The 288358-nt window shown below is 40.3% G+C and overlaps 2 protein-coding genes, 1 long non-coding RNA gene and 1 pseudogene across 3 annotated transcripts; 2 read left to right on the forward strand and 2 right to left on the reverse strand.

The window, feature by feature from the left end:
• The first annotated feature begins 92780 nt into the window (after positions 1-92780).
• On the forward strand, positions 92781-125423 carry FAM98B (family with sequence similarity 98 member B). The gene is made up of 8 exons (XM_031002466.3): positions 92781-92906; positions 102766-102911; positions 104007-104141; positions 108946-109124; positions 112237-112317; positions 112921-113037; positions 120519-120686; positions 123462-125423. Exons 1-8 carry the CDS (start codon positions 92836-92838, stop codon positions 123861-123863), a joined length of 1299 nt encoding a protein of 432 aa, XP_030858326.2. The 5' UTR covers positions 92781-92835; the 3' UTR covers positions 123864-125423.
• LOC101132388 (carboxy-terminal domain RNA polymerase II polypeptide A small phosphatase 2-like) lies at positions 97456-98230 on the reverse strand (annotated as a pseudogene).
• Positions 125021-204210, reverse strand: RASGRP1 (RAS guanyl releasing protein 1). Its single transcript, XM_031002428.3, has 17 exons — positions 203990-204210; positions 199221-199405; positions 165509-165614; positions 158533-158595; positions 157516-157647; positions 155418-155571; positions 151996-152169; positions 150816-150932; positions 146949-147224; positions 145051-145131; positions 142497-142601; positions 141537-141646; positions 140369-140513; positions 139327-139363; positions 138023-138175; positions 133568-133953; positions 125021-129886 (listed from the first exon to the last, which is right to left on the reverse strand). Exons 1-17 carry the CDS (start codon positions 204022-204024, stop codon positions 129752-129754), a joined length of 2394 nt encoding a protein of 797 aa, XP_030858288.1. The 5' UTR covers positions 204025-204210; the 3' UTR covers positions 125021-129751.
• On the forward strand, positions 141640-144192 carry LOC129527083 (uncharacterized). The gene is made up of 2 exons (XR_008671982.2): positions 141640-142373; positions 142686-144192. It is a non-coding gene; the product is annotated as an uncharacterized lncRNA (long non-coding RNA).
• Positions 204211-288358: the final 84148 nt, after the last annotated feature.

The raw sequence follows: 288358 nt of genomic DNA on the forward strand, positions 1-288358 counted from the left end.
AACTCTATATCCAACTGCCTAAAATACATTTCTTGCAAGTACCTTAAATTCAATATGCCCAAAACTGACATATTTCCCCCATTCTTCAAACCTTTTTTCTCTCTGCCTTGAGGTGACACCACTGCCTATCCAGTGGGCTAAGCCAGAAACCAGGTCATTAGAGAGAAAAAAAAAAATATTTTTAGTAGAAGCAGAGTCTCGCTATGTTGCCCAAGCTGGTCTCAAACTCCTGAGCTCAAGTGATCCACCCGCCTCGGCCTCCCAAAGTGCTGGGATTACAGGCATGAGTCACTGCACCTGGCCTTCATCTTTATTTTCTCATTTCCCCTTACTTTTCACTATTGGTTCTCAATTTCCTACAGTTCTGTTTCTTAAGTATCCCTCAAGTCTGTCCATGTTCTTCTATCCCCACTGTAACTATCTTAGTAGAAGTCTTCTCACTATTGACATTAGAAGGTAGGCATTGAATGAATCACTTGGATGCCATTATTTTTAATAAGAGATAGTCTGTATTTTAAATGTGATTAAGAAGGTGAAAGTACTTCATAATGTAACTAAAAAGTGATCTTCAGATTGAGATATTCCCAGATCTAGACAAAATCTAAAAATGGTTTACAGTGGGATTGCAGAATCAGATGATGGTGACTTGAAAGAAAACCGCAGGACCTAGGACCAACTAGAAAATTAAGACTAAGTTGAACTATAGAGTACAAACTTATAGAAATTGTAAACTTTAAACTTCATTTTCACTTTTCCTCAAACCCATTATTTTTTCTAAGTAATTTTAAACATATTATCATATTTGTCGTTGTGGGTTTTTGTCTTAGAGCGTAGGTGAATGAAGAGTCCCTTACTGGAAACCATTGGAATCTTGTCGCTGGTAGCATTTTAAGTAAGTCAGTAGCTCTATAATCATGTGAGCCTGTATTCAAAAGATTTTCTTTGCCTTTTCCAACTCACTTTTTGCCAAAGCAAGATCAGAAATAGCCTACCTAGTGTAGATTTCTTTCATAGGAAAAAGAAATCTCCAGGTAAGCTTGACTACCTAAAGGATGTGGAGGAGGTATGGTTGTTTTTTTTTTTTTTCTTTTTGAGACGGAGTTTCGCTCTTGTTGCCCAGGCTGGAGTGCAGTGGCGCAATCTCGGCTCACCGCAATCTCCGCCTCCCGGGTTCAAGCGATTCTCCTGCCTCAGCCTCCCAAGTAGCTGGGATTACAGGTATGAGGCACCAAGCCCGGCTAATTTTTGTATTTTTAGGAGAGATGGGGTTTCTCCGTGTTGGTCAGGCTGGTCTCGATCTCCTGACCTCAGGTGCTCTGCCCGCCTCGGCCTCCCAAGGAGGTTTCATATACAGTAGTCAGGGAAGGCTATGCACATAAGTGGGGAAGGAACCACGCAGGTTAGAGAAAAATGAATGCAAAGGCTCTTAATAGAAGGGAACTTGGCTTCTTAATGAAGAGCAAGAAGCTAGTAGGGCTGGAAGGGCTGGGTGAGGCTGCTCTTGGATGGAGGTAAGACCACAAGTGCCAGATCTTCTGGGAATCTGGAAGTCGCGGTAAAGAGTTCAGCTTTTATTCTGAGAGTAATAGGAATCCACTGGAAGGTTTTCAACTGGGAAATTTTGCAATCTGTTATTTGGCCTTTCAAAAGGAAAGAAAGCCCAATACTGGTTTCAGATTTTTTTTTTTTTTTTTTTTTGAGACGAAGTCTCACTCTGTAGCCCAGGCTGGAGTGCAGTGGCATGATCTCGGCTCACTGCAAGCTCTGCCTCTTGGGTTCAAGTCATCCTCCTGCCTCAGCCTCCCGAGTAGCTGGGACTACAGGCACCCACCACCACGCCCGGCTAATTTTTTGTATTTTTAGTAGAGACGGGGTTTCACCGTGTTAGCCAGGATGGTCTCGATCTCCTGATCTTGTGATCCTCCCGCCTCGGCCTCCCAAAGTGCTGGGATTACAGGCTGGTTTCAGATCTTGTTGGGGTGGTATTGTATTACCTGAGGCTTTGTCCTAAGCATTCTGCTGAAATGCTCTCTACAGGGCCCCTGACTGCCTCCACATGTCTAAATGTGATGGATGTTTTTTAGACCTCACCTCACTGAGCAACTTTTGGCACATTCTTCCTTGATGCTACACTATTCTTGTTTCCTCAAATTTCACTTGTCACTTCTCTAAGCACTACAAGTTAGAATTCTTCAGGGTGCAGCAATAAACTCTCTCTAGCAATACTCCCTGCTTAGAGAGTTAAATGCCCTATTTCTGTTTGTGGTATCCACATTTAGATCTTCTACTTGACATACCTACTGGGGGTCTCACTGGCATTTCAGTTTTAATGAGGCCAAAACAGAACCCCTGATTTTCCCCTCCAAACCTGCTCCACCTCCAGGATGCCTTATTTTAAGAAATGATCATAATTCACCCAGTTGTTCAGAGAGTTCATCTTTTTGCTTCATGCTTTAAATACAGACCAACGAGAGATTCAACTTAAAAATAAATTTCAATCCTGAATAGTCCTCACCCTGGGCACCACTGCGATCTCAGTCCAAGGTTCAGTGATCTCTTTCCTATACTTCTATAACAGCTTTCCTACTTCTACTCGCTCACCTCAGGGTCTTTTATTTTTAGAAATATTCATTACTTTATGTTCACTGAATATTCATCTTTTCCATTATCATAGTTTTAGGATTAATTGTTATGTTTTTTCTTAATTTTAGGACAATTATTTTCCTTATTCTCCTCCTTTCCTTCCTACTTGATTTTGTGCACAAGTAATGAGGAAAGAGAATTTAACATTTATTGTATGCCTGTTAGGTACCAGACAATGTGTTGAACACAATCACATATATTACTTAATTACTCAATACTTTTGTAATGTAGGCATGATTACTTCCATTTCACACATGAAACAAGGCATATAAAAATTGAGAAACTTAGCTATGTTCTTAAGTGTGAGAGCTAAAATTCAAACCCTGGTCTATCTGCTTCCCATTCTTTCCTGGCTTCCATTCTACTCCTGTGGGGTTCATCTCCATTGTCCCCTTCTTAAATCCCTGGTCTGTCTGCTTTTATTTCTATTTATTGTTTTTGCTCAACCTGCATTGTCTCTTTTTTGCCTTCAAATTTCTGTCTTTGTATTTTCTCTTATTCTGCATTTTCTGGTATACTCACTGACCTATCTTACCCATAAATAACACTCAAGTATACTAAATTTTTGAAGGACTGACTGTGGGGTTAGTTTCATGACGCCCATCAATATCAAAGCCACTTAAAAATGTTAAGTCTATGCTTAGAAGTTTTTAGAAAGAAAATGACTAACTAGAAGGTCAGTGTGAGCCTCTGTAGCCTGTTTCTGCAATGCCTTATATTCTAACAAAGAGGCCTTTATTTGCTTCCTTGTAATGGGGCAGCATTAAGTCCATTGTGCTTAGCAAATGCTGGCACTTACCCATTACTCCCTGTAGTTTGATCGGCAGTTGATTAAAGTCATCTCCACTTCTGACGACATAGGTTTAACCTGTGTGTATCTTATTAGAAACTATTTACTCTTAAGTATTTAAAACCCATTATTTTCAATATGAATACTTTTCTTAGTCTTTTAATTTTCTCCACTTAATTTTTAGTAAAAGCAAACTTAATAATGCATGATGTTTTAACCAGGAATAAATTACTATCTATTTTATTTCTTTTCTTTTCTTTTTTTCTTTTTTCTTTTTTTTTTTTTTGAAATGGAATCTTGCTCTGTCGCCCAGGCTGGAGTGCAGTGGCGCGATCTCGGCTCATTGCAAGCTCCGCCTCCCGGGTTCACGCCATTCTCCTGCCTCAGCCTCCGGAGTAGCTGGGACTACAGGCCCCTGCCACCGCACCCGGCTAATCTTTTGTATTTTTAGTAGAGACGAGGTTTCACCGTGTTAGCCAGGATGGTCTCGATCTCCTGACTTCATGATCTGCCCGCCTCGGCCTCCCAAAGTGCTGGGATTACAGGCGTGAGCCATCGCGTCCAGCCCTATCTATTTTATTTCTATTTTTTCATTTAACTTTTAAGTTCAGGGGTACATGTGCAGGTTTGTTGTGTAGGTAAATTTGTGTCATGGGGTTTTGTTGTACAGATTATTTTGTCACCCAGGTGTTAAGCTTAGTATCCATTAATTATTTTTCCTGATTCTCTTTCTCCTCCCACCCTCCACACTCTGATACGCCCCAGTCTCTGTTGTTCACCTCTTCTTATCCCTGTGTTCTGATCATTTAGCTCCCACTTGTAAGTGAGACATGCAGCATTTGGTTTTCTGTTTCTGTGTTAGTTTGCTAAGGATAATGGCCTCCAGCTCCATTTATGTTCCTGCAAAGGAGGTGATCTCATTCTTTTTAATGGCTGTGTAGTATTCCATGGTGTATATGTACCACATTTCCTTGATCCAGTCTACCACTAGTGAGCATTTAGATTAATTCCATGTCTTTGCTGTTGTGAATAGTGCTGCAGTGTACATATGCATGCACCTGTCTTTATAATAGAACAATTTATATTCCTTTGGGTATATATCCAGTAACAAGATTGCCGGGTTGAACGGTATTTCTGTTTTTAGGTTTTTGAGGAATCACCGCACTGTTTTCCAAAATAGTTTAACTAATTTACATTCCCACTAACAGTATATGAGTATTCCTTTTTCTCTGCAACCTCACCAGCATCTGTTAGTTTTTGACTTTTTTAAGAATAACTATCCTGACTGATGTGAAATAGTATCTCGTTGTGGTTTTGATTTGCATTTCTCTAATGATAAGTGATGTAGAACTTTCTTCATATGCTTTTTGGCCGCATGTTTGTCTTCTTTTGAAAAATGTCTGTTCTCATCCTTTGCCCACTTTTAATCGAGTTGTTTTTTCTTGTAAATGTATTTAAGTTCTTTACAGATGCTGGAGATTAGACCTTTGTTAGACGCATAGTTTGCAAAATTTTCTCCCATTCTGTAAGCTATTTACTCTGTTGATAGTTTCTTTTGCTGTGCAGCTCTTTAGTTTAATTAGATCCCATTTGTCAATTTTTGCTTTTGTTGCAATTGCTTTTGGTGTCTTCATCATGAAATCCTTTGCCCAATGGACAAAGAATGGTATTGCCTAGGTTGTCTACTGTTTCTACGTCCAGCATGGTATTGCCTAGGCTGTCTTCCAAGGTTTTATAGTTTTGGGTTTTACATTGAAGTCTTTAATCCATCTTGAGTTAATTTTTGTGTATGGTGCAAAGAAGGGGTCCAGTTTCAATCTTCTGCATATGGTTAGCCAGTTATCTCAGCACCGTTTATTGAATAGAGAGTCCTTTCCCGTTGCTTGTTTTTGTCAGCTTTGTCGAAGATCAGATGGTCATAGGTGTGCAGCCTTATGTCTGGGCTGTCTATTCTGTTCCATTGGTCTATGTGTTTATTTTTTTACCAGTACCATGCTGTTTTGATTACTGAAGCCCTGTAGTATAAAGTCAGGTAGCATGTTATCTCCAGCTTTGTTCTTTTTCCTTGGCTATTTGAAATCATTATTTATTAACAGTAGTTTTATCTAATTTTCAAAGTTACCTTTGTCTCCCAAGAAGTTTTCTGATTTAGAAGATTATAAAAGAAAGTGGAATCAAGAACAAGAACTCTGGAAAAGTGATGTTCAAGGCATAAGACCCACCCTGGACCACTAAATTTCCTCCAGTAAGAAGCAGGCTGAGAAAGCTGTACACTCTCCAAAGGCCCAGTTCAGATAGTTACTGAGGGTAAGAAAAATGGAATAAGCTCCTGTAGTAGGCTGAATAATGGCCACTAAAGATAACAAGTCCTGATCTCTGGAACCGGTAAATGTTACCTTATATCAGAAAGTAGCTTTTGCAGGTGTGACCAAGGATCTTGAGTTGGAGAGATTGTCCTGGACGATTCAGGTGGACCCTAAATATAATAATTTCATATGTTCTTATAAGGAAGAGCAGACAAACCTTACAAGCATGAGGTGACACACACAAAAAGCAATGTAAAGACAGAACAGGGAGATTTGAAGATGCTGGCCTTGAAGACAAGGGTTGTAGTCACAAACTAAGGAATGCTGGCCGCCACCAGAATGTGGAAAAGGAAAGAACAGATTCTTCCCTACCTAGAGTTTCCAGAAGGAGCACAGCCTTGCTGATACCTTAATTTCAGCCCAAGGTATTCAAGTTTCAAACTTTAAACCTCTAGAAGTGTTGTAAGTTAAAATTTTGGTAATTTGTTCCAACAGCTCCAAAAAAACTAATACATCCCTCAGAAGCCAAAGCAGTGGGCCACAGCAATGGATAAAGGAGTTTTTCGGAGCAGAATTAGGGACTAATCAAGGATTCTTTCTCATTTTCAGGGTAAGAGACCTTCCTGTTGTCTCCTGAGTGGAATTTTAGAATTGCTATGGACGATTAATTGCTTTATGTCCACCATTCTGCCTTTTTTTGAATGAGAATTTTCTATTGCTGTTATCCTGTTCTTGATTTAGCAGTGCATATGGGATATGTTGGAGAAGTGGACCAGTAAGTTGACTCTTGGCTCATAAATCTATGGAGAAGAACCATGTCTCAAAGACGACAAATACACAGGTCCAGGCTGTTAAGCTGGCTGCAACAATAGGATGGTACTTTAGGTTGTCTCCCTTGGGAATCGATCAAATATGTTCTTTGTGTGGTGTTAAAGAAAATTTCAGATGCTTGTTAAAATGATAAAGCAGACTTCATTCAGAACTATTATGATAGAGGTAGGAACTATAGCAATGGGGATTTTGCAGTAGGGAAGAGAAATTGGACTCAATTCTGAATACATCCAGGACAAGTAGGGATTTATAGCCAAGGAGTAGCATGGGAGCCAGCGGACAGAAAATTTCTACAAAGAAACATCAGGGGTAAGGGAGATCGTGGCTAAACCCACTTGACAAGATCCTTGCTGAAGGCAGACCAGAGAGATAAGATATCAAGGGGGGTGGTATGAGAAAATTGATCGTGTATCAGAAGGGGGAATTTCATTAAACTGTTCCAGCAGGATTCTTGCCAAAACTGAACTAAGTTGGCTAAAGACAGAGCCCAAGGTTAGGGTCTAGTCCAAGGAGCCTGATTCAAGTCAAGAAGTCTTTGTTAGTAGATAGAAAGAATCAAATGAATAGTTGATGGCCTGATTAAGGCAAAGATTGCTAGTGCTTTTCTAGTATTCATATGCTTCTCTACCTCTCCAAGCTTCCCCTAGAATATGTTGAGGCTGCATGACTACTTCTAGCCAACATAATTTAAAGAGTTAGTTGTGAGGGGTCACATTTGAGGAAAGACAGTTAAGAACTAGTATGACTTTGTCTCTTTTGCCCTTCTGCAAAATCTTAGTGGTCATGAATAGCTGGTGCAGCTACAAGATAGAGGACAACCTGAATTTCATTGGACTTTTCCTGAATAAAAAATATACCCCTGTTATGTTAAGCTCATGGTACTTTGGAGTTTTGTTGTTTTTGTTTCAGCAACTCAATCTAGCCTTATCCAAATTTAAGTAATAAGCACTTAACAGAATTATTTTAGAACATTGATTTGGCTTTAGCCATGAAGGCAAATTAGAACGCGAATCTCTTTTTTTGTACATTTTGTATTAATCTGCCTCCATCCTCACTTAATAAATTCAAAAAGGATCTGTCTAAAGAAAATGGAATTTGTTGGCTCCCTTAGGTTGTTTATATGACTTTAACCCTGAGTACTGGGAAGAGAAGGATAGGATATGAAGCTGGAGATTCTACACTACTGTATCCCCAAGCACCAGCCCCTGGGGATGAAATGAAAGGTAACCAGTTGTTACAAATGTGAAGATTTGTTTTTCAAGTCAGAAAGTTTAAACTTTATCCTGAAGATTATAAAAATTCATTAAGGAGAGGGACAGAGAGAGACAGAGGGAGAGAGAGAGAGAGAGAGGGGTGGGGGGAGAGAGAGAAGATGATCATATTTGCATTTCTGAGTAATCGTTTTATTAAATTATTTAACAAACACTTATTGAGAGTCTGAGGACTTCAGAGTAAGCAAAGCAAATAAGTTATCTGCTTTCATGGGGCTTACATTCTAGATGAGGGAGAGGGTATTCAATAAACAAAAAAATAATAAAACCAAATCAGAATGTTGCAAGTTATATACAGAAAATTAATACTAATTTGAAACAAAGAACACCTGGGTGGCCAATGACGGCCTGAGAAGGTGACTTCTGAGATGAGACCTGCATGTCAATAGGGAGTCAGCCATGTGAAAATTAGAGGGAAGTTCATTCCAGGAACAGGAAACCGGTCTGTGGTAGAGACTTGTACTCATATTGGACTCGGCTCTCCTTCTTGGCATACAGGAGGATTATACTTTCCTACCTGTGGGGCTATAGGTAGTTACTTCTGGAAAATGGGTTCTGGAGAATAGGTTATGAGACAAAGTGATACAAAAATTTGCAGGCTGATGTAAGACCTGCTAGTACTTTCTTCTTCTACCACAACAATCACATACTGAGATGGTGAAATCACAAGGCTGAGGCAGCCTGAATTAGTGGGTCCCCTTATGGACAGCAGTTGAGCTGGAGAGCTGCCTGGTCCCACTGGATACTTTGTAGGATTTGAGGATTGTGTACTAAAGTAGCATAACATACCCTGTTTTGTCTAATGCAGGCCTCAGGTGGAAACAAGCTTTATGGGTTATAAGAAGAGATAGAAGACTAGGATAGGAGCAGAGTGAACACAGGAGAGATTGTCAGAAGCCAGATTATGTAGGCATCGTACACCAAGGTAAGGAGTTTTTATTTTATTCTAGGTACAAGAGGAAATAATTGAAGGGTTTTAGCTAGGGGATGGCATTTTATCATTTACACTTGTAAAAGATTAGTCTGGCAACTATACGGAGAATTGCTTGGGGAAGAGGGAGACAAAACAAAAAGCAGGAAGGCCAATGATAAGACTATTAAAGTAGTCTTAGGTTTTTTTGCTTTGGATCAGATGATGAAGAGAAAGGGACAGATTCTACGTATGTTTTGAAGGCCGCTTCAACAGGACTTCATAATGGAATAAACGGTGTGGGAGGTGGAAATCAGTGAAACAGTATAATCCTTGACCTGAAATCTGGAGAGATGTTGATGTAAGTGAGCCTGGGGAAGGACAAAGTCTTAGTGGGAATAGGAATGGTGAGGGCATAACACACCTGAGGGGACTACATTAGACACCCAAGTGGAGAAGCTGAATAGGAACTTCAATATGTAAACACAAAGTCTTGAGAAGGAATCAAGTTCAGAGATGTAAAATTAGTACATAAATGATTTTGCCTTCATCTTCAGTTTTCATTTTGTGGGTTCACAGGATTATTACTTTTTTAATTAATAAGCTTGATCTAATGACCACATATTATATCCCCAAATTGCAGAATATATTTTTAAACGCTCTTAGAAAATTTACAAAAATTAACTATATATTGGGACATAAAACAAATTTCAATAAATTTAAAAAAATTGATTAGAGACACATCTCTGATTTGAATGATATTAGGGAACAAAAAGGGAATTTGAAAAAATATATAAGGAACATTAGAAACACACTGCTAAATAATTTGTGGTTCACAGGTGAACTTATAATAAAAATTACAGATTATTTAGATGGGAACAATAATAAAAATCACAGATATAGAATATCAAAACATGTAAGAACAATCAAAACAGTACTTAGAGAAAAAATTGTAGCTTTAAATGTTAATATCAGAAAAGTATAATGTATTGAAATTGATGAGACTCATCATGAGAAGTTAGAAAAAGAATAACATAATAAAGTCAAAGAAAATAAAGGAAGGAAATAAGATTGGAATTTAATAAACTAGAAAATAAACATAGAATGTAGAAAACCAACAGAATCAAACAGTGGTTTTGAAAAGACGAGTTAAAGTGATAAACCTCTGGCAAGACTGATTAAATAAACAAGGAAAAAATAAACAAGATCAGTGTTCTGTATCCAGCCAAAATATATTTGGAAAGCAAAGAAGAAATAACAACTTGTTCAGTTATACAAAAACTGAAAGAGTCATTACCATCAGATCTTCACTGCAATAAATGTTAAAGAAAAAAAAAAAAAGAAGTCTTTTAGCCAGAATGAAATGACACCAGGTAGAAATCTGGATCTAAACAAAGGAATGAAGAGCTCTGGAGGTAGTAGCTATATGAGCAAATAAATACTTTACTCATATTTAATTCTTTTAAAAAGAATATTGACTGTTTAAAAATAAAAACAAAGTAGTATGTGCTTTATAACATATGTAGAAATAAAATTCATGACAATAGTAGCCCAAAGACTGGGAGGGGAGATAGGGAATTATAAAGTTCTTAGGCTATATGTGAAATGTTATAATAGCACTTGAAGATAGACTGATAAATATTCATACTACAAACTCTAAAGTAACTACTAAAATAGCAGAACAGAATTAAGCAAAGTTTTTTTCTGTCCATAAAAGAGATAGCCTCTTACATTAGACTGGAAAACCGTTCTCCTCACTTGACTTCAGGACCTGACTTTGCATAACAACAACAAAAAACCCATTAAGATGTTTTCTTAAACAAAGACGCCAACCTCTTGATCCTTGGCTATCATCACTACAAGCAAACCGGGTTTTGAAATGATGGCTTTCTTAGGCAGGGCTTCTATCCCAGCTAATCTCAGTAAAAAGAAAGAGGTCAACAGAAAATTTTGTATTCCCAATCCAGAGCAGCCTATTCATGTACATATTGAATCTTCCCTAAAAAGTATAATTTTCCTTTGGGCAGGGACAGAACGTTATTTAAATATTGTTTATCTTTCAGTCCCACAGAGTACTCCTCATTTTGATTTGTATCTCTGCTCGCTAAATATTTGCGGAATAAATGAATGATTTGGCTACATGTTATTTAAAGACATGTGGAAACAGTATAAATGAAACACAGAGATGGGAGGGGGCCCTATCCCTGCCACATTCCAAGGCAGTTAGACGTCCATCTTCTTAGAATGCCTCATGTGATTGGGCTGCTTTTGCCTTGCTTCTTTTGATCTATGTCATGACACTCTGCTACTTTCATTTTTTTTTTTTTGTCATTTTTATCCTGGGCTCAATGAACAAAATCATCTGTACTTCTAATTATCTTACTCATCAAATATTACTGCCTGTTCTGCACAGACCTATGTGTGAAGAGAACTATCGTTGCCTACCTTCAACACTGGATAAAAAGTACATTACTGAAATTATTTACCTAGTGTTAGGGTCCCTACTCTGAAGAAGTTCAGAACAGATTTTTAAGGGAATAAAGAAGTGGAGAAAATAGGCTAGGCGCAGTGGCTCACGCCTGTAATCCCAGCACTTTGGGAGGCCGAGGCGGGCGGATCACAAGGCCAGGAGATCGAGACCATCCCGGCTAACACGGTGAAACCCCGTCTCCACCAAAAATACAAAAAATTAGCCGGGCGTGGTGGTGGGCGCCTGTAGTCCCAGCTACTCGGGAGGCTGAGGGCAGGAGAATGGCGTGAACCCGGGAGGTGGAGATTGCAGTGAGCGGAGATCGCACCACTGCACTCCAGCCTGGGTGACAGAGCGATACTCTGTCTCAAAAAAAAAAAAGTAGAGAAAATACAGTTAAGCAACTTTTAGTCTCTTTCTGTCTCTTTCTGACGTTTATTTTCCTTCTCAGTAAGGTACAAATAATAATGTTTTCAAATGCTAACTTATATGGTTAAATTTGTTGTTCTTCTTTCCATTTGGTAAATAATTACGACTGACTTATAAATAAATATTATGTCAATACTCTAAGAAAATTTTTAACATGCAGTAATATCATTAAATCATATTTAAATAACATATGATTTTACAAATAAAGTTATTATGGTTTTTGCATGAATCAAAGGGACAGAAAGGAGTGTGAAGAATGTCTTCTCCACATTTCAAATGTGACATGCCTTGTTCTCTACCCATGACTTTGGATATAGTGTCTGAGGGTGGAAGGTTTGGGTTGGGGGACAGAGAAAGGAAGTAGGAATAAGAAGATGGAGATTATTATGGAAAAAGAAGGTGGAAGGGGCTGGGCTGTGGGCCTCCTCAGACCTTTCTTTATTGGCTCCTTATCTAGCTGCTCCTTGAATACTGGAGTCCTGAAGATTCTATCCCAGGATATCTCTGCTTTCTACTCAGTGCATGTGGAGAAATTTTCATTGGCTTTGGGGTCTTCAACCAGCACTGAAATGCGGTGACACCACCTCTATAATTCTGGCCCAGATATCTTTCATGAGCATAAAACCTATATTCCCAATTGCCAGTGGACATACCCGATCTGATTTCTCTCCAGCAGAGCAGGGGTTGGCAAACTACAGCTTATGGGCCAAATCTTGCCTGCCACCTGTTCTTATATAGCCTTCAAGCTAAGAATCATTTTTATATTTTTAGTTGTGAAAAAAAATCAAAGGAATATTTCATGACATGTGAAAATTATGTGAAATTCAAATTTCATTGTCCACAATTTGTTCATAGGGACTGGTGGCTGCTTTTGAGCTACAACAGCAGAGTTGAGTAGTTTCAAGTAGTTATAACAGTCCATATGGCTCACAAGGCCTAAAACGTTTACTGTCTGGGTCTCTATAGAAAAAGCCTGTCTATCCCTGCTCTAGAGTACAACTGAAGGGATGCCATGTAATTTACAAGCATAGATCTTAAAAAGTGGATGCAGCTTCTCCCCTGTTGAGTAGAATCTTCAGTGTTGAAGCCTTCAGCCACCATAGAAGCAGTCTGAATGCCTTGGACCACCATGTTGTAAGAATGCTCAAACTAGCTGACATAGAGAGTCCCTACAATGACCAGAAAGTGCTTCCCCATTCCCCTACCCCAGCCCCAGCACACCCACACTGCAAGTATGTTATAGACTCCTCAGCCAGAACTGCCCAGCTAAGCCCCTCCTGAATTCCAGACCCACAGAAACCATGGGCAACAATGAAATGAGTGTTGTTGCTTTAAGCTACTACATTTTAGGGTGATTTGTTATGCAGCAAGAGGTAAATAGAACACTGCCACTCTTTTCATCTAGGCTACTACAACACCCTCTTCCTTGCTCCCCCTTAGTTTATTTGTACATTGTATTGTCATTTCCAATCATCTTTTCCTTCCTGTGAAAGAATATTTTGCATCCCCATCCTTGCTATGCCTTCCTGTAGGTGAAGTAGACTTCCTTATCCTTTTGTTTGTCTTGGCCATGTAGCTTACTTGGGCCAATGGAAATGTGAGTGGATGTAAATTCTAAGCAGGTGCTTTTTAGAGACATAGAAAATTTCCCTCGTGCTCTCTGCCATGAGAATGATGCATCTCGAAGTGGGGGCTGCTCCTTCAGCCTGAGTCCAAGGATGAGGAGAAATGTCAGGCTGGTGCACAGTCTACCTGCAACCTAGAGCAGATCCTCAGCTGATCCATTGCTGACATGTAGCACCAATGAAAAATAAACTTTGTTGTTGCCAGTGAGAGATTTTTGAAGTTACTTATTCCTCAGCATGACTGTAGCAAAATGAACTTCTACTACATGCCAAGAGCCTGAGCTTATATAGAATACATTGCAGTGCATTGCTTCTGTTCTTTAGCATAGCTTAGGAGCCCTTTGTGATCTGGTCTCTCATCTCCTGCCATGACCTGACAGTCTCTTCCCAGCAGTTTCATGTTTATGTGTCCTTTGCACACACTATTTCTTCTGCCTGGAATCCTCTTGGTTGCCTATAAAATTATGTGTAATTCTTTAACACTTCCATGAAATACCATATCTTTGGTAAAGCCTCTCCCTAGACTGCCCCTCCACCGCCCCCTCCCCCACCCTCCGCCCACCTAATGGTCTCTCCTAGTATCTTCAGCACTTGCTCACATGCCAATGAGCACCTATCCTTATATGGTTATATTTGTTTACCCCTGTGACTCCCCTCCTAGATTATAATCCCCTTGAGGAAGAATGTCTTTTTTTATGTTTGTTTTACATCCCTAGACCCTAGCACAAAGCCTAACATTGATGAGTACTCAAAGAATGTTTGTTGAATGGGTGACCGAGGCAGAAGGAATCTTGAGGGTGAGGGATACGATTTAACTTTAGGGCAAATTCTGTTTAGGGTCGCTGTCACTTCTTACTTCCAGCATTTTTCTGTAGAACAAATCAGATTAAAATAAACATGAAAGGCAAACTCGAAGGATAAAGGAATCACAAAAATTCATTCTGAAGACTACTATGGCCTTAGGAGTTTTGAGGTTGATTTTATGTATATAAAGCTCAGTTGGTTGGCTGGTTGGTTGGTTGGCTGGTTGGCTGGTTGGCTGGTTGGCTGGTTGGCTGGTTGGTTGGCTGGTTGGCTGGTTGGCTGGTTGGCTGGTTGGCTGGTTGGCTGGCTGGTTGGCTGGTTGGCTGGCTGGTTGGCTGGTTGGCTGGTTGGCTGGTTGGTTGGTTGGCTGGTTGGTTGGTTGGTTGATTTATTTGGCCACCACCCATTATCTCTTCCTCTCCCTTTAGCAGTCTTCTTATTCTCAGATTTAATAACCATTAAATTCCACACAGTCACCCCATTTGCACACCTTGAAAGAACTGCCCTGGGTCCTTGCCAGGGTGGGCATTTCTGATTCACCTACTCATTTAAACCCTTTGGTTGTCTCTATCAGAGTTCTGGGTGCAACTTTCTGAGAGAAGGCAGTTCAGGGGAATGCCTAGTGAGGATCAGATCCCACCCAGGAGGAGCAGAGGTGAGGGGACTGAGCCTTTTCCATCTTTTAATGCCCACAGCTCATTGTGTTGAGCCATATGCCATGTGCTGATTGATGAGGACTGCTTTTTAGGAGAACTGGCTTATCATATTAGCACCATGGGGACATGCTGAGCAACCTTAGATGAGTCTTAAAATTTCCATTTATGTCTTTCAAAACTGTATATGAAAATAACATAGTAACCATCAGAGATTGTATTAATTGAATTCGTACTTGTTTTATTTGAGTCTAATCCTGGCTCTGCCTCTAGCTAGTTCTTTGGACTTCAGCAAAATAAGTGGTTTGGAAGAAAGTGAGAGCTAATGTTCCCTTAAACCTTTGAGAGTCTAAGAGTCATAATGAATTTAGCAGCTGCAGGATTTTGATGACGTGCCCAGAAATACACATCACAATTGGATCAAGACTGTGAATGCACTGATCTTTAAATAAGGATGGATGGGGGATCTGATGAAATTTTGGTGAGCATAAAATAAAATGCTGGATGTCAACAAGCTTTGAAAATGTTTATGCATTTTATGCAAAGTTCTGCTCATTATTGAAGAGTAAAACACCACATTCAGTAACTTCCTATCATCTTAAAAAAATTGATGATTATTTTGTACCCATCATAGCCAAAGGGAGAAATAGCTGAAAACAGGTTCTATTGAGAGATACTACAAAACTGTAATGTTCCTCACGTTATTCATAGTCCCCCACTCCTTCATTGCTCCATAAATCAGTGATTAACCTCACCCTCTGACCAGTCTACAAGCTGCAAACCCAGAGTCCTCCCGGACACACCCTCTCCTGCACTCCCATTCCTGGACCACTGCTCAGCACCTCCCCCTTAGTCCAAGCTGCTGTCAGCTCTTGCCTGGACTTCTGCTTAATGCCCCAGCCCACTTCCCTCAGTCCTTTCTCCATACTTCAAATCTATTTTGATCTCTTTCGAGGCTCTACATTGGCCTTAGGGCAAAAGCACAACCACTTAGCACTACTGGGTGGACTCCACAGTCTCATCGGCCTTCAGAGCTCTGGCCACGCTGGCCTTCTTTCAGTCTTTCCGTTCATGCTTTCTCCTGCTGCAGGGCCTTCCTTCATGCAATTTTCAAGCCTGACAGCTCCCTTAGCATCTCCCCTCCTAACCAAATCCTACTCATCTTTCAAGCAGTCCCAGCATCATTTCCTCAGGAAAGCTTTTTCCTGGACTTCCTGACAGGTTATGACCTCTCACAACTCTGTGTATGTACCAAACGTTTATTTGTGTGATAAATAAATTAAAAACTATAATTTTCATGAGACCAGGCACCATGTTTATTTTTGTTTATCATTTAAATCTCTGATACCTAACAGAGTAGGATATATATATATATACACACACACACACACACACACACACACACACATATATATATATACACATATATTTTTTAAAAGAATGAATACTGTTAAGCATTTCTCTAGTCCTCCCTTGATTCACAAGTGCCTTAGGACCAGAATACCCCAAGATCTCAGATCTATTTTCCTCAGTGGAAATAACCTACAGAGACAGTGAAATCATTTGATAGCTAGAATTATAGGAAAGTCAGAGTGCAGAGTGAATACTGAGAGGGAAAATGAGAAGTGTTGATGATTAGTGATACGCATCTGCTTCCCCAGTGCCTAGGACTGGTTCTGCATCTTGGTTTATCTGATTAGAAATCCTTCTTGGAAAAAGGGCATTCTCCCACTGGTCCCTAAGCTATAAGGGCCCTTCCAGTCCTGAAAACTGAAAGGAAGAAAATTCCCACAGCCATGGAATAATTAAAATAATTATCTGAGGGTGACCAGAAAAATCATGGGCCTCTCTAAATTTCACACATGTGAGTAAGGCAAAATTAGCCCACTAAAATTGCAAGACAGGGATTACAGCTGATTTTTGTTGTGCCCTTAAGTTCTGAATAAGTCCTGCATATTCAATGAAATTGTTACATTTGTGCATGGTATTTCTTATCCTTACATCTCTGCTCAAAAATACTCCTATTTAATCTCTTAGCTTCATTCAGGACCTGGACCAACCTTCTACCCTTTTTCTTTGAGCTCTAGGAATTCCACTTACTGGTTTTCCTTCAAACTCACCGGCTGTTTTCAGATCCCTTTACTACCTCCTCCTTCTCTACTAAACTGCTAAATTATGGCCCACGGCTCAGGTCGCGGCCCTTTTATCTTCTCAGGGTGATTTCATTTGGAAACATGGCTTTAATTATCGTTTATTAACTGAATAGCTTTCAAATTTATATGTCTAATTTTGACTTTCCCCTTGACTCCCGGACTTGCATAACCAAAAGAAAAAAAAAAAGCCTTCTTAACATCTCCCCTTGGGTGTGATGCTGGATATTTTCCATTTTCCCTTCCAGGTCCACTCTCCATCCATCTCTTCCCTGTTCTGTGCTTTGGGAGGCTGGCTCATATGGGCTGCATCACCAAGCTCTCTCGTCCTCTGGCTTCCCGTTGGGTTTGCCTCATGGGATACGTTAGCAATATATGGGAAGGCAGGGGACAGTGAGGTTGTGTATGCCTTCCCTTGTCTCCCTTCTTGCCTGCTCATCATGGGTTAGATGTTTCCCTCTATTGAGGTCAGCCCTCTCCAACAGCTATAGCTACTCTCTCTGGCTTCTGGTTAGCCCACCTTTTCCCCTATTGTCTCGAAAGCCTAGAGATGGTAACTGTTATGTGCTGTGGCCTGTCCCAGAGTACTTCACCACCCATGGTTGGGGTTTTGGGGGTTTTTGGTCCATGTTCTTATAATAGTCACTTCATTAAACTCCCTCCCATTATCTAGTGTACATCTGTTTCCTGCCTGATCCTGACTGATATGGACATCTACTAGACATCTCAAATTTAACATAGCCAAAGTAGGATTCATATTCTTCCTGAATCTCCTAGTTTTCCCCATGATAGGACATAGCATCAGCTTGTATAGCCCCCTGTTCACACCACAAACAGGCTCAAGTCTATTATATCAGCATTTGTCTTGGCCCTCAGTTTTTGTTTTTTTTTGCTTTGCTTTTTTTTGAGACAGGGTTGTCTCGCTCTGTCTCCCGGGATGGAGTGCAGTGGCACAAACACGATTCACTATAGCCTCGAACTCCTGGGCTCAAGCAATCCCCTCACTTTAGCCTCCCCAGTAGCATATGCCACCATGCCTAGCTAATTTTTATTTTTTTTTGTAGAGACAACATCTTGCTATGTTGCCCAGGCTGATCTTGAACTCCTAAGCCCAAGTGATCCACTTGCCTTGGCCTCCCAAAATGTTGGAATTATGGGCATAAGCTGCCACACCCAGCCACCCTCAGGGCTTTTATGCAGAGGTTGCTCACCTGCGACTCTCCATCTGTAACAATGAGAGTGTATAATTAGAAGACTGAGGCTTGTCTTGAATGCTGTTTGGCCCACCTGCAATGAGAATTTCCTAACGTTTCTTACTGCCTTCAATGGCATAACCTTATTCATCTTTGTATCATTATGTAGCTTAGTATTTGAAATATAATAGATATCCCCAAAAATGTATGTCATATTTATGAATTAAGGTTTGTTAGGTATTGATCTAGTTAATTGGGACTCTTTTTGTTCTTATGCATTTAAACTTTTAATAAAAGGCTACAACTTTTATCTGATAGTGCTGCACATTTAGTACAATCTTAACTTACCTAGAGGTAATTCTATCTCAGCCTTAGTATTCTACAGCTTTTAGTTTGGTTTCTTCTAAAATGCAAGGGATAAGAATTAAGTAGGAATGATTTTGGCTTTTGAGTTGTTTCTGAGTGGAATGAAGTTTACAAAACTACTGGGAGACTTCTACACGAACAGCTGTTATGTGACCCTGTAGAAGGAAATGTGCATTTTAAAAAAGGCAAAGTATAAACAATAAACATGCTGGGAGGTCAAACTGAGAAGAGGAAGAGGAAGGCTGGGAATAGGAGAACTGAGACCAGGGAATATTTCACACTAGATCTGAAGGAGCTAAGCATTTTTCCTGATGTCTTTAAAAGAAGTTTTAGCCATTTATGGAGAAAAGATGATTGTGGCTATTTATGAACATCATGTTGCTAGGTGACACCATGGGATGAGCACCATGCTAACCTATCACTCACTGATTTCCAGAACTAGCAATGAGGGGCTATATGGGGGTGGGGATGGAATTCAGAAAGGAACACAGTGGCATTGGGATGAGAAGTGCGAGGGTTGAATGAATCAGCTTTAGGAAAACCTTCATTTTTCTCTCTCCATTCTAGAAAAATGATCTGTTTAGAATCTTAGATCCAACCTTTCCCCTGCTCTCTCATTTGGGCCCCCTTGTTGCTAGCAGCCTTTTTTCTCTATTATGACATTTGGCCTCCTCTGGGAGAAAAGCAGATCTGCTTCCTGCAGAAGCCAAGACGGGAAGTCACCAGGGAGGAAGCCGAGAAGTCAGGCTCCCGATGCAGCAAGTCTGAGAACAGGCATTTTCTTCTAAGTCTTCCACACACAGCGTGGGAATGTGTGGGAGGCCGGGCGTCTGTGCTTGAGTGTAAGTCGGGGCATTGAGAGAATGACGCCGTGTGTGATAGGGCTGACTTCCAATCAGCTGGCCACCTGCCAGATGCCAGTTCTCTCAGCAGCTATTTAAATACATATTTAGCCATTCTGAAATAATAGTGAATTGAGGCAAAGTTAACCACTGTTTTGAAATGTATCTATTGAAAACTGGGCTAGTAATGTTCGTTTGACTAATAAGCATGGATTTAGCTTGGGAATACACAGGTTCACACAACTGGCTAGAATCAGTGAATGGCCACTTGTGGGATATTAACCAGCATCCTGCAGGTATCAACAACTTATGCATGCAGTAGGGCAGGATGGTGTGTGGGTATGTGTTATGTAGGCTATGTTTCCCCGAGGCTACTCCCACCTTAGGGACAAGAGCGTGAGTATAATTAAAAGGTAGATGTTTTTTGAGCCTTGTCTAAAGCTCTTACTGGAAGTGGGAATGCCTTTTCGCCCCACTATCACTGAGGCTGCAGTGAGTCTAACGCATCTCCTAGTGGCCATGACTTTGTGCCAACCAGGTCCCTTCCTCCTGTTGCTGCTACTCCTTAAAGAATGATGCTGGTCCTGGCTGGTCTTGAACTCGACCTCAAGTGATCTGCCTGCCTCAGCCTCCCAAAGAATAATGCTGGTCCTATTCTTTCTCTCCTGTCTTCACCTGACTTCTTCTTCTTCTTCTTCTTTTTTTTTTTTTGTTGTTGTTTATTATACTTTAAGTTCTAGGGCACATGTGCACAACGTGCAGGTTTGTTACATAGGTATACATGTGCCATGTTGGTTTGCTGCACCCATTAATTCATCATTTACATTAGGTATATCTCCTAATGCTATCCCTTCCCCAGCCCCGCAGCCCCCGATATGCCCCAGTGTGTGATGTTCCCCTTCCTGTGTCCAAGTGTTCTCATTGTTCAATTCCCACCTGTAAGTGAGAACATGTGGTGTTTGGTTTTCTGTCCTTGTGATAGTTTGCTGAGAATGATGGTTTCCGGCTTCATCCATGTTCCTGCAAAGGACACAAACTCATCCTTTTTGTGGCTGCATAGTATTCCATGGTGCATATGTGCCACAATTTCTTAATCCAGTCTATCATTAATGGACATTTGGGTTGGCCCCAAGTCTTTGCTATTGTGAATAGTGCCGCAATAAACATACGTGTTTTTACCTGACTTCTGCTGCTGGTGTCTCCTCTGCTCTGGTAGCTCCACTGAAATTCTCCAAATTAGAGAAGACATTGTCTTCAGGGATACTAGTTAAATACCACCCCTGTCTAGAGAACCCTCAATTTACCTTTATGTAAAACCCCAAAACAAAATGCTTCCCACCATAAAGAGCAAACAGATGGCCCTGCTGGCATGGACCACTGAGAAGAACATGTCCCTTCCTCCCACTGACATCACCACCCACTGAGGCAAATGGCTTGGCAGAGAAACCAGAGTTGGGGTTCTGACCATGCTCATCCCCTCAGCCTGACTGGTGCCCTGGACAAACCATATGCGATGGCCTTGTGTTTGTTTAACTGAGATTAGATGCTAGGTTTTTTTTTTAAGTTTTATTATGGAAAATGTCAAACCTATACAAAATAGATGGAATAAGAGGAATTAGATAAAACACTCAGTATACAAATCACTCACCGTCACCAATTTTCAGCTGATGGCTCATCTTACTTATATATACCTTAACTCCACTCCCCCAAATATTCTACAATTGCATTCAATCTGCATCATTTCTTCTGGAAATATTTCTGTATGTATCTGTAAAAGATCAGGACTTCTATAAAAATATAAATAATACCATTATCATACTCTAAGCAAACAGTAATTCCCTAATATTCACAAATATCCAGGTTGATGTTCATGTTTTCTTGTTTGTCTCATAGTTTTTTTTAATAGCTTGTTTGAGTCAAGATCTAAATAAGGTCCATACTTTGTGATTAGTTGACATGTCTCTTATATCTCTTTTAATTTATTTTATTTTTTCTGCCTTGCAAATTTTTGTTGAAGAAACAAACTTATTTGCTCTGTTGTTTTCCATAGTCTGGATTTTGCTGATTTCATTTATGTGATGATTTAACATATTCCTGTATGTAGTTTTCTAAATTGAAAATTGGGTATACAGTCTTGGTCAATGCAGGTTTGTGTTTTCTGGATAAGATGATATCATAGGTGGAGTGTGCCGCTATCAGGAGATGCATAATGTGTGGTTGTTTTTCTTTTTGTGATATTATCAGCCATGAATATTCACTGTCAGGTTCCATTAATTCATTAAAGGCTGCAAATCATGCTCTTCTAATTCCTTCATTGTTTATGAACTGGAATGCATCTGTAAAGGGAAAGTTCTCTCAGCAACCATTTGGTTACCCTGAGGTTTAGATCCTACAGAAAAGGCAGAATAAATGCTTGATTCTTTTCCTTCATTTACCAGTTTTCAAAATAGTGCGGTGGTTCCCTACAGTTCGTTAAAAGTAGCTAATGAGATTTGAGGTGTTTGTTTTTTTTTTTTTTTAAATAAACTCTTGGATGAAATGCTCATATTTGATGTGTTTCAATTCATTATAGACACTGTTTTTACTGATGTTCAAAGTGTCCTATTATTGGTATCACTGGTCAGTGGAAACTCACACAATGTGGCTTTTGCAATATTGCCTTTTTGTTTTTTTTTTGTTGTTATACTTTCATTTATTTATTCATTTATCAAAGTCATCAAACCTTCCCCTACTAGTTTTAATGTCCATTTCTACATTTATTATTTTCATTCTACAAGGTGAAGCTTTCCTTTTTCCACATTTGTTTGTTATTTCTTTTTCAAAAAACCTTCTTCACTTTGTGGGGTATTATTTATTTCATTATGTAAGTGTCATGGTTTTTGAGTTATGATACATTATTACTATTATTCATCTGCTGCTCTGTTGTCCCAGATGTGGCCAGTGTGAGCCCCTTCTAACTAATTTCTTCTGTGCCTTTTGACCTGTGCCCATCATGCTTTGAGTACTCCCTATCTTTCTGACACAACAGATATTTCAGGCTCATTTGAACGTTCCCTGTCCCAACCCTGAAACCAGCCATTTTTCCAGTTAGCTCTATACCTATTTGTGGAGAATGGTATTTAGACATTAAGATCTGAGTACTAGGTGCCTCGCTGTTATTGAGATATTGCTGCTCCCTGCCTTCTCAGTGGACAGATCCAGGAATATACATGCATACACATACACACATGTTCACACATTTGCATCTCTATTGATTTCTGTATCTCTCTCTATATATATATTTAGAAAACACAACTTTATTCTGATATCTCTGATTCTATTTCAACACAACAGGATTCATTCTAGCCTTCCTCCTTCCCATGTTTGTAAGTCCCTTCAACAATGAGAAAACTTAGATCCAATTATCATCAACATTTGTACTTAGTTGTTCAGTCTTCTTCCACCCAACTTACCACATATTCCTTGTCGGTCCCTTACCTGCCTCTGAGATGCCACTGCCCTCGTTGGCATAATTTTCTTGCACGGGTCCCTAGCAGCCCCAGGGATACCACCTACATTGTCTTCACCCAGTTCCCTGACCTTCAAACATCTTGGGATTAAACTAGGTAGGAAGAGAGGGAGGAAAGAGGTGGGAAGAAAAGAGGAAGAAAGAGAGGAAAGGAGATGGGAGGGAAGGAGGAAGACAGAGAGGGAGAGACAGGAAGTAAGTAAACGTTTCTGTTTTACAAAAAGGATTCCACAAAATTAAGCTCGTCAAAGAGTCCATGTCTTAAAAAGGCTAAGAGCTACTACTTATATAACTTGTAGGAGCATAGTTAAATGTTTTTGGAATTCTCAGATGAGAAAAGTATATTTTAATAGAGCAGGTACTATTGTTTCAGATGTTCTTTAATTTTTAGAGCCATGGTTACAGTAGGGGACTAACTATCCAGGTAATAACTAAAGATTCTCTGGAATATGGTAAGAAAATGAAAAAACTTCTATGTATGTTCATTTTTTTAATTAAAAAATTGGAGAGAAATTAAGCTTTATAAATGTTTGCTAAAACAGTGAGGTTTGTATGTTAGTCACATGACACAGATGTTAACCAAGATGACCTAAGACAAGACTGTTAATAGAAGCTCACCATTTCAGAGGCCTATCCTTTTGTTAACTAAGTGCTATTTAAAGGAACTAACAGGTAATATTAGTTTTTAGCAAATAAACTGTTATGACATGAACAAATGTCTTTAAAAGATTCCTGCACAGAAACTTAAGACTGAAGATAATACTATTTTCTTCAATATAATTAATGTAAGCACATGTTTATATTCAGGAAATGTTATGCCTGGCACTACTGTAGATAGTACAAGCTCCTTGACAGCCACATAAGATTCAAACAATGATGTCTTAAAGTCAACCCAAAGAGTTAGAGACTGTCAAAAAGACCATTTCAAGTATAAATTTCTATCCCCTGCCCTCAATAATTACCCTCTTCTTAAAATATTATTTAAGATATTAGCAAGTGAAAATGTGAAGCCATCGTGATTAGAAGATAAAAAACTGATTATCCACATGTGAAGACAAGCCTTGACCTTTTTTCCAGCAATGTTTAAATTTATGTAATACTCAATCCAGTACCAAATATAATTTCTCTAAACTCAATTGTAAATATTTAGGAGACTACTTTCTTAGCTGTTGTTAAGATATTTTTAAAAATTTTTGTTGGGAAACTCTTGGTATGTTGAAATGACTGATATGATGTATAGGAACTGATAGAGCAAAGACATAAATTGCATTTTGTTGTTAGGAGATACTGTTGGAAGGCATGGAAATCATTGCTGATATATGAAGATACAAATACGTGAAAAAATTATGTAGAGTGGGAAAGTTCCTAAGCAGATAGATCAGGAGTGGGCAAACTATGGCCTACTTATCAAATTGGCTCTTTGCTTATTTCTGTAAATAAGGTGTTATTGGAACACAGCCACACTCATATGTGATGTATTGTCTATAGCTACTTTCATGCTATTATGGCAGAGTTGAATGGTTATGACAGAGACTACAAGTGGCCTGTAAGGCCCCAAATATTTACTATCTGGCCCTTTACAAAAAAGTTTGCTGACTCCTGAATTAGAAGAAAGAAGTTGGTCCTAATATATCAAAGTATATATTGTATTTCCTAGAACATTTTAATAATGAAATACAGTTCACCCTTGAACAACATGGGTTTGAGCTGTATGAGTCCACTTATACAAAAAATGTTGTCAATAAATATATTGGAAAAATTTTTAGAGATTTGCAACAATTTGAAAAAACTCATAAACTGCGTAGCCTAGAAATATTGAAAGAAGGAAAAAGGTATGTCATGAATTCAAAAATATATGTAGCTACTAGGATATTTTATCATCACTATCATGAAATGTACATAAAATAAATGAAATTCATTATAAAAAGTTAAAATTTATCAAAACTCACACATTTATAAACTGTACATGGCACTAGTCTCAGTCTAGAGAAATATAAATAAAAGATACAGTATTAAAGATGCAGTATTAAATCATAGCTATATAAAATTAACTATAGTACATACTATACTGCTGTAATAATTTCATAGCTTCCTCCTGTTGCTATTGCGGGGAGCTCAAGTGTTGCAAGTATCCACTTAAAATGCCCTTTGATGCTAATCGGTTCATCTCTCCAGTAAATTGTGTATCTCAGTAAAAAACAATCTCTCACAGTTCTTGAATATGTATTATTGTGTTTAGTGCAATAGAGTAAACTTTGAATAACACCATGGGACCCATACAAAGCACCACTAATGATGCTGGAAGTGTTCCCAAGAAGCAGAGAAAAGTTATGACATTACAAGAAAAAATTGAATCACTTGATATGTGTCACAGATTGATGTCTATAGCTGCAGTTGCCCACCATTTTAAGATCAATGAATGCAGCAGAAGGACCATTGTCAAAAAAGAAAAGGAAATTTGTGACATCATCACTGCAGTCATGCCAGGAGGTTTGGAACTCTTGCACTTTTTACAAAATACCTTTCTATATCATACTGAAAATGCAGCTTTTATGTGGGTGCAGGGTTGCTGTAAGAAAGACACACCTATAGACTCATGCATGATTCAAGAAAAAGTGGTCATTATATGACAACTTAAAGTAAAAGGAAGGTGAAGGATCTAAAGCTGGAGAACTTAATGCCAACAAATGAAAGTTCGATAATTTTAGAAAGAAGTTTGACTTTCAAAAAGTCAGATAACAGGAGAAGCAGCTCCTGCCAACCAAGAGGCAGCAAGTGAGTTCCCGGATGCCATTAAGAAAAATCATTGGGAGGAAAGGATATCTGCCTGAACAAATTTTTAGTGCAGACAAAAGTGCCCTATTCTGGAAAATAATGCCACAAGGGCCATTGATTGGTAAGGAAGAGAAGCAAACACCAGGATTTAAGCCAGAAAGGGATAGGCTAACTCGACTGTTTTGTGCAAATGCAGTCATGTTTATGATCAGGACTGCCTTATTTATAAATTTGCTAACCCTCGAACCTTGAAGGAAAAAGATAAACACCAGCTGCCAGTCCTTTGGTTGTACAACAAGGATCCACGGACAGAAACCCCTTTCCTAGATTGGTTTCTTCAGTGCTTTGTCCCTGAAGTCAGGAAGTACTTTGCTACTAAGGGATTGCCTTTTAAAGTTCTTTGGATATTGGACAATGCCTCTGGCCACCCAGAACTCCCTGGGTTCAACAGTGAAGGCGTTGAGGTGGTCTACTTGCCCCTGAACACAATGTCTATAACTTAGCCTCTGGATCAGGGGGTCATAAGGACCCAAGGCTCATTACACATGGTTCATGGTACTCTGTGGATAGATTGTCAATGCCATGGAAGAGAACCCTGAGAGAGAGTGAGCATCTTGAAAGTTTGGAAGGATTATACCATTGAAGATGCCATCATTGTTACAGAAAAAGCTGTGAAAGTCATCAAGCTCAAAACAGTAAATTCTCACTAGAGAAAACTGTATCCGGATGTTGTGTGTAACTTCTCAGGATTTATGACAGAGCCAGTCAACGAAACCATGGAAGAGATTATGGGTGTGATGAAAAGGTTGGGGGTATAGGGTTTCAAGATACGGAACTAGGAGAAATTCAAGAGCTAATAGACAACATGCCAGAGGAATTAACAGAAGACTACTTGGTGGAGAAGAGTGCTTTCAGACAACTGCCAGATGATGAAGAAGAAGACGCAGAATAGGCAGTGCCAGAAAACAAATTGACATGAGAAAACCTGGCAGATGGGTTCCAGTTATTCAAGACTGCTTTTGACTTCCTTTATGACATCAACCCTTCTATGATAAGGGCATTGAAACTAAAGCAAATGAAAAGATTGGTACCATATAGAAACATGATTTAGAGAAATAAAAAACAGAAAAAGATACGAATTACTTCCAGTGTATTTTTGTAAAGTTATATCAGGGTGCCTGCCTTCCTCCCTCACCTTCCACCTCCTCTACTGACCAACCCCGCCTCATCTCCCCCTCCCCATCCTACCCAATGTGAAGATTATGAGGATGAAGACCTTTACAATGATCCACTCCCACTTAATGAATAGTAATTATTCATTAAGTTGCTTGTAATTTTCTTGATGTTTCCTTTTCTCTATCTTACTTATATAAATAAAAGATTCTGGAGTTACAAATATAGTACCATATGTGAAACTTATTCTCCACATGATTCATAGGCAAGCTATTAAAAAATGGGTGAAGCCTAAAATTTACAGAGGCCCACCAGATGCCATTAATAAGTTAATTTTATACAAACAAACTCTTTTAAAAACCACTGGTCCCTCACAGAAATTTGCTAGTTACCTGTGCCAAAGTACTAGAACCTGTAGCTTAATGCCTATCATCAATTTTGGAAAATTCTGTTACTATCTCTTCAAATGTTTCTTCTGCTTTCTTTCCTCTGGTCTCCTTCTGTGACTCTAATTATAGATCTTTTCCTTTTTTACCACACACTCAATGTCTCCTTTCTTTATTTTCTATATTTTTATCTCTTCATGCTTCAGTTTAAATATTTTCTTTTGACCTACTTCCAGCTTACAATTTTTTTAATGCTGTGTATGATTTTGTGTTAAATCCATCCATTCAAGTCTCAATTTCATTTGTTTTATCCACTTTAAAGTTTTTATTTGATTACTTACTATACTTCCCAATTTCCTGCCAACATTCCCAGATGTGTCTTTTAGTTATTTGAACATACTAATCATATATATTTTAAGTTTATATTTATTTAATAACCTTATGATCTGGATTACTTGTATATTTGTGTCTATTATGTGTTTTTTTTCTTGATTTTCCATTACATCTTGTCTGCTTATATGCCTAATTGCCTGACTGATTTTTTTTTTCTTTTTTGAGACAGGGTCTCACTCTGTTGCTCAGGCTGGAGTGCAGTGGCACCATCTCGGCTCACTGCAACCTGCATCTCTCAGGCTCGGGAGGTCCTCCCACTTCAGCCTGCTGAGTAGCTGGGACTGCAGTGGATGCCACCATGCCTAGCTAATTTTTGTATTTTTTGTAGAGATGGTGTTTCAGCATATTGCCCAGGCTTGTATTGAACTCCTGGGCTCAAGTGATCTGCCCGCCTCAGCCTCCCAAAGTGCTGGGATTACAGGCATGAGCCACTGTGTCTGATCTGCCTGATTATTTATTTATTTATTTATTTTTTTACTGAGATCTTGACATTGAAGAAATATTTTAAAGCTCTGGATTATATTATCTTCCTCCAAGAAGATTACTTTTGCTTAAGCAGGTATCTAGGCTAGGAGTGCTAGCAATTACAAATCATCTTAATTCAAACAAGAATTGAAATGATTTGATACTGAGCTTCAGTCTTTGAGAGGAATGATTTATTTCTAATTTGCTTTACTCTTAGGATTCATTTCCTGAAATATTTTCCAGGGCCCCTCCTCTGATGTTTCCCCGAGTCCTGTGAATCTGTTGAAAGCTTATTTAGCCTTTCAGCTATTACTTTTTAGACTGTCAATTACCTGCAAAGGAAAAGCAGCTCTAAGTGCTGTGCTCACCTCTCTGCACTTTCTTGCTCTCTTGGATCTTGGTCCACAATTTCTTGGCACCTTAGTAGCTCTCTAATACCTTCAAACAAATTTAAAATAAATTTTTTTTAATTTTTCTAATTGTTTTAAATGGGAAAATACTTCTGAGACAACCTAGTCTACCAAAGCTGGAAGCAAAATTTCATTGAAATGGAAAGATGAAACATGAGCTTTTGCTTTATGAAAGATCAAAGGGTACCAAATTTGCTGATGTTTTCTCTGATGCTATAGAGTTATTGATAGTATGCTTCCTTGCAGATTTCTTTGTAAATAATAAGCATCTTGATCTAGTCTTTTGAGGTAAATATAAAGTTTAACAGCGAGTAAGAAAGGGACTACTTTTCAAAAGAACTTTGTGCTATGGAGAGAGAATTTTGAAAGAAGCATTGGTAAAACATTTCCATCATTTTAAGATTTTGTTGTTGCACGTATCAGGTTAACACTTACAAAGTCTCATCTGCAAGACAGTTACAAATTAGGAATTACAGTTTTTTCAACCGTTTAAATCTTTCTAGCTGAAAAAATTTTATTGAGTCTGGAAGCCATTTGTTAAAAATAAAAAAAGCAACATCTTCTAATTGTTTGCCCAATAGTAGCAGAAATGAACATTAGCTAACTAAGTTTTCTCCTCCCTCCAAAAAACCCTTTGCATAATTGGTAGATGGGATTTTAAAAATAACAAGTGTAGTTTAATAAACAGAACCAACAATGAACTTCTTTAATTTAGATTTACATCTTTGTGAATTTTTTCTTTTCCTTTTTTTTTCTTTTTGAGACAGTCTCACTCTATCCCAGGCTGGAGTGCAGTGGCCTGATTGTAGCTCACTGCAGCCTCAAACTCCTGGGCTCAAGTGATCCTTCCATCTTGGGATCCTCCCTCCCAAGTAGCTGGGACCACAGGTGCATGCCACCACGCTTGGCTAATCTTTTTTTTTTTTTTTTTTTTGAGATGGAGTCTTGCTCTGTCACCCAAGCTGGAGTGCAATGGCGTGATCTCAGCTCACTGCAACTTCTGCATCCCAGGTTCAAGCAATTCTCCTGCCTCAGCCTCCCGAGTAGCTGGGATTACAGGCATGTGCCACCACACCCGGCTAATTTTTGTATTTTTAGTAGAGACAAGGTTTCACCACGTTGGCCAGGCTGGTCTTGAACTCCTGACCTCAAGTGATCCACTCGCCTTGGCTTCCCAAAGTGCTGAGATTACAGGCATGAGCCACTGTGGCTGGCCTAATCTTTTCTTTTTTGTAGAGATGAGGTCTCCCTATGTTATCCAAGCTGGTCTTGAACTCCTGGGCTCAGGCAATCCTCTTGCCTCAGCCTCCCAGTGTAAATTTTTTCTAATTACAGCAGCCATTCACATCAAGTATAAAAATAAGCTGAATGTAGGACGAGACATTTGAAGCATATTCAGTAACTTGCTCACATTAATAATTTGTTAATGACATAAAAAGTGATTTTGTGCCATTTTAATAAATGTATTTAAAAGTATTGTTACTTCATCATTTTTTCTTTTTTAGGTGTTAGAATTCCATGTATAAGTATTGTGGTGTATATATAAGTAAACTTATGTATATTAGAAGTAATACTAAAAATATTAGCTGGTGGGTATGTGATTAAAAAATTTTGGATGCTACTTCTCTAGAGAATATATCAGAGGCAGCATACACTAAAAAAAGCAAACAAACAACCAAAAAAACAACAGAGTTTATACTTCAAAGATAAAATATAGTCAAACTATTAAACAACAAACAAAACAAAACAAAACAAGACAGCTGAGTTAGCATTCCCTCAAATTGCAGAGCCAGGCAGAAGTTGGCATTTCTGCTTCCAATTACTTCTCTTCTCTGTTTTCAGACAGGCACCATGGTTTCCACAAAGCTCTCCTAAAGCCAGAGAAGTTTCCAACTGACCTGTAGTAATTAGGAGCGCAAGCCTTGAGTCCTGGTGAAGTTATGTGATCTCCGGGAAGTTATAGAAATCGTGCACACCTCAGTTGTCTCATCTGTAGGATGGACTAATAATAGTATTTTATTTATTTCTTTTTACCAACTGACATCTGAGCACCCTTCCCGTTTGTAGCTGTTGTCTCTCCATCTATTCTGGGACTCTCTGTGGAGCCAAAGGGTCCAGATATTCCCTACCCATGGCAGTTGGAACACAAGTGGCTGTGGTGGAACTGAAGGCCCAGTGTTGGCAAGGCCAGTGAGGGTTCTAGCCAGAGCAGTTTCGTAGTATCACCTTTCCGGTCCTAGTTCTTTTTCCTTCTTGTCAATTCTGTGAGCCAATCAATAGTCTTCAAATAAAACACCTTTCTGCCTACGTAAGCTGGAGTCACTTCTGATACTTGCATCCAAGGACTTTGAGAAGGGCACTATCTTACTCTGGTTTTGTTGTTGTTCATTCTGTTTTTAAAATTATGTACAAATGGTTCAAATACTTTTTTGGCATACAATGTTATGAATTTTAACATCTGTATGGATTAAAACACCACTGCAATCAGGATACAGAACAGTTCCATACCTGGCAAGCTCCTTTCTGCTACCTTTATGTGGTCATGCCTGCCCACTTACTCTCATGTGCACCACCCAGTGGTCAGTCTGGGTAGTGGTCTATCATGAGTTCAGTTCTCAAAGTCTTTTTGGTAGGCCAATTGCGATCAGATCCGTACATGTACAACTAAAGGGTAAGCCCAGTAGTTCACAAACAACTTTATGGGTCACTTTCCAGAGCTCATACCTCTCTGCAATTTTCCAGTAATTTCAGGTTCTCAAGCTCTCCTCTTTGGGCCTGTGGCCAGCATGCAGAGGCTTTACTTACCCTGCTCTGCCATCCATGGGACCAAGTGGTAGAAGGTTTGTGAGACAGAGAGAGAGAGAGAAAAGGCAACAGGGTTTGCTCCATCCTCTTGGGATCACAGCTTCATGGTTTGGGGAGGAAATCTCCCCTCTATCACAGTTTTGGCTCCTGTTGAACTGCAGCCTCTACCACTGTTGCCATGGGATTGTGGGGTGCAAGCAAATGGAGAGAATGAAAAAGAGTGAGGGGACTTATACATCATCTTGGAGTTTTAGGAGTTCCTTTTTTCTGCTCCTGAGCCAGATCTAGAGGCTTGCTCTTGGACCTCTAGAGGGAGATCATTCCAATGCCAGCTCCCCAGTTCAACAGTGCATTAAGTTTAGGCCATGGGATACCAGAAAGGAAAAAATGATAAGCTCCACCAGTTTGGTGAAACTTTGAATTCTGGTCTTCTTCCTCAATCAGTCTGCTACCATTTACATTTCAGAGTCCTCAAATAGGCTCATACACTCTGTCCAGAATTCAGAGTTGTGTTTACTAAGAGACATTTTTGTTTTTTGCAAGGATCCAAGGTGATATTGCATGTATTATAGGAGAATGCCTGATACAAATTGAAAGATCATTAAATATTAGATATTTTTAACTCATTTATTCTGCTTAAGCTATTAACCAAAATTAATTATTAACATCAAATTTATTTTAAACTATTTAAGACCAAGAGACTGACTTAAAAACAATTTAAACTAACTTTAATTTACATTTTAAACAATTTAAATGCCCAGGACCCAGTATGATATTATGTTCTTTTGAAAAGACTTTCTCTGAAACACTTTTTCTCCTCCCCTGCCCACATTTTAAACTTGATTTAGAGGTCAGGTTTATTTATAGTTGTGATGTGCTATGATATTTGTGTCACAGGACAAAACGATTTGAAGATGCCCCTATACCCCTATCATCTGTAGGTCAAAACTGAGAGGTGAGGAATAGATGGGGCAGGGAAGCTCTGGTTCAAGGATGGTGTTTTTCTCCCTTCTGAGTCATCACTTGTGACCACAAGTCCATTAGCGTGGAGATTTTCAGAGGTTTTTTTTGTTTGTTTGTTTGTAACTTAGGCCAGTGAAAAAAGAACAGGAATTAGAGTCTGAAGAATTCAGTTCATTTACACTAGGAGATGAACCAAACAAATCTGCCCACCCACAACCTGAAAATAAAATGTACACACATAAAGTAACAATGTAATACATAATGTAATTAGTAAATAAAGCTGTATTGGAACGGGGTCACACTCATTTCTTTACATATTGTCTATAGTTACTTTCCTGCTATAACAGCAGAGTTTAGTAGTTGGAACATAAACCATTTTGCAAAACCTAAAATATTTACTGTATGGCTTTTTTACAGAAAAAGTTTGTGTAGAAAATCCAAAAGAATTGACAAAAATACTCCTGGAACTAATAAGTTATTATAACAAGTTTGGAGGATACAAGGTTAATATACAAAAGACAATTGCTTTCCTATATACTAGCAATGAACAAATGGAATCTGAAATTTAAAACATAATGCCATTTACATTAACACTCAGCTATAAGTCTTAAAAATATGTACAAGATCTATATGGGTAAAACGACAAAACTCTGATGAAAGAAATCAAAGAAGATCTAAATAAATGGAGAGATAATTCATGCTTACGAATGGGAAGACTCCATATTATCAAGATGTCAGGTCTTCGTAATTTGATTTACAGATTCAGTGCAATCCCAATCAAAATTCCATCAAGTCATTTGTGGATACTGGCAAACTGATTCTAAAGTTTATATGGAGCAATGAGAGACCTAAAATAGCCAATACAATATTGAAGGAGAAGAACAGAGTTGGAGGAGTGACACTTGAGAACTTCAAGACTTCCTAGAAAGTTACAGTAATCAAGACTGTGTGGTATTAATGAAAGAGTAAACAAATTAATGGAACAGAATGGAGAGCCCAGAAATAGATTCATGTAAATAGAGTCGACTGATTTTGACAAAGGAGCAAAGGCAATAAAATGAAACAACGGACATCCATATGCAAACAAATGAATTTAGACTCAGACCCTTCATCAAAATTAACTAAAAATGGATCACAGACCTAAATGTAAAATGCTATATTATAAAACTCCTAGAAGGTAACATAGGAGAATCAAGATGACCTGGTTTGGTGATGACTTTTTTGATGCAATACCAAAGGCATGAACTATGAAAGGAAGAATTGATAAACTGGACTTTATTAAAAATTTTTAGAGAACAGCTCTGAAAAATATACTTCAAGAGAACGAAAAGACAAGCCACATACTGGGAGAAAATGTTTGCAAAAACATATCTGATAAAGGACTGTTGTCCAAAATTTAAAAAAACAAAAAACAAAACTCAACAATAAGAAAACAAACAACCCAATCAAAAAATGGGCCAGGCCAGGCACTGTGGCTCATGCCTGTAATCCCAGCACTTTGGGAGGCTGAGGTGGGCAGATCCCTTGAGTCCAGGAGTTCAGGGCCAGCCTGGGTGACATGGCGAAACCTCATCTCTACAAAAATTAGTCAGACGTGATGGCACATGCCTGTAGTCCCAACTACTCAGGAGACTGAAGTGGGAGGATCAGTTGAGTCCAAGAGGCAGAAGTTGCAGTGAGCTGAGATTGTGCCACTGCACTCAAGCCTGGGTGACAGAGTGGGACCCCATCTGAAAAAAAAGGGCCAAAGGTCTTAACAGATACCTCACCAAAGCAGATATACAGATGGCAAACAAGCATATGAAAAGATGCTCCACCTCATTTGTCATCAGGAAAATGCAAATTAAAATAACAATGAGATACCACTACATACATATTAGAATGGCCAAAATCCAGAGCACTGACAACAAGTGGTGGTGAGGTTGTGGAGCAATGGAACTCTCATTTATTGCTGATGGAATGCAAGACTGTACAGCCACTTTGGAAGACAGTTTGGTGGTTTCTTACAAAATTAAACATAAGCATACCCTTACCATATAATTCAGCAATCACACTCCTTGGTATTTACCTAAAGGAGGAGAAGACTTTTGTCCACACAAAAATCTGCACAAAGATGTTTATAGCAGATCCATTCATACTTGCCAGAAGTTGGAGGCAACCAAGATGCCCCTCAGTAGGTGAATAGATAAATTATGGTACATCTAGACAAGGGAATATTATTCAGAGCTAAAAAGAAGTGAATTATTAAGTCATAAAAAGACATGGAAGAAACTTAAATGCATATTACTAAGGGGAAGAAGCCAATCTGAAAAGGCTACATATTGTATGATTCCAACTATATGACATTCCACACCCACAGAATGTAAACACCAAGAATGAGCCCCAATGTACACTATGACCTTTGGATGATAATAATGTGTCAATGTAGGTTCATCAATAGTAACAGATGTACCACTCTGCTGCTGGATGTTGATATTAGGGGAGGCTATACATGTGTCGGGGAGGGGGATATATGACATAGCTCTGTGATTTCCTCTCTATTTTGCTGTGAACCTAAAACTGCTCTTAAAAAAACAAGTATTAAAAAAAGTTTGCCAACCCCTGTTTTGGAGCTAACTCTGATCATTTGGGCAAATAATTTTTTCTCTCTCTGGGTATGTCTGTTTCCACATTTGTATAAAAAGAAAGAGCTGAACTAGATAATCTGTAAGGCCCCATCTGTGCCTCACATGCTGTCTCTCTCTCTGCCACTATAGTTAAAGGACAACACACTATTGGTTGATTTTAAATGTTTACTTATGGAAAATTTCAAACCTATACAAATGTAGAGAGAATGGTATAACAAGCCCTCATGTACTCATCACCCAACTTCAACAAATACAAACTCATGGCCAATCTGGTTTCATTCATACCCTCCTAACTCCCAGGCACTACCACCTACTACCACCCCACTAAATTTTTTAAAAGCAAAACCTAGACATTATCATGTCATTCATAAATATAGTATACAGCTCTAAGAGATAAGGGTTCTTTTTTAAAACATATAAAACTATTTAAAACATTTTTTGCTGAGATAAAATTCACCATTTTATCCATTTTACAGTATATAATTAAATGGTTTTTAGTATATACACAGTGTTGTCCTTCACTAGTAAATCTGTCCTTCTCTATGGTGGGCATGGAAAATAGGAAATTCCCTTCCATCACCCCAAAAAGAAAACCCTTACACATTAGCAGCCACTTCCAAATCCTCACAACCCTTTAGACTACTTTCTGTCTCTATAGATTTGCCTATTTCGAACATTTTATATAAATGGAATCATACAATGTGTGGCTTTTTTGGTCTGGCTTCTTTCACTTAGGATAATGGTTTCAAGACTCATCAATATCATAGAGGTATCAGTACTTCATTCCTTCTTCTGGCTGAATAATATTCCACTGTATAGGTAAACCGCATTTTGTTTTTCCATTCATCAGTTGATCAACATTTGGATTATTTTCTCCACTTTTTGGCTATTATCATTAATGCTATTGTGAAAATTCACGTATCGCTTCTTGTGACAGCATATGTTTTCTTTTCTCTTGGGTATATACCTAGGAGTGGAATTACTGGATCATTGGTTATTCTCCATTTAACTTTTTGAGGAATTGCTAGACCGTTTTCCAAAGTGGCTGCACCATTTTTATCTTCCCACCAGCAATGTGTGTGGTCCTGATTTCTCCACATCCTTGGTAACATGTTATTTGTCTTTTTTATTATACCCATTCTAGTGGGTGTGAAGTATCCCTTTGTTGTTTTGATTTGCATTTCCCTAATGACTAATGATGTTGAACATCTTTTCATGTCCTACTGGTTATTAATATAGATATTTTTTGGAAAATGTCTACTCAAGTCCTTTTCCCATTTTTAAATTGGGCTGTCTCTTTATTGTTGCATCTATGAGTTTTTAAGATATATTTTGGATACTCAACCCTATCAGATATATGATTTGAAAATATTTTCCCCTGTTCTGTGGATTTTCTTTTTACTTTCATGATAGTGTCCTTTGATGCACAAAAGTTTTAAATGTTGATAAAGTCCAATTTGTATGTTTTCTTTGTTGCTGTGTTTTTTGGTGTCATATTTAAGAAACTGTTTGCCTAATCCAAGATCACAATATTATTATTGAAACTAAAGGAATGACAACAATTTCATATCTCATCAAATTTGTAGTCAATGTTCAGATTGTTTTTTGGTCTCATAAATGTCATTTTACAATTGGTTTTTGTTTGTTGGTTTCATTGATTAGGGAATTTAAACAAGGATCACAAGTTTCATCTGATAAGTCTCTTAAGCATTTTTTAAATTAAACACTCCTCTTCTTATTGTCTTTTTTCATTGTCATTCATTTGTCTGTACAGTTTCTCACACTCTGGATTTTGCTGATTGAATTTCCAAGATAGCATTTAGCATGTTTCTCTGTTTCTTGGAAAGCTTGATCAGATTCAGATTCCATATTTTGGCAAGATGATTCCATAGGTAGTGCCACATAATTCCTACTGCTTTCTATCAGGAGGCACACACTGTCTGATTATCTCTCATTTTGTGATGTTAAGATTGATTGGTGAGTTCAGATATTGTCAGCTTGACCTGCTCATTATACAGTCCCCCATCCTCTTTTATTTTACTTTATTTTTTTTAGAGATGTGGTCTTGCTGTTTTACCCAGGCTGGAATGCAATGGTGTGATCATAGCTCACTGCAGCCTCGAGCTCCTGAGCTCAAGCAGTCCTCCCACTTCAGCCTCTCAAGTAGCAAAGACTGTAGGTATATACCATCATGCTTGGCTAAATAAAAAACAGTTTTTTTTAAGAGATGGGATCTCACTATGTTTCCCAGGCTGGTCTCCAACTCCTGGCCTCAAGCTGCTTCTCCGGTTTCAGCCTCCAAACACCAGGATTACAGGCGTGAGCCACTGCACCTGACATCCCATCCTCTTTTAACTAATGGTTTTAGCAAGTCATTGATTATTATTGCCTGGATTTATTATTTTATTAGGGGTTGCAAAATGCAACTGATTAATTTGCCCAGTGGCTATTGCCTATCGAATATTGAAACTTCCAAATGTATTATTTGTTTTCAATAATGCCAGGCAAACTGCTGATACTTCTCTGTGTTCACCCTCCTCCGTATATTCTGATTTTTAAACTCTTTACATTTTTCGAGCTAGGTTGGTGGTAAGATCATGTTGTTCATATTCCAAGGAATTGTCTTGACATTTCTTTACATTATGGTTTCAATCACTCCACTGAGTAAAGGTTCTGGACATTGTTTACATTGACAGTCCTTGGCATAATCATAAAATATTTGAAGATGGTCTTTTAATTATCTTTTCTCTCCTTCTTTAGAATCCTCAATTTCTATACTTTCCCCATCTCTCCCCTCAATACACATATCTTTTATCTTTTAAAGACTTTTCTATAATCAGAATGAAACAGAAGAAGCTTTATACTAATGTGTAAGAGACTTGCTGTCTTGCCTCTCTATGACTTTGCATTTTAAAGGGCGAAAACATACATTTACTTAACCTAAAGAAATGAATCCTGAGTGATGGGATGCCAAGCTCCAGTGCTGGAGGCTTTTTTTTTAAGCCAGAGTTTTCCCTGAAAAAGATCACGAATGCCGTATCGTTTTTACCATGAAAACACAGAGTCTAGCCTGCATGTGTGTCACTCTTGGTTGGGAACCTCTACGCTCTCGGCTGTCCTTTCTCAAAAGCTTCTTGGTTTCTTCTGTGTCTCAAGAGCCAGTGTCAAATGGCTAAATGAGGAAAAAGATTGTTGATAGGACCATGGCATCTTAACATCCAGGTTTAGGTTATAGTTACTTGAGAATTTAGACTTTGCTCTCTCAATCAAACAACACTTTTAAAATAGCTTGTTGATTAGGATTAGCTTTGGCTGTAAGCAACAAAGAAACCTAAAATAACAATGGCTTAAGCAGGATGGATGTTTATTCCTCTCATGTTCCTGAGAAGTCGAGTTTGTCAGTCCAGGACAATATGGGCACTGCAGAGGGTCAGAGACCTAGGCTACTTCCATTGTGTGGCTTCACCATGCTGATTCCCTTCTCAAGGACCCCTTGGCCCAGACTGCTGGCTAGAACATCACTCATTGTATCTGAATTCCAACTAACAGAAAGGAAGAATGGAAAAACAAAGAGCATGCCTGTGCCTTTCAAGGAAACGCTCAAAAGTTGCACATGCCGCTTTCTCTCTGCATTAGCAGAATTAGCCATATGACCACACCTAGCTGCAAAGGTGATACGAAATATCTTTATTCTGAGCAGCCATAGGGTCCGTTAAAAATCATGCATTTTATTACCATGGAAAGAGAAAAAAGTGGATGTCAGTGGAAAACAATTAATATCAGCTGCAAATAGACATTATAATAGCAAACAAGAAGCAATGTGGTATTGAGTGTCCCTTCCCCAAATTAAAAACAGGGCACTCTTAGACAATTTACTCACTAACTGTAAACTGTTATTAATTATTTTTGGATGGGGCTGACCTTACTTCCTAACATGACATCAAACCCATGTTCTCTCCTCCTCCTACAAAAAAAAGTTTAATCCCTTCTGGTGCATTTTTTTGATGTAATTTGGAAGCCCACACTGAGTAAAAACCAAATTATTGTGGCCAGTTGTCTCTATTTCAGTGACTTCCCTTTTTAGGAGAAGAAAACTTCTAAAATAGTTTCATGTGTATTATATTTTTAAATTTGGAGTAAATGAGTGCTCACTGAATCCATTTAGTGCTTGGGTTTATCTGCTTGGGTTTTCGAATTGGTCATGTGGGAGAGGAATTCCTTGAAATCTTTTATTTATTTTGTACTTTATATAAAGCACACCATGTTCCCAGGCTCCAATGTTTTAAAAGAAATCCTCACTTCCAAAACAACATATTGTCCAAAGTGGTTGCCCTAGCTCACTCCTCTGGGTAATGGCGGCTGACTCATTGTGTGCTGGCCAGACTTAACCTTCCACAAACAGCTTGGATTCTGTAGACACTAGGATAAGCTTCCTGTTTGGTCAGGCAGTGGCTAAGAATCAAATGAAGGTTGTGGTTTATCTCTCTGGATATGGTATTCAAGATGGAACTCTGTGGGAGAGCTGAGGTGTTATCCTGGCTAGATGACAGAGAATGGCTCAGAGATCCTCTGATCAGTCATCCCTTGAACTTCTCCAATGGCAAAAATCCAAATTCTAATATTTTCACCAAAAACTTTCCCCTGATCAGCTGTCATGTCCCTTTGGTTTATACCTTGACTTTCCAAGCATGTAGTCAAAAGGTGAGAATAACGATTTACAGGCTTGGCCCCCCAGGATTTAATGCCATCAGAAACTTCCACATTTCCTCTGAGCTGCTCCTTTCCTCTTCAATAGTCTCTAGATCCCTTCGTATATTCTCACACATTTCCCCCCTAAATTCTCTCCACTTTTCACCTCTTTTTTGTTATCGTCGTTAAATTTGATTTTCCCCCACTTCTGATGCTATGAACAATGGCTCCTGTTCTGCCATTGTCCTAGAATAACCTAATGCACTACATCTACATAATATCTCTTCCTCATTCCTACAAGAACTGTCTAAATTCTCACCTCATTCAAAATGTAATAAATGAAGGTTCAAAAGTCGTTGTCAAAGGGAATCAAGGGATTGATGATCATTCTTTGCCATAAATCTAGAGTAAAATCATGTTTTAAAGGGTATACACATAAAATAGAAATATACCCCACCCTCAAATTCTTTCATTCAGGGAAGGTTTTCCTCTCCTTTTTCCTCTCCTACTGCTTTGGAGGATTGTGTTACAGAAGTAAGGTAGGAGTATCAAATCGGCTGCTGAATTTTTCTCCTTTTTTTGGCCACCACTTTTTAAAGATTATAGCATTAGTTTGTATCCCTATATTTCTTATTAAAGTTTACTTATTTTCAGATTATTTTTCTTAGGTTTTGAGGGATAAAATTTAGTATCTGGCTTCACTCTGCCACCCTATTCTGGAAGGCTTTTATTATTCCTCAGGTTTTTTAGAGGGGAGGAGATGAACTAGTTAACTGATTAATTCTAAAAGTCAGTTTCTCAAGAAGACCTTACCAGTTCTACACTAATATTAAGGCTAGGAAATAGTGATGATAACAATAATAATAAAGACATAATAAAAGACCATGAAACACATTATTAGTGTTCTTATACACTCAAAATATTTCCAGGGCTTAGGTCAAAACACGATTAAACATCCCAAGGCAGATACAGATAAATTGCAAAATAATAACCTCAAGTCTAGCACCTCTTCACCTACTTCGGCTCCGCCTATTCCTTTTCTTTTTAAAAAATTGTGATAAAACACACATAACATAAAATTCACCATCTTAGCCATTTTTAGGTGACAGTGTTCAGTGACATTGAGTACATTCATATAGTGCAACCGTAACTACCATTCATCTGTCCAGAACTAGTCTTTCTATCTTGCAAACTGAACCTAACCTCTGCACCCATTAAACAGTAACTCCCCATTTCCTGCCACCCCCACTCCGCCCCAGCAACCATCAGTCAGCTTTCTGTCTCTGTGAATTTGACAACTCTAAGTAATTCATATAAATGAAGTCATACAGTATTTGTCCTTTTGTGACTGGCTTATTTCACTTGGTATTATGCTTTCAAGGTTCATCCATGTTGCAGCATGTGTCAGAATTCCCTTCCTTTTAAGGTGAACAATATCCCATTATATGTATATACAGAGGTCTTCAAATAAAGCCAATTTGGTCAATGTCATTTTGTTATAACATTGATGAGGAAAAGAAATCAATTCCTGGCAGGAACCAATGTTTGCATATTCTCCTCATGTCTGCATGGGTTTCCTCCCATATCCCAAAGATGTGCCCCTTAGGTGAACTGGCATGTCTACGTGGTCCCAGTGTGAGTGTGAGTGCGTGCCTGACTGTGCCCTGTGATGGGATGGAGTTCTGTTCAAGGTGGGTTCCTGTGTTGCACCCTGAGTTGCTAAGATAGGTTCTGGCCACTTGTGACCATTAACTGGGATAATTGGGTAAATAATTATCTTATTTTTATTAATCTTTCTTAAATGTATCTATAGTTCACATTTATTTCAATGTTTAATATTAGAAGTGCTTTGGTTTCTATTTAGAAGTTTGGTGATGCCTTGGTAACCAGAGATATGTTGTAGGAACTTAACTCTTCTTTATTTCAATCAGTCTATGGTAAAATTAATTTTGTTATATGGCGTTTAGCTTAAAGACAGTTTCCAAGGACCTATTGACAATGTTGAGTGAGGACTTACTGTATCCTGAATGTTTGTTCATTCCTTCGTCAATGGACATCGGTTTGCATCCACCTTTTGGTTATTGTGAATATTGCTGTTATGAATATTTGGTATACAGATATCTCTTTGATATCCTGCTCTCAGTTCTTTTGGATATATATTCAGATGTGAAGTTGCTGAATCAAACGGCAATTCTATTTTTAATTTCTCGAGGAATCGTCGTACTGTTTTCTATCAACGTATTCCTTCTAACTTAAAATGTATCTCATGCAGGGAGAGATCTGCCCTGGATTTGGGTTTGCTTTTCAAATACTTGGAAACAGAGTCTAGTAATGCTAGTAATTTACTATAGCCTCAAGTTGGAAAAACTGTGTGGCAATTAAAGTCAACCTAATAAACCAAAGGGGAATACAGTATATGAAATAAATGATGAATAATGGATTTGGATAAGTACTGTTTCCCTACTTGGAAGTGTGTTATGGATAATGGCCACCACTCCCCTTTGATTTCAGGTGTCCCTGATAAGGCTCTGGGTGACTAGCCCTTGATAGAGTTTGGGGTGTTCTTCTCAGAGAAAACTTCCACAAAAGCGAGACAGAAACAGTTTGGAGTCTATTCATCATGGTTTCGTATCCTGTGAATTTCACTGGAATGAATCACTAAATTGAACTTCCAGAATGCTACCCTGAAAAAAGTGGGCAGAGCTCTCTTTGAACTAAAAAATAAAAAACAAAGGTCTGGAATACATCTTGTGTTCCCCTGCTCGGCGGAGGGCTGTGTGGAGAGGAGGCTGAATCTGCAGCACGGTGGGCTTTCTTCTCACAGCTTGCAGTAGACTTTTCTTGGAAATGACAGGACATATTTGTTCAGGCTTCAGACTTGTCACTTTTCATATGCTCATAGGTTAGGCCTGGGGTTGCCTGTTTTCAGGTTCTAGGCTTAGTTTTTATTGACAAAATATGACTTCCAGCTTCAGAAACTGGCTATGGGTGGGAGAGGATGTGCTTACAGAGGCTTGTGTTAAAAAACAAAAAAAGAAAGAAAGCACATCAGGCTTCTAGACATCAAATGGTTCTTTTAAAACTGCATATTGATGGGTTAAGTGTAAATGATCTCAAAACATGTGGATTAAATTTTCCAAGAAGCACACATGGATTTCAGAATCAGAAGAAAGGAGATCTTGGCAATGTTAGTTTTGGGATTTCCCAGACTCCAAATGCATTGCTGTTCTTGGTGCCTGATGCGTTTCCATAATCAGACTCGGGGTTTGTTTTATTCCTTTTTGTGTGTGTGTGTGTGTGTGATGGTGACTCAGAGGATGGTTGACTGAATAGTTGTTTTAGACATGAGGCTTTGTCAGTGGCCGAATTAAGCAACTGCGAATGAAACTCTACTTGGGCTCTAGTTATTCCATTTGTCTCTCCATATCACCAAATTTACCAATGACCCAGCCATTCTTATCCTCTTTATCTCTTGGCACAATGTGTAATGATCACCAACAATTCTGCCAACATAACCGCTTCACCAACACTCAAAGGGCAGTGCAGGTATGAAAGCACAACCACCCAAATCCTGCATCACTTGGGTGAAAGAAATGGTGAAAGAGGCATCGTGGAACGGAAAACAAGCATAGGCATTGGAGTCAAGCACGGGCCTAAATCTCAGTACCACCCCTTACTAGCATGTCTTCCTTATACTCTGCTACCTGGATATCATAGTGTTGTGAGAACAGCGATAGTAACCCATATGAAGTGCCTGAAGGAGTTCTGGGTACCTACCTAGGAGGTGCTAAATAAAAGGTAGTTGGCTAGGCCGGGCACGGTGGCTCACACCTGTAATCCCAGCACTTTGGGAAGCCAAGGCGGGTGGATCACGAGGTCAGGAGTTCGAGACCAGCCTGGCCAACATGGTGAAACCCTGTCTCTACTAAAAATTAAAAAATTAGCCAGTCCTGGTGGCGCATGCCTGTAATCTCAGCCACTCGGGAGGCTGAGGCAGAGAATTGCTTGAACCCAGGAGGCAGAGGTGGCAGTGAGCGGAGATCATGCCACTGCACTCCAGCCTGGGCATCACAGCGAGACTCCGTCACAAAAAAAAAAAAAAAAAAAAAAAAAAAAGCGTAGTTGGGCGGTGGTAGGCAGCTCCTTATTGCAGTTTCTTTTTTCCTTTTTGTATGCTACTCCCTGCTTCCAGAGGCTTTCTTTACAATCCACTGCCTTTTCCCTAGTGGTCCTCCCATCCTGCTCCATTCCCCAGGCCAGAGTTAGGAAGTGCAAGGATGCATAAAAATGATCTTGGATGCTTTTTAAGAATGCAAATCCCTGGGATCCATGTTCCGTAGCTCCAGATTCTTAGGATGGAGTGGGAATCTGTAGTACACATGAGTGTCTCCAGTGATGCTGATGTAGATCTGAGGCCTGAGCTTGGCAAACAGTTGTCCTCCAGACCTTCCTTTTTGCAGCCGTCGGAAACTATGTGTCCTGCGAACCATGCAAATGTGGTCACAGATAAGAGGCTTAAATTCATGTCCCTTCAGTATCATATTAGCACTTGATTATACAACAGGGTTGTATTATCGGAAAATAAATGAGGGATACTCCCTGCGTGGATGTCAATTTTGAAAATGGGGTCTGTGTAGAAAAGGGGATGGCTGGAAGTCACGGTAGAGGGAATTCCTGAGTGGGTCATACCACATCAATGACTGCTCTAATTCCGGGTTCTGCTCTTCTTTATTAAATACACTTGAATTGAAGGCCACTACTCTCTGGGATTTTGAAATAATCATTTAGAGCAGTGGTTCTCAAAGTATGGTCCCAGACCAACACAACACCAAGGAACTTGTTAAAAATGCAGATTCTCAGCTTCCTACCCAGACTTGCTGAACTAGAAACTCTGGTGGTGGGACCCAGCAGTCTGTATCTTAATAAACCTTAAGGTGAGTCAGATGCATATTAAAGTTTGAGAGTCACTAATTTTATTTTTTTCTTGTTGTTTGTTTTTGTTTTTAGTTTTTTATTTCCATAGGTTATTGGGGAACAGGTGGTGTTTAGTTACATGAGTAAGTTATTTAGTGGTGATTTGTGAGATTTTGGTGCACTCATTACCTGAGCAGCATACACTGCACCCAATTTGTAGTCTTTTATCCCTCACCCCCTTCCTACCCTTTCCACCTAAGTCCCCAAAGTCCATTGTGTCATTCTTATGCCTTTGAATCCTCATAGCTTAGCTCCCACTTACAAGTGAGAACATATGATGTTTGGTTTTCCATTCCTGAGTTACTTCACTTAGAATAATAGTCTCCAATTTCATCCAGGTTTCTTCATCCAGGTTGCTGTGAATGCCATTAATTCATTCCTCTTTCATGGCTGAGTAGTATTCCGTCGTATATCACACAACTGTGATATTATATATTATATTATGGCTGAGTAGTATTCCATCATATATATATATGATGGAATATATATATATACGTATATATATATGTATACATACATACATATATATATCTCTCACAGTTTCTTTATCCACTCGTTGATTGATGGGCATTTTGGTTGGTTCCACATTTTTGCAAGTGTGGATTGTGCTGTTATAAATATGCATGTGCAAGTATCTTTTTTGTATAGTGACTTCTTTTCCTTTGGGTAGATACCCAGTAGTGAGATTGCTGGATCAAATGGTAGTTCTACTTTTAGTTCTTTAAGGAAATTCCACGCTATTTTCCATAGTGGTTGTACTAGTTGACATTCCCACCAGCAGTGTAGAAGTGTTCCCTGTTCACTGCATCCACACCAGCATCTATTATTTTTTTGGAGAATCACTAATTTTGAAGAACAAAAGCATATTCTTGTAAGCAAATGTCTAATAACGTGAATACATGTATATGTTTAGTTCTGTGTCTGTCCCCAAATGTGTTAAAATAATATATATAACGTGTGTGTGTGTCTGTGTGTTTACACATGCACACACACACACGTTGGTCTGTGCATAAATGTATCCTGGATATAGACAGAGGAACTCATTCTAGAAATTTTGAGAAGTGAAACTGAGAGTTAGGGTAAATAGAGAGAATTTTACTTTTCACATTATACCTTTTGAACTGTTCGATATATTTTCTTTTCTTTCTTTTTTTTTTTTTTTTTTTTTTTTTTTATTGAGACAGAGTCTCGCTCTGTCGCCCAGGCTGGTGTGCAGTAGCGCCATCTCGGCTCACTGCAAGCTCCGCCTCCTGGGTTCACGCCATTCTCCTGCCTCAGCCTCCCGAGTAGCTGGGACTACAGGCGCCTGCCACCACGACCGGCTAATTTTTTGTATTTTTAGTAGAGACAGGGTTTCACCGTGTTAACCAGGATGGTCTTGATCTCCTGACCTCGAGATCTGCCCGCCTCAGCCTCCCAAAGTGCTGGGATTACAGGCTTGAGCAACCTCACCTGGCCGATATATTTTCTTTTAAATATGTGTATGTATTATTTTTATTTAAAAAATTTAATTTATTAACCATAAAAGAAATTTTAAAAACTTAAAGAAAATACAGATACAGATTTATCTGATTTTGAGAGGGTAAAACATGCAAAGAAAATAATCACAAAAAAAGGATAGATTCACATAGCAATATAAAACGTTTATGAATCAACACACCACCAATGCAAACAAGCACATGTAAAGAAAGTAACTAAAAAAATGGATAGTCCCCTGATGAGGCTAATCAAGGAAAAAAAAGAGGGATGTCACAAATGACTAACGAAGTAAAAAGAGGAACATCACTACATATCTTATAAATTAAAAAGACAAAAAGAGGATATTATACGTTTTTCTGGAAAATAATTTGAAATTTTAGATGAGATGCAAAAATTGCTTTAAAAAGTATAATTTACCCAAACTAATTTTAAAAAGTTAGAAAAATTGAAAAGTCCTGTGCTTACTGAGGAAATTGAATCCGTAATTTAAAAGGAAACTAAAGGCCAATGTACCTTCACTTGTGAATTATAGCAAACATTTAATAAATTAAAAATACCTCAATCTTACAAAAACTAAACAACAGCAACAATAAAGCCAAAAATCTTCCTAGGAAGAGAAGAAAAGAAAATACTTCCCAATTTGTTTTAGGAGGCCAGCATAATCTTGATATTAAAACCTGACAAAGATGTTACAAAAAAAAAATCATAGGCCAAATATCTCAAAAAAATGAGAAATCATAAATAAAATATTAGTTACACAAAGGCTAATACATCACTATAAAATTGGGTTTATTTCAGGCATGCAAAATCTGCAACATTAAAAAAATCAATAAATATAATTCACCACATTAACAGAATAAAGGAGAAAAATCATATGACTGTCTCCATAGACGCAGAAAAAGCATTGATAAAATTTAACACCCCTTCATGATAAACTTAGTAAACTCGTTGTAGAAGGGAACCTCCTCAGTCTGATCAATAGAGTCTACATTTTGAAAACTATCATCAAATATTAATTGACCACTAGACAACCCAATGCCAGAATCTGGATGAATTTTATCGTTATAAAACTCACGAAACTGATTTGGAAAACAATTCTTGTTCTATTGTGTGGTATGCCAGCTGGAACAAAGATGGGATGATCTACCTTTTCATCTGTCATTCAGAAATGGAAGATCTGTACCAAATGAAAAAATGGGCAGTCCTCCCTCTCCTGTGATGACATTTTCTCTTGAAGCAGCCAGTGTTGTTCCTGTCTCCCATCTGCACCTCTTTTTTCTGTATTCAGCAGAATAAAACGCTTTCAAGAAACAACTGGGCAGGAAGTAAGGGAGGACTGAATTTCATCCTGGGAGGTTTGATTCCCACAAGTAAAGTGCTGTGGTGGAAGCAGTCGGGAAGCACTGGCGGCTCATGGGGACTGTCGTGCATTATGAACTCCATCTGTTCCCAGCATCCTCGAGTCATGCAGTGGGGCAGGCGAGATTCTGTTTCATTCCAGCATATGCCTGTTAGATGAAATGCTGCTGGAAATGAAACCAGCTAAAAATTGTGTACACCAGCTCATCATACATAGACATCAGACATGGACCTGAGAAGGTGACTCAGTCTACTCAAATAGATCTGAAGTGACTCAAGCTACCCCACGTGAAGTGGGGCCAAAAAAGCACACATTCTATGTATGTATTACTAACATAAGATCTGGTCGGAGCTCACCTCATTCTAGGATGAGAAAACAGGGTTAAATGTTGAGTCTTACAGGGTTAAATATTGCTAAGTAAAAAGAAGAAAGCATTATTCTCAAGACTCAGAATAAGGACAGACCTCTAAAATATGGTTTACCATAAGATAAGGAGAAAGTTGGTTTGGTGTGCTCCTAGGATGCAGGAAGAAATGGCTCTATAAAATGGGTACATCTAATTTGCTCAAAATGATTTAAAGGAAAAAGAATGTGTACCAAAAATCAAAATGAGAGTGTAACTGAGATGAAACAGTGGCATCAAATGAAGAGGTACATGAGAGAAGAAAAGAGAACACACAAAAACTAAAAATCCCACAGTTTGTTCATTTATTATTTATTTGGGAAACATTTATTGAATAATATTATGTGCTAACCACGTAAGTAGAAGTGGTAAGCAACAGAGGTGAAAACTGAGACAAATGTGAAAGACAAATGAGAAGATTCTCAAAAATACAGGGAGAAAGACTGAGAGGTAGAAATGAGTGAAAATAGGATCAACATGGAGGACAGAAATTAGAGGGCTAACCCAGCAGTAATAAATGCTGTTAGAGAGTAAAAAACAAGGACAATTGCAATGCAAATCATGACCAAAGACAAAGAAATATGCCTAAGCTTAAAAAGTAAAAACAAATAAGTATGCTATCTGAGTGGAGCTAGTTTACTACATTCTAGGCAAAGTCAATGAAAAAAAGAACCACCTTTGGTGATAACCTGAAATTTTTTAAAAATTAGCAATGATTTTTCAAAATGGTTTTGAAAGCATTCAGGCAGGGGGAATAATTACCTACAAAGAAATAGCACCCAGGCTGGCCCCAAACCATTCGCATGTAAAACAAAATACCATATGAAAATGTAGCAAAACTGCTGAACTTTTGGGAGTTAATGGTTATAAATAAATGCATACACAGCACAACTTTGTATAAAATGCAAAGATAATTTAAAATATGAGAGTTTGGAAAACATCTTGAAATGCCATAATAAATATTTCCACTTACTGAGGGCTTGGGATATAGTCAGTAGCATCCATCATCTCTTCCCAAGTTCTGAACCAATTGAGAAATAGTCAGAATTGGGCAGATGGGCCCAAATCCTCCCTTTATAATCTGATAAAGCTCATATTGGAGAACGTGTCTTATATCTATGAAATATTGGATTTCCTAACTGAACCCTAGGACTAGAAACTATCTTCAGAAATGTCTCCCCTGTGTGAGTGCCTGTCCTGGTAAACATTCAGCATGCAGGGCCAAGAAGAACAATTGTTTCCTGAAGGCAGGCTTGGTTCAGAAACGATGGTGCAATTCCAAACCTGTGTAGTTTTTTTTTAGCCCAACTTGCATCTCTGTTCCACTCCCACTGCTACCCAGGGAAGAGTTGGCAAGGGTATGGAAGAGGGGCTGGGAGTGTTTCCCTGGTGCCATCAGGAAGAAGGAAGAAGCAGCCCCCTCCCCTGTGACATCCACATACATCTCCCCTCTCTGCCTCTCCCTCCTCCCTAGTCGACCTCCCCAACCCCATCCCCCATAATGGATCTGACTGAGAAGAGAAAATGGAAAACTGAAGGTTGGGAGCATTGTGATATAAAAGGTCTGGCATTTATGCTTTCCGTTAGAATTTGTACTAGGAAAAAACCTGAAATAAAGATAAAATTTACATTATTCATTATAGCATTATATATTATTTTAAAACAGCTATGTACTATTTATAATGGCAAAAATATTGAAAACGACTTAAATGATCATATTTAGGAAATGAAAAAATCATTCTGCTTTAATAGATGTTCTTAAAGGGATTCTAACAATGTGGGGAAATGCAGGAATTTTAATGATATATTGAAGTACAGAAATTGTAGATAGGTTTCTCTCACATGTCAGCTAGAATTGACTTGAGAGGGCTTCTTTTTTTCCCAGATGGATTTTCAGGCCACATCTGGGCCTGAAAGAATGGGACAGGAATGAATGGTACGGACAGAAGCTTATGTGGGCTGTGGTTGTTTGGAGTGAAATGGGGATCAGGATAGGGAATTCTGCGATATCTGCCAAATATTCGCCATTTACCTTGTGGTATAATTTTAACTGTGTAAGAAGAAGAATGCAAATTTTTAAAAGATGGGATAAGATATATCCAAATGTAAATAGGCGTGATCTCAGGGAGTCAGGAGCACGTATGTGTTTTCCTGCTTCATCCAAGTGTTGCTTTAAAAATCTAGAGCTGGGCTCCCGGAGACTGACCCTGCCACTTACTAGTACACGGTGCTCAACCGCTGTGTGCCTCAGTTTCCTATTCCCAAAAAAATGGTGACAATAATTGCACCTACCTGATAAGTCAGTACTCGGGCAGATGAATCAAAATTAAATATTTTAAATATTAAAATATATAATGTGCTTAGGACAGTGCCCAGAAAACTCCATTCAAGTTTCAGCCATTATTATTAGTAGTGGTAGTACAGTGAGCAAATACTATTTTAATAATGAGATAAAAGAAAACACAGGGACTACAATGCACACATGAACAAATGTGTGATAAAATGGTAAGTGACAAAAGCCTTAATATGTGATTTTATGTTTAATTTGAATGTAACTATTCAAAACTAGGTAGTTAAAACTATCTATGTGGAAGAATACTTGAATGCAATAGAAAAAAATGAAAGACTTGAGAGATGGAAATTACAGATTTTAAAACCTTTTTCTTTTGTTTTTATTATTTAAAAATATGCAGGAGATTTTAAAAAATCCTCCCCCCCCCCATAGCATTACAAACAAATATCTTCTTCTATAGTAGATATCTATAATTGTGTTTGCTCAGCATCTCTCTGCCCATGTTCTGGGAAGAACCACCTCCTTTATCTGGGCTTCATACTCCTTGTTAACCGTGGGGTTTGTACAAATGCTGTTATCGTCGATTGTCCCAAGGGTGGGTACTTGACACAAGTGGAGCCAATCTGAGCCTTTCCTTGGGGAATTTTGAAAGGATGGTGCAATTCCAAACCTGTCTGGTTTTTAGCCCAACTTGCTAGTCAGGTAAGAGAGAATATGATTCAGTATCTCTGGCTGGTGGTGGGAGCCATGGTTTGAGAACATTAGCAGCCATGTAGAGTGAGTCTTTTCTAGAGAAAGGGTGATGCTGCACACAGAGAGAAGAAAAGATGAGTGAGCGTTTTAATATATATGTATATACACATGTATGTGTATGTGTATTTATGTATGTTTGTGTATATATATCCCTCTGTGTGTGTGGATACATAGATAGATTGATAGATAGATAACATTTATATACTTGGTCTCAATTATTCGATCACTGCCTTTTGTGCAATTTCATTGTTTAACGCTTATTTCATTTATGGAGAAATCTCAATATCATTCCAATAAGTTTCCCTTTTTGCCTAAGGTAGTTTGCGTTGGTTGCAACCAAGAACCATAACTAATTTATAATTATACCTTCATTAATAACAGTAAAAAATAGGGAGCAATCCAAAATGTATAATATTAGGTAATGGCTAAATAAATTAAGGTAGATCATGATGGGAAACTATGCAGTCATTAAAATAATTCTTTCAAAGAGTATTTGAGAAATCATTCAGAATATTACTAAGTGAAAAAAAGAGACTACATGACACTGGCAGAGGGAGGGAAATTGGACAGTCCAGGAAGAAGGACTGTCCTCAGCATGTGCAGAGGTCTTGAGGTCAGATGAACATGGATTCTCAAGGTACTGACAGGAGGCCACTTTACTCAGAATGAAGAAAGCAAGAAGGAACATGGAACAAGGAGAAGACAGGAAGATAAGCACTGAGGGCCATTGCAAACGGTCAAAGTTCTATCTCAGAGGAACGAAAAGTCATGGAAGGGCTTTGAAGGAGAGGAGTAACATCAACAATTTACATTCTTAGCTTCTGTGAAGATACCATATTGGAGATGGGCAAAAGCAGAAGCAGGGGAAATGGTGAGGAGGCTACTGCTAGGGGAGCCATACAATTATACTCTAAACCTGGACAATTTTGAGAGTATAATGGGGACCTTTTATTATTACACCAGGACAACAGATTCAAACCAGGACTTCCCCAGGCAAACCAGGACAGATGGCCTTCCCAGCTATTATGGAAGTAGCCCAGGCAAGAAGCAATATAGACTTGAACTAGGGTGGGAGATTGGGAAGAATTCTAGCTATGGATGGTTTAAGGTTGAATCTCAGTCCTTGATTGGCTTCATTTGGCATTGTCTTCTTTCGATGTTCATTCTTGTGTTCACTATGTTTGATAGGTAGCTTTTTCTGGTGATTTTAATATTTTTGGATCAGCAATTCTTGAAATTTAACATCCATAAAAATAACCTGGCAGCCTTTTTAAAACAGATTCCTAGGCCTCACAACCTAGAGTTCATGATCCAGTAGGTCTGAAGCACAGCCTGGGAATGTGCATTTCCAGCAAGCTCCCAGGTGATGCTGGTGATGCTGGTTTGGGGACCACACTTTGAGAACCATTGCTTTAGATATATGCTGATTGTGACACCTATGCAGGTTCTCTCTGCACGGGCTTAAGTCCTGTTTCTAATGTGTATGCTTTTGTGCCTGTCTTGTGAATTCTTTGCTTTTGTTATTTACATCTGTAATGGATTTCTGTTTCATTAAATTCATGCATTCCAGAATTGCCTGATCCATTGAGTGGGGAACACTGCTCAGGGATCTAGCCACAAAAGCTATGCCCATTCTTTTTATCTATTGTGCTTTGTTTTTAAATTACACGTTTAAAACTAAATTACAATTAGGTTTTTTTTACTTCAGAGCATTGCACCTCTAAATCACCTCTAACCCCCAATGTCCAGTACTCATTTTTAATCAGTCTGCAGTTTTTCTGTGCCAGCCAGTTGCTGATTATGCTCACCTTTTGCTCTTTGTAGCAATTCCTCAAAGCTGCACTTTTTCTTCAGCCTCAATCCCTGAGGTCTTGGACCCTCTCGTATCTCAGGAACCTCAGGACCTGCAAGGCTGCAAACCTAGTGACCTCTTTGGTCCTATCTTCTTGCAGATCTCTGTGGGCCACTTAGCTACACTGTCCATTAGACACCACTGACTGCAGTAAATTGTCTGTTACATCTCTCCAGCCTGCTATCATTCTTCGCTTTGTCTCAAACTTCTTCTGGTCTCTGCTGACTTTGGGTCCCACAGAACCTCTGGATTCATCACTCATCAATCCCGCTAAGACCACGTAAGAAGGCATTACTTGTAAGAACAGTGTTGTCAGGGAGACTTTAGCCTAGAAATAGCAGCCACTTTTCTCAACAGTCTTTTCCTGTTCCTGCTTTCAAAAATCTTTCCCCTTTTTCACAGCTTCAGGGTAAGAGACAAAACAGCTGTGCTTTATGTTTGAAAACTGCAACGCACATTCAAAATTCTACAATCCCAGCAGAAAGCCTGTTTTCAGCACTTTTTTTGGAGAAGTAGGCAAAGCTTATTATTTTATTTTAATGTAACTTTGCGTGTGTTTTAATTACACAAGCAATACATTTTTATTGTTGAAAATATGAAAGATATAGAAAGCAAAAATAGAAAAATAAACCATGGATGATCCGAAAGATAAAAATCACCCAGAGATAACCTATTCGGCACTTTCAAATTCTCCTAATTTGTATTTTTTTTAGCAGAAAAAACTTTCCTTCAAATAAAATCACACTGAGAAGCCCAATACATAAACAGATAAACCTGACTTGGATTGGAGGTAAGGGAGTGAGGTCCAGCTGCTCAGCTTGACCCTCACCATTCATAGCAGACCCCAGCTGCTCAACTTGACCCTCACCATTCACCACAGACCCCTCTGCTGGATGTCACCCTTCCCCAGGGCTATGTGAAACTGCACCTCTAGGTCATTTCAGCGCGAGACTTAAATACTGCAGATATACTGCCAAAGGCATTTTAGGCTTGACACTCTGATTGCCCAGGGGTTGGAGCAGATGTTATTTTTGTATTGATGGTCCTTTCCACTTCCACATATTCCATCTTGTCTTAGAGTTCATGTTGCCTCCAGTCTAAAGCACAGGTGATTAACCTGGGACTTGAACACTCCCCCCAAAATATATATCTATAGCTTTAATTAGTGTAGGGTTTGTGTCAGTTTTTTTCTTGATAAATATTTTTGAAGATCTCAGCAATTTCTAGTTTAGCAATATAGTTGGAAACTTTGAATTTAAATAGTTAAATTGTTGAAAAATTAAATATTTAGAAACAAAAGCAAAAATAATTTGAGCAGATATTTTCCCCATTGCTTGTAAGCTTGACTTTGATGTGTCCATCATATTTTCCTTTATAATTGATTGGTATTTTGCTCCTACAACGCCCAACTTTAAATGGAAATGTCTTACATCTGATATTTTCACATGACTATTAGGAGAGAATCATATAACACATAAAGCTAACTTTAGAAAAAAATTAATGATAATGGTATTCATTTCTTAGAAATATACTTTTTACCTCTGTTTTTAGAATGTCATGAGGCCATAAACATATTAATGAAAAATTATGTTTTTAAAATTTTGGTAATTTCACCTATTTTAAATGCACTAGCAGGATTTCTTTCAAATGAAATCCTGTGATAAATTCATCCTTTAAAAAAGTGGTAGTGCCATTCACAATAGCAAAGCCATGGAACTAAGTGCCCATCAATGGTTGACCGGGTTAAAAAATGTGGTGTATATACACCATGGAATACTACATAGCCTTTAAAAAAGGATGAAATCATCTTCTTTGCAGAAACATGGATAGAGCTGGAGGCCATTATCCTAAGTGAACTAACTCAGAAACAGAAAATTAAATATCACATTGTTCTCATTTATAACAATGGACATAAGAAGGAAATAATAGACACTGGGGACTCCAAAAAGGGGAAAGGAAGGAGAGGGAGAGGGTTGAAAGATTACCTACTGGATATATTGGATAAAACGTTCAATAGTTGGGTGACAGGTATACCAGAAGCCCAATGCCCACCATTCCACAATATACCTATGTAGCAAATATTCACTTGTACCCCCTGAATCTAAATTAAAAAAAAAAAAGAATTATGAGAAAAAAAGGGAGAGCGCTTTTGTATTGTTAACACTTGTGTAATGTGAATAGAGCTCTGAATCTTGTTGTTTTATAGGTTCCCATCTCATATTTGGAATTTCCAGAAAGTTGGGCTCATTGTGTATTGACTGTTCTATTCTGAATGCTAGTTCTATACAGGTCTCCTTGGACTGAGAGACACACAACTAGCCTAAATTCCTCTCACTTCTGAAACATTCCCTACCCGAGTCCATAGCATACAGTTGGCTGTGTTGAAGCCTTTTAATGGTGGGGAAGCAGAGCTGGGCTGTGAATTCGCCTCGCGTTGCTGATCTCCTTTCCCTGCTAAGGCATGTTCACTTCCTAATGTTGTACAGAATAGTTTTCAGCCTCATTTATCCCTTATTTTGTGTCCATGATAAAATTTATAACAGAATTAAAAGGATAGATTGAGATATGTATGTGTAGATTTCCTAAATTTCCTGACTCTTCATGGGGACCTCAGTTAGTTTCATTTAATATCCTTTTGTTTCTAATGATTATTCTTAACGTACCATTGTAGCACTAGGTGCTCTCCTGTTAGTGGCTATTTGGGAGAAGAGGCAGAATTCCATGGTTAAGAGTTTTAAAGAACAAAATTAAAGCCACAGGAAGCATCCATGTGGCTTTCTCTAGTGTGTCCAAATCAGTTCTCTCTGCTCCCTGGAGCTGTGGTCCCCCCTAGTGGTTCCACAGTGATTTCTCCTCCTAGTGCCTTATTCAGTGGGGCTGCACTGCCTGCCAGCTGGTAGCTCCAGTTTGTCACAGCAAGTTCTGCATCTCTTTAAAATCAGTTGAATTCAGGGCTTTTTGTTCCATGTTGCTTGGCTTTAAATAAATTAAAAAAAAAAAGGTCCATGAAGCATGGAAACAGTAGGTAATTAAAATTTTTCGTTTTCCCTTGTTAGACGCCTGCTCTCTTCAGATGAATCCTTTCCATGTTTTGGCTGATAGAACACAAGTGAGGTCAAATGTAGAGAGGCATGAATGAGTGCTTGTTCAGGACACAGCACCTTCAATGGCTGACTCTCTGAGCAAACCTCTGTGTGTCTGCTCCAAAACTGTAATGCCAACAAGAGAACTAAGCAGTCCTTTTTTTTTTTTTTTTCACTTTAATTTCTGGAATACATGTGCAGAATGTGCAGGTTTTTTACATAGGTATACATGTGCCATGGTGGTTTGCTGCACCCATCAACCTGTCATCTAGCTTTTAAGCCCCGTGTGCATTAGGTATTTGTCCTAATGTTCTCCCTCCCCTAGCCCCCAACCACCTGACAGGCCCCAGTGTGTGATGTTCCCCTCCCTGTGTCCATGTGTTCTCATTGTTCAACTCCCACTTACAAGTGAGAACGTGTGGTGTTTGGTTTTCTGTTCCTGTGTTAGTTTTCTGAGAATGATGGTTTCCAGCTTCATCCATGTCCCTGAAAAGGACATGAACTCATTCTTTTTTTTATGGCTGCATAGTATTCCATGGTGTATGTGTGCCACATTTTCTTGATAGATGATAGATGGGCATTTGGGTTGGTTCCAAGTCTTTGCTATTGTGAACAGTGCTGCAGTAAAAATACATGTTCATGTGTCTTTATAGTGGAATGATTTATAATCCTTTGGGTATATACCCAGTAATGGGATTGCTGGGTCAAATGGTATCTCTGGTTTTATATCCTTGAGGAATCACTGCACTGTCTTCCACAATGGTTGAACTAATTTACTCTCCCACCAACAGCGTAAAGGTGTCCCTATTTCTCCACAACCTCACCAGCATCTGTTGTTTCCTGACTCTTTAGTGATCACCATTCTAACTGCATGAGATGGCGTCTCATTGTGATTTTGATTTGCATTTCTCTAATGACCAGTGATGATGAGCTTTTTTTTCATGTTTGTTGGCCACATAAATGTCTTCTTTTGAGAAGCGTCTGTTCCTATCCTTCGCCCACTTCTTGATGGGTTCGCTTTTTTCTTGTAAATTTAAGTTCCTTGTAGATTCTGGATATTAGCCCTTTGTCAGATGGATAGATTGCAAAATTTTTCTCCCATTCTGTAGGTTGCCTGTTCACTCCAGTGATAGTTTCTTTTGCTGTGCACAAGCTCTTCAGTTTAATTAGATCCCATTTGTTAATTTTGGCTTTTGTTGCCATTGTTTTTGGTGTTTTAATCATGAAGTCCTTGCCCATGGCTATGTGCTGAATGGTATTGCCTAGGTTTTCTTTTAGGATTTTTATGGTTTTGAGTTTTAAATTTAATCCATCTTGAGTTAATTTTTGTGTAAAGTGTAAGGAAGGGGTCCAGTTCCTTTTTTCTCTAAGCAGTTCTTTTAACCTCTTAACCTAATTTGGGTATATCCTTGTGATGCTAGGGCCCTAAAACTTTCTTCTATTAAATTGTAGACTAGCCTATTGAGTGCTAGACTCCTTTGTCTTTGTAACTTTTTGTTCTGAGCATAAAGTCTTGAATATAGTATGTACTTAATAACCACTGATTGAATAAATTAATACATAGGTACAGGTATGTATATATGCTACCCCATTTCAATTCTGGTTTCATAAGAGAAACGTATTATTTTCCCTGGACTACCCTTCTTCCAGAATCACTGAGTACTTGTGAATAGTCCTGAAAGAGGTAAACACTGTGTTTAATATCAAAGTATTCTTGACTGTTTTTCACCCCTTCTTGAGGGACAATCTGAACTTGTATGGATATAGACCATGTCTGCTCGAAGACCATAACATTGTTTTATTTTTTAAATCTAGGATGCAAATCTGTGAACAGTAATGATATGGGGACATTGAGCCCATTAACTTTGGGCTTTTAGGCTTTTATTGAGGGCCTAACAATCTGACCTGTATGCTGCAGGAATGTGGTGCCATTGAGGGGATGATGTCCAAGGAAAGGCTAGGAGAGCATCTGTCAAGGGTGGTATAAAGAAAATTCAGCATGGAGCGTTAACACAGAATAGTTAAATTCTAACGTCCCTGTCAGCTCTAAGGTTATAGAAGTCTATAATTCTTATTCTAAATTTTAAAGTATTCTGGTCCTATGAGAAATATGTCTTAGCTTTTGTTTTAAAAATAAGAAATTTAAATGGAGGGCTATAAAGTCAGTGCAACTGAACAGTAGCCTCTGTCTCAGTCTTCACCATGGAAATTGTTCTCTTCTTGGGCCAGATTGTCTTACACATACTCCTACCACTCTAGCATCTTCCTCCTATCCCCTTGATATCCTTTTCCTTTTCTCTTTTATCATTTGGATCTCAGATCATTGCCAGGCACTGCTTTTTCTGGACAAGATGTTTCACCGTGGGTTGGCATGACTCTTCCCCAAACCCCCCTTCTGTACCTCCATCTGTTGCCCTGACATTGTCTTGATCTACTCCATGGGGTAGCTCCCCTGCCAAAGTGGGACTGGAGCGGATGAGAATAGAAAACATACCCTCCACTATCAGTAAACTCTGTCACCAGGCTGTAACACAGTATACCCTGTGTCTTCTGACATAGTCTTTTATTTGGCTTGATATCTTGGTTTGTTGTTGCTGTTTGCAAACTAGGAAACCATCTGAACCAGAAAACAGTGGAAGGTAATGCCTTGTGTTCTCCTGAAAAGACCGAGAAAACTTTTGTGGGTTCTGACATTTTTCTTCTCAGAATGAGTTTCTTCCCCATGTTCTTGGAAGGATGGTTGACGGATGGCTGTTGTACCTTAACCACCCAGGGGTTTAAGTCCTGGGGGCCAAACATTAGTCCCAATAGAGCCAATTACTAAACCACTAGCCCTTTTCCTCAGTAAGACTCATTAGACCTGCAGTGTGTATAGAACTCCTTTTGGACAGGCTCAACAGCAAGAACAATGTGCCTATATTCTTGTGTGTGTGTGTGTGTATGTATGTGTATAGCTGCACTGAGATGTATATGTGTATAAGGTGAAGAAATTGTGAAAGTTACTTGGGGATATGGTTTGACTGTGTCTCCACCAAATCTCATCTTTAATTGTAGCTCCCACAATTCCCATGTGTTGTGGGAGAGACTTGGTGGGACTTAATTGAATCATAGGGGCAGAACTTTCCCATGTTCTTCTTCTTTTTTTTTTTTTTCCCCCGTGCTGTTCTTGTGATGGTGAATAAGTTGCATGAGATTTGATGGTTTTATAAAGGGGAATTTCCCTGCACAAGCTCTCTTCTCTTGTTTGCTGCCATGTGAGATGTGCCTTTCACCTTCCACCATGATCATGAGGCTTCCCCAGCCACGTGGAACTGAGTCTATTAAGCCTCTTTCTTTTGTAAGTTGCCCAGTCTCCAGTATGTCTTTATCAGCAGTGTGAAAACAGACTAATACACTTGCTAACTTTGTATAGTGTGTGTGTGGGTGGTGGGGTGTGTGTGTGTGTGTGCATGTGCATGTGTACCTGTTGTGGGGGACAGTGGGAAATAAGTTAGGAACCACTGAAGTTTTGCTTCTCATATTAAGTGCCAACATTGCATCTCTTATGTTGGAGAGGCAGGGCAGCGAGTCAAGGATGAAGCCAGACAAACCACCTCCTAGCTCTGCTGCTGATTAGCCTGTGAACTTACCCAGAATTACTTAACCTCCTTGAGCCTCACAGGGCTGTTAGAAGCATTAAATTTAAAGTGCTTAGTCTGGTGACTGGCCACTCAGTGAGTGCCCACAGTAATGGCTTGCCAAATGGAAGTGAATATTGGTTGTTGCAATAATTAACTATAGACCATGGAGATGCTATAAGCACTTTTCATTCACGTAGTTTAAAATGTGTGATGCCAACTGGAGAATAACATATTAATGTAGCAGTATGCCCTATCAAAAGTTTTACTTTTTTAAGGGAAAGACTGTTCCAGTTGCTACTCAGTATTAACAAGAAATCACTTTGAAATAAATTTTTCGGTTATTTGAATGGCCTTGATTTGTTATGAAAATCTAAAGCCAAAAGGTCCCAAGTATTGGGGAAAACCTGTGCCCTTTTTGAGTGGATTAGCAGAAGCTATGCCATGGCCTGAACATGCAGAACAAGCCCCTGGGGAGGAAGTGGGCATAAGGAAACCAAGGTGTCCTGGGATAGAAGGAAATGATATCCCAAGTCCTACACCCTGAAAGAGTCAGGGAGTCCTCTTGAGATGGGCCACTGAGATGGACCCTGGCTAAGGGTCTTTTGAAATAAAATTGCCCTAAAGCAACAGGGAGATGGGATTAGTGGACAAGTCTCACTCTGGCTTATGGATGAGGTGGTCAGGGTCTTTGAGATGGTCCCAGCCCTTTTGGGAGTGACCATGCTGTAATCTGAAAGCGCTGGTCTCTAATAGACCAGTGAGAATCTGAAGCTTTCTCTCTGGAAAACAATGTTGGGAGGGTTGTCCTCTTTCAAAGAGCTATTATAAAATAATCAGTACCATGGCATGTACCACTGAAACGTGAATCTTTTCAATAGGTGTTTCTATAACCTAGCACATCATAGAACTAGGAATTTTTTTTGAGGCAGAGTCTCACTCTGTCACCCAGGCTAGAGTGCAGTGGCATGAAGATAGGTCACTGCAGCCTTGTACTCCTGGGCTCAAGCAATCCTCCCACCTCAGTCTCCCAAGTAGTTGGGACTGCAGGCACACGCCACCACATCTGGCTAATTTTTGTATTTTCAATAGAGACAGACTTTTGCCATGTTTACCAGGCGTGATGTCTTGAACTCTCGGACTCAAGCAGTCCTCCCACCTTGACCTCCCAAAGCACTGGATTACAGGCCTGAGCCACTGTGCTCAGCCGATACTAGGATTAAAACAGATTTTTTCCACTATGCCAAGTTCCTAAACCAGCATGAATCCCAGAGCTGAATGGTGTTAGTATTCTCATAACTGACACAACGTCAAGTCAAAGAGCTGACACAGGATACCTGGTGGAGTTTCAGAAATCAGTAAGTGGTTGAGGATGATTTTGGGACTAGAATAATGGGGTCTTCCCCATGCTGCCAGATTTACATAGACAATCAGCAATTTAACATTCTCTGCTTATAAAAAATCGAGCTTGATACAATCTGTATACGACAAAACTGAGAAATTCCTCCAAAATTTTTCTATGATCCTATATTCAGGGTGTCTTTTCAATCCCTCTCCATTTTATTTCCAATTCCTGGTTTGCAGCAAATGCCACATTACCTCATTATTCTAATGATACCAATATCTATCTCAGCGCTTCAAGAAAACAGAATCACTGAAAATTATTACAACTTGTACAAAAAAGAGTAGACTAAGGAAACACCTACGATATATTTATGCTTTCACTCACTTCAGTTATAAAGATACTAATTCTGTTTTGAGAGCATACTTCATTTCCAGCAGTGCTAAATCTTATCTAATACCATACATTTTTCTTAGCATGTACTTTAGAATGACATGAAAATTACTTGGTCCTTAAAAAATAGCTTTAAATGATGATTTATTGGAGAAAGGAATAATTTGGTATTATGTATTTCTTTTGGGGAAGAAAAAAGTATATTTTAAAGATATCAGACTCCAGGTAAAATTAACCTACATTCAAAAATCATTATCATGCCCAATTCTAGCTTAATGATCATTAAATTTGTCTTGCAATCATTTCGAAATAAATCACGAAACAATAATGAATAGAATTGGCTGTAATTTAGGAAAAACCTGGCATGCCAAGTTAATAATAATAGGATTTATGAGAATGCCATAAAAAATGAGTTCTGCTGTCAACAGTTTATGATTTGGGCTCCAGGGTGTTTTGAAGTTCCAGGTTGCAGCTATAAAGAACTCTGGATACAAGCTTTCTTTTCATTTAAATACATCTAAGTGTTATCTTATAGCGTATAATCCAAAACTTGATATTGATTTTATTATAAATTTTGTTTTAGTTAAATATGTATTGAGTGATGTTTCCATTTGCTTCTGTTAGTTGCAAGCAACAGACACTAACTTAGGCTAAAAATTAATTATTGGAAAATTGGAGGCAGCTCATGGAATTGAAGAAAAAGCCAAAAGTGTCAGTACATAAACTCCCTTTCTTATTTCCAGAGTTTGGGAGCAGGTGATAGGTATACATAGGATTAATAAAAATAAAGATTTTTTAAAATTACCTTTATTGGCTGGACATGATGGCTCACACCTGTAATCCCAACATTTAGGAGGCCAAGGGAAGAGGATCACTTGAGCTCAGGAGTTTGAGACCTGCCTGCACAACATAGTAAGACCCTGTTTCTTTCTTCTTTTTTTTTTTAAATAAAAAAATCACCCTTATTACCTTTAAAGCTGATTGCATGGCACAGCCTTAAATCTGTAGCCAAATGGACTCACTACTACATCACCCATAAATTAAAGCTACACATGCAGACACCAGCATAGCTGGACAGCTGCAGGCCTCCCTCAGAAAGGGAGGCTCCTTACCACATGGAGTAGAGGAAACAGAATGCACTCTCCCGGTAGGCAGGCAAAGTTGAAAAGACAAAGGAGAGTGGCTGACTGGGGCATACCAGGCTGCTTCTACAATCTCATTGATCAAATAGCTCAGTCTGGCAGAGAAGTGAGTCATGAAGAGCCCAGAAACTAATGAAATTTCCTCCACATGGAAGCATGAGGCCAGGGAAGCACAGCACTGCCTATTGGATTGTGTGGTTTGTGCTGTGCACACCCTGAGCAGCTGTAAGGTGCAGTCCTGTAAGTAGGTTCCCCTAACAAATAGCCTAACATAAGATCCTCATCTGAAAGAGCCCTTCGTCACCTTTGCCTTTTCAAGAGGGTGCTGGCTGTGACTACTCAGTTCCTTCCACAACTCAGCCATGGGTTTATTCATCTATTTATTTTAAAATTGAATACAAATAATAATTGTATATATTTCTGGGGTACAATGTAATGCTTTAATATATGTATATGTTGTAGGAAGATTAAATAAAGCTAATTAACATAACCATTTCCTAAGCATTTAAAAATGCAGACTTTGGTGGAGGGAGGGAACAAAGTGGCAGAAAGCCGAAAGTATGAAGGGAAATTTCAGGGTAATTTGGGGAAAGTAGAGAGAAGCTGAGAGGCATGAGAGTCATGAAAGGAGCAGATGGAAGAAGAGTGGGGGATTTCTTTTTTCTTTTTTCCTTTTTTAAATTTTTTTAATTTTTTAAGACAATCTCACTCCATTACCCAGGCTGGAGTGCAGTGGCACCATCTCAGCTCACTGCAACCTCCACCCCCCGGGTTCAAGTGATTCTTGTGCCTCAGCCTCCCGAGTAGCTGGAATTACAGTCATGTGCCACCATACCTGGCTAATTTTTGTATTTTTAATAGAGATGGGGTTTCATCATGTTGGCCAGGCTAATCTTCAACTCCTGACCTCAGGTGATCCACTTGCCTTGGCATCCCAAAGTGCTGGGATTAGAGGCAAGAGCCACTGTGCCTGGTCAGTGGGGAATTTCTAAGAGAGTTACTGAGAATTGTGTATCCCCTCCACAGTGTTTGAGAAATCCAGTAAAAAACTTCAGTTACCTTCAAACTGTGTTTTGTTTGCTGCACTGTGTTTCTTAGCCTATGATATACCCAGAAACTGTGTTCCATTAGGTTGTATATGAAGGGTGAGCTAAGGCGAGGAACAAGGTTTACGACATGAGTTGCTGAATGAATTGTGGTATCTTTCATGATAATTTTAAAAATCAGGAGGAGTGTTTAGGGAATAGAGGGTGTTGATTATCTACTCTGTTTTTGCTTTGGGTGACGCAAATTCAACATGTCTTCTTATCTTGATGAAGGGGCAGTTGACAGTATTTTTGAGATCTATACCACAAGTATCATACAACTCACTCAAAGTGTCTCTAGTATCTTCACAGAGTTCTGCGAACATCACTACAACCAATTTTAGAAACTTTTTTTTAACCTCAAAAAGAAACCCTATATGTTTTTTGCTGCCATTACCCAATCCTCTCACATCCTCTAGTTTTAAGAAACTACTGATCTACTTTGTCTCTGTATAAATATACCCTTTTTGGACATTTCACATAAGTGGAATAATATATAGTATTTATGACTGACTTTTTTTACCTAGCATACTATTTTTGAGGTTTATCCATGTTATGGCATGTACTAGTACTTTGTTTCTCTTTATGGCCAAATAGTATTCCATTGTATGGATGTATCCCATCTTGCTAATTTGTAGTCAATGTCAGTTGATAGACATATGACTTGTTTCCACCTTTTGGCTATTATAAATAATGTTGCTCTGAACATTTATGTACGAGTTTTTGTATGGACATATGTTTTCATTTCTCTTAGGTGTATAAATAGAAATGAAATTGCTCGGTCTATGTTTATCTTTCTGAGGAACTGCTAGACTAGTTTCCCCAGTAGCTGTGCCATTTTACATTCCCACTAGCAAAGTGTGAGGGTGCCAATTTCTCCACATCCTTGCCAACACTTGTGATTATCTGATGTTTTGATTATAGCCATCCTAGTGGCTATGGTTCTGATTTACATTTCCCCGATGACTATGATGTCCAGTGTCTTTCCATGTGCTTATTGGCCATTTGTAAATTTTTTTTGGATACATGTCTATTCAGATTTTTTGCCCATTTTTAATTGGGTTGTCTTTTTATTGTTGAGTTTTAAAAGTTCTTTATGTATTCTAGATATAAGGCCCTGATCACATGTATGACTTACAAAGATTTTCTCCCATTATGTGGGCTGCCTTTTCACTTTGCTGGTAGTGTTCTTTGAAGCACAAACACTTCTAACTTTGATTAAGTCCAGTTTTTCTATTTTTTTCTTTTGTTAGCATGTCTATTTTTAAGGATTGATTACTTATGAACAAATTATCTTATTTTTCTTGTACCTTTTTTGACATCATTACTGAAATCTTACAATCTACATATACATCCTCCACCCCAATAAAACCTCCTATTAAATATATAGTGCATTTTCTAAGCAGTGTTATATTAAAATTAAGGAAATATAGTACTGTTAAATTTTTAAAAATAATTATGACATTATTGTGTTATGATTATTATACTTTAATAATAGTTATACTGTAATCTGACCCATGTTTTAGTTGTAGAATTTGATTAGAATGTATCTTTGTAACTTGTACTAAATTCTGTCAGACAATTCCCATTACTACCACAGGCTTAAAAGATTTTTTATCTAGCATGAAATAAAAAAAAAATGTCCGGCCAGGTTGGCTCGCACCTGTAATCCCAGCACTTTGGGAGGCCAAAGTGAGTGGGTCTCTTGAGCTCAGGAGTTCAAGAGCAGCGTGACCCACATAGTGAAATCCCATCTCTACCACAAATACAAAAATTAGCGGAGTGTGGTGATGCACACCTGCAGTCCCAGCTACTTGGAGGGCTTGAACGCAGGAGGTGGAGGCTGCAGTGAGCCGAGGTAGCACCACTGCACTCCAGCCTGGGTGACAAAGTGAGAGACTCTGTGTTTATATATATATAACCTTTTCTCCTCTTTCTGAATGTGAAGGCTATTTCAGTTGAGGGGATCAATTTGTATATTCGTTGCTAAAGTTTTCGTTTTCTTTTACATTCTAGAAACTGAAAGCAAAATGTTTGTTTGGACATTTTAAGCTTCCAAGAAAACAAAAATCTTGTTAATGTCTTTCCAACCACAAGTTTCACTTTGCTCTAAAAAGTGTAAAACATTTTTTTTCAATGGGTATTTTCAGAAGTTACCCCTGGCTGGGCAGAATTTATGTCAGCCCATGATGGTATTTGTTTGTTTTGTTTTGTTTTTAAGCAATACTTTGAACTCAGAAACTGCTACCTTTATTGAATTTCCAGTTACAAATCCAATCAGATTAGAACAACAGTGTCCAATCATTTTGCTTCCTTGGGCCTCACTGGAAAAGAAGAATTGTCTTGGGCCACACTGAGCTAAAAAAATAAACAGAAAAAAATCTCATTATGTTTTAAGAAAATTTATGAATTTGTGTTGGGCCGCATTCAAAGCAATCCTGGGTCGCATGTGGTCTTGGGGCCTTGGGTTGGACGAGCTTGGATTAGAACTATCCAATGAAATTTAAACAAAGTGCTTTCTATCAATTTGAATTAATTTTATTTTATTCCTAACTCAGTATAGGAAATCTCATAACTTAAATCCCTTACCCACCAAACCTTCTTATTCCTTCTTTTATGAATAGGGAAATAGGTTTTACTTGATGCACTTATTCGGGACTTTGATATTGGCAGAACTTTCTTGCTCTCTGTGTGAAAAAATGTGTTTCGGCTTGTGAACTCATTTTTTGTTTTGTTGATTAGTTTCAGAGTCTTCCAAAGGAATCAGGGGTTTATCTCCTTTAGAACACAGGCTGTACCATTCACCTGGAAGGGACTCAACACTCTCAGAAGAGCTGCAGTAAGCTATTGAAAATAGCTCTTATGGAGATCACACACAAACGTTAAGAACCTTGACATGCCGAGATTTTCCTGGGTTATTCAGGTGGGCCCAATGTAATCCCAAGAATGTAATCACAAGAGTTCTTATAAGAGGAAGACAAGGGAGTCAGAGTGAGAAAAGGTGAGGTAAGCAGAGCAGGGCAGGGAGAGGGAGAGAGAAAGAGGTAGAAGAAAGCGAGGGAAAAAGAGAGCGAGGGAGGGAGAGAGGAGAGAGAGGAGAAAGAGAAAGTGAAGATGCTACACTGCTGGCTCTGAAGATGTAAGAAGGGGCCATGAGCCAAGGAATGCAGGCAGCCTATAGAAGCTAAAAAGACAAGGAAATAGATTCTCCCCTCAAAGCCTCCAGAAGGAAGTAGCCCCAATAACCCCTTAACTTTAGCCTAGTGAGACTTATTTCAGACTTCTGACCTCCAGAACTGTAAAATAATAAATTTGAGGGTTTTTTAAAAATAGCATTTAGGCTGTAGTTCCCAAATCTGGCTGGTCATCAGAATCACCTGAGTAGATCTATCTTAAAGGCTATAAAAAAAAAATGAAGTCATGTTATTTGCAGCAACATGGATGGAACTGTAGGGAATAAGTCAGATACAGAAAGACAAATTTCATGTGTTCTCACTTATATGTGGGAGCTAAAGAAGTTGATCTCATGAAGGTAGAGAATAGAATGACTGATATCAGAGGCTAGGAAGGGTACATAAAGTGGGTTAGGGGAGATGAAGAGAGATTGGTCAATGGGCACAAAGATACAGTTAGATAGAAGATATATGTCCAGGTGCAGTGGCTCACGCCTGTAATCCCAGCACTTTGGGAGGCCCAGGTGGGTGGATCACGAGGTCAGGAGTTTGAGACCAGCCTGACCAATGTGGTAAAACCCCGTCTCTACTACAAATACAAAAATTAGCCGGGTGTGGTGGCACGCGCCTGTAATCCCAGCTACTCAGGAGGCCGAGGCAGGAGAATTGCTTGAATCGAGGAGGCGGAGGTTGCAGTGAGCCAGGATCAGGCCGCGGCACTCCAGCCTGGGAGACAGAGCAAGACTCTGTCTCAAAAAAAAAAAAAAAAAAAAGATATACATTCTAATGTTTGATAGCAAAGTAGGGTGACTATAGTTAGCAACAATGTATTGTATATTTCAAAATGGCTAGAAGAGAGGACTTGAAATGTTCCCAACACATAGAAATAATAAATACTCAAGGTGATGGACACCCCAGATACCCTGACTGGATCATTACACATTCTGTGCATATGAAAAAATATCACACATACTGCATAAATATGTGTAATATGTATCAATAAAAAAACCAGGCCTGGGCAGGTGAATCACTGGCATAGGTAATAAGGATGAGACCACCCAGTGAGTGGCCTGGCCGCTGGAATAGTTGTTTAGACTGGAAAATACCTAGGAGCCTAAATCTTAAAGTGCAGAGAGGATGACATGAAAGGCATAATGAAGATCTGCACTCTAAATGGTGGCTCAGTGGCACAGTGGGTGTTGGATGCCATAAAAGGTACTTGTGATGACTCATTGGTGAGAAAAATAGATACACAGTATATTTAGAGGAGAATTGGAAAGACTGGATTGAAATTCAAGGTCCCTCACTAAGTCTCCTTGTCCTTTCCCTCCCCCACACTTTTGGAACATGTTCTTAAAATTTATTATATTTTACTTTATTGACTGATTTATTTTTCAGAGACAAGTTTTTACTCTGTCACTCAGGCTGGAGTGCTTGGTGCAATCATGGCTTACTACAGCCTTGAACTCCTGGCCTCAAGAAATCCTCCCATCTCAGCCTCTCAAGTAGCTGAGATTATAGGCACACACCATCATGCCTTAAAATTATTATTTTAAATGTACAATTCAAAGGGGGAAGTTCTCAGATCTATGTGCTGTTGCTCAGACTGAAAATATATGCAAATATTTAGTACAAGAGTTTTTTCCAAACTTTACTCTTTATTTAGTCATCTAAAGAACTTTAAAATATACAGATTCCTAGACCCCATCCCCTCCACTGGATCAGAATCTGTGAGGATGGAGCCTGGAAGTGTCTGTCTAGAAAGCCCTCCAGGTGATTCTGACATCCCTACTTCTGGGCCAGCTGTGAGTGAAGTCAGTCAAACCCCTGTGTTTTTGCATTCTTAATTAAATAACATGGAAAAGCTAGGACCCAAAATACAACTGGAATGATTCCTTGCAGCAGCAGTTCTCAAAAAACTTGATTGTTGAATGAGAAATCTTTGCTCAAAGAAATGTTAGCCTGATCTGTAAACTGTGAGGCCAACAAGAGGATCAACTTGAATTACTCCAGCAGGTGGTGGTATGGGAAGTAGAGGTAGGGGTGAGGTTAGCTGCATCCTGCCTTTGGCTAAGAGGCTCACTCACACTTCTGTCACCTTTTGTGTAAAGAATAGCAGCAGGATCCAGCATTCTCCATTCTCTTCTCCAGTCAGAAACATTGAATTGCCAAATATATTTTCCTGAAAATCTCTCTCTCTCCTCTCTCTCTCTCTTCATCTCTTTTGAGACTGGCTCTAGCTATATAACCCAGGCTGGTCACAAACTTCTGGCCTCAAGCAATCCTCCCACCTCAGCCTCCTGAGTACCTGAGTAGCTGGAATTACAACCACAAACCACCATGCCTGACTAAAAACCTCTTTTTGTCTTGATATTCCTCTAATCAGAAATCTGCATTGGCACTTTAGTTCCTACCAAATAAAATAGAAATCTGGAGGTCTGGTGTTTCAAGACTGTTCTCAATCTACATTTCCAAACTTATATTCCATTCCTCTCCCTTTAGGAGGTCTTCTCCTGGCCCGAGCCGTCCTGGTTACTCTTTCCATAATTGTTTTCAACTTCCTCACCTTAACCCTTTTCTGGAATGTCTTCTTCCCACCCAGGTTGAAATTTTACTCTTCAGTCAAAGCCCCACTCCCTTCCTGTGCCTTGGTGGAAGAGTTTTCTCCACTGCTGCTGGTCTGTAATGGCCTCTCCTGCCTCTGAGGTGCTATTAAGACTGACTGCCTATGTCACTTTTGGCCTTGACTATAACTAGTAACTATAGCTTTGAAAACAGGATGATATTGGATTATTCTTTATTTTCTCCTCAGGGTATATAGTTCAGCACCTTGTACAAAATGTGCATTCAACAAACAGAAGTCAATTTATTGAATATTAGATGCTTATTTATTAGTTACTTAGAAATATAACCTCATATAAATGTCAAGAGTATGGGGGTTTGAATGGTAATTCTTCTACATCAAAGCATGGCATAATAGGTACTGTGAAATGCACCCTGCTCTCCCCCATTGAATATGTATGCACACACACACACACACATACAAACACACACACACACACACACACACACACACACACACACAAGCTTCTCTTTGGAGTTCAGGTGAGAGCATCTTGAAGAACCTCAGAAAACGTTATCAGGCTTGTATTAGTCAAGAGTAACTCCTAAAAGTAGCTTGAACAAAGTAGTTTTAAAAACAGGAGTGTATTAGCCTCTGTGATGGACAATTCAAGAGATGGATTTTTTAGGCAGAGCTAGATTGAGGGGTTCCAGTGTGCCCCAGCTCTGCTTTAATCCATGTTGATTTAATTCTCAGGCGATTTCTTTCCACGCGATGATAGAATAACTCCAAGTTCAAGTCCTTACAATGGGAGATCCCAGAGAACAGAGAGCATCTCTTTCCAATACCATAGAGACCTGCTCTATGAGTGACCACTGCTTTCTTATTGATGATGCCCCTGGAACTATTCTGCTACATCCATGTATTACAGGGGACACCGCATGGCAATCCTAATCCCTAGTTAATCCCCACTTTCCTAATCCTACTTCAGAAGCAGCCTCCAATCCAGAATCGATGTTCAGTTCCTGGATCCTGCTCAAAATCCTTCAGTGAAACACACACTGTACAGAAGATGTTTCCTGCTCCTTCTTGTTGAGTGGTCTGCCACAGTGTTTCTGCCATGTGCTCCCTCACTGAAAATCAATACATCTGATTTTGTCAGATTATACATTGTGCCCAGTGGTCTTTGGCTAATTAAGCTTTAACAGGGAAAGGGGAGAAATGAGCTGCTATATATTGCTTTTACCCTAAATTAGTCCTTAGAGGATGTTTTCTGATCATATTTTTTTTAATGTGTCCTTGACTTCCTTAAGCAGCGCCTGTTCATTTTCACTGGAAATGTTCCAAATGGATCAGAATAATTTTGACATTGTGTCACCAGGGACATCCTCCTTTTAATATCTAGCATCACACAAAAACAAAGATTGCATTAGTCCTGAAAGAGTTCTGACTCTACATAATTAATTTTCAACACAAAACTAATATAAATAGGAATGTGGAAAAAATAGGTATTAAAGTTAAAATGGAGGCTGGGCACAGTGGATCATGTCTGTAATCCCAACACTTTGGGAGGCTGAGGCAGGAAGATCACTCGGGCCCATGAGTTCAAGACCAGCCTGAGCAACATGGTGAGACCTCATTTCTACAAAAACATACAAAAATTAGCCAGATGTGGTGTGTGTGCCTGTACTCCCAACTAATCAGGAGGCTGAGGTGGGAGGATCACATGAGCCTGGGAGGTTGAGGCTGCAGTGAGCCATGATGTGGGTTTGAATGGTAATTCTTCTACATTAAAGCATGGCATGGTAGGTACTGTGAAATGCACCCTGCTCTCCGCCATTGAATATGTATGCACACATACACAGCCTGGGTGGTAGAGCAAGACCTTATCTCAAAAAAAATTTAAAGATAAGATGGAAATGGAAATATGACAGATCAAGATAGTGACTGCTGGTAGCCCAATGTAAACTTATCTGTTTGAATTTCTTCTCTTTAGAAGCTTATTTCTATACCATTAAGTTCATGTTATCTGTAATGCTTAACAAACCTATTTGCCAACTTCAAATAACTATTTCACCAACCTCGTGGATTCTTTGGGTCAAGAATTCAGAAAGGATACAGTGGGGATGGCTTATCTCCTCTTGGTATATGTGGGACCTCAGCTGACAATGACACAAACACTGGGAGTGATGATGGCTGGGAGCAAATGTCAGCTGGAGGTTTTGTCTTTCACATGTCTGGCAGTCGATGCTTGCTGTGTGCTGGGACATCAGTTGTAGCTGTAGGCCAGAACACCTACCTAGGACCCATTCAGGGGGATTGTACTTCCCCCTAGTATCATGGCCTCAGACTTTTCTTACATGGCAGATCAGAGCACCAAAGGCCAGTGTCTCAAAAGGACCACTTGGGAAGAGTGTTGCCTTTGATACTTAGCCTGCAGTACAGCATCACTTCCACTGTGCTCTAGTGGGCTACCAGTCACATGCCTTCCCACATTTGAGGGGAAGGTACATGGACCCTACCTGTCCATGGAGGAAGTGCCAAAGAATTTATGAACATGTTTTAAAACTGTCACAAATAATGATACCTCCCCCTGTCTCTTTCTCTCTTTCCTTTTCCCTTTCTCTCTCTCTGTCTTTATATGTATCCAGTGATATCTATCATGTATTTATGTAGTGGTATACATTCAGGGATTCTTTCTGGAACTCATTTCTTGCTCTCAAGACATACCATACGTATTTTCAGTAATTTTACATTTGGAGTAAACTCAATTCAACTTAATTGGATTCAACTAAAGCTGAAATTTACTGAGAAAAGTATTCTGTGAAAGGGTTGAGTTCAATCCATACTAACTTTAACTGGGGATTGAAAAATAGAAGTTTTGTCCTGTAGAGCAATCTGAGTACAGTCGTCCTTCGGTATGTGAGGAATTTGTTCTATGTCACCTACCTCACCCCACCTTGGATGCCAAATGCTTAAAATTATCTCTAGATTACTTATGATACCTAATACAATGTAAATGCTGTGTAAATAGTTGTTATACTGTATTTTTATTGTGATATTGTGAATTTTTTTTTCTAATGTGTTCAATCTGAGGTTGGTTGAATCCCCAGATGTGGAACCTGAGGATATGAGTGTAATGGTATGGCTTCCATTGTGAGCCACTGCAATGCGTTCTTGTTTGAGTTTTGGGGTGGAGGCTAGGGAAAAATACAATTGATCTTTGTTGTTAAAAAAGTACTGATTATACTGATTAAAAAGAAAAAGCCATCCCTCACCTGTTAGTGACTACCAATTTGACCTAATAGTCTCGGACAGTGAGAGTAGCTTATTCAAGGTTGGGACCAGTTAATGAGTGGTTTCAGGCTTAAATTACACAAAAAATAAAAGGAGAAAAAAAACTAGATTCTGGCACCGATAAATCAGATTAATTTATTCTGGTAGTCCAAGTGTATTTGAAATATCAATAAATGCAAAAAAGAAATAGTCAGATTCCAGGGGAGTGTTTTTCTGAAAGAACCCACTTTAGTGTCAAAATTTTACTGGTCTTCATCCAAAACATTTGAAAGCAGGGTGGGATTTTGAATCCTAAGCATAAGGATAAGCAGTTTGCTGGAGTGAAAAATGACAGATTCTTGTTTTTACAAAGATCACCAAATAATTTGCTTCTGGGAAAACAGAATTGATCAGATATATTTGTTTTGCTTGTTAATTATTTGTTAGTGTTGCTCACAAGATAGGCATCCCAATTCACCAAAGCCCCTAGTGGGATGGCTGTCATACAACAGTGTGTGTGAAGATCTTCTGTGTTTGAACCAATGCAGGAGAAAATATTATCCTCCATAAAAGGTAGCTTTGAGATTTTGAACCCAAACAGTTTACGTGCAGTAAGGTGTACAGTCTGCCACAAATACTTTATATTTGATCATCACTATCTTCTTTGTCATAAATGCTTGAAACTAATAAAATATGAAGTCAATGTTAATGAATTAGCATTTAGCATTTTATGGCTGTGGGTTACCATGCCTACCACTTAAAATAAGTCTGTGTTCCTAGCATTATATATGGATCAAGAAAAGGGAATGTTTGTGGTTTGAACTGGATAAAAATGAATGCAAAGTTGGTTAATGAGTTATTGCTTGTGAAATAAAACAGCAAAGACTACTTCTAACTATATGATAACTTTTTTGTAATGCCTTCAGAGAAACATCAGGTAATGCTATTAACAATTGCCTATTTAATGTTTACTCATATAAGGGCTGCCTTCATGTATAAATACATACATATATCCTATATTTGCACTCAAATTTAACATCAAAGAGTATGATACTGTTAAGGTGAACCTTTGCTGTTTGGGTTGCACAACATTTATTCCCCTTCCTGTCAGTAACAACAGTTCCCCTGTTGTTTGGGGATCCCTTTCTACCTCCGAGTACTCAGAGGATACTAATTCTACTGTCAGATTCAGGACTGGGTCTTGATAGGCTTCAGTCAACGAGCACAGCCTCTCCTTCTGGCCACAGTGTTAGTACAAGAATAAGCACAGATCTGATTTGGACCCAAGACAAGTAAGATGTGACTGAAGTCTCTTTCCAGACACTTTTCTTTTTCTGAGAGCATCATCATCAGAACTCCTTTGTGATATAAAGATGCATAAAACCAGGAAGTCTACATCGGGGCATTAGAGCTGAGAGGGTTTCAGAGAAATAGAGCCAAGGCCTTGTGAAGAGTCTCTGGATCAAACCATTCCTAAAACCAGAAATATTCTTCCACTATGAATTTACATGAGCCAACACATTCCTATTTTAGCTTCAGTCAATTCAGACTGGGGTTTCTGTTAGTTGTGGCACTAAGAGTCCTAAGTGTGACATAGACTAAAGTGTTCAGTAAAAGAAAGAGCAAAATATTTAGCTGAATTGATCACCTTATTTACATATAAATGTCCATAAGATAGAATTTGTAATATTTCAATATAATGTTACATAAGGTGGCTTTTCTTCCTCCCATCCCCCTGTCCTGGTTCCTGGTGAGAATGAAATAAGGAAATAAGGTATCGAGGGAATATTGGAACATTCTTATTTTACCTTTTGAGGAAGATTCTCGTGTTTTAAGTGATTCTAGCGAAATCAGAGGAAACTTTCTCCTTTTCAGGTTATCACCTCTGACAGTCTGACAGAGAAGGAGTCACATTAAGAAGAATAATGAGGTCCAGCCTAGGCTTAGCAGAATAGGTGAAGCTCTATTACTATAAAAATCTAAGGTGCACAAGGTAGAGAATGATGGCTGTCATGCTATGCCTGTGTTACATACATTATTTTTAAAAACAGCTTTTTGAAGTATAACTGACATATAATAAATGGCACTTATTAAAGTATGCGATATGATAAATTTTGGCATATTTATACACATGTGCATTCATCACTGCAATCAAGATAGTGAACATATCAATCACTTCCAAATGTTTCCTTCTGCTGCTCTGTAATCTTCCCTCTCACTTGACCTTGACAGCCTCTGCCCCCTACCTGTCTCCAGGCAACCACTGATTTGCTTTCTGTCACTGTAGGTTACCTTATTTTTCTATAATTTTTTAATCTAAAATTTTATTTTAGATTCAGGGGTATATGTGCTTGTTTGTTACATGAGTATAACTTGTACAATGGGTGGGGGATGGGCCTCTAGTGTACTCATCATGCAAATATTGGACATTGTACCCAGTAGGTAATTTTCATCCCTCATGCCCCTCCCTCCTCCCTCCTCCCTCCTTTAATAGTCCGAGTGTCTATTGTTCCCATCATTTTTTTCATTTCTTTTTTTTTCTTACCCCACCAGGAGTGAAAAAAATTACGTTTCTTTTTTTTGTCCCATCTTTATGTCCATGTGTACCATTTGTTTAGCTTCCACTTGTAAGTGAGAACATGTGATATTTGACTTTCTGCTTTTGTGTCAGTTCACTGATGATAATGGCCTCTGGCTCCATCAATGTTGCTGCAAAGGCATGACTTTATTCTTTGTTATGGCTACGTAGCATTCCATGGTATATATGTACCACATTTTCCTTATCGAGTCAACTGTTGGTGGACACTTAAGTTGGTTTCATGACTTTACGATTGTAAATAGTGCTGCTGTAAACATAGGTGTGCAGGTATCTTTTTTATATAATGATTTATTTTTTTTTTTGAGTAGATACCCAGTAGTGGGATTGCTGGATCAAATGGTGGTTCTGATTTTAGTTTTTTGAAATATCATCATACTGTTTTCCATAGAGGTTAAACTAATTTACATTCCTACCAACAATGTATGAGCATTCCCTTTTCTCTACATCCACACCTTCTCTTGTTTTTTCACTTTTTAAAAATAGCCATTCTGACTAGTGTAAGATGGTATCTCAGTGTGGGTTTAATTTGCATTTCTCTAATGATTAGTTGATGTTGAGCATTTTTTCATGTATTTCTTGGCCACTTCTATAACGTCTTTTGAGAAATGTCTGTTCATGTCCTTTGCTTAGTTTTTAATGGGGTTACTTGTTTTTTCCTTAGGGTTGTTTGAGTTCCTTATAGGTTCTGAATATTAATCCTTTGTCAAAGGCATAATTTGTAAATATTTTCTTCCATTCTTTAGATTTTTCTATTTAGCCATTGATTATTTGTTTTGTTCTGCAGAAACTTTTTAGTTTAATTAAATCTCATTTGTCTATTTTTGTTTTTGCTATATTTGCTTTTGGGCTCTTCATTATAAATTCTTTGCCTAAGCCAGTGTCTGGAAGGGTTTTTCCTAAGTTTTTGTCCAGAATTTTTATAGGTTCAGGTGTTACATTTAGGTCTTTAATCCATCTGGAGTTAATTTTTGTATATGGTGAAAGATAAAGGTCCAGTTTCATTCTTCTACTTATGGCTAGCCAATTTTCCTAGCATCATTTATTGAATATGGTGTCCTTTCCCCATTGTTTATTTTTGTCAGCTTTATTGAAGATCAGTTGATTGTAGATATGTGGCTTAATGTCTGGGTTCTCACTTCTCTTCTATTGATCTATGTGTCTGTTTTTGTACCAGTACCATTGCTATTTTAATTATGATAGTCTTGCTGTATAATTTGAAATCAGGCAATGTGATGCCGCTGGATTTGTTCTTTTTGCTTAAGAGTGCTTTGGCTATTTGGGCTTTGAAGGGTTCTGTATGAGCTTTAAAATTGTTTTTTCTAATTCCTTAAAAAAATAGTTTGGTAATTTCATAGGAATTCCATTGAATGTGTAGATTGCTTTTGGTAGTATAGTCATTTTAATGATATTGATTCTTCCAATCCATGAGTGTGGGTGTTATTTGTTTTTGTTTTTGTTTTTTTTTGAGCCAGGGTCTTGCTCTGTTGTCCAGGCTGGAGGACAGTGGCATGATCACATCTCACTGTAGCCTCTACCTCCCAGGCTCAGGGAATCCTCCCACCTTAGCCTCCTGAGTAGTTGGGACCACAGGTGCACACCACCATGCCTGGCTAATTTATTACTATTATTATTATTATTTGTAGAGAGGAGGCCTCACTATGTTGCCTAGGCTGGTCTCAAACTCCTGAGCTCAAGCAATCCTCCTACCTCAGCCTCTCAAAGTGCTGGGATCGCAGACATGAACCAAGGTGCCTGGACAAGTGTGGGATTTTAAAAAATTTATTTATGTCATCTACAATTTCTTTCATCCATGTTTTCTAGTTCTCCTTGTAGAGATCTTTCACCTCCTTAGTTAAATGTATTGCTAGGTATTTTATTTTTGTGTGTGGCTATTGTAAATAGGATTGAGTTCTTCATTTGATTCTCAGATTGAACATTATTTGTATATAGAAATGCTACTGATTTTTGTATGTTTATTTTGTATCCTGAGACTTCACCAAAGTTGCTCATCAAGACTAGGAATCTCTAGAGAAGTCTCTAGGGTTTTCTAGGTATATGATCATGTGATCAGTGTATAGAGATAATTTGACTTTCTCTTTTCCAATTTGGGTGTCTTTTATTTCTTTCCCTTGTCTGATAGCTCTGGCTAGGACTTCTTGTAAAATGTTGAGTAGGAGTGGTAAGAGTGGACACCCTTGTCTTGTTCCAGCTCTAAGAAGATATGCTTTAAATTTTTCCCCAATCAGTATGATATTGGCTGTGGGATTGTTGTAGACAGCTCTTATTATTTTGACGTATGTTCCACCTACACCCAGTTTGTTGAGGGTTTTTATCATAAATGAATGTTGGAGTTTATTGGATGCTTTTTCTTCATGTATTGAGATGATCATAATTTTTTTTTGTTCTTAGTTCTGTTTATGTGGTGGATCACATTTATTGATTTATCTATGTGTAACCATCCTTGCATTCCTGAAATAAAGCCCACTTGATCATGGTGAATCATCTTTTAATGTGCTGTTGGATTCAGTTTGCTAGTATTTTGTTGACAAGGATTTTTGCATCTATGTTCATCATGGATATTGACCTATAGTTTTCTTTTTTTGTTGTGTCCTTGCCTGATTTTGTTATCAGAATGATACTGGATTTGTAGAATGAGTTAGGAAGAGATCTTTCCTTCTCAATTTTTTGGAATAGTTTTAGTAAGAGTGGAACTGGCTCTTTGTACTTCCGGTAAAATTCAGCTATAAATCCATCTGGTCCCGGGCTTTTTTTTTTTTTTTTTTTTTTTTTTTGTGAGGGGAGATTTTTAACTACTGATTCCATTTCATTACTCGTTATTGGTATCGTTCAGGGTTTCTATTTCTTCCTGGTTCAATCTTAGGAGGTTGTATCTTTCCAGGAATTTATCAGTTTCCTCTAGGTTTTGTAGTTTATGTGCATAGATGTGTCCATAGTAGTACCGGATGATCTTTTGTATTTTCTGGTATCAGTTGTGATGTCACCCTTACCATTTCTGATTGTGCTTATTTGGATCTTCTCTCTTTTGCTTAGTCTAGCTAGCAGTCTGTCAATTCTGTTTTTCCTTTCAAAGAACCAATTTTTTCATTTTATTGATCCCTTGTATCTTTTTTTTGGTCCCAATCTCATTTAGTTTTGCTCCAATCTTTGTTATTTCTTTTCTTCTGCTAATTTTAGGTTTGATTTTTTCATGTTTTTCTATTAGGTTGCTAATTTGAGATTTTCCTCTCTTTTTGATGGAGGCATTTAATGTTATAAACTTTCCTCTTGACACTGCCTTTGCTATATTCCAGAGGTTTTGGTATGTTGTGTCTCTATTTTCATTCATTTTAAAGAATTTTTTTGTTCCTGCCTTGATTTCACTGTTTACCTAAAAGTCATTTAGGAGAAAGTTTTTTATTTTCCATATACTTGTGTAGTTTTGAGAGTTCCTCTTGGTTTTAATTTCTAATTTTATTTCTCTGTGGTCTGAGAAGATATTTGATATGATTTTGATTTTTTTTTTTTTTGAGACGGAGTCTCGAACTGTTGCTGGAGTGCAGTGGCATGATCTCGGCTCACTGCAACCTCTGCCTCCCAGGTTCAAGTGATTCTCCTGCCTCAGCCTCCTGATTAGCTGGGATAACAGGTGCCCACCACCACGCCTGGCTAATTTTTTGTATTTTTAGTAGAGACAGGTTTCACTATGTTGGCCAGGCTGGTCTCGAATGCCTAACCTTGTGATCCACCTGCCTCTGCCTCCCAAAGTGCTGGGATTACAGACGTGAGCCACTGCACCTGGCCATGATTTTGATTTTTTAAAATGTATTGAGATTTGCCTTATGGCCAAGCATATGGTCAGTTTTAGAGAATGTTCCATGCACAGGTAAAAAGAATGTGTTGCAGGACAATCAAAGACTGGAGAGACTGAAAAAAGTTCAGGAGAGTCTATTAAGGTGATCACCGGTCCAGCCAGACATATATCCAGAAAGCCTGAGCCCTGAACAAAGGGCTTTTCCTACTTTTAAACATCTTAAGGCAGGAACTATGTGAAGCTGGAAGTGAGTTACAGAAGCAAGAAACAAAGGCGGCGTTGCAACATTTCTTACATTTTGAGAAAGACATGATTTGCGACCTAAACTTATCAGTCTTGTGACCCTGCAGTCATGCAGGAACTCACTGGGCCTGTAATAAACTTTGAGGAATGTGGAGTTGGGGAGTATAGATAAGGTCCACTGTCCACAGAGAGAAGACAGGCTGTTAATATTCCCTTTTAACTTGAGTGTAAGGGGGGGGGGGGTCACACTTTGCAGCAACTTTAAGAGGACTTTAAAATTTCTATTACTACTACTATTAAGTTATAGTTGATTTCATTAATTCCTTCTTCAAATGTATATTGTGTAGTTTTGGGTAGACTGTTCTGCAGATGTCTCCTAGATCCAGTTGGTCTGTAGTCCAGTTTAAGTCCAGGGTTTCTTTGTTGACTTTCTGCCTTGATGATCTATCTAGTGATGTCAGTGAAAGTGTTGAAGTCCCTCATTAATATTGTATTGCTATCAATCTGTTTTTCACTGGTCTGGTAGTATTTATTTCATGAATCTGGGTGCTCCACTGTTGGGTGCATCCATATTTAGGATAGTAAATATTTCTTCTTTGTCTTTTTTACTGTTGTTGGTTTAAAGTCATTTTATCTGATATGAGAATGGCTATTCCTGCTTGCTTTTCTTTTCTATTTGCATGATGTATCTTTTTCCACCCTTTTACTTCTGAGTCTAAATGTGTCTTTAGTCAGTAGGTTGGTCTCTTGTAGGGAGCAGATGGCTGGGTCTTATTTTTTAATCAAAATTTGCCACTCTGTATCTTTTAAGTGGGAGCATTTAGGTCATTTGTATTTAAGGTTATTATTGATATGTGAGGTTTTGTTCCTGACATAGTGTTGTTAGCTGGTTGCTTTGGAGTTTCTATTGTGTAGTTGTTTTATAGGATCTTTGAGCTTTGCACTTATGTTTCCTTTTCTGATGGTGAGTATCATCCTTTCATTTCCATGTTGAGAACTTCTTTGAGCATTTCTTGTAGGGCCAGTCTAGTGGTGACAAATTCTCTTAGCAATTGCTTATCTGGAAAAGATTTTATTTCTTCTTCATTTATGAAGTTTAAGTTGTCAGGATATAAAATTCTTGGTTGGTATTTTTTTTTTCTTTAAGGAGGCTAAAAATAGGCCCCAGTTTTTTTCTGGCTTGCAGGGTTACTGCTGAGAAGTCTGTCTACTAGTCTATCTGTTAGTCTAATAGGTTTTCCTTTGCAGGTGATTTGACCTTTTTCTATAGCTGCCTTTACGATTCTTTTCTTTAGTGTTGACCTTGGATAGTCTGGTGACTGTATGCCTTGGTGATACTTGTTTTGCACAGTATCTTGCAGGTGTTTTCTGGATTTCTTGTGTCTGGATGTCTACCTCTCTAGCAAGATTAGGGAAATTTTCCTGAATTATTCCCTCAAATATGTTTTTTGAGTTGTTTACTTTTTCTCCTTCTCTCTCAGGAATAGGAATAATTCACAGGTTTGGTCACTTTACATAAACCCATATTTCCTAAGGCTTTTTTCATTTTTAAAAATCTTTTTTCTTTTCTTTTCTCTGTCTTTTTTGAAGCGAGGTCCTCCAGTGTCATCCAGGCTGTAGTGCAGTAGTCACTGCAGCCTCAACCTCCCAGGTTCAAGCAATCCTCCAACCTCAGCCCCCCAAGTAGCTGAGACCACAGGTGTGCACCACCATGCCTGGCTAATTTTTAATTTCTTTTTTCTTTACTTTTGTCTAACTAGGTTTGTTCAAAAGACTGGTCTCTGAGCTCTGAAATTGTTTTCTTTGCCTGGTCTAGTCTATTGATAAGGCTTTCAATTGTATTTTGAAATTCCTCAAGTGAATTTTTCAATTCCAGAAGTTTCTGATTGATTTTTTAAAGATGTTTTTTAAAATCTCTGCCTTCATTTCCTAGATTGCTTTTGTAGTTTCTTTGTGTTGATTTTCGACCTTGTCTTGGATCTTGTTGAGCTTCCTTGCAATTCATACTTTGAATTGAATTATAAAATATGAATTAATGCTTCCTTTGAATCCAGTCTTTATCTGTCATTTCTGAATTTCCATTTTGGTTAGGAGGCGTTGCTGGAGAGCTAGTGTGATCCTTTGATGCTGTTGCAACATTCAGATTTCTCATGGTGCCAGAATTTTTATGCTTGTTTTTTGTCATCTGAAGAGGCTGCCACTTCTAATTTTTGAAATCATTTTCATTCAGATAGAATGTTTTTCTTCCCTTTCTCCAGCCTCTCTAGGGAGTGTGACTGCAGAGTATGTTGGATAGGGTCTTTGGGCTTTGATTTCCATACCCCCTCTGCACTTCTGTTAGCAGGTTTTATATTGAGCTATGCAGTTCCATCTACAGGCCAGTAGATGGCGCTGATGGGTAAGAGTCAGCTGTGGCACGAGCAGATGGGTATGTAACTGATCTTTGTTTACTGTGAGGTGTTCTGTGTTGTTTCAGGTGATGTTTCAGGTGATGGTGATAGGCTGGACAGTGGAGTGCCAGATGTCCTGAACTTCCTGTTCTGCAATAGGGGTGGTGGGGGAAGGGGTGGAGACAGCTGGGCAGAGCCGGACCTCCTGGCTTGCCTACAAATTCTCCAGTGGCAAACACAGGGACCAGCCCTGATGAGAGCGGCTGGCAGGAGCTCCTGGTGAAATGTGCTGAGGTCTCTGCAGGTGGTGAGGGGGCTGCACCGGCTCCACATCCTAGAAGGACAGGAATATGATCTGTTTCCCTATCATAACCCCGTCTTTGGGCTCATGACTTCCTGTTTGTATGCACACTAAAGTCTATCTCTGGACCACAATGTGGTTGAGAGCCATGGGAAAACCCTTTCTGCATCTCTCCACGGGTGTGGCTTCAGGGCATTAACTTCTCACTCAGCCTGCCACAGATAGCTTTATGGCTCACCTGTTTTCCAGTGTGGTAATGTTGCTGCTTTGTGTAGAGGTAGGGGCTCCACCTTTGGGCCCGTGCAGGAGGGTGTTGGTTGTGGTGGTATTGGCTGATTGTGTCAAACCAATCTCATGCCCTGGTGAGCTGATCAGGTGCCCACTGTGTTGAAATGGGCTAGGTAGTTCCCCAGTTCCCAGACCCCTAGATGGCCCACTGGATAGTGTGTGTGAATGTATGAGTTCTGGTGGGGCTGGACAAGGGTTGGGTTAGCCCAGAGTTCAGGTGCTGGCTGTGATGGGGAGGGGTGAACTGGTCCCTGGGTCACTTGCAAAACTCTCACGTGAAGGCAGGCTCCCACCCAGGCAGTGGGAGCCCAAGGGAAGATCACAGGTCTCTGGGGATTGTGTTCTCAGGAGAGCTCTGGGCCGCAGCTGAAATGTTCAGGCGGAGACAGAGCAGCTGGGGAGGGCAGGACCCCTCAGCTGGAGCAATGGAGACTGGCAGCTGCGGGGTGTGTGACACACTCACACTTCCCTTCTATATAAGTAACACTGGAGTTCACTATTGGGGGCACACAAGGGTGCCAATATTTCTCTTGTGTTGACCTGGGAGTGGTAGTGGCAGAGGCTGTGGTAGTGGCAACTGCCAGAAGCTTGTGGCTGGCCTCAGAAAATTGGGCTTGCAGAGGAACTGAGCTACAGCCAGGTGTCCAGGCAGGGGCAAGAAGACTGCACTGGGGGCTGGAAGACAGTGAGCCTCATTTGATGGGGAGCAGCTGAGGTGGGGAGTCATGGGGAGTGCAGTCTACTTGCTTGTCATTTGTATCTCAGCTGTGGCACATGAAAGTGCCCTAGCTCCTCATTCCCTCTTAGCCTGGGGGCAGCAGGGGGGAAGGGAGTGGCAGCCATGACTGAAAACGGCCTGTCAGCTACCTCTGGGAGTTACGCACTCAGATGAGCACAGAGCTGCGACAGCTGAGTGAGTCCAGGGAGGGGCTGTGTGTGTGTACTGGGGGCTGGCAGGTAGCAAGCCCCGTTTGGCAGGGAGCAGCAGAGATGAAGAGTTGTGGGGTGTGCAGTGTGCCCACTGTTCCTCCATATCTCAGCTGTTATGTTCATGCTGGAGGCACACAGAAGTACCCAGACTCCTTGGCCTCTCTTTGCCTGGCGGTAGCAGGGGCAGAGGCAGCAACAATGGCCGTACAAAGGGCTTGGTAGCTATATCTGGGAGTTTTGCACCCAGAGGAATGCAGAGCTCTGACTGCAGTATTCCGGCAGGGGCAGGGTGGCTGTGCAGGTGGCCCAAGCCAGCAAGCCCCGACTGGCAGGGAGCAGTGGAGTTGAGGGTAATGTAATATGCAGTCTGGCCACTCCTCAGTTTTGCAGCTTTGGCATCTATCCCAGGGGTGTGCAAAAGAACCTTGTTTCCTTTATTAGTGGGGTAAGGGTAGCTGGCACTGGGCTGCCCAGGGATCAAATGCCTGTGAGGTTCCATGTGAGCTGGGGTAGTATCTCTGCACAGACTCCAGGAGGCTCTCTGTGTTGGTCTAGAGGCCTGGGGTAGTCAAGGAGAGTCTCTTGTGCCCAGGATTGTAAGGGCCCATGGCAGAAGTGTGGATCTCCTGGAGACCCTCACTCGCTTATCCTTTCCCCAGGCTAGGGAGCTTCCTCCAGGTTCCTGCCAGTCCTGGGTGGGCAGTTGCCTGGCTTCAGTCCTTTCTGCCCTCCATAGGTCTGGTCCCTTCCTTAGTGAATCCCAGAATGATTTCTTAGATGATGATGCATGATATAGTTGGGCCCTGTGTCCCCACCCAAATCTCATCTTGAATTGTAATTCCTACATGTTAAGGGAGGGACTTGGTGGGAGGTGACTGGAACATGGGGGCGGTTTCCCCCATGCTGTTCTCATGACAGTGAGAGTGTTCTCAGGAGATCTGATGGTTTAAAAGTGGTAGTTTCCCCTGCGCACTCTCTCCTGCCACTTTGTGAAAAAGTACTTGCTTCTCCTTCACCTTCCACCATAACTGTAAGTTTCCTGAGGCTTCTCCAGCCATGCAGAACTGTGAGTCAATTAAAACTCTTTCCTTTATAAATTACCCAGTCTCAGGTAGTATCCTTATAGCAGTGTGAGAATGGATTAATACAATGCAGTTGAAGAGTCAGTATTTATTTGCTACTTCGTTTCTTTCCTGTGAGACAGGCATGAACTAGCTGCTTCTAGTCAGACATCTTGAATCAGACCTCCAGAATTTTATATAAATAGAATTGTACATTCTGTGCACTTTTTTGACTTGCATTTTTCACTCATTACAATTATTTTGGGATTTAACCATATTGTTATGTATATCATTGATTTATTTCTTTTATTGCTGAGTAGTATTCTACTATATGGAAATACCAGAATACGTTTACTCATTTCATACACATGTTGATGGTCATTTGGTTTATTTATAGTTTGGGTAAACATAATGCTATAAACATTAACATACAAGTATTTTGTCTGGATGTATGCTTGACTTTCTCTTGGGTACATGGTATTGGAATGTAGAGTTATATAGTAGATATATGTTCAACATTTTAAGAAGCCATTATACTGTATTCCAAAGTATTGCATGATTTTACATTCCTACCAGTGGTATGTGAGAGTGTAGGTTGCTCCAGGTCTTCCTCACACTTGGTATGGTCAGATTTTAAAATTTCAGCCATTGACCAGGTGTGGTGGCTCACACCTGTAATCCCAAGCAATCTGGGAGGCCAAGGCAGGGAGATCACTTGAGGTTAGGAGTTCGAAACCAGCCTGGCCAACATGGTGAAACCCCGTCTCTACTAAAATTGCAAAAATTAGCTGGGCATGCTGGTGCGTGCCTGTAATCCCAGCTGCCTGGGAGGCTGGGGTGGGAGAATCGCTTGAACCTGGGAGGCAGACGTTGCAGTGAGCCAGATGGCGCCACTGCACTCCAGCCTGTACAACAGAGTGAGACCCTGTCTCAAAAAAATAACAAAAAACAAAACAAAACAAAACAAAAAATTCAGCCCCTATAAGTATATGGTGATATTTCATTGTGATTTAAGTTTGCATTTATGACAAATTGAACATAGTTGTATGTACTTATCTTTCATCCACATATCTTCTTTGGTGAGGTATCTGTTCAAATCTTTTGCTCATTTTTTAAAGTTGGGTTGTTTGTTTTCTTATTTTTGAGTTTTAGGATTTATTTATGGATTCTTGATACAAGTCTTTTATCAGATATGAGTTGCAAATATTTTCTCAGGCTTGTGGCTTGCTTTTCATTCACTTAATCGTGTCTTTTGGAGAGCAAAAGTTTTTAATTTTCATCAAGTGTAATTTATCAATTTTTTATCTTACAGATTTTGTATTTGGTATCCTGTTTCAGAAATCTTTGCCTAACCCAAGACTAACAGATTTTCTCCTATGTTTTCTTCTAGAAGTTTTCTTTTTGTTAACCATTATATTTAGTTTACTGACCCATTTTAAGTTAAATTTTGTATATGTCAAAGTTATGTATGGCTTCTTACTGGGGAGAAAAATCTTTTAAGGGGGTATTTTGGTAGAGAAAATGCAATGTCTTCATCAACCGTTTGTTTTTCCTTCTAGGCACACAGCCTAGACTATTTCCCAGCATCTCTGCAGTTAGGTTAGGGTAGTATGACTTAGTTTTAATTTGTGCAAGGTGGACAGAATTAATGTGCTTTCTTCTAGACCATACTGTACAACTCTTTGTATAATCCTCCACATTCTTCATATCCGTTTTCTATGCTAACTTTGGTTGCCATGTGTCCAAAGTAGCTGAGTCACAAAAAAGATGTTAGGTTCCTAAACTATCACATGAAGGGCCATTGTTCTGCTTATCTAATGCTGCACAATAAACCACACCAAAAGTTAGTGGCTCATACAACAGTCTTTTATTAGATCTTATGACTCTCTGAGTTGACTGGGCTCAGCTAGTGGCTCTTGCTTGAGATCTCTCTTGCAATTGAGGGCACTTGTTGGATAGTACAGATGGCTGCAGTCATCTGATGGCTCAACTGGGTGAGTGATCAAGAAGGTCCACTCACATGGATAGCAGATAATGCTGGCTATGTGCTGGAAACCCAACTGGGATGTCAACTGGAGGGCTTACACTTGGCTTCTCCATGTGGCATGAAATTCTCTTAGTCTGGTGGTTGGATTCCAAGAGGAAGAGCCCCATACATGTGCATTCCAAGAGTCAAGAACTGGAAGCAGTTAAGACTATGCCTGGAGTGGCATAACATCATTTCCTGCATATTTTATTGATCAAAGTAGTCACAGGCCCTTCCTTTATTCAATGGGAATATAAACTGTATATCTTGATGGGGGAGTAGTAAAGTCACACTGTAAAAGAACATAAGGTATTGATGGCATTGTCGTGATCATCTTTAAAAATACAATATGCCATACTCTCCCACCAAACACTTGACTGTACTATGGCATAGGTGAGGTAAAAACTTACATTATCCTAACCCCATGAGATTTGAAGGTTTGTTACAGCACTTGGTTTATCCTGACTACCATACATAATAGTGCATCCACTGAGAGAACCACCCTCTTGCCTCCTGGATTATCAGTAATGCCTCCTCTTGGCTTGGATAATGAAACAGTACTTTATTTTCACGATGAGGATACCAACATTTTAAGCAGAATACTTAGTCCTAGGTGTAATGAGGTACCTGCTATATTCACTCACAAGGACATTTGGTATACCAAGCTCCAGCTGCCAAGTTAAAGGTCTGGCTCAACTTCCACTGGGAAATAATCACCTTACAGGCAGTGTCATTTCACAAGCAGAACTTCCCACCTCCAGACATCTGGTTGGTTCAAGTGGGAGATCCACCTCAAATCCTGAGTTCTATTTTGCACATTTCAAAATCTTATTTCAAATTCCAAGGTTTTTTCCACATAGACTTAACTCTATTTCAAGGATCGCATATATTCAAATGAATTTTATATATTGCATTTTTATAAGCATCCCTCAAGAGTTTATTAGAATTCTTAATGGTAGCACAAGAAGTGCTATCTCTTTGTGTAGGGCCCACTTCAAATCATTTGCATAGTACCTACATATTGGTTAAGGGTTCAGTCTTGTACTTCTACCTTCCAAGAGTCTTGTTTCTGCTGTTTAGGGGCCCAAAGAACTGATATCAGGAAGAATGTATGGCCACAGATTGTTTTCTCCAGTTCGTATGATGTCTAGTAGGAACCCTCCTTGGACTTCCTACACATGTATGATAGTCTGGGAGAACCCATCCATTCTCAACAACTAGTAAGGTAGATGTAGATTCCTTGGTTAAGGAGATAAGTTTGAACACAGACAGACCATTTTTCTGCATTGAAATCACTGAGGCAGTTTCTTCAGGTTAATGCATAAGAGTATACTTTTTCCCTTAGAGCTTCCAGTCATTCTGTACTGGAATTCATAAACTCTTGGCCAGTCAGGTATGTTGGCTCACGCCTGTAATCTCAGCACTTTGGGAGGTGGAGGTGGGTGGATCACTTGTGGCCAGGAGTTCAAGACCAGCCTTGCTAACATAGCAAAACCTTGTCTCTACTAAATAAATGAATAAAAATTACAAAAAAATACATAAACTCCCTTGGCCTTTTTGTGGTATCTTAGTACATTTTGTGCTGCTATAACAGAATAGTTAAAACTGGATAATTTGTAGAGAACAGAAATTTATTTCTTATAGTTCTGGAGGCTGGGAAGTCCAAAATCAAGGTGCCAGTGGGTTTAGTGTCTGTTGAGGGCCCAAGCCTCTGCCTTGAGTGCTGCATCCTCCAGAGGGGAAAAACACTGCTCCTCATGTGGCAGAAGAGTGGAAGAGCAAAGAAAGACAGAGCTCACTTTTCAAAGCCCACTTTTAAAGGTATTAAGCCCACCCATGAGGGCAAAGCCCTCACAGCCTAATCAACTCTCAAAGGGCCATCCTCTTAATACTATTACAATGGCAATTAAATTTCAACATGAGCTTTGGAGAGGACAAACGTTCAAACCATAGCAGGTGGATACAAGAAGAGCCAACTTCAAAGACATGCAACCTATGCAGTTGCGCAGAACCCTGCTCTTAGCATAACTCCATGCTTGGTTTAATACTGTGCTGTTGCTGTCTTGAAATTCTTAATATTTTTTCATTTTGCAGTGGGTCCCATACATTATGCAGTTGGTACTGGGTACAAGGACGATTATTCCTCTAATCAAACAACTCAGTGTCTTCCTAATGATGCTCTGCACTATTACTAATGTCTTGAGGGTAAAATTCCTCCGAATGAAATCTGGGAATTGCCGTAGGTGACACTAAACAGGTGACACTAAAGGCCAGAAGTTTTAGAATATTCACAGAATTCATAACTAAGACCCCAAAAGCAAATGCAACATAAATAAATAAATAGTACCTAATTAAACTAAAAAGCTTCTGCCCAGCAAAAAAAAAAATCAGCAGAGTAAACAGACAACCCACAGAGTAGGAGAAAATATTTGCAAACTATACATCTGACAAAGGACTAGTATCCAGAATCTACAAAGAACTCAAACAAGAAAAAAAAACAAATAATCCCATCAAAAAATGGGCAAAGGACATGAATAGACATTTCTCAAAAGAAGATATACAAACAGCCAACAAACATTTGAAAAAATGCTCAACATCACTAATTATCAGAGAATGCAAATTAAAACCACAATGAGATACTATTTTATTCCTGCCACAGTGGCCATAATTTAAAAGTCAAAAACCAATAGACGTTGGAATAGATGTGGTGAAAAGGGTACACTTTTACACTGTTGATGGGAACATAAATTAGTACAGCCATTGTGGAAAACAGTATGGAGATTCCTTAAAGAACTAAAATGTGGAACTACCATTTGATCCAACAATCTCACTACTGCATATCTACCCAAAGGAAAAGAAGTCATTATATCAAAAAGACACATTCACATGCAAGTTTATAGCAGTGCAATTTGCAATTTTAAAGATATAGAACCAATGTAAGTGCCCATCAACCAATGAGTGGATAAAGAAAATATCCTATATATACACCATGAAATACTAATCAGCCATAAAAAGGAAAGAAATAATGTCTTTTGTAGCAACTTGGATGGAGCCGGAGGCCATTATTCTAAATGAAGTAACTCAGGAATGGAAAATCAAATATTGTATGTTCTCACTTTTAAGTGGGAGCTAAGCTATGAGGACACAAAGGCCTAAGACTGATATAATGGACTTTGGGGACTCACGGTGGTGGGACTTTGGTGGTGGTGTCGGAAGCTATGTTTGGGAGGGTGGTGAGGCATAAAAGACTATATATTGGGTACAGTATACACTGCTTGGGTGACATGTGCACTAAAATCTGAGAATTTACCACTAAAGAACTTATCCACGTAACCAAAAACCACTGATATTCCAAAAAAATTGAAATAAAAAAACTAAATTAATTAATTAAAAAACAGTGTATAAGAGTTCCAGTGTTAACATTCTTGCCAATCTTTGATATTGTCAAGGTTTTGTTTGTTTGTTTGTTTGTTTGTTTTTTTGAGGGAGGATTTTAGCCTTTCTTTCTGTGTATGTAGTAATATGTCTTGATTATTTGGATTTGCATTTCTTTAATGCCAATGAGATTGAGCACTGTCTTGTATAGGTTTTGGTAGTTTGAATATTCTCTTCTGTGAAATGTTTATTCAACTCTTTTTTCCACTTTTCTTCTCCCAACTTTGAGTTAGTTGTGAATTGTCTTTGTCTAATTGATTTGAAGGATTTCTTTACATAATCTGAATAGGAGTCCCTTGTCAAATACATGTATCACAAATATTTTCTCTCATTTGTGTAGCTTGCATTCTGGCTTTTTTAATGGAATCTTTTTCATGATCTTAATTTAATAAAGACCAAGTTGCCAACATAATATAGAATATCATCATGTTCTGTAAAATATGCAAAGATTTCTTTTCTTTTTTTTCTTTTTTTCTTTTGAGAGGGAGTCTCGCTGTCTCGCCAGGCTGGAGTGCAGTGGCACAACCTTAGCTCTCTGCAACCTCCTCCTCAGGGTTCGGTTCAAGCAATTCTCCTGCCTCAGCCTCCTGAGTAGCTGGGACTACAGGTGTGCGCCACCACACATGGCTAATTTTTGTATTTTTAGTAGAGACGGGGTTTCACCATGTTGGCCAGGATGGTCTTGATCTCCTGACCTCATGATCTGCCCTCCTCGGCCTCCCAAAGTGCTGGAATTATAGGTGTGAGCCACCATGCCTGGCCACAAAGATTTCAGAAATAGGACACAAAAGCCCTAACCAGTATATTTAGAGATCTTTGCTTATCTCAAGTTCATGAAGATAGTTTATGTTATCTCCTAAAAACTTTATTGTTTTCTCTTTTAATTTACATCTACCATTATCAGGAGTTAATTTTTGTGTATAGCATGAGGTTGAAGTGAAGATCTGGATATCCCATTGCCAGCACTGTATGTTGAAAAGGCCTGAACTGCAATGGCAACTTGGTCATTACTTAGGTGACTTTGAAAGTGCAGCTCTATATTCATGAGGGAAATTAGTCTATAAATTCCCTTTTTAGTAATGTCCTTATTGGTGTTTGTTTTAAGATTAGGTTGTCTTCACAGAAAACATTGAAAATGCTCCATGTTTTCCTGGTCTCTTGGAAAGTCTGTGTAAGAATGGTGCTACTTATGTGGAGGAATTCATCAGGAAAGCAATCTAGGCTTGGAGTTTTCTTTGTGGATGAATTTTAATTGGTGATGAAGTTTCTTTAACAGATACTGAACCGTTCATATTTTAATTTTTTCTGATATTTGTTAAATTGTATTTTGCAAGGAATTTATCAACTTCCTTTAAATTTTTAAATTTATTGGCATAAAGTTGTTCATAACATCTCTTTTAACTATTTAATGTCTGATAAATAGTACTGATATTTTTCATTTCTTATATTGGTTGTTTGTTCTTTTCCCCCACCTTGATCAGCCTTGCTAAAGATCTGTCAATTTTATTAGTCTTTGCAGACTCAGATTTTGGCTTAATTTTCTCTATTGCATTTTCTTCCTATTTCGTTGGTGTTTACTCTTTATTGTTTTTATTTCTCTGCTTCTTTGGATTTCATTTGTTTTTCAGCCTCTTAAGATTGATACTTAAGTAATTTTTAATCTTTTTTCATTTCTAATATTCACACCTAATGCTATATATTTTCCTCTAAGAATGAATCCACATATGTTGAATCCTGCATGTGTTGATATGTTGTGTTTTTATTGTCACTCAGTTCAAAACTCTCTAATATCCATTATAATTTCTAGTTTGAAGCCTGGTTATTTAGAAGTGTATTGCTTAAATTCCAATCAATTAGTTAAGGGATTTTTTAGTTTTCTTTTTAAATTCTTAATTCCTTATTTTTTTTGTTACAATCTCATACTCGGGAATTAATTCCTATTTTAAATCCACTTTAGTCAGAGAACATGCTCTTTATGATTTCAATTTTGAATTTGGTGAGACTTACTTTAGGATTAAGTTTTACTTAATCCAACCTGGTGAAACCCCGTCTCTACTAAAAATACAAAAATTAGCCGGGCGTGGTGGTGGGCGCCTGTAATCCCAGCTACTCAGGAGGCTGAGGCAGGAGAATCGCGTGAACCCGGGAGGCGGAGTTTGCAGTGAGCTGAGATCATGCCACTGCACTCTAGCCTGGGCGACAGTGCGAGACTGAAAAAAAAAAAGTGTGTGGCACCTCTCTCTTCCTCTTACTCCGGCCACGTGATAGCTGCACTCCCCCTTCCCCTTCTGCCACAACTGTCCGTTTCCTGAGGCCTCCCCAGGAGTGGAGCAGATGCCAGCATCATGCTTCGTGTACAGCCTGTGGAACCATGAGCCAATTAAACCCCTTTTCTTTATAAATTACCCAGTCTCAGGTATATCTTTATAGCAATATGAGAGTGGACTACTACAGCTTACCTTTGAGTGTTTTACACATTTATGGGTATGCTTTTTGTTTGTAATCATAATTAGGAAGGTGAGAGCATTACTGGTCTTTATTGGACTGGGGCTACGAATGCTATGTAGTCTGCAATGGAAGGGACAGGTCCATACAAGGGATCAATAGTTATACTTCATGCAGGATTTTCAACAGTTCTGCTGGAGTATTCATGTAGGTGACATGCCTGCTAATAATGATCTAACCTTATACTCTTAATACCTTTTACATATGAACCCTAAAATACATTTTTTAAATCCTTTAGATAGAGATTGAATTCTCCATGGATAGTACACAGAGGGTATATTATGTTTTGTTTGTTTGGAACTTTACGGAGAATTCGCCACAATTTTGGAAAACCACATCAACTACCTTACTTTGCTGGCGGTATGTTTGTTGCTTATACAACTGATGCTTTGTCAGCAATGAAGCACATCATCTGAATATGCATTTGAGGGGATTCTACATAGATAGATGCAAGCATCTGATCACATCATTGGTCTTCCGCATTTCATAAGGAGAAAAATATTACCTTGTTATAAATTACTTCATTTTTTCCTTCAAGTTGAAGCATCGTCGTGTATATTGATTTAAAAATTATATGTGTAGGCATGTGATATTAGTTACTAATTTTAGCTGAAGATAATTATAATTTCATTTCAGATTTCTGTTATTAAAAAGAAGGTCTGGAATCGGATAGGTTGAGATCAACCCGATACCACGATATTTGCTAAAATTTATTTGAACACACAGAAAAGTCCCAACACAGAGACCTCTTTATTACTATTATTTATTATTTCTACTATTCTTTTAAAAAATTATTATCGTTACACGCAGCGGTTTTAGGCACTAGCAAGTGTTTATTGCCTCGGGGCTGGGAACCTTTGCGCCCTTCTTCAGCTGTGCTCTTAGGCAGTTACCGGCCAGACCCGGACCGGAACCTTGGCGCGGTGACGCTAGTTTCCGGCGGGCTACTTAGAGCGCCGAACAGTTCTGGGCCAAAGGACCATGAGAGGGCCGGAGCCGGGTCCCGAACCGACGATGGAGGGAGACGTGCTGGACACACTGGAGGCGCTGGGGTGAGTGCTTTTGGAGACGCCTTTTCCCTGAAAACGCAACCTCTCCTTGGCCTGGCTGCTTAGCCTACTTCCCTTGGGCCTCTGTGGGCCTGGGCTGCCATGTGTAGGCCTCCTTCCCTGCCTCGATCCCTCCGGCGCCGACGGAGTTAAGCGGGAGGCGGGAGAGAAATCTATTTGGGGGGTGGAGCAGGGCCGGAGAGCTGGGGTTCGTGGCCCCCTCTTCCAAACTTCTTGCCTCGAAACTCTGTTGCAGGAATCCGCCGGGTGGCGCGGAGCCGCCCTTCTAGCACCGGTTTTCTGGGCGAGCTCGCGCCCGCGGGTGATATTTGTGTTGACGTAGTTGTGGTGCCCGGAGGGAGGTGCTGGAACCTGAGCTGCTGTTGAGGACTGTTGTCTCCTACTACAATGTACAACTTGTGGCTTACTTGGGGCTCTGGAGCGAATGGTTTTTACTTTGACCGGAGAAAGTGTTGTAGTTCATTGCGAGTTCGTTCTTTCAACCATTTCGTCCGTTCGTCAACGTGTATATTAGCTTGTATATTAATTTACACATATTTACGTTTGTAAATTTCCCCTAGGCAAGGGAAAAGGATAGTTTTCAGATTACTCTTGGCTTACATAGTCGCGCAGGCTGCAAGTCTGCTGCCGGCTGGTATTTACAGTGCAGAATGGTAAGTGCTGTGAGAACTCAGGGTGGAGGTGGGAGTAATGTTAATACTTAACAAGTGTGGTGGTTCATAATCTCCCCCTCAACCTCATCCTGTTTTTTTCCACACAGCTCTTGTCCCCATCCCAAATTGTCATGTCCTGCCCATTCATTTGTCTCTTGAACTCTGCTTCTCCCTCGTTTTATTCCTCCTCCTCCCCAAGTCAGCTCCTGGAAAACTGATGCTTTGCATATTTTATTCACCGATGTTTTCCCAGCAACACACTAGAACGGAGTCTTTTACAGTAAATGGTGGTTGAATGAATGAGTAAATGAATGAAGAAAAGCTTAGAGAAGAGAGTCCACAGCAGTAAGCATAGGACCAGATAGTTGAGTCATACAGTGCACATTAAATAAAGAGCTTGGAGCCATCTGCACATTTGTTTGCCCTGCTACGTGCTGCTGTTTCTTGATAGGGGAAGCTGTGCCTTTGCAGTGTTATTGTGAAGCTTGAACCAATCCCACACCCCACTTTATCTTCTCTAAAACTGCATTTGCCCCTCTATCAATTGTTTCGTTAGTTGAACCCTGATAATACCTACTTTGCAGTGACCCAGGGTTACGGAGTCTTGCACTTAGTAGATCGTGAATACATATTTGTCAAACGAAAGAACAGTGCCATTGATTATTTAGGGGGCGTTTTTACTTCTGTGAAGTCCCTTGGAAGTTCTCACTTAACTTGGTTAAGAAGGAACCAAAACAAGAACTGAAAATACTTAGTAGAATTATTTAGGCTCCAAACAGTTTGAGCTCCCAAGTACTTCAGGTAAGAATATTGGGATCTCATAAATGGTTTATGAAAAAGGAAAAGGCAGTGCTTTTCTTCTTTCTTCATTTCTTGAACTTATTGTTCATATTATAAGTGTTTTAGAAAATTCATTGCTATAATCTTGATTTTTATCAAGGAAAATTAGTCAGATTATCCAACATGGAAAGTAAAACAGTTTACACACTCCAAAATTAGTTTTTCCTGGAATAACTATGAGGGCAACATTTTGAAGTTTGAATTCTCCTATGATAATACGATGTGAAAAAAGTAGTTATTTACAATATGTGTTGTAATGGAACACTGTGTTTTCAAATATCCATGTAGATAGTGAATAATGCATTTTCTGTTGTAAGGTATTGAGGATATCAGCAAAGGTACTTCAGTTTGTCATGTAAAATAAATTAATGGGAGGCATTTGAAGGGAAAAATCTATGTGAAAGGACAATTTAGTGATACAGGTGAAAACAGGATAGGCTAGGAGTCAAGTCAGTTTTCTCATCTGTGAAAAGAGAGGGCTGGAGCAGATGATTTTAGAAGTCTCTTTCAGTTCTGATAGTCTCTGATTTTGTGGAAGAGTAGATCTCAACACTGGAAGTACATCAGAGTCGTGTGGAACTTGTGAAAAACTGTTCCAGTCTAGTATATACCATAGACTGACTGAATCATAATCTTCAGAGGTACAGTACAGACCTGCATATTTTTAAAAAGATTCACAGACTCAGTTGAGAAACACTACTATGGAGAGAAGTTTCCTTTAAATATTTATTGAACACACTATATATTGGACCTCGTTCTGAGGAGTCAGTGGTGAGCAAAATAGACTTGGTTCCTACCCTTGTGGAGTTTATAATCTAGTGGAGAAACAGACATGATCACAGAAATAATTATAAACTATAATAAATGTGTCAAAGGAAAAGAACAGGGTGATGTAACAGGAGGATCTAAGAAGTCTTAGGGGTTAGTGATAGATTCCTGAGGAAGTGACATTTGAGTTGAAATAAGAAGGGTGAATAGAAATTAAGTAGTTAAGGTTGGATGGATGAAAAAGGGGGACAAAGATATCCTTACAGTGAGAAGAAAATGTGAAGACTTTGAAATGCGAAGGAGCTTGCTGTATTAGAAGAACTGGAAGGAGGCTAATGTGGTTGGAAGGCAGAGTGTGAGGGGCAGAGTGGTGGGAAATTGGATTCAAGAGTCAGGTGAAAATCAGGGCATGCAGCCCCTTTTAGTCTGTGTTGTGGATTTTATTCTTGATCATAACAGCAATGGGATGTGATTGAATAATTTTAAATAAAAAGGGAGTGGTTAGATGTCTAGTTTGAAAGTTACATCTGTCAGCAGGGTGGAAAATGGATTGGAGAATTTAGTTAATAGTCTGTGAAAGAAATGATGGTTGCTTAGTGGCAGTGGATATGGGAAGAACTACATTACTGAACTTAGTGATTGATTGGATATTAAAATTCAAGGATTCATTTCTCTTTATTTTAAAAAATTTTTTAGATACAGGGTCTTGTTATGATACCCGGGCTAGTCTTGAACTCCTGGCCTCAAATGATCTCCTGCCTTGGCTTCTCAAAGTGTTGGGATTACAGGTGTGAGCCACCACGCCCCAAGAGATTAATTTTTTCAGTTGGTATTTATTGAGCACCAAAATGAAATGATACACCTTAGACTCTAAATTGGATACAGAAGAATGTGAAGATAGGAGAGAGTTGGTAAATATGGAGAATGCAGAGGGATCAATGAATGGAGGTAATGATGATATCAAAGCATAGTTATAGGTGAGTGGTCGAAGAAGCAAGTGGAAGGATAAATAAGAGGTTGTGGTCAGGGAGCCACATGTTTGGATAAGTGATTTTGGAGGTGCAGTGGTTGCAAGTAATGGCAAGGGTGCAAGGGGGGCTGAGTGACATGTGCAGGTTGGAACTGAGAGCTCAGGGTGTGAGATAGGGTATACATACAGACATTAAAGAAACTCAGTGTAATGGCAAGAATAGAGGTGGAGAGGAAAACTGAGCAAAGGGGATGTTGGGGAGTGTCCAAGAGGTAGTAGATGAAAACCACAGTGAATGGGTGGCAAATCTGAGTGGCCTGTGCCTCAAGGAAACAGGAGATATTTATAAGATAATGGGAGAGCAGTGATAATGATGCTATTTTGGTAAGAAAGGAGGCCAAAACCCCTACTATCTGACCTTAAGGCATTTGTGAAAATAAAAATAATTAAAGCTAGAGATGGTAGGAATAACAATCTTACTTTTTTTTTTTTTTTTTTTTTTAGAAAGAGAATTTTCAGAGTCAAAAGAACAGAAATCAGTAATCTGTTCTCTTCCAGGGTGGGGAGAAAACCTCCTTCCCCATAGGTTCGAGACTATGGCTAGACGGTGAGGAAGGGAGCTCAGTACCCAACCTTGGGGAGACACAGAAAGGGCCCATGCCAGGCACTTAGCTAGAGGCAAGCATAGCTTTTGGGCCACAAGACCTGATGGCCACTGGGGTACTGGCCTGGAAACAAGTCCTCATCTTCCCAGAAATGTCTTATTTTTGTCTGCAGCAGCTGGCTGGAGAAAGATTTTGGAAAGGTGTGTACCTGGAGCACCCAAAGGCATACCCTTCCTTTTTCCTTGGCATAGGCTTTATAACACTGAGGAAAGGCCATGGTTTGGCAATGGAGTCTTCAATAGTCTTCATCCCTGTAGAGTTCAGTGGCTTTTAGGGTGACAGGAGAGGAGACGACTTGAAAGACTAAGAGTCTTTCAGCTTCTCCCCCACTGAAATGCTGAAATGCTATATGCTGGGGCCACAGTTCATGGCAGAACACACACTCACACACACATCTCGGGAACCCAACAACTCGGGAGCAGGTAGCTATGGGTATTGTTGGTCTGGCATTTGCCTACTTGGCATCTAAGCTGTCCTAAAGCTCTTTACAATCACTTCTCACTATTTCCAGGCCCGTGTGGTGAGGCCCTCCAGCTTTCACTCTGTCCGTCAGGTCATCCTAAAGGCACAGCATAGGAAAGACCCTTACTGGGATGACCACTGCTTGGAAGCAGGGAAGGCTAAGAGGCCTGCCCCTACCCAAGGCTGGTATAGACGTCCTCTGCTCTGCTTCTCAAAGACCGGGATCAGGTTCAGCAACTCAGTATCTGCCATGTCATCAAACCAGGACTGCACAGGCACTGCATTCTCTGGGTGGAAGATGTAAGAAGCAGACAAGTTGTCCAGGATGAGGGTTTTCCTCAGGTTCCTCCCCAGGCGGCTGAGGTTCCTGACTTAGCAGCCCTGGTGGAACCACAGGACTCATGGAATAGGTGAGCCCGGAACACCCCACACCAGCCAGCAGATCTGTCACAGGGTTGGCATACTTGGCCAGGTTGGCAGTGAAGGGAACACATTCAAAGAGTTCTCTCATTCGTCTCTTTCCACGTGAGCCCTTTTGAGCACATACACCTGCTTGAGTGGTCTCCTCAATCTCTGTAGGCACTGTGAAGCTAGCATTGTTGCTGGGCTTAAAGATGCACAAGGGCTTCATCCAGGTCAGTGACCACACAGATCCTCCTTTGATCTTCCTCTGTCACCTTGGAGCAGACACGTCCCTGGGATCCGATAAAACTGGTACTGGAGACACTGGAGCAGATCCGACTTAGCAGTGGTGTTGGCTTCCTCCTTATATGGATGAGCTCAGTGGAAGAGCTTGACTGGCCATGCTGGGTGCGAAAATAACAGACAAGGACCTTGAAGATGTTATATCCACGAGGCTTCTTAAGGAGGGCTTGGAGACCAGGCCTTGCTTGGTGAGCACCAGGGCGTCTTCCCCTGTGCCTGGGTGATGATGGAACTGTGCTCCATCTAATTCCACAGGTGCGGGCTGGTTGGGTGGAAGAATCAGTGAGCCCATGGTCTGGGCTGGGCTGGGGGGCCTGGGCTTGGGCTTGCTGCAACTCCTGAGACTCCCGACTCCCGCAGCTGTTTACATACCCCCTCTCCTTTCCTCCCTGGGCTGCGAGACGAGGTGGCCTGTACCAAGGGTGGGCGCCCGGAGATGGGCTCCTTTGGGTACCCTGGCTCCAGTCTCCTAGCAGCAGCTCTGGGCTTCTCAGTTTGGGTCCAAAATGGAGAATCCAGAGTGAAAACAAGAGAGGAATAATCTTTCTGCGAAGAAATGGACAGTATAGCAAAATATCCACTGTGTTGTAGGTGAAAGATAGTGGACATTTTTAGGAAGCAGAGAGAGGTAGAGAGTTGGATGAGGGGCAAAGACAATAGGTTGGGTAAATGATGGGAAAAGAAAGGGTCTTCTGTTTTATCTCTTGGCTGATGAAAACAGAAAGTAAATTAGGCCCTGGTTGTATTGTTGAGGAGAGTTGCCAGCAGCCCTAATGGACTGAAGATTTGGATCACCCAGCTTGAAGCAGTTGTCAGACCAGCAACTATGCTTCCAGGGTATGAGGCTTTGGGGGAGGGCCTAGGCCTAGGGGAGATGTTCCCAGCGTTTGGAATGACAGTAGCACTTTGATGATTAACTAAGAATATATAGAACAAACTAGGAGCATGGTTATTCTCTGTAAATGCAGAATGGCATTGGAAATCAAAGCAAGTATGAAATGAATGTGGTAAACACTAAACAGTTGCTAAATGTAGCATAAATAGGCTCTTAAATGCCTGCTGTAATTTCTCATGTACTGCAAGAGGAGAAGGAGTGATGATAAATATTGAGAGTTTTTTTTTTAAATGAAAGTAAAAAAAATAAGTACTATGCTGCTTAAGAGAGGTCTGTGGACTAGCAGCGTCATCATCACCTGGGGAGTAGAAATGCAGAATCCCAGACATCATTCCAGCTCTACTGAATTAGAATCTTTATTTTAACAAGACCCTCAGGAGATTCATATGCACATAAAAGTTTAAGAAGCACTGTTCTAGCCAGAAAAGTGCTTTCATATTCTTATTCGGTTATCTAGCAGAATATACTTAGACACTTCTATTGCCTAAGACAATTAGATACATTTCTGGATGGTGACAGAACAATACGGGCTAAGAGTGTGGGGCTATGGAGGTAGGTTGTGTGGCTCAGTTCCGGGACAGTTGTTAGCTATGATTATGGCCATCCCGGATGAATTATTTACCTTTATCTTCCTGAGCTTCCTCATCTGTAAAATGAAGCTAATAATAGTATCTACCTTATAGGGAATTGTGGCAACTAAATGAGACAATTTATATAAATTGTTTAGCACTGACCCAACATACAGTTAGCACTTTCTAAATGTTAGCCACTATTGTGATTTTGATTGTTACTAGATGTTCAGGTATGTTAAATGCATTTATTTGTTCCTCTTTTTATTTTTACTTCATCTGATGAGCTAAGGCATTAAAGATTGGATTTTTTTCTTCCAAATTCAGAATTTTTTGTGATTTGATCAGTTCTTATTGGTTTTTATTATTGACATTTCAGTTTAAAAAAACTTACATCAATATGAATTAAATTTCTTCAAGAGTTTATGAGTATTGCTTTATTGCAGAAATGAAAGCAAATAAGAGGATATAAGATGTTTACTATGAAATCTCATTGAGAGGCATTGTAAGACATAGAGGAAGGCTGAGTCATAGAAGAACCAGCCTTGAGCTGGGGGGTGCAGAAATAATATTCTAGTCTCAGCTCTTCCTTTACTTGGCTGTATCAGCTGGACCAGATTATTTCCTTAGTTTCCTTATAGTTGTAGACAGAGGTCTAACAAGACCTATGTTAATGATGGAGCATTTGGGTTAAACGTGGATTTAAATCCTAGTGCCATTTTCTGATTCTACAGAATTAGGATAATGCTAACTTAAAGCATTGCTATAAAGATTAAATGAAATTATATATATATATATATATATATATATATATATATATATATATGCCTAGCACTGTGCCTGGCCTGCTACATAAAGGCAGGTTTCCTAATGTCATGAAGTCTTAGTTTCTTTACCTACAAAATGAGGATTTGAAAATACCTGTACTTACCCTTCATCTGATATAACCAGAGAATTCAAAGAAAAAGAAATGCAAGTGGCCTTTAAACATATGCAAAGATGCCCTACGTCTTGCTCGTAAGAGAAATGTAGATAAAACTATACTGAGTTACCAGATGGTCAAAAATCCAAAAGTTTGACAACTTTGATGAATTATGAGGGAATGGGTACTCAGATACCTTGATGGTACAACCCCTCTACAGGAGAATTTAATAGTATCTAGCAAAGTTATGTATCTATTTACCCTTTGACCCAACAGTCTCACCTCTAGGAATCTATCCTAGATAAAAACTGACAAAAATTTGCCAAACTATATTAACAAAACACTGGAAACAATGCAAGTGTCCTTTAGTAGATGCCGAATAAATAAAATATGGTGCATCCAGACAGTGAGGTAGTATATAACTGTAAAAATGGTTGAATACTATGTCTAAATACTGATCTCTACTCTATGTAAATGTATGTGTGTGTGAGCATGTATGTGTTTAAAGCAAGGACTAGAACAGTACATAGTAGGCTATCTTTTATCTGAAAAAGGAGACAAAAATGCATATATTTATATTGAAAAACATGATGGAAGGACAACCCCAAACTAATAAATATGGTCACCTGTAGGGGAGGGAGAGAACAGAGTAGAGGATACAAGATTAAAATTGAAAACTAGATTTTTCTGATGCATTTTGTTTTTTAAGTTAGACTTTGAAACTGCATTGTTTTACATAATTATAAGACAAAAATGAAATAAAAAGAAACAAATCCCTACAAATTAAAGCTGAACAAAACAAATGTCTATTGATATATTGAGTAGGTGGTTTAATCACATGGGAATTGTTTTTCTGTGTATCCTTACAGGAATACATCGTAAATATAAAAAAATTAAACTGTAATTTTATTGTTAGTAGTAATGCTGGATTTCCTATTCTGAAGCCATATGTAATTTATACCTATTTTAATATATATTAGGAATTTGTAAATGTTATTAAAACAAGAATTGTCATTGTAAGAGAAGATAAATAAAAATGTAAAACAAAATAAGTAAAACCCCTACAATTCTAAATTCCAGTTGGAAATAGCAATATGAAACTGATATAGTTTCTCTGAAAAAGGCATAGAAACAGTGACCAACCTTTGGTAGCAGATTATGTACTCTAAATACCATTAAAAGAATCGGGGCTCCTTGGAGAAATGCCTGATTCCAAGTCTAAGGGAGGAAGATGATGTTGTAGAAAGCAAGGAAAGTATTCAGAGAGTACGGAGGACAAGACAAAGGGCTCGACTGGCCTACCTGAATGGGCTACTATAAACCAGAGACAGAAGAATTTGAGTATCAAGAGAATAACTGTGACGGATTAAAACACATCAAATATATTATCTGTGACTTTATAATGTTAACAAAAGTTCAGTTGCAAAAAGAACCATAAAAGTAGAAAACTGGTCATCTAATTCAGTTAAGATAGTATATAAAGTGTTTTGAAAATTTAAGATTCTTGTGAAATACAATTTGCAGAAATGTTTAGAAGTGTAAAATTATAAATAAATGAGGCCAGGCACGGTGGCTTACACCTGTAATCCCAGTACTTTGGGAGGCCGAGGTGGGTGGATTGCTTGAGCTCAGGAGACCAGCCTGGCCAACATGGCTAAACCCCCTTTCTACTAAAAATACAAACATTAGCTGGGTGTGGTGGCGGGCACCTGTAATCCTAGCTACTCTGGTGGCTGAGGCATGAGAATCCCTTGAACCCAGGAGGCGGAGGTTGCAGTGAGCCAAGATTGCATCACTATACTCCTGCCAGGGTGACAGAGTGAGACCCTGCCTCAAAAATAAAATAAAATAAAATAAAATAAAATAAAATAAAATAAAATAAAATAAAGTAAAGTAAAATAAATAAAATAAAATAAAATAGGTTTAGATTAAAATGATCTAATAGATTGTTTTCAACTTTAGCTTTTTTAAGTTTGTAATTTGTGTCTGTGCTTTTTTCACCATATTTTTATTGTAATTAATATAAGGCTATTAGACTTTATGCTGTATTTGACTTTGTGATACCTGTGGTATTTATCTTAAAATTGGTAGATAATTTTACTGTAAAATGTTAAAACACAGGAAAAAAGCCAAATGTTAATTATATAGAGCAGGAAGCAGCAAACCATTTCTTTAGAAGGCCATGTAGTCATCATTTTCGGTTACAAATACTTATCTCTTTCATTGTAGTGTGGAAACAGCCATAGCCAATTTGTAGATTGATACATTTAATGGCTGTGTTCCAATAACATTTTATTTACAAAAACAAGCAGCAGACCTTGACACAGAGTGTTGGAGGTTTTTTTGTTTGATTGGCTTATTTAGTTTTTAACTTGTATTTCTTCCTTTCTAGGTATAAAGGACCATTGTTAGAAGAGCAAGCCCTTACAAAGGCGGCAGAGGGTGGATTATCTTCACCTGAATTTTCAGAGCTCTGTATTTGGTTAGGCTCTCAAATAAAATCATTATGCAACTTGGAAGAAAGTATCACGTCTGCTGGTATTGCCATTATGTTTTATTTACTTTTCTGTTTAATAGTAAACTAAACTGATAACTTACGGTTTATAGTTTTATCAATAATGTGCCCACTGTACAAAGAAAAATCACATATTCCAAAGAATTTCAGTATGTGGTAGTAAACATTTTTGGATTAAATTTTATATTAATCCAGAATTGATATTTAAATTTGCTATAAAACTATAAGCAATTACTATTTATCTGCTATTTTTTTCTCTTCCTGATGGCTCTGATATCTGCTGTCTAAACCTTAGTATTGTTTTTTAGAAAAAGTAGGGTCTGAATTTGATTATTTAAAAGTTTAATTTTTGAATGGTGCTCATGTTGAATTAAGGCTTAAAATATTATATATATATAATTCCTAATTTGTGTTCTGAAGCTTGTAGCTCAGGATATGGATTCACATAGGAATACTTCTATTAAAAACTTCTGTACTAGCTCATAAAGCTTCTTTAGTTCATTACCATCTTAGTAACTGGAGTCCTGTGGGTCTTTGGTAGAATTTCAGATATTAATAGTATAATAAAAAGAAAAATTAAAAATTGTGCATTCACAAAAGTAGCTTTTTCTTTGAAAAGTATCCTTTTTTCTTAAGAGATGGGGTCTTGTTATGTTGCACAGACTGGACTTGAACTCCTGGGCTCAAGCAATCCTCTCACCCCACCCTCCTAAGTAGTTGAAACTGCAGGTGTGGGCTACCGCACCCAGCCAGATCTAACAGTTCACTTGATGCAAAGTAAAATAATTTGAATTCTAAACATATAACACGACTGCCTACATAATTACGTTATGAAATAAAGATAAGCACTGAGGGTTAATTAGCTGGTTGCATTTATTTTCTGAATATATAGAAATATAGTAGAAATGGATCATTTGCTCTGAAGTGAATTAATAATTATAGCCATAATAATGCTTTTACTATTTCAGTTGTTAACATAAGCTTCGTGATCACACATCTAAGGATTTAATGTGAAAATTTAGAATTGAATGTAAAATGGAAATAAACGAGTAGATTTTATAGTATTGGATTATATGGTAAATGCTCAGTAAATGTTTTGTGATTTTTCTTTTTTAAAGGAAGAGATGATCTAGAGAGCTTCCAGCTTGAGATAAGTGGCTTTTTAAAAGAAATGGCATGTCCATATTCTGTACTCATATCAGGAGATATTAAAGATCGTTTAAAAAAGAAGGAGGACTGTTTGAAACTTCTATGTAAGTTATCTTGAACATTTAAATGCATGTGTTTGACATGGTTTTTATTATTTTCAAGTCAAGATTTATTAATTAATGAAGCATTAGACATTTTGTATATTAAAAAGATTTTAATATTTTACTTAAAATACAAAGCTATCTCAGAAATGTTTATATAATATAGTATAAATTTTACCAGTATGCCTTCTAACACTTGTGATTTATTTGGCCAATATAGAATGTCCTGTGTTTGTGATTTATATAGTACTTTAGTAATTTTTCCTTTATCTCATTCTATCTGTTATTGTTCGTGACTATATGGCTAAACTATATGGCTAGTTTCAGAGGAAACTAGGCACTGGATGATAATTTGTTGATCACTTACTCTAACACCAAGAACTGCTCTGGATACTAGGGATATATGAGGGTTGCTTGTTTTTGTTTTTTTTTTAAGTACAAAATTTGTGCCTTTAGGACACTTTAAATGTGGCCAGTTTCATCAGGGAGGGATTTGGAATATAGGTCATACTGTATTCAAACAATTACCATAAATAGTAAGTCCGTGTTTGTGTTGGGTTCCTTTCATCATTTTTTTACTTTAGGTTAATTTATAATGTTTTTAAAGTTCTACAAACAATGACTATTTGAAAGAATTTTTCTAATACCTTCTATTATTGGAGATTTCTATTTCAGATTATGCCATTTATAAAAAGATTACATGTGACATATTCCTCCTAGGCGCTAGTGTTTTAATAAAGTTTGTTTCATTAGAGATGAAATTTGTGTGTGTGTGTGTGTGTGTGTGTGTGTGTGTGTGTTTAGTGGTGACAAAAGTATTGGCATTGAAATTACCTTGTGTGTGTTGAGTGGGGATAAAAATTATATGCCCTCTCTCTCCATCCCAATACACCATTCTCCATCTTCCTCCCATTTGGTGCGAGTCACTGATTTAATGAACCACTGTTATTGGGAGATCACAGTAACTCTTAGGTATATTGGGACAGAAAGGAACCTAGGAAACACCGACTAGAGGAACTTGCATATCCTTAATATCAGTCAATGAGAATTATGTAATTCATCATGGTTGCCTTTCTCCTTAGCTGCTAAGAAGCTTAGCAATTGCAGTGATACAGGTTTCTGGTACAAGTAGGAATAAAGAAGAAATTTAACAGAAATATATAGTTTTTTTCTGATTATAAAAATAACATGCTCAGGAGGGTGGTGATGAGGAGTTAGTGTTTAATGGGTACAGAGTTTCAGTGAGGAAGACGAAAAAGTTCTGAAGATGGATGGTGACGTCATAGAACTGTATACTTAAAAATGATTAAAATGGTAAATTTTATATGTGCAAAAATTACATGCTTATCATAGAAATCTTAGAAAATACATAAAACATAAAGAAGAAAAGCATTTATAATCTCACTCCCTAGAGAGAATATTGTGTCGTTGTTTTCTGTGTACATACACACACACTCTCACACTCGCACTCACTCTTAAATAAGATTAAGATCCTGTTTCAGATCCTTCTCCTCCTCCTCTTCATTTGATGTGTCGTTTTTCTCTTTATTTCCCTATCACTTGTTTTTTGAAAAACTAAATTGGCTCTGCTATTGACATAACATTATGTGTAATAGATTTCAAATTTGGAGGTATTTGGATTTTTTTCTATTTTAAAATGATTTCCTTGTTTATATTTTTGCTTACTTAGACAAAGATTATGAACATTTAAAATAGTCTCTGGTCTAGATGTATATTGCCATATTTTGCTCCAGAAAGGTTATACCAATTCACAGTCTTACCAGCATCTAGTCTTTCTTCAGTTTGACTGTTTTAATCATATTGATATAATAAGCTTCTTCATGTTCTTTTTGAAAGTGTTTGCAACATGTATAAAATTAAAAGGGCCAAACCCTGTACTATGTAAAGAGCTTTTACAAATCAACAGGAAAAAGGTAAAAATTCACTGGGAAAATGTGTAAAATACATAAGACATGAACACGCATTCTACAGAAAATTTTTTTTTAACTGCTTCTAAGCATGACAAGATGCACAATATCACTTATGACAGGATACTATTTTTCACTCAAAAAATCATAATAGAAGTTTGGGGGAGTAAGCCTTTTCGTATACTACAGACATTAGATTGTGGTGGGAGAATAACTTGTACAGCCTCTTAGGAGGACACATTTTCAATGTCACATTAAAATTCACTTGGCTTTTGGACTTGGCAATTCTTTTGACTTGGCAATTGTTTGTCTATGAATATATATCTATTTCCCCAAGTGTACAAAGATAAATGAAAACCATGTTCATTATGACATTGTAGTAATAAAAAGACCAGAAACCTGAGTGTCCATAAATATAGATAAATAGAAGTGGTACATTAATGCAGTGATGTCACTAGATAGGTAATAGGAAGAATGCAGATAAATCAAATGTGCTGATGTGGAATGATCTCTAAGATATGTTGGTAAATACAAAATAAATATACAGGACATGTATAGCATGTTCTTGTTTGTATAAAAGGAACAAACACACACAGATGGCTACTAGGTATCTTGAATACATACACACACACATGCCTAAAAGGATACCCAAGAAATTAATGGTGATTGCCTCTGGGAAGGGGGAATCTAAGGATCTGCAAAAGGAAGAAGGCTTAATTTTCCCTCTACTGCTTACTATCTGCATGGATTAGCATCGTAAATGCTAAACCCTTGTTTGTACTATTACATGGAGAAAGCATGTTTCCATAAAGCAAAGGTAGACTTCAGCCAAGGTTCTGTCTAAAATATAAATTTTTGAAAAACTGGCAATCTGTTTTAATCAAGTTTAATCAAGTTTTTATTATGAGATGGGGTCTCACTGTGTCGCCCAGGCTGGAGTGTGATGGTGCGATTGTAGCCCCTCAAACTCTGGAGCTCAAGCGATCCTCTCATCTCAGCCTGCATAACTGGGACTACAGGTGTACACCACCATGCCTAGCTAATTTTTAAAAAATATTTTGTAAAGATGGTTCTGTGTTGCCCAGGTAGGTCTTAAACTCCTGGGCCCAAGCTGTCCTACCTTAGCCTCCCAAAATACTGGGATTACAGGCCTGAGCCACCATAGCTGGTCTTAATGAAGTTTTTAAGTCAGAAGGACCTTAGTATAGTCCTCATAAGGAAAGTTTAATATTGGTCTTAAAGTTTAATAATTGATCTTAATATTTTGGTACTTGACTCTTTAAACTGTCATGTGTAGACTGCATGGAAAAGTCTTTAAACCAGTGACCCTCAATCTTGCCTGACCTTGGCAATCACACTGGGTCTAAAACAAACCACACACAGATGCCCAACTCCTACTTCTAGATCTACTGTTCAGAATCTCAGAGGATGGGACCCTGGCACCTGTACTTTTAAATTGTTTTACAGATGTATTTTTGCTCAGCTGAAGTTAAAACTGCTATATTAAATTGTGGCGTTTGTGTCTAATTTTAACTAAACAAATAAAAACAAAGTATTTATTTATGTATTTTTTGAGACGGAATCTTGATCTGTCACCCAGGCTGGAGTGCAATGGCACGATCTCGATTCAGTGCAACCTTCGCCTCTGGGTTCAAGCAATTCTCCTGCCTCAGCCTCCCTAGTAGCTGGGACTACAGGCGCGTGCTGCCACGCCTGGCTAATTTTTGTACTTTTAGTAGAGTCGGGGTTTCACCATGTTGGACAGGCTGGTCTTAAGCTTCTGACCTCGGGTAATCTGCCTGCTTCAGCTTCCCAAAGTGCTAGGATTATAGGTGTGAGCCACCACGCCCAGCCAAAAACAAAGTCTTACCTACCGTAGTGAAGAGTCTGTTTAAAACAAGACTATAATCATTTAAGATTTTTGAGTAATTTTCTTAAATATGGCTATTGAAAGGATTAGATGAAACGGTGAAAGTAAAGGGACTTGTAAACAGTTTGGGGTGATTTATCCTGACTCAAATTGCTCTATGTGCTTATATATCAGTTAGAGCTATATGTTCTCCCCTGACCTGTGTGCTCTGTACATATAAGACAGAGAATAATTTATCAGAGTCTTACACATTCTTATCTGTTCTTAAATTGTTGATTTGGTGGTGGGTCTCAACTACTGGATTTTATACTCTTTGAGGGTAGGCATCATATCTTCCTTGACTTGGCATCCCCATTGTTCACACCGTTCCTGGCTCAGAACAGGTCCTTGGTAGACATGTACTTATTGAAATAGCAATCTAGATCATTTAATATGTTAATTAAAATTGAACTGAAACCAGCTAGTGTGAAATCGAAGAGAATAAAATAAACCATTTCTCTTTTTCCTGGTAGTATTAAATAAATTCATTTTAGTTTTTCGCTTGTAGTGCCCTTTTTTTTTTGTACCCATTCATCTGTTTCAAACTAAGTCTTAGGTTAAACCTCTCTAGGTAAAGTAGATGAAAGTTACGCTGCTGTTTTCTGGGGGCTTGTATCTTTGCCTGCTTAACTCCAGTAGGAGCTGCTAGGGCTCCTCCAGTGTGAAAAGAATCAACCATTTAAAGTGGCATTTACAGTGTAAATGCATTTAATAGGGTGTCTATTTTATATAGCTTTAGTTAGTTGTTTTTTCTCATTTCATTTAAAAAAAATGTAACACTTGCTATGGACTAGGGAATCACTTCGTTTATAAGTGTACAGTGTTCTACAACTGTTGTTCTTTGGGTCTTTGTAAGTTGGCATTATTGGTATTAATTGATACTTGTTTTAAGTGAATAAATAATTTCAGAGAAATATTTTAAGAGATTCTTATACATGTATTAACATTATTTATTTTCTCTTTATTGTAGTATTTTTAAGTACAGAACTTCAAGCTTCACAGATATTACAGAACAAGAAACATAAAAATTCTCAATTAGATAAAAATAGTGAAGTTTATCAGGAAGTTCAAGCTATGTTTGATACACTTGGTATACCCAAGTCAACAACTTCTGACATTCCGCATATGCTAAACCAAGTGGAATCAAAGGTATTATCTTTGTTTTATTTTCCCCAAAATTCAACTGAATGGTAACATGTAAGTGCTATATTAAAAATGAAACTATTCCCTATAATTATGAGGTATACATTTTATTTCAAGAGTTTATCTTCATATAAACCCAGTTTTGGATTCAGACTTAACAGGCATGTGACCTAATCTGTCAGTAGCTAATATTCAGGAATCAAATCTTAATGAGTTACTGGCCTTCAGCTTTGCCGGAGTTTACCATGATAGAAATCACTTAGCAAATTTAAGGATCACTTTCTTAACCAGGGTTTTAATGTAGTATAAGAAAGAAAGAAAGAAAGAAAGAAAGAAGTAAAAGTAGAGTTATCCTACAAAGTGAAAGGAAACTAAACTTTTTAAAAAATGGATGTTAATAGAATTGCAGAGTGGTTTCTTTGGCAGTGAGCATGCAGTTTTTGGTGGATAAATGTTTAGTAAGAGTAAGTGCATTATATAATGAATGGAAGAATGTATTAATTAGTACCCTGATGGGGGTAGTTAAAAACAGCTACAAACTATGTACCTTATGTACTTTGGCATTTTTTTTTTTCAGTTACTAAACAACTCTTGTTCCCTGTCAAGCCATATATTAGAGAGGATGCTACTCTCACAGACCAAATTCTGGCCTAGTTCCTGGGTTTCATTTGTTAAATATGCAGTCCTCTAGGGGAAGAATACAGGATTCATTTTAAAGGAAAATAAAATTCTTGCCTAATCTTCAAGAATAAGTACATAACTCCATTTTTAGACACAGTGCCTTAAATTAAATCCTTGTTCAGTAAAGATCTCTTTTGCGTTGATAATTTATGAACTGAAAAATAAGGTTTGTCTTAATGTAAGAGAATTATAGTATCATTAAGATAAAAACAGAATATTAAAAAAATTTTTTTTGGTAGAACTTGCAAACCAGAGAGTAAGTCTGTGAAAATCAGCTCAAAAACATTCTTATAGAGTTAACAAGTTACTCTTCAGAATTTTTTTCTGTTTTCCTCTGGATGAAGACTGATCTGGGGTTGGCTAAATTTTCTGGGACTATTTCAGATTGAGACAGATTTCTGAGCTCATTATAATTCAAAGAGGCTATTCCATTTTATGGTTTTTATTTAGTATTAATAACATTCTCAATTACCTCTTTGCCCTATTTGAAGTAGTCTGTAATGCCTCGGTTCAAATACTGGCATACTAATTATAAGGTAGTTGTTACTATGGCCATCTTGGCCAAATATTTACTTAAAAGGTCTTCCTACTCTATTCAGTTTTTAACCAAAAGTAAAAATTTTCATGTTTTCTTTCTTCTGCATGTGATGTGTCCAGAAGACACTTGGTTACTATTGGGGAAGGAAAGTATTATTTTCTAACTTCAAGTTGTTCAAATGTGTATTTATAGTGGTATAATTACAACAGATACATAGTGATGGTATAATAGCAAATATATAGCATTCACTGTTCTAAATGTTTACATGAAATAACTCACTTAATTCTCACATCACCCATGTGAGGTGGTTATAAATGTTTACATGTAATAACTCAATTCTCGCATCACCCATGGTTATGGGTAATACATCACCCCTGTGTTGTATTACATAGACAACCATGTGAGGAAACTGAGGTACTGAAAGATCTAATAAGTTAAACAAGCAAATTTCTAAATGGTGGTAGACCTGAGGTTTAAACCCAGGTAGTCAACCTCCAGAGCCTGTGCCCTTAACTTACTCTATAACAAGTGATTTTCAGATTTATTAAAACTATTACGTAATGTTGGAATCCTAGGAATGGAGCTGAATGTGATTACACGTAACAAACTACAAGTATACATTGAGAATCCCTCTGGAGTGAGGAGTTACAACTCATACTTTTTATAATGTATGAAAAAACCTAAAATTGGAGATATTTACAACAGTTGGAGAATCTACAGAAATAGTCCATTTTAAGAAAATAAATTAATAATTTCTTTAAAATATGTACAAATTGTATCAGTAGAGAAATTGTATCATTGTAGATGTAGATTTGCTGTGAAGCTACTAAAGCTGAAGTTTTGGGGTCTCTTATTTGCACAGGTTCTTTCTAAGCTAATTTTTTTAAAACACCATTTTTGAAATGTAATCATGCCATAAAGTTTGCCCATTTTAAGTATATATATATAGTTCAGTGAATTTTAGTATATTTACAGAGTTAAACAACCATCACCAAACTCTTGAATTTAGAGCTTTTCCATCACCCTCAGAAGAAACCTCAACTGTGCCCATTTACAGTTACTCCACATTACAACCCCAGCTTCCAAGCTAATTTTGAATTCTTTCCTTAAAGAGTGCCCCCAACATTAAATAACCTTCATGCTCCTTAAAATCTGAACTGCCGTTGGTTGTTTCCTTTGGTTACCTTGTAAAAAAAACTGTATTTCATTTGGTTTTGTAAATATTTTATTTAGCTAATGATGGATTCTCCAGTCAGGAAGGTAAATTAATCCTTTAGTTAGGAGGATAAATTATTGAATGACCCTGATATTGCTAAAGGAAAAGTAAATGCCTAATATCTTGTTTATCAAAATAAAAATGTTTCAAGTAATTTAAATTAGGGGCTTTGCAAAAGTAATGAAAATATGAATGTGATGACTGTAATTGAGAGAGATGGCTTGCTCCCTTATGTTGTCTTGCTGAACAATGAAACGAGAATACTTACAACTGGAATGTGTACGTAGCATTTATTTGAGAAAAATCAATGTGCTGGTTAAAGGTTTTAGTATCCCTTTTGAAAATTTACTAGAAAGTAAGAAAGTGCTATCTTAAGTAGGAACTCCAAAGTTATTTCACTAAGACACAGATTCTCATAGTAGAACCTAGGTACTTCTTTAGCTGTCTGTGTATGTTCGTTCTTACGCTGGGAAAGAATGTGCTGTATAGCTTGAATGAATATAATGTGCTTTTTTGAAAAAGATACTCTGTATTGTAGTGGTATTCTGGTATATGATGGTATATTTTAATTATGTCACTTTAGTATTTTATTCTGTAGTGTTCAGAGCGATACTTTAAACAAGCATAAGATTGTTTTAAATTAGGAATATACATTTTTCACAATCTTTTATATTTACTTTTAGGTGAAAGATATTCTCTCAAAGGTCCAGAAAAATCATGTGGGAAAACCACTGCTGAAAATTGATTTAAATTCAGAACAGGCGGTAAATCCCCCTTTTTGTTATTAGTTTTATGTAATTAAATTAGTGAATACGACTTAATTTTATAAATGAACATCTATTTTGCAATATGTAGCATGCATATATTATTTTGTAGAATTAAAATTGATTGATATTCTGGAGTAATATGTCCTAACATTTCTTTAGTTAAATTATTAATTAATTTTTAAAAATACCTGGCTGAGGATATTGATAGTGCTCAATGTGCTAGCACAGTTGTGATTTGAAAAGAACAGAGGCTCAAAGCCAGCAAGATGAGTTATTGGTATTTTCTTTCCTTATTGGTCCAGACTGCTTAGCAGGTAAATGTTTTACTTAAATTAACAAATTTGATTATAGATAAAGTATACTCTACCAACGGGTGGAGTTTAATTTGTATGTTTAATGTCTTCTGGATATCATAAATGTTCTTTCAATTATGCTTTAGTATTTAAATAATTTACCATAAAGTCTCATGGGAACAGAAAATGGTCAGTAAGTACAACATCTTTTGACTCAGTAGGAAGTACTTAGCACAATTTTCAGATTTCTTTTCTTTGCAGAATGAAAGAATCTAAAGTTTATTATTTTTGTTTCCAAATTTTTTAGGAACAACTGGAAAGAATCAATGATGCTCTTTCCTGTGAATATGAGTGCCGCCGAAGAATGTTAATGAAACGATTAGATGTGACTGTACAGTCCTTTGGATGGTCTGATAGAGCAAAGGTAAGGCTGTTTTCCCATATGTGTCCTGTAGGTGGTAGCCTATAACAGCTCTTCTGGCTTGCTTGTCTGTTGTGTAACCATGCCACATTTGTACTTCATCACCATCTCAACTACATGCCCAGGCCAACTACTGGTCTTACAAGATGATCCTGGTCTTGTATAAATCCCTGTTGCATATAACTTAATTTCTCCCCACATTTTTGACATTTATTTTAAGCTCATAGATATTGTGATTTATGCCAGGATATGCATAAAAGAAGGGGCATCATATGAGATAATGAGATAGATACAGTGAGCAGCATAACAAGAAAGCAGGATATAAGAATAGTTGCAGGTAGTACTGATGCCAACAGGCCTTAAAAGTATCTTAAGGCTGGATGAATATAGATTGTGTTTCAGTTGAAGAGGGGGTTGGGAGGTGAGGGCATTTCCAAATTTGAATCTCTTCAGATAGCTTTCTAAAGAGCTGTCTCCCATCACTCCCATTTTATGCCTTTAATCTGTACCCATTCTTAGTCTGGGATCAGTCCTCACCCCCGCTCTCCCTACCCTGCATCATTGCCTGGAAACTCTCCAGGCAGTAAGCTGAGACAATTATAGGGCTTCTTCTCATTTAGGGATCATTGTCCTGTGTTCCTTGATGTCCAGTGTCTGACCATCATTGGTTCACATCACATGGGTTATCCAGTTTTTTAGTTGTTTCAGGTGGGAGAGTTAATCTGGTGCCGATTACTGTATCTTGACTGCAAGTGGAATTTCAGGTATTATTATTTTTACATTTTTTGAATTAACTGGGCAGTTCTTCTGCCCCATGCTAGATCAGTTGGGGTCACTTATGCCAGCAGTTCCCAACCTTTTTGGCACCAGGGACTGGTTTCATGGAAAACAGTTTTTCCATGGAGGGTTGGGGGGCAGGGCGATGGTTTTGGCATGAAACTGTTCCACCTCAGATCATCAGGCATTAGCTTCTCATAAGTGTGGTGCTTCTGTTACCTTCTTGTCTTTCACATGATGTCTTTTTCCATGTGATATATTAGTTTCCTGTGGCTGCTGTGAAAGTTTACCACAAATTTAGTAGCTTAAGTAATACAGATTTATTCTCTTAAAATTTGGAGATTAGCAGTCCTAAAGTGAAGGTATTGGCAGGGTTGCATTCTTCCTGGATCCTTTAGGGGAGAATCTGTTTCCTTGCATTTCCTAGCTTCTAAATGCCACCTGCATAGTTTAGCAGTTGGCTTCATCTCCTCTCTTCAGAGCCAGTAGCCCAGTAGAATCTTCCAGCCTTTCTCTCTCTCTCTGCTTCCATTGTCACATCGCCTTCTGTCTCTGACACTCCTGTCTCTCCCTTATGAGAACCCTTGTGATTATATTAGACCCACACAGATAGTACAGAATAACCTCTCCATCTCAAGATGTTTAACTTAGTCATACCTGCATCTGTAAAGTAACATTCACAGGTTCCAGGAAATAAGATGTGGACCTCTTTGGAGGGCTAGTCAACCTACAAAGGGGCTTCTAAATGAATTTTATTTTTTCTTGCACTGTATTTCTGCAATATGATAAAATGCTTTTTTTTTAAAACTATACTTTAAAAAATTAGGTCTTCTAATGAGTTCTCCATTTTCTGTGTACTTTTTCTCTCAGAAACTTGTATCCACTTACTGCAGTTTTGCTGTTTGCATGGCTATCCTTGGCTGCTCTACTACCTTCTAGATCCCATGGCTCACTCTTTGTTTACCCCTTGTTCTGCTGTAGGAAATCCACAAGTAATTTCCAAACAAGGAGTGCATAGGAGGTGATTTTTGTCAATCTCTTTGCATTCTGAAAATGTTTAGTCTGCTTTCACATTTGAATATAAAATTCTAGGTTGAAATGTATTTCTCTAAGAATATTGAAGGCATTGCTTCATCGTTTTCAAGTATTTTGTGCTGCCATTAAGAAAACTGACTCCGTTCTCTGTGTTTTTATGTGACCTGTTATGTTTCTCTGTAAGCTTTTGGGCTCTTTATCCTTGGGGTTCTGAAATTGCACAATATGTGTTGGTCTGAGTTTTTTTTCATTAATTGTGCCCTACTAGATGGACCTTTTGATATGTAGACTGTTTTAGCTTTTATATTTTCCCTTATTACTTTTTCCCTTTTGTTTTCTGTATTCTCTTTCTGAAATGCTTTAGTCAGATATTAAACATTCTAGATAGACTCGCTTAAGTTGTTTTATTTTTTCTTCTCATTTTCTCTCTCCCTTTTTTGATTCAGTTTCTCAGAAATGTTTTTAACTTTATTTTATACTTGGTGTTGAATTTTTGTTTCTGCAATTATTTTTAAAATTTCCGTAAATTCTTTTTGATTCTTGATTTTTTAAAAATATATTTTGGTATGCTATCATCTTGATTAAAGATAGAAACTTTGCTTCTTTTTTTTTTTTTTTTTTTGCTTTCAATTATCTGTTTCCTCTAGCATAATTTTTTGTTTATTTGTTTTTCTTGGTCTCTCCCATGTTGGTGGCTTCTTCAGCTGCATGGTAGTTTTTGGTTGTCCATATTTAAGAGTAAAGCACCAGCTGGCCATGGTATTGTGTGCCTGTAGTCCCAGGTACTCAGGAGGCTGGGGCGGGTGGATTGCTTGAGCCCAGGAGTTTGAGGCTGCAGTGAGCTATAATCATGCCACTGCACTACAGCTTGGACGACAGAGCAAGACTCTGTCTCTAATGATAAAGACAGTTGGGGTTGGGGGGCAGGTGCTGTGCTCACACCTATAATCTCAACACTTTGGGAGGTTGAGCTGGGAGGATTACTTGAGGCCAGGAGTTCAAAACCAGCATGATCAACATAGCGAGTCACAGTCTCTTAAAACAAAAAGAAAAGAGTAAAGCACTATAAAGCCTATTGGGAACTACAGTCGTTATTAGGGATCGTTAATGTCAGGTTTTGGAGCTGGCCGATGTGCTGTGGCAATTCTTAATGTCAACGTGTAGTCTTTGTAGCTGCTCATTTTCTCAGGAAGATAAACCTCTTTTTTTTTTTTCCTATATACTGTATTTTTCTTTGTCCAGGAAAGGAGTAGCAGCATGTCACCAGGGGTTGGAGGGATGGCCTATTTTACAAATAGACTTTGAGCATTTTGAAATGTTGGTTCCCTTTTTATCTGTCTCTCTTTCATTCTTCTTGTCATAGGATATATGTACCTTTTATAATTTAGTGTCTTCAGTATGATTCATTTACCTAGAAATCCTCCCTCATGTGTTTTACATAGAGTCCCTTTCCAAACACCTGACAGATACAGAAAAGTGAAGAGTGATTAGAACAGGGATTGAAGACCATCATTCATGCATTTTCTTTAATAAACATTCAGCACTTTGTATATGTCAGGTACTATGTACCTGGTTCAGGATGAACATCTCAGTACTCCGTATGATTAGGTATAGAGGATTTGTGTGTGTAATATCTAATCAGCTTCTTGGGTGGTTAAAGCCTGATTCACTTCTGCATGTGTGCCAGGATAAACTCCAGGGATGTCTGTGTATTTCATTGGAGTAACTGCTTTGTGCAAGAAGCTCGAGTGCTGTTAAGAGCTATAAGTTACCAACGAAGCAGATGACATGATTGCTTACCTCAAGAAATGGAATAGAGTTCAGATGTGTGGGAAGCACCAGCATTACTGAGCTCTGGAAACTTAAATAGAGGTTTTATCTATGTTGGGTTTCCAGTTTAACCTAACAGAATTTTAATGAGAAAAAGGAACGTAGGAATATTAGGCAAATTGCGAAGGGTATTTGCATTAAAATTGTCTTAACGTACTTTGATATTTTTAATGTTGGCATTAAGATTACAGAGAAATCCAAAATAAATGAGTTTTGATATATTCTTTCAACATTCAGTGACATAGATTCATGGGCATGTTTGACCCCTGAACCGGACTTAAATGGGAGCTTTGAGCAAATATTCCTTTAGGAAATATCTTGATATTTTATCTTCTCATGTTGGTCTTTTTTCTTCATGTTTTAGGACAAGGAGGTTGTGTTTTTTTTTTTTTCTTATTTGGGAAGGTTTTTAAAAACATATTTTCTTTTTTTTTTTTTTTTTTGAGACGGAGTCTCGCTCTGTCGCCCAGGCTGGAGTGCAGTGGCGCGATCTCGGCTCACTGCAAGCTCCGCCTCCTGGGTTCACGCCATTCTCCTGCCTCAGCCTCCCAGTAGCTGGGATTACAGGCGCCCGCCACCACGCCCAGCTAATTTTTTGTGTTTTTAGTAGAGACGGGGTTTCACCGTGTTAGCCAGGATGGTCTTGATCTCCTGACCTCGTGATCCACCCTCCTCGGCCTCCCAAAGTGCTGGGATTACAGGCGTGAGCCACCGCGCCCGGCCAAAAATATATTTTCCTTAGACTATGTATGGATCAGTTTTGGCCTTTCATTTGGTCTTTTTCAATTGATTATATGATTATATGCATTTGTATACTAAGTTTTCTTTTCTTGTTGAATTTATTATATCTTTATCATTTTCTCCCTATTTTCGTGATAGAAAAATATGTCTGATATTGTTGAGTGACTGTCATCAACTTTGTTCTACAGCAGTTTAAATCTTTGCACAGTATTTTATTATATGCATATATATACTGTATTGATAGACACTGAGGTTTTCTCTAATTTTGCCTCTTTGACCCTGTAATAAAATCCTTGACAGCTAAATTTTTGTTCATGTCCATGATGTATTCCTAAAAGTGAACTATTTGATTAAGGGAAATGATTTTAAGGCTGTTGATGCATACTCCAGAGTTGCCCTTCAAACAGATTATAGTCATTTATTAGAAAGGTTATGTAGTTTCTTTTCTTCACTGTTTTACTAGTATTGAGATAATATTGTGAATGTAATTTTATAGCTTGCTTTTTCACTAAATGTATTGTAACCATTTTCCAATATCTCTAAAAACTCTATTTTAGTACCCTTTTTAAAATTAACTTTTAATTTTTTTGAAATATAATTAACATAAAATTTACCATTTTATTTTTATTTTTGAGTTGTAGTCTTGTTGTTGCCCAGGCTGGAGTGCAGTGCCATCATCATAGCTCACTGCAACTCACTGGAGGGTCAAGTGATCCTCCCACTGTGGCCTTCGCTCCCACTGTAGTTTTTTTTTCATTCTCTCAAAAACTATTTATATAGGATTATAAGTTAATTTGGGGGAAAACTGACAATAATACTTAACGTTCCCATACAGAAACTTGCTATTTCTTACCATTTATACAAGTTTTCCTTTTGTTTTTGCAAGATTTACTGATGTTTCCCTCCTAGACGTGTGCCACCACACCTGGCTAATTAAAAATTTTGTTTTATTTTTTATAGAGACAGGGTTTTGCCATGTTGCCCAGGCTGGTCTCAAACTCCTGGCCTCAAGTAATCCTCCCACTTCAGCCTCCCAAAGTACTGAGATTACAGGAGTGAGCCACTGTGCCTGGCCAAAATATACCATTTTAAAGTGTACAATTCAGTGGTTTTTAGTCTGTTCACTGTGTTGTGTAACCCTATATGTAATTCCACAACACTTCCATCATCCCAAAATGACATAGCTACCTCTCAGCAGTCATTCTCAATACTCCCTACCTCCATGCCCTGGCAACCATTACTATAATATACTTTACGTTTCCATGGATTTGCCTATCTGGACATTTCATATAAATGGAATCATACAATATGTGGCTTCTGCATGTGGCTTTGATTTAGCATAATGTTTCCAAGGTTTATTCATATCATAGCATGTAACAGTACTAAATTTCTTTCAGTATCCTTCTTATGGCTGCATTATATTTTATCATTTAGTGATTCAATAATTTACTTCTCTTATTTTATACATTTTTTTCTATATTAACAATACCAGGCATGTTTCTGTGTATAATTTTTATATATAAATTTCAGAGTAAAATTTTATGGTGGATTCCTTAAAGGAAATTTACTGTGTCAAAGGTTTTGTCTCTTAATGCTCTCGTTTCCCATGGCCAAATTGTTTTCCACTTAAGTTTATATGAATTTAAACTCCTACCAGTAAGGTAAATGAAATGTTGTCTCACTTTAGCCTCTTTATTGCTAACTTGATGTTAAAAAGACTAACTTGTTTTGTCTGTTCTTATTATTGACAAAGTTGAACTGTTTTCATAAGCTTATTAGTCATTTGAATTTCCTTTTTTTAACTTCTATTTATATGTCTTGTCATTTTTTTTTCCCATAGAATTCTGTTTTCTTTTTGTGTTTGAGCTCTTTATATAGAAAGGAAGTTTGCTGGTTGAATTATTTGTTGAAAATATTTTCCCCAGTTGTCATTAGATGTTGTTTTATATCTTTAGAAGTACAGAAATTTTAATTTTTATAATGTAGTTGTTTTTAAATTGAAAATTAAACCTCAAACAGTTAACTTTTTGTTCTCTTTGGAATTCCCTTTGTTATATGGTGTGCTGTATTATTGTTATTATTACAGATAGCCACGAGGTCATTCCAGCACCATTTAAAAGATAATCCTTTCCTTTTCTCGTTGATCTGTGATGACTCCTTTATCATTTATTGCATTCATAGATTTATGAGGCTCTGAGTCTCAATATACTGTTTCATCAATCTATGTTTTTTTCTCCCAAGTTCTAGTTAATTAGATGGAGGTAGGATAGCAAACTGTTATCTATACTAGACCTGTGCTTGGGGGTCAGGTAGACCTTTGTTACTAAGTGGGCAGAGCTAGGATTCTCTCTATATTTTGGGGAAACTAACTTAAGCTTTCTATGCCTCATTTTTTTTTTCCATCTGCAAAAGGGGATAATAAAAACCAACCACTCTAAAAGGATATTTTTGAGGATTAAAGAAATAATGCCTTACTAAGTGAACAGCATCCTGGCACATTTAATAAGTTCTCATTAAATGTTAACTGATAAGATGATGATAATTTTGTATTATAGCATATTAGTATTTGGTAGGATTATATTTCAAAATGCTTTTAGTTATTCTTACATATTGAGTTTCTGGATTTAACTTTAGTTTTTTTTTCATTCTCTCAAAAACTATTTATATAGGATTATGAGTTAATTTGGGGGAAAACTGACAATAATACTTAATGTTCCCATACAGAAACTTGCTATTTCTTACCATTTATACAAGTTTTCCTTTTGTTTTTGCAAGATTTACTGATGTTTCCCTTTTAAATGTCCTGTATGTGGTTTTGGTAAAACTATTTTTTAGGTATTTTTTGTTAATATGTATGGAAATTTTTTTGTTATTATTTTTTAGCGAGTTGTTGCTGGTAGTTACATATTTTTAACACCTGTTGGTCTATTTTATTTGTTCTAAATTATTCATAAATTCTCAGATATTTGGGTGTTTTTGCTCTTTTCTAACTCCTTGCTTATGCATTATCTCCTTTTCTTTATTTCTAAAGATTATGATTGTTTTTGCTCTTTCATTAAAATGTACTTTTGTTCCTTTTTTCCTTAACTCTTGTCATTTAGGTAAAAACAGATGATATAGCAAGAATTTATCAGCCTAAGCGTTATGCTTTGTCACCCAAGACAACGATTACAATGGCACATCTACTTGCTGCTCGTGAAGATCTATCCAAGATCATTAGGACAAGTAGTGGCACCAGCCGGGAGAAGACCGCATGTGCCATTAATAAGGTTGGTGTTTCTTTCAGTACAGTGGAAAATGAATTGATAATATCTTACTTAATGTTTTTACAGATTTTAGTCTATTTTTCTTTCATGTCCTGGTAAATGTTTAGAAAAAAGAGTGGCAGGGGGGTTCAGTCTAGGCTTAGTTATGTTATTTTTGTGTATGTGTGTATGTTCACTTGAATTTGTATATTCATAAATCAAAGTATTTTCTGAATTAGAGGAATTATGAATTGTTTTTGTCAAAGCTTTAGCAAGAATTATCTTCCATCTTTCTAAAAAGTAATCATTTTTTGTCAGTAAGAATCTTTCGGAATTGTTTCAAGTACTGACAGATTCGTTATATCCTTGGTGTAAGGGGAAGAAGAGTTTGTGCTTTAGAGTCAGACCAATCTGGGTTCCCATCCTGGCTCTGTCATTTACTTACAGAAATGACCCTGAGCAAGCTACTGAACCTCTTTGAGCTTCTGTTTCCTGATTTGGAGTATACATCCATTTCTCTGACAGTAGTCTGTTTAAACAAGCTCAAGGAGTCTGAATTTTTCACTTTACAACAGCAATAACAATAAACTAATTTAGTATGTTTATGTCAGCTTAACTGTCATGTCCTCTTCATTTAGGTAGAGCACTCCATGGCAAACTTTATTACAAAAGAGCAAAAAATCAGAAATAAGGGATTTGGATAATTTTAAAGCATCGCTTCTCACTCAGTGTAACTTGAGATAAAATATCTTTTCAGAGGGATGGTTGTTTTTAAAGTCATTTTGCTAATTATTGCTAAGTTAGGCATCACCAGTGTTTGCCTCTGTGCTTCCACTGTGGCTCAATCGTATCTTCTGAAAGTGTTCTCTCTTTAAATATATTACCTAACATCTTGCATTGGGTTATAATTTAGTCTTGCTGGATCAAGAGTTCTATTTCTGTAAATAACATTGGCCATCTCTTCTGAGTTTATAATTTATGGTCTCATTATTTGAGGATAGTCTTATGATCAGTTCTGGCATCTCCATATGCCCACCAACATACCATGTTTGGTAGAGAGACCAGTGAGAATAATAACCAAGAAAGGCTGTTTTTTGGATTTGGTAGTTAGGACATCATTGCCATCTTTAAAAGAATGTTGCATACTTAGAACCTTGTCTCACTTTGAGGATATTGCACTTTTTATCTTTCATTTGTGACATAAATCCTAAACTTGGTTGTGATTGGAGGATCAATGGAAGTGTATAATGAATTGGTCATTTTGGTTGAGGCAGTTGCTTTTTTACTTTCTTTCCTGAAAGGCGGTAGCAGGAAGCTATTGGCTTCCCCTTGTCTGTGGTGAGCAGATGACACCCTTCTTATTGCTATCTTTCCTCTGCTCATGGCATATAAAGCTGCTACTTTTTGTAGAAGGTTGGATACTTAAACTCTTCCCTAGTTTATTTTTGAAAGGATTATAAAGCATAGTAAAGGAATTATATCAACTGTGTTTTCCTTTTAATAATATGGTACTAGTATCATCACTGAAAGTAAGTGAGCTTAAGTTTCTTAAAAGAAGCAGTTCATTGAGAATCCTTCTCTCTCTTTGCAGTGATACCTGGAATTATAGTTTTTATATCAATCTCTGACCTCATTAAGGTCCCATGTTATATGTACTTCATACATTTTTGAAATGAAATGTGCTTAGGAATATAATCTTTTATTGGATAATCAATTACCAAATCAATGGCAATGGAAAGTCCAGAGTTGTTATTGTATAAATGGATATTAAGTTAATGAATGTAAGGTATGTCGTTATATATATAAAAAATGTTTTCCTAAAAGAACTTCTTAGTGAAATGGGTACTACATTTGTTACAGAATTTGCTAAACAAATTTAAGTGAGAAAAAAATTAAGCCTTTAAGTTTCAGAAATGCTCTCTCAGATTGTTTAAAAATAATATATTCTAGGCTGGGTGTGGTGGCTCATGCCTGTAATCCCAGCACTTTGGGAGGCCGAGGCGGGCGGATCATGAGGTCAGGAGATCAAGACCATCCTGGCTAACACGGTGAAACCCTGTCTCCACTAAAAATACAAAAAATTAGCTGGGCGTGGTGGCGGGCGCCTGTAGTCCCAGCTACTTGGGAGGCTGAGGCAGGAGAATGGCGTGAACCCAGGAGGCAGAGCTTGCAGTGAGCTGAGATCACGCCACTGCACTCCAGCCTGGGCAACAGAGCAAGACTCCGTCTCAAAAAAAAAAAAAAAAATATATATATATATATATATTCTAAGGAATTTGTCATGTAGCACACATTTTATATTTTTTCATATTTCCTTTTTAAAACAATTCATTTTTTTCTTCAGACTTGGTAAACAGAAGTAAAAAATTATTTTTTAAATTGAAACACAATAATTGTACATATGTGTGAGGTACATAGTGATGTTTTGATACATACAATGTATAGTGATCAGACGGGGTAATTGGCATATCCCTCTCAAACATTTATCATCTCTTTGTGTTGGAAACATTCAATATCCTCCTTGTAGCTATTTGAAACTATATATTAACTACAGTCATCATACAATGGTATAGAACACTAGAATTTATTACTTCTGTCTAGCCGTGATTTTGTATCCTTTAACAGATTTCTCCTTATCCTTCCACACTTAATATTTTTAATATTAATTTGTTCTGCCATGTCTGGTACTTTCATGTCCTTAAATATTGGCTTCTGTTTATTAGAAACAACATCACTTGAAACTTTTATGTAAACTTTTTTGAAATATTAGGAACTAAAAGAAAATGTTTCTTCACACAGGTGCTGATGGGAAGGGTGCCTGACAGGGGAGGCCGGCCGAATGAAATTGAACCACCACCTCCAGAAATGCCCCCTTGGCAAAAGAGACAAGAAGGCGGCGGTGGAAGGGGTGGTTGGGGTGGTGGTGGTGGAGGTGGTGGTAGAGGAGGTGGTGGGGGTGGGGGTGGGAGAGGTGGCTGGGGGGGTGGAGGAGGAGGTTGGGGAGGTGGTGGGGGAGGGGGAGGAGGGTGGGGGGGAGGAGGAGGAGGTGGTAGAGGAGGTTTCCAAGGCAGGGGAGATTATGGTGGAAGAGGGGGCTATGGTGGAAGAGGGGGCTATGGTGGAAGAGGCTATGGAGATCCATATGGAGGAGGTGGTGGTGGTGGTGGTGCTGGTGGAGGAGGTGGATATAGAAGATACTAAAAACTATAAAAATTAGATAGCAGTGCTTGCTTCTTTATAGATACATTAGAAATAGTATTCTAAATAACATACTTGAATATCATCTTTGAAGTAAACACCATGTTAGACTCCCTGGTGATACCATTCTTGAATTGGTTAATATGTAAGAACATTGTTTTTTATTACCAGTTGATCTCTCAAATGAAGTGATGACTTTTTCCATATTCTATGTACCCTTGAGCATGTTGTGTCTTTTTAAAAAACAAAAAAAAGAACAAAAATTATTTTTTAAAATGTAAATATTTATTACCATCAGACTTGGAAAATGGAAAGTATTTTATTGTCATGATTGAATTTAGATTGTTACCTGTATTTTGTTCAGGTTTGAGACATATAAAAGACCCCACCTGTAATAGAAAGGAATATAGACCCTTGCCTCACCTGTATTGCTGTGGATGTGTTTTGTGGGTTTTTCATTCGATTTTACAAAATAGGGAAAGGCACTTCCAGTTGTATTTAGTAGGCAGTTGTTGTGAATCATTTTTTTCTCTTATAGGAGGCGATTCCTCTCTAGCCATGTTTCTGTTAAAGTTTCATTAATTGAAGCCCAAGTTTACTTTTTACTGTACATACTTATTTTCTAATTGGATTTGAAATCAGCATGATTTTGTTTGACAAAGCAAAGTTTAAGATTGAGGTCAGAAATACTTTAATGGAGCAAAGACACATACCAACTTTACATGACGGTGTGAGAAATAGTGCTATAAACTGGTCTCTTCATCATTTATGCTCTCACTTTAGATATCCAAATATTAAAAGGCAGGCTGACCTGTATCACACAGAATTAAGGCAGTAATTTCCTGCTTCAGTAGATCAAGGGTAGGGCTAAGGCATCCTGTGGTAATTCTGATTCACAGCTAGATTTTGGAAACACAAAGTTAGGGAATGGCTATATGTGATTTGCTAGTTGGAGCATCAAAGTCTTAGCTATCAAGAGTTGTGAATTTGAATCATGGCACTAGGTCAGGGGTGCTATGGATTGAAATGACCTTAGTTCTCAAGGAGTGATTTGTCCTCATTTGTCAAATGAGGAATGAGACACTTACCATCATCTCAGGTTGTTTCTTAAAGACCTAAGTACAAATACAATTTGTTAAAAACTTACAGAGGGCCTATTTTGAATGCTTTAAGATGTAGGCCAGGTAATGTATTTTTCTCTTAGTGTAGAAAGTTAAGAGAAAAAGAGCTGGTACCATAAATTTTTTCAATCTCAGTGTAAAATCTGTATCTCATTGTAGGCTTCTGGTCAATACCTATACATAACAACTTAGTGTGATCTAACCAACTCAACTGATAGAAAGCTGAATTGTTCCCAGTGGACAAGTGGTATTTGATGTTTAGCAGGTTTTTTTGTTGTTATTTTTTTGGTAAACTCTGTGGTAAAATCTAAAATAATGTTAAAACCCTAAAAGTAACTATTGAATATTCTGTAATCTTAGACATGTATTTTTCAAGCTAACCCTTTGAAGAAATGTGTTCAAGGTAGGAAAATATAAAATTTTTTGGTTATTTGTAAATTTATTTTTTGTGTGTTTATATTTAATGAAAAGATGTAATTTCATTTGTGATAGCTGAAAAAAGGCTTTCCATAATTAAGAAAATACCTTTATCAGTAGCTATGAACTCTGAAAAATAATTTTTAAAAACTTTTAAGAAAAAAACTACTTGAGTAAATTATTTCAAGAGTTGTTTAAAAATCTTCTTTAAAACCTTTACATTTCTGCCTCATTTCTTTTTTGGTAGCATTAGTTGCTGATGAAGGAGATTTACAACTACTTTCAACTTTTTTACCACTAAAGGTTTATGGTAAATATGGCAGAAACAATAGTTTATCAGTTTCATTAGATTTTCCATAAGATTTCTTTGTACCTTTATAGGAGTGCTGCTTGGGTTATTCACTACAATCACTTATTTCCTATCAAAGTTTAGCACTTGCTCCTGGAATCGTGTTGGAGCTGAAACCACTCCTATGTACACATTCCTATAAACCTTAATTGAATGAAAAGCTGAATCAGGTAGACTCTTAATATTTTACTCTTTCCTGTAAGGTGGGATTTTCCTGATAATCTTTGTTCAGTAAAAATTTCTTTTGTAGAACAATTTGCTGAGCAGTATCTGGAATAGCAGGAAGGAAATTTGGGGCCTTAATGGGAAAGGCCATCGTGTGAAAATGTTTTATAAATTGATTGCAATACGACATGGAGTATGATGAATGGCACTCCACTGCTTCCTAAAATCTAACACTTTTTTTGATAGCTCCTTTTCATTCTTTTTTGCCTGGTTCTCAATTTCATTTTTTAATTACCTCATTGTCCTTCCCCTTTTTTCTTCTCTTTTTGTCCAGCCTGGTACCTAATAGCAAATATAGACATGATCTTACTGGGAGTTTCTGCCTAAAGTAGTCATCTTTCCTCTGGACCGTATAAAGAGCATGTATTCTGTCTATAACATAATCACCACACTGTTACTCATAAGCACACATCAAAAGGGAAACAAGGGTTTTCTTTGAACTTACTTTTGTTTTGCAGATCAGGGAAACCTTGCCTCATTAAACAGAAAAAGGAAAACATTTTAAATAAAAAACATCTTATTACCTGTATCTGTGACAAGAGGAGGCATGACAACCTAAAAAAAATTTGTGACCAGAAAAATGTCCTGAGCAGTGATACTATCTATACCTTGGAAGGAGCACAGGTTAGAGAAATGTGGGGATGAAAACTGGGGAAGGTGAGCAGGCAGTTTAATCTTGCCTTCAGGATCAGGCTGTCAGTGTGACTTTATTACTTTGTATGAAGTGTTATGAATTGCCCAAATGATAAATACACCCCCATCTAAATGTTCCAGAATGCATTCCACAGAGGAATTTGAGTGACTGAAATTTTTCCTCTCTCTTCATTGGTGTGGTTAAACAAAAATTAGCTGGGGATTAAGGGAAAATTGTGGCTATGTCTGATCATTCTAAATAATCATGACCACAAATAAATTGCCCTGAGTAGGTCTGTAACCTGGATTGAGCTGTCGTTACCAATTTTACCCATAGCTTCAAAGGATTTCTTCTTTATGTGCTAGTTTGCTTAGATGAAACTGTGGAATTAAAAGCCACAGAGAAGGGACAACCTCAAGTCTGTCTCCTTTAATGTTAAGTATTTATAGACTTAATATTTGGGGACCACTGTAAGTTATGAATAAGATGGAAAGAGATTGAATATTTCTGTAGTGTTACTTCTTCGTGTTGTAAAAAGATGTAGAAAATTTTAAACTGAATAGCTGCTTTGCCTTTCCTTCCAGGAAAACTCAATTTGATTAATAGATTAGGGCAGTGGTCTTAGCTGTGGAATATAGGAAAAATTCAGGTAAAGTGTTTATTTTACGTGGTCACGAAGCAGAAGAAACACAAGACATTTGTGTTGTAGGGATCCTAATGTCTTTTATCATATAAATATTACACAAAGAAAACTTACATTAGGTATCAAAAAACTTTACAATCTGTACATTTGTTTTTTTCTTGCATTTCTATATTATACATTTTGAGACAGAAATTCACAACGGTCAGTAAAAAGGTAAGTCAGCAAAGAAAATGAGAAGTGACCCTGCTGTTAATACAACAAGATCCTTGTTTTGGCAGATAAATACCTGGCCAAACTAAAGTCGTGTGAGATGCAGAAATTTACACTAGGCTTGATAAGCCAAAACCTTTTTTTTTTTTTTCCAGATTTCTGTGATCCCACTAGCCCCATGTTGCTCAACACAAATACTATTAACTTGTATACTATACCTCTTTGGCCCTTGCTGGACTGTAAAAACCTGTGATGAAACTATTTCCTCTTATCCATTTCAGTGATAAATTCTGCAGTACTTGATACTGTTTAGCCATTGCTAATTTGACTAATTAAGGGGACTGTGACACCTTTTGAATCCCTATAGTTTATTTATATAAAAACTAACTGGGGATCTTTACTTTGAATGGAGAGGAGGAAGAATGAAAAAAATTGTGTTCCACTACTGTTTTAAAAAATTAGAGTATACCATCTTTGGTCTATATCAAAGGAAAAGAAGAATAGTGAAGAATATGAATTTTTAGAGTTTGTCCTAACTCATGCTTGTCTTATTAAAAAGAAAGTAACAAAGTGTTACTATAAGTTTATATGCCAGGTAGTGGGCTTAAGCAGACCTGCTTTGGGTATTTCTGAGTTTAAATTTGGAAAAGGGTAAATATGTGTGTCAAACGATTCTTTATAATGTAATGAAACACTAACTACAAGCTAGTTCTGTATCACTAAAACTCAGTGCAAGGAGGAACTCAAATGGGAACTGGTCTTTCATCAAAGAGAATTCCTAAATGATCTGAATCCTCCAGGTAAGCAATACTGTATGTATACTTTGTATTCTTATGAAGACTTGGTGCTATTGGCTTTAGGTTTGGAACTTTTAATTGTTAACATATTCTTGGCAATTGGACAACTTGTTTATGAATTTCAAGTCAGTCTGCTACCAGACTTTATAGGCATGGAAGCTAAGTACCCCCAAAAAGGAAAATGATCATATGATTTTTTTTTTTTTTAAGAGAACTAAAAAGAGGCTGACAAATGAATTTGTGAATAGGTGCCCAGGCAACTAAATGAGCCCATTTATTATTAACCTTCATAATAGAAAACTCACAGGATTGTTACTTGTGATTTTGCCAAACAGTACAATTTTACCTTGTGAGCAATTTAATCTTGTGACAAACTGAACTTTATATTTGTGACTTTGTATAAATGACTAAAACTTGTTTAATTCACTTCCACATTTTATGGAGGAAACAAAATTCCAAGCCACATGCATGCCTGATATTGTATATACATATTATATACATATGTACACACAGTCAGCTATTATTTAAGCCACTGATCCAATTAGCTTATTTCTAAATAGTATTAATAGTGAAGACAGTTAAGCACAAATTCATTTCAAAAAGAGAACTTTCAAAATAGTTTACTTCAGAAGATAAAGATGGAACATGAAGAGTTAAACAGACTCTTCATAGACTTTTTTTTTTCAAAGCCATCAATTCCTAATTCTATCCACTGTAGAATATATAAGGACAAACATGTTTGCGTTATGTTTAATTAGACAGTAATATGAGATGGTAATAGCTATGTTTCCAGGTACCTAATTTGATTACTTATTTTATGATGCCTGTAAGTTGTAAGGCTACAACTATAAGTTGACCTGCAATTGGATAACATCATGTTCAATAGGCCTCTAAAAAGTTGTGGCTACATCAGTAGAAATTGGCTTCTAGGTAGATATGCTCATGTGTTATGACTGTAGTGAGGAAGGAGGGTACATGGACTAATTGATTAGATCTGAGGTAGTGAAGAAGGACCCAGGTTCACAAAGTATGCTGGGATACAGAGGAAATCTACTTTTGGAATATGGGTAGTTTTCTATTATTAGCAAGCTTTGGCTGGAACAAAGTAAGTCAGTTTGCAGAAAACACAGGGTAAGAAGCAAATACATTTTCCGGAGATTTTAGTTTTAAGGAAGAATCAGCCAGGCAGGCCACTGAGATGCCCCATTGTCAGGAAATGATAGTCATGTTTTAGATCGCATACTTTTGATGAACATCAGTGGTATGAATAGCAAAAGTTTTGCATTCTTTAGTTTTCCCCCTTTGAGTCAACTAACTGAAAGAGAAAACAGTGCTGCACATTAGGAATCTTTTAGGTAAATAAACAGTAACAGGCTTTTCCTTTTAAAGTACTGTTTTAAAGCTAGTCAGTGTAAAGTTCCTCAGGTCTGTGCATTACAGTTTAGGAAATGAGATCACTATACTCATCTACAGATTGTGCTACTTAGTTTCTGGGCTAAGAACAGTCACCCTGCTCCATTTGAGCTAAGACATGATTGCTTTTTTCAAGCTGCAGGGATTCTATTTTCTTCTGTGCATATTTCAGTTGGATCTTTAGGGCATCATTATCTGCTTTCAGAGTATTTATTTCCTAAAGGGAAAGGAGAATGAGGTATGTTAATAAAGCAGCAATGAATAGCAAATGAATTACAAATTGAGAGCTACTTTTGATTGGCATTTCCTATTCACTGTGGCTGAGAATTAACAACTATTTTCAAGATAGTTATTTTGCCCTGAATAGAAAATAGCAAGTTAAATATCAAACAAGCATTTGTAAGCAGCAGTTAGTCTTTGTTATCATATCAAAGTTTGTGAGTGGTTAGCAGGCAGAATAAACCATTTCCGAGCAATAGGCAGATAATTACAAAACTTTTGGATGTTTTCTCGCGGGAGATCTCAACTTGGCAGAAACAGAGTCTCTGGTCAGGTCTGAGCCATGAAAGCATGACTGAGAATTCTGTAATGCAAGGTGTTAGTTAATTTTATCTAAGTTTTCCCCCCACAAATTATTGAAAACAAATTTAACTTTTTGATGATGTTAAGAATTTCACTCCACCCCTAAGCTGAGATTTAGTGATCTAATTTGTAGTGGTATCATTATAGAGCCAACAGTTGATTTCCAGTCTTCTGATTTTGAGTCCAGTGTTCTTATGTCTATACTGATTACTCCAAGAGAATATTATATATAGACAGTGTCTGGGTAATTTGGGATACACTGGGTTGTTTCTCAATCTGAATTATCTACATAGCTGTCTCAGCTGCCATATAATATTGAGCACTTGCTATGTGCCTGTGCTGTGTGACATAATGGAATGCCTTAACCTACACAAACACCCTGAAAATAGGTTGTATACCTCAATCTTATAAAGGCAAATGTTGCCATATAGTATAAAACTGCAGAGTTGAGCCTTGGTATATCTAAACATAAAAGCTTTTATTTGCTTATTCTTTTGTCCCATGCTGGTTCAGTGGTGCATTATACTTAATACATAATATTTATTCTTATTAATATACGTTATATATTGTAAATACTGATTTGACTAGTTATTATGGATAGGACTGTTGAATTACACATAGACTAGTCATTGTAAGGATTATACTTAATGGGAAAGTGGGACACATAATTGTTCCTCTAAAATACACACAGTGAATTCTGGACCTTAGGTCTATCTGACAAGCCTAAAAAGTAAAGAGAGACGGTGGTCAAAATGGTGAGAGGGTTTACTGGCTCTGATGTTGCTGAGTAGGAATTCTAATCTTTCTGTGAGCCACTTCTTAAAGCATTGTTGCCAACCACATTTTTCCTTTTCATCAGCATGTAAAATGTCAAGATTTGAGGCAAACCTTTCAGAACATGGAATCCCAGCCCTGTATTTCACAAGGACCAAATAGGCTGTAGAGTTTAACAGCTGGTGTAAGAAATGTCTGGGACTGAAAACACAAATCTTTGTCTCCAAGACCAACGTTCTTTCTATTCTACTGAGTTCATTTTTCGAGGTTTCTTTCATCGTTTTTAGAAGTTGCATTTGGCAGTTTCTATCCCTAAAGAGGAAGGGGTTTGTTTAACCCACGTTTTGCCACCTTCTCATTGACTTGGTTTTTACAGCACATCTTAACAATAACTCTGAGCAAGAGAGTACCATTCATCCAGAAAATCTGTTGTTCTTTTTTCATGTTTCTCTTAATATTATGTTCTTTGTACCAAGCATCAAATCAAGAGTTCCACATACGTTATCTAACTTGTTTCTTCAGATGTTTCTCTAATTCAGTTTCTGGGGGTCTGACAGGGAAGGTAGAGCATTGAGGACAATGCAGGGAATCCTGAAGCCCTCGTGGACAGTTTTTCAGTCTGTAGAATGTAGAATTATATAAGGAATTCTACTAGCTGGATATTGGTTTTGTGTTTGCACTGACAGGTCTCCAAAAACACAATGCAAACCTTGATGTTTTTGGGAAAAGCCAGAAAGGCATTCCTCCTCCTCTAATAAAGTGAATAGTAGTGTTGATATTAATGTATCCTTGCTTCCCTGTCTCTAAAATGGCTTAGTTATCTATAATTAAGAAACTACTATGCCATGGGACAGTAGTTTCTTACCATTTATAGGTTCTTACCAATTATAGGTAACCTATTGAGCCAGCCCTGTGAGTTGTGTACTCTACTCGTAACAAAAAGTAGTAACGATTGAACCTTCAGAATTGAGTATCTTGACAGTTGGCTCTTTTTCCTTCTGCTGTTCCTGTCTCCTACTCCCTCCTCCCCACCCGCTTTTTTTTTTTTTTTTTTTTTTTTTTTTTTTTTTTTGAGATGGAGTCTCACTCAGTTGCCCAGGCTGGAGTGCAGTGGTGCCATTTCGGCTCACTGCAAGCTCTGCCTCCCAGGTTCATGCCATCCTCCTGCCTCAGCCTCCCAAGCAGCTGGGACTACAGGCGCCCACTACCACGCCTGGCTAATTTTTTATATTTTTAGTACAGATGGGGTTTCACCGTGTTAGCCAGGATGGTCTTGATCTCCTGACCTCGTGATCCGCCCACCTTGGCCTCCCAAAGTGCTAGGATAACAGGCGTGAGCCACCGCGCCGGGCCTTTTTTTTTTTTTTTTTTAAGATGGAGTCCGTTGCCTATGCCTAGGCTAGAGTGCCGTGGCTTGGTCTCAGCTCACTGCAACCTCCACCTCCCGGGTTCAAGTGATTCTCCTGCCTCAGCCTCCTGAGTAGCTGGGATTACAGGCACCTGCCATCATGCCCAGCTAATTTTTGTATTTTTAGTAGAGATGGGGTTTCACCACGTTGGCCAGGCTGCTCTCGAACTCCTGACCTCAAGTGATCCACCCACCTCTGCCTCCCAAAGTGCTGGGGGCATGAGCCGCCACGCCCAGCCCTATTTTCCTGTTTTTAATGTCATTGTTTTCCTTCTCTCAAACCTTGGCACCATGTTTCCAAACTCTTGTTCTCCTTTCCTTGGTAAACTTTATTTTGTCTTTTCCATTGTCTCTGTTAGGTACCTGATAATTAGGACATTGTGAGCCTAACATTGAAAAGCAGCTCCTCTTGTCATGATTGTTAACATTTTATAGATTATATTGCTCTATATTATATTCCACTGTGTGTTTGCCTGCTACTGTTGCTTTCACTATTCTAATACGTGTAAAAGATCAGCGTATTCCCTGATGTGTTAGAAAAGATTCTCTTCATTTATATTTAGGAGGGAGGCGTTTTCTATGGTGAGCCACAATACACTCACCTTTCTCTTGTTGTTGCTACAGGACTAAGATCACTAACTTCTCTTAGGAAGATGCTTAGGTAACCATGATGATCCTAAACCATAACCCTGATGAACATGTTAAAGAGACCTCTATGGAAGGAGGATTTAGGCAAGTTCATTTTAGTTCCATCTAGAAAAGGAGTGGTATCAGCACAGTAAAGCTAACCAGTAGATACTGTGGTTTTTCTCTGTGAGCCTAGTAAACAGGGCTTTGGGCACTGGCACCAGCACTCTGAAATGCCACCACCTGTGTGGTGATAGGGAGCCCTGTATAGCCTGTGCGACTTGTGTAATGTGAACCAAGGCCCCCAGTGGGTTGTGAGAAAGCTGGAATCAATCCATCCTTTCTTCCTTCCCTCCCTCTCTCCCTCCCTGTTTCTCCCCTCCTCCTTTTTTGTTTTAGACTGCTTGTAATCAGCCTGATCTGAATCTTCAGTCCACATGCTCTTTCCTGGTTTGGCCCCACTTCTCTAAGATAGTCTGAAAAAAAGGAAAATGAAAAGGAAGGTACCTGTTCCAGTTCTTGGTAGGTAGGCAGTCTGAGGTGACGGAGCTCCTCCTTTGATTTTATGAGGGAGTCTTTATTCTCCCACTTGACAAAAGCCCGCTTTCTGACCAAGACTGGGCTAGGACATGGAGAGGTGGGACTGGGAAGCACATATAGAGTATCCTGGGCTGTCTTCCTTGGGGAAGACAGCACAAAGGGACCTGACGGGCCCTCACTGCCAATCCAAGGCTGTGATTCAGTCTGGGTGGCCTTGTGGGCAACAGCCCTCTTCAGCCGAAGAGAAATCTTCTGTGAGGACACTCCCATCAGCATGATGGTCCGATCCTTACTCTCCTCACCATGTTCCACAGCCTCCCCATTAGGGAATGTAAAAGGTCCTTCCTCAGGTGCTGTAGGAAGATACAGGACATGCTAGTACTCTAGCTCAGGAAAGCAGAGACTCAAGACTGAGACATTAGTTTCAATGAGACCTTTCTTATTGTTACAGGAGTTCCATATGTTCAAAGAGGACCCATTTTCAGGCACCCAGTTTAGGTGGTGAGGGCTAAAATCCAGGGGCTTTGGCCAAGACATGGCCACTGGTGTCAAGCTACATCCACCCTGAGAAAGAGCATCTTCTGTTTGCACAAAGGTTGCTTAGAGGGTTTCTGTTTTTGGAGGTAAGTTGAAGCCCCTGCCTCAGTGCCACAGAGTTTCGTAAAATAAAGAGAACAAGAACAATATATAGACAGAAATGCTCCATAAATACTTTTTTGGACCCTGGAATTTGGGAGCTCTCAGCATTCATGTCTCAGTCCTGATACAGACACCCTCTAGCAGATAAGTACTCTCTGGGAACCCGTTTGTACAGTGGGCACAGCTTAACCATGAGAAAGAAGTTTTAGCTTTGTGGAAATGTACCTTAAAATGTATTGCCCCTGTTTGATACTGAGAGGAAAAAGGTAAGTTACTCTGGTTTTCTTTAACTAAGACCCACTACCCAGGATCTAGCCTAGTAATGTTAGCCATAAGGAGTAATTTCCTGGAAAAGTAGAGTAAGAGCAGATGTATTTGAGGTGGGTGATAGATAGGCTTTAAGATAAACTGAAGATCATCTCAGTTTACTTTTTGGAAAGACTCAGCAGTGATTAAAACATTGGATAGTCTGACTTTGAAGACATTGGATTAGTATAGTCAAGATGGCTTTAAAAAACAACAAAAAAGTTTTCTAATTAGTATTTGACCAGAATCAACCAGTTGTAAAACTAGAAATCTTACAAAGATCTTAGTTTAATTCTTGCCAAAGAGAACATAATTTAAATTAACATTTAATATTTATTCAATAAAGCTCAAAATTGTAATTACATAGTTATTTAAGTGCTCAAATATTTAAATTGTTATGGTCACCCTAAAATAATTACATTGTTTTTTTTTGGAGGAGTATTATGGGTGATTATTTTTTATATCTCCATTTTCCAACTTTTCTGTAATACAGTTATATATTCTTTTTACCAACCTAAATTGTCAAATTATGAATATAATCCCCTCCATTATTTAGGTTGAATTCCTAGACATACAGGGAGCTTGGGACAGAAATTCAGGCACTATACACTTTGAGGAGCAAAAGGAAGAAAGCAGTAAGAACAGAAAGCCCTTAAAATTGCAGGAAGAGTCCTGAGAGACCACAGTGTTAACAGAAATTAGGAGAGGTACAAGTTTCAAGAAAGTGAAAGTTGATGAGATTGAGAAAGATAGTAATGGGCTAAAAGAAATCACTGGAAATTTTGATTTGATAAGCAGAAACCATCCCCGATAATAATGAGATGGAAATAACTAAGAATGAATGATATCCAATAATGAATGATATCCAATAGTCATTTTTGCCATTATAAATAGACCTTGACTTTTAGCAACTTTATAATAATATAGTAATTTTCATTTTGTTGCCCATGATACATGTATGTTTATCCTACCTGTTGGTCTACTTCCTGAAAAGTACTTATCTTACCAGTGTGGGGCAGGGTTTGGAAAAGAGGAGAGATGGCCTGGAGAGGAGAAATCGCTAACAACTGCCCCTTCAGGGATTCCTTTTTGAGGCCTCAGATTCAGGCTGTTCTCTGCTGTCTTTCCCACTTGAAAATCTGCATTTTATGTGACAGAATTGTGGTGCCCTAAGGTTATGTGTAAGAATTGTGGTGCCCTAAGGTTATGTGTAACTCTGAAAATACAGAGTGCATGAATGAAATACAGGGTACAGGCCTATTTTTCACAATGGTGTTTGTGATTTCTATTAAAAGTTGAACATCAAATCCTTAGTTGATTAGCATATTCTTTCTTAGAAAAGACCCTAAGAGGATTTTTTCCCCCTAAGAACAAAACACCCCAAAAGTTTGAAGTCAGCCTGTGTTTAGATAGATAGTAAGGGGAAAGATTTAGGAAGACAGCAGAAAATTTTTACTTCGCTGATGTGATAAAAAGGAATGTGCATTTCTTACATGGAAGTGAAGCACTTAAGCTTTGATCTAATTGATCAACAAATGCATGTGGATCTTTACCACTGAACATTAGAAGTGCTTTAAATGCAGAATGTATACTATATGGACTTTTTCTCTAGGCATCTGTTGTAACGATAGTGGCCTTACCACTTTAGGGAGCTTATTTCAAAAGAGTAATGATATTAACATATGGTACATACGTGTTAAGCCCGATTTTAAGTGCTTTATATAAATAAACTCATTTCTTATTTCCCTTTTTGGTTCTACTTAGAAGTCACATGGCTTCTTATATTAAACTGGCACTAACCTAAAAAGCATTGGATTTTTGCTGAAGACCTATATGTTCTTTAGTTAGTCAAGGTGATCAGTGTTTTGACATGCTGGCTAACCAGCCAGCCCAGAGATCAGGGCCTAGTATAGCACTATGAAGCCTTGTGCCCCAACCCTCCCCAACAAGCCCTTCATGTTACCCTTTTTTAAATAGCTCCTCATTTTATCATACAGACAGGCACCTGTCATTTAAGACTCTCTAGACTGTCTCATTTTTCTACTTCATCTCTTACCTAAATCGCCTTAACACTTTTTTTTTCCCCCCACTATCTCAATAGTACTAAAGCTGTTCTGCCCTTGGCCTTTTGCTCCTACTGTACATCCTATCTGGAATGTGCTCTGTCCTCCTCCCATAACTTAATTCTACCCTTCCTTCAAGACTTAGCTGAAATTCCACCTTCTCCATAAAGTCCCAACAGCCCCAGTACAGCGATCTCTCTGCTATGTCCTCCTGTCATCTGCTGTCACTGCAACCTGTTTGGCTCTTAGCATATACTCTTGCATTGTTTCTAAACTGCTCTATATTTGTATATTATCTTCCCCCTAACTAGAACTACTCCATGAAGACAGAGACAGTCTATTCTGCTTCTTTGCACTTTAGATCTGGGGCATCTCAAACATACTTAAAGTCATTTCCTTATTGTACTGTTGTTTGCATTTTAACATAAGTGAATTTGCTAGTTTATTTCTTGAATGTTGAATGTTTTGTCTTAGTCCTAGGATTTTCCTTGTATGATTTGGAATTTTAATCTGCAAGCTCCACTTGAGTGGGAGTTTTGCCCCCCACCCTTCCTTTCTACATTTAGCCTTCTGTTTCTAGAATTTTGACAAGTACCTGCTACCTGGCCCCTCAGGGTTCCTCAGACTAGGACCTGGTCTTAAATTAATGGCTTGGGGTTCCTCTCCTGGAGAAAAATTGGGGCTATCATAGACAGTCACTCAGCTAGTAGAACTCTGTCTGTGGCTAAGTCTGCTTCCTGCTGCTAAGTGACAGTCACAGTTTTTTAAGCATTGGATTTTTCCTTCTCAGTTTTAAGCAATAAGTCTGGTTCTAGTCACCTTTCATGCATAGGTGGTCTCTGTTACTATGCAGAAATCAAATTCGCAGCTGCCTCTACCTGCTTCTAGACATGCAGCCAAGCAGACCAGTAGCTTTAGCATCTACTCCTTGCAGTATGTTTCTAGTACATGTGTAACCTTGAGATATCTGGTTTTGAATGCACTATGCCTTTTAATGTGATTTATATACTATATATGTTAATTTACATTATATATACACACACATATACATATGCATGTACATACATATTCTCCCTAGTCACTGTTTTGGGTTTGGAGCTGGGGATAGGGTGGGATAGTTAACTGTTAACTTGAGGCATTATCTTGGCCAGAAGTCAGTATCTGTGCTTGGTGTAGGTGCTCAATAAGTACCTGCTGATTTTTATGCCTAACTAGGACTCTGCTATTCTCACACCTTAAGTCTAAGACATAGGCATGGAGCTAAAATCCAAAACTGTGGGAGGGGTCAGCCCTGGCCTAGCTGTTGAGGTTACATTTAAACTCAAACATAGAGTCATGAGGTAATCTTTCCGTCTCTAAAACTTTTCCCTTCCTACTTCACTTTCCAAGATGAATGTTCCCAGTGCCTACTTACCATGGAGCAGATCTTTGGCTCCCAATGAGCAAAGGTTGGACACTGGCCCCACAGAAGTGTTGTTCTCTGTGGGAGCTACTGGGTTCTTGGCTCGCTTCTTGCACTCAAACACAACCAGATCTTTGCATTGTTTGTGGCAGTTCATCCCGCAGTCTGTGGACAAGACATCCTGGGTCAAGAAGTCTTTCACTTTTCTCTCTTCCCCAGTGTGTCTCACAACCAAATTCATGCAGTGCTTTCTTGTCACACATGTCTGTTCTATCTTCTGGAGCTAAGACACTTAACATTCCTAATGAAGCTAGCATTCTTCTCACTTGGTGAAGCCCAGAGCTCACACTCTTGATGTAGCCCTTATCAGTGAATCTCAGCATCAGAAGCAGTATCCTGATATCTTGGAGGGAAGAGATGGTGTCCTGGTATCCCATACATTCTGCCTACTCTAGGGAGACCCTCCGGAAACACTCAGCTGTTAGGTCTTATTTTCTTCCTTGCAGTAAAAGGTTTCCTCTCATTCACTCCTGAATTCTCCTAGTCACAAGGAAGGGCAGTTATGTCCTGAGTGATAAAGGAAAGCTGACAAGGGCCTTTAGTAATCATTTCTGTTGCAGAAGAGATTCTATCTTTTTCACTGGGGACCCACCCTTCCATGATTATATGAGAGCACCGTCTCCTACCTGCCATCCCTGTTCTAGGCCAACCATGACAGAAAGAGGATTTTATACAGAGAAAATGCCTAACTGTGCAACCAGGCATTTCTCTCTTCGGTGTGGCGGTCATTCACCGGGGGTGTCCGAGGGAAACCACTCTGGGGATGAGACTCTGAACTCTGCTGAGAAGTTGTGGACTAAATGGACAACTACTATGGGTAAAAAACGTTTTAGAGATAGGACTCTAAGACCAGCTGATATGGTTTAGCTCTGTGTTCCCATCCAAACCTCACCTTGTAGTGCCCATAATCCCCATGTGTCATGGGAGGGACCCGATGGGAGGTAACTGAATCCTGGGGGCGGTTACCCTCATGTTGTTCTCATGATAGTGAGTGACTGCTCATGAGATCTGATGGCTTCATAAGGGCTTTTCCCCCTTTTGCTCAGCACTTCTCCTTCCTGCCACCATGTGAAGAAGGATGTGTTTGCTTCCCCTTCTGCCATGATTGTAAGTTTCCTTAGGCCTCACCAGCCCTGTGGAACTGTGAGTCAATTAAACCTCTTTCCTTTATAAATTACCCAGTCTCAGGCAGTTCTCTATAGCAGTGTGAGAATGGACTGATACACCAGGAATATGTCAACAATATTGAGTCTTACCTTTACATCGATATCCTTGTTTGATCACTCCCCAGAGCTATGAAACAAGAGACAGAATGCACCACATGTCATTCATCCATCTGGTGTGAGGCTACAAGGTGACATTCCTTTATTTTCCTTCATTCTACTCTCTAGCTCAAGTGGGAAGGAAACCTCATTTATCTCTCATGTCTTGTCCCTTCTGACCTTAAATCCATGAGAAGAGTTTATGCTGATCAGAGTTTCTCAAGAAGCAGGTTTTTTTTGTTTTTTGTTTTTTTTGAGACAGTCTTGCCCAGTCGCCCAGGCTGGAGTGCAGTGGTACAATCTCGGCTCACTGCAACCTCCACCTCTTGGGTTCAAGCAATTCTCCTGTCTCAGTTTCCCAAGTAGCTGGGACTACCAGGCATGTTCCACCACACCTAGCTAAATTTTTTTGTATTTTTAGTAGAGACGGGTTTTCACCATGTTAGGTGGGCTGGTCTCGAACTCCGGGCCTCAAGTGATCTGCCCGCCTTGGCCTCCCAAAGTGCTGGGATTACAGGCATGAGCCACCACACCTGGCCCTCACTAGCAGCCTTATGACCCAGACATTCTCGAGAAATGGATGAATCATCGGGCAAACAGGTTCCTCAGGACTCCAAACTGAGATGGATATAGAGCCTTGCATCAGGACCCGAGTTTAGGGGGAAACGATTGGTCAGGAGTGGAAAGGAGGAGGGGCATAGCCAAGGTTATCTCCTAAAGACAGAAGGTACCTCATATGTCTTTGTTATAACACTTGAAACAGCACATGAATATTATACTTTAAAAGTATATCCCTAATTCACATTTCTGGTACCATTTATCTAAGGCCTCATTGCAATAGAAAAGAAAAAACAGGAAGAAGCGAGAGATGATGAGTGCAGGTAAAAACCACACGCTTGAGCTCTAGATTATTCTAGGTGTCTGTCTGGGCTCCAAGCTGGGATGGGTTTATAAGGATTGTGAGGTCTGTGCCTGTCTTAAAGTATCCCACACTCTTCCCCAAATTCAGCCGTGGAGCACCCTAAGAACAACTTACAAATCCAGCACAGTTGTCACAAAAAGTGGGCTTCAGGTAGGTGGTCTCTTGGAAGTTGTGAGGAAAGCCCAGGCCCAGCTTGGAATAGATTGAGCTGGCTCTCATGAAGTAGGCTGTGATCTCATCCCTGCTGATGAGGCCTTCCCTGCCGGCAAATGACCAAGGCAAGGATGTGAGTATAAGGGGCATGGAGGCAGGTAGCAAGGGGAGGCTTCTAGCCTTAGAAACTCACCTTTCTTTTTATCCTCAGTGGTAATATGGTATGTGCTACCTCATGATTACTTCCATGGGCCCTACTCTTAACAAGGATACAAGATGACATGTGGTAAGTAGGTAAGGCAGCATTACTCATTTCCACAGAGGTATTCTTTGGCCAAACTAGGTTTCCCTAACTAACTTGACCACTATCTATAAGACTTGAAAAAGAAACAATGTAACATGTACATGTGTATAGGAAGGGAAATGTCTTATGCTACAGTTTCTGACTTTAGACAGTACCTAACTGGAACCTACTAACCATACGATTAGTTTCCTATAGAGAACCAAGATAGAATTTATTTAACCTTGAGAAAAGTAAATATGCAAAATATGAATAAGTATTAGTTGTTTCCCAAAATCTGTAATGACAAAGCAAGAAGGAAGACTAAATTTTTCTTATTTATAGTTGACTATTTCTAAAGTGGCAGATTTATGGAATGTTCAATTCAGTTTTTGTTTTTTTTTTTTTTGAGACAGGTTTTTGCTCTTGTGGCCCAGGCTGGAGTGCAGTGGCATGATCTCGGCTCACTGCAACCTCCGCCTCCTGGGTTCAAACAATTCTCCTGCCTCAGCCTCCCGAGTAGCTGGGATTACAGGCACCCACCACCACACCTGGCTAATTTTTGTATTTTTAGTAGAGACAGGGTTTCACCGTGTTGGCCAGGTTGGTCTCGAACTCCTGAGCTCAGGTGATCTGCCCACCTCGGCCTCCCAAAGTGTTGGGATTACAGGTGTGAGCCACTGTGCCCAGGCCCAGGATATTTTTTAAAGAATGCATATTTCATGGTCTGTTCTTTAAGTGATCACAGCAGCAATATATCTGAGTTTTCAAATTCTTCTAGTGGCATACCTATAAACCTATTCTCACCAATGGGCTCATAACCACATATTCCTAAGTACAAACCCTCACCTGTCTTTGTCCATCACACAGAAGGAAAATGGAAAACTCGCAGCAATCTTTTCAAATTCTTCCTGAGAAATGTATCCATCCTGGTCATGATCATAGTTCTTGAAGACAGACTGTGAAAAAGGAGTTTTTTTGGTGATTACTAAAGAGAAACCGGTCTTCTCTCCCTTTAGTCAAATGACAAAGAGCTGGGGCAGTTGGATAAAAGCCTTTTAACAACCTGAACGAGAGGAACAGGGAAACCTGCTCCTTTAGCTGTGGCAAAGATGTGGCAGGTCACATCTCAGGCCTTTGCTGGTAGCCGCATGTGGGGGGTGGCCACGTACTTTGAATCATTAGCACGTCAATTATACTATCACGCTGGCTACTCCTAGTTCACTGCACAGAGGGATGTTCTCCTTTCACTCTACCCTTTTTTTCATCACTCAGCTCCAGTTGTACCTTCTTTGAGAAGCTTCTACAAACAGCCCAGTTGGAAGTGGTCTGTCCCCACTCTTAATCCTCTTGTTTCTCACCGTTACGCTCTTAGTTTTCTATTGTTACATGGGAGTTGTCCACGAGGATACATGCATAAGTATGAGAATATATACCCCTTCCTCAGCAATTAGCACAGACAATTGAATCAAGCAGTACAAAGGTTTTCAGTTTTAGGTTTACCTGATTACCCTTTACTATACTCAAATGTATCCCAATACTTCTGCACTCCTAAATCAACTGACAACCTTTAAGCATATGCTCTTTTGCTAGGTCTTGAAGAGGAGGCACAACTGCCTTCATATGAGTCCAGTGTGTGTTGTCAAAATGTAACTTTTGAATTGTTCTAAAGCCACAGTAAGAGAAGTAAGTGGTTCAAGTTTCGTGCCTTTACATTTCCACCATTGTGCTTTCCTCTCCCTTTACCCCACATACAAAACTGAGCCAGGCAATGCCTAGTTTTTGAGTGCTGAACACAGCTGTACTTACATCCACCATCCTCTGGACGTGTTTGCTAATGGTTTTTGGATCAGGTTTGGGAGACACTCCAGAAGCCCAGTCCACTACTACTGGTGGCTTTGAAGGTGTTAGTGGCTAAAATGAAATATTTAGAGAAATCCTCATGACTACAATGCAATATTATAACCTATAGCTCTTTCTTTTCCCACTACCTGACAGTTACATTTATGGACAATCTTCAATTATGTTCAGTGGCAAGGAGCAGAGAACCCACAGGCAATTGAAATCTCTACTAATAATTTTGGCTAACAAGGCATTGTGCTTACGGTTTCCAGAGTGCTCTTCACATACATTATCTGCAGCTACAGATAATTTGAAATTCTCAATCTGCCTGAGTTGCAATTCCCTCTCCATTAAACCTTTTGTCAGAGCTATCAACAAAGAGTAAAGTGGATCATTTATGTTTCCTCTCTATTCTCCAGTCACATTTTGCAGTAGAAATGTGAATAAGGAAAAGCTTAGCTAAAAGGCAGGAAGGCACAAGAAAAATCATCAGAAGCCTGGACAAGCTCTTTTCTAAATACAGTCATGCATCACTTAATGACTGGGATATGTTCTGAGAAATGTGTCATGAGGTGATTTTGTCATTGTGTGAGCACCACAGTGTGTACTTACACAAACCTAGATGGTATAGCCTGCTACACACCTAGGCTATTTGGTATAGCCTACTGCTCCTAGGCTACATACCTATACAGCAGGTTATTATACTCAGTACTGTAGGCAATTGTAATAATGGTATTTGTGTATCTTAACATATCTAAACATAGAAAAGGTAAAAATATGGTATAGAATTTTTTTTTTTTATGTTACACCTGTATAGGGCACTTAGCCATGAATAGAGCTTTCAAGATTAGAAATTACTGTGAGTGGTGAGTGAATGTGGAGGCCTAATATTACTGTATACTCCTACATACTTTATAAACACTGTACACTTAGATTACACTAAGTTTCTTAAATTTTTTCTTCAATGATAAATTACCTTATTTTACTGTAAAAGCTTTTAATTTTTTTAACTTTTACTCTTTTGTTATGACACTTAGCTTAAAGCACACATTGTATAGCTGTAACAGTTATTTCCTTTATAGCCATATTCTATAAACTTTTTTCTATTTTAAAAATGTTTAATTTTTTAAATCTTTGTTATAAACTAAGGTACAATTACACACATTGGCCTATGTCTATATAGAGTCAAGATCATTAATATCACTGTCTTCCACTCCACATCTTGTCCTATTGGAAGGTCTTTAGGGGCAATAACATGCATGGAGCTGTCACCTTCTGGAGGACTTGCCTGAGGCTGTTTTACAGTTAACTTTTCTAAGTAGAAGGAATGCACTCTAAAATAATGATAAAAAGTATTGTATAGTAAGTGCATAAACCGGTAATACTTATTAGCAAGTATTATGTACTGTACGTAAGTGTATAACCTAGACTTTTTACAGCTCAGTAGGTTTGTTTACACCAGTATAATCACAGACATAGTGAGTAATGTGTTGTGCTACAATGTTACAATTGTTCTGTCACTAGGCAATAGTAATTTTTCTGCTCCATTATAATCTTAAGGGACCACTGTGATATATGAGGTCTATCACTGACCAAAATGTCATTATGTGGTGCATGACTGTATTTGAAACTCGGCCCAAATTAAAATCTCTTTGAAAAAACAGAATGTACCCTTTCCATTGAAATGCCTCTAACCCGAAAATGGAATCTACCAAATATTTTCAGTGGAATCTTTCATTACAGTAGAAAGCTAGAACTTGATCTTTCTGTGTGGAGGAGTGCAATTTAGCCACCCCAACAGATGAGCTGGATTTCTTAAGTGTGGGCAACTCTCTTCCCTTGAGTACCACTTGTTTTGGGGTTTGGAAACGTCCCAGGAGACTGAAGTGATTTTACTTGCCTGTTGGAGGGTAGGGCAGATAACCTGTGAAGTTCCTACTGCGGGCAGTGCCAGGACTGTGTACTATTTTGAGGACTTCTCAACATAGGAGGTCAAAAGACTCAGCAGACTGTTCTTTTCACCCAGAACATTACAGGAAAATGGGGCTTTTCTATCTACCAACCTGGAAATCTTCAGAAATTTAGCTTCTGATTAGTACGCATATTACTCTCATTATCATCAATGAATCATAGAAAAGAAATTTATGTGGGACTCTTCTTAATGGGGGGGGGGGATGTCACTCTGGTGCACAATAGTATCTTCCTTCTCTACTTTGTAAACCACTGACTGATTCCACCACACCTGGCATTCTGATGATATAGTTATTTACTGTTCACTAGTTATTCACTGGTCACACATTAGGCTTATCCCTTCAACTATATCACAGCTTTTTAATGGACAGGAACTATTCCTCAGACATATGTTGAAAAGCTTTCTCTGTTCCTAGCATAAGGTTGAGCACTTAAGAAAAACAGCACACGTATTAAACTGAACTGAAAGTCTGTTCCTGAGGATGAATGAACTCGAGGAGAAGCTTGTAAAGCACCTGTTACATGTGGAGTCTTAATATGAAAAACTCACTGGAGCTCTGTGGTTCCTTGGTTCCCGGGCATAGGAAAGCTCATAGATTTCATCCTCAGTGTAGTAAAGATCCAGGGATAACTGCAGATCAAAGCAGAACAGGGTTCATTGCTAAGATGCTGTTTGCCTCTCCCACAGCTGATGGTTCTTTCTTGGATTTTCCTTGCCAGTAGTTTACTCTTTTAGGTTCTAAACAGTTTGTTTTTAAAAGTCACAAAACAGGTATAACACCTACTATTGCAATAGGGCAAGCATTAATTCTCATTAAAATGTTTTTAATTTTGGACATATCTCAGGATGCCCTCTTTTTAACTATGATTTAAATCTAAGCCTCTATATAGAGCTTAGGCCAAAGGCCTTGTCTGGACAGATGACTTGTTCTCTCTCAAAACATCACTTGTTCTCTCTCAAAGCAGACAGATGATCTGAAAGGATGGTGTGTATAGTCTGAGACTATTAAATTTGAGTCCAGCAATAAAATCCAGTTTAAATGGTAAGATATATTAATTGCTATTAAGAGTTAATGAGTCTGGGTGCATAGTGGCTCATGCCTATATTCCCAGCATTTTGGGAGGCCAAGGCAGGTTGATTGCTTGAGCTCAGGAGTTTGAGACCAGCCTGGGCAACATAGCAAAACCCTGTCTCTACAAAAAATACAAAAGTTAACCGGGCGTGGTGGCATGTGCCCGTGGTCCCAGCTACTCAGGAGGCTGAGGTGGGAGGATGGCTTGGACCTGGAAGATAGAGGTTGCAGTGAGCTGAGATTGCACTACTGCACTCCAGTCTAGGTGACAGAGCCAGACCTTGTCTCCAAAAAAAAAAAAAAAAAGTTAGTGAGTTTCATGTATCTTAGAACTATAAAATTTTAGGAGAGAAGTCCTTAGGAATAATCTTATTCTTAACCTTGAGTCTATGGATAGGCTTCAAGGATTTCAGAACTTGAAATTACATGCATATTTAAAAATATATGGCTTATGTACATTTTTCTGGGAAGAAGGTTCACAGCTTTCATCACAAGATTTATAATCCAAAGAATGTTAAGATTCACTCCATGTTTTTATAAATGATGTCTGAGACACAGACCTGCCAAGGTCACCTGGCTAATAAGTGAAAGGGCTAGGATCACACACCAGCTGATGTGAAGCCCAGGGTTCTATCAAAATGCTGCTGTGAGGCAGAAAGAGGTTATGATCATTATTCTACTCTCCAAAAACAGCAGGTTAAAAACTGTGTAACTTTAGAACTGGAAGAGAAGTTAGAAGTCATCCCAGAGACTAATCCGTTTGAGGAGAGGAATCTTGGAGGGTTATATGTCCATAGTCACACAGCTGGTAAACTACAGAATTGCAGGTCTGGAAGGGAGTTCATCATCTGATCTCACCCCATACGCAAAATGCAAATCCTGGTCTCCCACACCATTGACAAGTGTTCATCTTCACTTGAATATCTCTAAGAGCAAAGATCTAAGCCAGGAACCAAATAATAACCCTGGGTATTTTTTGTTTGTTTTTTAAATTACTGCCTGCCCTTTTTATGAGAGCACATTCATTCTCTCCATCTGTTACCTAGACTTGTATCCTGATTTGCCATCAGCTCCTCCCAGAGAGCTTAGGACTGCTTTTGTAGGGGTAGTGAAACAGTCCTAGAAGTCTGAAGGGCACAGTCTCTAGAGTCCCACCACCTGGGTCTGAATCAAGGCTCTGCTACTTAATAATGTGTGGTCTCCTGGCAAGGTATATCTTTGTGCTTTAGTATCCCTAGCTATATGTTGGAGATAATAATAGGATCTGCTTCATAGAGCCTTTATGAGGACTAACAGCTAATATTTGGTAAGGGGTATAGAATGGCACCTGGCACACAGAAAGTGCTTAGTAATTGTCCTCCAGTGTGAGCCTCACCGTCAGCAAGTGTACCAAGTCCTTGTTAGCCTCCAAGGGTGGGGCCACCTCTTGCAGCTGGACCAATTCACTGATATGATTGTATAGGGCCAGTAGCTTATGGACGTTCACTTTCCCGTCCTCCAGATAGTCAGGCATGGCTTCATACAGGGAGATGAGGTCCTTGAGATGCACACCCAGAATGGGGATCTTGAAGTCGGTGCACTCTCCATAGGCTCGCCGGTAATTGTCATAGTTTCTGGAGGAGGACAGCAGCTCAGTCATCTCACCGAGAACCTACAAAGCAGAACAGACCAATCACAGGTACCCGCTAGGCAGTGTGTATTGTCTGTAATGACGACCTTGCATATTTGCATCCCGTGCCATGATCTCACCCCATCCAGAATTTGTTGAGCAGGGGGTAATTCATGTAAAAGGTACAGATTATGACTCCCCAGTTAAAACCTCAGCTATGTCAAATATCACAGAATATATTTATAAACACAAGATATGCTTGAATCTATTATATAACTTAAACATTATAAATCGGGGTTTTATCATTTTTATGTTAAAACTTCCTTCCTTTCAAAAACAAGGACCTGATACAAAAATTAAAAAGGTACAAGAATATATAGTGAACATTATTCCTCTAACTCCTGTCCCCAAGCCATGTGATTCCCTTCCTTAGTGTCTTCTGAATGCTTCCAGAGACACTGCATTGATTAACAGTTGAAATGTGATGTCAGGAAATGCTGACTATGTTGCTGGCATGGGGAAGAGCATGTATTTTAAGAGTGGAGCTTCAGTAGTCTATTGTGTGTTATTCTCTATGAGGTGCTTGATGGGCCTTTCAAGATTCTCAGAATGGGCCTATGACTAGAAAGCAAGTGACATTCCATTCACAGACTAAAACCTTGAACTAAAAAGACTGAATAGACTAGATCAATTCTGAGCAAAGGACAGGAGAGAGGACAGTAGAGGTTACACCCTGCTTCAAACCTGGAAGTGGGAACGGCTGCTCACCAGCATAGAAAGGGAGCAGCCAGATCTAGTTTTCTTTTCAATCACATGTCATTCAAGTCAGCAAGCAGTTCACAGAATCCATTCCCCATGAGTGATAACCAGCTTTCTCAGAAGCAAAGACATGAAGTGACTGCCAATCATGTTATCATACAACATAAGGAGTCCTCTCTTATCCTTAGGGGGATACAGTCCAAGACGCCTAATTGATGCCTGAAACTGTGCATAGTAACAAACCCGATTGCTGTCAAGTGGAACACATTTCTGTTCATGTTTCCCACCCACAAATGTAATGCCATTCCCATCATGCACTGTGGCCATAACTTTTTGCAGTATGAAGTACAAAAGAGAAACTAGAATGAACTTCTTTCCTTTTTCACAATTTCATAGATGAAATTCCTTCTTACTTAGATGTTAACAACCTCAGCATATGATTTTTTTCCTTCCTTATTAAGTAAAGAACTTAGAGGAAACACTTTAGGGCTGCTCTTTGGCATATCCAAATTGCCAACATCATTACTCTTGCACTGTGAGGCCATTATTAAACAAAGTGAGAGTTACTTGAACACAAGCACTGCAATACCATGACAGTCAATCTGATGACCAAGACGGCTACTTAGTGACTGATATGAAGGAGTCCCAGAAAGAATGGAATGGGATGGCTTAAGATTTCATCATGCTGCTCAGCACAGCATGCATTTTAAAACTTATGAATTGGCCAGGCGTGGTGGTTCATGCCTGTAATCCCAGCACTTTGGGAGACCGAGGTGGACGGATCACCTGAGGCCCAAAGTTCAAGACCAGCCTGGCTAACATGGTGAAACCCCGTCTCTACTAAAAATACAAAATTAGCCCGGCGTGGTGGCACACGCCCGTAGTCCCAGCTACTTGGGAGCCCGAGGCAGGCGGATTACTTGAACCTGGGAGGCGGAGATTGCAGTGAGCTGAGACTGAGCCACTGCACTCCAGCCTGGGTGACAGAGTGAGACTGTCTCAATCAATAAATAAATAATAAAATTTATGAATTATTTCTGGGATTTTCCATTAAATTTTTTTTGGACTGCAGTTGACCTCAGATAACTGAAACTACAGAAGACAAAACCTCAGATAAGGGGGACTACTGTAACCCTTTTAGACACTGTGCCCAAACTTAATAAAATTGTGGCCTACGAAATACCATTTCTCCACAATGAAGAACTTGGAGTTCTTGGAGTCAGACCCCTTCAAATCACTGGGAGATGGCAAGAGAGCTTCTTCTTCATAAACCTCTACCAACGGTGCAGGTGAGCCCTAGGCATGGAAGGGGCTCACAAGACAAGAGTGTAACAGCAAAAATGATAGAGATATTTTTATTCCCCATCCAAAGGTGAAATCAACAACTTGGGGACTTTTGCTTCAACCCTGGACTTACTAATTCACTATGCAGACCACCTTGAGGGTCAAGTAGCTACCAACAGGAAGCACTGTTGTGGGGGACCCCAAGCTGAAGAGGAGCAAGCTCTCTAAGCTAAATGACATGAAGGCTTCTTAATCTCTGTGACTATTTCTCTCTGTCACCTCTGAGATGTGGGCAATCTTTCCAACTGTTCCACCTGGTTTCAGCAGAACTGTTAAGGAATGAAGAGTTGACTAAAGATGATGCCCTTTTGATCAGACCACTGGGAAGCGGGGGGCCTCCCCAGAGGCCCAGCATTGTGATAACAGAGATAATAAAAGACTCCCCAAAAGGGAGCTGAACACCTGGGAAAATCAGATGGGGTAATGAGCTTAGCTATCTCTCCCTAAAAAGAGAGTTCCTCTCCATGCCAGTTTGGAAGGATCGGGGCTTGAGTATAGTAAGGTCCTCTTACATGAAAGTGCTCAAAGAGCAGTCATTATTCTAACCCATGCCATACATTTATATCCTCGTTTTATTACAGTGGTTTATATTTATAACAACAGCTCCAGCTGGACTCAGTGGCTCATGCCTGTAATTCCAATACTTTAGGAGGCCGAGATGGGAGGATCGCTTGAGGCCAAGAGTTGGAGACCAGCCTGGGCAACATAGGGAGACCCTTATCTCTACAAAAATTTTAAAAAATAGCTGGGCATAATGATGCGCACCCATGGTCCTAGCTACTTGGTAGGCTGAGGTGGGAGGATTGCTTGAGCCCAGGAGTTTGAGACTGCAGTGAGCTATGATCATGCCAGCCTGTGCTCCAGCCTTGATGACAGAGGAAGACCCTGTTTCTATAAAAAAGATAAACAAGCAAAACAGCCCTATGTCATAAAAGATAAAAGTATATTCTGTAAAATCTAATAATGGAAAATGTACAGGACATTTAAGAAAAATATTCATTAATAAAACATTATGTATTACAAAATGGTATCTGAAGAACTCATATCCAATTATCTGGTAAAATTCAACTATCCAGAATGTCATTCTTCAAGGGTTCTGGATAGCTAAGTTTTTAATATATCACTATATAACTACACTCAATGTGCAAACTGACCTATGGTCAACCGAACCACAATTCCTTTTGAGAACACATTTTAGAGCAAGGAGCTGGAGCAAGGGAATCAGTGTCAAAGATGGTAACTGAATATTCCGTGGCCTATGAACATGGGAAGAGGCACACATTGTTTCAACTGGTCCAGCAGGAATGTTTGCAGTGACACTGTCTGAGGCCAGAAAAAATCACAGTTACTCTAAAAAATGTCACTTCTCCATCCTATGGATTTCCTTAAGGTTTGCCTCCCTGCCACTTAGCCTGGTTGACAAGGGATGGTGTGGTTGGAAATGCTCTCTGGGCTGCCCACCAAGGAGAAAATGTTGGCACACATCTTGAGAATGCTGCTAAGGGCCCCAGAGAAGACAGTAGCACTGACCTTATTGATTTCATGTGGGACATGCGAACTTGTCTCCTTGAGCCTTGAGATTGAGCTGTGACACAGCCCACCTATCACAGCCATCAGTGTATTGAAGTTCTGTAGTTGGTGGAGCTTCTGTGACACAGAAGACAGATGACAGCAGAGTCACTGTACATGTCAGTTATATGGGGAGCTTAGAGGCTGCCTCTTGTCTCTGTGCCGTGAGTCTCCCTTACGCTGGTTAAAGACTAGTTATGAGGCATTGCGATTTCCTGTCCATGTCTCCCCTTCTGCTTTATTCAGACTGGTGGATTCCAAATCCGGGAGGCATTACATCTCTCTCCTTTTGTTGTTGCTGATCTGTGGACCACCTTCTAGATCAGTGCTTTCTTAGAATCACCTCAAGTATTTGTTTAACACAATGGTTTCTGGACCTAACCCAGACATTCTGATTGCCTGGATCTGGGGTTAGGCTTGGAGATCTGTACTTTTAATATACCTTTAGTTAATATCAGAGCAGGTGATCCAAAGTCAGAGCTGTTGACTTTGAGAAACACTGGTCTAGACCATCCAGAGTTGGAGAAAGATATTATTAAGTGTAATCTTTTTATTTATTCCAAATTTACCAGACTTTTATTTTTGAGGGTAAGGACTTTGTCTTATTTTCCCATGCAATGCCAGTGCCTATATAGGACAGTAACTGGGACAGAGAAGCTAGAATCTCTGGGGAACTTCAAATATGGGTTCATAGTACTTGTTTTCCTCTTATAAAATGCCCCTCAAACATTAAATGCAGCCATTCAGCACTGCATGGGCTTAAAGACCTAAGACAATCTAGGATGGTCCAGCTCCAGTAAATCTTAGAATTGCCCTTTCCTTTGCCATGTGGGCCAGACTCGGGAAAATAATGTAGGCTGGTAAGCATCTTTTGAAACATGTTAAAGGTCTAAACAGATCTAAAACTGGATCCTGACCCCTGATATGGCCTGTATGGCCCCTTCCCCTCCACACTGTCCTTGTATGGAAGAAGAGACAAGTCACCATATCTAGATCTGGTTGAAGGCATACAAACCTCTCCACCCCCTCGCCATGGTTCAGGAGGGAAAAAACAGCTCTAATTAATAGACTAAGCTGGAGGAAAAGGGGATAGAAAGTTTACCTTATAGCCCAAGCCAAATGTCTTAAACCAGTTATTCACCTGAGCCACCTGGATGAACTTGATGAAGACTTCTGCTCGGAGCTGCGGCGTGGGGCGGCTGAGAACCATCAGTTGTACCCACTGGGAGATGCCGTTGCACAGAGCAATAGATCGCTCCATGGTGGGGTTTTCCTTCACACAGCTATTTACAAGGTAATTCTGATAATCAGAGAACTGCAGGAAAAGAAAAAACAACAACAAAAAAAACCTATCAGTACTGTACTCTGGTATTCCAGAAGATTTAAGGGACAAGTCCAGTCTGCTCAGTTGATGGCTGGGAACTGCCATGGAACAGATGAGCTCCTGGCGCTCTTCTGCATCTTGGCCACTTGCCAACAAGCATGATGGGAGGGAAATCTTCCTTATTCTACCCACAGCATGATTTCTCTACATCAAAAGTTATTAGGAATAAGTGGATGTGTAGACACATTAGTTAATCCAAATACTGTATTTCAGTAGATATTGTTACTGACTATTCTAAATTCTAAAGAATACAGTACAGAATAAAGATCAGTATTGCTGCTAAGGTTAAGGGAATAAAAGGTAATTCCCCTGACAAAAACAAATCTCTCTCTCCCCAGCTGTTTTCTTACCTTAAAAATGTGATCATAAAATCTGCCCTATCTAGGACATAGAATTGTTATGAAGATCAAAAAAGATAATCTGTGAAAGCTTTAACTTTTTAAAGTGTTACATATATGTAAGGTTGCGCTAATGGAGTAGTTATGAACCCCATGCTAATACAAGCCTGTTTGTATTTCCTTCTACTCACCAACTAAAGCAGAGTTAAATGGAGTACTTAAAATTTGGTTAGCTATATGTTTGCTGATCATGGTTTCCCAACTTGACAATAGCATTTACTACAGTTGGCAATGAAACAGCATGTGTAAAACTGGAAATGTCCCTGAAGATCTAGTCTAAGTGATGTTTGTAGCTATTGTGTCCCTGTCACAAAGAATCCCTCTGCTCAAATCACAGTCTGTTTCTCTTCAACTTTCCTATGGAAGTCTTTGGTGCTTTTCCCCAATTATTTCCAACTCTTCCCTTCTCAACTCTTCCCTTTGAAAGAAGGTGTGACCATATGACATGGTTCAGCCAGCAGAATGTTGAGTGGAAGCGATGTAACTTTGGAGGCAAAGATGTAAGAGCCAGTGAATGGTCTGCCATGTTGCCTTCCCACTGCTGCAGAGATCTTGGAAATTCCTGGCAAGATGAAGCCTCCATCATCTGGGTTCTTGGGGAACCCTGATCAGCCTCTGCTGACCCATGTTAGACATGCAGTGTGAGTGAAAAATAAACTTTTGCTTAATTAAGCCACTGAGATTGTACAGGAGGTGGGTGGGTGGGGGGTTATTACTACAGTACACCTTAGTTCTGCCTAAGTAGTAAATATATAGATGAGAAGTCACAACCCAAATAAAATAGCTGCAAATTAACTGAGCCCCATTTTACTGTGCTATATGGCTGCTGACGGGTGGAAAACCTATGAGTAGGACCAAAATCGCTCCTTAAGAGACATATATAAAGCAAACATCTTACTGGTTCTAAAAGAAAGTAGCCATAACTCATTGAATGCATATATTTTGAATATATTCATTCAATTAATATATTCCAGTGAATACATTTAATACACCCCTCCCACTATAAATATAACTTTAAATCCACTTGTTTTTTTAAAACAATTATCCCAGTAACATCCTCACTACCCCTAAAGTTTTGTAATAAACAGAAGATATCAAATGCCTTTCAATTCACCGCACAGATAAATTTCCCTCTAACCTCATGTTGGAGAGAAAACTTGTGTTTGGTAAAACTGTTTAGCACTGTACAGGAAAAACAAAAAAACCCTGAGATAGTCTTGTATGAAGGGACCAAGCCACTCAAAAGAAATGAAGGTTGAAACTGATGTTTTCACTTGCAAATAGAACACTGTTCAACCCCTGGGGACACTGGCTGGGATTCCTCATTCTGCACTGATTTTTCACTTCTGCCTCCACTGATGTGAGCATTGGCATCAAGCAGACATCCTGCAGGCCTGACCAAGCAGCCTGCCAGTTTGACCCCTGCAGAGCTCAGATTTCCTGTGTGATAAATGGCTTTTTTTCAGTGGCTCAGCTCTGACTGCTGTCCTTCCCTGTGACGGGGAGGCACTGCCAAATGGGAACTCCCGAGGCAGAGCCTTTCAATTTGGGTCTGGGGTACTGAGGGGTGCAGAGAATGGAGAGTTAATGCTTGGAGAAGTTATTTCCAAATGGAATCTGGGAGCTTCCTGGCTGAGTGGCCAAACAGCTGCGTGAAAACAGAAGGGATGTCAGTATTATGAATGAAAATGTAAAATAACCTTTGTAACCTGATTTGCAGGTCTCCTTCCAGACACAACTGAGCTCAACAAATTGGTGCTGAGTGACTGAGAGAGGCATGTAGTCCTAGCCCCAGCTTTGACTGTAATCAGCTGTGTCGACCTTGTTCAAGTCAGCCCTCTGGGCCTCCATCCCCTCACCAGGAGAATACTGGTCATTTTAATAAATGGATCCAGCAACTAGGTGGTCACTATTTTTAGCACGGAGGTGAAGACTGTATCTGTTGGTAGGGGTAGGGGCTAAGTGGAATAAGGGTTTCATTTCTCAGGAAAGCACATTGGCCAGTGAGGGTCTGTTGGCATCTGACATGTTGACAAGTTCTCTTGTATAGAACTAATATTCTTTGGGATCACATATGGATTGCAGTGAGGAAAGGATGAACCTGTACTCTTTCTGTACCTGATGATCAACTGAAATCTCTCTCCCTTTGACTCTGCTTAGTTGCCCCAGTTGAAAGGTTTTGGGTCAGCACAGCTTATCTCTAGAATCACAGTGACTTCTGGGCCAGCACCACTTCAAGGATTTAGGTATGTTCTGGGCTAGGGCAGTAGAATCTATTTTGGGATTTCCCAGAACCATTCAAAGCTTGCCCCAGAATGAATTCAAACTCTGAGAGGACATATCCTCTCCCCGCCCCCGCACCCCCCCTCCTTTTTTTTTTGAGGAAGATTTTAAAAAGAGTTGTTGAAGCCTAATGATTATCAGGGGTATGAGGGTAGAATGAGAGAGACAGAGACAGAGAGAGAGAGAGAGAGAGAGAGAGTGTGTGTGTGTGTGTGTGTGTGTGTGTGTGTGATGTGTGCCCACAGTATGGTAACTTGAGTGAGTGGTGGGATGCTATGGGGTGGGGGCATGGAAGAAGAGAGATGGGAGAAGCACAGGAGTCACAACCAAAGGAATTCAGATGGGACTGATTTTTTCAGACTCTATGATGTCTGGCAGGAAAGCCTGCCACTACCTGAGGTGGCCTCTAAGGTTATGAAGTGGATGGGCTGTTGAATTCTTATCTTATTTTCAGAAATATCCCAGGGAAGATTTTTCTCCTGCCCCTTGCATACATACCGATATCCTCCGGAAGGACTTGAACTCAAGGTAGGTGAGGTGCTCGGATAGCTCTTCTGGTTCCAGATGGTCAAAGAGCAGGGAGACTTTCCGTTTCTTGCTGGTATTTGATTTTATCCTTTGAGTAAGTTTCCTGGACCAGTCACGGGCATTGCTTTTGTGGGTAAATGTGAAAGGGAGAAGACAGGGAAAAGGAATAAATCGCTTTTTGCAAGCAAATCCATTAACATTTCTCACAAGAATATACAAAACACCATTAGCTAACTTTCCTTGTGAATGCCAAAACAGTGCATTCACAGAGTTTCTCCAAATCAGTTTTTTTCCATGGCAGCAACCAGGAGGTCTTGCTGGTTTTCAGTGAGCCTTTTAAGTGTGCAGTTGGGTACAGGATAAATGAGTTTACTTTAAGGCAGTGGGAAGGAAGGAGTCTCAGGTATCGGTCAGTTTCCTTGCCTTTGGTCCTGGCTCCTTTGTGTATCATCTGGTATGTCTGCTCCCTCCATTCTGCTTGTGTGTTCCTTCATTCTTGTGTGAATGATAGGGACTCTCTATCTGGTTGTAAATCCCAAGGCAGTGAAACAGTTTTCATGCCAGAAAGAGAGCTCAAAGAACCACAGCAAGATGTCATAAAGGGAGGCAATCACATGTAGAAACATATGGTCACTCTTGGCAGAGTTGTGTCATTTTCCTCAAATGTCCTCAGCTACTGAAATGACCAAGGAAGCCTAGCTGACCCTAGACTGCGCCCTGCCCCTATTATTTTCTTGTAATCAACCCATGCATTTCTTATTCAGTTTCCTTCACTAAACAAGCAAAGGGAAGCGGCCCCATTTTGAAAGACAGAAGGTTGCCCGTCTTTTCCAAACTGGTATTCCTGGGAACCTTGTCTCTTGATAAAAGGGTTCTGTGGTCAATGAGCTTGGGAAGTGCTATAAATTCTGTAGCCTCTTTGGCCAGTGAGCATATTACACACTCTGAAAAGCACTGCAAAAGGAAAGTTTAACTCATTTTTCCTCAATTATATCTGGCCAAGTAATATCCCACAGACTAATAATTCCTACAGAATATAATGTGGAAAATTTTGGTCAAGAAAAGTCAGCTAGGAAATATTGGGACAAGGAGAGCTGGGGTTGAGAATTGCCCTGGGCTCTAATTTCATCTTTAAAATGAAGAAACTATTACTTTGAATAATCTCTTATCTTTCAAGTTGTGTAATTTTAAGCAGAGAAGTACAGAGAATCCAAACTGATAAACAGACTTATTTGGGGCTCTGGAATGTAATCTTGAAATCATTTCTACATGGCTACAGTGCATCATGGACAGGACCTCAGAGGCTAGCTGCTGCTCTGTCACTAGCTTAACTAGCTGGACCCTAGATGAGTCACATTCTTGCTGAGCCTCAATTTCCCAGTCAGAAAAATCAGGATGTTGGATGAAATGATCTCTAGAATATGTATCAGTTCTAGAATTCTATTTCTTAGGGATTTGTACTATTTCAAAATAAAGCAGCCACACTGTGAAAACCCTGGCATACAAAGCATACATTCCCCTCCCCCTAATTAGGAAAGGCACTCATTTTCCCAGAATGGGTCTGTCTTATAAATAAGAATTCCAAGGAATAATTTAAAACATTCCTGGAATCCCATCCAGCTCTGGAAGTCTAAGTGTCTTTCATAGACATCCATATATGTTATAAGCCTTCTCCTGAATACATTTTTCAGCCCTGTCCCCATTTACAAGTGCAGGTGTGCCTCCTGGCATTAAGCGTGGGTTCGATCATTTGCACTTTCAGTTTTTCATTATCTGGATTAATTTTAGTCAATATCTTGCTACCTGATTTCTTTTTGACTGGGACTTACTTTTTCTGCTCCTGGATATGTCACCTACTGCTTTATCACCATGAGGCCTCTCTGCTTTTCTGTTAAATGCCAAGCCTTCACTTTGGTGAGGCAGTTTGAACCTGTGTATTTGAGGGGCTTCTCAGAGTGGAGAAAGAGAGCAGCAGTCACCGCTGGGGGTCAGAAGCCCAGCAAGCAACTGGGATTATATTACAGGAGGGAGGTGGTTTCGAAAGATGAGTCAAGACCTTGACACTCACATTTGAGTTGTGTCAATCAGGCGGCAGTGTAACTCCTCACCCTTAGCTTTCACCAGTTCCTGAAACTCCTCCATAGTGTCTGTCAAGCTGGCGTCCATTTTAAACATGACCCAGAATTCTGTTATCCAATACCTACAAGGAGGGGGTTAAAAAACACAATCCAAAACTGATACCAAGGACTCACAATTTGTTGGGTTCCAAAAGGAATTTACTGCCACAAAGAGAACTCAGAAAAAGACAAAGTCTGATTCGTCTATTAGTATATTGAAGGAGCTGGGGTGGGAGCAGGGAAGGAAGAAAACCCATCCACTGAAAATCTTCTGTCCCTCCACACAAATGTTGTGGTAGGATAAGGCATAGCATAATCAAAGGAGCCATGACAAAGATTCAGGCACAATCATGTGGGTCGGAGATAATTATAAAGGAGAGAACTATAGATAAACCAAATGTCCAAAATGAGACAATCTATTCATAGGTTATGCTTTATCATATTCAAATATTACATGGCTATTAAAAAGAACGTTTACAAAAAGTCTTTAATGACTAGAGAAGATTCTCATGCTATAAAGTTAAGTGAAAACTATAAGATATAAAACCGTATATATATTTTCATCTCAAAAAAATTGACATGAAAACAAGACAAAGGAAATACACCAAAATAGGTAACTGGATATGAGTGATCATTATTATAGTTATATTCTTTTCTACATTTTTAAAAATGTTCTATAATGAGCTATATTACTTGTATAATTAAGAATAAAAATAAAGAAAATAACAGACCTTTAATTATTTCTGTATTCCCTCCTTCATGTCATTTGATACCAAAGACTGAAAAAAGGTTGGTATAAAATAATTAAGCTCAAGTACACCAGAGAAAATTCACTGTTATGAAGGACTACCCTTTTCCATCTGTCCAAAGGTGTTCTAGAGAGGTCAGGAAAGGCAGGGAAAGTCCCTTGCTTCACCTTTCATTTCACCTTGCTCCACAAAGTCTTGAAATACATAAAGAAACATTACCTTACAAAATAACAGATCTTCAGGCAAAGTCCTGGTGAATTCTTTGCCAAAGCATCCTTATAGGTAGGGCTGTGGTTAAGGGAAATGGAGACCTCTGTTACAGAAACCAAACGACTTTTCATCTTTGGAAGTATTTGCTGAAACTACCTCCCAAAATATTTTTTCTAAAAAATGAAAATGTGATGCTTTATCTTTCTGGCCAAAGGATAAAAACCAACTTGATGTGTACAGCTGTATGCATATTATTGCCTAGAAAGGCGATGATGGTAATTTTCTCTCCAGCCCACGTCGACCTGGCTTACAGAAGGAGGCAGCAGCACTGCAGAACTAAGAAATGAATCACATAAAGAGGTCCTAAGACAGGTAACTTACAAAAAGTGAAGAAGGGGCAAATGACTCCTTGCCTGTGCTCAAAAAGCAGCCCCTATGAAGGAAAAATGAAGCAGAAAAAAAAGAAAAAACAGCAGCCCCATTTATCTTTTACAATGTTTAACTGATACACATGTATGCAGTGAATTCGAAGAGGAAAAAATACATATTCAGATATGTCATGATAATGAAGAACAATAATATGAAAGTTACAATATATACACCTAGAGGATGTCAGTAGACTGACCTCATAGATTGTAACGGCAAGTCAGATAAACCGTGTGAATAATCGCAAACAAAACTGGAGGTCACCTTAAGGATCCTTTTCATTCTGAGCATTCCAAGAATATGAAAGAATAGCAAGATCTCATCAAGTTCACATGTCTTTAAAGATAAATGGAAAAAAATACTCATCTATTTTAAGAGTCAAAGAGATGAGAACTCCAATGCAGTGATGAGCCCGAATAGGTCCTGCCATTTCCCATCAACAGACTGAGGCATCAGGCTATGTGGGCTGTGTGCCCGCCCGTAAAGGCCATGCCTTGTTTTCCTTCTAAAAGCTGTGCATAATGACTACAATATAGGGTTCAGTGAATTCCAGCTGGGCCCATGAGAGGAATCCAGTGAACAACCCAGCAAACATTTTAATTAACTGGGACAGGACTGGTCTTCCTTCTGTGGGTGTACATATTTTAACCTTTGGAAAATTTAGAGTTAAATAAAGAAAAGCAAAAGAGAGTCAAAGTCATAGTACTGATCTTTTTTGTCAGGAAGGAGATCTGTGCATTTTGAAATTGTATATGCTTGTAATGTTTAAAAGCATATTAGAATGATAGCCTTGAAACTTCAATTTGCAATATATAATTAAGTGCTTTACACTTGTGGTTTTAAATTGAAACCTTATTAAGTTTATGCATAGCTTTGGAACATCTAAGATAATGCTAGCTTTACTGTTTATAAATTTAATCTATTAGAGTTATAAAAAACTATTTAGAATTCAGGGAGGTATCTGAAGCACTTAAAAATTATCTAAGATATAAAATGCAGAACTGTAGTTTAAAATCATTGGGAATATTTAATTAACATTATTCAAATTAACGAAACATTTTTCAAAGTCCCTTAAAAATGCTTGCTGAAACATGCTAGACTTACGGAAACAGTAAGATTTGCAAGCTAAACTTGAAACCCTAAACAAGAACTATGGTGATAAAATTTGTAATTTTAATAAAATGACTTCTAGTTTTAAAAATTAAATTTTAATACATATACTGCCTATAAAATCTGCCCTTTAGATCAGAGCACCAAAACAAAACAAAAACCCACAAAACCCTACACATCAACAAAGGTAATTGACATAAAAATAAGTGCAGGGAACTGGCAAACTTCATGAAGTAGAAAGTTTTTATGCCTGCCTTTCTTTGGGTGGAAAAGTAGAAGTGAGAATGAGATGGCTTTATGTTTCTTTATGCCACATCACTAAGAAAATGCATCACTTCAATGCAAAGAGATTCAGGCATAAGGCACATAGATAAATACCTCTCAGATTCTATATTTTTATCATTTGTTCTACTTGTTGACATTTTTATTCTTCCATTTTAAAGGGGAAGGCACAAAAACCACACTTCTGTTTTAAAGCTAAGTAGATACATTAAATCGACATGGTGACTTTTACTGTGTCATTCACCTTCTCCCAGTGGCTCCTTATCCTTCCCTTCAAAAGTATATTCTGACAGTGCACGTTGGCTGCATGTGGCGCAGCGTCAGTGTTGTAAATCCAGTCAGTCTACATGTGAGTGCTGAGCCTGGGCGTCATTCAGAGGTCCTTAGAGCCCCTATGCCATGGCAAAGGCTGCCCCCCACAGGGAGCAGGGCACCCTCTTTCTCACTTCATTCAGGAGCTGAAACAAACACCAGCACATGCAGGCTAAATAGTAAGAGGCTCAGGCATCTGCTGATCTTGGTAAACTTCAGTGTTTGCTGGAACCCTCAGACCCCATACCTTTTTCTTTTCTTCATAGCTAGTACTGTGGCTATAAAGTACCAGTACAGTTCTGACTGTACTTTTCAGGCATCTAAACTATTCAAAACACGTTTTCAAATTTATCCCTCTCTTCTTTTCACAATGGAAATCAGGAGACCATCTGAGCTTATTTAACTAAAAATTCTATTACTTCCAGGTTAGAGAACAGGGAAACTAAGCGTAAAGAAAGAAAATAATTTTGCCTTCAATGTTTAACCTGGCTTTCATTACAGGAGTATTATTTCATACTCTCAGAATCCCTTTCCCTACCCCAGGTTACATCTTCACCTGAGCAAAGCCCAGATATCACAGGTAAAAGTTCTTGTAAATATAAAAAGTATCCCAATGTTTGCACCCATAGTAATGCAACATTTATTGTGTCCTACCATGAAACAGCCACTAAACTAAGTTCTAGATACAAAGATAAATAAGCCTTGCTCCCTGCCCTTGAAAGACAGAGTCTAGCGGGGGAGACGACACACAAATAGGTAAGTTACAGTGTACGTACTTTTAAAATACAAAAATATATTTATATCTTTCTTAATTTGTAATTCAATCAATTTTTCAGTACCCTTGCAATCTTTTATATTATTAACCAAATTGAAATCACAGCAGCTAGACACAAACGTTCTGTACTTTACTTGAAACGGTCATCTATAAAGACCAGAGTACATAGGCACTACATTGCAAAACGGACTGAAGTTTAGGTAGATACATTTATTTAGCTAACAGAATAAAAACACTTCACACTTTCTGTGAGTTTTTCAATGCAGATTACATCCAGGCCAGAGATATGAGAAACGCACTTTGACTTAAGCAGTACAAAACTAAAATCAAAGGAATTAAATAGATTGTCAATCAATAATACTATTTTAAAACATTAGAAGTATTTTTAAAAGGGGAGAAGGGCTGGAAAAGTCTAGAAAAGCTTCCCAGAAGGGTCTTGAAAGAGCTTCTAAACAAAGAGGGCAGAAAGGCTTTCAAGGCACAGGAATGATAAAAGGCCCCATTACATCCAGTATATTGAGAAGTTCAGTGAGGAAGGGAAAGGGTTTCTCAGAGAGCTACGGAATGAAACAGAAAAAACTCGCTGGGAACAGACTGAGGAGGCCCTTTTGCTGGCAAGCTAAGGAGCTGACATTAACTCCGTAGTCTGCAGAGGCTCAGAAGCAATGGCCTGCCCAATTTGCTTTGCAGGAAAGAATTTCAAGGATAGCTACCATGAGACGGGGTAGGCGGACCATGTAGATACAAAGACTGGAGTGGGACAGTGGTTCAGGGAGGGACCATGGAGACATGAACTAAGGCATGGTATGGGAATGGAGAGCAGAAACCAGATAAGAGTCATTTCTGAAGTAGAAACCCTAGGATCAGGTGACAGACTGTAGGAGGTGAAAGCAGGGGAGAAGTCAAGAGTGCTTCTGATGTTACTGGTTTAGGCAAGAATAGATACTAACACTATTAACTGAAATCGACCATGAAAATACAGTCATGTGCTGCATAACATTTTGGTCCATGACGGACCACATATATGACAGTGGTCCCATGAGATTACAATGAAGTTGAAAAATTCCTATTGCCTCATCCTGTCTTCATAATCCTGACCCAATATAGGCCTAGGCTACTGTGTATATTTGTGTCTTAGATTTTGACAACAAGTTTAAAAAGTAAATAAACATTAAACATTTTTAAAACAGAAAAAAGCTTATAGAAGAATATAAAGAAAATATTTTTACACAGCTGTACACTGTGTAGAGTCAAAGTTTTAAAAATTAAGTTTATAACATAAAGTCACAGTAAGCTAAATTATTATTGAAGAAAGAAAAATATTTTTTATCAATTTAGTATAGCCTAAGTATATACTGTTTATAAAATCTACAATTATGTACAGTAATGTCCTAGGCCTTCACATTCACTCACCACTCACCCCTGACTACCCAGAGCAACTTCCAGTCCTGCAAGCTCCATTCATGGTAAGTGCCCCCCTATACATATCACTTTTTAATCTTTTATACCATATTTTTACTGTACTTTTTCTATGTTTAGATACATAAATACTTACCATGTGCTACAACCACCTACAGTATTCAGTACAGTAACCTGCTGTACAGGTTTGTAGCCTAGGAGCAACAGGCTGTACTGTCTAGCCTAGAAGTGTAGCAGGCTATGCCATCTAGGTTTGTGTAAGTACACTCTATGGTGTTCACACAATGACAAAGTCGCCCAGTGATGTATTTCTCAGAATGTGTCTTAGGCAAAACAAGGCTGTACTGGTGTCAAAGCAGAATTAATGAGGTAGTGGCTGTGGGTGGGGACAGTGGGCTAATGAATATATTAAAGTCTTAAGTGTTAGCAGGACAAACTGGTATAAACCTAAGAAAAATGGTTTAGGTTAGATGGCTGGGTGCAGTGGCTCATGCCTGTAATCCCAGTACTTTGGGAGGCTGAGGTGGGAGGATGACTTGATGCCAGGAGTTTGAGACCAGACTAGGCAATATAGTGAGACCCCTCTCCCCGCACCAATTTCCAAAAAAAAAGGAAAGGTTTAAGTTAGAGAAATCCAGACTTGAAAGTCACCATCAGCACAGAAGAATGGTGGAAACAGTGGTAGAAATTCTGGTGAGAAATCACCCACAGAAAGGAAGCTGAGTAAGAGGAAAACCAGGACATTATACCTATATGTAAGCAGAGCTCAAAGAAGCCTCTAGATGAAAAGCTGGAGAAGGCCCAACCCAAGAGGTAGGAAAGCCAGGAGGGTGTAGTTCCGGGAGCCCTGGAGGGAGAGCTGGGAGGAGAACGGGGTTGTCAGTCATGCCTAATGCTTCTGGGGGTCAATGGAAACAAGGATGAGAAAAAGCCATTGGGCTTTGCAATTAGGAGGTTACTGGTGACATCAGAGGAAAGTTCGAATACTGGGGGCCAACTTAACACAGTTACAAAGTGAGGAGCAGTAAAGAGATTGGAGATAGTGAGTGTAGACTATTTTAAGACGCTTTCACATCAAATTTTTAACCCTAACAATGGAATGAAAGGGAGGTAGGGTTAAGAGTTGATTTTTAGATGAGGAGACTTGAATGTGTCTTAGGCTGAGGGGCAGGTGCCATTGAAGAGGTAGAGTTTAAAAGTATAGGAGGGGTGATAGCTGGTGGAGTAAGATTCTGTGAGAAGTACGAGGGACCATGGGAAAGGGAGGGGGGGTCTGCCCCAATATGTAGGCAGCCAGTAGTGCACTAAGGGCAGGAACCCCAAGGTACAATTTTCTTTTTTTTTTGAGACAGAGTCTCACTTCATTGCATCCAGGCTGGAGTGCAGTGGTGTGATCTCAGCTCACTGCAACCTCCACTTCCCAGGTTCAAGTGATTCTCCTGCCTCAGCCTCATGAGTAGCTGGAATTACAGGCATATGTCACCATGCCCAGCTAATTTTCATATTTTTAGTAGAGATGGGGTTTCACCATGTTGGCCAGGCTGGTCTCAAACTCCTGACCTCAAGTGATCTGCCCACTTTGGCCTTCCAAAGTGCTGAGATTACAGATGTGAGCTACTGTGCCCAGACACCCCAGGAACAATTTAGTCCCTAGGCCAACAAATAAGTTTTTAGGGAGAAATATTTAATCACTGACATTGTTTATAATCACTGGTACATGAAATTAATAAAAAGTAGACATTGAGTTGGTTTCATGATGGTTTAAAATTCTCTGCAGAAGAGGCACCCACTTATTACCTGCACCTCTTATTTATGTGCACTTCTCGCAATGCTCCCCCACTTTGTGTGCTACTGGAAAACACCTCCTTTGAGATGAGAGGTAAAGATTCATGAGTAGGTATAGAGAAGGGATTCAGTCCTGATGGTTTTTATTTTTTCTGTGTGCTGTAAGATGGAACGCGGGGAATTAGGAGAGTGGAAAAGTGTTAGAGCAGCTACAAGTCATGACACAGTACCAGGGACCTGCGCCTTGGGTGCTAAACGGTCTCACTCCACCTACAACTCTTCTTTTGTGGGGGCTGCTGCTTACAGTGTCATCAGTGAGAAAAAGCAAGCAGGAGCTTTCTCCTCCCTACTTGATTCATATCCCATAATAAGGTTAAAATCCAGCAGGTTTTGCTTGGCACATAGTCAATCCTCCTGCCTGAAGCAATAAGGCACCAGCAGATTCTCCAGATGCTGTGGCACTGGGAATCTTTCTTCAGAACCTGGAGAAAGTTGAAGAATTGGACAGGAAGGCCAGAAAGAAATTTATCCTTGAGTCATGCTTGCACTTTTGTCAATTTGCACAGGATGAATATCTATTTTGGACACTCTACAGAAAAAATATTTTTTACTATTAAGAGCCTGAAGATTGTGCTTGCATATTGATTTCTTTGACCACCCCCCCAGAGCAATCAGCATCAATAACATTGCCCCACCCAACAGAGGATACACGAACACACCCCCAACACAGGCACCCATACCCCTGAAAGGACATATGAACCTATTTGCCACTCAGGGTTATTCCAAACCAATAAAAATAAAAGCATACTTCAAATTTCAAGCTACTTTTTGGGTGAATCCCATTTTGGGATTGCCAGTCACTATGTTAAAGGATATAGGGTGATAACTTTTTGGAGCAGTTCTGCAGAGGAGATGACAATTCGGTGCATGGTCAGCATGACTTGCAACAGTTGGTTACTTCGACACAGGTTTCCATCTGCATCTGAAAATATAAAGAGCAGCACCTGAGTTAGGCCCTGGAGGGAAATTAGTCACCTGGTAGACACCTGCAAACCCTCTGTGACTCAGGTGCAATCCTTCAGGCACAGTGATTTTCTTCCACTGCCCCTAGCACAGCCCCCCTCTGTTTTTCTCATCCTCCTGCTACATTCTTCCCTTGCAGAATGTCCATTTTGATGCTCATTAACTACCCCTTTTCCTCTCCACAGTGGTAAAATCGGGAAAGGGATAAAATCTGCATCAGCACACTTGAGTCTCACTGAAAGCAGAAGCAGATCCAGGTTTTGTGGGACCTAAAGTTCATATAACTGGTTGGGGGGTGGGCAGGGAGAGAATTCTCTGGGGTCAGAGTGAGAAAAGTTGGTTTTTAATAGATTGCAGTTAAAATATCTTACCTTTACAAATTTTACAAAAACAAATGACCATATGAATACATTTCTAGGGCCCTCCCATGGCCTTGGAAGGGGCTCATGCAAGTGAGGAGCCCTGAAATATATGCTTCTCCAGTTTTATGGTTAATATGCCTCTGGATGGAAATAGAAGAAGACTATGGGCAAACATTACATTTTAAGATTGCAAGTGGATTACAAGTACTCATGATGATTTGTATTAAAGAACATGGTTAGCTAGGTTTTCTAAATCCCAGCTGGCACCAAATAATAAGATGCATTTATACACTGGCATTGGGTAAAAAGATTCCCCTTGGAGTGGTTTACAAAATCTTTTCAACATTTATGGCATGAAGTGTTAGGAGCTCTGCTGGTTATTCTCTGCCAGATCTATTCTTTCACCATGAAAAACATCAGCCCACTCACTTGCCAGCTGGCTTCCAGTTGGGTTTAGCCATTGGGAAGCACCAGCAAGAGACTGGGAGTAGAGGGAAGTCAGGATATTTGTTTGTCATTCCTTCTCTGCATTGACACCACTCCCCTGACAGTGACTACATATCTTTTCAATGAATGATCATGCTGGTTGGTCCTCCCTTCATGGCACCAGCTCTCGTTGGATCTAATACTATTAATCTCCTTTGGCCCCCTGGCCCCAAGGGTGGTAATGACTCCTGAGTGTTGATAGTTTCTGGATACATCTCTTAATTCCACTCTCATCTCTGTAAATAGTCCCTTCATTACAATGCCTTCATTTATACGAACTGAATTCTGTTCCAGACTGGGAACTTCAATTATTCAAGGCAAGAGTATCAAATGAAAGAATATACATGAATTGTTTTGTCATCTGTATTGCTCTTTAAAATTATATTAAAGGGGTTATCATGTTATGTACCAAATGGTAAATGAAGGATACAGTGCTTTTGGGCTCAGGATTCAGAAGTCTTGGCTCCTCAAACGATGACCTAAAGTCATATCTCATTGAGAAAATATAAGTGGCTGGGCACAGTGGCTCATGCTTGTAATCCCAGTGCTTTGGGAGGTCAAGGTGGGAGGATCGCTTGAGGTCAGGAGTTTGAGGCTGCAGTGAGCTATGATAACACCACTGCACTCTGTCTGGGTGACAGAGCATGAGCCCATCTCAATAATTAAAGTGTATATATTAAAATGTATATATATATGTATATGTAAACTGACAGTGTCTTTCATCTTCCCATCCCCAAATCCACCATTTCACTGGTACTCTGTTGCCCTTACCCCCTGCCCTCTCCTGTTAGCATGGAAGGCCAACACTTCACTGTGCTCTGGGTCTCCCCCTTTCTCAAGGACGTTGATCCTGCATTTGTCCATTTTCTCTCCCACAATATCAACTTTTCTCTCTGTGGGTTTATTTCCATTGTCATTGAAATATGCCTCTGCATCTCCAATTCAAAACCAAATAAAACAAAACAGAACCTTAAACTCTCATCCTCTCTAGCTACTTATTTCTCTATTCCCATTTTTAGCAAAACCTCACTGTTATCAGTTTCTTTTCTCCCATTTACTTTTCAATCATTCCATTTGACTTCTGTGTCCATTATTCCACTAAATCTTTTATTTTCAAAGTTACCAATCAGCTCCACACTGCCAAATCCAATAGTTACTCCTTGATCCTTATCTTACTTTATGACTCAGTAGCATTCAACCCAACACAACCCAAGTTGATGACTCTCTTTCCTGGAACACTTTCTTCTCTTGGCTTCCATAGCATCACACTCTCTCAGCCTCTCTCTCAGGCTCTTCTTCTGTCTCCTCTTTTTCTGCTAAGCTTTTAAATGTCAGCATGCTCTGTGGTTGAGTCCTCCCGCTTTTTCTTTTATTTATTTTTTGACAGTTTTTAAAATTTAAAACTTTTTAAATTAAAAATAAAACACTTTCACTACTATTTTCTAGATGAACTCATTTAGTCCCTTGGCTAACATACCATCTGTATGCTGATGACTGCCCAACTGGTATCTTCAGCCTTCACTACCCAATTAGTATGTCCAGCAGCCTACCTGGCAAATCCAATTCAATGTCTAAGTTCAGACTTAACTCATTCAAACAAAACTCCTGATCTCTCCCTCCCCTGAGTTCATTGTTCCTCGCATCTTCCTCATCTCCAGAAATGGCACCACCAACCATCCTCTCAGTTACCCCAACTAAAAACCTAGCCATTATCCTTTATTTCTCATGTTCCTTCACATCCAATCCATCAGGAAGTCTTGATTCTACCTCCAATATATATCTCAAACCTGTTCATTTCTCTCCATCCTTGGCCTCACCCTAGTTGTAGCCACCATGATGCAATGACTTAATCGACCTCCTTGCTTCCACTCTTGTCCACCTACAATCTATTCCCTATACAGAAGTCAGGATGAACTCCTAAAACCTATAAATCAAGTCATGCACTTAGTACACTTCAGTGGATTCCATTCCACTTGGAATAAAACGGACTCCTTACTGTGGCCAAAAAAGCACTACATGTCCTGGCCTCTTTAAATATCATCCACTTCATTTCATACCACATTACTCCTCTCCACACCTCTAATTGTACCTCAAACACTCCCAGCTTATTCCTACCTCAGGGCCTTTGCATTTGCTATTTTCTTCAATGTAGTCTTTCTTCCCTTGAATTACTGATGTCATTTTGGTCTTAGTTTCAATGTCACATCCTCAGAGAAGTCTTTTCTAAACTACCTAAGGTATTCCTTACCCTGCCTGAGTTTTCTCATGGTACTTACCATTATCTGAAGTTATCTGCTTTATTTATTTAATTTTTTATTTTCTAAATCTCCAGTAGAATACAAGTTTCATGAGACCTGGGCCTTGTCCATTTTTTCCACAACTATATTTCCAGGGCCTAGAATGGTACTGACACATGATTCATTCAACATTTCTTGAGTAAATGAGTGAACTATATCGAATAGGAAACACGTTAACTTTTCACATATATTTAGAAATTGAGTTTGCTTTCGTCATTACCTATTTCATTCGTGAAATGTAATATACACATTTATCTTCTTCCTGGTCACAGTTTGCAAAAGAAATTCAAAGTTACAATTTGGTAAATCATTTTTATAAAGTGTTCATCTAGCTTGGTTATAGTTTTGTAAATCTTTCATTAATTCTTCTAAACTTGTACTCTGTCCAGGTAGGGTTAGTATTACTTTATGTTTTCTGGCCCCACATAATTTCCATAATAATTATTTCTTGCCACAAAAATTCTGCATAACCAACCACCCCAAAACTCAGTGCCTTAAAACAGTAATCACTTACTTTTGCTCAAGTTTCTGTGAGTTGGTTAGAATCAGCTAGTGCAGGCTGGGTGCTGCTGGGGGCCCTAGCCTACATGCCTCCCTGCTTCCTTCGGCCAGTAGGCTAGTGGGGGTAGGTTATCTCATGATGATGGCAGAACACTGAAGAGTAACTGGAAATACCCAGGGCCTCTGAAGCCTAGGTTTGGAGCTGGCATGCTGTTTCTTCTGACTCATTCTGTTGGCCAAAGCAAGTCACACTACTGAATATAAAGTCAAAGGGCAGGAACTGCAAAGTCACATGGAACATATCACTGACATAGAGAAGGTAAAAAGTCAGGGGGCAATAATGCAATCAAACCTACCACAATTACAAGGGGTAGCTTTTCAATGCAGCATTTGACAATACAGTCTTTACAATGTACCCTTCCTCACAGGTAGCAGTGTTCATATTCCTGAACACTGTGGTGAAACTACAGTGAAAAGAAGAAACTGTGAAATATACTTGTAGGGTATGCATTAGAATGTTCACATGAACCATGGACAAAAGCCAGCTTATTCAGTATGGATGGCATCTAAAACTTGCCATCTCAACTTTCCTTTATGGCTGGCTAGCATCTTCCCATGGATACTCATATGTGAGGAAAAGGGACTTAGACGTGTCCTGGGTGAGATCAAAACTAAGTCACCTATGGAAGGATTCCAGGAACTAAAGGGTTTACCATGAAGAAAACTTGGGCAAGAGATTAAAATTGTCTTCAAATATCTGAAGTGTTCTTTGTGGGAGTTGGTTTAGACTTGTTCTGTGGGGCCACAAAAGGCAGCACCAGAGTAGATGGATAGAAATTATAGGAAATAGGATTGGGCACAACATGTGGCAGAAAATTCTAGCCATTAGCACTGTCTAATGATGGAAGCATTGCCATCACAGAGATATTAAAAAAGAGCCCAAAGAGCAACACTTAATAAGCATTATTGTAATTAGCACAGCAGCTATCATTTATTGAAGCCCTACTAAATACCAGGAGCTGTGCTAAACACTTTAACCATGTTCTCACTCTCAACAACAAGCATTGTTCACAACTCACAGCTGAGGAAATCAAAGCATAGAGAGATTAGGTAATTTGTTCTAGGTCAAAGGGACAATGAGTGGAGGAGCTGGGACCTGGCCCAAGGTCTGTCTGATTCCAGAGCCCCTTCTCTTTCCACTATACCTGGCTGCATGCTGAATCACCATTCGTCAGGATAAGGAATTCAAGAATAAAGTGGGAGCTGAGCTTTACGAACTCTTCCAGTCCTTATGGCTACAAGTCTAAGAAATCTCACTAAGGTCACAGCCACTGCACATTTCGTGAAATAGCTTTTGTACTCTAGTGATTTCTGAAAAACTCTTGTGAACTTTGGTTGATGGATACTAATCTTAAAAATTGCCTTTAAGAACTCAGGGTTCTGTGCTTAAGATTCACAATCATATTCACACTTCACCTTTACCTTGCACTGCTTTTCCACAGAGTTTCAGTGACGTTCCCAAAGTACGGCTTGTTAATCCTCACATGGTCTCTGTGGGAGTGAGTGCTGGCAAATGGTAAGGCTGGCAGAGGATGACTCACTCAGCCAAGGGAGACAGAGATGTGGTTAGGGAAAGAGCAGACAGAAACACTCTCTCTCTACACCCAGTCCAGAACTCCGAGGTAACTCCTCTCCAGTCCTGGTTCTACTTTTCAACGAGAGAGTGGTTCAGTGTAGTCACTTGCCCTCATTCCCACCACCAGCTCTCCCACACATAAGCTCCAGCTCTATACAACCTCATCAGGGATATGTCCCTTCCTGCCCTCATTCCGTACAGCATGCTCTTCTTCCTTTTTGAACAACCTCATCGGGGATACGTCCCTTCCTGCCCTCATTCCGTACAGCATGCTCTTCTTCCTTTTTGAACAACCTCATCGGGGATACGTCCCTTCCTGCCCTCATTCCGTACAGCATGCTCTTCTTCCTTTTTGAGAGGAAGAGGCTCCCTTTGAAAGACAAGATTTTCAAAGTGGGTGGTCAAGGAAGATCTACCTTCCAGGCTGCTAGATTTTATTTTCATATTTTGAGATAATTGCTGCAAGCTGATTTAAATATTTCAAAGAATAATTCCATTTTGTTTTCATCTTTAGGCTTTTTAAAATGCAGGGTGTCATACTAAAAATTCTAATAAGTAAAATGTGCAATGCATAATAAAATGTGCATATTTTTTCATTACCATCTGCTTCTCCTTACACTTACAGGAAAAGACTTCTTTAAAGGGTTGAAGCCTCAGTGGGGTACACAATGTTGATCTTACATACTCTGCCATTTGACTAGGGGAGTAATGTACGCTGCTAGAGAAGCATATTAATTAAAGACTCACTCAACCTGCAGACCACTTGCTCAAGAAAACAGAAAAACTAAGCGGATTCTGGAGAGTCATCTGTCTCTGGGCCAACAGCCTATTTTCCACCGTTAGACTCAGTGCTGGCATCCCATAGTTTATGAGATCACAATCAGGGCGGAAAAGGCTAGCCATCTTCTACCTCTTCTTTCTATCCAAATGCATTATTCCCTCCTAAAACCATCACAGGTAAGTGGTTGTCTGGCCTCTACTTGGACCCCTCCAATGACAGGATATGGCTTCCTAACTATTCTATATAGCAACTGTTCATTCTACTTCAAGTAGAAATAATTTTTGACACCACTAACCAACATTGATAACGAATCTACCCTATGGAAAGCACTGTCCTAGGTACTAAAGGAGACCTGAAGAACTATACGAAAACTGCTGTTATTGCCTGAAATAAGCTGCTTGCCTCTGAGAGAGAAGACCTGCTCCCTGATGATCAGAGTCTCGTGAGAGAAAACTGGCAAAGGGTGGTGATGCAGACCCTGCTCCTTGCTGATAAGAGGTGGGGGCCAGCTTTCCTACAGTGAAGGCTTGTCTGGGGGATAAGATGGAAATGCCTTGCTGCAAGATGAACATGAAACATGAAAACAAACGTCCAGCACCAGGCAGCAACTCCGGAACAGTCACTTCTTCTCCTTTGTTTTAGTTTCCAAGGAAATCTCTTGATGTGTGAAGGTATTTTGAGTGTACCAGAGACAGATCAGTATATGAAGGATAGGCAAGCTGTCAGCATTGAGGGCCTAACATGAAATAACAGGTGTGCCACAACCAGAGGCCAGAGGGTGGTAATGGGAAAGCTAGGATCAGAAAACCTAGGGGTAAGGTTAGAGCAGAGCCTGTGGTAAGGCTGAGGTTGATAATGGAGGTCAGTATCTCCAGAAACATGGTTAGGCTGGGTCTAGGTTGAACCTGGTAGGTATACACACAGAATTCTAAATAAATAACTATGTGATAAATATTCCAAAGAAATAAAACCTATTTGTTAGCAAGACTATTACATTCATTAAATCCTGTTTGGAGACTGTATAAAAATTGGCAAGCTGAAAATAAGATCAGTAGTTTGTTTTCTGGTTGTTGTTTGTTTAGTTTTTTAGAGCTGACGGCAGCAACTTAGGAAGTGCATGTGAAGAAACAATGTGGTGATACAAACTTTGAACTTGTATACCTTCTATGACCTGAGCCACTTCATACATATCACCAAGGCCACTTTGGTCTCTGTTAGTCCCCAGCCCCTCAAGACTCAGGGGAGGAGAACAATTGGGAGAAAGCAAGTGATCTGCTAAGGATTAAGTCCCGCTTTGCAGGGAAAGTGAGAATCCATTATGGTTGCCACCAGCAGGATGCTTACAAGAGTTTAATGAAAAGCTCTCCTGGGAGAGAAGTGAGAGGAACCCTGGTTTGCAGTGTTCACGTATTTGCATGGTGTAAATACTTCCACTATGGCCAGTTTCCAGCTACCAACATGAAGTCACTGAACATGCACCTAGGAAGAGATGCTTGCAGTCAGCTCTCAGGACAGGTGTGGGCCACCTCCAGCATGCACCCACAGCAGCTGCAAGCCTCCTCAAGAGGGCTGGTGCTTGCTGGGCTTCCTTTTGTATTCCTTCCTGTCTGGTTTCCTGGCTCCCCAGGTGTTCCTGAACCCATTCCACTCCTCATCTCACTCCTAATCTCATGCCCTCTGGGCCTTGCGCAATGACTGGACAGTTAATCCAGATCAACAAATTCCTCTGCAGGAGACAAGGACTTCAAGGCTGAATCCTCTCAGAGAAATCCACATTGCAACAGCAGTTTCTTGAAGTGGTTGGTGCTCTAAACCAAGAACAAAAATGTTAATATAAGGTGAGAATTTGGGAGAAGGGAAGCTCAGTTCCTTGTAAAGCTTGTCCTGTTCTTCTTTCTGGGATAACCTGGTATGTCATACCCTGGCGCACATAGGATAGCCTGCCATATAGTTAGACTAGTGTCTATTTCTTGTCATGTTATGGTGTCCAGGAATTTATGGAGCTCTGAATATCTTGGTTACAATTGGCTTTTAATTATTTACTTGTAATGGCTGGGGGACACCATAACATGGACAATACACAAGCTTTAAATTAACCCTGACCTGCGATTTCAAACTTTTACAACAGGCCTTTAAGCGGAGTCTTACCAAAGCAGGAGAGGGGCTGCCCAGGCTCATCTCTTCTCTCCCACCCAACTGCTGGGGCAGTGATGACAGCTGGTGCCACAACCAAGGCCACAGACACAGAAGAGGGAAAAATCTGGTTAACCCACCCCCAGACAAAGGTGATTTGTTCTAACCAAGCCTCCCTCAACTCCTGTTGCAGAGAAGCCAACGTGGAAAAGACTTGAAGGAAAAGAACCCATCCTTCCTCCCTCTGTTCTATTGATATTCACTGTCCTGCTGGGGCCAGAGTAGTAGAGCAGGAAGGAGGAGCAGGTCTTTCAAGTTGCACAGCATCTAGGTACACAGGAACAGACCTGTACAAAATGAGCACATGCCCACACAAACCATCCCTGAAGCAAGCGAGTGGCTGAAGAACCACACTATTCTCTCTGGGTGAGAACACCTGATAATGATATGTTATGTTTTTGTGGCACTTAGGTTCAACAAACAGCTTCACCTGTGTTGAACATTTGCATTGTACAGCAGCTCAATGCAGCAGCAGGACCATGGGCTCAAATTTAAAAATGAGAAAACTGAGGCAACATGCCTCAGCCATGGTGAGTAGAGGCACCTCCACAAGAAGGGCCCTCTCACTCCCAGCCCAAGGCTCTTTCTTTGGCATGTCCTTCTCCTCGGGGCTTAGGAGGAAGGTAGGAATATACTGGGAAGAGCTCCACCATTTTGGCCATCCATGTTACATGGCTAAACCTCTCACCCACACCTCTACTCTTTCTTCCACCCCAGGAAGCCCTACACCCCCGACAGACGCACCCAGCCCTTCTCACTGGAATTATGGTACATACTTTAAAAATGTCCTTAGAGAGCCTAATCCTTAAACCCACCACTTTTCATGACATCGACACAAGGCAGCTATTATTGGCACCGTTTACTCAGAGACTCTGTGAGTCAGTGGCCAGGGGGTGAAAATTCCAGGTCCCCTAAGGGCCCACAGTGCCTGCGCTGGTCCATCTCTCCCTCTTCCCACAGCAGAAGAACTCTCTACTGCCTCAGCCAAACCGGACATCAACAGAAACGCTCCTCCCTGGGCCTGGCTTTCCTTCCAAAGTGTGAAGCTCTATGTAAAGAATGACCTAGATTTTTTGGATGAGCAATTGAAGTCTATAAATGTCTAACCAAGTGCATGAATTGCCTAAAGTGAGAAAGAGCTTTTAGCTGTATTGTCTCTGCTGAGCAAGACAGCTGGCCTTCCTTGGGGATTGCAGTCTCGATCTGGACTTGTCATGTCTGAAGAATCATGAGTCTGAGAAGTCAGGAGGGAAGTTGGTCCTCTTCAGTTCTGGAAATTGGACACAAGTCTGTGGGTGGGGTTTGGGGACTGGGGCTAGGAAATAAACACAAGTGCAGGGAAGAGGTACTGCAAGTACCAGGCAGACCCAGTGAGCTGACTCTGGGACAACGCTGACTTCAAACTCTAAGAGCATTTGTTGAAGTCAGTGCCAACTGAATATACCCGGTGGCTACTTCTTCTGGGTCCCATCAAACTCTCTAGGAACAATTGAATTATCTGGCTGGGTAGCTATGCTACAGTTTGATTCTTTGATGAGCTGCCATGCACGCAACCCCATGGCTCATAGACATTAACCATTCCCATGCAGCACTATAGACATGAGCCAGGCAAGGGAAGAAGGAGCAGTGGGGCCCTGTCCTAGCTTCCCAGAGGGACACAGAGAGCTGCCAGCAGCTTGCTGGGAGGAGGGCTGGCAAAGGGCCAGTGGACCCAGAGAAAAAGAAATAAACAAACTGGGAAGAAAATCTGGATCAGGCTCTTACCTTGCTCACTGGAGCATATTTCTATCACGTCATTCTTATCTATTAAATTCTTGGCCTTTTTTGCATATTTTCAGACATACCCAATAGGCACGAAGAAGCAACTTGGAGAACTTCCCAAATACTTACACAACAAAATAATATAAGGCCCATCTGAGAATTACTGGTTAGCCATGACCTCAGCCTTCCTCAGACAGTTTTTCTCAATGAGTGACTTGGTCCCATCAGACCCACAAGCCTAGATAATAGATAACCTCATTCCAGTGCATGATGGAATTGTGGCAAACAGTGTATGCTGACATAAAATAGAAATCCACTGACCATAGTCTTATTGTAAAATATGCTTTTCACCATAGAAACTGTCCTTTAATTGCTTATAATTCTCTGCAATGAACAGTCTCATACAAAAAAACATCACATCACCATGTAGGGTAAAAAGTAACTGAACAGAGTCTTTTGAAATCAGAAATTATTCTGAAAGTTTCCTCACCCCTTCTTTGGTTGTGGTTAGGATTAGATGATGTTTGATTAAATACATAAAAATGCTTAGAAAACTGTGAAGCATTATAACAGTGATGAATTATTCTTATTTCTCTTGCTAGATTTAAGCACTATTTTGTTTTTTTTTTCTTTGTTCTGGCTATTTTTTTTCTTTGTTTGGCTATTCCAGACTGGGACCATGATTTTTTTGTCCCTTAACTATGACCACTACTCAAGGAGTGGCTGTCCACTGTAGTTCATCACTGTGCCAGCGAGACTGGACCCCTCAACCATGGGGTCCTCCTTGGCAGTTAGTTGGTGGCTGTGTTAGTCCATTCTTGCATTGCTATAAAGAAAATATAATTTATAAAGAAAAGAAATTTAATTGGTTCAAGGTTCTGCAGGCTGAATAGGAAACATAGCAGCATTTGCTTCTGGGAAGCCCTCAGGAAGCTTACAATCATGGTAGAGGGTGAAAAAGCAGGCACGTCACATGGTGAAAGCAGGAAGAAGAGGGAGAGGGAGGAAGTGCCACACATCTGGCTGGGTAGTTATGCTACAGTTTGATTCTTTGATGAGCTGCCATGCACGAAACCCCATGGCTCATAGACATTGACCATTCCCATGCAGCACTATAGGAATGAGCCAGGCAAGGGAAGAAGGAGCAGTGGGGCCCTGTCCTAGCTTCCCAGAGGGACACATATCTCATGAGAACTCATTATCATGGGGACAATACCAAGAGGAGGATACTAAACCATTCATGAGAAACCTACCCCCATGATCCAGGCATCTCCCACCAGGCCCCACCTCCAACATTACATTTCAACATGAGATTTGGGCAGGAACAACATCCAAACTATATTAGTAGCCTTCCAAGCTTCCCTTCAGTCCTAGGTTTTAAGCGCACTCCCCCAACACCAGAACCCTCAAGACAATCTTAGAGTTTACAGAGGTGCTAGAGAGAAGTGAGCAGGAGGACCTAGAGAGCCACTCTGGAAGTGAGAACTGCACCGGTGAGTGAGGAATCTCTTACTATTCAAAGGAAAGAAACTGGTCTCTATTCAGTAGTCAAGAGCTGAATAGGAATGTGCTTCAAGGGGCTGGGCACGGTGGCTCACGCCTGTAATCCCAGCACTTTGGGAGGCTGAGGCAGGCAGATTACCCGAGGTCAGGAGTTCAAGACCAGCCTGGCCAACATGACAAAACCTCGTCTCTACTAAAAATACAAAAATTAGCTGGGTGTGGTGGTGGGCGCCTGTAATCCCAGCTACTCAGGAGGCTGAGGCATGAGAATAGCTTGAACCTGGGAGGCGGAGGTTGCAGTGAGCCAAGATTGCACCACTGCACTCTAGCCTGGGGGATAGAGCAAGACTCTGTCTCCATAAACAAAACGAAACAAAACAAAAAAGAACGTGCTTCAGAACATCCTAAGTCATGAATTGATGTGTTGTATCACTGTCCTACAGAAATAGCCAAAATGCAACACTGAAACTAACAATGTTGTTACTTATTGGAAGATGGGGGAGACCAGGAGAAATATTTGAGATTGTTGGAAGAAATGCAGCATCTAACCAGAAGAAATGAACTACATTCAAGGTTTAGCCACCCCCGTCTTCTCTTTTTGCTAACATACTTGGAGCACTTCCTGTGTACCAGACACTGTTTCAAGACAGCCTTTACGTATATGAACCCTGTGAGACAGGCGCCATCTGACAGATGAAGAAACTGAGGCAAGGAAGTAAGGTAATTTGTCCAAGTTTACACAGCTAGTAAGTAGTAGACCTGAGATTCAAACCCAGGCTGCCTGGCTCTGGGATGGTCCTGATTGTTTCTGAGCCTCAATTTGCTCTGTGCAGAATGAGAGCTTCAAAATATCTTACGCTCACCCCTCCCAGCAGAGAGCTAATCCAGAGATGGCACTCAAGATAAGAAAAAAGTGTTAATATCTTTTGAGGAGAACAAGGTTCTGAACTGAGTTCACACCACGGATGTCTGGTTAACTTGTGGGTCCCAAATAGTTAGGCTGCCTGACAGTTGTCACGTAGGCACATGAAACCCTCACCCTGGTGCTGAAGTACTAATAACCTCTATTTATTAGCGTTTTATGAATGACCACTCTCTCCTCACACGTTGCCTCATCTGAGCCTCACAACTCTGAGAGATGGGTATTATTTGCGTTATTTTATAGGTGAGGAAACAGAGAGTAAGGTGGTATGACTTGCCTAAAGTCACCCATCTTATGAGTGACAGTGCTGTGACTTGAGTTCCAGTCTTCTGAGGTAAACCCTGCCCTTTCCACCAGATACCACTGCCTCTCACCCTGACAGCTGTAAAGATAAAAAGCACATAGTCTACCTGGGTACTGAGGGTTTCCAGAGCTGGCCTCCATGCTAAATGAGAATATAATAAATGCCACCATATACTGAGCCATCCACCATGTGCCAGGAGTGAACTAGGCCATGTTACAGACATGCTCTCAATAGTTACTACAATTCTGCATGATCGATGTTTTCTCTGTTTCACACATGAAGAAACGGAGTCAACAGAGGTAAAAATATCTAGTCAATGTCCCACAGCTAGGAAGTAGCAAGAAGGGGCTACAAATTATCACCCTGGTTATTTTATCATTATGTTTTAAAGTTATTAATATCTACCACAGTCCTGCATTGCCGTTTTTTTTTTATTTATTATTATTATACTTTAAGTTTTAGGGTACATGTGCACAATGTGCAGGTTAGTTACATACGTATACATGTGCCATGCTGGTGCGCTGTACCCACTAACTCGTCATCTAGCATTAGGTATATCTCCCAATGCTATCCCTCCCCCCTCCCCCCACCCCACAACAGTCCCCAGAGTGTGATGTTCCCCTTCCTGTGTCCATGTGATCTCATTGTTCAATTCCCACCTATGAGTGAGAATATGCGGTGTTTGGTTTTTTGTTCTTGCGATAGTTTACTGAGAATGATGATTTCCAATTTCATCCATGTCCCTACAAAGGACATGAACTCATCTTTGCTGTTTGTTTTTATTTTTATTTTTTGAGACAAGGTCTCACTCTGTTGCCCAGGCCGGAGTGCAGTGGTATAATCATGGCTCACTGCACACTTGACTTCCTGGGCTCAAGTAACCTTCCCACCTCAGCCTCCTAAGTATCTGGGACTATAGGCACACATCACCATGCCCGGCTAATTCTTTTTTATTATTATTATATTTTGTAGAGATGAGGTCCTGCTGTGTTGCCCAGGCTGGTCTTGAACTCCTGGGCTCGAGCGATCCTCCCACCTCGGCTGGCCAAAGTTCTGGGATTATAGGCATGAGTCACTGTGCCCATCCCTGCATTGCCTTTTAAATGGGAATCCTTCAAGAGTAAGTAAAAGGGTTGTGTCTATTTTCTGTCTGTTCCCTACAGTCTCTAGTTCTCTGCTGTACACACTACACTGGGCCATTTCCTTCATTTAAATCAAAGCATATAAGAACAAATTGACATTGACTGGCAACTAATGATAAACACAAAACAGTAACTGGGCACTGAATATGAGGAAAGAGTGAAATGCATTTGGGAGAGAGAAGTGGCTAAGGATTTGTATCCCCAGGATCTGCAGACCTGAGGGCATGCGGGAAGGCGATGGTGAGGAAATTAAGACAGTTTTTAAGGAAGTAAAAGGGTAAAAAGAGAAGGCAAGAAACTATAAAGACAAAGCACTGACTAAGATTTAGACTGTCCCTTTAATCTATGTTAATGTCTCTGGCATTTAACTCCATTTACAGATCTAGGCAGAGCAGCTCCTTGCCATATGGTGACAATCAGATGAGTCTGAGATGCCCAGATATCTTTAAGGATCCTGAATTTTAAGGTCATTGTGCAATAGAACAAGGTGTCCTCAAATAAGGAAAACTTAGGTTAAAATTCAAAAAGCCTTGTTAGGTTTTTGTTTTATTTAGCTTTTCCAAAATATATGTACTGAAACATTGATATTTTTCAGGCCTAAAAAGGGGCCATCCTTGAAGGAGCTGATATTCTGAGTTTCCTTAGGACCTAACAGGTTGATTCCAGGATTTCTCAGATTTGCAGTGTCCTGCTCAATTACTCAACAACTCCTTGGTTTGCTCCTGGGAGACTGCTCTGAGCAGAGCAGAGCAGACCATGAGACCATGTTGAGGGCTGGGCAACCAACCCCACACAGGCGCACTAGAAATACCACCAGGCAACCCTGACTTGCATTTGTATAGCACTTTGTACTTTACAGAGTACTTTCACATGCATTATCTCATTTGACCATCACAACAACCTTTTGAGGTGGGTAGGGACCGTATCCACTTTACCGACGAGAAAAGCATAAAGACAGGGCTAATCCCCAGCCTGGCCAGCAGGCGTCTAAATGAAGGGACACGTGCCATGCTGGTTAAATATTTTGAAGGCCAGGTGTGGTGACGTGTAATCACAGCACTTTGGGAGTCTGGGGTGGGAGGATCGCCTGAGCTCAGGAGTTTGAGACCAGCCTGGCCAACACAGCAGGACCTCATCTCTACTGAGAATAAAAAAATATTAGCTGGCACGGTGGCTCATGACTATGGTCCCAGCTATCTGGGAGGCTGAGGTAAGAGGATCATTTGAACCAGGGAAGTTGAGGCTGCAGTGAGCCGTGATTGTGCCACTGCACTCCAGACTGGGTGATAGAGCAAGACCCTGTCATTCATTCATTCATTCATTCATTCATATATATATATATATATACACACACACACACATAAATATTCTGAATGTCACCCCTGGATAAATCACTAACCCACGGATAATACCATCAAGTGGCAGAGCTGGCATCCTAGGCTTGGCTTTTCTCATCACAAGACCAGAGTTCTTTGCTCAAAGAGCACTGTGATAGGTACTGCGGGACTGCAGATATAATAAGCACCCCGTCCCGGCCTGAAGAAGCTACAGGCAATACTACAGTACACGGTACAGTCAGGGCCTAGAGGGAGGTAAACACGGGCAGTTCAGAGGAAGGGGAAAGTCAGATTTGACTGGAAGAAATGGCTAAACCTTCATAAAGATGGTAGCATTTGAGATGGACCTTGAAGGAAGGGTCAGATTCTGATAGACTAAGATGCAGGTGAGACTTTTCAAGACCTCCTGAGTAGCTTACCAACAAAACTAAGGCTGGGCCTGGGGTGGCAGCTCACTCATTAAGTGCCTATAATCCCAGCACTCTGGGAGGCCGAGATGGGAGGATCACTTGAACCCAGGAGTTCAAGTCTTCAATAAGCTGATACTGTCACTGCATTCCAGCTTGGGTGACACAGAGGCAAGGCCCTGTCTCAAACAAACAACACACTAAACTAAAAACTAACAACAAAAGCAGAACAAAAACTGGTCTGACTGAAGTGGTGTTTACAACGAATTGATCACAACCAGTTACAGGTTTCTTTGTTTCTTCTCCACTCCCACTGCTTCATTGACTGGCCTAAACAAAACAACAAACAAAAAACCACCAGCGGAACTCAAAATAGATTCCAAGGCCTTACCTAATACCTACTCCATCAATAGATCCAGGGATGGAGCAGAGAATTTGCAGTCTTAAAAATCTCCCAAGGGATCAGTGATTTAGACCATTGAGTTCATCCTTGCCCTGGAGTAGATCTACATGCTATACTAGATGACCCCATGAAGAGCCCTTCCAATTTCAGAAATCAGCAGTGAAGTCTTTCGCCTGTTCTCAGGGCAACATGCAAGGGAAGTACTTAACACAGCTGATTTGGTGCCTGCCTATATTACAGACTCCTTGGCGGGGCTTGGTTAATTCTAATTTCAAAAGCATGATCAGAAATCAATCTGGTGTGAGCCAGAGGGTCCCAATAATGGCAATTCATCTGGGCCACAGGGAATTTTCCTTTGTATATTAGCATAAAATGAAGTTCTTGTCAGAGACATATATATATATACACACATATATATATATACACATATATATACACACTTATATATACACATATATATATACACATATATATATATACACATATATATATACACATATATATATATACACATATATATATACACATATATATATATACACATATATATATACACATATATATATACACATATATATATATTCCCCAAGTATTTTTCTTCCATTCATTTCTTTAATGGTATCTTTTGATGAGAAGTTTTTGATTTTTATAAAGTCCAATTTGCTAAATATATTATTTATGGTTAGTCCTTTGTGTCCTGTCTAAAAAAATACTCTAAATTTGCAAAAACATTGTCCTAAATTTCCTTCTAGAAGCCTTATCGTTTTAACTTTACATTCAGGTTAACATTATTTACAGTTACGTAATTTGATTCATCTCATTTTTTGTGTATGGTGTGAGACACAGGTCACAGTTCATTTTTTTCATGACTGTCATTTGTTCCATCACCATTTGTTGAAAGGACACTCCTTCCTTCGTTAACCTGCCCTGGTGCCTTTGCTGAGGATCAACTGACCGTATATGTAGATTTCTTCCAGAACGTGCTATTCTGTACCACTGATATATTTGTCTGTCCTTATATGTATATCACATGGACTTGATTACTACAGCTTTATATTAAGTCTTGAAAACAGGTAGTGTAAATTTTCCACTTCATTCTTTTTCAAGATTCTGGTTATTTCAGGTCCTTTCATGTCCATTTAAACTCTGGTTACATCATCTGAAACTCTAGTCTTTTTTTTTTTTTCAACATTTTCTCTCTGAGATATTTACCTGTCATTGACTTTACTGACCTTTCTTCTTTTCTTTTTTTTTTTTTTTTTGCATCCAGTATAGTATTAAGCCCATCCAGTTAATTTTTCTTTTTGGTATATTTTATTTTTCAGTTCTAGAATTCCATTTGGTTCCTTTAATTGTTGCAATTTATCTGCTAAGGTCATCTTACTTTACTTACATCTATTCATCTTACTTGAAATCCTCCAACATATTTATTTATAATAGCTGCTTTAAATTCTCTATCTACTAATTCCAACACTTGTGTCATCTCTGAGTTCATTTCTATTGATCTTTTTTCTTCGGGTTATGAGTCACATTTTCCTGCTTCTTTTTCTGTCTTATAATTTTTATTACATGCTGGGCATTGTAAGTGCAATATTGATAATTTGAATTATTAATATGTTCCTTTATAGTGGTATTTAATTCATGGGACCTTAAATTAATCCTGTTGAAGCTCAGATTTAGGCTTCATTAGGGTGAGTCAAGATTAGCTCATATTCTAGGGCTAAAGTAGCCCAACTCCTACATTGTAGTCTTTTTCTCATCCCACCTGAATGCCCAAAGTGTTATGTCTCTCCATTTTGGCTGGTTGGAACTGCGTTATTTCCCAGACCATGAGACCTCCTTTAACTCAAAGACCCCCAGGAACTATTAGGGGTCGTAGAGTCTCATCATATCCATGCACAGTTTAGTCTTTGGAAATACCTTCTCTCTTGTATGCCACTCCACAAATGCCAGCCATCCCAGAATCCCTGAACACAAACTGTTCTCTCTGTGCTGTGGTTTGAATGCCCCTCCAAAATTTGTTGAAATTTAATATTGTCATTGTAACAGTATTAGGAGGTGAGGCCTTTAAGAGGTGACTGGGTCATGAGGGGTTCACCCTCATGAATGGATTAACTCCATATCTTGGGAAAGGGTTAGTTATCTTGGGAGTTTGGCCCCCTTCTTCTCTGTCTTGCAAGCACTCTCTCTGTCCGTGTGATGCCTTCTGCCATGTTATGACATAACAAGATGTGGTCCCTTCATTTTGCACTTCCCAGCCTCCAGAATCGTAAGCCAAATAAATCTCTTTATAAATTACCCAGTCTGGTATTCTGTTGCAGCAGCAGAAAACGAACTAAGATACTCTGCAAGGCAAGATGCTGCTCACTGGGCTCCAGTTTCCTGTACCATGATTTGTAAAGTGCTCTCAGGCAGAAAGCCAAGAGGAGTTTTGAGTTACCCTCACATCTTTTTATTTTATCCACAATCACATGTCTGTCTTGTTTTCTGAGACCCAAAAATAGTTGCTTCAGATATTTTGTCCAGTTTTATAGCTGTTGGTAGCAGGAAAATAATTCTAATATCCAGTATTCCACTATGGTCAGATATGAAAGTTCTCCTTTTGATGTTTAATTTTTTTTATGGGAAGTCCCAGTTCTTTGGTAGATTTAAATTTGTTTACCCTTTATATGTCCCACTGGAGGTAAATAACTCATACTAGCTCTTCTATGGTTATTACTATTGAGCATACATGTTTACATTATTAAGAAAACAAAGGGGAAAACCCACTTATTTGTCTTCTTTTCAGGTTCTGCCATCTTATATCCTCACAGATGTTATTTCTGTATGATTTCTTAACTATTTATCTCCTCTGCACTCTCTCTAGCCTTTCCATTCCCATCTTAAAATCCAGAAACTAAACTTGAATCTAATAGCATGCTGCACCCTAGTGTCTGGTCAGATCTTGGTCATGACAGATACTGCTTTGTATGCCCAGCACAATAGCCTTCCTTTAGGAAACACTCCTTCCCCAGATTCCGTCATGTGGTTTTAGAGAGAAATGCTGGATTATTAAATGACTCCAACCCTGTGGCCACAGTCAATTCATTCAAGCAGTAGCCACCTGGCCAAATCTGAACCAAAGTTCTTCCCTGACAGTTTTTTTCACTGAACTTGAGGGAAAAAAATATTAAATTTCTAATGGTAAGAGATGCATGATTTACAGCTGTTAGTGCCATGTAGAAAACAAATCTTCAGTGAAAGAAAATGATGAGCTGACAAGCAGGGAGAAGCAAGTCAGACAGAGAAGAGACACATGCATACACAGAACATATGCAGTAGTCTCCTAAAAGTATTATAGTCCCTAATTTCAGGCACTCCTAAGGCCTGCAGGCATCCTGTACTCTTCCTGTGTTTTAGATATATGAAATACTCCATATTATTTCTAACAAATTCCCAAAGATAGTTCTGGTTGGATTTCCATCATTGTCCTAATATTTTGAAAAATGAGAGACTTTTCAGGTCTTCCTTACTAAACACTGCATTAATATAGCTCAAATTCATGTAAAAATTTAAATTATAACACTCTCTTCTAGTCTCATAGCTGTTCGTGTCTATTATGACACCATCCTGGTAATTTTTTTGGCATAGCTATTATAACCATCTTGTATCTCCATGACATGATTTTGGATCCTCTGGCAAGCTGCATTATTAACCTGAAAAAGCCATATACTAACACTTAACAAGTCTATACTAATAATGATTGCTACTGTTTTTGAGTATGTACTGCAGATTGGAATTTTAATAACATTTTACATAAATTATAACTTTCTTTTTTTTTTTTTTTTTGGAGATGGAGTCCCGCTCTGTCGCCAGGCTGGAGTGCGGTGGCGCAATCTTGGCTCACTGCAACCTCCGCCTCCTGGGTTCAACTGATTCTCTTGCCTCAGCCTCCAGAGTATTCTGTTGCAGCTGGGACTACAGGTGTGCACCACCACACCCAGCTAATTTTTGTATTTTTAGTAGAGACGGAGTTTCACCATGTTGGCCAGGATGGTTTTGATCTCTTGACCTCACGATTCGCCTGCCACCTCGGCCTCCCAAAGTGCTGAGATTACAGGCGTGAGCCACCATGCTGGGCCATAAATTCTAACTTTCTAGTAAGATGCTTACTTCACAACAATCCAGGGGAAGTATCTACTAACTTTCAGGTTGATAGAAACTGAGTCTCAGAAACATTAAGACACTTGCTAAGGGAATAAAGTTACTATGTGTCAGCATTAGGACTGGACCTCAGAATAGAATGGAGGCATTACTCCCTTAACATGGAAAGGCTATTTCTGTTGATGCAATCTCTAATTATTTTAACTTTTGGAAAGTTAATATTCTGGGGAAGACACATGACACTACTGACTCATGTTGAATTTACAATCTACTAAAATCTCTTGGTATTGGTCATAAGAACTACAATTAATACAGCTTCCCCCCATCCAGAACATATAGGAAGCACTATTTTTAAACTTAAGTGCAAGACTTTACGTTTTATTGAAGTCCTGTTTGTCTAAGTTCTTTGTGCTATGTTATTCACATCCTGAATTCTGCTAATTATGTTATTTCCCACAGTGTGTCTAACCAAAAACATAGATTGTGTTTAAATCTGATGAAAATGTCCACAGCCACTCATAAATGGTTCACCTGCAGAAGGACATCCTTCAATACTCATATCTACATGTATACACTTTGAGTATGACTGTAAACTAGCTTTGAAACTGTTTATCTGGATTTTCATGTAGCCTATATTTGCCCATCTAACATTTACTTTTCGACTTCGTAGCAGAGCCTGTAAGTTCCCACACACATACTCTCAGACCTTACCATTGTAATGCATGCCAACTCAACTTCCACCAGCCTGAGAGGTTTCTGGAAGCCCTTCACACCCCCACCTGTGTGCAGGGCAGGCCAAATGTGCTGCAAACTTAACACCCTCTAAAAGCAGCCCTCAACCAATGACCGATGGGACTTGGTACATCAATGCTCCAGTTCCTTTCCCTCAGATAAGATAGGTCTGAAAAGAGCCTTCCACTCTGACTCCCAGAGTTGTAACTTGGCAATGCACCCTCCAAGAGCTGCCTTCCCTACTCCCCTACCAGTTTTTCCTAGGACCACCTTCCAAAGTAAACTATTTGTACTTAAAAATCCTTGTCTCAGGATCTGCTCCTGGGAAAACTCAAACTAAGACAATCTTGTTAAATTTTCACCCAAAGTAAAACCACCTTTAAAATTTTTTACCATTATTCTCCATTTTAAAAATGGGCAAACAAGCCCCACATGTGATAAATGGCAGACTCAGTGACTCAGCTTCAGATTCCAAAGACTGCCATGCGACGTGGCCTCCATAATCTTTTCACCGCTTGCTGAAATCAGCTGTGGCACAGTCACGGCATTTCCCTGCTCAAAACTGTGTGTGTGTGCGCACGCGTGCGTGCGTGTGTGTGTGTGTGAGATGGGGTGTGGAGGAGAGTATCACATTCTCTTACTTACTCAACTCCAACTCCCGCCTCTGACAGTAGCATTAAACATTACAAGTTTCCAAGTTTTTTTTTTTTTTTTTTGGTCTTTTTGGATACCCAGGAATTGAGCATCTCAGTGCTGATTGGGGAATGAGCTGTGACACGAGATGTCAAGTACATGACACGGGTGAATTATTTTCATGATGTGTAACCAAAGTAACCATTTTCATTCTTTATTTTCCTCTCCCTTCTTTAAAACAGACACAGCCACTCTATTTTGCCACCTAAGAAAATTTAGAGAAATTTCCTAAAATCCGTTTGAATTTTTTGTAATCCTAAATCATCTATTTGTCCTAGGTTTGAGGACACTTTTAATTTTAATATATTGTTAGAGGTCGGGTGCAGTGGCTCATGCCTGTAATCCCAACACTTTGGAAGGCTGAGGCGAGCAGATCACTTGAACCCAGGAGTTTGGGGCCAGCCTGAGCAACACAGTGAGACCCTGTCTCTACAAAAAAATACGCATACACACACAAATTAGCCAGACATGGCGGCACATGCTTATAGTCCCAGCTACTCAGAAGGCTGAGGTGAAAGGATCACTTGAGCTGGGAAGGCAGAGACTGCAGTGAGCCAAGATGGCATTACTGTGTTCCATCCTGTGTGACACAGCAAGACCCTGTCTCAAAAAAAGATTATGGAAAATTATAAGCATATATACCATAGTGAGCAAAACAGCGTAAGGGACCTCCATGCACTCAGCCAGCTGCAACAATGATCAGCATACAGCAGATTTGGATCCATCTATACTCCTATGAGTGTGTGTGTGTACACAAACATAATTTTTAGAAAAAAGGTTCACATACTATGACTGTTTGAAATGTCTTTTAAGTCTCTTTTAATCTAGAGGGTCCTCCTCCAACATTGCTCCTTGCAATTTTGAGGGTGCACTTTCTCAGTTAAATGAAGCTTAGTCCATCTCAGGTAGACACTGGTAGTTGCTGACAAGGTAATGAGACTCTTAGGCACTGGGACAGAGAGGGTGGGGGGACCACAGACACAGTAAATGTAGGGAGCTTTTCCTTTAGGGATTAAAGCAAGGCCAAACAGTCAGGTGGACCCCAGCATCCATTCCCGAGACCAAGTGCTCATCCCTGGCAATAAATGAAGACTGAGTCCAGTGGCCAGAGGCGAGGGTCCTATGGCTCTCATCTGGGAAGCAGCCCCTCAGAAATGGCAGTAATTCACAGTCTGGCCTGAACTCCCCAGGACTGGAGGTAAATGGTGAACCCACCAAGGTAGGTTTGGATGAAGTAAATGTGGAATCCAATTGTGGTGCTCATGAACTGGGAATGAGGAAGGGCAGAGAGTGTGAAAAATCCCCTATGCATTTGGCATTTAATAAGTGAATCCAAAATTAACCAGTGATTAATTGCTCATCAGATTTAAGGATGTTCCATAGTCTATAACTATATTCCAGCAAGATAGACTCATAGATGATTAACAGGGACATTTCTTGGCTTCCTGAATATTGTGGGTTCCCCCTTAAAATGAGGCTGTTCACAAGGTTACAAAACCAAGTCCTATACCATGATTCAGATAGATCAGTGAAGAGGAGACATAGATCCATTTGCTCGTCCAACTAGAAATCCTCACTTTCTGGCAAAGATATACCTTTGATAAGTTCTTGGATGGCTTCATCCCCAACTGCCTTACTTTTCTGGTGACTGCATTCTTTGTTACAAAACCGGCAATCCCTGCTTCCCTCTTCTCCTCTGCTTCCCTCTTCCCCTCTGCTTCCCTCTTCCCCCTCTAGTCTCTACTCCCTTTGTCCATTTCAATGAATCACTGGTGTCCTTCTAAGTACGTCTCCATCCTAGGAAGCATCTTCTGCTTGAAGGCTCTAGTGAGAACCTTAGCAGTCTCTCCAGGGCCCTTGACTCTTTGGGGGAAAAAAAACAAGTAGACAACATGGCTTCCTTCACACCACTGCCCACCATCTCTTCTGTGCTGCTGAAGAATCACAGATGTACCAAATCTTTGTGCTTCTGCTACGTACCTCACCCAGTTGCTAACTTAATATTCCCTTAGAAAGTTAATAGGCTGGGCACAGTGGCTCATGCCTGTAATCCCAGCACTTTGAGAGGATGAGGCAGGTGGATCTCTTGAGCTCAGGAGTTCAAGGCCAGCCTGGGCAACATGGTGAAACCCCATCTCTACTAAAAATAGAAAAATTAGCTGGCTCTGGTGGTGCACAACCAGCTACTCGGGTGGCTGAGGCACGAGAATCACTTGAACCCAGGAGGTGGAGGTTGCAGTGAGCCAAGATCACGCCACCATACTCCAGCCTGGGTGAGACTCTGTCGCCAAAAAAAAAAAAAAGAAAAGAAAAGAAAAGAAAGTTAATACAGACAAAAGATCTTTTCTTGTTTCTGAAAGTAAAGTTTCTCTTCAGCAAACCCAATCTCACTTTCACTGTAATACAAAATAAAAAAAAGTTCACATCAAGAATTTTTAATGGAAGTTTTGTGTTTCCTTCATTTGTTACAACTGTAATCAGCCATAGTTACTGCAATTAGCATGTAGCATTGAAAAGAACTGAGTACTCTTCTTTTCTTGTAATGTCTTTAATTCCTCATTACCATCATTTCAGTTGCCAAGCAACCTTCACTTTTATGTCCTATATTTGAAGGGACTAAGCAGAATTATTTTTAAAAAATCAATTTTAAAATAGAAGAGCAACCTTGTGTGCTAGCATACCTCTTTATAAATAATAATATTGATTTCAAGATCAAAATTGTTTAAGATATAAATTATGGGAAGCAAAAAGTTATAGTGAGTTTATCACCAAAAAGCTACTGTGATTATAATACATGTAAATATCCATAGAAGAGAATCAAGAAAGGCACACCCAAGAAAGTTGATAGTGCTTATCTTGCTCTTGATGGTAAAATGAGTGACGGTAATTTTCTTCTTTTTGCCAGTCTGTATTTTCTATGTTCTCTATGGTGAACCTGAATAATTTTAAAAGTTATTAACATTTATAAAGTAAGTATAAATGCTGAGGGACAGTTAGACCTTTGCAAATACAAGAACTTATAAAATAGTGGCAACTAAAGGAGACTACATATGTAAAATATTAACATAAACACTGTGGTATTCATAGTAAATGCTCAAAAGTTAGCTATTACTAAAATAATATTTTAAAAGTCTATGCTAGTGGTTGATCTTATGTATATCTTACCGCAAAGTCTATGTAAGAACAAGAAACAGTCTATATTAATAATTTTTAAAGACTGAGTTAAAAATTCGTTGGGTTTCTAAGACTCCATCCTAAGAATATTGACTCTTCAAATATATCCAAAAGCACATTCTTAAAATATGCAAATTCCTGAAGGACTTTATTCAAGTTTAATATCGTGATGGAGACGCCCCATTACACCTTCTTCCAGACACTTTAAGTCTCAGAAATCATTTTAATGGTATCACAGCGAGAAACGGCGGCTCTGAGTTACAAAGCGACCGGTCCAAGCGCTGTGGTTTTAAGGAAATGACAATCTCAGAAACAAAACTGAAGGCTTTTTTGCCAGCAATAACTTATCGACAAGCTTGTATTGATCATCCACGACAATGTATGATATGGAATTATACACTGGGTTAAGTAAAACTGTGATTAAAATGACAATGGACTATTAATTAAATCTTTGGAATAGGGATTTTTTTAAGGTTTAGAATTTTAAAAAGCTAAATAGAAATGGGCAAATTTAAACACAAAAATCCAAAGTTTCTATACATGACAATATCAAAACCAACATAAAAATGAAAACGAGAATAGGAAAAAAATGCCTATAGTAAATGATATTCAAAGAGTTAACAGCTTTTTATATAAAAAGCTTTTGCACGCCTCTAATAATAAAAGCATTGAGCAGCAAGTGATAAATAGGCAAAGGATATGAACAGACCGTTCATAAAACTGGAAATACAGTAGGCAAACAAACTTATGAAAACATACTCAACAAAAGCTTGGTTATATACACCAGTAGTGCCTGTTACCATGCAGTGGGTAATGAAGGCAAATGATTAAGCAGATGGAATCAGAAATCAAAATAGAGATAGCATATAATACATGAAGAACAAAAGTTCACAAAATTGAGGGTTGGTCAGAAACAAGGCTGGTTAATCTTAGAGATATTTTAGAGGTGAATTAAAACAATAAAAACACGAAATAACTTTGACTTCCGAATGAGAATCTCTCATGCTGTTTTCATGTTCCATTGTCACTTCTTTAAGAAAACTTCTCAACCACACTGATACATGATTTCCTTATCTCTAAGGTCCATTGTTCCTTTCCTTTGAAGAACACACAGAGAGGTTGTTTTATAAGATACATAGATGAAAGCAAAATAATAGCAGAATTATTACTTTCTCTTAATTAAGAGATAAAAAATAGAAATCCCAGCTTTTAGGGTCCCTTCCCACCTCAACATTTTGTTATGTAAGCACCCTCTGTATCTGGGAAACAGTGGTGTGCTGGTAAATGTTTAACAATGGGCTCTCCAGGGGACGGATTGAAAAGGAAGCCCTGATTAGTGATGTTTGTTGATTTCCACGGTGTAAATACTCCCAACAGACTACTAACAAGCTACTAACATGACTTCACTGAACACGGAGCTGGGAAAAGATGCATGCTAGCATACCATTATATAGCGTTTGTACCAGGTAGACATAACAGACATAACCTCAAAAGCAAAGATAATAGTAAAATGTAGTCATGAATTAGGAAGTGGTGAGTTTTGAGTATTTCTTATCTTTGTTTTTAATATAATTTAATTGTAAGCATATATAACTTAATTTTCAATCATGGCTATGTTTAATAACTAGCTTGCAAAATTCCTGAAAATTTAAGTCTGCTCTTGTGAGCTGGTATGAGCCAGCCCAGCACACCACTGCTAGGAGATAATGAAATAATTTTTGTTTCACAATTGCATCTATGAAGAAAGAAATTAAGACATAAATCCACATCACTCTATGTGTCTTCAATATATGGCAAATTATTTTTGCCCTCTGGTCTTGTGGCTCTTACACAGACCTCTGACTACATAGTTGGTGGGACTCAGTGCAATTAAAAATGATGGTCCCTTATTCAAAAATTATTAAAAATTTCAAGACTGTGACAGCATTAAACCAAGCATGGGAACCTGTGGGCCTTCAGAGGTGGCATGCCCAGGAAGCTGGCTCTGCTTACATTCTCACTCTTTCCCCGTTCTTTTCCTTCCAGCCACTCTAGGGCAACCCCAACTAGTTGTAGCCAAAGCTCACTGTAACTCCAGAACAAGACACAGCAGCTATAATTGTTCTGGGCAGGAGTGGACAAGTTCTAACATCAGCAGGTGGGCTGCGGCTGGGGCCCGAACTGCAGATGACCTTCTCCAGGGGTCTCAGGGTCCAACACAGCTGTTTCTGTCAATTACTGAAAAGACTGTTTTTGCTTTCACACAGTTTCCCAATGTGTTTTCATCACAGATTTCATAAACTTCAGTTCAAACATATTGCCTTACATAATCTGTTGCCAAAGTAGTACTTTTGGGTAAGTACTCAGGAGAAGCACTCCCCAGTTCCTCCCCAGCTAAGCCACTACTGTAGTCCTCTGACCCATGGGGACGGGCATGAGTTACGGAGTAGACCCTCCCAGCACCATAGGAAACTGGAGTGTTGAATAAAGGTGGAAATGTACACTAGGAATATGGCCTTTGAATGCAAGAATCAAACTGTAGTTGTAACAGACATCCACATTCTATTTACATAGCCAACAGACAGGCGTGCTGTACATTTTATAGGGGGCTTACTGCAGTTGAGAAGAGACAGGAATGCAGGAAAATCTGATAAAAGTGCTCCCAGGGTTTCAGACCTGCTCTTAGGCAGGGATCTCATTAGATCTGGCTGGATTGTTTTAGAGATCTCCAAGAGGCTGGCTTCACCATGTGCTTTTCTAGTTCACATAGCTGAAAAACCTATATGCTCTATTGCTTCCCTGGAGATCTGTGCCCTTCAGGTTTTCCTAGGATGTCTGAGAAAAATGATCTGGGATGTTCAGGAAGCAAGTGTGCTATACGACAGTATTTCTCAACATCCATTCATGGGTCACCTCCATCCAAACCAGTGACTGCTGGCTGAATGGCAATCTCTGGGGTTGACTGTGAGGAATTTGAATGTTCAACACACTCCCTGATTATTCCTCACGCCAAAGTTGGAGAATCTCTGGAATAGCAGAAAGAACGTGAACCTCGGGGGAAGACTGACCAGAGTTCACATCTCAGCAGCTCTCTCACTAATGAGCTGAACCACTTTCCACAGGTCATTTAACTTCCCTGAGCTACAATTCTCTATTAGTTAAAGGAGCAAAATAACAACCACCTCATAGGGTTGTTGGGAGGATTAATTGGGTCAAGTTAGGTAAAGGCTCAGGTTCCTACAGAGTCCACGATAAGTGTTAAACTACTGTCTGTCCACTGTCTGTCTCCAGCTCTCTCAGCAGTAAAACTCATCTCTCTGGATGGCTTTACTGAATTGAACTGCTCAGAATTCCTGAGACACTGTCTAACTTACGCATAAGCATTGCCTCTGTTCTCTACAGCGGGGCCTGCAACAAACACCGCCAAGCAGGAGAGCACAGATATGAATGAAGGGGATTTCCCATCTCCTCCTTTCTCAGGCCTGGCAGTCACTGAAACCCATGCTCATGAGAAGGCAGACCAGCGTGGAGAACTGGTGATGCCTGCTCATCAAAGGTGCAGCAAAGGCCTCCTTGGAATAAATAGTGTCCAGTCTTATAATAATGCTAATTCATTCTAGAGGGCTAAGAGCGGCCTGGGAGCTGCTCTGATGACTAGAAGCCTCAGGATGCAAGTGCCCGCGAGGACCATCCTTTACACGTGAAATCTTGTAGCCACGACTACTAGCGACTGGGAGGTTCCACTGAGGAAGCTTCTGGGAAAGCTGTGTTCTTCACACAGGGCCTGCCATCAACAGTGGCTAAGGCTTCCGCCCCTTCCTGACACTACAACTGACTTTGTTCCTTGGTGTTGCCTGTTATTAGGTCTACATCCCCAGTGATGTCATGGCCCTTGGCTTCTGGTCTTATGCTCCTGTTGCCCTCTGGGCACCTTGCTTTGGTGCACAGACCAAGTTGCAGAGTGGTAAGAAACACCTAATCTTTCCTTTGTTACGGAGAGGGCTATGGCCCTGAGTGTGTGTTTGCCTTTTGCGGCTCCCATTTTGAAAAGAGATGGAATGTTTTACTTTCAATAAGCTGAGGCCTATAAAATGCTTTTAATATCCAACTGCTCCATGGTGGAGAAAACATACTTATTAGTTTTGGGGTATTTCTAGTTTGGAAGGTCTTTGGACAGCATTAGTACAATTCACACAAGAATTCACTGATTCACACTTTGCTCAATAGAGAATATCAGGCAGACACCTGGTATATAGATTGGGTCCAATCAATATTTCTTACATTGAATGAAGTTTCATTTCTAACTGGGAGACACCAGGATTGCAGAAGAGTGGGCACCAGGTGCAGCCCTGTCCTATGTGGCATGCAGGTCTCCCCTGAGTGTAGGAAGGCCTGTCTTAGGAGAGAGATCCAGGCTTGTCCCAACCCAGGTTGCAAGTGGCTGCTAGGGGTTGGGGAAGGAGAACAGGAGGAGCACATCCTCTCTTGAGACTGGGGGCACAAGGCAAATTATTTCAATTCTCAAAGGTTTATTTTCCCGTTTGTTCAATGGAGAGAGTAATATCTGACCTGCCTATTTCAGAGCTGTTCTCAGTATAAAAGAAAATCAATACAAATGGAACTCTAAGAAAAAATAAGTCAGTCCATAAATAGAAGATATTAGGAAGCATTTCCCTTCACAGTAATAGGTAAGATGAAACATGGAGTTTCTTCCCACGTCTCGCTGGGAGTAGGAGGTCTGCTTGCTGGGGTGGAGTTGTGTATGTGTGTTGGTGGGGGGGGCCCGTTCTGAGGCAGGTGTGCAGTTTTCTTTCCGATGCTGTCAGAAGTTGTCTTGCATTGAGAGGGAGATAAGGAAAGAGCTTTGTGAATTCAGACATTTGAAGCCTTCCATGGCCCCAAATGCTGGCAGCCCTCTTGTAAAGGGAAAAAAATTAAAAGCCCAGATGATCTCATAGGTCTTTTCTACCTCTGAAACAGATGGTGTGATTCACATATATTTGACATAAGTGTAACCAGGTTGTGATGATTTGCCTTATTATGCTCAGCTGAAGAGAGGATTAACTAGCAATAATATGCTGAGAATGTAAAGCATGACCTCTGGTTAGAACACAAGGCGGGAGTGGGTTGTTTCATGGTTAAAGCAATGAACTATGACTCAAGGCCGTAAGTTTCTAGTCACAGATCTGTAACCTTGTATGTGACACTGAGAGGCTTGCTAGAGGCCTTTGAAAGTGCTCTTAATTTATATGTACTAGCCACTGCCCTTAAAAGCAATATAAGTCCTTCTTCTGAGAACAGTGTGGGTGGTAATTAATGGTTAATAATGCTAAAGAGATAGCCATCAGTGAGACTTCTGAATGCCCACGATGCTTTAAGCAATATTCAGACTCTTATCTAGAAATGCTAGCAAAATGCAAATCCCACAGTTTGCAGAAAATCTATTCTTTTTTCCTTTGAGACAAACATCTACCCTCTCCAGCATTGTCCAACTGACTTTTTTGCAACAATGGAAGTGCTCTCTCCTCTGTCCAACAGTAGGTGCCATTTGTGGCTATTGCACACTTCACCTATGGTTGGTGAGGCTTAGAAATGAAATCTTACATTTAACTTTAATTGAAATGTATACGAAAATAGCCACATGTGGCCAGTGCATTGGACAGCACAGCTGTAGCCAATTCAAACCTCCTGAAAGCAAGAAGGTGAGGTTGAGAGGCAGTAGGAACTAAATTAACAATTATTCAGTCTTTCTCTTTAAAACAGTTTCTTTCCCTCTTTTATTCAAGTTGCTGGGTGGAGTAGCTGAAATTAGGGTCTGAGGCAAAAGAGTACCAATAATAATAATGATAATAATTTCCCCTCCACACTTCTGTACAGTTTTTCGTGGGTTTAAAATGAGAAGACATCTAAACTCATTAACAAAAAGCTAGCTAGACTGCTTTAATCTAAAGCGCCACTTTTCTCTACAAACCTGAGAAACTAAGCAGTAAGGTAAACTTCAGGAGAAGCATTAGCCTCACTCTGTTCCACTGTCAGATTACCTCTTCAAGAGACCTATGGAAGCACAGGCATATATTTTGCTATGGGCTTTTCTCCCTCATAAAGTCTGCTGCTGATTCCTGGCTCCATTTCCTCTGTAGCCCAATTTCCATGTCCCAGCCCCATAGATGGGTCAACTGATAACCAAAGAGCAAGAAGAGAGACAGACAAAAGGTGCTGGCTTCTGTTCCTTCCAGACACAGAGCGTCTTTTCTTTTTTTGCCTCTTTCATGTACTGTGATGAGAAACTCCGCAGTACATAATACACAAAACCCTGAGATCTTACCTTACTGACTTCCCGCAGCATTCCCTTGGCCCGTGAGGGACTTAAACAAATGGTGGCTGTTCTCCTTGACCTATGTCCTCACCCATGAGGTGCACTTACTCAAACTCTACGTGGTATAAAAACTTACTCTTCCTGCATGCCTTCAGTATTTATCACCCTGTCCTTTGTATATATGTGTGTGTGTGTATACATATATATATACATATATATATATATATACACCCTGTCCTTTGTCCTTTGTATATGTGTGTGTGTGTGTGTATGTGTGTGTGTATATATATATATATATATATATATATATATATATATATTTCCTGAACAGTATGTTTCTCAGGTGTTGTAAGCTCTAATGGAAGGGAGAGTTTGGTCGCTGTAATTCTTCTTGAGCACTGCCTAGCACAGTGTCAGATACAATTAAGGGCTTAACCAATGCTGCTTGATAATGGATAAAAAACTATTAGACTCAATGGGACTTTTACAGCTTTGGGATTTTAAGCCACTGTTTTCAGTTCAACATATTCCAGAACACAATATATTGTCGTTGCCTTTGGAAGGTCTGTTAAGGGGATTGAATTAGGCTTGGTTATTTGGGGGGAAGGACTTCAGAATCAGTCATGTATTTTTCAGGTTGATAACATGATGCTTTGAAGATTAGAAAAACAGTCTTGAACTCGGCCGGCAGTTGCACAACAGGTATGGAAGGAAGGAAGGTGGTGTGATAAACACGTTTCTCGTCCCTCTTTTTTCAATAGTGAAACAGAAAGAAGAAAAATCCTTATTCAGGAAATAGTCACGGCGGCCTGCTAAAGCCGAGTAAATCTGACTGGTGAAATGGTGTAAGGAACTTTGCAGTTTATTCAGGTTGGGAAGGAAGTGAGAGTGGAGTACACGATGAACAACGGCCCCACGTCAGCCGCGCCTCCCCGGTCTCCACCATCCTCTGGTTTATCTCCTCGCAGCATATTTTCTAAGGAGATTATTTTGAAATAGAAAGCCATTCATTCTGCTCCCAGATTCATCTTAACTGAATGATTAAAGTGTGAAATAAGATTGAAGTATAAAATAAAGAGAAATCTAATGAAAATTTAATGCTAAACTAGTAATACTAAAAATTCTTCCTCTTTTCCAAGTTAAAAAGTCTACAACAAACAGCACTTTAAAGCAATGATTCGCAAAGTGCGGTTCTTGGGTCAGATGCATCAGCATGGCCTGGGAACTTGTTAGAAATGCAAATTCTTGTGCCCCACCCCAGGCCTACTGGAGTAGAAACTCTGGGGGTGGGGCCCAGCAATGTGTGCTAAAAAACAAAACAAAGAAACAAACAAAAAACAGCCTCCATGTGTGATTCTGACACTCCAATGTTTGAGAACCATTACTTTAAACCAACGTTGAAATAGTTGAAACTGTTCAATGCTGTACTACATTGTACTAAATGAATATCCCTAACATGTCAAGTATTTCCCAATTCTATACATAAGGTCTGAGCAAGCACTTAACACACACAGCCACTAGTCCATCATTCGGAGATCTCATGGATCCTGAGCTGCCTAGGATCTGATTAAGCCTCCCTTAGGTTCCCAGGAGGCTCCCAGGGTTGGGGTAGGCTTGGGGGGGTTGGTATGTCTGAGCTGTGCCACACAGGCTCCTCTGCTTCACCGTGGGAGATGGAGGGATACAAAAAGGGGTCCACAGGAGGAACAGGAAGCTGGAAATCTTTGAATTCAATGATTTCATTGAAATCCATCAATTTTAATCATTTTTGGGAGGAAATATTTAGTACTTTTCAATCACTATTTCACAAATAAAAATCCAAAAATACACCACGCTTATAACATTTTAAAAAATCTTTTCAGATAATTGCTTTACGGCTGCACTAAGCTGTGCCTCCCTCATGGTGGGCAAAGGTGCTGACAGAGTGCAGCGTCTGAAATGTGTGTGTCCACATTTATTTCCCAGCCCCTTGACCCTGCATTGCAACATTTATTAACCAATGTCTTCTCGTCACAAACCTCCTGGCTTTACCCAGTCCTTTCCTATTCCACCACATCTGCCCTCCAGATTTTAAGGGGAATTATTGGGACTTTATTCCTCCAGATGACTCCAATTTCTGTTTGATAACAAAGTTTGCTCATGTAACAGTCTTTATGTGCCCCAAGAAGGCAAGGACAGAAAAGTCTCAAAGCACCAGATGCACAATATCATTTTATGATATTTTTCATCACAAGAAAAACCTCCATCCTAAGAAAAATGGAAATGCAAACTCTCCTAACTTTTCTCACTTTAAAATTGCACTTCTCATCACGACCTATTACACCCACATAGTCATGTGCCATAGGCTCTGCAGACTGTCTCCAGCATTTCAAAGGCTCAAAAGCTATTTTTAAAGCCAAAATACAATCTAGATTGCTGTTCCGTAAAGCACTTTTAAAGGAAGAACAAAGTAATAGAGTGATTTTTATGCCTGTGGGCAGTTAGCCAACTTACCAAAAGATTGAATGCAGCTGTCAATGAGATCGTCCAGGCTGGCTCCTTTGGCTAAATGTCCCAGAGACACCATCATTCGGAACTGGGTGATGTGGGCCAAGCTGGGATGGGAGGGGAAGGGGCTGTTGGCTGGCTTTGCCTCTAGTCTTGCTTTAGAGGCAGCTCTGCAGCCATGGGAAGGTTTCCTGGGGAAAGAGAGAAGGCAGTGAGGGGACAAACGGGCAGCTCCACGCTCTGAAGGCAGATTGGAGAGGAAGGGAATGGAGATAAGACAATTAATCTCAGGAGTTGGGCTGATAGAAGCCATACCCCTCCCACTTGGCAAATGCACCAAACGACTGGTTGGCTGTTAAAGAGACATCTCCCCAGCAAAGGTGAGATTTCAGGGTTGCAACTAGTGCTCTTCATCCTGGCATTAGGATTGCTCTGTCCTACTGTCTCCCAGTTCCTGAAGGGGAATGGCAGAGGCAAGACTATCTTGGCAGTCCTTAGCTCCCAGCAATATATATATTTTTTCAGCTACTAAGCCACTGACTTGAATCTTAAAAATTATTTACATTGGTTTCTTTGGCTAACTTTGGCCAGGCATGGTGGCTCACGTCTGTAATCCCAGCACCTTGGGAGGCCAAGGCGGGTGGATCACCTGAGGTCGGGAGTTCGAGATCATCTTTGGCTAACTTCATTAATCTTGAGCAATACCTGAGATACTACACAAGGTCAGGCAGCCTCAGAATCATCGTTAAGGACCTTGGGGGAGAAGTCAAAGACTGAGGACTCAAGTGCAGGAAGTGAGGGGTGATGATGGTGGTGTTTAGATTTTAAGCGAGTCCTGCCTTTCTTACAAATCTTGATTGGTTTTAAGATATTGTTTTTCATGGTTGATAATACAGGTAACCATTATGAGTCATTTTTGTTACTAAACATCGTTTTTTCAAATCCTTACTTGGGTCCTGATTGAAACAGAAAGCAGAGCTGTAAGAGCGTTGTTCCAGCACTCAATGTAAAAGGGCAAGTTTGGATCTAGAAATGGCTTAAAAGTCCAATGGACTTTCATCTGCTCACACGCAGCTCTATCTCTGGTCATGACCTCATCAGTACAAGTCATTTTGCGAAATGATTTGGGAAGTTTATTGTCTTCTCCATTAAAAAATACACATACACACACAGATCCATATCTATAATCTTTTATGGTTTAATAGTGATGAGTGTTGCTGGTAACTCTCTTGAGCATTTAGTTAATTCTCCTCTCTCTACTGTGGCTTTGGTTATTTTGTAGTTTACTACCAAAGCAGCAAAGAGAAAAAGGAAAAAAACGTACCTCTGAAGTGTAACTTTACTCACTATATATGATAAATGCATAATGGCATCAATTAATCTCTAAGTGTTTATTCTATGAGTAAGGCATTGTGATTGGCCAGAGAAGACCACCGCGAGATAGTCTAGGTGAGGGTACTTTATATACTCATTACATACTAGCTGCTGTTGTTACATAATGGCAGTCTAGAAGTTCCTTAATACAAAAATATAGCTGAGGAATCAGACTGAGATAATGAAAAGAAAGCTACATAAATGTTAAATAAGTGTTCTATGAGTGTCAAGAGTAAGAAGCATGATGTTCCCAGAGAAGAAAGAGGCAGTTTGCGGGACAGTATCTGGGAAAGCTGCTCTGACAGGATATAATCTCAACCAAAGGGGCTGAAGAAGTGCTTAGATCAAAATAAAATGCTAGGCACATGTGGGTTTTGGGAAACCAGCCTGCTAAGAGATGGTGTATAACTGAACTATGGGGCCACTCAGTACACAGCTAGACCTGTGCAGGGGCACCCCGGCCCTTCAGGTTGTTTCAAACTAGCTCCAGGGCGCTGGTCTGCAGTGGCCGCTGGGCTCTATTCTGACCTGATGCAGGTCCAGTGAAACTGAATCAACAATTGGTTATTGGGCATCTGCTAACCCTAGGCAGTAATTCCTGAAAGATCAAGTTGGTGGCACAGGACTCAAGTTTCTGGCCATAATTGATTTTCAAACAGGCCCTGTGATAGCCCCAGAATTGGATCAGTCTCTAAAAACAAAATAATGTGACATGAATTGAGTACCTATGCTCTGGCAGGTACTGTGCTGGGGACTGACCCTGTCTTGAGGCTTACGGCCCAGAAGGATGTTATCTCCATCTCACGACACTGAAACTGAATCTAGAAAAGGGTAAATGACATAGCCAAGGTTATAAAACTCATATATAATAAACCTGAGATTTGTACCCAGCACCTCTCTGGCTTTATTCATTTAATAAATATTGACTGTGCCTGGAACTCTGCACATTTCACAACATCAGGATTAGTAGTAGACCATCACAGAGAGGCTGAAAAGGTCAATTCAATTTAAAATGAAAGTAAAATCCTTCAAAAGCATAACTGGTAATGTAAAGGCTGAATCTCAGCCCATATTCCTTTTGCAGGCCCTCAGAACTGTCCTCAGGTCCCTAGAGCTGGACAGACTCTTTATGGTCATTTTCCAAAGCCCTCTTCCACAGTGTGGAGGTCCAGAATCAGAAGAGCAACGTGCCTGGCCACCACTGCAGAGACAGGCTAGAAGCCAGCCCCTTGTGGCCCATGCCTTGCACCCCAGGTGGGCGCCCTTCCCTTCCTGGAAGCACTAACAACTCTCTACACCTGGGGCTACATAGCCATTGCTGGGATTACTCAGCTTTCTGCCCCAGCTGCTGCCTTTGTCACCATTAAGACCTCCACCAAAGGCAGAGTAGGGGAAAGGTTTTAAAAAAATAAAGTCATTCATTGTAGAAGTCTCCTTCTCTCAGGCCTTCCACAATACTTCTCCCTAGACCTTGGAGAAGAGGCAACTGCAACTAGAGGCTCTATCTACAGACAGAGCTCTTCCTGCTAGGGGTGGAGGGGAGATGGCTACAGATCCAAGGAAAATTCCATTTTCTTTCTTGGTTGGTGACATTGACCATTCAAGACTCCTAATCCTGCCCTGTTTTCTAATTCTGGTAAAGTTTCCTAGTGTCACCAGTAAGAGAAACCACTTTGTTTCATAAGTGGATTCTTGAAGGTTGATGCTTTTACCAGAACTAGAAGGGATCAGGGTAAAGTATAGGGTAGTAAAAGGGAAGAAAGGGTGACAAAAGCAATCTGGGAAGTATGGAGCCCAGAGAGACTCAGAGGACTAGGGCATGAGAGAACAGGGAGAAGAGAAAGTACTAAAAGCCAAAGTGCAGCCTCAGAGTTCTAAGAAGATGGGGATTATCTGCACCATAGACTAGGAAACCTGGCTTTCTTGCTGTACAGTCTCTTAACTGGCTGCCTTGTGAAAAATCCTCAAATCGTTCTGCCTTTTCAGGTGAAATGGGAGTAGACAAGGATTTATAAAATGCTCTATTATAGGCAGGTCGAAGGTGTTTTAACAATCCATAGAATGAATGGCCTCTGAGTCTGTAAAGGCATATTTTTTTAAAAAAACAGTAGCCAAATGTTTTCCTGTAAATGAAAAAACCAAAACCCCGAGAGAAACAAATTAACTTGAAGGTGTTTTCCAAGCCTAAAGTAACCAAAGCCCCATAGGTTTGCTGAAGGAGACCGTCAAAACTCTAAACTGGTTTAGGTGAAATCCTCTCCAGGCATAGGTATCTCAGTGGAGGTCAGTTTCAGCCTGAGCTTTTTATGAAATCCAGCCTAGAAAAGTAAGAGATGAAATGGAGCAAGGGAACTGGAACTTCCCCAACTTTCTTTGCAGTGGAAGGTGACTGTCTTGACTTCTAGTGTGGATTCCTTCCAGTCCCGTTCTCTTCCCCTTATAATACTCAATTTAATGTACTGAACTCCTCCTTCTGAATCTAGTGCAAAGTACAGTGGTGGACCCTCAGGGGATACCTGGATGGGGAGAGGCAGGGCGTGCATACAGGGCCAAGAATCCTTCGTTCCTGGGACTATAAGCACGGGAAGTCCAGCATCGCAAGCTTCCTGCCGCTACTGGGTATGGTGGTGCAAGGCACAGTCCCATCAGTGTCGATGTGAATGGAGTTGTGAAGTGCACAACTTGTCCAGCCCCTACGCCGAGGCCAGGCCGTTGTTCATGCAGTTGCCTAGCTCTGGTCCTTTGGCTACAAACTCAAAGCTGCCTGGCCAAGAGCCCTTTCACTCACTGTCCCTCTTTCTTCAACTTCTGTTATCCAAGACCCTCTATAGAATCATAGTGAGGGGGAGAGGAGTGCAGCTTCCCATCCGGAAGGCGATATGTTTCCCTGACCCACGGATATGGAAACTTCCGTGGGGCAGGGGCGACCGAGGGGTGCCACCTCTGCGGGCTCCCTGCAAGCTCCCTCGGCCGTTCTGGGCAGGGCCGGGAGGGGCCACCAGGTGGCGCAGCCGGAGCCCAGCGCCCCAGCAGGTGCAGGCAGTGCGGAAAGTCCGCGAGTGGGAGTCCCGATGCCGGGCGGGGAGATGTGTGGGAGGAGGTTGGCGGGCGGGCGCCGGCTCCGCGAAGAGCTTCGGCCCTAGCAGATCTCACCGGACGAGCTCTGGCCTCGCGGCCGCCCCTCTACCGCCCCTCAGCCCCAGCTCCCTCCCCGAAACCCCGGGCGCAGCGCGCCGGGCGTTCTGGACACGTCCGCCCGTCGCGCTGGTGTCCCGGGACTCCGGCCGACCCCGGCCCCCCTCCGCCCTCAACTTCCCTCGGGGTACTGGGGCGACGGGCAGGGGCCTCTTTCCCAAGAAAGGACACAGGCGCTCCCGAGGGCCACGGCCGCCTCTACTCACCGCGGAGCCTCTCTCGCCTTGCCCAGGGTGCCCATGGCCGCGGCCCGCGCTCCCGGTGCCGGCTCACCTAGCGCGGCCGGGCGCGCCGCATCGCCCCCGCCGCCACCGCCGCCGCCTGCCGGCTCTCTCCCCCAGGGCCTCGTAGCCCCGGCGCCCGCCCGCCCTCGAGCCCGGCGAGCCCGACCGAGGTGCACCGCAGGCACAAACTTTGTGCGAGCGCGCCCCCTCTGCCTCGCGCGCGCGCTCACACCCGCCTGGCAACCACCTGACACGCTGATGCTGGCGGCTGCAGGAAACGTGCGGCGCCCCGCCGCTCTTCACCGAAACCTGCCCCCTTTCCGCGGGTGCCCAGGCCTGCGCCTCGCGCGGTTCTCTCACCCCTGCCCGCCTTCGACCTGTCTTGGCCAAAGGGTTAAGTCTCAGGGGAGTTGGAGAGGAGCGGGCTCCCGGCTACCACGCCCGCGCCTTGCAGGGCACCTGTGCCCGTCGACCTCCACCTGAGCTCGGGAAACGGGCTGCGCCTAGCGGCTCCCATGGGACCCCCTTTCCCGCAGCCGACCCGCAGCCTCCACGCCGCTGCCTGCGGCCGCTGCTCGGAGCATTGCAGTGAGGACGCCTTGTCCCCTCCAGGGCCTCTCCTGTATATATCAGAGCGCGGAGTCCGGCAGGGGAAAGGAACGGAAAGACAGTTGTGAAGTTGCCTTAACCTGCGCACTGGGGTCTCTAGGTAGCCCGTCTGCAGGACTGGGCCGTAGACATGTGCCCTGTGCCCTGTGCCCTGCGCCCTGCGCCCTGGACGAGGGCTGCCCGTGTGGAGGTGCGCTCCACAGGCGTGATCCCTATCTGGCCCAGACGCGGCCGCCTGGCGTCGGTGGGTGTAGGAGACGTGGGGACAACTTTCATACAACGTCAGTGCGCACAGAAGACCTGGCCAAGAGGGGCGGCCTACCCGCTGCTTGTCCAGGTGGTAGTGCTGATAATCTCAATAGCTAATGATTGAGTGAGGTTGTGCTAAGTGCTTTCTATACATTACCTCATTTAATCCACCCTCCCCGATACAAAGAGATCACTGTTGTAAAGATGAGAAAATGAAGGTTTAGAGAATACTATGCCTTAGATCATACAACTAATAAACAGCAGAGAGACCTCTGACTTGGACTGAGGTCTGTCTGACTCCCTGTAATCACTGCTGGACTGCCCTAATAACACACTCATTATCACGGCCACAGACCATAACTCTAGCCACAGTCATAGTTGTCTTCCTGGCCATAGTGTTCTGGACTTTAAAGCCTTCCTCTGTTTCATTTATATATTTCCTTATATTTATATGCTACCTTGTCCTTAAAACAGAATTCGAGATAGCTTACAAGAACACATAACCTACAAAAAGAAGTGTGTGAAATGAAAAATGAGGCACACAAGATGGAGCCAAAAATGAACATCATTTGAAATAAATGCATCTCGTAGAGTCAAATACCCTTACTACAGGTGGAACCAAAATTTGTCTCCTGCCTTTCTAGCAGTCAAGTTTAAAGCGAGGCCTTGTCTAAAGTTCAATTCCTATCACATGCAAGACCAAAAACAAAATTGCTCAAGAGAAGATCCCCCTTTCTTGATACTGAGACCAGCAAGAAATTTCTCCAGAGAATCCTCATGAACACTGGGTGATATAAAGAACCAAGTCCTCAGTCACAGCCACAGATGCAGAAGGGGCAGGTGAATGTCAGGAGAATATTAAATAATGACACCCTTTCTCACTCACTGGGTCTAAGGCTCAAACATTTTTAGAGTTATCTATTATACACCCTTCCTCATGTAAGCCCTACAACCTAAACAACCAAGTTGGCGGATGTCTGAGGATGGTAAAGATTTGTATCTACATATGAATCTATCTGACTATCTCCCAACAGTCCTAAGTTTGCAGTCTTAGACTTGGTTCACAGAGATCTTCTCTTATTACCAGGTGAACAATTACTTTTCACTGACCCCTCTACTACAGAATGAGCTCTTTACCCTACTTAAATCTATAATATTTACACTTTCAATTGCCACATAATATTCTGTGTCCCTGTCTTACCTCCACAGCTAAACTGTAAATTGTCCGAGGTCAAGAATCAGGTCTTATGCTTCTTTAGCTTCCATAGCTGCCAACTTGAGGCAGTACATGTGGGACATTACTAATGAACTGCTGTGGATTTGATTTTGAAAAGCAGAATGTGCTGACCTCAAAGAAGAAAATAAGATCCTTCCTGATTATTTCTGGAGGAAGGGTTTCAGTTTTTCTTTGAAGTCCCCTGTCTATGGCAGGAGTGATAAGCTTACTGGCGCTGTCCCCGGTGGCTTTCGTGGGATCCCCATCACAGGTTATCCGAGGCCTTCGGTATTTCTCTGTTGCTTCACCCTTGAAAATAGAGCCCCTTCCATGCCATTTATTGCACTGAGTCTTTGGACAGCAAAATCTTTGTGTGTGGCAGGGGAGTAATCCAGCCTTATACTGCATATGCATAGGTATGTGTGCCAAATGGATGCCTTTATGTAAATGCATCATTATATTTATATGTAAATATACATATATGCATAATACTAAGTGCACATGTAGGCAGTTACACACATCTACACACCTATAGTCCACATATATACAAATGGTTGAAACCAAGGTTATTAATTCATTCAATACATGAGTCTTGCTGAGTTTTCTAAAGAAAGAGGCCTACATATGCCCAGCGAGTGTTTTTCTCTTGGACTTTCTGAGAACTCTGCACTTCACTTGCATATGATTCTGTTTCTGGGCCCCCTCGAGCTCTTTTTTGAGGTTTTCTGGCTACTCCTACCTGAGCAATAAGTATTTTCCAAACATCTAAAACATGAGAAGTTTGTCTATGTCTCTTCTCATCATCGGCCATGTGATTAGTCTGCCTGGTGTTATATGAGGCACCTCTGACCTCAAGAACAAACTTCTTTTTTTTTTTTTTTTTTTCACAAAATACATCATTTAACAACATTCTTATAAGGTAGCTAATGAGGATAATATTCGTGCTTTTTAAAAAATTATTATACTTTAAGTTCTGGGATACATGTGCAGAACGTGCAGGTTTGTAATATAGGTATATACGTGCCACGGTGGTTTGCTGCACCCATCAACCCGTCATCTACATTAGGTATTTCTCCTAATGCTATCCCTCCCCTAGCTCCCACCCCCAGACAGGCCCCAGTGTGTGATGTTCCCCTCCCTGTATCCATGTGTTCTCGTTGTTCAACTCCCACTTATGAGTGAGAACATGCGGTGTTTGGTTTTCAGTTCCTGTGTTAGTTGGCTGAGAATGATGGTTTCCAGCTTCATCCATGTCCCTGCAAAGGACATGAACTCATCCTTTTTCATGGCTGCATAGTATTCTGTGGTGTATATGTGCCACGTTTTCTTTATCCAGTCTATCATTGATGGGCATTTGGGTTGGTTCCAAGTCTTTGCTATTGTGAACAGTGCTGCAGTAAACATACGTGTGCATGTGTCTTTATAGTAGAATGATTTATAATCCTTTGGGTATATACCCAGTAATGGGATTGCTGCGCCAAATCGTGTTTCTGGTTCTAGATCCTTGAGGAGTTGCCACACTGTCTTCCACAATGGTTGAACTAATTTACCCTCCCACCAACAGTGTAAAAGTGTTCCCATTTCTCCACATTCTCTCCAGCATCTGTTGTTTCCTGACTTTTTAATGATTGCCATTCTAACTGGCATGAGATGGTATCTCATTGTAGTTTTGATTTGCATTTCTCTAATGACTAGTGATGATGAGCTTTTTTCATATGTTTGTTTTGGCCACATAAATGTCTTTTGAGAAGTGTCTGTTCATATCCTTCGCCCACTTTTTGATGGGGTTGTTTGTTTTTTCTTGTAAATTTGTTTAAGTTCTTTGTAGATTCTGGATATTAGTCCTTTGTCAGATGGGTAGATTGCAAACATTTTCTCCCATTCTGTAGGTTGCCTGTTTACTCTGATGATATTTTCTTTTGCTGTGCAGAAGCTCTTGAGTTTAATTAGATCCCATTTGTCAATTTTGGCTTTTATTGCCATTGCTTTTGGTGTTTTAGTCATGAAGTCTTTGCCTATGTCTATGTCCTGAATGGTATTGCCTAGGTTTTCTTCTAGGGTGTTTGTGATTTTAGGTCTTATGTTTAAGTCTTTAATCCATCTCGAGTTGATTTTTGTACAAGGTATAAGAAAGGGGTCCAGTTTCAGTTTTCTTCATATGGCTAGCCAGTTTTCCCAAAACCATTTATTAAATAGGGAATCCTTTCCCCATTGTTTGTTTTTGTCAGGTTTCTCAAAGATCAGATGGTTGTAGATTGTAGCATTATTTCTGAGGGCTCTGTTCTGTTCCATTGGTCTATATATCTGTTTTGGTACCGGTACCATGCTGTTTTGGTTACTGTAGCCTTGTAGTATAGTTTGAAGTCAGGTAGTGTGATGCCTCCAGCTTTGTTCTTTTTGCTTAGGATTGTCTTGGCTATAAAGGCTCTTTTTTGCTTCCATATGAAATTTATAGCAGGTTTTTCTAATTCTGTGAAGAAAGTCAATGTTAGCTTGATGGGGATGGCATTGAATCTATAAATTACTTTGGGCAGTATGGCCATTTTCACAATATTGATTCTTCCTATCCATGAGCATGGAATGTTTTTCCATTTGTTTGTGTCCTCTCTTATTTCCTTGAGCGGCGGTTTGTAGTTCTCCTTGAAGAGGTCCTTCATATCTCTTGTAAGTTGTATTCCTAGGTATTTTATTCTCTTAGTAGCAATTGTGAATGGGAGTTTACTCATGATTTGGCTCTCTGTCTATTATTGGTGTATAGGAATGCTTGTGATTTTAGCACATTGATTTTGTATGCTGATAATTTGCTGAAGTTGCTTATTAGCTTAAGATTTTGGGCTGAGATGATGGGGTTTTCTAAATATACAATTATGTCATCTGCAAACAGAGACAATTCGACTTCCTCTCTTCCTATTTGAATACGCTTTATTTCTTTCTCTTGCATGATTGCCCTGGCCAGAGCTTCCAATACTGTGTTGAATATGAGTGGTGAAAGAGGGCCTCCTTGTCCTGTGCTGATTTTCAAAGGGAATGCTTCCAGCTTTTGCCCATTCAGTATGATATTGGCTGTGGGTTTGTCATAAATTGCTCTTATTATTTTGAGATACATTCCATCAATACCTAGTTTATTGAGAGTTTTTAGCATGAAGGGGTGTTCAATTTTATTGAAGGCCTTTTCTGCATCTGTTGAGATAATCGTGTGGTTTTTGTCATTGGTTCTGTTTATGTGATGGATTACATTTATTGATTTGCATATGTTGAACCAGCCTTGCATCTCTAGGATGAAGCTGACTTGACCATGGTGGATAAGCTTTTTGATGTGCTGCTGGATTCAGTTTGCCAGTATTTTATTGAGGATTTTCATATTGATGTTCATCAGGGATATTGGCCTGAAATTTTCTTTTTTGGTTGTGTCTCTGCCAGGCTTTGGTATCAGGATGACACTGGCCTTATAAAATGAGGTAGGGAGGATTCCCTCTTTTTCTATTGTTTGAAATAGTTTCAGAAGGAATGGTACCAGCTCCTCTTTGTACCTGTGGTAGAATTTGGCTGTGAATCCAACTGGTCCTGGGCTTTTGTTTTGATTGGTAGCTTATTAATTACTGCCTCAATTTCAGAACTTGTTATTGGTCCATTCAGGGATTTGACTTCTTCCTGGTTTAGTCTTGGGCGGGCGTATGTGTCCAGGAATTTATCCATTTCTTCTAGTTGGTTTGCATAGAAGTATTTACAGTATTCTCTGATGGTAGTTTGTATTTCTGTGGTATCAGTGGTGATATCCCCTTTATCATTTTTATTGTGTCTGTTTGATTCTTCTCTTTCTCTTCTTTATTAGTCTGGCTGGTGGGCTATCTATTTTGTTAATCTTTTCAAAAAACTACCTCCTGGATTCATTGATTTTTTGAAGGTTTTTTTTGTGTGTGTCTGTATCTCCTTCAGTTCTCCTCTGATCTTTGTTGTGTCTTGTCTTCAGCTAGCTTTTTAATTTGTTTACTCTTGCTTTTCTAGTTCTTTTAATTGTGATGTTATGGTGTCGATTTTAGATCTTTCCTCCTTTCTGCTGTGGGCATTTAGTGCTATAAATTTTCCTCTTAACATTGCTTTAGCTGTGTCCCAGACATTCTGGTACGTTATGTCTTTGTTCTTATTGGTTTCGAAGAACTTATTTATTTCTGCCTTCATTTTTTTATTTACTCAGTAGTCATTCAGGAGCAGGTTGTTCAGTTTCCATGTAGTTGTGCGGTTTTGAGTGACTTTCTTAATCCTGAGTTCTAATTTGATTGCACTGTGGTCCAAGAGACCGTTTGTTATGATTTCCATTATTTTGCATTTGGTGAGGAGTGTTTTACTTGTAATTATGTGGTCAATTTTAGAATAAGTGTGATGCGGTGCTGAGAAGAATGTATATTCTGTTGATTTGGGGTGGAGAGTTCTGTAGATGTCTTATTAGGTCTGCTTGGTCCAGAACTGAGTTCAAGTCCTGAATACCCTTGTTCATTTTCTGTCTTGTTGATCGGTCTAATATTGACAGTGGGGTGTTAAAGTCTCCCAGTATTATTGTGTGGGAATCTAAGTCTCTTTGTAGGTCTCTAAGAACTTGCTTTATGAATCTGGGTGCTCCTGTGTTTGGTGCATCTGTATTTAGGATTTAGATCTTCTTGTTGCATTGATCCCTTTAGCATTATGTAATGTCTTTCTTTGTCTTTTTTGATCTTTGTTGGTTGCAAGTCTGTTTTATCAGAGACTAGGATTGCAACCCCTGCTTTTTTATGCTTTCCATTTGCTTTGTAAATATTCCTCCATCCCTTTATTTTGAGCCTATGTGTGTCTTTGCATGTGAGATGGGTCTCCTGAATACAGCACACCAATGAGTCTTGACTCTTTATCCAATTTGCCAGTGTGTATCTTTTAATTGGGGCATTTAGCCCGTTTACATGTAAGGTTAATATTATTATTGTGAATTTTATCCTGCCATTATGATGCTAGCTGGTTATTTTGCCCATTAGTTTATGCAGTTTCTTCATAGTGTCGATGGTCTTTACAATTTGGTATGTTTTTGCAGTGGCTGGTACTGGTTTTTCCTTTCCAGAAGCTCTTGTAAGTCAGGCCTGGTGGTGACAAAATCTCTCAGCATTTGCTTGTCTGTAAAGGATTTTATTTCTCCTTCACTTATGAAGCTTAGTTTGTCTGGATATGAGATTCTGCATTGAAAATTCTTTTCTTTAAGAATGTTGAATATTGGCCCCCACTCTCTTCTGCCTTGTAGAGTTTCTGCAGAGAGATCCACTGTTAGTCTGATGGGCTTCCCTTTGTGGGTAACCCGACCTTTCTCTCTGGCTGCCCTTAACATTTTTTCCTTCATTTCAACCTTGGTGAATCTGATGATTATGTGTCTTGGGGTTGCTCTTCTCGGGGAGTATCTTTGTGGCATTTTCTATATTTCCTGAATGTGAATGTTGGCCTGTCTTGCTAGGTTGGGGAAGTTCTCCTGGATAATATCCTGAAGAGTGTTTTCCAAGTTGGTTCCATTCTCCCCGTCACTTTCAGGTACACCAATCAAATGTAGGTTTGGTCTTTTCACATAGTCCCATATTTCTTGGAGGCTTTATTCATTCCTTTTCATTCTTTTTTCTCTAATCTTGTCTTCATGCTTTATTTCATTAAGTTGATCTTCAGTCTCTGATATCCTTTCTTCCACTTGATTGATTCAGCTATTGATACTTGTGTATGCTTCGCGAAGTTCTTGTGTTGTGTTTTTCAGCTCCATCAGGTCATTTACATTCTTCTCTACACTGTTTATTCTAGTTAGCAATTCATCTAACCTTTTTTCAAGGTTCTTAGCTTCCTTGCATTGGGTTAGAAATGCCCCTTTATCTTAGAGTAGTTTGTTATTTCCCACCTTCTGAAACCTACTTCTGTCAATTCGTCAAACTCATTCTCTATCCAGTTTTGTTCCCTTGCTGGTGAGGAGTTGTGATCTTTTGGAGGAGAAGAGGTATTCTGGTTTTTGGAATTTTCAGCCTTTTTGTGCTGGTTTGCCTAATCTTCATGGATTTATCTACCTTTGGTCTTTGATGTTGGTGACCGTTGGATGGGGTTTTGGTGTGGACATCCTTTTTGTTCATGTTGATGTTATTCCTTTCTGTTCGTTAGTTTTCCTTCCAACAGTCAGGCCCCTCTGCTGCAGGTCTGCTGGAGTTTGCTAGAGGTCCACTCCAGACCCTGTTTGCCTGTGTATCACTAGCAGAGGCTGCAGAACAACAAAGATTGCTGGCTGTTCCTTTCTCTGGAAGCTTTGTCCCAGAGGGGCACCTGCCAGATGCCAGCCATAGCTCTTCTGTATGAGGTGTTTGTCGACCCCTGCTGGAAGGTGTCGCCCAGTCAAGAGGCATAGGGGTCAGGGACCCACTTGAGGAGGCAGTCTGTCCCTTAGCAGAGCTCAAGCACTGTGCTAGAGATCCACTGCTCTCTTCAGAGCCAGCAGGAGGCCCACAGCCACCCCTTCCCCCAGGTGCTCTGTTCCAGGGAGATGGGAGTTTTATCTATAAGCCCCTGACTGGGGCTGCTGCCTTTCTTTCAGAGATGCCGTTCCCAGAGAGGAGGAATCTAGAGAGGCAGTCTGGCTACAGAGGCTTCGTGGAGCTGCAGTGGGTTCTGCCCAGTTTGAACTTCCTAGCGGCTTCATTTACACTGTGAGGGGAAAACGGCCTACTCAAGTCTCAGTAATGGCAGATGCTCCTCCCCGCACCAAGCTTGAGTGTACCAGGTTGACTTCAGACTGCTGGGCTGGCAGCGAGAATTTCAAGCCAGTGGATCTTAGCTTGCTGGGCTCTGTGGGGGTGGGATACGCTGAGCTAGACCACTTGGCTCCCTGGCTTTAGCCGCCTTTCCAGGGGAGTGAATGGTTCTGTCTCACTGGCATTCCAGGTGCCACTGGGGTATGAAAAAAAACCTCCTGCAGCTAGCTCAGTGTCTGCCCAAATGGCTGCCCAGTTTTGTGCTTGAAACCCAGGGCCCTGGTGGCATAGGCACCTGAGGGAATCTCCTGGTCTGCGAGTTGCAAAGACTGTGGGAAAAGCGTAGTATCTGGGCCAGAGTGTACCATTCCTCATGGCACAATCCCTCACAGCTTCCTTTGGCTAGGGAGGGCGTTCCCTGGCCCCTTCCACTTCCCTGGTGAGGTGATGCCCCACCCTGCTTTGGCTCGCCCTCCGTGGGCTGCACCCACTGTCTAACCAGTCCCAATGAGATGAGCCAGTTTCCTCAGTTGGAAATGCGGAAATCATGTGCCTTCTGTGTTGATCTCGCCGGGAGCTGCAGACCAGAGCTGTTCCTATGTGGCCATCTTGCCAGCTGCCCAAGTGTCTTATCTTGTACCCTCATTTACCCTCTCTTCTATTTTTCCTACCTTTTTGATAGGTGTCTGGTTGGGGAGTGTTGTCTTCCTCTTCTCACCCCTTGGGTGAGGCCCTTCCTCTGGATGCTTTCTTTGTTATTCTTCCTTCTCTCAATCATGGACTCTTAATTAACGTCCATGAGGAGATTAACTGGGGAGAAGGGACTATACTATATGTGAAGCTTCTGAAACTATATCTAAATTTTTGTGTATGTTTTTTCTGGGGGAAGGGTTGTTAGCTTTCTTCAGATTTTCTAAATGATCCATTACTCAAAGTAGGTGTTTTAATTTTCTCCCATGGCCTCAGCAGGACCTATATGACTCTTCTGTCCAAATATCCACCTTTGTCACCTAGCATTCAGACCCGCATTTTCAACCACCACCTCCTTTCATTGTTCCCGAGGGCTTCCTCTCCATCTTTAAAGCCACATGCTGGTCTAAGCCCCCATCATCTCTTACCTGGACATGTGTAATAGCTTTGTAACTGGCGTCCCTAATTACATAACCTCCTTTTCTCTGATTCTTCTTTCATGTACATGGTCACATAATTCCTTTGCTTCTGAACTGCCTAGGAGTCTCCAACTGCCTACAGAATAAAGTGCAAACTTTTTAACATCATGTACCTTCATGACTGGATCTTACCTCTCCAGCCACGCCCTCCCAAGCACCTGACCTCTTAGAGTGCACCTTGGTCACTTATAGAAATTGATGTTCACTGTGCCCTTTGTAGCCCCACTACTTTTGCTTGTGTGCTTCCTTCTGCTGCCCATCTATTTTCACCAGGTAAGCACACACAAAGGGAGCTACACCACACACATCGGAACCAGTGGCTCACCCTAGAAGGCATATGCAGGGCTGCCTCCAGGTGCAGAGGGGTGCACACCCACCTATCTGCATCTGCTTCATGATTGGTTGTGCTTGGAGAACCTATTGACTACCATGGTCTCCGGTCCACTGCCTAGCACTGATTCATGCATTTAAGATATATTTCCTGGATGCCTTGAGAATCTGGTAGAGAACAAAACAGGCAAGATCCTTGTTCACATGAACTCACATGTCTAGAGGACAGTAGCCAAGTCAACAAATAAATAAATATGCCATGGTTTCACACCCTGATTTCCAGGAGCTGCTACCCCTAATCTCATGGGGCCACCATGAGATGCCCTAGTTGAAGCCTCCACATGGACCTGTGAGGACAAAACCACTGCGATTAGGAGCATACAGCTCCAGAGAGTGAAGAGACAGGGAGAGGGAAAAGGAGGGAAGGGATATGGTACCATCCTCTACTGTCCTGATGAGTGCTGCTCCTGCTTCTGATGGGGAGAGTTGGCCTCAATGTTTTTGGCTGTCCCATTCAGCAGTACATTAAATATGATAAATCCCCACTGCTGCTCACCTTAGTCCAAGCCTGTGAGGAACTGCCCATATGAGAAGTGGCTCCTTGTGCCCCTGTGCCCTTTTGGATGGCGCTGGTGGTTGGACTCCTGCTTGGTGCTTGGTCCTGGGCATATTCTGGAATGGGCAGTGCATCTCTCTGGGGTTCTGTCTGTCCCACAGGTCTGCTGCTCTAGAGAGTGCTCCGTCTCCCTGAGGCACCCCCAGGATTCTTCAAAGGAAATTTTATAAATGTCATGCAAATTGTATTTTAAACTACATCATCACAAATTAGGCCCTAAATATAATAATCCATTTTGTTTTCAGCTGCTGTGAAGGGTGCTGCCTGTCTCTTCAAAGGCCCTTTCCAGAACCCCCCAAAGTCTTTTATTTGGATCACAAAACCCACATTTTCAGTCAGATTGGCCTAAATAGTCTCTCTAAATATGATCAAATTTCATGTTGGTGTTTTTTTAAGGATGCTAACACAACAGACAAATTGAAATACATGTTGTCTCATGGTTTTTACTCCCGGTAAGAGAAGAGTTCTTGAAAGGGTTTGCGCAGAGGAGGGATGGAATCTGACTTCTGTTTTAAAGGGGTCACTCAGGCTAATGAGCAGTAAGGATGGAAGGTTCTTGGTACAGGTGACCTCCATAATGTTAAGCTATAAGGGTCTGGCAGGTCTGTGGCTTTCAAACTACTTCAAACATTGCTTCACAGTAAGGGAGCCATTTTATACTCTGTTACCATCAGGTGTACATTTATGCTACGTGTAAAACTGAAACACAAGCTACATGAACAACATTTACCCTTACTACATGTGCTTCATTCTCATCCTTCACATATGTTTCTTTTTCTATTATGACTTTAAAAAATACGCTGGTCAGAACCCACTAAATCCATCCATTACTGGGTTGGGAATCACAGTTTACAAAATACAGGTCTCTGTCTATCTCCCATGATAACAACAGATCTTGATGATTACTTCTGGAAAAGGGAACTCAGTGGCTCTGAGTCAGGGGACTCTTACTTTTCATTGTCCCTCTTTTTGAAACTTTTATTTTGTATTATTTGCATGTACCTATTCAATAAATAAATGCTATTTTGACTCATTCTGGCATAGAACTTATTGCTTTCTGATTCTGGCCTGAATAGGTTTACAAAAACAGAGAGTGAGGCCAGCAAAGGTAAGTTGCAGGAGCAAAGGCAAGTTGCTGGTGAATCTACTTTGTTCAACTTCATCAAACAATGTCTTTTTTTTTTTTTTTTTTGCAAATGTTTGGGTGGCAGAATGGCATGGTGGCTAAATGTGTGACCTTTGGAGTTAGATTGAGTTGAACTCTCAGCCCTAATGCTTCTTAGTAATGTGACTCTAAGCAGTCAATAACTTTTCTAAGCCTGTTTGTAAAATTGGGTACAAACAACACCTACCTAATAGGACTTTGCGATGATTATATGCCATGACCTACAGCTTGCATGCAGAGGCACTGAAGACACATTAGGGTTTTGAGTGCTTCTTCTGTGCCAGGCTGCGGGCCTACAACAGTGAATGTTTCAGTTACCTAGTAAGTGCTACACCATGACATCCAAGGGACACCTACCCAATATCTTGGCTGATGAAGTGCTAACCTCTCAGAGGAAATGAGGCCTAGGCTAACACGTAGAGTGAGATAAATAGCGAGCTGAACACAAGTGAGGCAAAAGAGGAGGAGGTGTTTTAGAGAAGAGGAATATGCAGAGGTAAGGAAGAGTAGAACGCTTTGCTGAACCACAACACTCAGGAGCTTATTCTCTGATTCTGTCTCCTCCCCACCTGCCAATGTGTAAGTAAAGTTTCAAGTCTGACTTAATATTTTTGCCTTCACAGAGTCCGAGAGGTTTCACACCTTGAAGAGTCCCCCGTGAGTTCCTTAAATCCCTCGCTCCACTTTGGATGTGATTAAATTAACACCACTCCCAAGTTTGCCTTTGGGTGCTTGAGATGAAGGCTGCTGAGAAGAAGGCTGAGTTAATTAAAATTCAACACTGGGCCTCTTTCAAAAGCCTGGCATTGCAATCCAAAGAACAATAATTTAAATGCTAAAACCAGTTTCGTAATGCAACCACTATTTTTAAGACTCCTATTGTATACCCAGCACCTTACTGCATTAACGCTACTTAATAATTTAACAGCTACGAAGATACAAGGGTAAAAGCTGGAAAAAAGCGTTCATAGAAAGATTCAAATTGCCAGGACCAGCCAAAGGATGTGGTTTTCTGGGTACAAAACTGTTTAATTTAATATGCATTTTTAAAATTACTGTGATAAGCATAGTATTGAAATGAAAACTCCTGAGTATTAATAGATAAACTTGCATGTGAGCAGTGGAGAAAATCATTGCAAATCAATGTGGGTGGGTGTTTCTCAAACTGCGATCATCTGCAGATGCATCCTTAAAGGCTGCAAAATTTTTTTTCTCCCTCAAAAGGGGTCATACTTTACCCATATTTAAGGTGTCCTAAAGTAGTCCACTTCATACACAGATTACAAGCATTTTGCTTCTTGATTTTCAGTTTTCCCACTACCTCTCTGCCAAAGCACAATCTTCCTCATCCCACACAGGGCTTAAGCATACTTTTTTCAGCTTGATTCCTTGTCATGAGAATAAGGAGTGAAACTCTCATGGGGAGAAAGCTGTCTTATGGAAGTATAACATGGGATAAAATAATTTATCTTCTATGTTCATCTCTTTTGTGCTCTCTGGCTTTGGAATTGGGAAGTGAGATTGTCTCAGTTCAACCCCAAGGATAACCATGTTCTCTGTGAATATAGAGTTTGTATTTCACAAGTCATCAAGTCTCACACAGGAGAGCATCATGAAAATTAGAAATACATTGATCGAAAAACAAAGCTGAAAGCTTACATTTTCTGCAAGTATGGATCAAGATTGGTCTGCATCTGTCTAATTTGCAACTGATTCACACTTTTGGTCAAAATAATTTCTCAGTACACAGCCTAAGGATAGCCAAATTTACCGTAAAACACTGCTTTTTTTTGTATTTTTTTTCTGCATCTTGCATCAAATGGAAAATACTTGACTCTTAACAAAGTGTGCAGCTGGAGAAGTCTGCATTATGGCTTCACAAGTGTGGCTGAGAGTTAACTCTTGACTAGGTAGTCAGCCACATATTCAGCTTTATTGATCTTAAATAATCAGTGAAAAGCATTGCCATATATTACAATAAATGTAATCAGTGCACACTTACGTGTGATTTTCAAGTGCCCTAAAAGTCAGGCTTTGCCTCCAGCGGAGGGCTACCTCATGCTGGATCTTAATTTGGCCCAGGCAGGTACAATCCTACTGTAGTGTCAGTTGCTTTGACATCAGTAGTTTGTGTTTGGACTGGGGGTGTGAAGAAATCTGGGTTAGATTTATGATGCATGTGTGAAATAAACAAGTTATATATAATCAATATTGGTGGTGGTTTAAAAAAAAGTCCTTTTTAAAAATCAAAGTCGCTGTGACTTTTGCCCTGTACCAGCCAGAGGAAGTAAATGGGTAGAGTAGAGGGTGAGGGTGGCAGGTAGAGGTGGGAGGTGGGCGAGTTTGCTTCAGGCCTTCTATTATGACCTCTCCAAACTCAGCAGGAGTGGCAGAGCCACATTTTTACATGCATGCACCCCTTCTTCCATAAAAATATATTTAACAATATATTTTGGCCAGGCAGTGGTTCATACCTGTAATCCCAGCACTTTGGGAGGCTGAGGTGGGAGGACTGCTTGAGCCCAGGAGTTCGAGACCAGCCTGAGCAACATGGCAAAACTCCATCTCTACAATAAATTAAAAAAAAAAATTAGCTGGGCATTTTTGGTGCATGCCTGTGGTCCCAGCTACTCAGGAGACTAAGATGGGAGAATCATCTGATCTTGGGAAGTCAAGGCTGCAGTGAGCCAAAATCAAGCCACTGCACTTCAGCCTGGGTGACAGAGCAAGAGCCTATCTCAAAAAAAAAAAAAAAAAAAAAAAAAAAAAAAAAAAAAGAAAAGAAAGAAAAGAAAAGAAAAAAATAAAAAAACTCCCAATATATATTGTGATTGTGTTGGCATAAGGATGACTGTAACCCAGACTGGATTCATTATTATGTATCCATTATCATATTCCTTTTTTCTTTGATTTTAAAAGAAATTTTAAATTTGAGCCCTCGGCACTGTGCCTCCTGGATAAGTTGGCCCTGGGAGTTAGGCTTACTCTTTCATGAAAGACAAAGTGCTCTTTCCTGGTTCCAGCAGAGTTGGTGGCTTCTGCCTGTTGAAAAATCTTAGTGTAAAATAAGAAGAAAAGGTGAATTTAGAGGAGGAACTCCTTTCATGTCCGTTTTGAACTTGCAGTAAGGGAGGCATATGAATAATCACCACCTGGAGAGCAGTAGGATGAGAAATGGGATGGGAAGTGAAGGCCTGTCTGGGGAGGAGGGGTAAACACAAAATCCTCTTTAAAACTGGGGGTTCTAACAGGATGTTTAGGGCAGTGAAATGATTCTGTATGATATGATAACAATGGTTACATGTCATTAACATTCATCCAGACTTGTAGAATGTACAACACCAAGAGTGGACCCTAATGTAATCTGTGGACTCTGGGTGATAAAAATATGCAAATGCAGGTTCATCAGTTGAAACAAATGCACCAGTCTGATGGGGAATATAGATAATGTTGGAGGCTGTGCTTGCGTAGAGGAAGGAGGTATGTGGGAAATCTTTGTAGCTTCTGCTCAATTTTTTTTTTTTTTAGGAGACCAGGGATGCTGCTAAATCAATTTTGCTGTAAGTATAAAATTGCTCTAAAAATAAAATCTATTAAAAACAAAACAAAACAAACAAATTAGGGGCTCCAAAAGGTCATTCAAGTTTAGAGGGTCTAGCTTAGAGGAACCAAAAAGGCAGTACCTATGGTCCAGGTGGCTGTCAGCTTAGTGACTAAGAAGTCCCTGTCCTGTAGCAGGGAGTGGGCAAGTACCTGCTTCTGGGTCAGACTTGAGCTTGGGGCTGGTATACCCAGAGGCCCAACCAGAAAGGACTCGGCAAGCCCCAGGCTATTGAGGACTATTGGGCACAACTGGTGGGAGGCAAAACACATAAACAAGCAAACCAAAAGAGGGCTAACTTGCATGTTAAGTTATGCTGGGCTAGATTCTGTGATCAAACAGAAGGTTTCTTACTTTTTCCTCTGTATTTTGTTTCCCTTAAATTTCTTATGAAGATTATATGAACCAACATATTGAGTACATCCTGTATGTCAAGTATGGTGCCAAGATGTAAGAATACGTTTCAGAGGTTCCAAGATGGCCAAATAGGAATAGCTCCAGTCTACAGCTCCCAGCTTGAGTGACACAGAAGACGGGTGATTTCTGCATTTCCAACTGAGGTACCGGGTTCATCTCACTGGGGCTTGTCAGACAGTGGGTGCAGCCCACTGAGTGTGAGCCAAAGCAGGGTGGGGCATCGCCTCACCTGGGAAGTGGAAGGGGTCGGAGAATTCTCTTTCCTAGCCAAGGGAAGCTGTGACAGATGGTACCTGGAAAATCGGGACACTCCCACCCTAATACTGTGCTTTTCCAATGGTCCTAGCAAATGGCAAACACGGAGATTATATCCTGTACCTGGCTCAGAGGGTCCTACGCCCACGGAGCCTTGCTCACTGCTGGCACAGCAGTCTGAGATCTGAATGCAAGGCGGCAGCGAGGCTGGGGGAGGGATGTCCGCCATTGCTGAGGCTTGAGTAGGTAAACAAAGTGGCCAAGAAGCTCAAACTGGGTGAATCCCACCGTAGCTCAAGGAGGCCTGCCTGCCTCTGTAGACTCCATCTCTGGGGGCAGGGCATAGCTGAACAAAAGGAAACAGAAACTTCTGCAGACTTAGACGTCCCTGTCTGACAGCTTTGAAGAGAGTAGTGGTTCTCCCAGCATGGAGTCTGAGATCTGAGAATGGACAAACTGCCTCCTCAAGTGGGTCCCTAACCGCCAAGTAGCCTAACTGGGAGACACCTCCCAGTATGGGCTGACTGACACCTCATACAGCCAGGTGCCCCTCTGAGACGAAGCTTCCAGAGGAAAGATCAGGCAGCATCATTTGCCGTTCTGCAATATTTGCTGTTCTGCAACCTCCACTGGTGACACCCAGGCAAACAGGATCTGGAGTGGACCTCCAGCAAACTCCAACAGACCTGCAGCTGAGGGTCCTTACTATTAGAAGGAAAACTAACAAACAGAAAGGACATCCACAGCAAAACCCCATCTGTACATCACCATCATCAAAGACCAAAGGTAGATAAAACCACAAATATGGGGAAAAACCAGAGCAGAAAAGCTGAAAATTCTAAAAATCAGACCGCCTCTCCTCCTCCAAAGAAACACAGCTCCTTGCCAGCAACGGAACAAAGCTGGAAGAAGAATGACTTTGATGAGTTGAGAGAAGGCTTCAGATGATTGGTAATAACAAACTTCTCCCAGCTAAAGGAGGATGTTCGAACCCATTACAAAGAAGCTAAAAGCCTTGAAAAAAGATTAGACAAATGGCTAAACAGAATAAATAGTGTAGAGAAGACCTTAAATGACCTGATGGAGCTGAAAACCATGGCACAAGAACTACGTAACGCATGCACAAGCTTCAGTAGCCGATTCGATCAAGTGGAAGAAAGGGTATCAGTGATTGAAGATCAAATGAATGAAATGAAGCGAGAAGAGAAGTTTAGAGAAAAAAGAGTAAAAAGAAACGAACAAAGCCACCAAGAAATATGGGACTATGTGAAAAGACCAAATCTACGTTTGATTGGTGTACCTGAAAGTGACAGGGAGAAGGGAATCAAGTTGGAAAACATTCTTCAGGATATTATCCAGGAGAATTTCCCCAACCTAGCAAGACAGGCCAACATTCAAATTCAGGAAATACAGAGAATGCCACAAAGATACTCCTTGAGAACAGCAACTCCAAGACATGATTGTCAGATACACCAAAGTTGAAATGAAGGAAAAAATGTTAAGGGCAGCCAGAGAGAAAGGCCGGGTTACCCACAAAGGGAAACCCATCAGACTAATAGTGGATTTCTCGGCGGAAACTCTACAAGCCAGTAGAGGGGGGGCCAATATTCAACATTCTTAAAGAAAAGAATTTTCAACCCAGAATTTCATATCCAGACAAACTAAACCTCATAAGTGAAGGAGAAATAAAATCCTTTACAGACAAGCAAATGCTGAGAGATTTTGTCACCACCAGGCCTGCTTTACAAGAGCTCCTGAAGGAAGCACTAAACATGGAAAGGAAAAACCGGTACCAGCCACTGCAAAAACATGCCAAATTGTAAAGACCATCAATGCTAGGAAGAAACCGCATCAACTAACCAGCAAAATAACCAACTAACATCATGATGACAGGATCAAATTCACACATAACAATATTAACCTTAAATATAAATGGGCTAAATGCTCCAATTAAAAGACACAGACTGGCAAATTGGATAAAGAGTCAAGACCCATCAGTGTGCTGTATTCAGGAGACCCATCTCACATGCAGAGACACACATAAGCTCAAAATAAAGGGATAGAGGAAGATCTACCAACAAATGGAAAACAAAAAAAAAAAAAAGCAGGAGTTGCAATCCTAGTCTCTGATAAAACAGACTTTAAACCAACAAAGATCAAAAGAGACAAAGAAGACCATTACATAATGGTAAAGGGATCAATTCAGCAAGAAGAGCTAACTATCCTAAATATATATGCACCCAATACAGGAGCACCCAGATTCATAAAGCAAGTTCTTAGAGACCTACAAAGAGACTTAGACTCCCACACAGTAATAATGGGAGGCTTCAACACCCCACTGTCAACATTAGACAGATCAACGAGATAGAAAGTTAATAAGGATAGCCAGGAATTGAACTCAGCTCTGCACCAAGTGGACCTAATAGACATCTACAGAACTCTCCACCCCAAATCAACAGAATATACATTCTTCTCAGCACCACATCACACTTATTCCAAAACTGACCACATAGTTGTAGGTAAAGCACTCCTCAGCAAATGTAAAAGAACAGAAATTGTAACAAACTGTCTCTCAGACCACAGTACAATCAAATTAGAACTCAGGATTAAGAAACTCACTCAAAACCGTTCAACTACAAGGAAACTGAACAACCTGCTTCTGAATGACTACTGGGTACATAACAAAATGAAGGCAGAAATAAAGATGTTCTTTAAAACCAATGAGAACAAAGACACAACATACCAGAATCTATAGGACACATTTAAAGCAGTGTGTAGCCGGAAATTTATAGCACTAAATGCCCACAAGAGAAAGGAGGAAAGATCTAAAATTGACACCCTAACATCACAATTAAAAGAACCAGAGAAGTAAGAGCAAACAAATTCAAAAGCTAGCAGAAGGCAAGAAATAATTAAGATAAGAGCAGAACTGAAGGAGATAGAGACACAAAAAGCCCTTCAAAAAATCAATGAATCCAGGAGCTGGTTGTCTGAAAAGATCAATAAAATTGATAGACCATTAACAAGATTAATAAAGAAGAAAAGAGAAAAATCAAATAGACACAATAAAAAATGGTAAAAGGGATATCACCACTGATCCCACAGAAATACAAACTACCGTCAGAGAATACTATAAACACCTCTACACAAATAAACTAGAAAATGTAGAAGAAATGGATAAATTCCTGGACACATACACCCTCCCGAGACTAAACTAGGAAGAAGTTGAATCCCTGAATAGACTAATAACAGGCCCTGAAATTGAGGCAATAATTAATAGTCTACCAACCAAAAAAAGTCCAGGACCAGATGGATTCACAGCCAAATTCTATCAGAGGTACCATTCTAAAGAGGAGCTGATACCATTCCTTCTGAAACTATTCCAATCAATAGAAGAAGAAGGAATCCTCACTAACTCATTTTATGAGGCCAGCATCATCCTGATACCAAAGCCTGGCAGAGACACAACAAAAAAGAATTTTAGACCAATATCCCTGATGAACATCAATGCAAAAATCCTCAATAAAATACTGGCAAACTGAATCCAGCAGCACATCAAAAAGCTTATCCACCATGATGAAGTTGGCTTCATCCCTGGGATGCAAGGCTGGTTCAACATACGCAAATCAATAAATGTAATCCATCATATAAACAGAACCAAAGACAAAAAACACATGATTCTCTCAATAGATGCAGAAAAGGCCTTCGACAAAATTCAACAGCCCTTCATGCTAAAAACTCTCAATAAACTGGATATTGATGGAATGTATCTCAAAATAATAAGAGCTATTTATGACAAACCCACAGCCAATATCATACTGAATGGGCAAAAACTGGAAGCATTCCCTTTGAAAACTGGCACAAGACAGGGATGCCATCTCTCACCACTCCTATTCAGCGTAGTATTGGAAGTTCTGGCCAGGGCAATCAGGCAGGAGAAAGAAATAAAGGGTATTCAATTAGGAAAAGAAGAAGTCAAATTGTCCCTGTTTGCAGATAACATGATTGTATATTTAGAAAACCCCACCATCTCAGCCCAAAATCTCCTTAAGCTGATAAGCAATTTCAGCAGTCTCAGGATACAAAATCAATGTGGAAAAATCACAAGCATTCCTATACACCAATAACAGACAAACAGAGGTCCAAATCTTGAGTGAACTCCCATTCACAATTGCTTCAAAGAGAATAAAATACCTAGGAATCCAACTTACAAGGGATGTGAAGGACTTCTTCAAGCAGAACTACAAACCACTGCTCAATGAAATAAAAGAGGACACAAACAAATGGAAGGACATTCCATGCTCATGGATAGGAAGAATCAATATCGTGAAAATGGCCATACTGCTCAAGGTAATTTATAGATTCAATGCCATCCCCATCAAGCTACCAATGACTTTCTTCACAGAATTGGAAAAAACTACTTTAAAGTTCATATGGAACCAAAAAATTGCTTGCATTGCCAAGACAGTCCTAAGCTAAAAGAACAAAGCTGGAGGCATCACGCTACCTGACTTCAAACTATACTACAAGGCTACAGTAATCAAAACAGCATGGTACTGGTACCAAAACAGAGATATAGACCAAGGGAACAGAACAGAGTCCTCAGAAATAATACCACACATCTACAACCATCCGATCTTTCACAAACCTGACAAAAACAAGAAATGGGGAAAGGATTCCCTATTTAATAAATGGTGCTGGGAAAATTGGCTAGCCATAGGTAGAAAGCTGAAACTGGATCTCTTCCTTACACCTTATACAAAAATGAATTCAAGATGGATTAAAGACTTAAATGTTAGACCTAAAACCATAAAAACCCTAGAAGAAAACCTAGGCAATACCATTCAGGACACAGGCATGGGCAAGGACTTCATGTCTAAAACACCAAAAGCAATGGCAACAAAGCCAAAATTGACAAATGGGATCTAATTAAACTAAAGAGCTTCTGCACAGTAAAAGAAACTACCATCAGAATGAACAGGCAACCTACAGAATGGGAGAAAATTTTTACAATCTACCCATCTGACCAAGGGCTAATATCCAGAATCTACAAAGAACTTAAACAAATTTACAAGAAAAAAATCGAACAACCCCATCAAAAAGTGGGCGAAGGATATGAACAGACACTTCTCAAAAGAAGATATTTATGCAGCCAACAGACACATGAAAAAATGCTCCTCATCATTGGCCATCAGAGAAATGCAAATCAAAACCTCAATGAGATATCATCTCACACCAGTTAGAATGGCGATCATTAAAAAGTCAGGAAGCAACAGGTGCTGGAGAGGATGTGGAGAAATAGGAACACTTTTACACTATTGTTGGGACTGTAAACTGGTTCAACCATTGTGGAAGACAGTGTGGCAATTCCTCAAGGATCTAGAACTAGAAATACCATTTGACCCAGCAATCCCATTACTGGGTATATACCCAAAGGATTATAAATCATGCTGCTATAAAGACACATTCACATGTATGTTTATTGTGGCACTATTCACAATAGCAAAGACTTGGAACCAACTGAAATGCCCATCAATGATAGACTGGATGAAGGAAATGTGGCACATATACACCATGGAATACTATGCAGCCATAAAAAATGATGAGTTCATGTCCTTTGTAGGGACATGGATGAAGCTGGAAACCATCATTCTGGGCAAACTATCTCAAGGACAGAAAACCAAACACCGCATGTTCTCACTCATAGGTGGGAATTGAACAATGAGAACACTTGGACACAGGGTGGGGAACATCACACACTGGGGCCTGTCATGGGGTGGGGGGAGGGGGGAGGGGTAGCATTAGGAGATATACCTAATGTAAATGATGAGTTAATGGGTGCAGCACACCAACATGGCACATGTATACATATGAAACAAACCTGCACGTTGTGCACATGTACCCTAGAACTTAAAGTATATAAAAAAAAGTAAGAATACATTTCACTTTGTCCTCACAAACAAACTTTGTGATGAATTACCATTGTTATTTGTTCCTGCTTTATAGATGAGGAACTTAAGGCTTAGAAAGGTTAAGTAACTCATCCAAGAACACACCAGTGAGAAGTGAAGCTAGGTTTCAAGTCAGTGTGATGCTAGAGCTCAAGCTTATCACCACTTTGCTACACTGCCTACCCATAATATAACATAATAGATTTTGTACCCTAAACAGTTCAGCTAGCTGGTTATTACCCATTATGAGGAGCTGGGTGAGGTAAAGATGCTAAATAACCAACTCTAACTATATTGTTGATGCTCTGAGGAAGTGCTAACCTTTTAGCTGTCTTATCAACTACAAGTTACAAACCTGAGCGTCATGGGGTCAGAATTTTGGTCTAGTGACAAGCTGCTCCTTGGCCCACCTCAAGTGAGAATTGTCCTAAAGTGACTTAGCCATTGGTTGGGGAAAGAGAAGTCACTGACTTAAAACTTCTGGCCTTACCCTAAGTTTTCAGTTTCAAGTTATTTGAAAAGTGAAAGTACAAACGTTGCCAATGTGCTATTAAATATGTTGGTGGAGGCCACGTTCCCCTATGATACCAGCTCTCACGTGCCAGGTACCATACTTTGTGTGTGTGTGTGTGTGTGTTTATGTATGCGAGTGTTTTGGGACGGAAGTGTGGTTCTTGCTACAATCTCTTCTCCATGATTCCTTTTCTGAGGGCTTTGGGCCTTCCGTTTAAGAAATGGGGAATTATAAAATCAAGTGATTCAATCATGATTCCTTAGGTCTTTCTAACTACAAACCCAGAAGTTTTATTTATTAATTTGTTTTTGTAACAAGACTCTTAGCTTTTTATTTTACCTTTTATTCTCATGACCGAACTATTAATGGAACTGTGCTCCAGTCTCAAAATCTACTTTCAACAGCTGTGAATATTTTTCTGCAATGCAGACATAAATTCAGACATTTGCTCAGACCTGGTTAAATTAGGGAAAATTAAGACTGATATGGTCTTTTCTCTTTTGGGGATTATTTTGCCCAGTCCCTCAAGCTCCCACCCTACACCATCCTGTCCTGGAATACTCCAGACACCCAGTGTTCTCAGTATCTTTCTACCTTGTTGTTCTACCCAGCCTGCTTGCAGCTTCTGCTACAGATCTGAGCACTGAAATGAAGGATCCCTCAATTTGCCTTGCTCTCAGCAAAGGGGAAATCATATGCTAGGAAGTTCTCTGGCTCAGTGGTGCCACTTTTCTCCCTGGTCTCCAGCCCCTTTGAAAGACTCACAAGTGACACCTAACTTGTATTCATTACTATTCCACTAGTGTCTGAATTTTCCTTTGACTCTTCCAGAACATTGGAGTACCACTTTTCATTTTATCTTCATTTAATGTGGATGCCTGGCACCTCTGCCATCCTAAGAGTACATACCAAATCCTATCCTTACAAACACAGGCGTATACAAAAGAAGGGGTGTATGGTAAACTATCCAAGGATGCCTGTAAAACAGACTGGGCTAGAGATGAAATACAAGGAAACGCAGGCAAGCGGGATGACTTACCTAGTTTCTAGCTCTGCTAAAGCAGGAAAGGTCCAGCTTCCTGAAAAATCGTTTAACTCTGTCCACCCTGCCCTCCACCCACCGGCCCCCCTGACTTCTTCCTTTAGTGAAGGATTCTTTTCTCTGCTAAAAGCTGTATTTTTGCCCTATTGACTTGGAGGCAGCGAGTGATGAGTTGTATGAGATGGACAACTTAATATTTTGTTTGCCGTAACTTTAGTAAAGTTTAGCAGATATCCCAAACCTAGGATAGGTTTCTGAGAATCAGGGGTGGCTTTTGAATCAGAATCTCAAAGCCCAACGTTTTTGGCAGATGCAGCTCTTTCTGAACAGTAAGTCATTGTTGAGTGACATGAATAGGACGAGAGCTAAAGAAAATGAGGGTTTCAAAAGATTGTCTAAAACAAAAGTCCTTTCAGTCCCTTGTATTCAGAGTTTCACCCCTCACTGAACCAAAGTTGCTCATTTTGCAGGGAGAATGCACGTGAAACTGTTCTGTCTGGAATCCAGGCAGTATTGCACTTTGATTGGCAGGTCAGCCACCATCTGAAGGTACTTAGTGCTCATTACTCATCAGTCCATCTGGAAGGGTAAGAAAGAAGTAACCCTTTCCTGCCGTTTGCACTTATTCTCACCTTGTCTTTCCTGAGGAGTATGGCTGTAGTTACAGATGCATATCAAACAGAAAGCAGTCATATCATTCCAACAGGGAACAGAACTCAGGGAAATGGTTGCCAGTGTACCAGATTCCTTCTTTCATTTTCTTTCTTTTTACTCCTTTTGAAAGCTGTTGAGGTCTAGTTGTTTCTTAAGGAGGTTTAACTCAGATCTCAGCACTGATCTGGAGGCCAGGCAGGGTCTTATCAACTCTGGCACTGAAGTTAACCCCATCCTGAGTGCAGCTGGGAAGGCTTAGCTCTCTGAGACCACTGAGGAGCCCAAAGACATCTAAAGATGAACTGGGTACCTGCGGGAGGCGAGGGGCCTGAGAGACCCCTGGAAACATGCTAGCATGAGCCTTTATAACTGAGACTGTCTGGAACAACGCAGTTCCAGGCTTTCGGGGCCAAGGGGTGAGAAATCTCAAATCTTCCTACATTTTTCCTGATACTTTAGTAGACAGGTGCCTAATTTTTCTTAATTCACAGAGGACTTTCCTTTCCTGTTCATTGTTCATTACTCACAAGAGTCCTTCCCAAGGCACGGAGATAAGTGCTACAGGGTGAGTCACTAACAAATTGAGAGTTGCATCACGTCTCCAAACTCCAGCTTGGCCTTCTGACCAAAAGAGTATCTAGTTTTTCTTGAAAAGATTACATCACAGGTGGTAAAGCATTTGTCTTTGCCTTTCTTCATCCCGTTTCTGTTTCCTGGTTCCTAGCAGGTATTATGTGAAAAGTCCAATTGGCCTTCACATAACTGATTCACATTATACAGTTTGATTTTTGCATGATCCCTCTGTGCTGAGTTATTTTGTTTCATTAAAAAGGGCAAAAGGCCACGTACTTTTAAAAAAACGTGGTTACCAGCTGGGCACGGTGGCTCACGCCTGTAATCCCAGCATTTTGGGAGGCCGAGGCGGGCAGATCACCTGAGGTCATAAGTTCAAGACCAGCCTGGCTAACATGGTGAAACCGTTTCTACTAAAAATACAAAAAATTAGCCAGGCGTGGTGGTGTGCACCTGTAATCCCAGCTACTCAGGAGGCTGAGGCAGGAGAATCTCTTGAACCCGGGAGGTGGGGGTTGCAGTGAGCCGAGATCACGCCATTGCATCCAGCTTGTGCAACAAGAGTGAAAGTCTGTCTCAAAAAAAAAAAAAAAAGGTTACCAACATTTTCTATATCCTGGAAGTTATCCCCACTGCAACCCTTGCTCTGTGCTGCACCTGGTCTGGTGGTTTAGGGAGGCAAATGCCAGCTTGATCCCTAAGAATTTCAGTGTTGGCCTTGGATATCTCACCTTTGTTTTTTAATCTGAGACTTGGAAATATGAACCGAAAATATACTTATATTTTTACTATGAATATAAATGTCAAATATCTTCTGAATTTAATAGCTTGTTTTGCCAAGAAAACAAAATCATAAGAATGTTGATCATAAATATAGCAAATTTCTGGAGGGGCTGGCTGATCTCAGAGGTCTACTGCCTCTCTCCTTCCATCTATTCTCTGAAGCTGCCTCTCTCCTTCATCTCTTCTCTGAAGCTGCCTCTCTCCTTCCATCTCTTCTCTGAAGCTGCCTCAGCCAGGACACCCATAAACTAGTTCCAAAAAGGGTAGGGCCTGGAAAGGGATCAGGGTCCATCTTTGTTTAATTTTGACTGAGCTCTATGCTCTTCAATTAGATAAGTGACATAGTAAAATGTCACTAATCCACACTCAATAGTTTTAGAGATTAGTAATTCCAGAGGTATGAGATGAAGCTTCTGTTTTTTAAATATATGTATGAAGAAAGGGTTTATTAAGCCTAAGCATATGATTGTGGGAACAAATTGTTAACCTGCTAAGAAGACTACCTTTGAAGATTCACATAACTTTTAAAATGCTGGGGCTGGGTGCTAATTACAGATAAGTTTAGCAAAGTAGATGGGTAGCATTCTAAAAGAATCTTCAATTAATGTATGTCCTGTGAAGTTGAGAAATAAGAATACCAATACAAAATTCTGTATCCTTAAAGATATTCTATAAGTCAGACTTTAAAAACAAACAAACAAAAATACCTGGCACTGGGCTTCTTTATACCAATTGGCCCAAACTTGAGAAATTTAACTAGATATCATAAGGTTGTGAGGCTTGGGGTGACTGATTGGACCACAACTTTTTGAGTGCAATCCAAGAACCACTGGGATTTAGGTGTGGTGTTCTCATGTGTGGGTCTGTTTATGAGCGTGTGTTTTTATGTGTTTGTAAGTGTGTGCATGCGTGCAGGTGTATGTGCTATGATATGAAGGAAGATTTTTTCAGACCGCCAAATTCCAGCAACCAGTTTGAAGACCACACAGAGGAAGGAGATCAGTGTGAGAATACAGCTTCTTCATCTTCCCATCCCATGACTTCCCCCTGCACTCTTCAAATAATCAATGATCTCCACACTTTGGCCCACTCCAAAACCCTAACCCTGAATTCCTCAGGGAGATGGATTTGAGGTTTCTTCTCATCTCCTTGTAAACTAAAAATAAAATTCGAAGCCCCCCAACCATCTGGATGGACCCCTCCACTCGGCCAAGGGAGTTCTGAAATTAACCTGAAAAACCAGTTCCGGCTGTGATGGGAAGGGGAAGCTGGACATGTCTCATTCTACCCTCCTCCCTTTTGGAATGATGAATAGAGCAGACTTTAAGTCTGATAAGAAACACTGACGATCTATTCTCTCTGCAGTCTGCTACCTGGAGGCTTCCTCTGAATAATGGGAACCATGGTCTCCACAACCCCTTATCTTAACCTGGACATTCCCTTCTATTGATTCTAGGTATTTAGACAATAACTTAACTCTTTCAACCAAATGCCAATTAGAAAATCTTTGAATCCACCTCTGACTTGGAAGTTGCCCCCCAACTTCTGGTTGTCCTGCCTTTCTGGGCCAAAGCAGTGTACATCTTACATGTATTGATTGATGTCTTATGTCTCCCTAAAATGTATAAAGCCAAGTTGTAGTCTGACTACACTGGACACATGTTCTCAGGATCTTCTGAGGGCTGTGTCACCGGCCATTGGTCACCCATATTTGGCTCAGAATAAATCTCTTCATATATTTTACAGAGCTTGACTCTTTTTGTCAACATCCTTGTTTGGTGACCCTAAGATTAAATCTCTTTCTCTGCTGTGACCTAATGTCTCGGCATATTGACTTGCCACATGCATCAGGCAATGAACCTTCTACTGTTACAGAAGGCAGAGAAAGTGGAAGCAGAAAGCAGAATGAAAGGTTCCGGGGTGTCTATTCCAATTCTTGGTGACAAACTGGACTTGACACCTGCTGGATAGGGGTTGATGGCCAGAAATGGATGGAACCATTTAAGAAAGACTGTGCAGCTCTGAGTATGAGCATGGCTGTTTTAAGATCAAGAAAAAATGTGGCTCACAGTTATCTGTTTTTGTCAAAAACCCAGCAGAACTCTGATGTACTAGGAATGGAAGCACTGGGGCATCCAGACGTGGCAGCGTAGCATGGATGTCTTGCTGTGGCAGTGAAGAGGTCATGCAGGAGAGAAAGAATGGGTGATGCCATAGGGCAATGGCAGACCATTATCAGCACAGTGATGTCCCTTTAGAGACTGCCAGACTGCCAGGACACAATGATGTCCCTTTAGAGACTGTTCTATGACACAGATGGAGATGTTAGAGGCAAAACAAATACACCTGCATGTGTCTGTGTTCCTGTGTTCCACTTAGCAATATATTATGAACATTTTTTCCATACAAGAACTTTTCATCTGTAATATAGGAGACCTCCCCGTTTTCCATGTTTGGGGATATAAGATTTATTCAGGCAGGCGGATCACGAGGTCAGATTGAGACCATCCTGGCTAACACGGTGAAGCCCCGTCTCTACTAAAAATACAAAAAAATTAGCCGGGAAAGGTGGCGGGCGCCTGTATTCCCAGCTACTTGGGATGTTAAGGCAGGAGAATGGCATGAACCTGGGAGGCAGAGCTTGCAGTGAGCCAAGATCGCGCCATTGCACTCCAGCCTGGGCGACAGAGCGAGACTCCATCTCAAAAAAAAAAAAAAAAGATTTATTCAATCACTCCTCTTTCTTGCTGGCGCTTCCGTTATTTTTTTCTCTACTGTAAAGCATTGTGTGATGAACATTCTTGAAACATTCACAAATCCATAATTATTTTCTTAAGACTAACTTACCTGAAAGTGGAATTGTTGAATCTAAAGAGGACAGGAATTATTCTGAGGCTTTTGAAGTGTAAAGGACAGTTTCCTTATATGTAAAATGAAAGGGTAAGATTAAAGTGGGTAGCTTTCAAGACTTTTTTTTCCCCTTTTTGTCAGTAGACTCTTCTAGCAGAAACTTCTGCAGAAACCCAGGAAATAAATGGATCAGAGGTGAACACACTCTGGTGGAGTGGGGCTGGGCCCGTTTGCTTCTGCCTTCCCTCCCTTTCTGCTGCCAGAGGCTCTAAGGGACATCCAGGTCTCAGAGGCACATAGTTTGCAAATCACAGGGCAAGGTGACCTTACATTCTTTTCCACCTGTGTTTGCTATCAGTCACTTTTACTGAACTGCTGGCCGTCTAGACAGGTCTGGCCACTGGGTCCTTTGGAGATCCCTATCACTGGATCCCTGCCACTGCCCCTTCCTAAGTGGTCGGTAAGTACTTGTTAATCTTAGATAGCAGCCATTTGACAACACATCAAAAGCAGGAGGGCTCCAGTGGGTAAACTTGAAACGGAAGAAACTGGACCACACCCAGTGGTGGGAGATGACCCAGGAGCCTGGACATGGCAATGAATTTGGGGAATTTTTATGACTCAGAACCTGGGGAATGTAGACATTATATAATTAAAAAATGTAATTTAAAATATATGGGTAGTTTTGAGAATATGAAAGTTCTTCTTTTTGTAGATGAGAAAATGGAAACAAGACAAGGTAAAGGACTCACCCCGGGTCACACAGTAACTTAGTGACATCATCAGGCATCATGACAACTACAAAACGCTCTTTTGCTTTTACAATTTTGAATATTTCCCTGCTTTCTCTAAAGAGAAAAGGATGGGGGGTGGACGAATGAGAAACTAACACTTAAAACATAAATTATGTGCCAGACAATGATCTAGATGCCTTCCTTATACTTATTTTTTTAACCCTGTTAAGAGGGGAGCCTTGTGCTGTCTTGCACACAAGAACTTTGCCTCAGAAGTTCAGTCCTGGGTCCACAGGCACCCAGCAGTGATTGACAATGCTGTGATTTGGACTCCATCTCTGACTCCAAAGAACGTTCTTTCCCAACTTAGTTCTGTTTTATTAACGTAGAAAGGTACCTAATGCCTAAACATTAGAAAGCAAAGAAATCTGGGAAGTAACTTTAAGTAAATGATGCTGAACAAGAACCAAAACCTGTCAACAGACAAGTCTTTAAATCGGATAGGGACATCAGTTTGATTCAGACACATCAATGTAGGAAAAAAATATGACCCCAAACCCTACCCAGAGCATGTCCTTGGAGGTCCTTTCTTGGCATGAAAGTTGGTGCTACAGGAAATGGTGTAAGACGTAAAGAGAAACCCTCTTCCTTCCTCAAGTCATATTCCTCAGGAAATACCATCTAGTGTCCAATATTCTAAAGTCTTTGACTGGGAAACCCAGGACACTTTTCACAAGAATGTGAAGTTTAGGTCCACATCTCCAGAGTCATTTGGAAGACGTGGGCACCCACAGAGCGGGCCTGGGAATATAATCTTTAGGGAGCTGAGGAGATGTGAGAAATGAGGATATGTGCGTTGGTACCTTGAGTTCGAACTCTAGCACCAAACTTCATCCAATCCAAATCTGCAGAAGGAGGTTTTGACATGATTTGGGAGTGGGAGGGGGATTCTAGGCCTTGTCCACCAAGATTAAACTTCTTTTTGGAGTTCATAACACTACAGATTGAACTAACGGGCAGTAGGTATAAGGCTATTAGGATCATTGAGAATTTACTGATGGAATTGGGCTTCCCTTGCACAAAGTTTTATGACTCATGAAGTCCACTGCAATGCAGCACAAGAGCCCATGGTTTCATGAGTGAAGCAGACTTCACAGTCTCTCTCCTAAAACTGAATGTGGCTGGACCTCTGCAATGCTTTGTCACTTCTCAAACTAGTGGATACCAAAACTGTTTCCCTTTGCCCAGATCATATAAAAGTAGCTTTTTATTCCTGGAAACTACAAGCTGCCACACCAGTCTGGGGTACCCTTCATTGCCTCCCCACACTCACACCTGCCCCAAGCCCAGGCCCTGTCCGTGGCCTTCCTGATGACCCCTGTGTTGTCTTTCCCTATGCTCAGTGCATTGATCTTTTCCCTCCTCTGTGATGCCATTGAGAGTGTCACTAGCTGCTCTCTCATATTGTTCTCGTTTTTCTTGTGTGTTAATCCCATTGAACCTAAAACCCATACATTTCTTGAAATTAGGGAAGGGATGAGGTGATGCATTTGACTAACATCAGTGTAGTAAATCTGACAGAATGAGTACCTGGGAATCGGACTTTGAAGTCAGATGGTCTGAGTTTGAATGTAGACTCTGCCTTGGTCAAGTTGCTTAACCCATCTGTGCTTCAGTGTCCTCATCTATAAGATGAGCATGATATGTCCCAGAGATTCTGGTATGTTGTGTCTTTGTTCTCGTTGGTTTCAAAGAACATCTTTATTTCTGCCTTCATTTCATTATGTACCCAGTAGTCATTCAGGAGCAGGTTGTTCAGTTTCCATGTAGTTGAGCGGTTTTGAGTGAGTTTCTTAATCCTGAGTTCTAGTTTGATTGCACTGTGGTCTGAGAGACAGTTTGTTACAATTTCTGTTCTTTTACATTTGCTGAGGAAAGCTTTACTTCCAACTATGTGGTCGGTTTTGGAATAAGTGCAGTGTGGTGCTGAGAAGAATGTATATTCTGTTGATTTGGGATGGAGAGTTATGTAAATGTCTATTAGGTCCACTTGGTGCAGAGCTGAGTTCAATTCCTGGCTATCCTTGTTAACTTTCTGTCTCCTTGATCTGTCTAATGTTGACAGTGGGGTGTTAAAGTCTCCCATTATTATTGTGTGGGAGTCTAAGTCTCTTTGTAGGTCTCTAAGGACTTGCTTTATGAATCTGGGTGCTCCTGTATTGGGTGCATATATATTTAAGATAGTTAGCTCTTCTTGCTGAATTGATCCCTTTACCATTATGTAATGGCCTTCTTTGTCTCTTTTGATCTTTGTTGGTTTAAAATCTGTTTTATCAGAGACTAGGATTGCAACCCCTGCCTTTTTTTGTTTTCCATTTGCTTGGTAGATCTTCCTCCACCCCTTTATTTTGAGCCTATGTGTGTCTCTGCACCTGAGATGGGAAACTAGTTCAACCATTGTGGAAGTCAGTGTGGCGATTCCTCAGGGATCTAGAACTAGAAATACCATTTGACCCAGCCATCCCATTACTGGGTATATACCTAAAGGATTATAATTCATGCTGCTATAAAGACACATGCACACGTATGTTTATTGTGGCACTATTCACAATAGCAAAGACTTGGAACCAACCCAAATGTCCAACAATGATAGACTGGATTAAGAAAATGTGGCACATATACACCATGGAACACTCTTCAGCCATAAAAAATGAAGAGTTCATGTCCTTTGTAGGGACATGGATGAAGCTGGAAATCATCATTCTCAGCAAACTACTGCAAGGACAAAAAACCAAACACCGCATGTTCTCACTTATAGGTGGGAATTGAACAATGAGAACACATGGACACAGGAAGGGGAACATCACACACTGGGCCTGTTGTTGGATGGGGGAGGGGGGAGGGATAGCATTAGGAGATGTACCTAATGTAAATGACTAGTTAATGGGTGCAGCATACCGACATGGCATATGTATACATATGTAACAAACCTGCACGTTGTGCACATGTACCCTAAAACTTAAAGTAAAATAAAAAAAAAGAAAAAAAAAAGCTGAGCATGATAATGGTTCCTACCCCACAGAGTACTAATTAAACTAGATAACTCATCTAAAGTGCCTACCACATTATACATCCTCCAAAATGTCAGCTGCTATTATTATCCTTACAGTCAGACGCTGTGGTAGGCCATTTTCATTCATGGTCTCATCTATTCATCACAAGAGTTTGGTGGGAAGTGTAGGAGACAGCATTGGGTGCCTACACACCAGCCAGCTACTGCTGGCATCCCTGTTGGCAGAGTCCTGCTCTTGTTTAGGTATTTGTCTTCTTCCCTATCCCCTGGTCCACATGGAAGGTGATTCTGTCCTCAGCCCAGGGGAAAGTACTGAATAGTCTAAGCCAATCATGTAACCTCTTACCAGTGATTGGTTCAGAGGTGGTCATGTGACATAGTATCAGCTAATGAAGTAGGAGGAGAAGCTTGGTCTGGTACCTGGTTGGGAAGCAGGGAAGGTTTCCTCACTGATACAAATGAGGCATGCAGGAAGACATCCTTCTTCCTTCCCCTGGACCTTGCGGTGTTTGGACATTTGCCTGGAATTGCCATAGCTGTAAAGGAAGCCAACACAGAGGGAGGGGGGCAGAGCCTAGAGAACAGATGCAGGCCCCAATTACCTGGCATACCTGTGCTCATACTTGAGCACTTTATGTTATGTAAAATGGGATGTCCCATGATTGTGTTAAAGCTCTTGAGTCATGCTTTTTCGTAACTTACAGTCCCCACAAAAGCATCCTACCCAATGTAGTTAATTATTTTGCTCCCTGTGTTCCAGATGAAAAATTGAACCTCAAAGAGATTTACAGTATTTACTCCAAGAGTTAAACAGATAGCAAGCGGCCAGAAAAAGTAGAGTCTTTTTTTTTTTTGAGGTCGGGTCTCTGTCTGTCACCCAGGCTGGAGTGCAGTGGTGCAATCATGGCTCACTGCAGGCTTGACCTCTAGGCTCCCACCTCAGCCTCAAGAGTAACTGAGACTACAGGAGCACACCACCACACCTGTCTAAATTTTAAATTTTTGGTAGAGACAGGGTCTCACTGTATTGCCCAGGCTGGTCTCAAACTCCTGAGCTCAAGCAGTCTTCCCTCCTCAGCCTCCCAAAGTGCTAGGATTACAGGCATCAGCCATGGTGCCCTGCCCAAAGCAAAATCTTCTTATACATCCCCTGTGGCCTCTAGTGCCCAGGGCATCATAGAATGAATACTCATTTAATAAATAGGCAGCGTCTCAGAAACTCATATGCTCACCAAGCTGTGTTACCCCCGGGCAGTGTAATAGTTGTGCTGCAAGGTGCACTGAAAAATGCCATGCTTCAGCCACTTTTAATGACTTTCCAACTCGATATGCATGGTGAGTCTCATGAATTCTCTAAAAAGGAAGAAGAGTGATTATCTAAAGTGATTTTCATTTCTGGGGCACACTTCAACACACTCAGCTTCATGACAAGTAACACTTGCTCTTTATTTAAATAACAGGCTTTGGTTTGGTAGTTACCACTTCTTAATGTCATCCTCTTTTAAAAAGATGATATTTATACTAAATGCTCAAGAAATCTAGTTCTTCTTTGCCACAGCAAGTGATGCTGAATTGATCTCAGGATTTAGTTCTAGTCCAAGGAAGTCACCAACTTGGAGGTCTGGGAGGAAAGCTTGAGGTGGGGTATATAAGAACAAGATAAAATGGGGATGGGAGGAAAGATGTTCTAGCTTTTTCTTCCCGGAGGGGCCTATGCCCTGTTTTAGTAGATGTCTTTCTGATTTTTATCAGGGGAAGAAGTATTAAAATGCACATTTAATTGTACTGACAGCTAACCAAAGGAAAAATACTTTAGAATGACACACTGCATAGTTACAGAGACACGGTTGAGTTCCCTTCCTTTCTTGCACTTGCCTCATACAGTTCTGTACCAGCCAAGCTCAGTCCTCACCAAACCTGCACCTGGGCAGAACTTCAAGGGCAGTGAACTTGACTGATAATGGCCAAGGGAGGGAGTAATGGGCCAGTGACTTAAGATTGTAACGGGGCAACTGCCCCTCGGTATTATACCCATGATTGCCCAATTAATTGTTAAACTCTCTTGCTATCTTTTCTTTTCTCCTTTTTTTTTTTTTTTTTTGACAGATATTCTCTCTTGTTGCCCAAGCTGCAGTGCAATGGCATGATCTCGGCTCGCTGCAACCTCCGCCTCCTGAGTTCAAGTGATTCTCCTGCCTCAGCCTCCTGAGCTGGATTACAGGTGCCTGCCACCATGCCTAGCTAATTTTTGTATTTTTAGTAGAGACAGGGTTTCACTATGTTGGCCAGGCTGGTCTCTAACTCCTGATCTCAGGTGATCCACTCACCTCGGCCTCCCAAAGTGCTGGGATTACAGGTATGAGCCACCACGCCCAGCCCTCTCTTCCTATCTTAAGGAAATCATAGGAGAGAAGCCAATAATAATAAGGGTGATAGTTACTGAGCACTTGTCACACACCAGGCTCTGTTTAAGACCCAGTACGTGCACTATTATTTGAATTCTCACAAGCTGTGTTAAACCGTCACTCTTCCTTTAATAAGTATAATTCTTACAATAATAATAGTAGCTATGTAGGCGAGAAAACATAATTTTCTCTCTACTCTTCTTAACTGGGACTCCCTGTAACAAAAGACAGATTAACAAGAAAAAAACAAACAGAAGTTTATGAACATGTATACCTCATGTATACATGGGAGAAAACCCAGAGAAATAGGTAAATCTCTAGAGTAGATCTCAAAGAAAGCATTTAAGGCTTAAATACAGTCATTCTATGAAAGAAGGGTGTGTGTGTTTGTTGTGGGGAAAGCCTGGTTAAGACAAGATGGCCAGGGAAAGGACCCTAAAACAGGGTATGGTTTGTTATCCAGATTTAAGTCCATGCCTTCTCCATCCACTGGTTAACAATCTTTAGTGATTTAGCAGAGGGAGACACACTTACAAATGGAGATTTTCTTTATAAATGTAAATTTCTCTTACAAAATGGTAACTTTTCAGAGCTACTTCTTTGTCTTCAGTTTCTCAAAATAACCAGCTCAAAATCATCAATATGCCAAAGAGGCATATTTTGGAATGGCATATTCTGGTCTCCTACAGTCATATTTTGGAGTGGTATATCCTGAGCCCCATCAGAATTATTATAGACTACAAAACTCAGGCACAGAAAGGATATGTAACTTAACCAGGGTTTCGAGGCTGGAAAGTGACAAAGTTAGAATTTAAATCCTGGTATTCTGGGTCCAGAATTCAGCTTTAATCATCACCCTCTAGTGCCTTAATAGCCAAAATAATTCATGAGAAGGAACAGATGGTTTGAAAATGGGAGACAGATGGTGAAAAGCAAAACACTTTTATCAAGCTGGTTTCATTTCTCCACCTTAACTGTGCCTGACAGGCAGCAGAGCATGGTGGGAAGGGCCTGCACAGTGGAATATCTGGAGCCCAGTCTGGCTCTACCCTGACTAGTTTTTAAGTGAGGCCCACAGAGGATGAGCAGCATGCTCCCCTTCTTTTTGATATTTGGACTAAAATTTAATGACTTACAAACTATGGAATACATAAGAATCGCCAACTAATTAAGAATCTTTAGAAGTGGGCAACAGGAGTCCACATTTTTAACAAGCTCTACAGGTGATTCTGATGCAGGTGGTCTATGGACCATGCTTGGAAACCAGATGGTCTTTGGGTCTCCTTTCTGTTTCTTATTTAATGACACCAGGCTATAGTCACACCTCCACATCTGTGAGTTCCACATTCACAGATTCAACCAATTGGGAATAGAAAATATTAAAAAAAAACAATAAAAAATAAGGCAAATAAGACAATACAGTATAACAATAATTTGCATTTAAATTATATTAAGTATTATAAGTAATCTAGAGATGATTTAAAGTATCCTGGAGGATGTATGTAGGTTATATGCAAATACCATGCCATTTTATATCAGGGACTTGAGCATCCTTGAATTTTGGTATCCGAGGTGTGTTGGAGAGTGGGTCCTGGAGCCAGTCCTCTGCAGATACTAAGGGATGACTGGTACTTGCCTTTGTGGTGCTATTTCTCATCTGCTTTTGTCTGTAGATGGGCATCAGGGGTAGTGGCAAGCAAGGCGTGGAGTCAGGCAATTGGATGACAATGGGCCACTCACTACTCACTGCCTCCAGCCCTGTTTTTCTTTTTTTTTTTTTTTTACACAAAGTAGGGTTAAAGGAAACGAATAGTAATAGAAGAGGCATAGGATGGAATGCTCAGGTAAAGTCAGTGTCCACCCCCTGTTCATTATAGCCATGTTCTGGTCCATGCTGTTATGTGTGAATTAATGATATTGCAGAGAAAAGGTGCAATCTGAAGAGTCCAAAATTCTCAAGTAACTTATGTCATGTCAGTGAGAATTCTCTTTTGCTTTTTTCATTTTAGTTTTCCCCACCCCTTTCGTTAGGAAGATTTTGTCCAAGCTCTCCTAGTTTAGGTGTAGCGTACATGTGGCATCTGTGAAGATACGCCCGGCTCGTACACAGACCTTGCTGGCTGAGCTTTTCAGGTAGGCCATGTGCAGCCTCAGTGCCCCAGGGAGTCTCTACCAAAGATGGTTCATGAGATCCTAGTCCCCTCGCAAGGAACTTTGAAACACTTTGTCTATTTACTTGCAAACTTGCATCTTTTTGGGAGCCAGAATGGTCTGGCATCTGCTCTAATTTTTGGGTCACACTCAAGAGCAGAGGAGTGAGGGAGGATTTTAATGTTAGTTACCATATTGTGGAATTCCTACTGTCAGAGAATAAGTTTTTAAAAAACATAAAATCATGACTCTCATATGATGGAGTTTAGGATGTACTATCCCAAATATGGCCCCTTGGGATCTGAGAAGACAGCAGAAGCAGAAAGTCCACTTTCCCCTTCTCCTTGCCCTTCTCCCCTGAAGTACATTATAAAACCTAGGAAGGCCACTCTCTAACCTTTTTCCCTGAAGCAGTTCATAAGACCCTCATTCCAGAGGGGCCCTCCTTATACTTGGAGGAAAAGAACACCCTTATCTCTGAAGACACAGGGACACAGACAAGAATCTGACCAAACAGGCCTGACTATGTTCCTCCCAGTCCATTACCGTTAGGTAATGGTCACACTGTTATCGTTAGGTCACACTCCCTTTGTGCAATTTACACTTTCCCATGACTGTCGACTCTTCATCAAACAGCATAAAAATACACAGGTTTTCTTGTTTCTTTGAGTCTTCATTTCTGAAGGCTCTCGTGTCATCTAAAACTTGTATTAAATAAACGTGTATTAAACAAATGTCTTTGTTATGGGGCCCTCAGCCATAAACCTGAGGGAAATAAAAGTTGGGGAAAAATATTTCTTTTCCCCTACACATGCAAATATAGAATGCACACATGTCAAATGTTTTACTTAACTCATTAAGATTGAGAGGACAAGGCTGGGCGCGGTGGCTCAGGCCTCTAATCCCAGCACTTTGGGAGGCTGAGGCGGGCAGATCATGAGGTCAGGAGATCGAGACCATCCTGGCTAACACGGTGAAACCCTGTCTCTACTAAAAATGCAAAAAATTAGCCGGGCGTGGTGGCGGGCGCCTGTAGTCCCAGCTCTTCAGGAGGCTGAGGCAGGAGAATGGAGTGAACCCAGGAGGTGGAGCTTGCAGTGAGTCGAGATCGTGCCACTGCACTCCAGCCTGGGCGACAGAGTGAGACTGTCTCAAAAAAAAAAAAGATTGAGAAGACTGTAGGATATTATAACCAGTGCAAGGGAAAATCCAAAGACTAGTCATTTCTATAGAGAATCAGGAATGCTGAAATTAATTTACTACTCCATGCAAAAACAGCCTGTGCCACAAGGTAGAAATCAATGGGTAACTTTACAGGATAAAATTGATTTGCTTTTTTACAAATGGGAATCATCCCTATTTAGTTCTCCACAAGTTAATGACTATCTCTACAGAGATGCAAAATAGTTGATGGCAAAGAAAAGCACAGACCTCTATAGAATCAGACAGCCCTGCTCCAGACAATGTCTAGCATTCAGTTGAAAGAACATCCATTAATCTTTTTGCTCATTTCAACATTTTTTCAGTTTTTCCTAACCCTGCTGTGTGCTGAAATCTGCGGGACTGCTAAACATGCTTTGTCTGAAATCATGGCGGGAAGGACTTCATAGCACTACTTGGCCTCTTACAATAGGGACATATTGAAAACCAGTTAAAAAGCGTTAAATATTCCCCTGGATGAAGAAACGATCAAAGATGAGAAGCTGAAACAGCCCATGCGGGAAGCAGATTTGCTTTACTGAGGCAGCCCGAAGCTGGAATCCTGCATTGCTTGCTTTGGCTTTCCTGCCTCCTGCCTCTCCCGGAGTGCTGCCCTCGGCTGGGCCCACTGAGACCTAGCAGCAACAACTGGGACCCCAGATGATTGATTGCTCTGTTTTGCGTTTCTCCTTGTGGGAGACCAGAATAGGTCACCTCCTAAGATGAAGGATGTTTTAGCTGAAGACAGTTAAAATACTCAGATGAAGGAAAGCTCTTTGCCCTCCCTCTATTTGTCTAAAAGCAGGACACAGATTTCCAAAGACAAAAGGTATCCCACCTACCCTCTCTACCAGGGAGAACAAAGGTTAACCACTGTTAAATTAAATTAAATCTGGCCCGAGGATGGCTCTGGACTTTGAGTCTCTATGTAAAGAACCGCAACCTAATTTAGGACAGGAACTACCTGAAAGTCTAATTTAGGCTCACACTTTGGTAACATAAAGCAGTCTCAGCCAATCACTGTAGCAGAGCGTCAGTCAATTGCAGATGTAACCAGTCAAGCTGTTTCTGTACCTTACTTGGGTCTTCTGTCTATAAATGCTGCCTGCCCACTTTGTGAAGTGGAACTTTCTGGTTCTGAGGGCTGCCCGATTTACAAACCGTTCTGAGATGGTACCCCATGAATCTACATGACTGCGCTTTGCTAACTAGCTTTTACTGCCTTTGATTTGCCTGCCCCCAAGTTGCTGCCCCTCGGGATTTGAAGTCCTTTTACTCTGTCTTGTCACTTCTCTAAAAATTTACTATTCCTTGTTGAAGATGCTCTATAAGCTGGAATTCAAAGCCACCTCTTTGAGAGCTACTCATCCCCTTGGTATCTCCCATGTACGTAGGAAATGTATATGTTAATAGACTTCCGTTTGTTTTTTTCTTGTTATAGGGGTCCATTTCAACTAATAACCTATGGGAGTTGAAGAAAAAAATTATTCTTTCTCTATACCCAGCACCCAAGACTTTCTCAGGGAGTTCCCAGAAAAAAAAAGAAAAAAAAAAAAGAATGATCCTCTGCTTATCCTCACTTGTCCCAGAGATCAAAAATAAAAAGGGAGGCAGTGTTTAGAACTCCAGCTTTCCAATCATTAACTTGCCCCAATCTTTTCTTTCTTTTCTGTCTCTCTTTCTTACCCAGGCTGGAGTACAGTGGCTTGATAACAGCTCACCGCAGCCTCGAACTCCCAGGCTCAAGCATTCCTCCCAGCTCAGCCTCCTTAGTAGCTGGGATTACAGGTGCATGCCACCACATTCAGCTAATTTTTGTTGGTTTGTTTTTGATAGAGATGGAGTCTTTTGCTGTATTGCAAAGGCTGGTCTCGAATTTCTGGGTGCAAGCAGTGATTCTCCTGTCTCAGCCTTCCAATGTGCTGGGACTACAGGACTGAGCCACTCTACCCAGTCCTCATTTTCTTAGAAAATGAAAAACACTATGGGGAATGCCAGAGGGCAACCTGGTTTGTGCGTGTGTGTGTGTGTGTGCATGCACGCACACATGTGCATGCGTGCGTGTGTGTTGGGGGGGCATATGGGTGTCGGTGTTGGGTGTGAGTGTTGACAAAGATTCCCTCCTGGACCAAACTTTACTCAAGATCCTCAGCCCTCTTCTGGATTACACTTTAGCCTTGTCTTGATACCACACCCAGTTTTAGTAAGAATACAGCTTAGTCAGTTTAGCCAGAATCCCTTCACCCTTGATATCTGATCACCTCTGACTGCTGATCAAATTCCTCATCCCCAGCCTTTGATGCGTAAGTCCTCCGCCTGCCCTCAGCAAGAATCCTGTGAAGTTGGGTTAGCAAGAATCTCTCTGCTTTTCCCGTCTCCTCTTAGTAATTTTCCATCCACTGATATCCTCCCCCTGCTCCTTGGCTATAAATCTCTACTTGTCCATTTATTTGGAGTTGAGCCTGGTCTGTTTCCTCTATTGTAATATCTCTCAATTCAATGGCCTTGAATAAAGTCTTCCTTACCATTTTAACAAATGTCCAAATAAATTTTTTTAACCGTGTGGTTGTGTGTGCATGTGTGCGTGCAAGAGGGAGGACCTTTTTCAGAGGGGTAATACCTCTCAGTGACGGGGACACAAGGACAAAGAGTCTGGGAGGAAAAAGTAAAGTAGCGCCAGTTCTCCTATTCACTATATTAGCTATATAGGGAATTTACCTTTCTCCTCCTCTGTTTTCTAATCCGTAAAATGGAGATAATCATACCTATTGCATAGCATTGTTATGTGAACTTACTAATGTCTATTAACATTAATTATATTTATATAATATATATACACTAAAACATTTTAAAACTTCTGTACGTTTTACATGTTTGTTTTTGTTTGTTAAATTGCAGTATTTATTATTCAGAAGTTTTATTATCAACCTTTGCTAAAAGTACCATCCTTAATCTAAGTAGAGTGATTTAAAAAAATGGTACAAAGAACATTACAAGCAGCTAAGGGGGGAATCATCTGAGTCGGGTGCTTTTTTCTGCCTTGGGTTGTTAAAGACCTCAAGGAAGAATCCTTTACTTGGTAACATCTAGAAAGCTAATTTTGCTCTTTCTCAGAGCAAGAGAGAAAACAGATGACTGAATGCCGATTTCCCAAGAGGTGACTCAACAGTGCTCAGTGTTAGCCGCATTGTTCTGACTAAAACAGTGGAGCGGGTGGTCTGTGCTCCGGGACCCCAGTCCTCAGACTGCTGTTTTCCCTGCGAGGAACTGCAGAGTGCACTCTCTCCCAGGAAAATAACTGATGGAGACAACGAGGGCAGGAAAGTTGGGAACAGTGGAGTGGCCCAGCTGACCCTCTGGAAGGCGTTAACTCACCTCTGCTCTGGAGAAACCCTCCTGGAATAAATGTGTTCCCTGTTCTTGAGAGAAGGCTGGGCCACTAAGGAAGTGGCTATCTGCAGCCTTGGGGCCAGAGGAGAGGCTCGCCTATGCCCTCCAGGTCACATTGTCTTAACCTTCAGGATTGTTTCCTGGAAAAATTCTCTGATGGTAAAGAAGAAACCTGAGAGAGGAGAACATGAGGAGAAGAAAAGTCTCTGGGAAGCCTAAGCCCTTTGGAATCATGTGTAGCAAGGAAGCACGTGTGTTTCCCCAAGTGAGTGTAGGGGAGAAAAAGTAGTATATTTTCTTCACCCATCACAAGATTCATGGTTGAGACTCCTGTAACAAAAGACAGATTAATGATAGAAGAGCATGCACATTTATTTAATATGTGACACAGGAATCTTCAGAAATAAAGACTCAAAGAAACAGGGAGAGCTGCGTATTTTTATGCTTAGGTTTGACGAAGAGTAGACAGTCATATAGAGGTGTGATCAGACAGAGGGGATGTGACCTAAAGGTAATGAACTGGGGGAAACTCAGCAGGCCTGTTTGTTCCGATACTTCTTGGAGTCTCTGTGTCTTCCGCTCCTTTTCCCCAGGTATAGGGAGGACCCCTCTGGAATGAGAATCTTATGACCTACTTCAGGGAGCATCAGCTAGATTTTATGGCTGGCTTCAGGGGAGAAGGGAGGCAGAAAGTGAGAGTGGCCTTCCTGCTTCTGCGGCTTCCTTGATTGCCAAGGTGCCATATTTTGGGATAGGGTGTCCTGAACTGCATGATCGGATACATGTGCAATAAATTGGCAGTTTGGTCCGATGAATTTAATGTGGATGTAAAGGTGTGCAGTCAAGGAGAGTCAAAAGTCAAATTCTTTCAGGGAAAGGAACACAAACTGGGGAGGTAGTTAGCTGTGGAGCCACAGGCACTGATAAGAAGGTGTAAAAAAGTAGTTTGATGAAGAAAGGGCTCACTCACTCTGTTTGTGCTGTGGATTTCATTTGGTTGGTTAATTAATCCTTGATAAAGGTTTTTCTAAGGCACATGCGTTCCTTTCCCTTCTCTTTTAATGCTGCCAGTCATTGTTCCTGGCAATCACAGGGTGACCAATTTTCCACTTTTTTTTTTTTTTTTTTTGGAGATGGAGTCTTGCTCTGTCACCCAGGCTGGAGTGCAGTGGCATGATCTTGGTTCACTGCAACCTCCGCCTCCCGGGTTCAAGTGATTCTCCTGCCTCAGCCTCTGGAGCAGCTGGGACTACAGGTGCACCGCGCCGTGCCACCACGCCCAACTAATTTTTGTATTTTTAGTAGAGACAGGGTTTCACCGTATTGGCCAGGCTGGTCTTGAACTCCTGACCTCGTGACCCACCCGCCTCGGCCTCCCAAAGTTCTGGGATTACAGGCATGAGCCACCGCGCCCAGCCTCCACTTTCTATATCAGATGTTGATCTCCAGAAAGCCAAAGATTTATCCCTGAAGATTAGAGAAAGTTCTCTTTGTGGGGAAAGCTACAGATGAGGAACAGAAAAAAAAAAATCTTACTCCTCAAGCCACTGACATAACCCTAGATAAAAGAAAAGCTATGTAGGTGGAGAGAAAGAATGAAGTATGAAGGCCACCTGGAGTTTCTGTAGGCCATGGGGAGGGTAGAGGTAGAAACTCTATTTCTATATTAATCTGCTCTTCTAAAACCTGCTTCAGTTCTTTAAAGTTTCATCTCTCCTTATATGCTTTCTAATAGCTAACTGGATGTCCAGAAATTATACTTAGAATTAGTATTGCTTTTAGAAATTAGTTTGGGTTTAAGAAACTGGGAATTAGGCAAGGTAGAGTGAGGCATTAATTCTTTAGTTAATTTACTCATGTCACCGAATAATTCTTTTTAACACAGTCTCAAATGTTTTCCAAAGAATATGCCTCTGTGTAATATTAATAAATAATGCATACAGAGTTTTATGCTCATATAAGTTTGAGGAATACAGAGCTAATAAAAGTTATTTGAGTTTCTTTATGATACGATTGCTCAGAGCCTTTAATAAACTAATGTGCATTATAAATCAAGATGGGTTGCATGGTGAGCTGTGGGTCCCAAGCTTTTTCTTGGATTTTCATGACACAATAGTGATTTAAGGGACACACTTTAAAAAACACCAATGATTTCTCAACCAGTTGATCTTGCTATTTGGAAGCTTCTTCCCACAGTTTATACCAGAAACACCTCACACAGAGGCATCATGGGGCAGGGGAAGGACACATGGGTCAGAAGACCTGGGTTCTAGTTGTACTTTCTTTTTACTAGCAGTGACAAGTAGTAGAAGGTGCTGAGCCTCAAGTTTATCATCTGTAAAATTGGATAATCATGGTCTTACTTTGCTTGCAGGGGAATAGTTGGGAATATCAAATGAGAAATGTGAAATAACACAGATGTAAGTTAGTGGTTGTTATGATAACATACAGCATAACTGAGGGTGAGAAATTCCTTACCTTTCTTGTTTGGATAATGCTTCATGGCAGAGATGTCTCTCTTTGTACTTTATTGACTCTATCAAATCAACAAAAGTTTGAATGCCTATTTTGTAATAAAGCATTTCTTAAGTTGATTCTAGGAGAACTGTGCTGAGATTCATAACTACCTTCTCGTAATATCTAAATTCCCCATATTTTTTGTCCTGGCATTACTTAGGAATGTAATGTCAACGCATCACTCACTTTGGTTGTTTGGACACGCTCAGCATGATAGTCCTTTTTACCTGTTATTCATAGTCACTAATGAATCGTTTCCTTGTTAAATGAATGAGTCGAGTAACACATGTGACTTCAGGGACAGAGTTTGCTGGAGGGCATTTCTGCCTATCACTTCTGCGAAATCGACTTTCTTCCTTTAAGACTTGATTTTTGTAATTGCTTTCCCAAAGATAAAAGCTAGCCTTGGTTTGGGTCACTGTAGAATAGCCCTGGAAATTTTCAGACTGGGAGACATTCACCTCTGCTTGTCTCAGGGTGTTATCAAAGCTACACTGGAAAAGATGTGTTTGCAGAGAGGTTTAAGTTTGGCAGTTCTTCGTGTACATGCTTTTGAAAGGTGTGGGTCAAGGCAATCAAACTAAGTTGGGAGTCAAGAACATAGCGTACTGGAAAATGAAAGCAAAAGTGGTGGTAATATAACTTGAATAATAATGCCATTCATAGCAATTCCTGAGAGCTACACACTGTTCTATGCACTTCATATAGATTGACTCCTTTAAATCTCAAAATAGCACTATGGGGGTGTACCATTATTAGCCTGATTCTACATGTGAGGGAGGTAACAACTTTACATCGCCTACTCCAGTGTTCTGGTTTCAGGGATAGTAAGCAATGCCCTGGTATGATGGCTATATCAGGCAATTTGCCTATACCAATCAGAGCTCTAGAGTGATCCTTCTAGCTATGGCTGATTGGATCATGGATGAACGCTCGACTCAAATCCAGTTAATTCATTAGCTAGTCAGATTTTCTCAAGAATTTAAACTAGAGTCATAGAGATAAGAGCCTGTATAAAAGCTCTAGGGGTGAGGCAGCCATTTTGGATCGGTTTCCACTTCTTAAGAAATGGAAAAAATAGTTAAACACTCCAACTCTGGGGTCTGATAGGCCTGGATTAGACTCTGGACTCTGTCATTTGTGAACTTGGACAAATGACCTAACTTCTCTGGGACTCAATTTCTTCATCTTTGAAGGAGGAATCTTTAAAAAGGGTATCTCTGCCAGTGAATTGCTTAGCATAGTGCCTGGCACATAGTAAATCTTCACAAAATAATAGCTATTATCATTGTTATTAATATTTCTGATGGCTTTTCAGTTCTCCTAAGGCCTGGCTTTACTTAGTTCCCTTTCCCAAGAGCCCATTGTCTGTGTCTTTATTCTCACCCTCCCTTCCCTTGAGGGAGTCTTGAAGGGCATGTGCAGGCTGGAGTCCAGTGCAGTGAAAACCAGCTCTACCCTTTAAGACGAGCTCTTGAGAGGATGGTTTGAGTCATGTGCAAGATTTGTTCTTCATACAGTCACAACAAAAGGAAGATATAAATAATTCGTACTCCCACCATTTTGTTTCCTTCTTTCATCCTCAGGTATGGTAATCTAGAATCAATAATTTGTTTTGTTTTCACCATGTACTCAGTCCTGCACTATGCTGTGGGTATGTTTGTCAGTGTGTACATGTGTAGCTGTGTGTGTATGTATGTGTGTGTGTGTGTGTGTGTGTGTGTGTAGGAGTGGGGAGGCAGTGGGTTGGTAGAAAAAACAGAAGTAGCAAACTTGAAACAATTAAAAAACAATAATGATAGTATATATCAAGTACAACCTCTTTCTAGGCCAGTGATTCTTAAATGAGGGCCTAGGGAAACATTTAAAAACAACAACAAAACAGAAGACAGATTTCCTGGTCCTTATCACCCAAATTTCTAACTTGGACAATCTGAGGAGGGTAATGGTTAAATACTTTAAAAGGTCTTTGCAGAGTTTTGTTTTGTAGTCGAATTTTGGAACCACCACTATAGATTACAATTATGCAGTTAGGCTTTCTGAAGTTCAGAGTTGTCAAGCACGCCTTGATGGAAGGTTGAAAACCAGAGCTAGATCCTGAAGATACGCGATAGATTGACGAAAGTGGGGGAGCATCTGAGATGAAGAACAGAGTAAACACAGGGAATTTGAACTCTACATAGCATCTGTTAGAAGGTAGGGGTGGGGATGAAACATGAAACCTATGAAAGAGAAGCAGTAGGTCCAAAAGGGAGAACCACTAGGGCAGAGCGTCATACTGAAATTTGCATTTACATTTGCAGATTCAGCATCATGCTGGCCTATTTTTGCAGCAGTCTCTTGGGAGGTGGGCGGAGTAGCATGCCTCCTGGCCACTGGTCGTAAAACTAAATAGACTCTACTTAGCTCTGAGAATGTCTCATTTATACTCCTAGTTTCCATTGTCAGTGCCATAAAACAACACCAACTCCAAATGAGAGGAGAGGACAAACCAATGGTGTTTGCTAAAGTGATATCTCCGTTTTTGTAGGGAAGTTCTGGATGGGCTGGTTGAGTCAAGATACCTGGAAAAGCCAGTTCAGTTCAGATTGAGCCCAGCCTTGGGTTCAGTGATGGCCTCCAGGAAATTGGCAGCTCAGCTGTTTCACAACTTGGTTTTGTGGTACTGACACTCTCTTTTATAAGAAGGGCTTACCGTGGGCAGAGGAGTCTTAGCTCAGGAAGACTTCTGAGAAACTAGAAAGATTTTAAGAGAAAAATGTGCTCTGTGTCTTTGCTATGTAACTCCGTTTTGAGCACAGGACTGCTGCCTCCCTTCCTCCCAGGAACCGGCAGCCTATGTGCTGATCTGATGCAGAGCTAATCTTTTCTGAGACGTCCTCTCCTTCAGGGTCCAGCCTCCCATAGTTTTGCTTCCCTGGGACATGCTCTTCTCTGTGTCAACCCAAAGTCTGAAAATGGCCCATCAGCTTTTCCCATGGAAGGTCTGCCCTACCCTGCTTAATCTGAGATCAGGCACAGGTATTTGACAAATTGACTCTCTAGAGAGTAAATTCCATAGCAAATATACTAAAAGCTAAAGCAAATCCTATGATGTTTTGGGCTCTGACTGATCCCTGAATCAAAAAGTTTAGGGTCTAGGAACCTACACTGTTAACAACTATCACTGAAGCTTCTTATGCCCACTGCCCTTCACAACTATCTAAGCACAGAGCTTCTAGAGTCATCTTGCCTTAGTGGAAGTTCCATCTTGAGAATTTCTTGCTTAGTGGAGTAAAGTATAGGGGAAATGTTCTTTTTTCTTTTCTAGGCCCTATAAGTGTACATCTGGGTCATGCTCTATGAAGAGACTGTTGTTATCAATGAGTTCGATGCATATATTTGTTAGCACTGACAGATTCAGACACAGATATTTTCCACCTCCAATGTTCAGGTATGATTTGCCTTATTTTTATTGTCCTTGCCTCCCTTCACAAAGAAGTGCAACAAAACAGTAGTCTCATAACCTAGAAACTTTTATTAGAAATGAAGGCAAGAAAATTAGCTGTGTGAGCATTTTTTTTCTCCCTCTCTGCATGCGCAGATCTGGTGTCGCTGCTGGGAGCCCTGGGCTGGATATGTACTCAGGTGACTCATGGGGAAGGATACGCCCTTCTGAGAAGCATCACCTTTCTCAAGAAGCATGACAGAGCTCCCAAAATTAGACTTTCAAGACGTCTACCAGGCCTTCTTTGGAATAAATTGTGTCATTGAATGGGTGAGTCTATGTGCATGGAACAGGTTGGACTTCTCCAGAAGTGTCAGTGGCAACTGTTTAGAAGTGTGATAGATACTACGAAAAGAAGCAGTGTGTCCCATAGCCTCCACGTTAAGTAGTTGAGAATCTTACTCACCTCTTCAATGGGCTGTACCTGTGTAGGACTTAGCATAGACAAGGACTTCTGTCAGGGGAATCCATGAAGTGCCGTAAAAGCATTTGTCCCTTCCAGTGCCAAGAAAGTGAAGGCTTTGTGTGTTTTGTTCACTGAGGTGTCTACAGTGCCTGTCAAATAGTAGTCACTCAACAGACATGTGCTGGATGAACAAATGGATTGCCTTCTATGGACTGAGTATAGTGCTAAACTAGAGGTATAACTTAACTAAGACATGAGCCCTGTCCTTGCAGAGTTTTTAGGCTACTAGGTAAGGCAAATAGTTGGGAAAAAACACCACCACAAAATGTAGTAAAAAAATGTAGGTAAATGTCTTAGGGAGCTCTGAAGAAGACTCAAAAAGACTTCAAGCTTCACCAAAGGAGTGGGAGGTGAGCTTGGATCTTGAAGGTGTGAAGGGGCTGGTGAGTGATGGGAGAGAAGAACATGAGCACAATTTCTACTGCTGAGGAACTTACTGCATGAAGGGAGGACCAGTGCAAATCCCTGGGAAGGAATGTTAGAGGGCCTGTGCAGCAGGATGCCACAGTGGAGCCATTCCTGCTCCTGTTTTGACTGAGGCACCAATATGACAGTTATCAGCTACTGAAAGGAGTGTGAGACAGATCCCACCACCTCCACACCCTCTGCAGATTGACAGAAGAAACAGCTTCGAGGACCTCTTTCATGTCTCTCAGTCCCCTCAGCCAGATCAATGACTTTGCAGGGCAAGGATGCCACAAGTGTTTCCCCATTTCCTGTGGACTGGGTGAAGGCCCCTCACAAGAGATGAGGTGGAGCCATCTTGCATCCCATCCAATAGGACAGGTCCTGTCTTGAGAGGAGAGGGAGGAGGGGAGAAACCCCATAGAAAAGGGCCAGAGATACATGCCCAATACCCAGCGATGAGGAAAGAGTTGCAAGAAGCCACCAAAAATAGCGATATATTCACCAGATCAACGGGTGCTGCAGGACAGATGGGTCTACCAGGTGACTCATGAAGAGCCACAAAAGTGTTCCAGGACATCAGTCAAATCACAGAGACAGTGGAATGGTGATTGCCAGGAGCTGGAGGAGGGGGAAATAGAGAGTTATGTTTAATGGGTATAGAATCTCTGTTTTACAAGATGAAGAGGCTTCAGGAGATGGATGGCAGTGATAATTGTGCAACATTATAAATGCATGTCATACCAGTGAACCTTACACTAAACAATGGTAAAGATGGTAAATTTTGTGTTATGTGTTTATTTAATTAATTTATTTATTTTGAGATGAATTGAGATGGATTTTATTAGAAATGAAGGCAAGAAAATTAGCTGTGTGAGCATTTTTTTTCTCGCTCTGTCACCTAGGCTGGAGTGCAGTGGTGCGATCTCGGCTCACTGCAAACTCCGCCTCCCAGGTCCACGCCATTCTCCTGCCTCAGCCTCCCGAGTAGCTGGGACTACAGGTGTCCGCCACCATGCCCGGCTAATTTTTTTGTGTTTTTAGTAGAGATGGGGTTTCACTGTGTTAGCCAAGATGGTCTCGATCTCCTGACCTCATGACCCACCTGCCTCGGCCTCCCAAAGTGCTGGGATTACAGGCGTGAGCCACCGCAACCGGACTATGTGTTTCTTAATGCAATAAAAAAAATTGGGAAAAAAAGTGTTTCATGAGAGAAAAGAGTTCCCCTTCCCAGGGACAACAGTGTTAACCATGTGCCAGGCCCAGAGGGCACAAAGCCATTCAGTCAGTTATGTGCTGTCCTGCCCACTGACCTCCCCCCACTCTGCTTCTCCTTTAGATCTGGCAGTGAAGGAGTCGGGAAGACTGTGACGGGGGCAAGGAGAGCCCAAGTGCCAAGGCTCCTTCCCCTCTATGGGCTTCCAGCCTGAAGCTGGCCAGAGGAGAGAGAATTCATAGCTAAGTCAAGTTCAGCCTCTTGATTATTACATGGGACTGGAAATTATTGTGCCTGAAGCTCAAATGTCCTGTGGCTTCAAGTGACTCCAGTGCTCTTCTACTATCCAGGAGTGAGCAGAAAAGCACCTAAAACTGCCAGGGCTTTTCTCCAGGGGCAGGGAAGGTTACCCACTGATAAACTATCTAGGGACAATGGGAGACACAGACAGATCTGAGTAAGTCACAATTGTACTTATTCAGCATGCCTATTACATGTGCAAGCGGTGCTTGGCATGCAGTGACTGCTCAATCAGTATCTCTTACTGACTAATGTGAACCATGTTATGATGATTCCCATGGAGACACAGAAGTCACAAGAGCACCAAAAGTCAAACCTAGGAGTTGTGGTTTGGTTGCTATGAACTATTCAAGGGTTGTTAACTATTTGACCTCACAAAAGTTATGCCTATAGAATGGCATCAGTGACCCCATGGCATGGAAAGAGGTATTCAGCGAGCTAGAATACTGTCCCCTTGTGGAAGACAACTAAAGACCAATGACTCCCGTTTTGTTTGTTTGTTTGTTTTGTTTGTTAATCTCCATAGAAAACTCACAAACATTGTTTTAAATCTCTTCACAAGTGAGGGTACAACCCGACCTTAGGATTGGACTGAAGATACTTACTTTTCAATTGATAGGATATAAGCAGATAAGACCTTCTCCAAAGTTTCCTCCCAAGGGGGAATCTGGTGGAATAGCTCATTCAGTTCACTCTGCCCTCCCTTGACAGTGCTTTCTTCTATTCCGCAGAGGCTAGTAAACTCCCTGGCAGGTAGGCTTTCTCAGGTGATTCGGGTTTGATCAATGAGGAATACTCACATGAGATTGAGAAGACAGAAATGTGATGGGGGCCATGCTCCTGCAGCCAACAGGCATGTGGTGGCGTTTGGCTTTTCTGCAGCAGCACTACCAAAGCTTCCAGCATCTATTCATTACTTTCATGGGTGGTGAGGGGCAGAGTAGGGGCATTCATTTATGTCATTGCAGGTTTGGTGAGATCCAGAGCTGGCAGCCGTAGGGGATTCCTTATCTTGGCAGCCTCCTATTGCTGCAGCAACACTGTGGTTCTAGAGGAGGTCACTTTCTGGTTGCAGAGGAGGCAACAGCTCTCTTGGTGGCCCAGTTCTGCACTGTGCTTCGGGAGCCTTTCCCAACAACTCAGCCTAGGGTTTATTTCTTTCCAAGTGATTTTGTAAACCATTTAATATCCTGAAAATATCACTAACTACCTAGTTAGAAAAGATTCTGTTTGGCCGGGCGTGGTGGCTCACACCTGTAATCTCATCACTTTGGGAGGCTGAGGCAGGTGGATCACTTGAGGCCAGGAGTTCAAGACCAGCCTGGCCAACATGGTGAAACCCCATCTCTACTAAAAATACAAAAATTAGCTGGGCGTGGTGGAGCCCGCCTGTGATCCCAGCTCCTTGGGAAGCTGAGGCAGGAGAATCGTTTGAACCCAAGAGGTGGAGGTTGCAGTGAGCCGAGATCCTACCACTGCATTCCAGCCTGGGCAACAGAGTGAGACCCTGTCTTAAAAAGAAAAAAAAGAAAGAAAGAAAAGAAAAGATTCTGTTCTTTACCGCAATGAACCCCAATGGATACAGCATGATGTGTAAAAAGAATATAGGAAACAAAATCAAAATTAGTATGTCTGAGAAGCTAAACACAGGGAAGAATAAGTGCTAGAGAGAAATGTTTTATTTGGAGAGGGTGGGTGACATTCATCTGTTTATCTGATTCATTTATCTTATATTTATTGAGGGCTTCCATGTGCCAGATACTGGGAACAGCTAGCGATTCACAGGGGGAAAAGACCAGTGGAATCCTATACTCACAGTGTTGAAGGTCTAATGGATTATTCTTTCTCCCTTACCCCATTCTCTCTCCATATCTAGCTAAGAACTTTGACTTACAATTCTTTTCATTTAGTGATCGGTCGCTCGCTTAGAGGGTGGGGAGTTTTGGTTCATAGAGAGCTAAGAGCTCAAGGCTAGAAGACACACCTTCAGCCCAGACTAGTCATAAGCGCTAGTGATAGAATTTTTCCTGCCAGGTATACCATTAATTAACTAGCAATTAAAGTCTATAATTAATCTATTATTATTATTATTATTATTATTATTTGAGATGGAGTATCACTCTTGTTGCCCAGGCCGGAGTGCAGTGGCGCGATCTTGGCTCACTGCAACCTCCAACTCCCAGGTTCAAGCGATTCTTCTGCCTCAGCCTCCTGAGTAGCTGGGATTACAGGTATGTGCCACCACGCCTGGCTAATTTTGTATTTTTAGTAGAGACGGGGTTTCTCCATGTTGGTCACGCTGGTCTCGAACTCCTGACCTCAGGTGATCCGCCCACCTTGGCCTCCCAAAGTGCTGGGATTACAGGTGTGAGCCACTGCACCCGGCTTAATCTGTTATCTTAAGATCCATGTTTATACCCCGCATACCTACAACAAGTTTCTGCTATCTATTAGCACAGTAAATTCCCCTCTAAATTATTTTGCTGTGGGATGACACAAGTGTTCAGCAGCCATGGGGAGGTGCTGCTCATCTCCCTTTAAGAGAGAACCTGCTGTCAGTGGCTCATGCCTGTAATCCCAGCACTTTGGGAGGCCGAGGTGGGCACATCACCTGAGGTCGGCAGTTCAAGACCAGCCTGACCAACATGGAGAAACCCCGTCTCTACTAAAAATACAAAATTAGCCGGGCATGGTGGCACATGCCTGTAATACCAGCTACTAGAGGGGCTGAAGCAGGAGAACGCTTGAACCTGGGAGGTGGAGATTGCAGTGAGACAAGATCACACCATTGCACTCCAGCCTGGGCAACAAGAGCGAAACATCGTCTCGAAAAAAAAAAAACAAAAGAGAGAGAGAGAACCGGCTGTGAGGTGTGCTGTCAGTGGCCCATTCCTGAGGGACCAAAGCCATGACCTGCCCAGGTTGCCCTAGCCAATGACAGAGCTCAGCACGGTAAAAGGCCAGTCATTTCTCCTCTCTGGGCAATCTTTGCTGCTGAACTTTCTACTTATTCCTCTTTCTTTCCCCTTTCTTTTCACAGGAGTCAAACCTCTATTGTAGACTGAAGGCCTTCTCTATTCACTCCCCTTTTTGTTTTTGTTTCTCTTTATCTTTCACAGGTCTTGCCTCCAATAAATCTCTTGCACTTCCAACTCCATCTTGGCATCTACTCTCTGGAAGCCCCAACTGACCCATTGTGCAAAAACACCTTTTGAGAGGTTACCCACTTATTTCTAACTTAAGAGCTTTCCTACTTGCTTTTGTCTTTTTTTTTTTTTTCTGGGTTGAATTGTCTATATCTGAGCTTCTGATTTCTCCTATCTAGGCTCACCTTAATCCCAGCAATAAAGGAGGTGATGTGGGAACCCTTAGAAGTAATTGATGGAAAGCAAATAAAGTAGGGAAGATAATGAGTAGCTGGCAATTGGCTCATAAATATCCCTGGCACAGCCTGAGACAGTCCTTGGCTGCCTTTTCCGGAGCTGAATCTTCCATTGTGATGAGAAAGAAGTTGCCAGCAGACACAGGTGTGCAGCCTCACCTCCAGCATGTGCTCTTGTCATTGTTTGTATGAAGAATGGAAATAAATTATCAAGTGAGAATGCCCGTCCCAACATCTGTCTACACAGCGAGCTGCTTATTCTTCAAGTTCCAAGTCATCCTTCTTCTTTGTGATGATTTTTCTGTTCTCCCAGGGAGCACCACCCCATCTTTCAGTGCTCCTATGGGGGTGTGCACATGGTTCCCATACTGCATGGCTATTATTTCAGCACACGACACCTTTCTAGCTTGGCTGTCAGTCTTAAGGGCAGGATGATGGCTGTCTCAGACATTTGAATATCTTCCTTATAGGTGTGGACCAACCCTTAGTAGAAGCCCAATAAGTGCTGAGTGGGTAAAATGTGCATCCCTGTATGGAAAAAAGGCAATGGACTGGACACTTCTGCAGAAGCTCTTTGGCTCACAATTCAGTTCCAGTCTTATCACAGGGCATTCCTGGGCCTCTGGATGGCTCAGCGAATTTTGGCCTTTATTCAAGGCATGGTAAAAAGGAAAGAGCAAAAGGGAGGAGTCCAGTCTTGATTTCTCACTAGGTCTCCATTTCCTGATCTATAAGACAGGAGACCTGGTTATATAATCTGTAAGGATTTCTAGCTCTACAACTGCAAGTCTCTGTGTCGGAGGACATATGACCATGTCATCTGCCAGCCCATTTGCTTCCAAGATGGACTTGGTTGACCTGGTACCTCCCTCACTGTGCCATGAATATTCTCCCGTAACTGTTTGCTCAGTACAGTGGAGAGAGTGGCTCTTCTGCCTACAGTAAGAAGGAGGCAATATTTGTACTCATTATAGAAGGATAATAAAGAGAAGGGACCAACGTTTATTGGGCACCTATTATGTTTGCTGCTTTTACAGCGTTATCTAATTTGATCTCTATGATTCTGTGAGGCAGATGTTATAATCCCTAATTTTAAAGGTGAGGGAATGGGACTCAATGGTTCAAAAAATTTCTATAGGTCACACAGCTAATAAATTAATAAAGGTAGGATTTAAAGCAAAGTGTCCAGACTCTTCCTACTGCTGTTATTCCAGGCAGCAGGAGCAAGTTACAGAACTGGAGAAGCATGGAATGTGTTTGGGAAATAGGAAACGGTTCAGGCAGAGGGTGGAGAGCAGACGGTGTCTAAAGGGGAATGGTGTGAGACAAAGCTGGCATGTATACTAGATGGGGCCTGAGTATCAACCTGTGACACTGGGCTTGACAAAACTGTATGCATTGGGAACCATGGGCAGTTTTGGAAACAAATATAAGTTACCCAGAAACATTATGAAGGTTAACCTGGCTTTTAAGAAAAGGATGGATTGAGGTGGAGAGATGAGGGACCTCTTATCCTATGGAAATAGCCTTCCTCCCCGATAAGTCATTCAACGAACAGAACGCTCAAATAGATCTCCTTTAAACTGGACATATAGGCATGAGGGGAATTGACCCATTGTTTTCCACTTTCTTCTTTTTGCATCTTCTCCTTTTGCATGTTGAAGCCACTCTTCTGTGTCCAGAACTGTCTCATGAGAGAGACAGCAGGAAGCAGAGTTATTTATTTATTCTTTAAAATCTTATAAAATGCCCTGTGCCAGTCATTTTCCAGAGGCTTTCCTCTTTTGGGCAGTTCTATAAGGGGTCGCTTTTTTTCTCTCTGCTCTTTCCTTCTCTTGCACCCCCTCTAGCTTCGGATCAACGAGCTGCCACTGGTTAGGTTTGTGCCCATGCCATTATCCTGAGTGGTTGAAAACCATTCTTTCCTTTGTTTTTAGAAGCCTCTCTCTCCTCCCCACAGCCACCTGCATCCCACACAACAGCTTTAAAGAAGAAAACCCCGTGGAGAAAGAACTGAGACTGAGAGGAGTTCCAAACTAAAAATAAACCACAGATCTCAGCAAGGCTCTATACCCTGGCTGTTGCCCTTGTCACTGACTTTTCCTTATTGAAAGCTACTCAGAGACCTGAGGAAAGCTTTGTGCTAATACTGATATGATTGCTGTCATCGCCACTACCTGGGTGAGTGCCATTCAACATTTACACAGTGCAAGGTGCTATGTAGGAGTTGGACATAACTGGAGTTTCTCAAAATCCTCAAATGAAGTTAATGTGGGAAAAAAGGCTCTGAGAATTAGAAGAGCCAGGTCCCCCGGTCTCACCCCTGCTGCTCTGCTTCAGTCACTTCAGTTTGTTTTCTTTTTTTTGAGACAAGGTCTCTGTCACCCAGGCTGGAGCGCAGTAGCGCAATCACAACTCACCAGGCTCAAGTGATCCTCCCACCTCAGCCCTTCCCCACCACCCCTATCCCCCAGTAGCTGGGACTGCAGGTGCATGCCACAATGCTCAGCTAATTAAAAAAAAAAAACGTTTGTAGAGACAGGGTCTCACTATGTTGCCCAGGCTGATCTTGAATGCATTGCCTCAAGAGATACTCCCTCCTCAGCCCCTCAAAGTGCTGGGACTACAGGCATGAGCCACCATGCCCAGCCTACTTTATGTTTTAAAAGAGGATTGGGAAAGTAAGTTTGCACTTCTCATTCAGGATTCTGTGATTCTGACTTCATCATTGTCTTTCTAACAGTCTCTTATCACTGCTCTTGTTTTCTTTATTAAACCACTTTTTCTCTCCTCCCCCCTCTCACTTCGCTCCCTCCTCCCCACTCTCTCTCTCTCTCCCCCTCCTTACCATATCAACCCAGCTTACTATCAACCCTATTGTCTTACTTCACAAGTAACAGTTTCTGCAACTAGTAGAGAGAACATGACTGTTATTCCAAGCTCCCAGAGAAATAGGGAGGAGAAAGCCATTCTTTTTCTTTATTGATGAGCCCCTAGGGAAACTAAGTCCCTTTTCTCTTACCAACCCATGAACAAACAGGCATTGGGGTCAAGGTTCCAAAACTGCCTGTTCTGTTAGCTGCAGACTTTAAGAAAGGTTTTGGGGAAATAAATAAAGGCAGAAATGAGATAAGTGTTGCTAGAGCCTTCTGTTCTCCTGGCTTCTCTCCCTGTCACGTTGTTTACCTGATCCATCTGGTATACTCCTACCCAACAGAGTAGAATGAAATTCGCTTATAATGAACAAAGGTCATTTGTTATGTTCTTAATTGATTAAAGCATCATGCTCAAAACTGCATTAGATTCTGAGTTTTTTGGCACAGGCCTGGCACATAGTGGATAAATATTTTATTTTGAAGGAGTCAATGATGTACAAAGTTACACCTATTGAAACTTTCTCAGAGGCAGAGATTATTTATAGTGATTGTGTTTCTGAACAAAATTTAGAGATAGGGTTTGATAAGTAGTTTTTTTTCCCTGATTTTGGAGCTTACATGAAACCAGAGAAGTATAAAAAATGAAATTTGTTTTGTTATACATTGAATGAACCATCAATGTATAACAATTAGAATGATACATTGAATGTAAAAATTGAAATGATCTCAGAAAATTGAACATGTTATACATCATGCCCATGGCTTGCAAAATCAGAAGCAGCAACATGTAAAGGATTTAAAAAGATGGTAATATCATGGAAATAAGAAATACAAACTTTGTCACTTCATGCTGTCCCAACTAAAGAGTACCTGTGGGATTGAGGTGGCCACCAGATATAGCATCTGTGGACATTCTGGGTTCAAGTGGGAAGAAAGGAATCATAAAGCAGCTTCTTTCTGCTTAATCTCTGAAGGCGAGAGGTGATGGATGGCCTTGCCAAAATATTTGAAACATGAACAAAGGTAGTCAGTGAATATTAACTAGCTGCGCCGTAAACTGCTGCTGGGGTTCACCGTGGTATTATACTCACCTTCTGCTGCAGTAGATGCAGACCAGACCTAATTCAGACCAATCTGGATTTTGGGTCAGGACCCTGGAAGATTAAGGAAGGAAATAAAGTGTCTCATGGTCACATATTTCCAGATACAAAAGGATATGTAGGAAAATTTTATTCTAATCCTCATCATCTAAACCCAATAAAATTAAAAAAAGATAAGAGACTTGGAGCAATGTTCTACCCTGTGAAGTCCTAATCAAGACATGTATTTCTTCACGTGGAACCACAGGGTCTGGGATGACGTCTGACTGCATTTCCCTGATGGTAGGAGGTTGGCGAGGACAGGGATACTCCACCTGGCTCGTCCGCACCCAGAGCCCCACCTTAGTGCAAGCTGCTATTTCCTCCTGCCTGGAATGTTGCATTTGCCTCCTAACTGGTCTCTCTGCTTCTGCTCTTCTCTCTACATAATTTTTTTTTTTTTAAGACAGAGTGTCACTCTGTCACCCAGGCTGGAGCGCAGTGGCGTGATCTGAGCTCACTGCAACCTCCACCTCCCAGATTGAAGCAATTTTCAAGCCTCAGCCTCCGGAGTAGCTGGGATTACAGGTACTCGCCACCATAACCAGCTAATTTTTGTATTTGTTAGTAGAAATGGGGTTTCGCCACGTTGGCCAGGCTGGTCTGGAACTCCTGACCTCAAGTGATCTGCCTGCCTTGGCCTCCCAAAGTGCTGGGATTACAGGCGTGAGCCACCGTGCCCAGCCCTCTCTCTATAATCTATTTCTCACGCAGCCAGAGTCTTTTTGTAAAAGTGCAAATCAAGCTGTGTCACATCCTGCGTTAAACTGTCCAGTGGTTTCCCATGGCCGTCAGAAAGTAATGAGATACTCTCGCTCTCACCTACAGAGCCCTGTGAACGCCTGACCCCACCACCCACTCCTCCTGCCCCATCTCAGGCTCCCTGCCCCTTGAGACCTGTGCACCAGATCCAGTGACTTTCTTTCTGCCCCTTAGGCATGTAGAGCCCATCCCTGCCTCAGGGCCTTTGCACTTGCACTCTTTGCCACTGTGATCTCAGCTTTTCAAGCAGCTGCCTCCTCATCCTTCAAGTCTCAGTTAATGACAATCCCTCCACGGGGTATTCCTTGACCTCTTAATTTAAATCAACTTAGAAAGTCACTCACAATCACATCACACTATTTTATTTTCTTCATAGCCTTATTGCTTTCCAAAATCATTCTGTTTACTTAATGATTTACTAGTTTAGCGTTCGTTTCCTACTATTAGAAGGATAGGAAATCATTGAGAAAGTACTCTTAGAATTGTACATTATACTATATAATGCTATATATGCAGAACCAAGTTCCTGGCACGTAGTAGGTTTAGAATAAATGATTTTAGTTGGTGTTGATGAATAACGAGACCTAACACCTCTCCCCACACCCCTGGCACTGGCATTCCATAAATGGGACATACCTTTCCTTTGTAAAGTGGGTTGAAGTTCCTGTTTACCTTGGAGGAGGAGCCAGTCTGGGACACATATTAAAGCATTTTTCAAGTACTTAGATAAACTCTAAGAAGGGATCATGTACAGCATCTAATATCACTCAAGAGGGGGTAGAGAGTATGGTAGATAGTCTCCAAAGACGGCCATTACCAATTCCTTACCTTGCATATGCATGGTACTTCACCTATCGAGAGGTGGAAACCATTTTTCCTCTCCTCAAATCTAATTGGCCTTGTGGTTTGTTTTGACTAATAAGTAGAATGCAGCAGAAGTGCTGTTCTAGGACTTTCAAGCCAGGCCTTAATAGAATCGGCAGCATCTGTTTTCTCCATCTTTGGCAGCCAGCTGCCATGGAAGAAGTCCAGTTCTCTGAGAATGCTGTTTTGAGGAAGTCCAAGCTCTCCTTGTAGAGAAGCCCCATGGAGGAGCACCAAGGCGCCAGATACAAGAGTGAAACCTTGGCAGTCCAGCCCATGAATTCAGCCTAGTGAAGGCAGAAGAACCCACCAACTAAGCCAAGTCAACCTACAAAATTGTGAAAAGTAAGTCATTAGTGTTTCAAGACAGTAAATTTTCGGGCCGTTTGTTATATAGCAGACAGCTAATGTTAGAGATATGGCTGCTGTAGAATTGTGTGTAACCATATCCTGAGGCTTGAAGAAATTTTGAGCTTCTCAAGCTTTAATCTGCATATAATAAACCATCAGGGCATACTGTTAGGAAGCAGAGTCTGATTCTGTAGGTCTGGGGTGGGGATGAGAATCTGGCAGCATCTGTTTTCTCCATCTTGGCAGCCAGCTGCCATGGAAGAAGTCCAGTACTCTGAGAATGCTATGCTTCGAGGAAGTCCAAGCTCTCCTTGTAGAGAAGCCCCATGGAGGAGCACCAAGGTGCCAGATACTTGTAAGAAAGCGCCTAAGCTTTCTTACAAGCCCCTAAATGATTCTTACAATGATAATGAAGTGCACGGACTCACTTTGAGTAGCAAGCCCAGTCCCTAGCTTCCAGAAAGTTCCATACTTAAATCATCTCAGAAAACCCCAGGCCTTCCCCAAGTATATTTGAGGAAAGACTGGTTTGAAAAAGGGTTCTGGTCAGATAAGTTTGGGAAACACCACCTACTCTATTCCACCACTAGAGTTTCACAACATACTGAGCTCATAAAGCTCTTAGAGCTCCTTCACTAAAGAAACCTGTTTAACTCTATTTAGCACAGTATTTCCTGAGTATATTTGATTATTCCTATTAATATCTTAAGGAACTAGTGTTCTGTGAAACACACTTGGAGAAGCACAAAACCACCTTCCCCCACCCCTTTTTTAAAATTAACTCAGCAGGTTAATCATTGTCTCTTAACAATGAATGTTATGTCACGTAGTGTTGCAATCCAGGAGTTTTTTCTTTTTTCTTCGCTCTCTAACCAAATTCCTTTTTTCTTGCTGTAGTCTAAGAAATCTCTATTCGTTTCCAATAGAGGTGGAAAGCAGCCCATGCCACCCATTATTTAGCCCTTTCTTTTTTTTTTGTATATATATATATTTTTTTTTTTATTATTATACTTTAAGTTCTAGGGTACATGTGCACAATGTGCAGGTTTGTTACATATGTATACACGTGCCATGTTGGTGTGCTGCACCCATTAACTCGTCATTTACATTAGGTATATCTCCTAATGCTATCCCTCCCCCCTCCCCCCACCCCCAACAGGCCCCGGTGTGTGATGTTCCCCTTCCTGTGTCCAAGTGTTCTCATTGTTCAATTCCCACCTATGAGTGAGAACATGTGGTGTTTGGTTTTTTGTCCTTGCGATAGTTTGCTGAGAATGATGGTTTCCAGCTCCATCCATGTCCCTACAAAGGACATGAACTCATCATTTTTTATGGCTGCATAGTATTCCATGGTGTATATGTGCCACATTTTCTTAATCCAGTCTATCATTGTTGGACATTTGGGTTGGTTCCAAGTCTTTGCTATTTTGGGTAGTGCCGCATTTAGCCCTTTCAATGCTTGAAGCTCTCCTCTTCCTATCAAGGTGCTTAGTCTTCTACTTCTTTCCATTTTTCTATTTCCCAGCACCTATTGCTCTTTTTCCAGCTCCACCACTTAACCAGCTGGTTGACCTTGGATTTGTTTCTTGATATTTCTAAGTATAAATATTTCCATTTGTAAAATGGAGTTACTCCTAATATTGGAAATATTAAACGAACCCATCTATTGAGTGCTTAGCATACAGCCTGCAAGTCCTAATCATTAAGGAAATGTCAGCTTTTGTTGTCATTGTTCTCTTACAGCTCCAACTCTCCAGCTCTATGGGTGTCCCTGTCCCAGCGAGGCTGGGGAGGAGGGAAAGACACTGGGGGGGACACATGGCTGATTGAAACTCATCTAATTCCACAGTCTGATTTGAGCTGCTATTCTTAGCCTCCTTCACACCAAATCTTTTTCCTGGTACCGCTGAGAAGCTTCAGAAAGTTCAGGCTAAAGTTAGAAATCTAAATCTGTGTCTCTGGAAGTCCACCCACTCTTCATCTTTGGAAGCTGTTCTTTGGGGCTGACACTGGAATTTCAAGGGTTATCTGCTATTTTTACATTTTTATTGTCTCTTTGCTGAAACAAGTCAGAGATGGTCTCCCAGCAGCAGGACTTAATACTGGTAGGTTTTGTACTGAAATGTAGCTCAGGATAATATCACCTCCACTGTGTATCCCTTTATCCCAGAGACCACCTGCAAATAGTTTTGAGTTCCTTACTTCTCTCCCTCCTCATTTGCTTAGGAGAAAGCAGGCAGCTTCTCATCCATATTAAAAACCTATGGCACTTTTTCTTCACTAGCTCCTCTCCCCTGCCATTTGCAGACCTCATTAATAGCACCACACTAAGCCTTTACTCCTGTAGAGGGTACACAGAGTAACTCAATCTGGCCTTAGTTCTTTCTTCCCTGGCCTCAAAAGGAAGTAGCTCTGGTCACAAGACAAACTTCCCTTCCTGTGAAGTGGGAGAAAATCTGCTGCACTTTCCCTTCAAGCCTGATCTATTTTCTTCATGTGTGCAGATACAGTGTGACTATTATCATATTTCTCTCTGGGCATCAATTGCTGTCCTTCACACAGGGTAAACGAAAAGGCAGCCCAGAGGGAAGCAGAACTTTTGATCTCAGTGCTGTATTGAATGCAGCTGCTCAGCTCCTCTCTGTGAGTGACACCAAGGCTAGTATTTTCATCTCACTTAAAGACGGAACAGGACCTATAATAATAGCTAAGATTCAGTGCTGCTAAGGTGCCAGGCACTGCGCTAACTAAATACTTTACATATCATCTCATCTAAACATCCACTGGTGTTCCCATTTTGCAGAGGACCTGAGGGATCTAAGGCTTAAGCGGCATAACGTGTCCTAAAGGTCACAGAGCTGGTCAGTGGGAGAGGAGAGGCTCAAACTAGAACCTCAGGAACTCTCGTCCATTACATATGGAAATTTTGCTTGGAGAACTGGCCCAGGCTGTTATGGGAGCCGCGCTGAGTTATGGCTCCATAGGGCTGCAGGGCCATTCTGAGGCCATGTCACCCACCTCCCTGTCCTTAGGCAGCACGTCCCCAGCCGTTCCACTAAAATGTTGTTGCTCCTATCTGAAAATAGTTGTGAGAAGTTATTCCTCAGCCAAGCCTGGCATGTCTGTAGGGGTTTTATGACCCTTGGGCAGGGGGTTTAGCCTGAAGTTTCTGAGTATTCCCGTCTGAAAATGATCTGTCTGCTGAAACTCGAACTAATGTTATTTTCTGTTTAGCTTCCTACGGGTAGGAAATGAATCCAGAGAAGTTGCCACTTGAAACTGGAGTGCACATATGGTGCTAGTCTTAGGACGACTGTGGATCCAAAGAAAGTTTTTATTATCAATCTCATTATAATATTTATTTTCCCTATTATATGAATTGTAAAGTAAAAAGCGGCAATGACTTTGGTTTAGTTCTTTTTTTAGTGGTCTTGTTACTCTAAGTGTGTCTCAAGGGTCAGCAGCATCAGCATCACCTGGGAGCTTGCTACCAATGCAGAATCTCAAGCCCCGCCCCAGATTTGTGGAATCAGAATCTGCATTTTGACAGCATCCCAAGCTTATCTGTGTGCACATAAAGTCTGAAGGGCACCGTTTTATGGGACTTAAGCCTGAGGGTGGAGTACAGGTGGCCTAGGTGTTAAAGTAATTGTTCACAATGCTGGCTGTACCATAGGATCACCTGGGGAACTGCAGAGCACCTGGCTCCCACTGCTGAAGATTCTGGATTAATTTATCTGGGGTGGAGACTAGGGGTGGGTACGTTTGAAAAGTTTCTCGGGTGAGTCTAGTGTGCGTCAGGGCTCAGCACCACTGCCTAAAAGATATGCTGAGTTCTAGCTCTGGGCATGTGAAGATAAGGCATTGTCTGTCTCTCTCTGCTGGACGTTCTATCTAAGCAGCGTGGATGTTGACAAGGCTCCTGGAAGGACAAGAGAAGGTACATTAAAACATACGATTAAGCCCTAACATACGTAAATATGTCTTTGAGAAGACAGTGAAAGGAGAGCCATGGGACCATGTTTAACTATGTTGGCAGAGTCAGGGTTTGGAAAAATGCACCATTATTCCTCTAACTTGGTAGATTCATGGAGAAGACGTAATGTCCTTCATTTAAGATTTTAGTGTCTTTCATTCAGGACGTGTGGCTGCTTTAGGGTTGCTAGATTTGGCAAATAAAAATACAGGACACTCAGTTACATTTGAGTTTCAGGTGAACAAAGAGTAAATTTTGAGTATTTTTTTTTAGTATGCAATATTTAAGAAAATAACACATTAAAAAATTATTCACTGTTAATTGGAAACAAACTTAGCTGTTGGTCCTGTATTTTATCTGGCAACCCCAGGCTGTTTAGAGCAGAGTTTCAGTGAATGCCTTGGGACACTGGAATATGGAAAACAATGCCCTCTGAATTGTGAGGGTGCATAGCAGCTCTGGGTATGTGTGTGTGTGTTAAGGGTATTGAAGGGATAGAGATACGGAGGCACACAAGTTTCGACAATGGTAAGGACAATGGAGAAGAATTTTCTCTTTGTATGTCAGGGAAAAGGTACTCATAAGTTACAGACTGAAAAACACTGAAGAAGCCTTTGTGAAGGGAAATTTTTTATGATAAATTGATTTTTGGGCAAAAATCTTTTTTTTCCAAAAATATTGTAAAAATTGCTTCTTGCAAAAATTTCAAACTGTACAGAAAGGTGTAAAATGGAAAGCAAAAGTATCAAAATCTCTCATTATCACCCCCAGAAACTACCATTCTTAACTTTCACTTGTGTATCCTTCCAGGACTTTCTTGGGCATAGATTAACATGCGTCTACATATGAATATTTTTAATTTCAAAAATGAAAATATATATTACATACTTATACAAATTGCTTTTATTGCCACTTAACAGTATATCTTAGATATCTTTTCATATGTGCCTGTATAGCTATACCTACTTCGTTCCTTTTTAACAACTGTATTATAATTTATTAAATTATGGAATATTTTTATTATGAATTCAGGGTCCACTTAAAAGTGTTTTCTCTGTGCAGAGCTTTGCATAAGTGTTTGCATCTCACAATTCAATATTCAATTTAGCATCAATAGTTGGTATCAGTCCAACAGTATCTCCTCAGAGAGGCCTTCCCTCTTTCCCCTGGGAAAAATAGCTTTGCCCCTAACCACACTCTCACTCTTCCTAACAAATTACCTTGTGTTGTTTTCCTTAATTGGCATTTATCTCTATCTGAAATGCTCTAATATAGCAAATTGTTTATTTATTTTTGCATAGCTGTCTCTCCCCACTAGCCTGAGACTGCAAAACATACAATGGGTGTGCAAAACGTATCTGTTAATGGATGAATGATCAAATGATTGAATTGAACATACTGTGGCATATAAAAACAAGGAATGGCAAGGAGGCATGTGATGACTCAGGCAGCAAATGGAACTTAAGGCATACTGTGTTAAGGGATAAATTCAATTCTATGGGAGCTCATTGAAGGGAGCAAATCATTTATCATAGACAGAAAGGAAAGGCTTCAAGTGAAAGTGAATTAGAAGTGACAGTGTAAGAATGGGAATGACTGACAGGTAGGGACTGTGGGAATGGTAGCACAAGGTAGAGGACGTGTCTAGACAAAGTTTGGAGGCGGGTAATTGCGTGGCATATTTGGGGAGAGGTGTCTTTGCCACCATGGTGGGAGCTCGGGATGTGCATGGGGAAGGCCTAGTGGATTGGGGAGGGATTTGAATGCTATATTGAGAGATTTTGATCATTTTACTCTAAGCACTGGGGAACTATTAAGGATTTTTAAGGTGGGGAGTGATGGGTTAATGATATATTTTAAGAGGGTAATATTTTCAGCAATGGAAATATTTGTTGGAGCAGGGAAAGACTGAGGTTAGGAAGAAGCACTAAGAGAGAAGACGAGGGCAAGGGCCAGACAGGTTGGAATAACTGTCCTATTTAGGTGGGGAAATTTAGCTGTGCTTGATGTCACTCATCAAGATCAGTAGTTGGCAGACCATGGTCTATGGGCCAAATCTGGCCCATTGTCAATTTTTGTAAATAAAGTTTTTTTGGGAAATAGTCATGTCCATTCTTTTACGTATTGTCGAGGGCTGCTTGGTGCTCCACTGGCAGAATTGAATAGTTGTGAAGAGCCCACATGGCCTGCAAGGCCTAATATATTTACTACCTGGATCTTTTTCAGAAAAGGTTTGCTGGTCCCTGATCACGATGAATGGTATCTATATCTCTCTCATGTAGGTCTTAGATGCTGAGATCATTACCATCTTAAAAGAGAGCAAGGTTTATCCCTGTCCCTGGGAACCAAGAGTCACACTTTCCCATCAACCAGCTGTTGCTCTTTGCCTTGAGCTTTGTCTTAAGTTCCAGTGAATTTATGAGCCACAAGAGCCCTGAATCTCAGAAGCCCTAAGATGCAGCCCAGAAAAGCTGATTGGGAAGGGGACTGTGTCCCTGGCCAAGGGCCAACAGTGCAACTTTCTCAAGATCCCATCTTTGCCTTTGCAGAGCCCACCTGTTTGCTTGCCCCTGTTAGGATGTCGCCTCCTTGTCATCAGAGCTGCTTGCAGCCCGTGTCCTATCCTGGCTTGCCCTTCCTCCAAGGACAATTCAAAGTTTTTGGATTTTCCTTTGTAAGAACACAACAGCAGGGACATGACACCCTTTCAAAATGCAGAGGGGGCTTTACACTCACATGCACATGGACCCCTCTCTCAAACAGTCTCACAATGGGAAACCTCACATTCTCAGCAGATGGCCTTTTAGCAGCATCTCAGCTGTTAGGATACCTGTTATCTGATTGATACTTCCAAGATCCTGGTTGAAATCCCTTTGTTTCCTTAGTCTTGAGGATATGCCTTCATGTTTTATGTTTTAAATTGTGGCTGTTTCATATAATATGGGTTGGCATTTTCAACAAGTTAAAAATTCACCAAGACATCATTCCTCCACTAGTAATAGTGATGCAAACTTTCCATTTTGGTGAATGGCCCTACAGTTCCTCACTTCAAGGTATTGAGTGAAATGGGAGTTTCCTTGCTGACTTTTCTCAGCTTATTTTTCCCCTTGACTTACCCACTTGAAAATTATTGCTTGCCTATAAATAGCTCCTACTTATTTCTAAAGTCAAGAGTTTGTTTGTAGGTTGTTTACTAGGATGTCATCAGCCAAACTGCAGTGTCAGGCTGCTCAGGGGCAAGCTAATTTCCTTTTGAAAATTGCAATTCTGAAAGCTGCACACATTTTATCTCCATCATCAATAGGAACCAAAGTACATGTAGCTTCATGCTGTGATATACCAGCAAGCTAAATAAAAATGATCCCACTTTTGCAACTTAAAATAGGTAACATTGGTGTGAACTGACCCTGATGTGGCACACACGAAATTAACTTTCAGGATCTCTGAGCCATCATCCTTCAACAAGAGGCTTGGGTGACTGCCAGTCAAGCGAAGCAAGCCATATGTATTAAGATCTCTTTGAAGAGAGGAAAGAGGCAGTATTTTCAAATAAGTTCCAAATTGAAAGTGACAAGGGCAGATGCTTCAATCTACAGGCAATGATTTGCAAAAGAGCTGTTTGATACATAGGCAACTCTAGGTATCATGCTTCAGGGAATACAGACTGGGGCAGTGGCTCCCTATAGGGTGATTTTGCTTCCTTTCCACCCACAACCGCCCATCCCCAGCTCAACTCATCATCACCAGGGGACATTTGACAATGTTTGTAGACATTCTTGGTTCTCACAACTGGAAAGGGAGGTGCTGTTGGCATCTAGTGGGTAGAGGCCAGGGATGCTGCTAAACATCCTACAATGCACAGGATAGCTCTTCACAACTAAAGTAAATGGTTCTCCTATGCAGTGTCTGAGTTGCCAGGTTTTTTTTTTTTTTTTTTTTTTTTTGAGACAGGGTCTTACTCTGTCACCCAGGCTGGAGTGCAGTGGCATGACCTAGGCTCACTGCAGCCTTGGGTTCAAGTGATCCTCCCACGTCGGCCTCCTGAGTAGCTGGGACCACAGGCATGCCACTGAGCCCAGCTAATTTTTTGTATTTTTTTAAAAGATTTTGTTCATGGCTATTTATAAGATAAATATATATAAATTCATTAGTTTGTCCTATAATATCATAAGCACCTAAAATGAACAGGGTTTCTCCATGTTGCCCAGGCTGGTCTTGAACACCTGAGCTCCAGTGATCTGCCCATCTCAGCCTCCCAAAGTGCTGGGATTACAGGTGTGAGCCACCTTGTCTGGCCAGGAATTTGTCTTCAGTTAGTAGTAAATAGTGAGACATGTAAAAATAGTGAAACACATGCTCAGGTGGGTCTCACTTAGAGGAATAAGTGGGATTCAGGAGTCCTCAGGATGATGGAAGGGAGAGGCTGCAGAGAGCTGGGGTGGGGCTGGGATTTCCATGCCCAGGGATGTGGAATGAGAAGGAATTAGAAGCTGGGTTCACGATGAACTGAAGAGGACAATTGGAAGTAAGTGATTCTGTAGATGGGAGAAGGGAGGACCTGTTGACTTGCTGGCAGGTAGAGAGTTTCCTACTGGCACACAGATGCCTTCATGTAACCTGGCCTCTGCTCTCATGGTGGGGTGCTCCCGGAAGCACCCTGTCCTCCACCACTCCTGATATCTCACCCTGCACCCTGTCCTCCACCACTCCTGGTATCTCACTCCTCCCTCTCATCACCTTTTCTTCCTAGACGTGCTGCTACCTGAGAAATCCCTGCACCGCTCTCCCCAAGTGAAGGGTATTTGGGAAATGAGGTCCTTGGCAGCGATAAAATTATTTTCCAAAATTATAAACCTTACTAAAACCATTCCAGTTAAAATCTAGATGAGATTGACTGTCGTGAATATTCTTTCTTAATATTTGCTTAGAGATTCTGGTTAATGTAATGTTTTTTATAAAGAACAATTTGTGTAAACTTTGGAATAGAAGAGATAAAATAATCCCCTTTGCTGGATCTGCAACTGTATACTTAGAAAAGCAGTATCTAGTAAAAAATACTAGAATAAATAAAAGACTTTTTCATGGCTATTTATAATATAAATATATAGAAATTCATTAGCTTGTCCTATATTACCATAAGCACCTAAAATGAACACAGAGAAAATATTCCATTCTGAGTAGCAATGACAATTATAAAAAATTTATTAAAGACATAATTTGTTCTTGAAAATGGAGGCTTAGAATTGTATTTTTTTCTAAAACTAATGTGAAAATTTAATTAAATTTTAGAGAATCTCAATAGCTTTTTCTCTTTGAAACTGGAAAAAAACATCTTAAATATATAGAAGGACAAGTGTCCAAAAGTAGCTAGGAAAGTGTGACTAAAAAGAAAGAGGGAGTTGGATTTGCTTTAGCAGATAGCAAAACAACTTCTAATCATATAAAGATGACGTTGTCATAGGAATGGAGAAATAGACCAGCACAATGGAATAAAGAAAGTAGAAAACAATGTCAACCTACATGAGGATTTAATATATTACAAAGGTGATCTAATGAGAAAATAAGGGATTTTTATAGAAATGGTGTTGGCATAATTTTTTCTTCATGTGGATAAAGATAAAATTAGAATTTGTCTTACATCATGTTCAAAAACAAAATATATTTCAGATGGATTAAAGGCATAAATGCAAAACAATACAACAACATACAATCAAATCTACAAAACTTCATGAATAATTTAAGAGGAGAGGACATTTTCTTAGCTAAGACAGAAAACCAGAGACTACAAAAATATATATAAATATGTGCATATATATATATACAAAAACAACAATGATGTCAGAAGAGACCATAAATAATATCAAGAAACAAATGATAAATATGGAAAAATATGGCTCCAATGTAGAAGACCAAGATTTTTGTCTATAATATTTGAAGAGCGCTCATAAAGTAGTAAGGAAAAAGACAAAGGATTCAACAAAAATAAGGAAAATGATATGGAAAAGAAATTCAGTAGAGGAGAAATCAAAATGCTAACAAATACATGAAGAAGTGCTTACTCTCACTAGTAGTCAGGGAAATGCACATTCCAAAATAACAATGAGCTATCACTTTAGTTCCATCAGACTGAAAAAACTTCCTGAAAACCAAAATACATATTCCATCTGAGGCAGCAATCCCTTTCCTGGGGCCTCGGAAACAAAACTCCAAAATGTGGAGCTCTATCTATAAATCTTATTGATGCTTTGTTTATAACATTAAAGAAATCTGGAGACAAGTAAGTGTCTATCAAGACAGGGATGGATGAAAAAATATGGGCCCATCCACATCATAACATATTGTACAACTTTAAAAACAATAACTTAGAACTATCCCATTTGACTTGGGGAAATTTCTATGAGATATTGTTGAAAAAGAAATGCAGAATGCTGAAATGCTTGTATAATATGATTTCTATTGTTAAACAAGCAATGACTTACCTTTAGGATAGTACAAGTATGCATGTGAGCTGGGAGAAAAAGACATAGAAGGATACCTAATAGGTTTTTAGTGCTGTGAGGGTAGATAGGGGGTAGGAAGGGGGAGGCCAATAAAAAGGGAGGAAAAAAAGACAAGACTATAATACTCGCCTCCCCCGTATCTGTAACATGATTCAAGTTTTAATTTATCTAAAATCAATATATCTATTCTGCGTGTTTTTGTTATTTGTTTATTTTTAAGAGATGGGGGTCTCTCTCTCTCTTGCCCAGACTGGACTCGGGTGGCACAATCATGGCTCACTGCAGTCTTAAACTCCTGGGCTCAAGACATCTTCCTGTGTCAGCCACCCAGGTAGCTGGGATTGCAGATGTGAGCCACCGTGCCTGACTTGTGTGTTTCTGCGTGAGTGTGTGTATGTATATATGCATACCCAAGTTAACTGGTTGGAAAAAAAAAAGAAATTAAAAAAATAATGATTTTGAAGAATATGCTATGAATTTACACAGCAGTTTTCTTTCAAAGAACTCTGAATGCTTTGATGTAGACCATTCATTTCATCCTCACAACTTCCTTGGGAGTTGTGACCTTTAAATGTCAAACCCCACAGGACTCTCTGCCTGGCTCCAGTGACGGACATCTGGAGTGAGATGCCTGCAGCAGCCCCTTTCATCTTTGTGTCAGAGTATGTGGGGAGCTGGACTTTGCTGCTGGGCTATGCTTGCCTGCAGGGCTGTGGGTTTCTTCAAGCTCCTCTGTAATTTCTGTACCCCTCCAGATACAGCTTACCCTCTTAGATGAGAGAGAGTGCTCCAGGGCTTTCCCAGGTGCAGGTTCTAGAGCCCTGAACAGGGCACAAAAAGAGCTATCAGTCAAGGAATGCCCTACCGAACCATTTCCATGGACTGACATAGCAAGATCCTAAATGGGAGAACCAGTTCTACTAAGCAGGGGATGCACTGCTCCGTAGAGTGGAAACCGTGGGGCTCTTCCCCACAGAGGCTGTATGGGGTGCTGTGAAAATCATGGCTTTGTAATACAAGAGTCAAGGATGAAATTCTGGTTTTACCGTGTGCTGGGAAACTTAATTTTCTGAGCTTGAAAACTGACTCCTCACCAAATAATTTTCATTTACCAGGTTATTGTGAGGATTAACTAAGATGATGACTATAGAAACATCAACACCTGCCTGGCAGGTAGGAGGAACTTAACCAGCAGGTGGTAGGGAAACAATATTAAAAACCTATCAGGATTCGGCCCTGTGTTCTCTCCACTTCTCCTTTAATCCCTCTCGCCTTTTTTTCAGATGTTCATTGAGTCACTATTACCAAATATTGGCCCCTGGAAATCTCATAGTGTAATTAAAAAGATGAAGAAGGAAACAGATACTCTGTGGTGTCATGGAGAATTTGTTAAAGACTTTTAATTGAGGTATGTACCGAATGCTTTGAGCACATGTAGGAGGATAACCTCACGTGTGTGCAGTAGCCAGGAAAGACTTACTAGAGAAGGTGATATTTGAGAATTCACCTGGTTGATTAGGGGATAGGGAATAAGTGGTAATGGGTATGTGCTGGTGTGAAGAAAACTTATAGACAGGATGACAGGTATGCAAAAAAGCCAAAAGGTGAAAAACTATTGATGTTAACATTTATGGCTACTATTTTTGGTATAAAAATTAACCTGACTTAACAAAGGATTTTGTACAATTACTGTTACCTGTATTGATTAAAGTGGTTTAGACCCAATAATACAGAAGTGTGGAAACGTTTTAGCAGTTTATGAGGTTAATTAAATTATATTAAAATGGGAGCTGTGATCCCAGTCTTCAAGATGGCTCCAATGACCCCTGCCTCCTGGTTTTCAGGCCCTTGTACAGCCCCCTCCCACAGTGGACCAGGGTTGGTCTGTGTGACTAATAGAATACAGAAGATGTAATGGTGTGGCATTTCCCAAAGAAGTTATAAAATCCTATGGCTTCTGTCTTGGGCTCTCTTTCTCTGTCTTGGATCACTCAGTCTGGGGGAAGCTGGCGGCCAACTTGTGAGGACACTCAGGCAGGCTTCGGAAAGGCCCACGTGGAGAAGTGAGTCCGTCAGCAACCGTGGGAGTGAGCTGGAAAGCACATCCTTTAGCCTCAGATGACTGCAGCTCTGCCTGAGAGCTTGCTGCAACTTCATGAGAGATCCTGAACCACCTGCTAAGCTCCTCTTGGATTCTTGACCCATAGAATCTGTGAGATGATAAATATTTGCTCTTTTAAGGATAATTTATTATTTAGCAATAGATATTTGTCTCCCATTCTTTGTTTCTCTGCATCAATGCCCTTTGCTATATGATATTGCAGTTTCTCCTACTAGAAGTACCATATATATCCTTTCCCCACCATGTTGAACTTGGCCATGTAACTTGCTTTGGCCTATGGAATGTGGGAAAAAATGACCATATGTCTCTTAGTAGCTATTTAGGCCTTGAGTTGTATCACATACTTCTGCTCACCTTTTTGATGGTAGCTGATAGTAGCTGATCCCCCTTCAACCTGGGTCCCATAAGGAACACATTAACGGAGCCACTCCAGCCAAACTGTAGATTAGGAGCCTGAGAATAAATTATTGTTTCAAGCCATTGGGTTCAGGGTGTTGGTTACACAGAATTAATATGGCAACAAGAAATTGATGCTATCCCTTCAGATATGTCAGGAGAAAAGGACACATAAAGATGTGGTCAATGAGATTGGAAATACAAGTTAAGACTCCATTTTGAAGGGCCTTGAGTACCAAACTACACAGTTTGGATTTTTTTTTTTCTGCAGGAAGCACATACAATTCATTTTGAGAACACTGTCATGGCGTTGTTGAGAATGGACTAAAGAGAACAAGCCTAGAGGCAGAAGTCTAGGCTTCTAGGAACTATGCAAGAGTCCATATGAGATGTGTGATACGGGCTTGAATTAGGGCATGGGCAGTAACAACGAAAGGCGAGAATCAATTTAATGTTGAGACTGTCTCCTGAAACAACTTGTCCTTTTTACTAAAGGAATGTATGGGGAGAGGAAGTTTCCCACTGTAGACTGACACCTTCATGAAGCCAGGAAGCCTAGCCTGATTAAATTTTCAGGCAGACCCCATTATTTACTCTTTCTGGATCAATGAAAGAAGTACAAGTTATTTCACAGGATGTTGGGCAAAGCCAATGCCCAAATGCCTGCCAGGGCACATCTGAACTGAAAGTGAACGTTCAAGGATCCATCTTGCTTTCAAGAGAACACTCCCTTTGCATACACGTAGATAATTTCCCTTCCTCTCCTTGACCTCACTCAGGCCAACTCCTCCAAAGTTAGGGGAGTATGGGTTAGCTGTGGGTTTCTTTGTTAGAGGAACTCTCAGACATAGTTTATAGGTTGCCCACGGGAAATTTGGAAAGAGCAGGGCCAAAGGCTTCATGAGAAACCTAATCAGTTTCTACCACTTGATCTGAATTAAGATGAGTATTCCAAGCAGGACAGGTTTGAGAGACTTTCCTCCTCACTCTGAAGTCATAAGTTTGGCTAGAAAAATTGGGATCCATCTGGTATTTTCTACACATTAACATATTAGCTGGGAGGAGTCTTATGTTATTGCCTAAGAGTGTGAGATGCTATAGACTGATTGTGATGATCATTCCTGCATATTGGTACAAAGATGTGTGTGTTTCTGGCAAGCAGAAGTATGCTAAATGAAGCCTAATAAATACTTGTTGATATGCAATGTTCATTGAATGAGACTGGCTAGTCCATATCTGTCAGACAGAATTACAGTGATACATTCTTGGCTGTAAAGATGGAGTCTGGGAGATTTGCAAATGCATCAGGGATTTTCAGATGTAAGAGACTTAGAGCCATGGGAGAGAATATTATACCATTTTTGTGTCTTGTGATCTAGGCTCAGGCCTAGCTGTAATGTAGTAAAGGGTAATTCATAGGCTCAGTGTCTCAGGTTTGTCACACGGAAAAACTTTTCCTATAGAAATTTCCCTACTGGTCTGTTGAGAGAATTAATCAGCATTTGCAAAGAATTTACAAAGACTTTTGAAAACTGGAAAGCAGCTAGAAAGTACAGTTATAACAGCTGTTTCCTCCAAGTTAGAGGAGTGTGGCTTAGCTGTGGGCCTCTTTGGTGAATAAACTCTGAAGCCTGATCCTGAAGAGATTAGGAACAATATTTGTAGTGTAGTGTGTAGTGATGGGTCTTACAACTGGTGGCACGATTCAGGCCTGCTCCATCCAGGAGACTGGTTGACTTGAACAGAAGTTGGAGTAAGCAAGATGTTGAGCATAGAGACCCATGCAGAAACCACAACCACCTGTTACCTTGAACATCACAGCAAAGATGGCTTTATAGTAATCTTCTTTGGAAACAGTGCCGTTAAGTCAACAAGGGCTGCAGGTGCCGGGGATGGCTCAGACCACACCAAGCCATGTGCACATTAGCCTCATGGTAAGGAACCGGGGTCTATTACTGTTGGATGTGGTCACTCTCAGCGGCAAACACAGCATTTCTACTCAGAAATCACAGTTAGACATTGAGACTTGGGATTTAGAAGTATTTGTTTCTGTTGCATTTCTTGTTTAGGTCCAGGGGCCTAATACAAAAATTGGTACTAATACAAAAATTGCCAGGGCACATTTTACCGGTTGTGAAATCAGGAAAGATCCTCTGGTGGACTCTCATTTGGAGGGTGAGGAGTGAGGCCAGAGAGGTGAAGTGCCTGCCTAAAGTGAGGCAACTCGTCTGTGGCCAAGTTGGAGACCAGCACCCATCTCCTAACACCTAATTGATGAATGATCTTTACCATTTTACCACTTTTGTTCTGCTCCACTTCTTGGCATTGATCATATCCCACTCTGACTCCTAGAAAGAAGTCATCTGCCCCCTTCAAATGAAGAAGCAGACAAGCCTACTGCTAACCTCCATGATCCCTCTTGAGAAGGTCCCCATGGGTCTCCCCGACTCCAGCCAAAGGGTTGTCCATTGCCTTAGCTTATCTTTGATTGGCCTCACTGGGCCTGACCCTTCTTCTCTACATACTTTCCCTTCCCCCCAAGCCTCCAGCCGTAGGAGAAAATCCTCTGTATTTTATGGCACCCTTCTCAAGAAATATTTGAATTTTACCAGTTCCTTTTAACAATAGAACCCAAGGGGTGACTAATGGTAGAAAGTAGGTACATAGGGAGCTCAGTGAGGGAGTCCAGTGAGGACAAGGAGATTTTCTTGTGCTTCTGTGCTATAGAAATTTCCCTACTGTGGCCTGTTACTCTGTACACAGAACTGAGCTTGGACCCCACTAATTTGCCTTAAAGGAAAGGGTGGCTCACAGTTTTGGGCATGCTTTGATATAAAGCGAATTAGTAGTATTACAGATATAACACATTCTGTAAGATACTAAACAGAGAACTAGAGCTAGAGATAGGCAACTATTAATATTATGGTTAAATGGTAGTCTATAGAAAAATGCGAAGAAAGAACATAATTTTTAATATCGTACCACCTACTTTGTAAATGTCTTCTAGTTAAACAGGGCATGATAACCTATCTGCAATGTAGTTACATCTTACTTTTGTAGATGATTATCCAGAGAATAACAACTGGACACAGTCTAGTATCATCCTTTGAGACCTTGAACACATAAATTGTTTTTCCCTTATCTCCTTAATCTCGTAGTCTGTAAATAAGGCTAACAAATACCACATGTCACATCTAAAAATCACATCCTTTAAATTTAACTGCCTCTAAATAGTCTTAATTTTTTTTAATGATAGATAAAATCCTAAGTATTTATTGTATACAGCATATTATTATGAAGTATATGTACATTGTGGAAGGACTAGACCTAGCTAATTAACATTAGCATTACCTCACGTGGTTATCATTTTTGTGGTAAGAACACTTTATATCCACTTTCTTAGCGTTTTTCAAGAAGACAATGTATTATTTACTATAGTTACCATGTTGTATAATAGATTTCACAAACTTTTTCTTCCTAACTGAAATTTCACAGCCTTTGACCAACAATCTCCCCAACCCACCCCAATCACCTCAGTCTCTTGTAACCACCGTTCTCCTCTCTACTTCTATGAGATCAACTTTTTTAGATTTCACATGTGAGTAAGATCATGCAGTATTTATCTTTCTGTGCCTGACTTATTTCACTTGACATAATGTCTTCCAGTTTCATTGTGTTGTTGCAAATGATAGGATTTCCTTCTCCTTTATGACTGAATAGTGTTCCATTGTGTGTATATATACTACAAGGGTATCCAATCTTTTGGCTTCCACGAGCCACATTGGAAGAGTAAGAATTGTCTTGGGCCACACATAAAATACACTAACACTAACAATAACTCATGAGCTAAAACACAAATTGCAAAAAAAAAATCATAATGTTTTAAGAAAGTTTACGAATTTGTGTTGGGCTGCATTCAAAACCATCCTTGGCTGCATGCAGCCCATGGGCCACAGGTTAGACAAGCTTATACCACATTCAAAACATCTCTTCATCCACTGATGGACACCTAGGTTGATTCCATATCTTGGCTCTTGGGCATAATGCTGCAACAAGCATGGGAGTGAGGATATCTCTTTGACACGCTGATTTTATTTCCTTGGGATATAAACCGAGTAGTGGGATTGCTGGTTGGATCATATGGTAGTTCTATTTTTAATTTTTTGAGAAACCTTTATACTGTTTTCCATAATAGTAGTGTTAATTTACATTCCTATCAACAGTTTGTGAGGTTTCTCTTTACTCCACATCCTTGCAAATTAACTTTTGTCTTTTTGGTGATAGCCATTCTAACAGTTGTTAGCCTCACCTAAATATTCTTAATTATATCAATTATCAGCTGTCACAATAATAATGCATAACAAACAGCCACAAAACCTCAGTGGCATACAGTGATGCTTTTGTCAGTAGTTAGGGTACCCACCAGGACTACTGTGAGACAGACTTGAGCCAAAATCCCATTCATTGCTTGACTTCCATAAAATCCTGCTGATTGATGGATCACGGTGGTGCTTTAGATCTACAGTAATTAGTGGATGTCCAGTATTCACTGAAAAGCCTGATCATTTTTCCTTCTCCAATGCACAATTTCCTGGATAAAGGCCATAAGTCCCTTTGGGGAGAGCTAAGAGGAAGATTTAGTATCTGTATTTTTTGTCCGGGTAGCATGGTCCTTACTCAAGGGGACTCAGTCTCTTCTTTGTTCAAGGGGTTCTGGGTCTGTGAACTGGCTCAAGGTTGGGAATTGGTTGTTACTTAGATTTCTGTTGTTGAAAACTGGTTAAATAATTCAGTTCATTTGTTGTTTATTGTACCTCCTCTTAAGTCACACTTTGTATCTTGACCACATGAGTCTTCTTCACACAGAAACCCACTGAGATTTAGGTCTAGTAAAGGAGCAGTGAATGGTGGTGGGATTAGGGCTGGAGGAAGATCAAGCAAGGCAAAATATCTCAGGAGTTCCAGCAAGGCAAAATATCTCAGGAGAGGTAATGATAGGCTCTTCAGATAAGAGGAGACTAATCTCCTTAGGGGAAGAAGGGCTGCCTCTATTGGCAAAGGAGAGTTAAGAGAGTTAAGGGGTTTGAATCTACCAGCTTCATTAGGATTTACCCATATATTCACATTCCAATACTCAGGATTGCATTCTCTATCAATTAAAAAGTATTGGTTATTTTTGTTGTTGTTGTTTTTTTTGAGACGGAGTCTCGCTCTGTCACCCAGGCTGGGTTGCAGTGGCGCGATCTCAGCTCACTGCAAGCTCCACCTCCCGGGTTCATGCCATTCTCCTGCCTCAGCCTCCCGAGTAGCTGTGACTACAGGTGCCTGCCACCACGCCCGGCTATTTTTTTTATATTTTTAGTAGAGACAGGGTTTCACCATGTTATCCAGGATGGTCTAGATCTCCTGACCTTGTGATCCACCCGCCTGGGCCTCCCAAAGTGCTGGGATTACAGGCGTGAGCCACTGCGCCCTGCCTAAAAAATACTTTTAGAGATAATGTCTCAGTGTGTTATCCAGGCTGGAGTGCAGTGGTAAAATAGCTCACTGCAGCCTCAAACTCTTGGGCTCAAACAATTGTCCCACGTCAGCCTCCTGAGCAACTGGGACTACAGTCATGCTTCACTACATCTGAATAATTTTTTAAACTTTTTTTGTAGAGATGCGGTCTTGCTATGTTGTCTGGGCTGTTCTGGAACTTCTGGCCTCAAGCAATTCTCCTGCCTCAGCCTCCTGAAGTGCTAAATTACAGGTGTGAACCACTACACTCAGCCTCTTTACCAGTTAATATCCTAACTTTAACATAGGAGACTCTATGAGGAAGGGAAGTCAATTTGCATTGTAAGTCAGCCACCTGCTGTTCTAGACTTTGGGTGTGGCTTTTGAAAATCTTAGCCCTAAGGCAGAAGGAGATAAAGGTTTCTTTTAGGGTAGTCATATATTTGAGGCCCCTTATGTAGATCTTGAGCTGGGAATTTAGTCCTGAGCTGTTTTTTTGTTTTCTACACATTTTCAAGCACATTTAGAAGCAAACAACAAAACCACTCTTAGTACCAATTTTTGTATTAGTCAGGGTTCAATCAGAGAAGGAGAAACAACTATGAGTGATTTTGTTATTATATAATAAGAAATTTCTTATAGAAATTTGACCTTACAGAATTGTGGGCGTTGTTAGTTTATGTGCATGTTTTGCACGTGCATAACACAAGCTATTGTGCATATGCGCATGTACCCCAAATACATAGAATATCTTTAGTTCTGGCAAAAGGGTAGACTAAGATAACCTGAAACTCTCCCACTACAAATTGTGAGAGAAGCCAAATAAGGTGTGTAAAAATTTTTTGGAATATTTGCTAAGCTTGCCAGAAAAAAAGGAAATCCCTAGATCCCAGAAAAGAAGATGGAGTTGAAAACCAGATTAGTAAACTTGTGACCTGACACGTGGCTGCCCTTGGAGTGAAGATTATGGGTTCCTGCAACCTGGGGCTTAGCTTTAAGGATGACAATATGTTAAATAAGGAGCTAGAACTTGCATGATATAGGGAATAAATCTAAGGTTTCTGCAAAAGCCAAGACATTTGAGAGGCTGAGGCTGTACCCTCAATGATAGGGTGAAAAAACAAGCAAACAAAAAAACCCCTCAACCCACCCCGGCAAAAAAAAAAAAAAAAAAAAAAAAAGGCCAAAGATACAAAAAGGAAACCTCTGTGTTTCCATATGGTTCTTGATGAAAAAAAAGTCTGACCTGAGAAAATGAAACCACCGACCTATACTTTACATGGACTTAATATCCACATTTATTTGCCTGCATGGTACAGGAATCCAAAATGTATAATAAATGATATGAAATAGTAATAAATTGATAAGCAGTGATACAAATGAAAACAATAATAGGATCAACAAAATAATGAGTTTTGGGGGTGTAATTTCAAGGTGGAATTAAAAATAGAAGAAAACTATTACATGTAGAATAGGAGTTTACTGAACTTAAAATGTTTTAATAGTCTATTATTTATAAGAAGTTAGAAATATTGGTTAAATTAAGATTTCTGTTGATTAATCATATATAAGAATGTTAAGGGTAATCTCAAAATATAGAAATAGAAAATATTGCTTTAAAACCAGAACAAGGCAAAAGAGGAAATAGAAAATACGATAAATCCAACAGTTTAAGGGAAAAAAAGAAAAAGAAAGAGTAAATAGAAAGCCCAAAACAGAATTACAGAAATAGGTCCAAATAAATATATCACTAATCATTATAAATGTAAATGGCCTAAATTCACCAGTTCAGATACAGAGACTCAGATTCTTTTAAGAAAAACTGACTTTAGGCTGGGTGGGGCGGCTCACACCTGTAATCCCAGCACTTTGGGAGGTAGGCAGATCACCTGAGGTCAGGAGTTTGAGACCAGCCTGACCAACATGGTGAAACCTCGTCTCTACTAAAAATACAAAAATTAGCTGGGAGTGGTGGCACATGTCTGTAATCCCAGCTACTCATGAAGCTGAGGCACAAGAAATGCTTGAACCTGGGAGGCGGAGGTTGCAGTGAACTGAGATCCAAGATTGCACCACTGTACTCCAGCCTGGGCAACAGACTCAGACTCTGTCAAAAAAAAAAAAAAAAAAAAAAAAAAGAAAAGAAAAAAACTGACTTTAAAACCTTGATATGATGGTTTCAAAATACAAAAGTATAATATCACAAAAAGTTGAAAATAAAATAGTGGTAAAAGAGATACTATGAAAATACTAATACAAGGAAAGCTAGGGACTCACACAAATATCAAATAAAATAGACTGTAAAATGAAAACATTATGCATGAAGGTGATTATTTTATAGCAATAAATAGGAATAACTTTTACAATTAAAACTTTAAATTAAAATCCTGAGTGAGCAAGTATCTAGCAACATGGTCTCAAAATATGTAAACCCCAAACTGAAGAACTTCAAGGAGAAATCGACAAATCAACAACCACAATAGGAAATTGTATTGTATACATTAGTTAGAAATTGATAAATTAAGAAGACAAAAAAACAGGTAAGGGCATAGGAATTTTGACTAATATGATTAACATGGTAGGTATGATGGATATTTATAAAATTCTGTACACATGAATTAGGAAATATATATTCATTTTAAGGGTAAATGTAACAGTTACCAAAATTGATCACATGGATTGAATTGGCCTGGGGTAGATCTCAGGAATCAGTTTTTTTCTAAAGTTCCCCAAGCAATTCTAATGTGTAGTCAGGATTGAGAGATGCTGTATTATAGCAATTTAAAATGCATGACCTGTATTTTCATGTAATTATGCGAATACATCTTGAAAAAGCTGATATTGAGAAGAAAAAAGCCAGTTACAAAAGGAGCATGTATTATGTTTATGTCAAATGTTTAAAAACACAGTAGTTTATTTGTGATAAAAGTATAAGTTGTATGTTATAAAAACACAAAAATATGTATGAAATGACGTAACTCTGGGGAGAGAGGAGGGAAAGGGTTGGAGAAGGACACTAACTAGACATTGAATTATTTCTAAAAAATAAAATATTTCAAAATATGAAAGGTCAAATCTGGGCCAGGCATGGTGGCTCATGACTGTAATCCCAGCACTTTGGGAAGCCGAGGTGGGAGGATTGCATGAGTCCAGGAGTTTGAGTCCAGCCTGGGCCACATAGCAAAATTCTGTCTCTACAAAACAACAACAACAAAAGGTCAAATCTGGTGGTTGGTGTATGGAATGTTGTTATATAATTTTGGTCCTTTTGTGTATTTGAAATATCTCATATTTCAAAAATTGAACAAAAAATAAATTCATAGATGAATTAGGTCTCATGTCCACTGTGCAATACAGAGAGCATATCTATTGACCAGGGAAGGAGCCTGTAATTGTTTTTTTTTCTTATAAGGTTTCACAGCATGACTTTGTCTTGGTGATTCCACAGAGGACCTGAATCTTTCAGGCTCAAAATTTTGATTTGTCAGCACATCAGTTAAGTGAGAAATAAAACTTTTTTTGGACCTAAATATTCCTCAGTGATAGGTACATTCGCAGACTCACATTACATTGGAAGAGGATCCCTATGGAGATGTTTGCTTAGAGAGCACCAGAATTAGCCTAAGAGGAATTGTTTAAACAATAGCATGTTCAATAGCATCAGGCTCTGATAACCCCTGAGGCAGTTATCTCATAATGGGATTGGCCTTGGCAATATGATTGAAAGTCTCAAATTCCGTTGGCTGAGATTCTCTCTGCTCTGAACAGAGCTGAATGAGGAGAGTCTACATCTGACTCTGTGAATATCATTTTTTCGGGCTTTCAAGGCCTTTGCTACCCTCCATACGTCCAATCTGGATTCACCACTTTCCCTCTCTGCTCCCATACCTCTTTGCAGACTTCTGTTGGCACTGAGCACACAGGATGTGAAAATTTCAAATTATGTGTCTGTCTCCCCAACTGGACTGATTGCTCCACCAAAGGCAAGAACCACGTCATTTAAACTTTCCATCCTTTAAGTCCTCGATGCTGGTTGCAGACTATTTTGAACTCTGCTTCTGGGCATGTGGTAGGATTGTACCTCCTGACCCCCTGAGGCCATCTGGCTGGTTCTGTATGAGTGTGATTTGTGCCAACCCTGGCCCGGAGAAGCTTATTGTCAGACGGAGACCTTCCCACCCCCTTGGCTATTTCCTTGGCTGACCAGCAATGTAGAGCAGTGAGTGCTCTGTCAACCCAGGGCTCTGAGTGGGCATGATGGAGATGAAGAACAGATTGCCAGCCAACCCATGCTGCATATTCAGTGTGAGTGTGAAATAATCCTCCTTGGTTTTAAGTCACTATGATGTGGGGCTGTCTGTTACCACAACATTAGCAAGTCCATCCTGACTGATACGTATCCCCAGCATCTGGTGTGATGCTGGCACCTATAGGTGCTTAATAAATGTTTGCTGAAAAAACTAAACTAGTCTAGGAGAATGTTAAACAAAATAGTGTTTGTGAAAGTGTCAGGCATCTAGGGAGCACTCAGTAAATATTAATTGGATCCAAGGAAGGCATCTATATTATGTTTCTTTTTCTTTTTCTTTTTAGAGACAGGATCTTGCTCTGTTCCCCGGGCTGGAGTGCAGTGGCACTGATTAATCATAGCTCACTGTAATCACTAACTCCCAGGCTCAAGTGATCCTCCCACCTCAGCCTCCTGAGTAGCTAGGACTACAGGTGTGCACCACTGTTATGCCTAGGTAATTTTAAAATATTTTTGTAGAGACGGGGGTCTCACTGTGTTTCCCAGGCTGGTCTTGAAATCCAGGCTTTAAGTGACCCTCTTGCTTTGGCCTCCCAAAGTTCTGGAATTACAGGTATGAGCCAACCTGCTCAGTCTTAGGTTTCTTTTTAAATGCATACTTCAATTGTGTGTGGGAACGCCTGCCTGGTGGAATGAAAATTAAATTACTAAATTAGATATCATTATCAAGAACAAGAGGAATATCATTTATAGCCAAAGATAAAAAGTGATTACAAAACACATTTCTCAAGCAGAATATTTAATATCTCAAATTAAACAAGCATCCAATAAAAAAGAGTCAGCACTTAAAATTCTGTGGTAGATCTCTTATACTCCAGGTAGGCTGTGTAATTTCTTTCAGAATTACTCATTTAGCTCTTCACTGCCCTCTCCAGGTTCCACAGGTTTTCCTGAGATGGGGAAAGATTCATTTGTTACCAGCAGTGGGAGGTTGCAAGGAGGAGGGATAATGGGTGCTAAAGCATAGGAAATATTTATTTTGAATAGTTTCCTTGGCTTCTGTAATTGTTGCTACTGCCTGCAATGGGCATGACAGCTGAAATAGGGCTTCTTAATAGCTAAACTCCAAGCAAACCTACTTAGTAAGTAAGCAGCCACTAATGTTTATTGAGTATGTAACAATGTCCTAAGAATTTATGAAGGGTGCAAAACATAAATAAAGTTACTCCCGACAAGGAACTTGTAAAGTACCTGGATGAACTTTGCGTAAGAGGCAACTTGCAAATGTACAAGGGATGATCACTGGTCTGTGTTGGGCAAAGCCCAGGTTGCGTGTGCCGGCCTGTGTGAACACGTATTTCCTTTCTGTATAGAGAATGAATTGCCTCTTGTGTAACTGTGCTAAATGAAGTGCTTGTGTATGTTATCTGCTTTTCTCCTCCAGGAAGAAGAGCTGCCAGGTCCCAGGAGAACAAGAACAGTGCTTTCTCCAAATTTTAACAGGAGTACACGGTGGGAGTGAGAGCTAGTTTTCCTGTAGTAGAAGCTGAAGACAGAGTAAAAATAATTAACTCATGGGAAAAATAAATAAACAAACAATTGGACTCAGCCAGAGGAAAAAGATAGTTAAAACCAAAACATGTAACGCAACCTAGAACAGTCTGTGTAATCTAGCCTCTGCTGTCAACTTAATCTACCATCACGTGCCCCGTTATTCACGGGGCTCCACCTTGTATTCCAGTTGTTCCTCTCTGGAACATTTTATGTCTTTTCTCTCTGAGGGACTCAGCTCTTGGTATTTGCCTTGCTCAGAAATCTCTTCCATAGATCTTCACAATGGCCGGCTTGTCTTAGGTCTTAGCTCAAATATCACCCGCTCAGAGAGACCTTGCCTGACTTCCACTGTATACATGGAGGGTTTCCAGAACAAATGAAGGTATTGAACAAATGAGCTCCATAAAAGTGGAAACAGGGTGCTCTGCTTGGTTTTTCAGAGAAATGGAAATAGCGGCCTCACGCATAGAGATGACATTCCTGAGATTATCCAGTAGATCTGGACTCTGGAGCTCTGAGTCTAAATGTACTGCTATCCAGACGGAGTCTGCAGAGGGACCTCTTGTCATTAACTACTGTGCACCTACAATTTGTTATCAATGAAATGTG

This window comes from Gorilla gorilla, chromosome 16, assembly GCF_029281585.2.
Source record: "Gorilla gorilla gorilla isolate KB3781 chromosome 16, NHGRI_mGorGor1-v2.1_pri, whole genome shotgun sequence".
Classification (NCBI taxonomy): Eukaryota; Metazoa; Chordata; class Mammalia; order Primates; family Hominidae; genus Gorilla; species Gorilla gorilla.

Excerpts from the sequence above, each read along its gene's own strand:
- FAM98B (XM_031002466.3), top strand. The coding sequence starts at position 92,836 with ATGAGAGGGCCGGAGCCGGGTCCCGAACCGACGATGGAGGGAGACGTG. Across the intron at positions 104,142-108,945 it reads GGACTGTTTGAAACTTCTAT|TATTTTTAAGTACAGAACTT; the intron begins GTAAGTTATCTT and ends TCTTTATTGTAG. Across the intron at positions 112,318-112,920 it reads ATTTAAATTCAGAACAGGCG|GAACAACTGGAAAGAATCAA; the intron begins GTAAATCCCCCT and ends CAAATTTTTTAG.
- RASGRP1 (XM_031002428.3), bottom strand. The coding sequence starts at position 204,024 with ATGGGCACCCTGGGCAAGGCGAGAGAGGCTCCGCG. Across the intron at positions 155,572-157,515 it reads CTGATTGACACAACTCAAAT|CAATGCCCGTGACTGGTCCA; the intron begins GTGAGTGTCAAG and ends TACCCACAAAAG. Across the intron at positions 129,887-133,567 it reads CCTACCAAGAACTGGAACAG|GAAATAAATACTCTGAAAGC; the intron begins GTACCTTCCTTT and ends CTTTCCCTTTAG.